At 46.3% G+C, this 283,792-nt stretch overlaps 7 protein-coding genes, 1 long non-coding RNA gene, 3 other non-coding genes and 2 pseudogenes across 37 annotated transcripts; 4 read left to right on the top strand and 9 right to left on the bottom strand.

The window, feature by feature from the left end:
• Positions 1–4,250: 4,250 nt before the first annotated feature.
• LOC105474376 (TBCC domain-containing protein 1-like) lies at positions 4,251–7,030 on the bottom strand (annotated as a pseudogene).
• A 34,761-nt stretch (positions 7,031–41,791) lies between these two features.
• On the bottom strand, positions 41,792–77,799 carry LOC105474138 (timeless circadian regulator). Of its 2 annotated transcripts, none has more exons than XM_011728581.2 (29): positions 77,697–77,799; positions 59,112–59,269; positions 58,810–58,963; positions 58,575–58,689; positions 58,418–58,480; positions 58,070–58,171; positions 57,407–57,562; positions 56,515–56,648; positions 55,922–56,009; positions 55,187–55,363; positions 53,973–54,190; positions 53,632–53,735; positions 53,318–53,487; positions 50,272–50,406; positions 50,019–50,170; positions 48,744–48,841; positions 48,525–48,654; positions 48,215–48,416; positions 47,790–47,935; positions 47,050–47,135; positions 46,843–46,960; positions 46,671–46,753; positions 46,295–46,437; positions 45,908–46,079; positions 45,758–45,826; positions 45,517–45,635; positions 42,794–43,016; positions 42,567–42,665; positions 41,792–42,447 (listed from the first exon to the last, which is right to left on the bottom strand). In XM_011728581.2, the coding sequence occupies exons 2-29, from the start codon at positions 59,206–59,208 to the stop codon at positions 42,377–42,379; spliced, it is 3,624 nt and encodes a 1,207-aa protein (XP_011726883.2). In that variant the 5' UTR covers positions 59,209–59,269; positions 77,697–77,799; the 3' UTR covers positions 41,792–42,376. The 2 variants fall into 2 exon arrangements, with proteins under 2 accessions (XP_011726883.2, XP_011726884.2); XM_011728582.2 differs by having other exon boundaries at positions 57,407–57,559.
• An 89-nt stretch (positions 77,800–77,888) lies between these two features.
• MI (major intrinsic protein of lens fiber) lies at positions 77,889–83,287 on the bottom strand. Its single transcript, XM_011728580.3, has 4 exons — positions 82,928–83,287; positions 82,265–82,429; positions 81,749–81,829; positions 77,889–79,853 (listed from the first exon to the last, which is right to left on the bottom strand). The coding sequence occupies exons 1-4, from the start codon at positions 83,285–83,287 to the stop codon at positions 79,668–79,670; spliced, it is 792 nt and encodes a 263-aa protein (XP_011726882.1). The 3' UTR covers positions 77,889–79,667.
• Positions 83,288–98,670: 15,383 nt separating this feature from the next.
• On the top strand, positions 98,671–100,189 carry LOC105474136 (SPRY domain containing 4). The gene is made up of 2 exons (XM_011728579.3): positions 98,671–98,822; positions 99,186–100,189. The coding sequence occupies exons 1-2, from the start codon at positions 98,738–98,740 to the stop codon at positions 99,722–99,724; spliced, it is 624 nt and encodes a 207-aa protein (XP_011726881.1). The 5' UTR covers positions 98,671–98,737; the 3' UTR covers positions 99,725–100,189.
• Positions 100,190–101,107: 918 nt separating this feature from the next.
• Positions 101,108–137,721, bottom strand: LOC105474135 (glutaminase 2). 4 transcript variants are annotated; one of them, XM_071071594.1, is made up of 18 exons: positions 137,703–137,721; positions 110,859–110,958; positions 110,351–110,472; positions 109,624–109,753; positions 108,750–108,829; positions 108,500–108,663; positions 108,223–108,281; positions 106,413–106,445; positions 106,092–106,150; positions 105,523–105,589; positions 105,322–105,372; positions 105,032–105,208; positions 103,625–103,756; positions 103,390–103,482; positions 102,858–102,919; positions 102,291–102,367; positions 101,933–101,996; positions 101,108–101,801 (listed from the first exon to the last, which is right to left on the bottom strand). In XM_071071594.1, exons 2-18 carry the CDS (start codon positions 110,937–110,939, stop codon positions 101,645–101,647), a joined length of 1,608 nt encoding a protein of 535 aa, XP_070927695.1. In that variant the 5' UTR covers positions 110,940–110,958; positions 137,703–137,721; the 3' UTR covers positions 101,108–101,644. The 4 variants fall into 4 exon arrangements, with proteins under 4 accessions (XP_070927695.1, XP_011726877.1, XP_011726879.1 ...); XM_011728575.2 differs by lacking the exon at positions 137,703–137,721 and adding an exon at positions 119,476–119,866; XM_011728577.2 differs by lacking the exon at positions 137,703–137,721 and adding an exon at positions 119,321–119,447.
• On the top strand, positions 129,234–131,337 carry LOC105474133 (60 kDa heat shock protein, mitochondrial pseudogene; annotated as a pseudogene).
• Positions 137,722–143,469: 5,748 nt separating the features above from the next.
• Positions 143,470–239,861, top strand: LOC105474129 (RNA binding motif single stranded interacting protein 2). 9 transcript variants are annotated; one of them, XM_011728551.3, is made up of 15 exons: positions 143,470–143,764; positions 143,902–143,967; positions 186,857–187,023; positions 193,394–193,452; positions 194,313–194,404; positions 196,141–196,298; positions 206,745–206,824; positions 206,960–207,069; positions 207,394–207,440; positions 207,623–207,716; positions 212,503–212,580; positions 213,222–213,327; positions 213,953–214,033; positions 214,583–214,669; positions 239,742–239,861. In XM_011728551.3, the coding sequence occupies exons 3-15, from the start codon at positions 186,881–186,883 to the stop codon at positions 239,813–239,815; spliced, it is 1,209 nt and encodes a 402-aa protein (XP_011726853.1). In that variant the 5' UTR covers positions 143,470–143,764; positions 143,902–143,967; positions 186,857–186,880; the 3' UTR covers positions 239,816–239,861. The 9 variants fall into 9 exon arrangements, with proteins under 9 accessions (XP_011726853.1, XP_011726855.1, XP_011726854.1 ...); XM_011728552.3 differs by lacking the exons at positions 143,470–143,764; positions 143,902–143,967 and adding exons at positions 144,813–145,206; positions 159,074–159,147; XM_011728553.3 differs by lacking the exon at positions 143,902–143,967.
• On the bottom strand, positions 144,447–145,821 carry LOC139356736 (uncharacterized). The gene is made up of 3 exons (XR_011609110.1): positions 145,770–145,821; positions 145,333–145,417; positions 144,447–144,552 (listed from the first exon to the last, which is right to left on the bottom strand). It is a non-coding gene; the product is annotated as an uncharacterized lncRNA (long non-coding RNA).
• On the top strand, positions 214,177–214,280 carry LOC112425281 (U6 spliceosomal RNA). The gene has a single exon (XR_003016351.1). It is a non-coding gene; the product is annotated as a U6 spliceosomal RNA (small nuclear RNA).
• Positions 221,706–264,517, bottom strand: LOC105474131 (bromodomain adjacent to zinc finger domain 2A). 15 transcript variants are annotated; one of them, XM_071071587.1, is made up of 32 exons: positions 264,401–264,517; positions 263,857–263,968; positions 258,440–258,589; positions 254,467–254,562; positions 243,261–243,398; positions 240,857–241,450; positions 239,798–239,983; positions 238,858–239,076; positions 237,639–238,112; positions 237,439–237,499; positions 236,296–236,404; positions 235,999–236,100; positions 235,621–235,831; positions 232,709–232,809; positions 232,323–232,388; positions 231,906–232,139; positions 231,112–231,366; positions 230,624–230,838; positions 230,254–230,328; positions 229,570–229,750; positions 229,409–229,468; positions 228,436–228,580; positions 227,256–227,914; positions 226,898–227,120; positions 226,650–226,805; positions 226,388–226,539; positions 225,891–226,180; positions 225,653–225,785; positions 225,392–225,538; positions 224,819–225,048; positions 224,558–224,701; positions 221,706–224,472 (listed from the first exon to the last, which is right to left on the bottom strand). In XM_071071587.1, the coding sequence occupies exons 5-32, from the start codon at positions 243,394–243,396 to the stop codon at positions 224,307–224,309; spliced, it is 5,724 nt and encodes a 1,907-aa protein (XP_070927688.1). In that variant the 5' UTR covers positions 243,397–243,398; positions 254,467–254,562; positions 258,440–258,589; positions 263,857–263,968; positions 264,401–264,517; the 3' UTR covers positions 221,706–224,306. The 15 variants fall into 15 exon arrangements, with proteins under 15 accessions (XP_070927688.1, XP_070927687.1, XP_070927689.1 ...); XM_071071586.1 differs by having other exon boundaries at positions 258,440–258,529; XM_071071588.1 differs by having other exon boundaries at positions 258,440–258,512.
• Positions 264,518–265,850: 1,333 nt separating this feature from the next.
• On the bottom strand, positions 265,851–275,945 carry ATP5F1B (ATP synthase F1 subunit beta). The gene is made up of 10 exons (XM_071071593.1): positions 275,785–275,945; positions 275,122–275,304; positions 274,732–274,906; positions 273,785–273,906; positions 273,355–273,539; positions 272,622–272,780; positions 272,398–272,520; positions 268,915–269,127; positions 267,728–267,929; positions 265,851–266,099 (listed from the first exon to the last, which is right to left on the bottom strand). Exons 1-10 carry the CDS (start codon positions 275,909–275,911, stop codon positions 265,999–266,001), a joined length of 1,590 nt encoding a protein of 529 aa, XP_070927694.1. The 5' UTR covers positions 275,912–275,945; the 3' UTR covers positions 265,851–265,998.
• LOC112425298 (small nucleolar RNA SNORD59) lies at positions 273,632–273,698 on the bottom strand. The gene has a single exon (XR_003016368.1). It is a non-coding gene; the product is annotated as a small nucleolar RNA SNORD59 (small nucleolar RNA).
• LOC112425297 (small nucleolar RNA SNORD59) lies at positions 274,979–275,052 on the bottom strand. The gene has a single exon (XR_003016367.1). It is a non-coding gene; the product is annotated as a small nucleolar RNA SNORD59 (small nucleolar RNA).
• Positions 275,946–283,792: the final 7,847 nt, after the last annotated feature.

Raw genomic sequence — 283,792 nt, 5'->3', positions numbered from 1 at the left:
TTTTAGTAGAGACGGAGTTTCACCATGTTGGTCAGGATGGTCTCGATTTCTTGACCTCGCGAGCCACCCGCCTTGGCGTCCCAAAGTGCTGGGATTACAGGCGTCAGCCACCGCTCCTGGCCGGGAAATGTAAACTTATTGTAACACCTAGAGCTTGACAGAATAAAACAAGCACATTATGTGATTTAAGAAGTCACAAAATTTTATTATGAGGCAAAATCTTCCTTCTTTCTTTTTTTAATACACATAGAGTCATGCTATGTTGCCCAGGCTGGTCTTGAATTCCAGGCCTCAAGCAATCAGCCCACCTCATCCTCCCAAAGTGCTGGGATTACAAGCATGAGCCACGGTGCCTGACTGTCCCGCTAGCCCCCTTTTTTAAGGTAAGAAGAATTCTCTTTACCACCATGAGTAATCACAGACTGACATAATCATAGTTGAATATTCTATTTTATATCTAGGGAGTAGTACAAGAGACTTGGTGATAATTTTTTTTTTTTTTTTTTGAGACAGAGTCTGGCTCTGTCGCCCAGGCTGGAGTGCAGTGGCTGGATCTCAGCTCACTGCAAGCTCCGCCTCCCGGGTTTACGCCGTTCTCCTGTCTCAGCCTCCCGAGTAGCTGGGACTACAGGCGCCCGCCACCTCGCCCAGCTAGTTTTTTGTGTTTTTTAAGTAGAGACGGGGTTTCACCGTGTTAGCCAGGATGGTCTCTATCTCCTGACCTCGTGATCCGCCCGTCTCGGCCTCCCAAAGTGCTGGGATTACAGGCTTGAGCCACCGCGCCCGGCCGATAATTTTTTAATTATTCAGTTTTTAAGTACTGCCTGTCTTGTAGATATTAAACCAGATGTTTAGTTGGATTTTGAATACCACACATACAGTTTGTCAAGAATCAGTACATACTCTTTTTGTGCCTAACCCTTTTACATAAAGCACAGGACTCCCAGGACTAGTATCTACGTCACAGCCCTTGAATAAAGCCCACAGCAAGGAGAGAACTGAGTTTTCTTCTGAAGTCCTGCCTTCCAAGGCCATGGTTGTTTGTCACCCCTTGGTGACTCATATCTGTGGTGTCCCCACCCCTCCATCCCTGATGTCTTGCAGAAGCGTGTTTGCTTCTTTTTCTTTTCTTTTGTTTTTCTTTTTTGAGACAGAGTCTTGGTCTGTCACTCAGGCTGGAGTGCAGTGGCACGATCTTGGCTCACTGCAACCTCTGCTTCCTGGACTCAAGCGATTCTCGTGCCTCAGCCTCTTGAGTAGCTGGGATTACAGGCATGCACCACCACGACTGGCTAATTTTTGTATTTTTGGTATAGACGGGTTTCACCATGTTGGTCAGGTTGGTCTCAAACTTCTGACCTCAAATGATACACCCACCTCAGCCTCCCAAAGTGCTGGGATTACAGGTGTGAGCCACCACGCCAGGCCTGTTTGCCTCTTTTTCATAGGAATACTAGATTAGCTGTGAATACCAGCCTTCACTGCAGGTTTAACACAGAGAGCCTGTGGATCCCCCTGACATATGATCATCAGGAGGTCACAGCCAAGGTCTATGGCTCCATATCTGTCTCATTCCTTGGGTTTGACAGAGTAGTTCTGAGCAGCAGAGTACACAGCTGTGCTTGAGTTTGCAGCAGATTCCCACTCCTGGTGACAGCTAGACTGCATTATAGACATGCTGCTCCTGCTCATGCCCACGGTCTACAGTAGAGAAGGTACACGTGCTCTGAATTAGGCTGAACTCTGCCAAGTAGCTACAGAACAGAGATCAAGATATTCCCTGGGAAGCATCTACCTGGGCTGCTGTCCTTATGGCACCTTGTATCTGCTTGAATAAACCCTGCATGTTTTCACATCCTCCAGCCTAGAGATGAAGCTCTGGGGTCTGGGAGTTAGCCTGGTGGTCAGCCTGCTCCGGGACAATCCTCAATGCCAGGTTTATCTGGATCCTTGGTAGAGGGACCAAGTGGGTGAGGCCAGGCAAGGCCTTTGGGAGCAGGGTCTGGCATAGTTAAGACCCTACGGAGGGCGGCTGAATCCCCAGAGATTAGAAAAATGGCACCAAGGGTGTTTATCTAGGTTTCACAGGATGCAGCAGGAGGCAGTAAATGAGCAGTCATCCTGGGTCTTAGGTGATGCCTTGCTGGGTCAGACTATGCTGGAATGAATGACAGTACTCAAACGGTTTCTCGTGGGTTATGGTCTGAAAGGAGCCCAGGGCTCAGAAGACATCTCATGCAATAACCTACAGCTTCCGTTTCTTTTAAGTTGGCCCCAAGAAAGGAGAATGGGACTCAATTATTCTTCTTGGTCTCCCCATTCCAGATCACCAGACTTCCTCTGCTTCACTTCCTAATTACTACACAATCCTGTCAGTGAGAAGTGGGACTGCTCTAATAGGTGTAGACACTCTGCCCAGTTCCCCGTCCCATCAGGAGGGGAGATGATTGCTTTCCCCGATACTCAGTTAAGGGACATAATCTCTACAAATATTTGCCCTTTCGTTAAAATCTTCAGCCTCAAAAGACGTTGACATTTCCGCGTCCCTGTCACATTTCACCTCCAGTTCACAAAAGAGGCCACAGAGACCCAGAGTCAAGAGAAATCAGAAAACTGTGATTCTGATATAAAAGCAGCTTTTTATTTCTCTTTTCAGTTTACAAATTAACATAAGCAAGCTACTGCATTCGGGTGGGGAGTCAGAAAGTATAAAGAAGATGAATGGGGAAATAAAACAATACCCTTCATATCTAGTACATAATAAATCCACAGTATTTGACAACTGAAAGAAAGATAAACTGGGGAGAAGAAATAGGGGCTAGGACCTACTAAGAAAGGGGCAAAGCCGATTATAGTCACATGTCTTTTAGCTCTGGGATTAAGTGAACATACATCTGTCCTAAGCTATTCCCATCATTCTTTTTTCCTCTTCCTTCTCCTCCTCTGTTCAACATTTCTAACTACCTGCTATACTATGCTGAGTCTCTGCACACAGGTCTATCAGAGACATTTGAGAAAGTAAATGTAGTGATAGGCTAAATCAGCCTGAAAATCTTTCTAAATAAGCCTGAAAATATTTCTTTATCAAGTCCAGTAAAATGAGTTTCAGAATTTTTGTGGCGTGCATAAAAAAGTACCCCGATCTTCTATATATAGGCATTGCGAAGTTCTTTTTTTTTTATTCTTTACAGTTTGTTTCTTGAAAATTTGAAGCAGAAAATGAAAAATAAAGATTTTTAGGCCGAGAGTGGGGGCTCACGCCTGTAATCCCAGCACTTTGGGAGGCCAAGGCGGGCAGATCACCTGAGGTCAAGAGTTTGAGACCAGCCTGGCCAACATGGTGAAACCCCATCTCTACTAAAAATACAAAAATTAGCTGGGGATGGCGGCGGGCACCTGTAATCCCAGCTGCTTGGGAGGCTGAGGCGGGAGAATTGCTTGAACCTGGAAGGCAGAGGTTGCAGTGAGCCAAGATCATGCCATATATGTATACCAACAAATCATACTTTTCTTCCAATTATTTTTTAAAAGGTGTAGCAATTTCCATTTATTTATTTATTTACATAATTTTTGAGATTGGGTCTTGCTCTGTTGCCCAGGCTGGAGTGCAGTGGCATGATCTCAGCTCACTATAGCCTGTGCCTCCCACGTTCCAGCAATTCTCCCACCTCAGCTTCCCGAGTAGCTGGGATTACAGGGGCATGCCACCAAGCCCAGCTAATTTTTGCATTTTTAATTGCAAAATTAAAGATATTCCCTGGGAAGCATCTACCTGGGCTGCTGTCCTTATGGCACCTTGTATCTGCTTGAATAAACCCTGCATGTTTTCACATCCAATATGGGGTTTCACCATATTGGCCAGGCTGTTCTCAAACTCCTGACCTCAGGTGATCCACCCGCCTCAGACTCCCAAAGTGTTGGAATGACAGGCATGAGCCACTGTGCCTGGTTGCAATTTCCTTTTAGTTACAAAGAACTATAAAACTCTTATTTAACTGTAGAAAGAATGAAATTCTTTCATCATGCAAATTAAGATACACAGTATAGTTGCAAATCTACACTCAATTGTGTTAATATTAACATATATACAATGCTGCTACTTTCATCAACTTTTTCATTTGGGCATCACAAAGATGAGTCTTCTGATGTTCTATAAGCAATATGTTTATACAAAAGTCAGAAGTTTAGCTAAAATTCAGCCTACACAGTAATAAATGAACATGGAATGGAAATCAAATAAAGTTCTTTAAATAGGATGAAAAAGTCCCAATGTCTCTTAAGCAGCAAGAACACCTTCCCAATTTAGTTTCCAGATGAGCACCGTACTCCATTTATCCTTGTATTTCCAGGGCCCAGTGTTTCCATGGAAGATCTTTATCCAGCTGCTTGTTTGGAGCCTGCTGCAGGGGGTACAAGGCTGTCCAGCTATTGGCGATGTCCTGTATTAATTAACCACTCAGAAAACTTGTTCTCTACCAGTACCTGGAACTGCTTCCTTTGTCCTATGTCAAATGAGCCTCCTTCACAGTTTTCTGCCAGATCTGTATCTTCAGTTCTCTTTGACCCAGTGCTTTCTGATAAACAGATGGAAGACCCCCAGGAATCTCTGTGGTGTCCTCTTCCATTTCAAAGGAAAAAATAAATACATATAATTCAGAAGGTGGTAAAAGCCAGAAGACACTAGTGTCGCTGTTCTCTCTGCATACAACCATTGGATTATTCCAATAGTTACGCACTGTAGCAAGGACTGGCCATATGGTTCTCTTTTGACCAGGACTAATGCTGGGTCCATTACCTAGCGTTGGGTAATGGGTATGAAAAGGGGCAAAAGTTACTATCTGGCTCCCAGAGAGAATGAGTGGGCACATAGGCATCAGAATGTGAAAGATGCAACCTGTCGCAGAAGAGATGGACAAATGATGGCAAACAGCAATGACTTTAACATTGTCACAACTGTGGAGGTAAAGCATAGTTGCTACAGGGCCCAAGACAAAGGTGCTAGTCCTGCACTTCTCAATTGTCACAGGTCATAAGGGAGAGAGCAGATACATAAAAGATTCGTTGCAATGATGAATCTCTACATGCGCCCCCACCAGAGTATCTGAGCTCTTAGCCAATGTCTGCTTGTAAACCTGGCTCATCACCACCATGTGGTGCATCCCAGGGGCCACATTAGAATTACAAGCAATCTGGGCCAGTTGTGGTGACTCATACCTGTAATCCTGGCACTTTGGGAGGCCAAGATGAGTGGATCATTTGAGGTCAGGAGTTTGAAATCAGCCTGGCCAACATGGTGAAACCCCATCTCTGAAAAATGCAAAAATTATGGCCAGGCGCAGTGGCTCACGCCTGTAATTCTAGCACTTTGGGAGGCCGAGGTGGGTGGATCACAAGGTCAGGAGATTGAGACCATCCTGGCTAACACGGTGAAACCCCGTCTCTACTAAAAATACAAAAAATTAGCCGGGCGTGGTGGTGGGCGCCTGTAGTCCCAACTACTCAGGAGGCTGAGGCAGGAGAATGGCGTGAACCCGGGAGGCGGAGCTTGCAGTGAGCTGAGATCCAGCCACTGCACTCCAGCCTGGGCAACAGAGCTAGACTCCGTCTCAAAAAAAAAAAAAAAAAAGCAAAAATTAGCTGGGCATGGTGGTGGGTACCTGTAATCCCAGCTACTTGGGAGGCTGAGGCAAGAGAATCGCTTGAGCTGAGGAAGTGGAGGCTGCAGTGAGCAGAGATCCAGCCTGGGCAACACAGTGAGACTCCATCTCAAAAAAAAAAAAAAAAAGAAGAAGAAGAAGAAGGAGAAGAATTGCAAGCAATCTTAGCTCTTTTGGTTGTCCCTTCAACTTGATGAGCCCAAGCCAATTTCTTTCCAGACTTGAGGCAAGTTGATGTACCAAATGGATTCTCAGTCAAAAGGACCTCAACCAGGCTTCCAGCTTGTAGAAAGGAAAGTCTTAGAGATCTTTGAGAAGCCACTATCTGCAAGCAGTGGTTACTACAGTGCAAGTTCATGAAGTGGATAGATCTTCCTGGCTCTACTTATTCTACCTTCAATAAGGAAGCTTCTTGAGACACTAGACTACTATGGGTTGAATGAAATGATGCAGTGAGTTGTCCTGGATCTAAAAGCAGCTTGGGAGATCAGACATGATCATAGATAAAAGCTTGGTGACTGTAATCATTCCAGTTCTTATTATGACAATTAGATTTTTCAGTCAGGTCAGGAGGCTGAGATCTGTTTCTGGGACTAGGCCACTCTTTTTTTTTTTTTTTTTTTGAGACGGAGTCTCCCTCTGTCGCCCAGGCTGGAGTGCAGTGGCGCAATCTCGGCTCACTGCAAGCTCCGCCTCCCGGGTTTATGCCATTCTCCTCCCTCAGCCTCCCGAGTAGCTGGGACTACAGGCGCCCGCCACCTCGCCCGGCTAGTTTTTTGTACTTTTTAGTAGAGACGGGGTTTCACCGTGTTAGCCAGGATGGTCTCGATCTTCTGACCTCGTGATCCGCCCGTCTCGGCCTCCCAAAGTGCTGGGATTACAGGCTTGAGCCACCGCTCCCGGCCTAGGCCACTCTTCTCCAATCAAAGATGTCCTTAGTAGAGGCCTTGTTCAATTGTTGAATGTATAAGAAGAGCAGAAACTGCAGGGTGTCCACTGAAAACTGATTTCTCTGCTTTTCAACTTCCTCCTCAGACATGCAGTTGGACAGAACCTCAGACCATTCCAGGCGCTCCTCAGGTGTCTTCACTGAAAGACTCTCAGATATTTCGAAGTAAAGCCACATCAGGTCCTTGGCCAACTGCAGCTTCCCACAAGCGATGTGCCTCCGTGTAGACCAGTAGAGGAGTGGGGAAGCTCCTTCCATGGCTCGGATTCGCACATAGTTGGATATCTTCCTGAGACAGTGAAGACTAAACTTGGATGGAGGGGGGGACCTGCAAGGCACCCACTATAAAGGGTTCTGCTGTCACCCAGAGGAGAACTCTGGGCTCATCCAAGTTATCTCCAAGGACATCTGGGTGAAAACGCATCTTTGCATACCTGCCTTAGCAGGTGCCCTCACTTCTCCGTGCGAGTGCCACGGCGCCCCATGTCCCTTCACTGACTGGGCCCAACCCTCGCCCTGGTCTTGTGAAGTTCTTTTTTTTTTCTTTATAATTATTAACGAGATATTATTTATTTATTTTTGAGATGGGGGTCTCGCTCTGTTGCCAGGCTGGAGCGCAGTGGCACAATCTTGGTCACTGCAACCTCTGCCTCCCAGGTTCAAGCAATTCTGCTGCCTCAGCCTCTTAAGTAGCTGGGACCAGAGGCACGTGCCACTACACTGGCTAATTTTTGGATTTTTAGTAGAAACAGGGTTTCACTATGTTGGCCAGGCTGGTCTTGAACTCCTGATCTCGTGATCCACCTGCCTCGGCTTCCCAAAGTGCTGGGATGACAGGCATGAGCCACGGCACCCGCGCCATTGTGAAGTTCTTAATTTCGGAGGTATTCATCAGCCGTTTGCCTACTTCTTCCAAATGCTCCCAAGACTCATCCGTGCACTTCTGGGTGACATTGACAGCAGAAGTCTTGAACTCTGTTACCAGTTTAGGGGAAGGGAGCTTCTCAGTAAATTCAAACATCAGCACTGCTGTCTCATAGAGCACCTGCCCACATCCATAGGTACATGCCTCAGGAAGGGTAACGGGAGTGCTGGACCCGCATAAGCTCCCCTGTGGTTCCCCCCAGATCCCTCACGACGATATTAGTATTGCCAATCACTTCCTCCTCCTTGAACTTTTGACACTCACAGATGAGGGTTTCAGTAGTATCCTTTCCTCCCATCCTAATGAGCTGAAGCTGCAGAACGTGGGCCTCAGTTGGGCAGCCCACCTCCTCCAAGGCCACCTTCAGAGCTAAGTTGGACAGGTACTCAGGCAGAGGGACTAGGGAGGGGGCTGTGTGTAAGAGATCCTGGCTGGTCCTGGGATCTGAGAGAGGAATCTCGCTCTCCCAGAGATAAGAGATGGATGTCCAGTCTCTGGAAAAGATGGCTGGAAGGTTAGGGCCCCACTCTGGGCATTTCTTTGAAAGGCAGCTACCAGGGACAGCAGGACACAGCAAAGGAGCAGCACAGCCTGGATCATAGGGGGACAGCAGAGCAGCCCTGCTGGAAGGAAGTGGTGCTCAGGTTGGGAAGTGGAGAAAGTCTCAGGACAAAGAGACACCAAGACTGGACAGAGCTAGAAAGTGTCTTAGCCCTTGGAAAATTCAATTGCCCTGAACACACCTCATCTTCACTCTTAAAGGATGTAGGTGATCCTCACCTGCTCCAGAAAAACAAGCCAGAGGAACGAGTTGGCCCAAAACACATCCTTTGCTTCAGTGCTTCCCTAATCTGAATGACTACTTTTTAGACCTGACGTATTTACCCCAGTCAAAAAAGCTGATGCCTTCTGAAAACAGTGAAGAACGTAACATGCACAAATATTTATCTACCTTTTCCTGGCCCAGACTTTGTCCTTCTCACCTTTGTCCCACACTGACAAACATTTTTCCCTTCGTGGCTTCTGCTTCTTCTGCCCCATATCCTTGTCACCCTAAGGATTTACACTAGACCTAAACTTAGATTTAAAAAATTTCCTCTGTACCTTCTGAGGAAACAGGAAGGAGAGAAAGGGAGGGGTGCCTTTCACCTCTGGGTAGGAGAAATGCTATGGCCTGAATGTTCGTACCCTCCAAAAATCCTGTTGAAACTTAATCCACAATATGGGAGTATTGAAAGGTACAGTCTTATGTCTGTAATTCCAGCACTTTGGGAGGCCAAGGTGGGCAGATCACCTGAGGTCAGGAGTTTGAGACTAGCCTGACCAACATGGTGAAACCCCATCTCTACAAAAATACAAAAAAAATTAGCCGGGCATGATGGTGGGTGCCTGTAATCCCAGCTACTGGGGAGGCTGAGATGGGAGAATCATTTGAACCTGGGAGGCGGAGGTTGCAGTGAGGCGAGATCACGCCATTGCACTGCAGCCTGGGCGACAGAGCGAGACTCTGTCTCAAAAAAAAAAAAAAAAAAAAAAAAAAGAAAGAAAAAAAGAAAAAGAAATGAAAGAAAGGTACGGTCTTTAAGAGGTGATTGGGTAGGCCAGGCGTGGTGGCTCACACCTGTCATCCCATCAAGGCGATCAAGACCATCCTGGCCAACATGGTGAAACCTTGTCTCTAATAAAAATACAAAAATTAGCCGGGTGTGGTGGCGTTCGTCTGTAGTCCCAGCTACTCAGGAGGCTGAGGCAAGAGAATCTCTTGGACCCGGGAGCCGGAGGTTGCAGTGAGCCGGGATCGTGCCACTTCTCTCCAGCCTGGGTGACAGAGCAAGACTCCATCTCAAAAAAAAAAAAAAAAGAGGTGATTTGGTCATGAGGGGTCTGCCTTCATGAATGGATTAAAATGTGTTTCAGAATGATTAATTCATGGATTAACAGGTTATCAAGGGAGTGTTACTGGTGGCTTTATAAGAAGAGAAATACCAGAGCTAGCATGCTGGACCCCCTTGCTGTGTAATGCTCAGAGCCCAGGCCACATCAGGACTCTAGAGTCCCCACCACGAAGAAGGCCCTCATTAGATGCTGAGCCATGGCCTTGGACCTTCCAGCTACGAGAATTGTAAGAGATAAATTTCTTTATAAATTACCTAGTTTTAGGTGTTCTAAGCAACAGAAAACAAACTAAGAAAAGACTCTAAAAGAGTTATTACAGGTTGGGCACGGTGGCTCACGTCTGTAATCCCAGCACTTTGGGAGGCCGAGATGGGCAGATCACCTGAGGTTAGGAGTTCGAGACCAGCCTGGCCAGCATGCAGAAACCCCGTCTCTACTAGAAATACAAAATTAGCCGGGCATGGTGGCACATATCTGTAATCCCAGCTACTTGGGAGGCTGAGGTAGGAGAATCGCTTGGACCCAGGAGGGGAAAGTTGTGGTGAGCCGAGATCATGCCATTGCACTCCAGCCTGGGCAATAAGAGGGAAACTCTGTCTCAAAAAAAAAAAAAAAAAAAAATAGAGTTATTACTCTATGGACTTATCAGGTAGATGAATGGGAGAATAGAACCTATTAGCAAGTCAGACCAAATCAGAGAAACTTTTTAGTCTTTACCTATTTAATTCCAATGCAATACCCAAATTGAACACATTCATTACCACGCTAGTACTGCTTTTTAAGCTTACATCAAAACAATACGAACTGGGCTTAATCTCTCTTCTAGGGGTATCTGCAGTTTGGAAAATAGGGAAAGATGGCGTATAGTTCCTCCTACAACGGTAAAAGGGCCCACATAATTGTGCCCTAATGGGAGGCACCTAATGGTTCCTCCCTGGAGCTATGACCAACCTCTGGCAGACAACCCAAGGAAACAGGCCAGTGAAGAAGCCCAGGCCAGGTGCAGTGGCTCACACCTGTAATCCCAGCACTTCGGTAGGCTGAGGTGGGTGGGTTAAGTGAGGTCAGAAGTTTGAGACCAGCCTGGACAACATAGTGAAACCCTGTCTCTACAAAAAAAATATATAAAAATTAGCTAGGCATGGCGGCAGGTGCCTGCAGCCCCAGCTACATGGGAGGTTGAGGTAGGAGAATCACTTGGACCCGGGAGGTGGAGGTTGCAGTGAGCCAAGATCACACCATTGAACTTCAGCCTGGGCAACAAGAGCAAAACTCCGTCCAAAAAAAAAAAAAAAAAAAACAAGGTCCAGAGTCCCTCCTCCTATCTTAGTCCCCAGAAAAGACACCTAACAATGAAGAAGAAATCAGAAACAAAAACTTTTAGAACAGGGAGCTACTCGGACACACACCTAAAACTGGGACAACTAGATGTAGAGCTGTCCAACCGTGCCAACTGAATCTCAAGCCTCTGCTGCTGCTGCACAGCTCAGGGAGATTTTTGGATCTTGTCTAAGTCTACCATTTCTGATCTGAGTTCACCATCCATAGCTGGACCTATCTCCTCCTCTAGCCTTCTGGTTCTTCAGCTGGCATCATCATCCTCAGTATGTATCTTAGTTTATTTGTGCTGCTATAAAGGAAATACCTGAGGCTGGGTAATTTATAAAGAAAATAGGTTTATTTTGCTTATGATTCTGCAGACTGTACAAGAAGCATGGTGTGGCCGGGTGTGGTGGCTCATGCCTATAATCCTAGCACTTTGGGAGGTGGAGGTGGGTGGGTCAGGCTGAGGTCAAGAGTTCAAGACCAGACTGGCCAACGTGGTGAAACACCATCTCTACTAAAAATACAAAAATTAGTCAGGTGTGGTGGCGATCGCCTATAATCCCAGCTACTCAGGAGGCTGAGGCAGAAGAATTGTTTGAACCCCAGGGGCAGAGGTTGCAGTGAGCTGAGATCATGCCACTTCACTTCAGCCTGGTCGAAAGAGTGAAACTCCATCTCAAAAAAAAAAAAAAAAAAAAAAAGAGCATGGTGCCAGCATCTGCTTCTGGGCCTCAGGAAGCTTCCACTCATGGTAGAAGGCAAAAGGGAGCAGGCAGCACGCAGCAAGAGTGGAAGGGACAGGGAAGGGAAGTGTCAGGCTCTTCTTCATAATCAGTTCTTGCAGGAACTAAGACAACTCACTCATTCCCTCGAAAGAGAATGGCACCAAGCTATTCACGAGGGATCCACCTCACAATCCAAACTCCCACCAGGCCCCAGCTCCGACACTGGGGATCACATTTCAGCATGAGACTTCAAGGGGACAAATATCCAAACTATCTCAGTATAAAACTGCCTTGTCTTTTTTTTTTTTTTTTTTCTTTTTTTGAGACGGAGTCTCGCTCTGTCGCCCAGGCTGGAGTGCAGTGGCCGGATCTCAGCTCACTGCAAGCTCCGCCTCCCGGGTTTACGCCATTCTCCTGGCTCAGCCTCCCGAGTAGCTGGGACTACAGGCGCCTGCCACCTCGCCCGGCTAGTTTTTTTTTTTGTATTTTTTAGTAGAGACGGGGTTTTACCGTGTTAACCAGGATGGTCTCGATCTGCTGACCTTGTGATCCGCCCGTCTCGGCCTCCCAAAGTGCTAGGATTACAGGCTTGAGCCACCGCACCCGGCCAAAACTGCCTTGTCTTAGAAATTATTTGAATTTCTTCAAATTTGAGTTTATCTTCAGGACTGAGGAGTAGAATGACAGAGGACATGAAGACAAAGGCAGGTCCCCCAACCAGACCTCCTTCCCTTATCTGCCACGTGTTCCTCATCAATGCCTAGCAGTTATCACTTCTTGCGCACTTGGGTTTTCATTGCTGTTGTTTGTTTTTAATTAATAGAGTATTTTTTAGGGAAATTTTAGGTTTACAAAAACATTGAGCAGAGAGTAGAGTTCCCGTATAATCCCTCTTCCCACACCCCTCAGTTTTCCCTATTATTAAGATCGTACATTGGTGTGCTACATTTGTTGTTTTTTGTTTTTTGTTTTTGAGATGGAGTCTTGCTCTGTTGCCCAGGCTGGAGTGCAGTGGCACGATCTTGGCTCACTGCAACCTCTGCCTCCTGGGTTCACACCATTCTCCTGCCTCAGCTTCCTGAGTAGCTGGGACTACAGGCGCCCGCTACCATACCCAGCTAATTTTTTGTATTTTTAGTAGAGACGGGGTTTCACTGTGTTAGCCAGGATGGTCTCGATCTCCTGACCTCGTGATCTGCCCGCCTCGTCCTCCCAAAGTGCTGGGATTACAGGTGTGAGCACCACGCCCAGCCGCTACATTTGTTATAATTGATTATTGTATTATTGTTATTGAGACAAGGTCTCACTCTTGTCACCAAGGCAGTAAGTAGTGCAGTGGTGTGATAATAGCTCACTGCAACCTTGACCTCCCAGGCTCAGTGATCCTCCTGCCTTAGCCATTCATGTAGGTGGGACAACAGGCATGTACCACGGTGCGTGGCTAATTTTTTAATATTTCTGTAGAGACAGGGTCTCACTTTGTTGCCCAGGCTTGAGCTGATTCTGGAAGGATGGGCTAGTGGTTGGATAGAACCCTCCAATAAAGGGACTGGCATGATCCACAGCTTGCTGGCATGAAAAGGCCCACTCTGTGTGGGTGACTGAAAATAGTTAAGGGAGGCTGGCTGAGCACGGTGGCTCACGCCTGTAATCCCAGCACTTTGGGAGGCTGAGGTGGGTAGATCACCTGAGGTCAGGAGTTACAGACCAGCCTGGCCAACATGGTGAAATCCCATCTCTAATAAAAATTTTAAAAATTAGCTGAGTGTGGTGGTACACGCCTGTAATCCCAGCTACTTGGGAGGCTGAGGCAGGAAAATCACTTGAAGTTGGGAGGTGGAGGCTGCAGTGAGACGAAATCACGCCACTGTACGCCAGCCTGGGTAACAGATGGAGACTCCATCTCAAAAAAATAATAATAATAATAATTTCTGCAGAGACTGGGCTTGGTGACTCATGCCTATAATCCTAGCACTTTGGGAGGCCAAGGCTGGTAGATCACTTGAGGCTAGCAGTTTGAGACCAGCCTGGCCAACATGGTGAAACCCTGTCTCTACTAAAAATATAAAAATTAGCCAGGCGTGGTGGTACATGCATGTAATCCCAGCTACTTGGGAGGCTGAGGCAGGAGAATTGCTTGTACCAGGGAGGTGGAAGTTGCAGTGAGCCGAGATCATGCCATTGCACTCCAGCCTGGGCGACAAGAGTAAAACTCTGTCGAAAAAAAAAAAAAAGAAAGGAAAGCAAGCAAGCAAGCAAGAATTAGCCAGGTATAATCCCACCTACTTGGGAGGCGCTGAGGCACAAGAATTGCTTGAACCTGGGAGGTGGAGTTTCAGTGAGCCAAAATCATGCCACTGCACTCCAGCCTGGGTGATAGAGCAAGACTCTGTCTCAAAAGAAAAAAAAAAAAGTATTTCTGCAGACAGAATGGAAAATGAACTTGAACTAAGGAATTAAAGGAAGAAGAGATTAGAGGGAGGAACCCTAGAACCCTAGAGAGCCAACTATTTTATGAATCTAGGTCAGGCCAGGCACAGTGGCTTACGCAGGAGGATCACTTGAGCCCAGGGGATTGAGACCAGCCTGGACAGCATAGTGAGACCTTGTCTCTACAAAAAAATTTCAAAGTAGCTGAGTGTGGTAGTGTGCTTCTGTAGTACCAGCTCCTCAGGAAGCTGAGGTGGGAGGACCACTTGAGCCCCAGAGATTGAGGCTACAGTGAGCTGTAATTGCACCACTTTACTTCATCCTGGGTGACAGAAGGAGACCCTATCTCAAAAGGAAAAAAAAGAAAAAAAAAAAAAAAAAAAAGGAGGAGGGGGATGCATTTTGGTGGTTGAACCAATGTATTGTAGTATATGGCTCATTCTCTTAAGCTCCATCAGCAGCAGATGCAGTAAAAACAACTTTATTTGATCTATGACCCTGGGTGTGGAAGTTAAGGAGGAAGGAACCAGTTAGTTTCCTGGAGTCCCAACCTTAGTCCCAAGAGGTTTTTTACACACATGGAGAGCCAGTAGCTGAATGGGGCAAAAAAGAACTCAGGAAGTAAGTGAAAGGTCTTTAGACAAAATGGGTATGGGGTTTCTTTTTGGGGTGAAGAAAATGTTTTGGAATTATTGGTGACAGTTGCACAAAACTGTAAATGTACTGAAAGATACTGAGTTGTACACTTCAAAATGGTTAAAATAGTGCATGTTATGCGAATTCTACCCCCCGCCAAAATAAAAAGAAGACATTCAAAATCTCAAACGATTAATCACCGGCAGACCTGCAGTATAAGAAATGTTTTTTTTTTTTTTTTCTTTTTCTTTTTTTTTTGGCAGGGTCTTGCTCGGTCTCCAAGGCTGGAGTGCAGTGGTGCAATCTCAGCTCACTGCAACCTCTGCCTCCCAGGCTCAAGCCATCCTCCTGCCTCAGCTTCCTGAGTAGCTGGGACTACAGGCATGTACCACCACACCCAGCTAATTGTTGTACTTTTTGTAGAGACAGGGTTTTACCATGTTGCCCAGGCTGGTCTGAAACTCTTGAGCTCAGGTGATCCACTCACCTTGGCCTCCCAAAATGCTGGGATTACAGGCATGAGCCACTGCACCTGGCCTAAGAAATGTTAATAAAAATCTGTAGACAGAGGAAAATGACTTCCATTGGAAATCTGGATATACATAAAGAAATGGAGACCATAGGAAATAGTAATTAAATAGGTAAATATACATTTTTGTTTATTTGTGTGTGTGTGTGTGTGTGTGTGTTTTTGAGATGGAGTCTCATTCTGTAAGTCTGGCTGGAGTGCAGTAGCACAGTATCAGCTCACTGCAACCTCCGTCTCCTGGGTTCAAGCAATTCTCCTGCCTCAGCCTCCCGAGTAGCTGGGATTACAGGCGCCTACCATCATGTCCAGCTAAATTTTTAATATTTTTAGTAGAGACGAGGTTTCACCATGTTGGCCAGGATGGTCTCAAACTCCTGACCTCAGGTGATCCACCCGCCTCGGCCTCCCAAAGTGCTGGGATTACAGGCATGAGCCACTGCGCCCGGCCCCTTAAATATACATTTTTAAAAGAGATAATTGGCTGTTGACTATTTAAAGCAAAAATAATGCAGTGTGGAGTTTATAACAGATGTAAGTGTAAAATGTAACAATAGCACAAAGGCTGGGAGGAAGAAAATGGAAATATACTATGGTTTCTTACACTGTGCACTAAGTAGTATAATAAATAGCACCTGAAGGTAGTCTGTAATAAATTAGAGATGATTACTATAAACCCTAAAGCAACACTAAAATAACAAAGCAGGTGGGGCACAGTGACTTATATCTGTAATCTCAGCACTTTTCGAGGCTGAGGCAGGAGGATCACTTGAAGCCAGGAGTTTGAGATTAGCCTGAGCAACATAGTGAGACGTCATCTCTACAAAAAATAAAAAATGTTATCCAGGGCTGGGTGCAGTGTTATCCAGGCGCTGGGTGCAGATTTTAGGAAGCTGAGGCAGAAGGATTATGTGAGCCCAGAAGTTCAAGACCAGCCTGGGCAACATATGGAGCCTCCATCTCCGTAAAAAATAAAAAATTAGCCAGGTGTGATGGCACAAACCTGTGGTCCCAGCTACTTGAAGGTGGGAGGATCACTTGGATGTGGGAGGTGGAGACCACAGTGAGCCATGATTGCACCAGTGCACTTCTGCCTGGGTGATAGAGCAAGACCATGTCTCAAAAATAAAAAGCCAGATGTAGCGGCACATAGCTGTAGTTCCAGCTACTTGGGAGGACAAGGTGGGAAGATTGCTTGAGCCCAGGAGTTTGAGACTGCAGTGAGTCATAATTGCACAAATGCACTCCAGACTGGGTGACAGAGCAAGACTCTGTTACAGAAAGGGGGGGGCGGGGAAGAGAGAAGAGGGAATTATAAAAAATACTCAGTTAAACCCAAAGAAGAGCTGGGCACAGTGGCTCACACCTGTAATTCCCAACACTTTGGGAGGCCGAGTTGGGCGGATCATGAGGTCAAGAGATCAAGACCATCCTGGCTAACACGGTGAAACCCTGTCTCTACTAAAAATATAAAAAATTAGCCGGGCATGGTGGTAGGTGCCTGTAGTCCCAGCTACTTAGGAGGCTGAGGCAGCAGGAGAATCGTGTGATCTGAGGCAGAGGTTGCAGTGAGCCAAGATCGTGCCACTGCACTCCAGCCTGGGTGACAGAGAGAGACTCCATTTCAAAAACAACAACAACAACAAAAACCCAAAGAAAAAGAGGGAAGGAGAACAAAGAACAGATGAGACAAATAGAAAACAAGTAGCAAAATGTAATACTTAAACCTGACAATATCAATAATGATATTAAATATAAATGATCTAAACAACAAAATTAAAAGGCAAAGATTGTCAGATTGGATAAAAGAAAAAAGTCCAACTATGTGCTTTCTATGAGAAACCCACTTTAAAAGAAACAAATAAATTATAAGTAAAAGGATTTTTAAAACGATACCATGCTAACACTAACCCACAGAAAACTGGAGTGGCTATGTTAATATCACAAAAGCAGACTTCAGGGCTAGTCGTGGTGGCTCACGCCTGTAATTCCAGCACTTTGGGAGGCCAAGGCAGGAGGATTGTGTGAGCTGAAAAGTTTGAGACCATCCTGGGCAACATAGTGAGATGTTGTCACTATAACAACAGATTTTTTTTTTTTTTAAAGAAAGAAAGAAATGTAGGCCAGGAGTGGTGGCTCATGCCTGTAATCCCAGCACTTTGGCAGGCTGAGGCGGGCAGATCACAACGTCAGGAGTTCGAGATCAGCCTGACCAAAATGGTGAAACTCCGTCTCTACTAAAAATACAAAAATTAGCTGGGTGTGGTGGCGTGCACCTGTAGTCCCAGCTATTCAGAAGGCTGAGGCAGGAGAATCGCCTGAACCTGGGAGGTGGAGGTTGCAGTGAGCCAAGATCGCGCCATTGTACTCCAGGCTGGTTGATAGAGCGAGACTCCATCTCAAAAAAAAAAAAAAAAAAAGAAAGAAAGAAAGAAAGAAAGAAAGAAAAAAGAAAGAAAAGAAAAGTAGACTTCAGAGGAAAGAATATTATAGGGATAAATAATGCCATTTGACAGTGAAAAAGGGACCAATTTATTAAGAGAACCTAACAATTCTAAGCATTTATACATACGATAACAGAGCTTCAAAACACAAGAAGCAGGCTGGGCACGGTGGATCATGTCTGTAATCCCAGCAGTTTGGGAGGCTGAGACAGGTAGATCACTTGAGGTCAGGAGTTTGACACCAGCCTGGCCAACATGGCGAAACCGTATCTCTACTAAAAATACAAAAATTAGCCAGGTATAGTGGTGCACACCTGTAGTCCCAGCTACTTGGGAAGCTGAGGCACGAGAATTGCTTAAAACCGGGAGGCAGAGGTTGCAGTGAGCCAATATCATGCCACTGCACTCCAGCCTGCGTGACAGAGCAAGACTCTGTTAAAAAAAAAAAAAAAATCCAAATCCAAAACTATGTATCAATAAATTTAAAAGGATTCAAGTCATACGAAGTATATTCCTTGAGCACAGTGGAATTAAATTAGAAACTAATTACTGGCCGGGTGCGGTGTCTCACGCCTGTAATCCCAGCACTTTGGGAGGCCTAGTCGGGCAGATCACGAGGTCAGGAGATCGAGACCATCCTGGCTAACACGGTGAAACCCCGTCTCTACTAAAAATACAAAAAATTAGCCGGGCGTGTGGTGGGCGCCTGTAATCCCAGCTGCTTGGGAGGCTGAGGCGGGAGAATGGCATGAACTCAGGAGGCGGAGCTTGCAGTGAGCTGAGATCGCACCACTGCACTCCAGCCTGGGTGACAGAGCGAGACTACGTCTCAAAAAAAAAAAAAAAAAAAAAGAAACTAATTACTGATATCTGGATGATAGCCCAGTGTTGGGAAATGAAATAACACACGTTTAAGTAATTTTGATTTCAAAGAGTAAAAAGAAAATTCAAAAAGTACTTTGAGCTGAATGAAAATAAACACACAACATGTCAAAATTTGTGAGATGCTGCTAAAGCTGTGCTTAGAAGGAAATTTAGAGCACATGAACATACAGATTCAAGAAATGGAGTGAACCCTAAGTAGAATACATTCAAAGAAATCCATTGCAAGACACATTATAAGCAAACTTCTTAAAATAAAGACAAGGAGAAAAGTCTTGGAAGCAAATACAAACAACACAGTACCTGTAAAGGAACAATTACTCCATTGACAGTAGACTTCTTATAAGAAGCCATAGAGACCAGCAGGGAATGGCACGTTTTCCAAGTACTGAAAAAACAAACAAACAAACACAAACAAACAAACAAACAAAAAACAACTGTCAACTTTAAATCCCATACCCTACAAGAATATCCTTCAGGAAGATTCTCAGATAAGGGAAACTAAGATAATTTGCCTCCACCAGACCTACTCTTAAAAAAAAAAAAAAAAAGTTTAAAACATTATGAAGAAAATTTGGGAGGCTGAGACAGGCAGATCACTTGAGGTCAGGAGTTCAAGACCAGCATGGCCAACATGGCGAAACCCGATCTCTACTGAAAATACAAAAATTAGCCGTGCATGGTGCTGCATGCCTGTAGTCTTAGCTACTCGAGAGGCTGAGGCAGGAGAGTCACTCGAACCTGGGAGGCAGAGATTGCAGGGAGTCAGGATCACATCACTGCACTCCAACCTGGGCAACAGAATGAGACGCCATCACAAACAAACAAACAAAACAAAAATTATGAAGAAAGAAGAGGAAGTATAAAAATATAAATATATGATAATAGGTCAATCTTCTCATCTTGAGTTTTCTAAATTATATTGGATGGCTGAAGTAAATATTATATTATCTGATATGGTTCTCAGTATATAGATGGGAAATATTTAAGATAATTAAAGTATACAAGGGGGAGGGAATGTTAAGGGACCTAAATGGAGGTAAGATTTCTACACTTGACTCAAACTGATAAAATGTTGACCCCAGTAATTGTGATAGGTTTCATATGTATAATGTAATATCTAGACCAACGACTAAAAACATTCATAATAAATAAAAAGTTATAACAGATAAATCAAAAAGGAATTTTAAAAAATGTTTAAGTAATCCGCAGGAAGGGGGAAAACAGTCGAAGAGTGATGAAAATGCTAGATGAAACAAAAAGAAACATAAAATGGCAGACTTAGCCCTAATATATCAAAAATTACATTAAATGTAAATGATCTAGGCATACCAATTAAAAGACTGGTAGAAAAATAAAAAACAACATGTATATGTACATGCACATTTATATGTAAATATAATGACATAGGTAGGTTGAATGTAAAAGGATAGGCCGGGCGCGGTGGCTCACACCTGTAATCCCAGCACTTTAGGAGGCCGAGGTGGGTGGATCATCTGAAGCCAGGAGTTTGAGACCTGCCTGGCCAACATGGAGAAACCCTGTCTCTACTAAAAATACAAAAAATTAGCCAGGCATGGTGGCACATGCCTGTAATCCCAGCTACTTGGGAAGTTGAGGCAGGAGAATTGCTTGAACCCAGGAGGCGGAAGCTGCAGTGAACTGAGATTGTGCCATTGCACTCCAGCCTGTGCAACAAGACCGAAAGACGATCTCAAAAAAAAAAAAAAAAAAGTAAAAGATAAATCATACACGTATTACTCAAAAGAAATCAGGAATGGCCATGCTAATACCAGATAAAATGATTTAAGAGCAATGAAAATTACTGCAGATTGAGAGGAACATTGTCTAATGAACAAAGCCTTAACCCACCAAGAGGACACAGCAATTTTTTTAAAATATAGTTTGCTTTGTCACCTAGACTGGAATGCAGTGGTCATGTCATGGTTCTTTGCAGCCTTGACCTCCCAGGCTCAAAAGATCCTCTGACCTCAGCCTCCTAAGTAACTGGGACTACAGAGGCACACCACCACACCTGACTAATTTTTGTATTTTTGTCTTTCTTTTTTTTTTTTTGTAAAGGCACTTTCACCATGTTGCCCAGACTGGTCTTGAACTCCTGGCATCAAGTGATCCAGCTGCCTCAGTCTTCCAAAGTGCTGGGATTACAAGCATGAGCCACCATTCCCAGCCTATGACACAGCAGTCCTAAATGTGCACATATCAAACAACAGAGGCCAGGTGCAGTGGCTCATGCCTGTAATCTCAGCACTTTGGGAGGTAGAGGCAGGAAATCACTTGAGGCCAGGAGTTCAAGACTAGCCTGGCCAACATGGTGAAACCCTGTCTCTACTAAAAAATACAAAAATCTGCCAGGTGTGGTAGCATGTGCCTGTTATCCCAGCTACTCAGGAGGCTGAGTCATGAGAATCAGTTAAACCCAGGAGTTAGAGGCTGTAGTAAGCCGAGATCGCACCACTGCACTCCAGCTTGGGCAACAGAGCAAGACTCTATCTCAAAAAAACAAAAACAAAAAAGCCCCAATAAAATAGAGCTTCAAGATATATCAGGCTGAGGCCGGGCATGGTAGCTCACGCCTGTAATCCCAGCACTTTTGGAGGCCAAGGTAGGCAGATTGCCTGAGTTCAGGAGTTCAAGACCAGCCAGGGCAATATGGTGAAAGCTCATCTCTACTAAAAAAGGTACAAAAAATTAGCCAGGTGTGGTGGTGTGCACCTGTAATCCCAGCTACTTGGGAGGCTGAGGCACAAGAGTCGCTTGAACCCAGGAGGTGGAGGTTGCAGTGAACCGAGATTGCACCACTGCACTCCAGCCTAGGCAACAGAGTGAGACTCAAAAAAAAAAAACAAAAAACAAAAAACAAAAAACCGGGCGCGGTGGCTCAACCCTGTAATCCCAGCACTTTGGGAGGCCGAGGCGGGTGGATCACGAAGTCAGGAGATAGAGACCATCCTGGCTAACATGGTGAAACCCTGTTTCTACTAAAAATACAAAAAATTAGTCGGGCGTGGCGGCAGGCGCCTGTAGTCCCAGCTACTCTGGAGGCTGAGGCGGGAGAATGGCGTGAACCTGGGAAGCGGAGCTTGCAGTGAGCCGAGATCACGCCACTGCACTCCAGCCTGGGCGACAGAGCAAGACTCAGTCTCAAAAAAAAAAAAAAAAAAATCAGGCTGGGTGCAACGGCTCACTCCTGTAATCCCCGCACTTTGGGATGCCAAGGCAGGCAGATCTCTTGAGGTCAGGAGTTTGAGACCAGCCTGGCCAACATGGTGAAACCCTGTCTGTACTAAAAATACAAAAATTAGCCAGGCATGGTGGTGTGCATCTGTAATCCCAGCTACTTGGGAGGCTGATGCAGGAGAACTGCTTGAAACCAGGAGGTGGAGGTTGCAGTGAGTCAAGATTGTGCCACTTCACTCCAGCCTGGGAGACACAGCAAGAATCCATCTCAGAAAAAAAAAAAAAAAAGATCTATCAGACAAAAATTAAGTCCAGGTCCAATGGCTTGTGTCTGTAATCCTAGTGTTATGGGATCGATTTTTCTTACAGAAAATCTCTGTGGTCACAGTGCCTGAGTTCTTGTTCTTGTCCTGCATCCAGGAAGAATCAGGGTCACAGACAAGTGAAGGGTGAAGATGAAGAGTTTTATTTAGTGTTAGAACAGCTCAGAAGAGACCCACAGTGGGTAGCTCCTCTCTGTAGGCAGGTCGTCCCATGGAGTGTTCAGTTCTCAGCAGAGAGGAGGCCCTGGAGAGGGTGACTCCTCTCTGCAGGCATGTCATTCAGACATCTCTGCAGAGAGAATAGCTCCTCTCCGCCAGCAGGTCATCTCTGTAGCTCTCAGCAGAGGGTACTCCTCTCTGCAGCTGGTCGCACCGATGTCTCTCTGCCTTCTTTGTCCTCTGGCCATCCTCTGCCCTGCTCCGGCTGACCCCAGGGCTTTTATGGACCTCTGAGGGGAGAAAGTTTGTGCCAGTTGGCCCATGGGCAGCCATGGGTGGGCCTGGAAGAGTCACCACAAGTCCCCACTCTGGTCCGTGGGACTGTCAGTCCAGCCCCCAGCCTTCAGGTCCTCCCTGGCCCAAAGGGAGGACCCTTACTGGGGATCTGCCCCCTTCTGCCTTGGAATCAATCTGCCTTTTGCTGCCACTCATGGTCCCTGGGCTCAGCCCCAAACCCTGCTCCGAGATCAGAGCAGGTGCCTGGACTGGAGGGAGGCCTGGCAGACACCAGACACCCCCATGCCTGCAGGGATCGGGGGTCTTTCCTGGGGCTCCCAAGCGTGCAGGCTGTAGAAACACCCAGCTCCTGTACCTAGAAGGGCAGCCACAATGGCACGCAGGAAGGCAGATCTTACCTGCTCCTGGCTCTCCCTCAAGAGCACAGGGAAGCTCAGATCCACAGCTGCAGTTTGGGTGGCTATAGCTCCGTCCAAGAGGATGGGGCTCCTGCCTGCTTCCTACAGCGGGAGGCTTGGGTCTGCAGCTGTGGTTTGGGTGGCTGCAGCAGCACCCAGGGAGCTCCTGTCCCACTTCAGAAGGGGCAGGGCTCCCATCGACTTCATGGAGTGTGCAGCCCCAGCTGTGCAGCCAGCATGATGGCACACTGCCATCATTTCTCCCTCTGAAGAAGTACACCTAATTGCTGTTAGGATAGGGATAATGACCATTCTTAACTGCTTCGTGCTGACAAGGGGTGCTGTTTTGGGAAAACAACAGTCAGGTCTCTCTCAGAGGCCTATCTAAGGGTCTCTAGTAAAAGGGAGCCATCATCCAAGGCTCCATTTGCATGGCCATTTGAAGTTTGATGGCCCATCCCTTGGTTCTTCCGAGCTGCAGTCAGAGATCACTGGTTCGCTCAACCTATAATTGTTAAAAGTTACAAACAGCTCAAAAGAAAAACTTCCCTCATTCTGAAAAACAGAACATAAGGATCAGCAATGTTCCAAGCAAAATGCAAAAAGTCAAAAAAGATTAGGCTTCCAATAATTCATTCGGTTCACCCAGTCAACTCCTGTTCACAATCTTCAGTTATCAGAAACCTGCACTTGAGGGTTATAATCCATCCTATGAAGAGGATCAAAACAAGACAACAATTGTCTATGAATGTCCAAATGTCCTAGGGTAGTCACAGTAAAAAATACAGTTGACAAAGAAATTTGGTCACCTCTGGGACTTACAATAATCTAACACAATAACCTTTTTTTTTTTTTTTTTTTTTTTTTTTTTTGAGACGGAGTCTCGCTCTGCCGCCCAGGCTGGAGTGCAGTGGCCGGATCTCAGCTCACTGCAAGCTCCGCCTCCCGGGTTCACGCCATTCTCCTGCCTCAGCCTCCCGAGTAGCTGGGACTACAGGCGCCCGCCACCGCGCCCGGCTAGTTTTTTTGTATTTTTTTAGTAGAGACGGGGTTTCACCGTGTTAGCCAGGATGGTCTCGATCTCCTGACCTCGTGATCCGCCCGTCTCGGCCTCCCAAAGTGCTGGGATTACAGGCTTGAGCCACCGTGCCCGGCCCACAATAACCTTAATTATGATTGATAACACAAATTCAGACATCAGAACTCTAGAAATCCCATGCGATTTTGGAGTACACATTAACACTGTTCACCAAAATATAACCTGAAGGTCAAACACCACGTTATTTCAACAATCCTATGATGTGACATAATACCTTTGCTCCTAAGTTCAGTGGACAAAGTGAAGAAAGAAAATGATGAACTCAGAGATTCTATCTCCCAGCTTCAGAAGCAGATACTGAGCCCCAAATCTGCTAAGATCGCCCTGAGTCTTATATCCTGTAGAGGAAGAACTGAAATTGTGGAAAAACAAACCCAAGATCTTATCATGCAAGTGGCTGATCTGCAACTAAAGGTGCATGCACAGCCTCATCAGGTGTCTATTGTTAAAGTGAGGGCATTGATTGGAAAAGAATGGGACCCTGCAACTTGGGATGGGATTGTGTGGTAGGACCCTGATGAAGCTGGGGATACTGAGTTTGAAACTCTGATTAACCTTTTTTTGCCAGAAGGAACAGCTTCACCATCCCCAGTAGTGGCAACATCCTGTCCCTGACTCATGCTGCCATCAGACTTTCCACCTTTGTCTGAGGATATAAACCCTGCGCTATCTGAGGCAACAGCGATGGCCTCCCCTGAGGCAGTTGCCAGGCAAAAAAATGTTGATTCTCCTCAGGATCCCACCCCAACACCCCTATTTGCTTCTTCTAGACCTATAACTAAAGTTCCAGCAGGCCCCTAGAGGTGAGGTTGAGAGTGTGACCCATAAGGAGGTGCACTACACTCAAAAAGAACTGCTTGAGTTCTTTAATTTGTACAAACAGAGATCTGGAGAACAGGCATGGGAATGGATATTAAGGGTGTAGGATAATGGTGAAAGGAATGTAGAGTTGGATCAGGTTAAATTTATTGATTTGGGCCCACTAAGTAGGGACTTTGCATTTAATGTTGCAGGTCGGGGAGTTAAAAAAGGTTCTAACAGTTTATTTGCTTGGTTAGCTGAAATATGGATTAAAAGATGGCCCACTGTGAGCAAGCTGGAAATGCCTGATCTCCCTTGGTTTAATGCAGAGGAAGGGATCCAAAGGCTTAGGGAGATTGGGATGGTGGAGTAGATTAGTCACTTTAGACCTACTTATCCCAGCTGGGAGGGTCCAGAAGATATACCCCTTACCAATGCCTTGCAAAACAGATTTGTGAGGGCAGCACCTGCATCTTTGAAGAGCCCGGTAATTGCTCTTCTCTGTATGTCAGATCTAATGGTGGGAACACAACTACAAAATTTAAATACGATAGGAATAATTGGATCACGAGGTGGCAGGGGCCAAGTGGTGGCATTCAACTATCAAAGGCAAGGTGGGCATAGCTACCATAATGGACAGCAGAGACAAAGCAGCAATCAGAATAGTCTGACTTGTGTAGAGCTCTGGCATTGGCTAATTAATCACAGTGTTCCTAGAAGTGAAATTGATAGGAAGCATACTGCATTCCTACTTAATTTATATAAGGAGAAAACTTCTAGGTCGAATGGACAAAAGACTAATTTGAATGATAAAAATGGAGAATCATGGCCCCTCAATCAGATTTGAACCAGTTTACAGACCAGAACCCCTTGAATGAAGACCAGGTCCCCTTAAGGAAGGACCGCACTACATTACTGACAATTTATGCGGTAAATCTTTCTCCCATCCTTCCCCAAGGAGATCTCCAGCCTTTTATCAGGGTAACTGTGCACTGGTGAAAGGGAAATGATCAGATATTTTGGGGACTACTGGATGCCAGCTCTGAGCTGACATTGATTCCAGGGGACCCAAAACGTCATTATGGTCCTCCAGTTAAAGTAGGGACTTATGGAGGTCAGGTAATTAATGGAGTTTTAGCTCAGGTCCGATTTCCAGTGGGTCCAGTGAGACCCTGGACTCATCCTGTGGTCATTTCCCCAATGCCAGAATGCATAATTGGCATAGACATACTTAGCAGCTGGTGGAACCCCCACATTGGCTCCCTGACTGGTAGGATGAGGGCTATTATGGTGGGAAAGGCCAAATGGAAGCCATTAGAGCTGCCTCTACCTAGAAAAGTAGTAAATAAAAAACAATATCGCATCCCTGGAGGAATAGCAGAGATTAGTGCCACCATGAAGGACCCGAAAGACACAGGGGTGATGATTCCCACCACATCCCTGTTCAACTCTCCCATTTGGCCTGTGCAGAAGACGGATGGATCTTGGAGAATGACAGTGGAGTATTGTAAGCTTAACCAAGTGGTGACTCCAATTGCAGCTGCTGTACCAGATGTAGTTTCATTGCTTGAGCAAATTAATACATCTCCTGGTGCCTGGTATGCAGCCATTGACTTGGCAAATGTCTTTTTCTCCATTCCTGTCCATAAGGCTTACCAGAAGCAATTTGCCTTCAGCTGGCAAGGCCAGCAATATACCTTTACCATCCTACCTTAGGGGTATATCAACTCTCCAGCTTTGTGTCATAATCTTCTTGAGAGACCTTGATCACTTTTCACTTCTGCAAGATATCACACTGGTCCATTACATTGATGACATTATGCCGATTGGATCCAGAGAGCAAGAAGTAGCAAATACACTGGACTTACTGGTGAGACATTTGTGTGCTAGAGGATGGGAAATAAATTTAAAATTCAAGGGTTATTCCCTCTAAGGTGAAGGATAAGTTGCTGCATTTGGCCCCTCCTACAACCAAGAAAGAGGCACAACACCAAGTGGGCTTATTTGGATTTTAGAGGCAACATATTCCTCATTTGGGTGTGTTACTCAGGCCCATTTATCAAGTGGCTCAAAAGGCTGCCAGTTTTGAGTGGGGTCCAGAACAGGAGAAGGCTCTGCAACAGTTCCAGGCTGCTGTGCAAGCTGCTCTGCCACTTGGGCCATGTGACCCGGCAGATCCAATGGTGCTTGAGCTGTCAGTCACAGATAGGGATGCTGTTTGGAGCCTTTGGTAGGCCCCCATAGGTGAATCACAATGGAGGCCTCTAGGCTTTTGGAGTAAGGCCTTGCCATCATCTGGCGATAACTACTCTCCTTTTGAGAGACAGCTCTTGGCCTGTTACTGGGCTTTGATGGAAACTGAACGTTTGACTATAGGTCATCAAGTCACCATGCAACCTGAACTGCCTATCATGAACTGGGTGATTTCTGATCCATCTAGCCATAAAGTGGGTCTTGCACAGAAGCATTCTGTCATCAAATGAAGTTGCATATACGTGATCGGGCTAGAGCAGGTCCTGAAGGCACAAGTAAGTTACATGATAAAGTGGCTCAAATGCCCATGGTCTCCACTCCTGCCATGCTGCCTTTTCTTTCCCAGCCTGCACCGATGGCCTCACAGGGAGTGCCCTTTGATCAGCTGACACAGAGAGAGAAGACTAAGGCCTGGTTCACACATTGTTCTGCATGGTATGCAGGTGCTATCTGAAAGAGGACAGCTGCAGTACTACAGCCCCTTTCTAGGACATCTCTGAAGGACAGTGGTGAAGGGGAATCTTCCCAGTGGGCAAACCTCTGAGCAGTGCATCTGGTTGTGCACTTTGCATGGAAGGAGAAATGGCCAGATGTGTGATTATATACTGATTCATCAGCTGTAGCCAATGGTTTGGCTGGATGGTCAGGGACTTGGAAGAGGCAAGATTGGAAAATTGGTGACAAAGAAATTTGGGGAAGAGGTATGTGGATGGACCTCCCTGAGTGGTCAAAACTGAAGATATTTGTATCCCATGTGAGTGTTCACCAAAGGGTGACCTCAGCAGAGGATTTCAATAACCAAGTGGATAGGATGACCTGTTCTGTGGACACCACTCAGCCTCTTTCCCCAGCCACCCCTGTCATCGCCCAGTGGGCCCATGAACAAACTGGCCATGGTTGCAGGGATGGAGGTTACACGTGGGTTCAGCAACATGGACATCCATTCATTAAGGCTGACCTGGCTTTGATCACTGCTGAGTGCCCAATTTGCTAGCAGCAGAGACCAACACTAAGCCCTCGATGTGACACCATTCCTTGGGGTGATCAGCCAGCTACCTGGTGGCAGGTTGATTATATTGGACCTTTTCCATCATGGAAATGGCACAGGTTTGTCGTCACTGGAATAGATACTTACTCCGCATATGGGTTTGCTCATCCTCCATGCAATGCTTCTGCCAAGACTACCACCTGTGGACTCACAGAAGGCCTTATCCATCATCATGGTATTCCACACAGCATTGTCTGTTACCAAGGTGCTCACCTTACAGCTAAAGAAGTGCAGCAGTGTGCTCATGCTCATGGAATTCATGGGTCTTACTATGTTCCCAGTCATCCTGAAGCAGCTGGATTGATAGAATGAAGGAATGGCCTTTTGAAGTCATAATTACAACACCATCTAGGTGACGATACTTTGCAGGGCTGGGGCAAAGCTCTCCAGAAGGCCATGTATGCTCTGAATCAGCATCAAATATATGGTACTGTTTCTCCCATAGCTGGGATTCACAGGTCCAGGAATCACAAGGGTGGAAGTGGAAGTGGCACCACTCACCATCACCTCCAGAGACCCACTAACAAATTGTTTGCTTCCTGTTCCTGCAACATTATGTTCTGCTGGCCTACAGGTCTTAGTTCCAGAGGGAGGAGTGCTGCCACCAGTAGACACAACAACGATTCCATTAAATTGGAAGTTAACATTGTCACCTGGGCACTTTGGGCTCCTCCTACCTTTCATTCAACAGGCTAAGAAGGGAATTACAGTGTTGGCTGGGGTAATTGACCTGGACTATCAAGATAAAATCAGTCTACTACTCCACAACAAGGTACATCTTTCTCCTGTGCTGGATGCTTCCTGCCCTCAAACATTGGACTCCAAGTTCTTCAGTTTTGAGACTCGGACTGGCTCTCCTTGCTCCTCAAGCTTGCAGACAGCCTATCATGGGACCTTGTGATTGTGTAAGTTAATAAATGCATATATATATACACACACACATACATATATATGTAAATATATACACATATATATACACACCTCCTGAGATCATAATCCTCAAATAAAGACAATAATAAGGTCATAATTGTGCCTAACATAATACAACTATCCTTCCCACAACCAGAAATGCACCAATCCCCAACCCAAATATTATTACATAAAGTTAACAATACCTAAATGCTGTGTATATATATATACACACACATATATGTGTGTGTATATATCTATATCTATATCTATCCCTAATACAACTGTGAAACAAAATTTCAAGTAAAGCAGTTTCCATGGCAGTTTGATTTAAAGGTCAAACTTTCCCAGACTCCAAAGAACACTGGGGTCAAACAGCACCAAAGGAGAGTATCACATGCTAACCAGGCCCCCTGCTTAGAACAACAGCATAAAAGCCTGGATACATGCAATGGCATCCCACTTTCCTGTTCAGCAGTAACTCCAGATTCCATGCAATACTGGGGCCAAATGGTATTGCAACTGTGAGGGAAAGTTCTAAGGAGGGCTTAGCAGTAGACCTCAGAACCTCCGCCAAAAGCATCCTCTTTGGAGAGGTGGAAGTCCAGAGGATCCCCTGGAGCATCCCCCTTTGGGATCCAGGCTTACTCTGACCTTAGGTGGGCACCAGTACCACTTTGTTTTCCCTCCAGAGGCAATGGCCTACTATGAGCTGTGCAAGGCCATACTTTCCCATGCTTCCTGTTCCACTAGAGTGATAGCCATGAACTAAGGCATTGCAGCTTTATTTTTCTTTCAAAATATTTGATCTAAACACTTAGTTTCCTTTAAGCCAATCAGCTAGAGCTCTTTTATATAAACATGACACACCTGACACATATATCCACACAGAAACAGACAGAGATCCAGTAGTTCTAAGATTTTTCATGTTCCAATCTCCTAATTGCATTGCTGGCCCTGGGGTGAAGCCCTTTAAGAACCAGGGCCAGGAAAACATGTAGTTTCTATGGCCTAATAAGTAGGCATAACTGAAGACAAAAGCATTTTGAGAGGGATCCATCTGCCCCTAATTCCTGGGGCTCCATGAGGAAAACAGAAGTCTTTCTCAAAATGGGTCAGTGGTACCTCTTTCATTTTCCCAAGGAGTCCCAGGCCATCAGAGGATATCTTGGGGCCCCTCATGTGTGCATCAAGAGTGGCAAGACAAGAATGGAGAAAGATAATTCAGTAGACTGAGAAGAAAAAACCCTTCACCGGAAAAACAATGAGAAATGACATAAAGGCCTTTTAAGTATACGTAAAGCGGCCGGGCGCGGTAGCTCAAGCCTGTAATCCCAGCACTTTGGGAGGCCGAGACGGGCGGATCACAAGGTCAGGAGATCGAGACCATCCTGGCTGACACTGTGAAACCCCGTCTCTACTAAAAACTACAAAAAACTAGCCGGGCGAGGTGGCGGGCGCCTGTAGTCCCAGCTACTCGGGAGGCTGAGGCAGGAGAATGGCGTAAACCCGGGAGGCGGAGCTTGCAGTGAGCTGAGATCCGGCCACTGCACTCCAGCCTGGGTGGCAGAGCGAGACTCCGTCTCAAAAAAAAAAAAAAAAAAAAAAAAATAAGTATACGTAAAGCTTGGCTATCTATGAACATCTACTTTTAGTTAAGCTAACTTTTAACCATAGTGTTCGTTTTTAAGAAGTCCTTTTAAATCTTTTTGTTTTTTCTTTTTTAAGGCAGAGTCTCACTCTGTCGCCCAGACTGGGGTGCAGTGGTGCAATCTACGCTCACTGCAACCTCTGCCTCCCATGTTCAAGTGTTTCTCATGCCTCAGCCTCCCAAGTAGCTGGGACTACAGGTGCATGCCACCACACACAGCTAATTTTTGTATATTTAGTAGAGACAAGGTTTCACCATGTTGGCCAGCCTGGTCTTGAACTCCTGACCTCAAGTGATCCACCCACCTTGGCCTCCCAAAGTGCTGGGATTACAGGCGTGAGCCACTGCACCCGGCCCCTTTTAAATCTCTTATTACCCAACCTTAGCCATGACAAAAAGGCCAATTAAGCCATGGAGTAGAGAATACAGTGATTTATATCATTCCTGCAACCAGTTTGCACAGAGAGAGAGAAGCCAGAAGTCCCACAACTTTTACCCTTTTACTGGCATGTCAGCCTTCCCAAGCCATGGAGCCCTAATGGCCCTGGAGTCCTGTGAAAGGGAAAAAGCTTTTTTCTTTCTCCAGAGTCTGAAGGTCAAAGGAGTCTAGTGATGTAGAATGCACTCCATCCATGAAGTGGGGGGGCCTAATAAGCAGGAATTAGTCATGCTCACCTTTGCTGTGCCCTGACTCCTGCTGCCATCTGCCTCAGGTCTAGTGTTCCATTCCAGGGATTCAAACCAAAGCTTGGGACAAAAAGATGCCTCAGGAGAGTGTATGAACCCTTTAAATTAGTCCCAGATGACCCTCTCCAAATTGCAGCTAGCAACTGGCAGGGGCCACTCCTCTGTTGCCTCCCTATCAGAAGTAGGTGAAGCTGTGGGGGAAGGTCCTCCTCAAACAAGGGAGAGAAAAGGAGTCTTGGGGCCGGGCGCGGTGGCTCAAGCCTGTAATCCCAGCACTTTGGGAGGCCGAGACGGGCGGATCACGAGGTCAGGAGATCGAGACCATCCTGGCTAACACGGTGAAACCCCATCTCTACTAAAATACAAAAAAAATTAGCCAGGCGAGGTGGCGGGCGCCTGTACTCCCAGCTACTCGGGAGGCTGAGGCAGGAGAATGGCGTGAACCCGGGAGGCAGGGCTTGCAGTGAGCTGAGATCCGGCCACTGCACTCCAGCCTGGGCAACAAAGCCAGACTCCATCTCAAAAAAAAAAAAAAGAAAAGGAGTCTTGGGAATAGGGGACCTGGCCCAAGGTGACAACTAAGAGGTTGGGCTTTTCCTGAGATGTCCCTCACAGTCATGCTAAGAAGGCAGTGCCTAGCTTGGAGAGAACTGAAAGTCCCGCTTGAGTCCAGGAGGAAGTCAATCCTCCTTCCCTCGATCCCCAGAATCACCCAAGGCTCCTGGATGGCAATGGTGGTCTGAATTACTAAAGCCAGGGAAAGGAACCCTGGGACCCATCGGTCCTGCTGCATCATTTGGGAGACCAGCCCTGTATCCAGTGACTGGTGTCTCAGGAACAGTCCTCCCTACAGTGCTCCATATTTGCAGCAGTCAACAGGTGCAACTTGGGAGCTCTGAGGTTTTGAGTCTTCAAGGTGGCTATTAGAGCCCCTGTCTTTTTCTTGTGTTTCCTTCTCTTGGGTCTCCTGATCCCTATAGTAAAAGACCAAGGTGGCCGCTTTCAGGAGGTCCTCTAAAATACTACCTGGTCCTATGGACTGTTTCTGCAGCTTCCTCTTGATATCAGGGGCTGCCTGAGTAATAAACTCATTCCCTATGACCAGGTGTCACTCTATTGAATCAGAAGATAGAGGAGTGTGTTTTACGAAGACCCCTCTTAGCCTTTGCAGGAAGTCAGTGGGACTCCCATCCAATCCCTGATGTACCATGGACAGCACAGTGCAATTGAGGCTCAGTTCCAGTCCCTCACAAGCCCTCCAATATGCATACCTGAAAGAATTTCTTCTTCCATTGTACCATTATTGGGGTCCCATTTAGGGTCCTCAAATGGCACTGCTATTCTTCCAACTGGATAAGCTCTTCCCATTCCCTGGTCCTATACAAGATGTAAAGCTCATCCCCAAAATTCTCTGCCACTTGCTGAGAGTGGCCTGCTTTTCAGCAGTGGTCATCGTTTGATTCAAAAGTAACACGGCCATCCTTCCAGGAGAGCTCAAATACTTGGGTTAAGTTCTGGAATTCCTTTTTATATTTTTCAGGGCCATCTGAAAACCTGCCAAGATCCCCCTTAATTTGCCTGAAGTCCTGAAAAGAAAAGGAGACCTGGACCTTAATGGGGCCATATTCACCAGGCATCTGTTGTAGGGGCAGGAGTGAGACTGGGAACAGCTAAAATGATTTCTAGGATGAGGCAAGCTTGGAAAAGAACCTGGATAGGGAGGAGCAGAGGGAGTTGATTCCCCTGCTGGAGGTACCTCTGGGATTTGCTTCCCCAGTTCCCTGGGATTGCCCCTTGCAGCCTCTCCTGAGATGGCCACTAGGAGGGCTGAATCAATCCTACAATGTTGGCAAAGGTCTGGGTCACCTTGCAAGGCAAAGAAGGCCTGCACATAAAGGACCTTGGACCATTTGCCTTTGTGTTTACAGAAAAGCTTTTTTCCTGAGGAAATGCTTCTTTTCTGTGCCTCAGGGTGCTTGGCTCTAAGTTGGCAATCAAGTAAATTACAAGAACATTTTCACCACAAATTTACATACAGATATGAAGGCACACTTTGCTTTGTGGTACCCTTAACCTTCTATTTTATACTTGATGACTAAGCCAAATGCTCATTCTACCCAGTAATCTCTGTGGTTTGTAACAACATCGTTAACATTTAAGGATGTCGCCGCCCTATCACAAGCAGGTGAAGCTGTGGAGGCAGGTGTTACAATTTAACATTGTATATAAAAGATAGGAACCATGACAGCCTCGAAAGAAAGCAAGAAATAGATAAACAACAATAAAAAAGACTGGAGGTCCTAGTGCCAACACCCCAATGGGCAGCTGGGGACTGGAGTTAGTCCAAGGGCTTTTGGATAACACCAAGGTGTGGCCTCGACCAGATACCCTCAGTTACCCTAGGACCTCCTTCCAGTCCCATGTGACAGATAGACCTCCGTGAGGGGAAACTGGGTTGGAACAAAGTCAATATTCCCAATACCCGAGGGTGGTGGAGGGTTGAAAATGTCCTCCCCAGCAAGCCTGTCCTCCATGTCTTAAGTCTGGCAGCTGTGCTAGTTACTTTTAACTGGCTGACAGAGGCCTGGTATTTTTTCTTCATTTTGACTATTGTGGAGTTTAAAGATGCCGAAAAAATGGACAGAATTGCTTTTACTCACCCTTCTGCAGATCCTGGACAAGCCCCCAAAATATCATGGGATCTCTGGGGTGTCAATTTTTTTTTTTTTTTTTTTTTTGAGGCAGAGTTTCACTCTTGTTGCCCAGGCTGGAGTGCAATGGTGAGATCTCGGGTCACTGCAACCTCCGCCTCCCGGGTTCAAGTGATTCTCCTGCCTCAGCCTCCCGAGTAGCTGGGATTACAGACATGCGCCACCACGCCTGGCTAATTTTGTATTTTTAGTAGAGCTGGAGTTTCTCCACGTTGGTCAGGCTGGTCTCGAACTCCCAACCTCAGGTGATCCGCCCGCCTCAGCCTCCCAAAGTGCTGGGATTACAGGCATGAGCCACCGCACCCAGCCGGGTGTCAATTTTTTCTGGCTAAAAACGCCTGTGGCCATGGTGCCTGAGTTCTTGTCCTGAATCCAGGAAGAATGAGGGACACAGACAAATGAAGGGTGAAGAAGATGAAGAGTTTTATTTAGTGTTAGAACAGCACAGAGGAGGCCAGGCACAGTGGCTCATGCCTGTAACCCCAGCACTTTGGGAGGCTGAGGCAGGTGGATCACTTGAGGTCAGGCATTCAAGACCTGCCTGGCCAACATGGTGAAACCCCGACTCTACTAATAATACAAAAATTAGCTGGGAGTGGTGGCGCACACCTGTAATCCCAGCTACTAGGGTAGCTGAGGCACGAGAATTGCTTGAACCCAGGAGGCAGAGCTGAGATCACACTACTGCACTGCAGCCTGGGCGACAGAGTGAGACTGTCTCAAAAAAACCAAAAAAAAACAAAAAAAAAAACAGGTCAGAGGAGACCCACAGTGGGTAGCTCCTCTCTGTAGACAGGTCGTCCCACGGAGTATTCAGCTCTCAGCAGAGACGAGGCCCTGAAGAGGGTGGCCTGTGGTATCTCTGCCCTCTATCCTCTGGCCATCCTCTGCCCTGCTCTGGCTGAACCCACGGACCTCAGAGGGGAAAGTGTGTGCCAGTTGGCCCATGGGCAGCCATGGGCAGGCCTGGAAGAGGTACCACAAGTCCTCACTCTGCTCCACGGGACTGGCAGCCCAGCTCCCAGCCTTCAGGTCTTCCCTGGCCCAAAGGTGGGGCCTTACTGTGGACCCACCCCCTTCTGCCCAGGAATCAATCTCTCTCCTGCTGCCATTCATGGCCCCCAGGGTTGGCCCCAACCCCTGCTCCAAGATTGGAGCAGCCGCCAGTAGTGGAGAGAAGGCAGGCAGACACCCCCGAGCCTGCAGGGATGAGGGAGGGTCCTTCCTGGGTCCCCTGAGGGTGTAAGCTGAAGAAAAACCTGGCTCCTGCACCTGGGAGGGTAGCTGCAGCGGCGCCCGGGAAGGTAGATCCTGCTTGCTCCTGGCTTTCCCCCAAGAGCACAGAGAGGCTCAGATCTATAGTTGTGGTTTGGGTGGCTGTCCTGCCCAGGAGGGTGGGGGTCCTGCCTGCTTCACAGAGCAGGAGGCCTGGATCTGCAGCTGCACTTTAGGCAGCTGTAGCAGCACCCCAGGAGCTCCCATCCCAACTCAGAAGGGGCAGGCTAATGGAATGTGCAGCCCCAGCTGCACAGTTGGCATGATGGCAGCTGCCTCTGCCACCACCAGCACTTTGGGAGGCTGAAGCAAGAGGATCATTTGAGCCCAGGAGTAAAAGACTAGCCTGAGCAAGATGGTGAGATCCCATCTCTACAAACATTAAAAAAAATTGAAAAATTAAAAATTAGCCAGGCATAGGTACCTGTAGTTGTAGCTGCTTGGGAGGCTGAGATGGGAGGATAGCTTGAGCCCAGGAGTTTGAGGCTGCAGTGAGCTATGATTACACCACTGCACTGCAGCCTAGGTGACAAAGAGAAACCCAGTCTCTATTTACAAATAATAATAACAGAACTAAAAGAAAAAAACAGATAAATCCAGTATTATAGTTGGTGACTTTAATACTCTTCTTTCAACAACTGATAGACTTATTACGTACAAAGTCAGCAAGAATATAGAAGAACTTAATATCATCAACCAATCTAACTGACATTTATAGAATACTCCAACAGCAGAATGCACATTCTCAAGTACCTATAGAACACTCACCAAGGTATACCGTATCTGGGCCATAGAAGAAACCTCAACACATTTAAAATCATTGGTGCTTTTTTGTTGTTGTTGTTAAGAGACAGGGTGTTGCTCTATTGTTCAGGCTGGAGTGCAGTGACAATCATAGCTCACTGTAACCTCAAACTCCTGGGGTCAAGAGATCCTCCTGCCTCAGCCAACATGTCTGGCTGATGTTTGAAATTCTTTGTAGAGACAAGATTCCATTATATTGCCCAGGCTTGTCTCAAACTCCTGGGGTAAAGTGATACTCCCACCTCAGCCCCCCAAAGTACTGGCACTGCTGGCATGAGCCACCACATCTGGCCAGCATGTTTTTTAATCATTGTATTTTTCATCATTGTGTATCCTATGGCTATCAAGTGATGTTTATTTTGGATTTTGAACACCACATACAGCTTGCCAAAAAATTAGAATTCATCCCTTCTATTCCTATCCAATTTTCCTATAGCACAAAACTCCCAGTCCCAGGCTCTAAGCTATGGCTCTTCAGCGAGACTCACCTCTAGCAGAACTACCTCTGACCCATTGGCCTTGTCTGACCAGTTCTATCTGAGCAGCATAGTACAAAGCTGTGCCTGTTTATAGTAGTGTCGTGGGATTCTTGGGATGTCGCTTTTCCAGCTGGAAACCTCTGTGGCCAGTAGTGCCTTTACCCAAGTGTTGCTTGGGCTCGCTGTGCTTGTTCCACCCATTTGGCCCAGCAGGCTGCGCTCTGCTTGCGCTACCGGCCTGGATCCCATGCCTGCCATGGGTGAACCAGGTGTGCAGCAGCAAAGGGTGTGTGAGCACAGGGTCTGGCCACACTGTGCATAGCCAGGCATGCCGGGTGCAGCAGGCAGGCAGCTCCAGGTACCGGCTCCATGTGAGGTTGTGGCTGGACCAGGCATACTGCAAGGAGCTTCCACTGCAGGCACCAGGGAATGCGGTGGCACCTGGGAGCTTGGAGACACCAGAAACTGCAGAGCCCCAAAGAGGGTGTCATAGCCCTGGTTCTAGGAGCCCCTGGGTCTGGGCTCCTCAAAGGGCCACAGCTCTTCTCTTCTAGTCGCCCACAAAGCAGCAAGCAGTGGAGTGGCAGGGGCGGCGGGGGGTGGCAGTCGTGTTTCAGCCCTGTTTGTGTTACAGTTCTTTCAGTTCCACCATTCTGTGGGTCCTGAGTTCTCGTCCACATCCAGGAACAATGAGGTACACAGACAACTGGATGGTAGGGCAGAGAGGAGCTTCACTGAGCGACACAACAGCTCTCAGGAGACCAGCAGAGAGTAGCTCCTTTCCACAGGCAGGTCGATTTGATGTCTCTGTGAGTTTGGCTAAGTCCGAGGTTTTTATGGGCTGCAGAAGGGAGGAAGTGCATGCTGATTGGGCCATGGACAGCTCAGAATAAGCATCGTGAGTTCTCATTCTGGGTGATGGACTCCACCCGGAAGTAACAGTCTGGCCCCCAGCCTTCAGGCTGTCCCTGGCTTGAAGGTGGGACTTCACTGGACCTGCACCTTTCTGCCCAGGAGTCTGCCTCCTGCCATCATCAATAATGTCATCCACGGGACCTAAGCTGTTCCTGCTGAGGGGCACTTGCAGGCCCCTGCCAAGCCACCCTTGGCTCCCCCTCAGTCTCTCTCTCATGTTTGTCAGTGTCCAAAGTTTGTAGGGGGCCAAGATGGCAGGGGGCTGGTGTGTCAGCACCGCCAGGAGGGTGCGCACACATGGCCAGGTCACAACAGTGATGGGCTTGGCCTCAACTTTGCTTCAAAAACAGAGTGGGAAGAGGCTATGCAGTGGGAGCAGGCACTTCTGAGCCTGTGGGGGCAGTGAGGCTTTGCTGGCCCCTAAGAGCATAGGGATGCCTAGATCCACAGCTGTAGCTGTGCTGCTGTAGCTGTACCCAGGAGGGTGGGGACCTGCCAACTTGGAAGCGGGCAGGGCTCCTGCCTGTTCCTGGCTCTCCCTGGTTCCATGGAACATGCAGCCCCCACCACACCTCCCCGGCTGCAGCTGGCGTCTTCGCAGTGACCACTCCAGATGGGCCACCACTGCCATCAGTAGGTTCCCACTCCTGGCAAAAACTGGAACACATTGTGCTCAGGATATTCCTGCCCCTGCTCACAGTACTCAGTGGGAAAGACACGTCTGGCTTTTCCTGGGTCTGACTGAATCCTGTCTTAACATCTGCAGAACAGAGGCCATGGTATCACCTGGCATGCTCCTCCTTATGCCACTGAAATTCCAGAATCCTTGGAGCTGGTGTGTATGGGACTATGTGGCTTTCACACATCCCACCCTGTATAGCCAAATCTGCAGGGCCTGGTATCAAATTTAGTAGTCAGCCTGCTCCAGGGCTTTCCTTAGTGCCGGGCCCACTAGATTCTGGGTAGAGAGGACATATGGAAGAAACCAGGCAGGAACTTTGGAAGCCAGGTCTGGTAGAATCAGGGTCTGCAAATACGAAGCAAGGGACATCAGGGCCTTAGTTTGGGTTCCATATGAAATGGCAGCCAGAGTGTGTGCAACACATAGCAGTAAATGATCAGCTGAAGTGGGAGTTAGAAAACAGACCGTTTCACTTGCCCATTACCTCGAGGCTTGGGTTCATTTTAGGTTACAGCCCAATTACATGGGAAATGGTACCCTACTGATCTTATTCGACTTCTCCTATTCCCAGGTCACCAGGGCCTTCCTCTGCTTCACTTTCTACTTAAATATTTGAGAGCCCCAAATTACCAGAGGCCAGTCAGTGAGAGATAGGCTTTCCTGGGTAGGTTGTTCCAGTCCCAGTTCTCTGTCTCATGAGAGGGGACAGTTGCTTGTCTCTAAGCTCAATAAGGGGCCCAATTTTGGCAAACATTTGCCTATTTGTCCTGTGGTGTTCTGCTCAGATCTCCCTTCAGGAGAACACAGAGTGAACATTCTACTTGGCCGACAGACTTAGGTTTCCACTCCTTAGGATGTTCTGCAGTGATCGCAGTAGCATCCCTCTCTACAGGTTGCTCTGAGACAATGACTGGCGGACAGTGCTAGAGCCCGGCCAAGTCTGCCAGACATGGGACTCCTCAGTCATGTAATCTTCACTCTGGGGCTCTGTATCAACTTGGCCAAGATTTTCTGAGTAGCACTGTAATTTTTCTCTTTCTCCCTTTTTTTTTTTTTTTTTTATTGAGACGGAGTCTTGCTCTGTCGCCCAGGCTGAAGTGCAGTGGCCGGATCTCAGCTCACTGCAAGCTCCGCCTCCCGGGTTCACGCCATTCTCCTGCCTCAGCCTCCCGAGTAGCTGGGACTACAGGCGCCCGCCACCTCGCCCGGCTAGTTTTTTGTATTTTTTTTAGTAGAGACGGGGTTTCACCGTGTTAGCCAGGATGGTCTCGATCTCCTGACCTCGTGATCCACCCGTCTCGGCCTCCCAAAGTGCTGGGATTACAGGTCTTTCTCCCTTTCATACATGTATGACCGTCATCATGATCTATAGGTTCTCCCAATCTATACCTGAACTGATACATACTGACTAATCAGAGCTTCTTCAGGAGTCAGAAATGCTGCAAAAGCAGTATCTACCTCTTGCTCCCACATTCCCAGTCTAATCTAAGACAGAGACCCAGAATAAGGAGAAATCAGATGGCTGTGACTCAAATAAGTAATAAATAGCTTTTTACTCCTCTTCTAAATATTTAAAAATTTCCAAAGGGTAAATAAACAGAAAAGGATAAAAACACCTCTTGAGCCTAATATGTAGTAAATTTTCTATCTGATAAATACTGGTAGAAGAAACTGGGGCTGGAAATTTCAAAGAGTGATGGAAGGTCAGGGTCCAGTTCTGGGCATTTCTTAAAAAGGCAGCCACGGCCGGATGCGGTGGTTCATGCCTGTAATCTCATCACTTTGGGAGGCTGAGGTGGGAGGATCACTTGAGGTCAGGAGTTCCAGACCAGCCTGGCCAACATGATGAACCCCCATCTTTACTAAAAATACAAAAATTAGCCAGGTGTGATGGTGCATGCTTGTAATCCCAGCTACTCAGGAGGCTGAGGCAGGAGAATTGCTTGAACCCAGGAGCCAGAGGTTGCAGTGAACTGATATTGCATCACTGCACTCCAGCCTGAGCGATAGAGTGAGATTCCATCACAGGAAAAAAAAAAAAAAAAAAAAGGCAGCCGCTAGGCCGAGCATGGTGGCTTACACTTATAATCCCAGCACTTTGGGAGGCCAAGGCAGGCAGATCACCTGCGGTCAGGAGTTCAAGACCAGCCTGGCCAACATGGTGAAATCCTGTCTCTACTAAAAATACAAAAAATTTGCTGGGCGTGGTGGCTCGTACCTGTAATTCCAGCTACTTGGGAGGCTAAGGCAAGAGAATCACTTGAACCCGGGAGGCAGAGGCTGCAGTGAGCTAAGATCACGCTGCCGTATTCCAGCCTGGGCGACAGAGCGAGACTTCATCTCAAAAAAAAAAAAAAAGGCAGACACTGGGGACAGCAGGACACAGCAAAGGAGCAGCACAGCCCGGATCACGGCGGGGACAACAGAGCAGCCCTGCTGGAAGGAAGCAGTGCTCAGGCTGGGAGGTGGAGAAAGGCTCAGGATGAAGAGACACCAAGACTGGCCAGAGCTAGAAAGTGTCTAGCCCTTGGAAACTTCAATTACCATGGAAATAGCTTCACTCCTACTTTTAGAGGCTATGAGAGATCATCATCTGTTCAGGAAAAAATAAAAATAAAAAGTCAAAGCAACAGGACAATCCAAATCCATCCTTTACTTAGGAGCTTTCCTGAGCTGAATGGCTATTTTCTGAATCTCACCTTCGCCCTATCTCAGCTGGAAGCACAGGGAGCAAGAAAGCTGACATTCCCAAGAATGGATAAGAACATAATATTTGCAGTATGTATCCATCCTTTTCCTGCCTAGATTTTGTCCTTTTCTATGCCCCATGCCAACAAGTTGGCTTCTCTTCCTTTGTGGCTCCTCCTTCTTCCTGCTGCATACTCTTGTCACCCTAAGAATTTACCCTAGACAAAAGGATCTAGACGTAAAAATGCTTTTCTGTGTCTTCTGCAGGGAAAGCAGAAGAAAAGGGAAGGTTGTTGGTCTTTTTTTTTTTTTTTTTTTTGAGACAGAGTCTCGCTCTGTCACCCAGACATACGCACTGGCCTGACCTTGGCTCACTGCAACCTCTGTCTGCCTCCTGGGTTCAGGCGATTCTCCTACCTCAGCTACCTGAGTAGCTGGGATTACAGGCGCTTGCCACCATGGCTGGCTAATTTTTGTATTTTTAGTGGAGACGGGGTTTCGCCATGTTGTCCAGGCTGGTCTCAAACTCCTGACCTCAAGTGATCTGCCCGTCTCAGCCTCCCAAAGTGCTGGGACAACAGGCTTGAGTCACTGTGCCGGTCTGCTGTTCTCTTTTTACCCTAAAATTTTTAAGTTCTTCTTTCAAGAGCACAGCAGGGGGCCGGGCGCGGTGGCTCAAGCCTGTAATCCCAGCACTTTGGGAGGCTGAGATGGGCGGATCACAAGGTCAGGAGATTGAGACCATCCTGGCTAACACGGTGAAACCCCGTCTCTACTAAAACAAATACAAAAAAAAACTAGCCGGGCATGTTGGCGGGCGCCTGTAGTCCCAGCTACTCTGGAGGCTGAGGCAGGAGAATGGCGCAAACCCGGGAGGCGGAGCTTGCAGTGAGCTGAGATCCGGCCACTGCACTCCAGCCTGGGCGACAGAGCGAGACTCCGTCTCAAAAAAAAAAAAAAAGCACAGCAGGGGAAGGGCTGGGGAACTCAGATACACTGACAAGTCAGACTGAGATCAGAACTTCTACTCTTACATGTTTAATACCAAACATAAAGCAAAAACGTTCGTCATCTAGAGTACTATATTCCAGCCCTATCTCAAATGCAGGAATGGGGCTCTATCTGGTATCTAGTGGATGATCACAGGAAAGAAAATGAGGACAGAGGCATCTGGTATCTTCCAAAAGTGGTACAAAACCCCCACCTGTCATGTCATAAAGCTCCCTATCTGATGCGGTGGCCTGCCTCCAAGAGAAAGCCAAAAGGAACAGACCAGTAAGAGGGGTCCAGGGTGCTTTCTCTATTTCATTCGCTCCTCTTATTTGCTAAGGAGCTCTAATAATCAAAAGAAATGGTTCCTAGAAGAAAAGGAATAAATCCCCAGAGAGCTGCTGGGGCATACCAATAAAAACTGGGAGAAACAAAGACTGATAGCAGAGAAGGCCAATACTGCTGCTGAAGTTTGTCAGCCTAAATCCGTGGAAGAGCCAGGATTGTACTGCTCTGTCCGGTAAGAGGAGTGTCTGGGTCCTGTATGACCCTTCCAACTCTTGACTTAAATGTACCATCTAAAAACGTGTCTATCTCTACCCTTAGCTCTTCAGTCATCCTCATCATCCTCAATCTGAAATCGTTTCTTCTTTTGGATTCTTGGAGCTGCCAACTCTGGTGCTGTGGGAACAACAGGGGTGAGAAAGAGAGAGAATATCTAAATATGTTAAGGGGTAAGGAGGTGGTAGAGTTTGTCTTCAGGATTAGAGAAGAAAAAGAAGGTCTATCCAATTCCCTACCTCTGTTTCTGCCCTCATCTTCCTGTTCCTCGTCACTGTCCAGCAACTGTCGCTTCTTGGGTGCTGTCTTCAGCTGCTCTTTACCAACAGTGTCTTCCTCTGCAATGACCATAAATAATGACACAAAATCAGGAACTCAGTCCTCATATTCTCAATATACCTTTCCTGCCCTCTAGACCAACATGGCTGACACGTTAATACTCAGAAGATGGCTGTCGCACTATTACCCTCTGGGGACGCCAGGCCTTTCTTCTTGTGGGTTAGCAAGAGGGCCCTCAGGGCTTGTGGTCGGTGCTCTTTACAGTGCTCCTCATCAGAGCCTTCCTCTCCAGGGACTTCAGGCTGTAGCTCTGGCTGCAGCTTCTGTTCCTCCTCTGGTTGATTCAAAGAAGCTGCTACCCTCCGGAGCTGGGTAGGACTCAGCTTGGCTGGAATTCGCCAGAAGGTTTCCTACAGGGGCCAAGAAGTTGAAAAGGGAAAGGACCAGCCTCTTGTTCCCCAGTTTGATATTCATTGAATATATATGACCCAGCATTGGTGAAGATCCACAAGGGTTGTGAACTCTACTTAATACTTATTTATCCAATATATAACCAATGCCTACCACAGTGCCTGCTACATTAGGAGGTTCCCAGTAAGTATAGGTTTTTTTGGTTGTTCTTTTTTTTTTAAATGAGAAGGGGTCTGCCTCTGTCACTCGGGCTGAAGTGCAGTGGCATAAGTATAGTCCACTGTAGTCTCAATCTCTTGGGCTCAAGCTATCCTCCCGCCTCAGCCTCTCAAGTAGCTAGGACCACAGGGGTGCCATGATGCCACCATGATGCCCAACTGCTTCATAATTTTTTGTAGAAACAGGGTCTTGCTGTGTTGCCCAGGCCAGTCTCAAATGATCCTCCCACCTCAGCCTCCCAAAGTGCTGCGATTACAGGCATGAGCCATTACACCTGGCTATAGTTGTTAACTGAATAAATAAATAAACAAATCCTGGGGATGTAAAGGTGAATTGGGTATGATCCTCGCTCTCAAATAACTCAAATCCAATGGAAAAAATAACAAATGTGCCGTAATATCACAGGATTTTTTTTTTTTTTTTTTTTTTTTTTGAGGCAGAATCTCACTCTGTCACCCAGGCTGGAGTACCATGGCAAAGTGATAAAAGCTCACTGCAACCTCACCCTCCCGGGTTCAAGCAATTCTCCTGCCTCAGCCTCCCAAGTAGCTGGGACTACAGGCACCTACCACCACACCAGGCTAAGTTTTGTATTTCTAGTAGAGACAGGGTTTTGCCGTGTTGGCCAGGCTGGTCTTGAACTCCTGACCTCAGGTAATCCGCCTGCCTCGGCCTCCCAAAGTGCTGGGGTTACAGGCGTGAGCCATCGTACCTGGCAGATTCCACAGGACTGAGGCTGCATCAGGGGAATGAACAAATCACAACTGCAAAAGTGATTATTTTTACTTCAGGGGTTGAAAGAATGACAGGGACTGCTTCTCTGACAAGGTGACAATTGAGCAGACTCTTGAAGACTGCGTAGAGGTCCATCAGTAAGACAGATGGAGTGGGTGTGTGTCACCTTGTGTGCACGGTTGCAGCCTTCCACAGAGGGACAGGCATGATTAGCCATTTGGAGGCATGAAAAAGCCTACCAGGGTGACGATGATGTAAAGTTGGTGTGTGAGTGGTGTGGCTGTGAGGCTGCAAAGGTTGGCCAAGGATGGGCATGCCATTTGGAATTTGTGGATTCTGTCCTGCAAGCAGTAAGGAATCATCAAGGGCTCTGGACAGGGCACTTGACCCTCCATATCCAGAAGTTCTGAATCTGTGGATTCAAAACACTGTAAATCGACAATATTAAAAAAAAAAATTAACTATAAAAAATAACAACATAGCCGGGCGCGGTGGCTCACGCCTGTAATCCCAGCACTTTGGGAGGCCGAGGCGGGCGGATCACAAGGTCAGGAGATCGAGACCACGGTGAAACCCCGTCTCTACTAAAAATACAAAAAATTAGCCGGGCGCAGTTGTGGGCGCCTGTAGTCCCAGCTACTCGGGAGGCTGAGGCAGGAGAATGGCGTGAACCCGGGAGGCAGAGCTTGCAGTGAGCCGAGATCGCGCCACTGCACTCCAGCCTGGGCGACAGAGCGAGACTCCGTCTCAAAAAAAAAAAAAAAAAAAAAAAAAACACAACATAACATTACACAATAATACACAGCCTGGGCAACATGGCATAACCCCATCTCTACAAAAAATACAAAAAGTTAGCTGGGAGTGGTGACATAGGCCTGTAGTCCCAGCTGCCCAGGAGGCTGAGGTGGGAGGATCACCTGAGCCTGGGAGGTTGAGGCAAAAGTGAGCCGAGACTGAGTCACTGCACTCCAGCCTGGGCAATGGAGTGAGACTCTGTCTGTCTGTCTGTCTCTCTCTATGTATATGTATATATATTTAAAATACAGTATAACAATTATTTACCTAACATTTACATTGTATAGGTATTATATGTAATCTAGAAATGACTTAAAGTATACAGGAGGATGTAACTAGGTTATTCACAAATACTACAAAAAGGGACTTGAGCATCTGTAGATTTTGGTATCTGTGGGCAGGGGGGTCCTGGAACCAATCCCTCCTCAGATTCCCGCCAAGATACTAAGGGACAACTGTAATCAAAACTATATTTTAAAAAGGTAAATCTGGGGGCAGTCTGGAAGATGGATTTAGGGGAAGGGGAGATTAGAGAGAGGAAAAGAAGACTAGCAGAATGGTAGCTGCAGGAATCTTGGTCAGAGATGACAAGGCAATGAGGAGGATTGAGATGACAATGAGGATGATAAGGAAGACCACCATGACAGTGAGGAGGACCATGATGGCGACTACAGTGAGGAGGAGGAGGAGGAGATGTATTTGGAAATAGGACTAACACGCCTTGGGTGACACTCTAACTGGCATATTTACCTGCTCAGAGGCGGGGGGCCGAACCCCTAGCTTGCGCAACAGCTGCTGAAACTGTTCATTCTCCATGGCTTCCTCATTTTCCTCTGTGAGTGGCACCAATGGAACTGCCTGGGAGCAGCCTAAGACAGGGTCAACGGTCATATGGTGAAGATATAAGAGAAGAACTGGTCCTCCATCCCATGACCAGGTAGGTCTCCAATAGCCTCCAGGGCTCTCCTAAAAGCGTCATCTGTCCACTCACCATCCTCTTCCCGATCATCTGCTGCTCGGATCAGGCAGTGCTGGAGCCACAGAAGCGGGGTAGAAAAGCCTAAGGAAACGAGGGAAACTTACATTTGACCCTACTCCCAAGCCCTCCACCTGAGACACCTCTCCCAGCCAAAGTCCTCACCTTCCTGATGCAGGCTTTGACCAAGGTTTTCAGTTGAAAGGACTAAGCTACCCTGGACTTCTTCTGCCTCTGAGCTCCCTTCTTCATCCTCCTCGCTGTCTTCCTCAGGCAGCTTTTCCTCTTCTTCCAGATCTTCCTGGCAAAAATCTTTCAGGGACTCTGCTCCATTTGGCTAAAATTCATTGGGGGTTGGGGGAATGAAAATGAAGGCAACACGAGGAACTTAGTGGAGTCTCCTGGTTCCTGATCCCTCCCCGCACCGCACCCGCTCTCTGAGAAGGACCTGGTCAGAACAGCCTCAGGCAGGAAGAATGTGGGTGGACTGCTCCTAAGGAGCATTTCAAGGGGAGCGGGCCCATGCCAGCAGAGCCAGGGTCAGACTGTTACCAAGATGGAGGATGCCAACTTTTTCCGCCGTTTCTTGTACAGCTCCCGCCGCTCAGCCACCAGCCCCAGAGCCAAGAGTTTATCCACTATTCGGGCCCGTGAGCGTTTGGCTGTGATATTCTTCATGATATGACCCAGGACATCTATAAAAAGCGAGCATGTGAATACCCAAGGGCAACAGGGGAAAGAGATGAGTAAAATAAATAAGAGGTCTCTGGAAAGAGGGTAGCTCAATTCATCCAAAAATGACCCTTACAAATATAGTAAGTGAACAGAAGGGATGGGAGAATCTTTCCTTGGGAATAAAAGACAGCCCCAAAAGAAATGGATAGCTTGGCTTTCATCTCAAAGGTCCCCTGAGTTCCACTTCACTCACCATCCGAGTCCTGGAATTCCTCAAAAAGCCGCTGCAGCTCCAACTCCTGATCCCCCGTCCACAGTACAATACGGGTTCCTTTCCTGATTAGGAAGGTGTCAGTGGAAGAGGAAGCCCAGGAAGTGAACACGCGTCCCTATCCCAATAGCCTCCAAAGCATGCGCCTCTCTACCTTTGGAAGTCTTTGACACTGTCAGCCAGTCCCAGCTGTACCAGATGGTGGATGATCTGCTTGCGTGTTCGAGGAACAGTATTCAGGTGGGCCAAGATGGCTTCCACCACATCCTGCCCTGGCATGGGAAATGACTGAGGCAGTAAAGAAGGTCCTGCAGCTCAGGCTGCCCTCCTCACAAACTTTCCAGATCTCAAGGCCTCTCACCTTCCACGTCCTTATGGGCGAGGTACAGCTCCCGAAGACGAGCCTCTTCTTCGGGGCTCCATGTAGGCGCTCTGCGACTCGAAGACCTGAATGGTGAAAGGAGAAAGGGAGCATATAGGTTCTTGGCCCAAAAAGAGGAGACCAAAGGCCTTCTCTGATCAGTTCTGAAAGGAACAGGAAGGACAAGGCAGGTAACTGAAAGAGGCCAGCCGAGAGAGGCCTACAGTGTGCCTCCTTCCCCTCACTTTCCTTCCACGTAAGAACCTAAAAGTCAAACAAAGAGATTTTCCAGGTTGGGCCAGTGGAACCCTGACCATTCTGACTCCAGGGGCTAAGAATATTATGGGAAAAAGAGACTAAGTGTGAAAGGAGAGGGGCTGAGACATTAAGGGAAAGAAGACAAACATTTCTACAAATCCTCATGGTTTCCCAGCACGTTTTGGGAGAGGTCGCACACGGACTCTCTCCGGGCAACCACCCAGCTCCCAACAGTGACCACCTCTACGGAGGCTGGTGACGGAGAAGGAAACTAGATACACAGTAGACTTAGGCTCCAGTCCCTGCTCCTCTCTTGGATAACCTTAGGTAAAGCATTTCACCTCCTGAGCCTGTTTTCTCACCCATGACAGGGAAAGAAAAAGTGGGCTAAATGACATGCAAGCTCTTACAGCTTTAACATTCTGTGACTCTGCATCAAACCTCCCCTACCCCCACCCATCCTTTGCCAACTTCAAGCTCACCTGTCATCCAGGGAGCCATAGCCCTCAGTCATCTCTCGAACCACAGCTGTGTTCTTCCAGAACAACAGCTCCACAAAGGCTTTTTGGTTGACTGCGGCCAGTGCAAAGAATTTGCCCAGGATGTATTTGGCAAAAGTCACTAGCTCCTGTAGGAGAAGGAGGTTACTATGAGGCCTCTGGTCCAATGCAGACCCGAACCTGGCCCTCTAGGTATTTTCTCTATAGCTGTTCCCAGCTGCCCCCTCCTCACTCACTCTCTTCTGTCCTTCTCCATGCAGCTCCCTCAACCTGCCTGTCTACTTTCTCATTGTTTTCCCATCTCCCAGCCCTTGACACCTCTCAGCACCTTCTATCTCCTGAAGATTATTTATTTACCTGAGGGTTCCCATACCCTTCTAAACCCCCATTCCTTGTTACTCCCTCACTTTGTAGGCTCCAGCAGCAGGGTCACTAAGCAGACGATTGAAGAGGCAGAAGACTGACAGCTGAAAAAGTAGGGCTTCCATTTTGAGGTCATGGGCCAGCCGGTGCAGCATCTTCACAATGCAATGGTTAGTGTGAGCACTATTCTGCTGGTAGCTCCGCAGCAGCAGCACATAGGCTCGAACGACAGTTGAACATGCAAAGCTGCACCAAAGCAAGGAGGGAGAGGATGTCAGCATAAGGAAGACATAGCTCATCCTCAGAGCTGCAAAATCGCCACTCTAGGACCAACTCAGGCCTCTCAGCCCGCACCGTTTCAGGTAGTCCAGAAAATTAAATTCTTTCTCCGACACCTGGACCACTTGCAACTCCTCCTCCTCCTCCTCCTCCTCCTCCTCTTCTTCTTCTTCCTCTGTCCCACATTCCTCTGGGCCTTGCTGCCCTACAGACAGAGGGAGGATTACTGAGTCTCTGTTATGTTGGTGCTAGAAAAGAGCTGGAAGGAGACAGATGTGAAAGGTGGAGACTTACGGGGAAGTGGAGCAGACAGGATTTGTTTCAGCAACTGGATCTCTTCCTCTGGAGAAATGTCTTGAGAGCCAAACACATCTCCTTCAGGCCACACCTCCCTGGAGCACAGACAGAAAAAAGGCTTTACCCAGGGGAAATCTGGCTTTAAATTTATAATTTGAAGTAGAAGAAGGAATTTAGACATTTCTTTTGTTGGCCAGAAAGAAAATGCAAACTGTTACCTCAAATGAAACAAAGACCCCAGGGAAAATTTTCCTCATAAGCCACAACTCAATAAAAATCAGGTAAGAACAAAATGTAAACAATCTAAATGTTTGATACCTGGTTGAACAAATGTATGTATTCACACAATGGTTTTTTTTTTTTTTTTTTAGACAGAGTCTCGCTCTGTTGCCCAGGCTGGAGTACAGTGGCACGATCTTGGCTCACTGCAAGCTCCACCTCCCAGGTTCACGCCATTCTCCTGCCTCAGCCTCCCAAGTAGCTGGGACTACAGGCAACCGGCACCACGCCCAGCTAATTTTTTGTATTTTCAGTAGAGACGGGGTTTCACCATGTTAGCCAGGATGGTCTCGATCTCCTGACCTCATGATCCGCCCGCCTTGGCCTCCCAAAGTGCTGGGATTACAGGTGTGAGCCACCATGCCCGGCCCACACAATGGTGTTTTAAAGCCATTAACAATTACAGAAACATATCTGATGAGAAATAATGCTCACAATATACTGAGAAGTGAAAAATTACTATAAATCAGCATGTACAGTATTTCATTTTTGTAAAACAAGGTATATGTGATATTTTTACATGTAACGGAGGAAAAAAACCTCTGCATGGTTACTCATCAAAATGTTAATGATGCTTATCTTTGGCTAGTAGAATTAAAGTAAGTCCTCCCTTAATGTCTTCAATAGGTTCTTGGATACTGCCACTTTAAGTGAAACAATGTATAACAAAACCAGTTTTTTTTCTCTTAATATTATAAGAAACCTGCTGTAGGTCATTTCACTCAAAGTCGCAATTACCAAGGACTTATTGACGATGTCAAGTGAGGATTTGCTTTATCTTTATTTTTTTCTCAATTAGCTATGCTTTTTTAATGTTTTTCGAAAACAAACAAAAAAACCCAACAAACCAATCAAAACGCCCCAGGAGTCAGTCGGTATAGAGTCCCAGAGCCTTGATGAGATGACTCTCTTTTGAAGACTGAGAACCCTGTACCACAGTGATGGCCTCCTCCTTCCCACAAAGCCCAAGAGGATAAGCAACAGGGTTCTCACCGGGCAGACCTCAGGAGAGTCAGGGCCTGTGGGGCCTGGCCAGCCAGGAGACAGTCTTGGATCCGTACCATGGCTTCTGCCCGCTGCTCCTCCACTGGCACCTCTGAGGCCGCATCAAAGGGAACCATGGAGTCTATGCCGAGCTCAGGATTCTAGAGATGGATAAAGCTATGGGAGCGGAGGGAGTGGAAAACCCAGATTGTATACCCAGAGTACTATTCTCAAAAAAGACAGAGTGTCTGTAACCACCTACCTGGGCACAGCATTCCAGCTGCTCAGCCAGGGCAGGCCACATAGCCTCCAGTTCTTCTGGGCTAGATGGGACATTACCAGAAACAGTGGCCTGGTCTAGGACCTTCTTCTTCTTCCTTCTCTTCTTTCGTTTGTTCTATGGGGAAAGAATTGTATTAGGATGTCAAGAGAGCTAAAGAGGCCTTTTCCCCATCAGTGTCTTTTCTATTACAAAACGAATTAACTGGACATTCACAGAGTGCCCATTATGTGCTATCCATTGGTAATAGAAAGCAATAGTGAACAGCATATTTCCTTCCCTTTGAGGAGCTTTTACTCTAGTGGTGGAGACAGGAAGTAGAATGGTAATTACATTAGAGTGTGGATAAGAGCTACAATGTGAGTAAGTATAAGATGCCATGGCAAAAATCCTGACCCATTTCCTGAGTTCAGAGGTTTGCCAAAAGCAGTGCTATCTCAAGAGGCCTATAGAATAAGCAGATGCTATGAGGATCAAATAAGACATATGGAAAAGCTTCATAAAATGCAAAGCACTATGTAAATAAAGCCTCCAATTTTTTTCTCCTGAAAAGTAGGATAGCCAGGGGCAGTGGCTCACACCTGTAGTCCTAACACTTTGGGAAGCCTAGGCAGGTGGATCACTTGAGGTCAGGAGTTCAAGACCAGCCTGGGCAACATAGCGAAATGCTGTCTCTACAAAAAGTACAAAAATTAGCCAGGCATGGTGGTGTGTGCCTGTACTCCCAGCTACTTGGGAGGCTGAGGCAGGAGAATCGCTTGGGACTGGGAAGCAGAGGGTTGCAGTGAGCTGAGATTGAGCCACTGCACTCCAGCTTAAGTAACAGAGCGACATCCTGCAGAAAAAAAAAAAAAAAAAAAGAAAAGTAGGAGTGACTCAATACCCAAATCCTGCTTCTCCCAAGTCAGGGCTGTGAACCAGTCTTTGGTGTGGGTACTCAAAAGTCAAACAGGATGAACTGGGAGGCCCCTGAAGGTCATGTTCCATTAAAGAACTTACAATCAAACACACCAAATGTTAGGAGCATGAGTTTTAGAGTCCAGCAGATCTGGATTTGAGTATTGAATTAGTATTACTAACAAGACTTTGGACAAGTTGCTTAACCACTTTGGGCACATGTGCTACTGTGAGGATTATATGAAAACATCAGCACAGTGTCTGACACATAGTAAGTGCTCAATAAATGATAGTACCTAGTATTACAGATAATAACACAGAACCCTGAGTGCAAAAAATACCCTTTAGCAAAGTCTCATTGGTACTACTGCATCTTTCAAATCCAGTTATGACAGAATTTTAACCTGTGGCAACTAGAATTATAGGAAGGTTCTGGTACAAAAATCTGGTTTTTGTTTTTGGTTTTTTTTTTGAGACGGAGTCTTGCTCTGTCGCCCAGGCTGGAGTGCAATGGTGTGATCCTGGCTCACTGCACACTCCGCCTCCCAGGTTCAAGTGATTCTCCCAACTTCAGCCTCCCAAGAAGCTGGGATTACAGGTGTGCACCACCATGCCTGGCTAATTTTTGTATTTTTAGTAGAGACAGGGTTTTGCCATGCTGGCCAGGCTGGTCTCGAACTCCTGACCTAAGTAATCTGCCCACCTCAGCCTCCCAAAGTGCCGGGATTACAGGCATGAGCCACCGCGCCTGGCCCAAAATCTGTTTATACAAAGCAAAGTCCCTGTGTTTCCAGGATACAAATTCCCTGGGGTTTTCATTTTGTCCTGGGTTTTTTTTTTAATGTGAACCAGTAACTTTATTTTTCAGAGATAGGGTTTTGCTCTCGCCCAGACTGGAGTGCAATGTCTTAATCACAGTTCACTGCACCCTCAAACTCCTAAGCTCCAGTGATCCTCGTGCCTCAGCCTCCTGAGTAGCTGGGACTACAGGTATGTGCCACCTTGCCGGTGAATTGTTTTTTGTTTTTTTTGAGACAGAGTCTTGCTCTGTGGCCCAGACTGGAGTGCAGTGGCATAGCACAATCTTGGCCTACTGCAACCTCGGCCTCCTGGGTTCAAGCAATTCTCATGCCTCAGCTTCCCAAATAGCTGGGACTACAGGTGCGTGCCATCACACCCAGCTAATTTTTGTATTTTTAGTAGAGAAGGGGAGGCTTTGTCATGTTGCCCAGGCTGGTCTCAAACTCCTGGTCTCAAATGATCCACCCACTGTGGCCTCCCAAAGTGCTGGGATTACAGGCAAGAGCCACTGTGCCCAGCCTGTCCTAGGCTTTTCACTTATTCCACTTTGGGTTCATGGACAACTGTTACAATCCCAACTTTATAGATCTGGAGACCGACACAAACAGCTTGAGCTTATTCCAATAATAACCAATACAGGACTAGATTCCAGACCTTCTAAAGTTCAATTTAAGGCTCTTTTAGTGTTGCTGTTGAGACAGAGTCTCACTGTGTCACCCAGGCTGGAGTGCAGTGGCATGATCTTAGCTCACTGCAATTTCCACCTCCTGGATTCAAGTGATTCTGTTTCAGCCTTCTGAGCAGCGGAGATTACAGATGTGCGCTACCACGCCTGGCTAATTTTTGTATTTTTAGTAGAGACAGGGTTTCACCATGTTGGCCAGCTGGTCTTGAACCCCTGACCTCAAGTAATCTGCCCACCTCGGCCTCCCCAACTGCGGGGATTATAGGTGTGTGCCACCGTGCCCGGCCGCAACTTAAGGCTCTTTCCATCTCACCACAATGCTTTCAAGGTATAACCAGAAAATGCTACAGCATAATTATTAAACTCTAAAATTATGAATCCCCAGGGTTTTTGTACTTGGCACTTGGTAGGTGTTCAATAAATGTTTCCTGACTGAACTAAAATATTTATGGCAGATCAGAGATTATTCTAATGGGAGAACGAAACTGTGGTAGACTCACACTGGCCAACACCCACAAACCTCTTGCTGTCATAGCTCAGAACAGGTTTAACAGATGAACTTAAGCTGTACAAACTGTGAGAAGAAAGCCTCCTTTCCTTGACTCTCCCTCACAGCTCTTTCTACGTCGTGGGGCTGCTCAGTACCTGCACCACCAGGTTCCCACGGCTCCGACAGAACCGCTCCAACATTTTGAGGAAGAGGTGGGTGGTCTCCACCAAGTCACGAAGGAAAGAACGGGGCTGGCATCTCTCATCAAACTTTCGAAAAAGTGTCAGGAATAGTTCTCGGTACTCCATCACATAGAAAATATTGTCTAGGAATGGGGAAGAGAAAGGGATGGAAGGGCTATTCTGGAAAGCCTGGAAAAGGAGAGATGGATGAAGCTGGGACTGGGAAGAATGAGATTCTCATCATCAGATGGGACAGGCTGGGATCGGGGACCAGGCCAGGGCCTCACTCTTGATGATGCGGCTGCTCTCCCTCACAGCCTCATCTGGGGATAAGTCCATCTCATTCACTGTTGCCAGCAGCTCCTGATAGGCCTTCAGAGCTAAGTGCATCCTGAGAGTTGAGGGGAAAAGGTGAAATGGAGGACAACTTAGGGCAATGGCCCATGGAAACAGCAACCTCCCACGGTCAAAAAAAAGAAAAAAAAATGTGCCACCCAAACCAAATTTCCCAGCCAGTCCTTGCTCTTCAGACTGACCACTTGAACCCTGAATCAGGGAAAAAGCACCAGCCAGAATTCAAGCATTCAGATCCCTAGCTCACTCTAACTCCAGTAACCATCCCACTCACCGGCGTGCCCAGGAGGCAGCTTCCTTGCGGTCAGTCAGCATCATCTCGTAGTAGTTAGTGAGGTTCTGCTCAATGAAGTGGAAGGTGCGGACGCTGAGGGTCTCAGAAACCAGGCCTGGCCGGAAGGAGGCAGCTCGGTTGAAGGCCATGAAGAAAGCCAAGGCCCACATATAATAGGTCTCATCATGCTGCTGAGCTTTCTCCCGAAGCAGGTGATCCTAACAGTTAAAAAAGAAAAAAAAAAAAAGATCACCGTGACTTCAGGGCTTCCAACTTCTTCCTTCCTGTCCTATGATGATGGAATGGATGCTGGACACCATTGTCATAATTTTTTTTTTTTTGAGGCGGAGTCTCACTCTATTGCCCAGGCTGGAGTGCAATGGCATGATCTCGGCTCACTGCAACTTCCAGCTCCCAGGTTCAAGCGATTCTCCTGCCTCAGCCTCCCGGGTAGCTAGGATTATAGGTGCCCGTCACCATGCCCAGTTAATTTTTTGTATTTTCAGTAGAGATGGGGTTTCACCATGTTGCAGGCTGGTCTCAAACTTCTGACCTCAGGTGATACACCTGCCTTGGGCTCCCAAAGTGTTGGTATTACAGGCGTGAGCCACCGCGCCTGTTTTTTTTTTCTTTTTTTTGACAGTCTTGCTCTGTCATGATGAGGCTGGAGTGCAGTGGTGTAATCTCGGCTCACTGCAACCTCTGCTTCCCAGGTTCAAGTGATTATCCTGCCTCAGGTTCCCGAGTAACTGGGACTACAAATGCACACCATCATGCCACCTTTTTTTTTTTGTATTTTTTTCCGTAAAGATAGGGTTTCACCATGCTGGCCAGGTTGGTCTCGAACTCCTGACCTCAAGTGATAAACCACCTCAGCCTCTCAAAGGGCTGGGATTACAGGTGTGAGCCACCACGCTGGGCCACCGCTATCATAATACTCTAGGATCCACAATTTCCAACTCTCTCCTGTTCTCCCTTTCCTCTCCCTCTGAGGCAATTTTTCCAGAGCCTCTTTTGTCATGCTGGGAGCCCACTCACTTCTGGCATTTTCACTATCTCTCAGGGACATCCTAACTATATATGCTTCCCACCTACTAGTCCACATTCCAGGGGCAGCCTCCCCGAGCTCCTCCCCACCTCTTACCCACCAACAGCTGCATCATCACCTGTCTATTCCATTCCTGATTATCTCCATATCCTTCACAGGTTCTCACCTTTACTGATCCCATGAGCCGGTTGTAACAGTTCTCCAGGAACTCAGAGCAGAAGTCTCTGAGGAAGAGCCTCACATTGAGGGCAGAACGGCGCTGAATGGACAGCTCTCGGGCGGCCTGGCGACGTTTAGGCACCTTTTTCGGCTGCTTTCCCAAATCTGAACTGTAGTTTCGTAGCTGGGTGTGTCGGTTAGGGGATTAGAATTACTCCTAACTACCACCTTCCCCTTGCAGCTCTCGTCAATTTTCTCAGAAGAAACTAATTTTTGTTTTTGTTTTGAGACGAGAACTTGCTCTGTCACCCAGGCTGGAGTGCAATGATTGAACTCCTGGCCTCAAACAATCCTCCCACCTCAGCCTCCCGAGTAGTTAGGACCACAAGCGGGTGCCACCATGCTCAGTTAGTTTTTTTTACTTGTTGTAGGGACAGGGTTTTGCCATGTTGCCCAGGCTGGTCTTGAACTCCTGGGCTCAAGCAATCCTCCTTCCTTGGCGGATTACAGATATAAGCCATTGTACCCAACCTTTAATTTTTTTTTTTTTTAGAGACAGGGTCTTGCCATGTTGCCCAGTCTGATCTTGAACTTCTGGGCTCAAGCAATCCTCCTGCCTCAGTCTCCCAAAGTGCTGGGACCACAAGTGTGAGCCATCAGGCCCAGCCAAGAACTCAAGATGATTACCCTGCTTAAGCTATGCAACTCCACATGTTCCCACTCCAGATGTAAGAATACTCACATTGTGAAGGCCTTTGTGAAAGATGAGGTCCCTCTCCCCAATGGATTTCAACCCCTGGACAATATACGAGCCCCCAAATCGAGAATGTCTGCAGAAGAAACAAAAAGGTCCAAAGTGATTCTTCAGTTCTCTGGAAACTTTATCTCCATTCTCTATCATCAGCACCTTGGAGCAAATTAAAACTACAAAATGTTGGTCGGGCACGGTGGCTCACACCTATAATCCCAGCATTTGGGAGGCCGAGGCAGGAGATCACCTGAGGTCAGGAGTTTGAGACCAGCCTGGCCAACATGGTGAAACCCGGACTCTACTATAAATACAAAAATTAGCCTGGCATGATGGCAGGCGCCTGTAGTTCCAGCTACTGGGGAGGCTGAGGCAGAAGAATCGCTCGAACCCAGGAGGCAGAGGTTGCAAGGAGCAGAGATCGTGCCAGTGCACTCCAGCCTGGGTGACAAGAGTAAAACTGTGTCTCAAAAAAAAAATAAATAAAGAAACTAAAATGTTACTCAATCACCCCACCTTAGAATTTGTCTCCTATGCCCTCAGTATTCCATGATGTAGGAACAAGAACTTGCCTCTCTGTCACTCACCTGTTGCCTCGCTGGAGGGCTCGAGTCTTCTTTTCTGCCATCTCTCGCTGGCGCAACACCTCCAGTTCTGCAACATCTGCACTCCGCTCCTGAGCTAAGCGTCCCTGCCCTATTCCCGCCAGCTGCTCGGGGTTCTAGATTGGAACAAAGAGGGAAGAATCAAGAGGATAGTCATTCCTTATCCTGAGTTCACGCCTACTGGGCATGCAAAGAGTGAACAAAATAGAACCCCATTAATGGGGCACTGTGCTGTCGTTCTCCCTTATCTGAGGGGGGATATGTTCCAAGACCCCCACTGGATGCCTGAAACTGCAGACAGTACTAAAATATATATATGTATACATTCGTGTGTATATATATATATGTATGTGTATACACATATACATAGAACATGTATGTTCTGTTTTATAGAATGTATATATGTTCTATATACATACGTTATCAGAAAAAATAGAACATGTATACATATATATACACACACGTTCTATTATGTTTTTTCAAACTGATAACCAAGATGGCTAGTACGTGACTAACAGGCGGGTATACAGTGTGGATATGCTGGGCAGAGGGATGATTCACATCTTGTTCAGGACAGACAGGGACAAAAGATTTCATTACACTACTCAGAACAATGTACAAGTTTAAAACTTCTAAAATGTTTGTTTCTGAAATTTTCCACTTAATGTTTTCAGACCACGGTTGACTGTGAGTAACTGAAATCAAGGAAAGTAAAACAATGAATAAGGGGCTACTACATGTACTCAAGACATGGGTACTCCCGCTGTCACCTGCCTTCCCCAAATAATGCAGCCGTTATCACAAGAGCAATTCTGGCTGTATAGCAGAAAAGTACATGGGTGGAGGGGACTAGGACAATAGGCCAGGGTCTCACCTGGTCACGAAACATAAGGGAGACAATCTCTAGCACATGTAGGCTCCATTGCTGCTCAGCAGATGAGCTGGCCAGAAAGAGGAGCAGGTCGTCCAGGCCACTGAGGTGAATCGCCCAGAGAAGCTGGTCATGGATGCTGGCGTCGTCATCAATCTTCTGAGCAGTGAATGGTGAGGGTAGAAAGGGAGCTCATTCAATCCCACTGCCCTGCCTTGAAGCTCTCCAACTCATTCTTTGACCAAGCCTCCTCTCCCAGACTTGTCAGAGGACAGAATAGCCCAGAAAGAGCAGCTTGGCCAGGCACGGTGGCTCACGCCTGTAATCCCAGCACTTTGGGAGGCCAAGGCGGACAGATCACGAGGTCAGGAGATTGAGGCCATCCTGGCTAACACAGTGAAACCCTGTCTTTACTAAAAATACAAAAAAAAATTAGCCAGGCATGGTGGCGGGCGCCTATTGTCCCAGCTACTCAGGAAGCAGAGGCTGAGGCAGGAGAATGGCATGAACCCGGGAGGCAGAGCTTGCAGTAAGCCGAGATCATGCCACTGCACTCCAGCCTGGGTGACAGAGCGAGACTCTGTCTCAAAAAAAAAAAAAAAAAAAAAAAAAAAGGGCAGCTCAACCTAACCATGCACAAGAACACAGAATACCCAAGACACTCACCTTCTCCTGATCAAGGTCAGCTGGGACATGGAGAATATTTCTGACCAGCAGTAGGATCCGCTCAATCAGCAGGTTGTCTTCCTCCTGCCGTTCCTCCCAGCCCTAATCAGAAGAGAGCAAGAGGAAGAGACTCCCTGTGGAAGGCAGGCAGCATGTACCCTGGCTGGAAGACCAGGCACAGAAGAGAAGCAGGATTAAAAAGAGAGTTCAAACAGTAATGAGGTAGCCAGAGACTATGGATCGGACTACCATATCCCCAAGGACTGGGACCATATCTCAGCATCTCCTCCTCCACCCGGAGAAGGTGCAAAGTGCTGTCCCATGGAATCCTGTAAGGTGAAGACTCACCAGCTGCAACAGCTCATACAAGGTTTCACTGAGGACTCCAAAAGCCTTCTCACTGGCAAAGGCCTGTGAAATAGGGAACTGGATCTTAAGTAGCAGTCATCCACTTCTTCACCACTGCCCCATATTCCACCCCAGGGACTCCAAAGGAAAGCCTCACCTCTTTGTAGGCCTGCAAATAAGTTAGCACCTGCAAAAAATGGTGCCGAAAGCTGGGTTCCTTAGGCAGACTGCCAAAACAGAGCAAGGCTGGTTGTGTCAAGTTCACCATCAGTCTGGGAGACAATGAAGGAGAGATAAGTTGTTAAGTTTCCTTACCAGCTCAAACGCCAGACCTATCAGTTCAAACAGCAAAGGCTGGCAGGTGGCGAAAGTTTAAAAGCTAGGGAGGCAACCTGATAACAGCATCAAAGAGAGGCTTGTCCTGGCGGTGCTGGGTGAGGATGGGCAGAAGGTCGCTCTGTAGGATCTGGGCTGCCCCCAGTTGCTGCCGCACATCTCGTGTCTCATCCTCATGCCTCAAATAGCGGATCAGATCCTTCACACTCTCTTCAGAGACAGAACAAAACATGCATGTGGAACCTTGGAAGCAGCTCCATCCAGACCCACATGATTTTCACACCCATGGTTTGAGAAATTCAACAGACCTCCTTAATTCAAGCAAATTTTTTTCCTGTTTCCTCAAAAAGGTACTTACCTAAGCAATCTGGTTCCTTGTGGTAAGTGTCTCCCTCCAAGTACCCAAGGGCACTACATGTGGCTAGAAGTTCACAGTTCATCATGTGCAAGTCCATACATCAGTGGACCAACCAATAGAGAAGGAAGTGGAGAAACAGGAGACAGAAATGACGAGGCCTGCAGAGATAGAGAAAGATTAAAAATATAAGTTCCTCTCCATGAAAAGAAGATAGGAACAGGAGAAGGCCCTAATGCTTAGAATATTCTGAACAAGATCCTCAAATGTTTGACTTTTGTCACGACCAAAAGTTCTGCTCTCAGTCCCAAGGAAAGTTTTAAATTATGGCTTCTACCTGATCAAAACCAAAGAGGCTCCAGCCTATGAATTAAGCACCTGCCCTGGCCAGACACGGTGACTCACTCTTGTAATCCCAGCACTTTTGGAGGCTGAGGTGGGCAGATCATCTGAGGTTGGGAGTTTGAGACCAGCCTGACCAACATGGAGAAACCCTGTCTCTACTAAAAATACAAAATTAGCCAGGCGTGGTGGTGCATGCCTATAATCCTAACCACTTGGAAGGCTGAGGCAGGAGAATCGCTTGAATCCAGGAGGCAGAAGTTGCGGTGAGCCGAGATCATGCCACTGCACTCTGGCCTGGGCAGCAGAGAGAGACTCTGTCTCAAAATAAATAAATAAATAAAATTGTTAGACCCTGGCGGGGCACAGTGGCTCATGCCTATAATCTCAGCACTTTAGGCAGCCAAGACATGATGATCATTTGTCCCAGTGTTCAAGATTAGCCTGGGCAACATTGTGAGACCCCATCTGTACAAAAGCCAAGTGTTGTGGCACACACCTGTAGTCCTCCTACTCAGGAGGCTGGGGCGAGAGAATTACTTGAGCCTAGGTGTTCGAGGTTGCAATGAGGTATGATTGCACCACTACATTCCAGCCTGGTCTACAGAGTCTCTGGAAAAAATAAATTGCTCAAACCTTGTCACCCTCCACTTTCTGTGGCTCTTCCATGCAGACACAGCTCTGATGCACCACAGGAATTAAAAAACCGAGCTCTGGCCATACAGTGATTCCACCAGGGATCTAATACATCCCAGGAGCCCTGAGGCTTCTGAGACACTGAGAATGTGTAGAGAAAAGTCCTTCACTCTCCTCTCCAAAGTTACTCTTAAACCTTGGTAATCTCAGTAGAAATCAGCATCTAACAGAACAGGTGAGGAAAGGGAGTAAATAGAAACTGGTACATTCCCTCTCTCACAAAGGGAGATGACTCTCTCACAAAGAATCATCTCCCTTAAAAAAAAAAGACACAGGGTTTCACTCTGTTGCCCAGGCTGGAGTACAGTGGCATGATCATAGCTCATTGTAACCTCAAATTTCTGGGCTCAAGCAGTCCTCCTGCCTCAGCCTCCTGAGTAGCTATGACTGGGCACGTGCCACCACGCCTGGCCTTTTAAAACATTTTTGTAGGCCAGGTGTGGTGGCTCATGCCTGTAATCTCAGCACTTTGGAAGGCCAAGGCAGGCAGATCACCTGAGGTCAGGAGTGCGAGACCAGCTTGGCCAACATGGTGAAACCCCATCTTCTACTAAAAATACAAAAATTAGCTGGGCGTTAGCTGGGCCTGGTGGCTCACACCTGTAATCCCAGCACTTTGGGAGGCCAAGGCAGGCGGATCACGAGGTCAGGAAATCGAGACCATCCTGGCTAATCACAGTGAAACCCTGTCTCTACTGAAAATACAAAAATTTAGCCGGGTGTCGGTGGCAGATGCCTATAGTCCCAGCTATTCGGAAGGCTGAGGCAGGAGAATGGCGTGAACTCAGGAGGTGGAGCTTGCAGTGAGCCGAGATCGTGCTACTGCGCTCCAGCCTGGACTACAGAGGGAGACTCCGTTAAAAAAAAAAAAAAAAATTAGCTGGGCATGGTGGTGGGCGTCTGTAATCCCAGCTACTTGGGAGGCTGAGGCAGGAGAATCGCTGGAACCTGGGAAGTGGAGGCTGCAGTGAGCCAAGATTGTGCCACTGCACTCCAGCCTGGGTGACAGAGCAAGCCTCCATCTCAAAAAAAAAAAAAAAAAAAATTGTAGAGATAGGGTCTCACTATGTTGCCCCAGCTGGTCTCAAATTCCTAGCCTTACGCAATCCTCTCATCTTGGCCTCTCCAAGTGTTGAGATTACAGGCATGAGCCACCTCACCCACCCTCATCTACCTTTTGTGAAGCATGTCCCCACTTTTCTTTTAAGAAACAGGATTTCACTCTTACCCAGGCTGGGGTGCAGTGGTGAAATGATAGCTCACTGCAACCTCAAATCCCTGCGTTTAGGCAATTCTTCTGCCTTGACCTGCCAAAGTGTTGGGATTACAGGTGTAAGCCGCTGTGCCTGGCCAAGCCTTGGAACAGGGACCAAATTAAGAAGCAGACACCAGGCCAGGTGCAGTGGTTCACACCTCTAATCCCAAAACTTTGGGAGACCAAGGCGGGAGACTCACTTGAACCCAGGAGTTTGCGAGCAGCCTGGGTAACAGCTTAAGACCCCATCTCTACAAAAAATAAAAAATTGGCCGCCATGGTGGCACATCCCTGTGGTCCTAGCTAATTGAGAGGCTGAGGTGGGACAACTGCTCGAGCCCAGGAGGTTGAGGTTGCAGTGAGCTGTGATCACACTGCACTTCAGCCTGGGTGACTGTGAGACCTTGGGAAAAAAAAAGAAGAAGAAAATAAAAGAAAGACCCCTAAACTCTCATCAGATAATCAAGTAGGCACAGATCTACAATCCTGCACATTTCAGAACTTGACACTATAATAACAGATACACATACACAAACACATTGCTTTTTTCTTTTGAGACACAGTCTTGCTCTGTAGAGTGGCACAATCTTGGCTCACTGCAAACTCCGCCTCTTGGGTTCAAGAGATTATCCTCGGCCGGGCGCAGTGGCTCAAGCCTGTAATCCCAGCACTTTGGGAGGCCGAGACGGGCGGATCACTAGGTCAGGAGATCGAGACCATCCTGGCTAACACGGTGAAACCCCGTCTCTACTAAAAAATACGAAAAGCTAGCCGGGCGACGTGGCGGGCGCCTGTAGTCCCAGCTACTCGGGAGGCTGAGGCAGGAGAATGGCGTAAACCCGGGAGGCGGAGCTTGCAGTGAGCTGAGATCCGGCCACTGCACTCCAGCCTGGGGACAGAGCGAGACTCCGTCTAAAAAAAAAAAAAAAAAAAAAAAAAGAGATTATCCTCATCAGCCTCCTGAGTAGCTGGGGCTACAGGCACGCCCAGCTAATTTTTGTTTTTTTTTTTTTTTTTGGAGACAGAGTCTTGCTGAGTTCTCCCAGGCTGGAGTGCAATGGCTCAATTTTGGCTCACTGCAAGCTCCGCCTCCTGGGTTCACACCATTCTCCTGCCTCAGCCTCCCAAGCAGCTGGGACTATAGGCGCCCGCCACCATGCCCGGCTAATTTTTTGTATTTTTAGTAGAGACAGGGTTTCACCGTGTTAGCCAGGATGGTCTCGATCTCCTGACCTCGTGATCCGCCCACCTCGGCCTCCCAAAGTGCTGGGATTACAGGCGTGAGCCACCATGCCCAGCCCTAATTTTTGTATTTTTAGTAGACACGGGGTTTCACCATGTTGAGGATGGTCTCGATCTCTTTTTTTTTTTTTTTTTTTGAGACAGAGTCTCACTTTATTGCCAGTCTGGAGTGCAGTGGCGTGATCTTGGCTCACTGCAACCTCTGCCTCCTGGGTTCAAGTGATTCTCCTGCCTCAGCCTCCCAAGTAGCTGGGACTACAGGCGCCCGCCACCATGCCCGGCTAATTTTTGTATTTATAGTAGAGATGGGGTTTCACCATGTTGGGCAGGATGGTCTCGATCTCCTGACCTCGTGATCCACCTGCCTTGGCCTCCCAAAGTGCCGAGATTACAGGCGTGAACCACCACACCCAGCCCACATTACATTTTTTACCCTATTACTCCACAAAATCAGGAATAACCATCAATCTTTCCTTTGACACCTTCAGCCACACTGCTCTGTCCTTGGTAGCATCCTCTAAAAAGATCTTTCCTGGCTCACATACCTACCTCTAACCCAACTCCACCCCATTCCTTCACAGAAGATAGGTAGCAGCTTCCAAAGGACGAAACTTTAATGCCTGATGCTCTCTCCCTGCATTTATACAACTGGTCTACTTCTTCAGGTTGCTAGCTATCCCTCCACCCCTACCCAGTGTTATCCAATTTCTAACTGCTCAGCCCAGCCATAAATTGAGCCAGTAAAACACTCACTGAGTGAGCAGAAGAACTGAAAGGAGACTTCCTTTTGTCATCCTTTCTCAGGCACCTGCAGACCCTGAAACCTGGGCTCCAGTGAGGTAGGTTCAGTGTATAAAATCCCTGACTCTCTGCAAAGATACATCCAGCTTTTTTAGAAAGACTACTGTGTGTATGTGCACATAAGCATGCCCATACACACACACACACACACACACACACACACACACACATTGAAGGGCTTCCCTGTGTCCTCTCTCCAAGGAAGCTGACAAAAATAGACAACAGAGCTATAAACATGCTGCGTCAGCACATACTCTTCAAAAGGAGGCACAAAATCATACTTTGGCACTAAAAGGTACAAAATGACAAAGTCTTCTAATAGCAGAGACAAAGCCATATCTGGGAAGGCTCCCAGACAGATAACCTCACACAGTCCTGCCTGCTACCCTCCCCCTTTATCTTGGTTCCTCCAGAGCAGACCAATCTAAAATTCAGTATTTGTAAAAATGGCCACAACAGAGGACCCAAGCCTCTATCTTCAACATACCACTTTACCTGAAAGACAAAAATAAGAGGCTGTAACAGCCATCCCTGCTGGCTACCAAAATAAAAGGGAGGAGAGGCTGGGTGCAGTGGCTCACCCCTGTCATCCCAGCACTTTGGGAGGCCAAGGCAGGTGGATCATCTGAGGTCAGGAGTTCGAGACCAGCCTGGCCAATATGGTGAAACCCCATCTCTACTGAAAATACAAAAATTAGCGGGGCGTGGTGGCAGGCGCCTGTAATCCCTGCTATCCGGGAGGCTGAGGCACGTGAATCGCTTGAACCGGGGAGGTAGAGGTTGCAGTGAACTGAGATGGCACCACTGCCCTACAGCCTGGGTGACACAGCAAGATTTCGTCTCAAAAAAAAAAAAAAAAAAAAGGAGGAGGAGAAAGGAGATAGGAAAAAAGAAGGGGTCCTGGCAGATGCCAGAAAAGAAGAGGTAACGGAAGAGACTCAGGACTTCCAGTTCTAATCCTTCTGCAGTTTTGACAAAACCAGGCTGTGGAGCAACACGCAAAGCAGAGGAAAAATGGGTTAGACAATCTATTGTAAGCTCTCAGATCAGGGCTCACAAGGCAAGCCTGCAGCCTTGGGCCCACATTCACTGGAACTGGAATAAGAGTTTTCAACAGGAATTCCAGCTCTCCCTGGTGAAAACAACTATTTTAAAACTCGGCCGGGCATGATGTCTCATGCCTGTAATCCCAGCACTTTGGGAGGCTGAGGCGGGTTGATTGCTTGAGTCTAGGAGCTGGAGACCAGCCTGGACAACATGTCAAAACCCCGTCTCTACTAAAAATACAAAAAAGAAAAAAAAGAAACCCCGTCTCTACCAAAAAAAAAAAAGAAAAGAAAATTTGCTGGATGTGGTGGTGTGTGCCTATAGTCCCTGCTACTCTGAGGCTGAGGCTGAGGCAGGAGGATTGCTTGAGCCCGGAGGCAGGGGTTGCGGTGAGCCAAGATTGAGCCACCACACTTCGGCCTAGGCGACAGAGTGAGATTCTGTCTCAAAAAAAAAAAAAAAAAAAAAATCAGCCTGGGCATGGCAGCTCATACCTGTAACCCCAGCACTTTGGGAGGCCAAGGCAGGAGGATCACTTGAGCCCAGGAGTTTAAGACCAGACTGGGCAAAAAAGTGAGACCCCCATCTCTACAAAACATTTTTTTTAAAAAACAGAGTCTCACTCTGTCACAGGTTGTAGTGCAGTGGCGCAATCTCGGCTCACTGCAACCTCCACCTCCTGGGCTCAAACGATTCTCCTGCCTCAGCCTCCCGAGTAGCTGGGACTACAGGCATGAGCCACCAGGCCTGGCTAATTTTTGTATTTTTAGTAGAGACCAGGTTTTGCCACGTTGGCCAGGTGAGTCTCGAACTCCTGACCTCAAGTGATCCACCCACCTCGGCCTCCCAAAGTGCTGGGATTACAGGCGTGAACCACAGTGTCCGGCCACTACCAAAAATATGTTTTTGTAATTAGCCAGGTGTGGTGGCGCATGTCTGTGGTCCCAGCTACTCAGGAGGATCACTTGAGTCTGGGAGGTTAAGGCTGCAGTAAGCCATGATCGTGCCATTGCGCTGCAGCCTGGGCAAAACAGTGAGACCCTGCCTCAAAAAAAAAAAAAAAAAAATCAGCCTTGTACTTGGCTTGGTTGCCCCCTCTAGCTGTTGGTCGCCCTACCCAGGAACACAAACATACATGTTTCCAGACACAGAGCACACCCAATGGTCTCCAAACACGCACTCAGTTTATTATTCCTCCATGTGGGAGGTCTACCCTCCTTTACAAAAGTTCTAAGCCTATCTGACCTTCAAGATCAAGCTCAAGGCCGGGCGTGGTGGCTCACGCCTGTAATCCCAGCACTTTGGGAGGCCGAGGTGGGTAGATCACCTTACGTCAGGAGTTCAAGACCAGCCGGACCAACATGGTGAAACCCTGTCTCTACTAAAAATACAAAAATTAGCTGGGCATGGTGGTATGCGCCTGTAGTCGCAGCTACTTGGGAGGCTGAGGCAGAATTGCTTGAACCTGGGAGGGAGAGGTTGCAGTAGGCTGAGATAGCACCACCGCACTCTAGCCTGGGCCATAGAGCAAGACTCCATCTCAAAAAATAAATAAAAATAAAAAGTTGAGTCGGTAGAAAGGAATATTTAACATCAATGTAAGTTAGTTAAGGAAGTCTGCTAACCACTGTGTCACTGGTGCTATGCCAGAATCAAGTTATGAGAGCAAGCCATAACATACTGGGTCCAAGTGATCTGTTTAGCAAGATGGATGGGCTGCGGACATGGCTGTCTCCAGGCTCCTCAGGAAGGAATTTAGAACACCGAACAGTGGTCAGAATTCAGTAAGAATACATTATCCTTATTTTCTCATTTCACTTCAGATGGATGGAAATGTTATCATATACTAGTGTTCTTCTAGCATTTAGAAATCATTGATTTGTATAATAAAAACCGTAAACCAGTCCAACAAAAGGAAAGCTCCAGCTGCAGGGCTTCATTTTGTTTTGCTCATTGCTGCATTCTCCAGTGCCTAGAATAGAGCTTGGCATATAGCGAGCATGCAATTTTTTTTTTTTTGAGACGGAGTCCAGCTCTGTTGCCCAGGCTGGAGTGTAGTGGCGCGATCTCGGCTCACTGCAACCTCCGCCTCCCAGGTTTAAGTGATTCTTTTGCCTCAGCCTCCTGAATGGCTGGAATTACAGCCACACGCCACCACACCTGGCTAATTTTGTATTTTTAGTAGAGATGGGGTTTCACCATATTGGCCAGGTCTTGAACTCCTGACCTCAGGTGATCCGCCCACCTTGGCTTCCCAAAATGCTGGGATTACAGGCGTGAGCCCCCTCACCCGGCCACGCATGCAATAAATCTTTGCTGAATTTTGACTCAACAGATTATCCTGGGTCACACCCTTTGAAACAGTAAACTCATTTCAGAAAATAGAACCCAAGAAAATAATTCACGAAAGAAAGGAAATCATTTGTACAAAACCAAAAATAGTAATATCTTTTCCTAGTGCACTCGAGTTTACAAAATGATTTTATAGCTTTTTTTTTTTGAGACAGGGTCTCACTCTGGCACCCAGGCTGGCACCCAGGAGTGCAGTGGTACAATCATGGCTCACTGTAACTGAAGCAGCACAATAGGGAAAATGAGGCAGGATAATAGTAAAGGGAATTCAAAGTTGGATAAAGGGCAGAATTAGTAAGAACATGAGAGCTGAAGCAAGGTGAAGGGGTAGGTGAGCAAGAAGCAAGATAAGAGGCAGAAGTTAAGCAGGCCAAAATAAAAAGTAAGAGAAGCAAGCAAGAACCCCTGGCCGGCAGGATCTAGACCAAACCAGCAAGGGGCAGTTCTTCAGGGCAAGGCATATGCATCAAAGAGAAAAACCTGTCCTTATCATACCCCGTATGATAATCACCTCATCAAAACTCACGCATATGGACTGAATATCATGCACGTACTTAAAATTATGGGATGGAGGCAGCAGGCAAGCACTAAGCAACACACCCATCAGTCAAAAAGGCAGACACTGGCTAGAGATTAGGCAGCCAAAAAAACACATAAAAAGACCCAAACTACACCAAACTATGCTGATCTCATTTTGCAGAGGTCAGTCTGCTCTCTCACTCCCAAAGTGTTAATACTGGGCTTGATAAACTTTTTTTTTTTTTTTTCCTGAGATGGAGTTTCACTCTGTCACCCAGCCTGCGGTGCAGTGGCACGATCTTGACTCACTGGAACCTCCAGCTCCCTCCCAGGTTCAAGCGATTCTCCTGCCTCAGCATCCCAAGTAGCTGGGACTACAGGCGCCCACCACTGTGCCTGGGTAATTTTTGTATTTTCAGTAAAGATGGGGTTTCACCATGTTGGGCAGTCTGGTCTCGAACTCCTGACCACAAGTGATCTGCCTGCCTCGGCCTCCCAAAGTGCTGGGATTACAGGTATGAGCCACTGCACCTGGCCCCAGCTAATTTTTTAATTTTTTGTAGAGACTGGGTTTGGCCATGTGGCCCAGGCTGATCAACTCATGAGCTCAAGAGATCTGCCTGCCTAGGCCTCCCAAAGTGCTGGCATTCCAGGCTACATGAGCCACAGTGCCCAGCAGGCCTTCATAGCTTTAAATACTTTGAACATACAAGTCCTCAGTGATAGGTATCAATCATCTCCATATTACAAATCAAGAAAAACAGGATCAGAGAGAATAAACATCCCAATATAATGTTTTTATAAATGAGTTATTTTATTTATTGAGATAGGAGTCTCATTCTGTCATCCAGGCTGGAGTGCAGTGGCACGATCTCCACTCACTGAGGGCTCCACCTCCCCGGCTCAAGTCATCCTCCCACCTCAGCCTCCCGAGTAGCTGGGACCACAGGCATATGCCACCATGCCCAGCTATTTTTTTTTTTTTTGAGACAGAGTTTCACTCTTGTTGCCCAGGCTGGAGTGCAATGGTGTGATCTTGGCTCACCGTAACCTCCACCTCCCAGGTTCAAGCAATTCTCCTGCCTCAGCCTCCCAAGTAGCTGGGATTACAGGCATGCACCATCACACCCCGTTAATTTTGTATTTTTAGTAGAGACGAGGTTTCTCCATGTTGGTCAGACTGATCTCAAACTCCCGACCTCAGGTGATCCACCCGTCTCTGCCTCACAAAATGCAGGGATTACAGGCGTGAGCCACCGTGCCTGGCGTGCCCAGCTAATTTTTTGGTATTTTTGGTAGAGACAGGGTTTCACCATGTTGCCCAGGCTGCTCTGGAACTCCTGACCTCAAGTGATCCTCCTGCCTCCTAACTATGCTAACTCAAATTTGAAAGTCTATATTTAAAAAGGGCACAGCTGGGCTCAGTGGCTCATGCCTGAAATCCCAGTACTTTAGGAGGCCAAGGCGGGAGGATCACTTGAGCCCAGGAGTTTAAGACCAGTTTGGGCAATATACTGAGACCTCATCTCTACAAAAAATTTTAAAAATAAATTATCCAAGTGTGGTGGTGTGTGCTTGTGGTCCCAGCTATTAGAGAAGCTGAGGTGGGAGAATCACTTGAGCCTGGGAGGTGGAGGTTGCAATGGGCTGATATTGCACCACTGCACTCCAGCCAATATGACAAAGCAAGACTCTGTGTCAAAAAAAAAAAAAAAAAAAAAAAGAGGAATGGAATACTGACTGATACATGCCACGAAGCAGATGAAACCTGAAAACATGTTCAGTTAAAGAAGCCAAACACAGCCGGGTGCAGTGGCTCACACCTGTAATCCCAGCACTTTGGGAGGCCAAGGTAGGTAGATCACCCTGAGGCCAGGAGTTTGAGACCAGCCTGGCCAACATGGTGAAACCCCGTCTCTACGAAAAATACAAAAAACTTAGCTGGGCGTGGTGGTGGGCGCCTGTAATCCCAGCTACTCGGGAGGCTGAGGCAGGAGAATCGCTTGAACCCAGGAGGCAGAGGTTGCAGTGAGCCCAAATCGCGCCACTGCACTCCAGCCTGGGCAACAAGAGAGAAAACTCCACCTCAAAAAAAAAAAAAAAGAAGAAGTCAAACACAAAAGGTCATATATTGTATGATGGTATTTATATGAAATGTCCAGAATAGGCAAATGCAATAGGCTGATATGGGCACAGTGGCTCACACCTGTAATCCCAGCACTTTAGGAGGCTGAGGTGGGCAGAAATGGTTGTATAACTCTCTGAATATACTAAAAATCACAGAATTGTACAGGGGTTTTCTGGTTTTTGTTTTTGTTTTGAGACAGGGTCTCACTCTGTTGACCAGCCCAGGCTGGAGTACAGATCAATCATGGCTCACTATAGCCTCAATTCCTTGGCGCAAGCAATCCTCCCACCTCAGCCTCCCAAGTAGCTGGGACCACAGGTGTTCAATACCACACCTGGCTAAGTTTTTAATTTTGTGTAGAGCCGGTACCTCCCTATGTTGCCCACACTGGTCTCAAACTCCTGGCTGGCCTCAAGCAATCCTCCTGCCTTGGCCTCCGAAAGTGCTGAGATTACAGGTATGAGCCACCACACCTAACCTGAACTGTACATTTTAAAAGGGTGAATTTTACAGTATATGAATTATATCTCAAACAGCTGTTATAAACACTCCACACAATTACTATACACATTCTGTTTCTACCATTTTAACACCAAAAAAAACTATAGACAAAAATCTCAGGATAAAATACTGTCCTTTAAATTTAATAAATATGACTTCATGAAAAAAATTCATTACATTGACTTTATTTTCACATTTCATCATAGACCAGGTGAGAATTTTGTCAAACACCATAGAGTCAGTGGATCTGGACATTTAAAAGGGATGTTAGTTACTTTTCCTACTAAGTATTAAGCAGTTCAGATGAAGCAATATTCATCTGAAATCAATACTTGGAGGCATTAAAATGCAAGAACCAAAAGAAAACAACAGATAAAATATTAAATGTATTTGCAATTCAAATTAACTTACTTTTTTTTTTTTTTTTTTTTCCTGAGACAGAGTCAGAGTCTTGCTCTGTCGCCCAGGCTGGAGTGCAATGGCACGATCTCAGCTCACTGCAACCTCTGCCTCCCAGGTTCAAGCAACTCTTCTGCCTCAGCCTCCTGAGTAGCTGGGACTACAGGCGCGTGCCACCATGCCCGGCTAATTTTTATATTTTTAGTAGAGACGGGGTTTCACCATATTGACCAGGCTGGTCTTGAACTCCTGACCTCATCTTAGAGCAATTTGACAGGCAGTTTACAGTTTTGTTTTGAGACAGGATCTCCCTCTGTCACCCAGGCTGAAGTACAGTGGCGTAATCTTGGCTCACTGAAACCTCCACCTCCCGGGTTCAAACTATTATAGTGCCTGAGCCTCCCAAGTAGCTGGGATTACAGGCCTGTGCCACCATGCCAGGCTACTTTTTTTGTATTTTGTAGTTGAGATGGGGTTTCACTATGATGCCTAGGCTGCTCTCGAACTCCTGGCCTCAAGTGATCCACCCACCTCGGCCTCCCAAAGTGCTGGGATTACAGGCATGAGCCATTGCACTCAGCCAATGTTTGTTGAATCTAATAATGATAATAATAAAAAGCCTGTATTCTGTATGTCTTTTTAAATGTTATTTTTCTAGTAATTTTATTTTACAGAAGTGCTTTTAGAACACTACTGATCTGCAACAGCTTGAAGGAAAAATCTACCTCGTCCTTTACCAAGACAGTTTGAGAAGTAGTGATATTAAGCACTCTACCCAGTGCTGAGCACAAAGTAAGAACCTCTGGCTGGACATGGTGGCTCACGCCTGTAATTGTAGCACTTTGGGAGGCTGAGGTGGGAGGATCACTTGAGTCCAGGAGTTTGAGACCAGCTGGGTAACATAGGGAAGCCCAGTCTCTACAAAAAATAAAATACAAAAATTAGCTAGGCGTGCTGATGTACACCTTTAGTCCCAGCTACCCAGGAGGCTAAGGCAGGAGGATCACTTGAACCCAGGAGGTCGAGGTTGCAATAAGCTGAAATCGTGCCACTGCACTCCAGCCTGGGTAACAGAGTGAGACCCTGTCTCAAAAGACAAACAAACAAAACAAACAGAAAGAACCCCACAAATATTAATTTCCTCTCCATCTGTCAGACTCTATAGTCAGTTACTACATGCTTAGGGAGAACCTTCCTAGCAAAAAATAGTGTGCAGGTGCAATGGCAGTGCTAAAGAAATTTAAGAAATTTAGTTGCAGAAATAAAACCCACATAATATAGACAAACAATGTAAAAGATAAGGCAGTACAAGCTCTAAATACGTGATACTGAAAAAAACTAAAAAACTAGTACTCTTTTCAGGTTAAAGTGGTCAAGGAGGTTTTGTCTGAGGAAGCATGGTTAGAACTGGGCCTTTGAAAGCTGCATAGGATTAAGGCAGCTGGGAATAGGAGGGGCATTTAAGCAGAGAACTGCCAGTACAAAACCAAAGAGGGAGCCATTATGAATAGATGGGTCCATCAGGAATTCAATGGAAAAGCAGCTGGACCCAGCTTTATGGGAAAAACCTCATCTTTGTCCATCAGTTCAAAGATTTAGAACCTAAGCCAGGGAGCCACTGAAGATTTCTGAGATAGAAAACAAAATGATCAAACCAGGGTCACACATATCCTACTACTGTATCACTATACACATCAGTTTGACCATTTTCCCGTGTGGCCTCCGTCTCTTTTCCTTTCAGCGCACTCTTTTCCTTGCAGCGCACCTGCGAAAGACCATAACCTCAGATCAATACAACCATCTGCTTCCCAGACTTCAACTCAAATCTAGGCCCAGATGTGCTGGAGAAAACCAAATGACCCTGTATAGTGATACAAGACACATGTATAGCCTGCAACCTGAGCAGCAGCAAATCATTTCAGTATTTCTTTTTTTTTTTTTTTTTTTTTTTTGAGACAGAGTCTCGCTCTGTCATCCGGGCTGGAGTGCAGTGGCACGATCTCGGTTCACTGCAACTCCGCCTCCCGGGTTCAAGCAATTCTCCTGCCTCAGCCTCCCGAGTAGCTGGGATTACAGGTGCCTGCCACCACGCCTGGCTAATTTTTGATTTTTAGTAGAGACAGGGTTTCACCATGTTGGCCAGGCTGGTCTGGAACCCCTTACCTTGTGATCCGCCTGCCTCGGTCTCCCAAAATGCTGGGATTACAGGCATGAGCCACTGCGCCCGGTTTCATTTTGGTATTCTTGGTCAGCTTCATTGTCTCTTCCCAAAGAACCACTATCCCTAACTTTCATCATTTTCCTCAAGCCCCTTCACTCCACTGCTTCCTTGCCTCCCACCTGGTTTATGTGCTCCCTTCCTCTTAGGAACAATTGAGGTTATCAGACATGAACTCTCTCAACTCTCTCCACCCGAGCCTAAAAACATACATATTTCAAACACCCACCCTTAGTTCTTTGCTTCTAATCTAAGCACTCTGTGATCCTCATTAATCACTTCCTGTCCCTTAGTTGGTTATTCCTTATTTCCAACCTTCCCTTTATGCTAGCCCTATCCCCATATATTATGAGTTGCTCAAGGGTATTCCATCTTTTTTTTCTTTTGAGATAGTGTCTCAAAAGTGTAGTGATGTGCAGTGGTGTGATCTCAGCTCACTGCAGTCTCAACCCCCCAGGCTCAAGTTATCCTCCCACCCCAGCCACCCAAAGTGCTGGGATTACAGGCATATGCCCCCACACCTGTCCTAGCTCATCTTAAGGGGAAAAAAATCCAACATAAAATAAAACTTTTCCCTTTGACCTCTTATTGGCTGTTCCTCCTCCTACTTAAGTGCTGATTTTCCTTAGGCCTGAATCTTTAGCCTTCTTCCCTTATCACTGTACAAGGCCTGATTGGGCAAACTCACTCTCTCCCACGCACTTCAACTACCATCCAAGCCAGACCCAGCAAATCTGTTTTTCTGGCCCCTCTGAGCTCTTGAGTTGACAATCTCATATATTAAACTAACTGAATAGCATTCTCTACCTTCATGTCTCAAAGATACCTCAACATGTCCAAAGCTGAACTCATCTTCCCAAGTCTGACTCCACTTTGGCTCTCTCAAGGACTGATATTATCTCCCTCAGTGAGGAAGGCTAAGAGTTTCACCTTATTAAAAGAAACCTAGGGCCAGGCGCACTGGCTCACGCCTGTAATCCCAGCACTTTCAGAGGCTGAGGTGGGTGGATCACCTGAGGTTGGGAGTTTGAGACCAGCCTGACCAACATGGAGAAACCCCATCTCTCCTAAAAATACAAAATTAGCTGGGTGTGGTGGCGCATGCCTGTAATCCCAGCTACTTGGGAGGCTGAGGCAGGAGAATCGCTTGAACCCAGGAGACAGAGGTTGTGGTGAGCTGAGATAGCACTATTGCACTCCAGCCTGGGCAACAAGAGAGAAACTCCATCTCAAAAAAAAAAAAAAGGCTGGGCACGGTGGCTCATGCCTGTAATCCCAGCACTTTGGGAGGCCGAGGAGGGCGGATCACCTGAGGTCAGGAGTTGAAGACTAGCCTGACCAACATGGAGAAACCCTGTCTCTACTAAAAATACAAAATTAGCCACGTGTAGTGGTGCATGCCTGTAATCCCAGCTACTCAGGAGGCTGAGGCAGGAGACTCACTTGAACCTGGGAGGCCGAGGTTGCAGTGAGCTGAGATCGCGCCATTGCACTCTAGCTTGGGCAACAAGAGCGAAAGAGCGAAACGCCGTCTCCAAAAAAAAAAAAAAAAAAAAAAAAAAGAAACCTAGGAGTAACCTTAGCTCCATCTCACTTAACTTTCTTAAGTTTTTCTATCAGTCGCTGTCTATCCTTTTATCCCAATTGCTACTGCCTTAGTTCAGTTCCTGAGTAGCTCTTGCTTAGGTTACTCAACCTCTTCCTATCCTCTTTCTCTGCCTTCAGGCTTTTTTTCTTTTTTTGACAGAGGGTCTCGCTTTGTCACCCAGACTGGAGCGCAGTGATGCAATCACAGCTCCCGGTAGCCTCGACCCCCCAGGCTCAAGCAACTTTCCCACCTCCGTCTCCCAAATAGCTGGGACTATAGGGTATGTCATCACACCCTGCTAATTTTTGTATTTTTTTGTAGGGACAAGGTTTTGCCATGTTGCCCAGGCTGGTCTTTAACTCCTGGGCTCAAGCGATCCACCCACCTGGGCTCCCAAAGTGTTGGGATCACAGGCATGAACCCAGCTGCCTCCAGTCTTGTTCTATCTAGCCTCAATATGGTTACCCAGTTTAGGCATATAACAATCCTGCTTAAAACACTTCAATGGATACATAAGAAACTTCATAGTGATTGTCTCTGAGAACTGGGGGATCTAGGATAGGAGAAATATCTGTCTTTCACTTTGATACTATTTGAATTATTTACTATTAGCATGCATTACTATAAAAACCTAAAGTTTCAGTGACCCCCATTGCCTACAATACAAAGTCTTCCATGAATCTCTCTCCTGTTTACCTCTCAAGCTTCTCTCTCAAGCTACTACTCTATCCAGAATGGCTTCCCATCCAAGTATCAACTTAGCTCTGAAGACTGTCCAGGCCAGGTGCAGTGGCTCACGCCTGTAATCCCAGCATTTTAGGTAGCCAAGGCAGGTGGATCGCCTGAGGTCCGGACTTCAAGACCAGCCTGGCCCAACATGGTGAAACCCTGTTTCTACTAAAAATACAAAAATTAGCCAGGTGTGGTGGCAGGTGCCTGTAATTCCAGCTACTTGGGAGGCTGAGCCAGGAGAATCACTTGAACCTGGGAGACTGCACCATTGCTCTCCGGCCTGGGCAACAAGAGCAAAACTCGGTCCCCCCCAAAAAAAAAAAAGGCTATGCCCAAAAGGGACTTCCTTCTGACTTCTCCATATAGAAGTGACCTCCTTTTCCTTTTCCTTGTTGTTTACTGTGTGCCATATTCAGACTTCCAACATGGTACTTACAATTCATGTTGTATACAATAGTTAAATTAAAAGTCTAACTCCTTCCCTTAGCCTTAGATTCCCTGAGGACAGAAATTCTTTTTTTTTTTTTTTTTTGGAGACAGAGTCTCACTCTGTCACCCAGGCTGGAATGCAATTGTGCGATCTTGGCTCACTGTAACCTCCGCCTCCCAGGTTCAAGTGATTCTCCTGCCTCAGCCTCCCAAGTAGCTGGGATTACAGACACATGCCACCACACCCAGCTAATTTTTGTATTTTTTTTTTTTTTTTAGTAGAGATAGGAATTCTTATTCACTTTTGAATTTTCAGATCCTTGTTACAGGATCAGAATTTCCACAGGTGGGGCTTAGGCAAGTGTTTTGAGAATGTTCCCCAGGTGATTCTAACTATCCTATGTTAACTGCACTAAAACGTAAACTCTTTCACATCAGGAATTATTACCCAGCACAATGTAGGTGCTCAATAAATGCTTTACTAAACTGAACTGAAACAGAAAAGTCTGGAAGATGAGGGAGAAGAGTTTGGAGCTAAAGATCTGAAGGCATCAGGATGTAAGATGGTGGGAGTGCAGTGAGAGAAAGGAAGCAGGGAAGGACTTCTCTATGACCCTTTCACTGTAACTGCAGAAGACTCAATTACGTGTGTTTTCCTTACGACCTGAGTTCCTGAAGGGAAGGGAACTCTCCGTCCTACTCATCTCCGTAAGCCTGGGGCTAAGCACAGTGCATGGTACATGTTAGGAGCTCAGTAACCTTTTATTGATCTCTTATTGATCTTTTTATTGTGTGTATTGGCCTAGGAGGCTGGATAAATTGATTTTCAGAGGGACAATTAAGTTCAGTCTTCAAAGAGAAGTTCACTTGGCAGAGCAGTGTCAAGAACTTCCAAGCAGAAGGAACAGCAGGAACGTAAGTTCTAACACATGAAAGAGGGCAGCCACAATCTTTCCATGTGGCCAGGAGTCAGGTGCATAAGAACTTTACAAAATGAGATTGAGAGGGTCAAGGCCAGACTGTGTGAGGCCACAGACACCCACCTGCGGATTTAAGGTTAACTGTGGATGGCCAAAAAGGAGTTTTAAATTTAACATGAAATGATCTACCTTTACTCTGTACAAAGTACTAATGGGGCCACGCGCGGTGACTCACACCTGTAATCCCAGCACTGTGGGAGGCCGAGGCGGGTGGATCACTTGAGGTCAGGAGTTCAAGACCAGCCTGGCCAACATGGTGAAACCCCATCTCTACTAAAAATACAAAAATTAGCCGGGCGTGGTGGCAGGCACCTGTAATCCCAGCTACTTGGGAGGCTGAGGCAGGAGAATCGCTTGAACCTGGGAGGCAGAGGTTGCAATGAGCCAAGATCAGGCCATTGCACTCCAGCCTGGGCGACAGAGCGAGACTCCATCTCAAAACAAAAACAAAAACAAAACAAACAAACAAACAAACAAAAACAGGCCAGGCGCTGTGGTTCACGCCTGTAATCCTAGCACTTTGGGAAGCCGAGGCGGGCGGATCACGAGGTCAGGAGTTTGAGACCATTCTGACCAATATGGTGAAACCCCCGTCTCTACTAAAAAAGAAAAAAAAAAATACAGAAATTAGCCGGCCATGGTGGCGCGCGCCTGTAATCCCAGCTACTCAGGAATCCGAGGCAAGAGAATCGCTTGAACTCGGGAGGCGGAGGTTGCAGCGAGCCGAGATGGCGCCACTGCACTCCAGCCTGGGCGACAGAGCGAGACTCCGTCTCAAAAAAAAAAAAAAAAATTAAAAAATTTGAAAGTACTAGTCGAAGCACGAAAGGCAAAGAATTGAGAGGCTAAAGGGAAAAAAGCTTCATTAGCGGCTGAGGTCCAGCTGACAAACCCAAACATTAGGCAACTGAGGGAAGGGAGTGAGAAATCCATTCCATAAAACCCAGGAAGTCAGTCAAGCGGCCTGTAAATTGCGACCCCTGCTGACCGTCAGGCCACACACCGGTTTTTTTCAGCTCTCAACAAGATGCGGAGCTCCGAAGTGGAACTCCCCCAGGCACCTTCTGTTCTACTTCAGGAGTTCCAAGCCCCTTCCCATCACAACCCCATCCCGCGGGAGGCCCAAGCTGTGCGGAGCAGCCCAGAGATAAGTCAGCCGCCTGGGCGACCTGGGAACGCAGCGCCGGAGACTAAGGAGCAGAGTACAGAACTGCGCGTGCGCGCCTGCAGCACGAGCCCCGCCCCCCGACTCTAAACCGGGTGGCGGGAAAAGGGACTCAGCGCCTCCTGAGAATGCCCCCATAGCTTCGAAAGGATCCCCGTGTCCGCTTAGCGCCTTCTCGCCACACACTCACTCACCCGCTCCCTGCGGGTCCTCAGAAGCCCGGAGGAGCCAGCAGCCCTCAGGCGCGGGGCCGCAGCCTTTCCGCCACCACGCTCGTCTGGACTGGTCCCTGCCTGCGCGGAGAGCGAGGCGGGGCTAGCCAGGCTGGTCCACGTGACTCCGAGCGATCTGGGGCGGAGATTCGTGAAGAAGGAAGGAAAAGGGAAGCGTGTGCAGGGACTGTTTTATGTGAGGTCGATCTAAAAATCACAGCGCTATGAATTTTCTGCTGAATTATAGTAGAATCAAAGTCCGATTAGAGGTGAATTTACAAACATTCTTCCCCTTCTTCTAGTCAAGCGGACTATTCCAAGTCTTAAATAGTTAGTTAGAAAAGTTAGGTTTTATTTGGGAGGAAGTAAAGAGCTGAGGTAAAGGGAGGAATGGTCTTCTGGGGTGGGGGATGTCTGTTGTATTATAGGTATAAGTTTAAAGCTTTCAAAGTATATAAGAGGCTCATAAAAGGAAGAAAGCAACCATAAATATTCATTGATCAGTTGAGGGTCTTTTCTGGCCTCTCCTGAGATGATCTTGCCAACAAGAAAAGATAATAGGGCTCTGCTCTGGCCCCCTGTAATCCCAGCTACTGGGGAAGCTGAAGCAGGAAGATCGCTTGAGCCCAGAATTTCTAGGCTGTAGTGTGCAATGGTCGTGCCTGTGAATATCCATTGCATTCCAACCTGGTCAACATAGTAAGACCCCCCTCTCTTAAAAAAAAAAAAAAAGAAGAAGATAGGGCTCAAACGAATAATAATCTCCTGAATTATTAAGCATTTGAATAGAAGGAATCAATTTCTGGGGTATGAGGGAGTTAGAATAGATTTCCTTCAAGATGAAAGGACAGATGACAGAGAAAAATACACAGACACAAAACAAAACAAAAGAAACACTGAACTAGTGATAAAAGCAGAAAGATGCCATTTGAGGAGTGTTTTGATTTGTATTAAATAAATTAAAACAGAGTCAAAGCCTCTCGCCTCATGCCCCCTACTACCACCCCTGCATTTATTTGCTCCAGGAATCAGATTTCCTGTGTTGGCCTTAGGGCTTAAATACCATCTGCCAGGCAGTCACACCAGTGGATGTCAGGCTGACCAGTTAAGCTGCTTAATTTTTCTAGATTCTAGGCTTGCCCAAGCCTTATTTAGGTTGGAAGCTCCTTGGCCCAGGACCTCTGAAGAGATCCATTATGCCAGAATGAACACAACCAGTCAGTGGATGTAGACAGGTTTACGTGGCTTTACAGAACAGCTCAAATCCTAGTGTTCACTTTTCTCAGAGCTACTTCCCCACCCAAGTCCCTGGGGCAAGCATCCCTGAGATAAGTAGGCTATATGTTCCCATTAACTTTCCCCCAATTCTTTGGTACACCTGCATCCTGATCTGGGGCTAATATCTCCATTTTCACCACCCACCTCCCTTGAGTCCCTTCTCCTAACCCTTGGAATGCCTTGTCTCCTCCACTTCTCTCCATCTGCCTCGTGTAAGGAGTAACTCCCTGCTTCTCTGTTCCTTCAGAAATCAAGAGCCACACACTTGACTGGCAACAGGGTAAAGGCCAGAAACTTAAGGTGTTGGTTACCCTGTACTCACCATACTGGGTCAAGGAAGGGAGGTATAGGATGGCACCTGTTTTTGCTTCCTTAGCTCTCATTGCCCCAAAACTCAGACACAGCCACAATCACTCACATTCATATGCACAATCAGCACACACGGCGAAGAGAGGTGGGATGGGGAGGAAGGGAAGTTCGCACCAACCAGCTCATGAATGCAACTTGAAAGATTTCACACAGCAAAAGGAAAAAAAAAAAAAAAAAACACATACATAAGTTAAAAAATAAAGAAGTACATGCCCCTCCCCACAGTCTCTTTCTTCATCTAGGGGCTGACTCAACCCTTGCAAGTAAACTCAGAAGCTTTCTACTCCCTCTATTCAGCTGGAGCTTCTACAGGGCCTGGGTGTTCAGTTCAACAGGTTCCCCTGTGACTTCTGGTTGTCCATTGGCGTCTTCAGGTTTGACACCCCTGAGGACAGACAGTCTCTCAGAAATACTCTTGAGCCGGGGGAAGAGGAGGAAGTCGTAGAGGAGGCTGCCCAGACCCCCTCCAATGATTGGGCCCACCCAGTACACCTGTAGGAAGAGAAAAGGAATACTCAGGCTTGGGGAGGGGACAGAGCAGCAAGGCTGCTCTTTTTCCAACCGCATTAGTGGAAAACAAGATATTGTGCACTTGATATATACAATAACCTCACCGTTTATTTTCTGATTCATCAAATTACTCCTGTATCCCATACCTTAGCATGTGTATATTCTATTTGTTGTTATCAATTTGCACTAGTTTGTATGTTGCTTTCAAAAATTTTTTATAAATTGTGTGAAATACATATAAAATTTACCATATTAAATATTTTTGGGGCCAGGCACGGTGGCTCACGCCTGTAATCCCAGCGCTTTGGGAGGCCGAGGCGGGCAGATCATGAGGTCAGGAGATTGCAACCATCCTGGCTAACACGGTGAAACCCCGTCTCTACTAAAAAACACAAAAAATTAGCCAGGCGTGGTGGTGGGCACCTGTAAACCCAGCTACACGGGAGGCTGAGGCAGGAGAATGGCATGAACCTGGGAGGCGGAGCTTGCAGTGAGCCGAGATTACGCCACTGCACTCCAGCCTGGGCGACAGAGCAAGAATTCGTCAAAAAAAAAAAAAAAAAAAAAAAAAATTTTGGACAGGCACAGTGGCTTACTCCTGTAATTCCAGCACTTTGGGAGGCCAAGGCAGGCGGATCACAGGTCAGGCGTTTGAGAACAGCCTGACCAACATGGAGAAACCCCGTCTCTACTAAAAATACAAAAATTAGCTGGGCGTGGTGGCAGGCACCTGAAATCCCAGCTGATCGGGAGGCGGAGGCAGCAGAATTGCTTGAACCCAGGAGGCGGAGGTTGCAGTGAGCTGAAATCATGAGATCAAGCACCACTGCACTCCAGCCTGGGTGACAGAGCAAGACTCTGTCTCAAAAAATATATATATATATATGTTTTTAAGTATACAGTTTAGTAGTGTTAAGTATATTCACATTGTTATGCAACCTATATCTAGAACTTTTTCATCTTGCAAAACTGTAACTCCATACCCATTAAACAACTGCCTATTCCACCCCACCCCCATCAGCCCCTGGTAACTATCCTTCTACTTCGCATCTGTGAATTTGAGTACTTTAAATACCCCATATAAATGTAATCATACAGTATTTGTCTTTTTGTGACTGGCTTATTCACTTAGCATAATGGCCTCAAGATCATCCATTTTGTAGTATGTGTCACCATTTCCTTCCTTTTTACAGCTAATATTCAATTTCTGTATATACCACATTTTGTTTATCCATTCATCCACTGAGGAACACTTGGGTTGCTTCTACCTCTTAGCTATTGTGAATAATGCTGTTATGAAATTGGGTGTACAGCTTTGAAAAATTTTTAAATTATTTCCATATGTTTGGCTTGCACAACATCAACATAACCAATATTTATTGAGTACTTACTTTATACCAGGTTCTGTGCTAAATGTTTCTCACATATAACTTTCACACATTTCTCGTAATGTCCCATTTTATAGTAAAAGAAACTGAAGCACAGAGTGATTATTTGCCCATGGTCACACACAAAGCCAATAATGTATTAGAACTGGGATGGAGCTGAGGCCCATTTGTGCTCACAACACATCCTGATCTCTGAGAGCAGAATTTATTGTGCTCATATTTAGTTGTCTCTCTTCATACCCCCTGGTTCAGCAACCAGTGAATACTCAGTGCATGCTCCCTGACTAACCAGAGAAGGAACAATATGAGCGAGAGCCTCTCCTTCTAGCAAAATCATGAATCCTGCTCACACAGGCATGCCAAACTCTCTGACAGCCCCCTTAGCTGAGTGCTGGTACATGCAGAAGGAAAGCAGGAATCCAGCCTGGAACCTGCAGTCCACAACCATCCAGAAGGGCTCCAGGATCTTGCCCCTCTCCCTTCACTCACCCAATGGTTGGTGAAGTTCCCAGTGAGAATGGCAGGAGCAAAGGAGCGGGCAGGATTCATGCCTGCACCAGTATAATACATCTGCAAAAGAGACAGTTGTAACTCAGACACCCCCCTACTCTACCTCAGCTTCTCTCCCCACAACCCACATTGCCCCTGAGAGATGGCGTCTTGTCTCCAACCAGCAGCAAGTGGAGAGAGACAGCCTGCATGACTCTCCAGGAGTTCCCACAATGGGGTGAGGGCAACTGATGCCCTATCTGGGAACAGACTATGGACATAGGCAAAGCCCATGTCTAGCCATGATGCATGCATTTCTACCTTGGGGTCAAGAAGGACTAGAATAGCAGTCCCAAGAGAGGGATAGGGCAGAGTTGATTCCTTTGTGCCAGTACAGAGTGCAATGGATAATGTTCATGTTTGACAGTGAAGTAGACAGGAAGAACCCTTAAAAGTTGGGAAAGGTTTAGGGGCCCTAGAATCCTTGAATGAGAAGTTGCTCTCCTTCCTGCTTACCCCAAAGAGGTGCCCCAGGGCAAGGGAGAAGCCAACGGCCAGGGCCACGGAGCCTAGTTGGCCATTCCGCCTCTCATCGTATGTGGCAAAGATGCAGAGCACGAACTGGAGTGTCAGGAAGATCTCCACTGTGGTTGCCTGGGCCACGCTCACCCCAGGGTGCAACTGCGCAAAGGAAGAAGAAGAGAGGCAGCTCATGAGGGCTGCCACAGTGTTACCTCCTCAAGACTTCCCCGGCAAGGATCTCCTTATGGCATCAGGTTCCTGGAGAGGAAGGATAATACAACCCCCTTCATAATCATTGTATTTGCATCTTAGTATCTCCTAACAATGCTCCTTCATGATGGAAAAGATTGCAGCCACTTACATGGATGAGGAAACTGAGGCCTTGAAAGGTAAAATAAGTATCCTCAACAACCTGAAAGGAGTTGGAAGGAAAGCTGAAACTCAAACTCAGGTTTCTTAATTATCAGTCCAGGGACCTATGCCTTCCTTAAAGCTCTAAACCACCTGTCGATCCTCTCCACTTTGACACACACATGCTCACACATGCAGGTATTGTCCCAGACCCCAGGGGAGCTGAATCACCTGCACCAGTCAGGGATTCAGGGTAACAGAGAGTCAGGACACCAGGTTCCCCATCCCCTCTCAGCCAACCATTACCGTGTTGAGTGCTAGGTTTCCTCGGACGGCAGGCGGGGTAACGCTATACAGCACAGCAGCCCCAGCCACAGCTCCCAGGAGCTGGGCTGCCATATAGCAGAAGGCACGGAGCAGGGACATCTGGGAGCCCACAAGGAAAGCAAAAGTGACTGCAGGATTGACGTGGGCTCCACTGATGTGGCCCACAGACTGCACCAGTGTAGCCAGGGCCAAGCCAAATGCCATAGCCACCTGCAGAACATGCAGGGGTCCAGGAGCCCAACGCAGTGAGGACCCCAGCCCGAAGAAGACATAGAAGAGGGTGGCAAAGAACTCAGCGAATATGGCCCTCCAAAAGGAGGCTGACCGCAGTTCCCACATGGCAGGGGGGATGGGCACAGTGCCTGGGTCCCTGCTACCCCCGTGGCCTTGTCTGGGTGGATGGTCCCCTTTATAGAGGACTCTTAATCCCTGGGAGGGGCAAGCTGGCCCAGCCTCTTAACCCCTTCACAGCTGTGGAGGGCTAAGTCCCCTCCCATACAGGGTAAAGATGCTGGATTTTCCCTCCTGTCTCAACTGGGAGATGAGCCAAGAGAGCCATGGCAGTGAGGGTGGGATTGGGGTCACAGCAGGAGAAATTATGAGAAGTGGGGGTGAAGACAGTGGGACTGGAAGAGTCTGCCCTTCTATATGTGTCAAAATTGGGGTTCATAGTCCTTATTGACATCTACATTACAATACTCTTCAGCTCTCTTTGGAAGGTCCATCAAGCTGAGCTCACTTCATGGCATTTGGGGCTGAGCTCCTGGGGGCCTCAGCCTCCTCTGAGTCTGCCAGGGGTAAGGGTGGGGGTGGGGGTAAGGAGTGGGGTTCAGCAGGGAAGTTGGATAACTAAAGAGAATTCTTTAGTTCCCAGGGATTAGAAGCCTTTCTCCCATTGGCTAGTTTGGGCTGGAATCTGTGGACCCTGCAGCTCCGGGACAAAATAGTTCTGCTGTGTCTGGCTTTCTCTGAGCCCGGGTTCCCTACCCCCAGTCCATGACAGTACCTCCCTTTTCAAACGCTAGGCCTGGCTTTTTAAACGACAGGGACCAACAGAGAGAAGACACTCTCATCCTCGCATGGGCTGGGGGTTGGATTGGAGGGATAGGAATGGGAAAGGGACTCGTAGTTAAACCTTAGAATCCGCTTGTATTTCATCTTTCCTAACTCACATGGTCATAGCAAGAAGTAGTGAAAGGAAGGAAACTGAGTCATGGCTATGAAGCAATGGGAAGGCCTAATGTCCTCTAATACAGCCATGATCAGCACATCCTAAACCTTGATCCCTAGGGAAAGGTATGGGTGTGCTGGGATCAGATCTGGGGAAACAGCCGGTCAAGGAGAGGGAAAAGGATAATATGGGGAAGGAAAGTTTGGGGAAAGAGGTTCAGTTGTGCTCGGGCCTGGTGAGGGACTTGGGACCTAGGCGTGGGGTTGTGTGATGATGGAGAAGGTGGAATGGGACATACTGATAGGTTCTACCATCTCCACATAGTGGCAAGTCATACTGGCCACAAACTTTTCTCATAAACCACCAGAGAACAGAAATTCGAGGTGAGGCCTGCAAGAATGGTGCCCAGCATGGGTCCCACCCAGTACACCTATGGGGAGAGAGAAGGAACACAGATCAGGGACTGTGCTTTCTCCTCATAATACCCAGCTTGGGGATGGACAGAAAGAGAGTTATAGTGAAGGTAGAGGGTCCATCTAACCTATCCACTGGCGGGAAGAGTTGCTGAGAACAGGCCAGAGAGCACCCAAAGGGTTTGGAGCTCTCAATCACATAGAAGAGAAACAGTCCACCAGACATCATTGGAATCTCCTATATTCTAGAAGTCTCATCAGTCTCCTGACTTCAGGCCCTGTGACCCTCGATGCATCTCTCCCAGTAATGCTCCCAGATCCCAGTCACCACTGCTGGCCTCAGGAAGCATGCAGGGTTCACACCGCCTCCAGAAAAGTTCCCCTGGACAGGAGAAAGAGAGAGGGTAGCACATCATGGTGTTAAGAGCAGAGACTTTGGCCACATATACTCTGGTCCAATTAGGTGAGGATAAAAAGTGACAGAACCGGCTGGGTGTGGTGACTCACGCCTGTAATCTCAGCACTTCGGGAGGCCAAGGCGGGTGGATCACCTGAGGTCAGGAGTTCGAGACCAGCCTGACCAACATAGTGAAACCCCGTCTTTACTAAAAATACGAAAAATTAGCTGGGCATGGTGGCGGGTACCTGTAATCCCAGCTACTGGGGAGGTTGAGGCAGGAGAATCGCTTGAACCCCCTGGAGGCAGAGGTTGCAGTGAACCGAGATCACGCCATTACACTCCAGCCTGGGCAACAAGAGCGAAACTCCGTCTCAAAAAAAAAAAAAAAAAAAAAAACACTACAGAACCAGTTACAACTGCTGGTGGGAGTATAAACTGAGATATAATTTTTTTTTTGAAACAGGGTTTCGCCCTGTCACCCATGCTGGAGTGGAGTGGTGCAATCACAGCTCATTGCATTTTCAACCTCCTGGGCTCAAGTGATCTTCCTACCCCAGCCTCCCAAATAGCTGGGACTACAGGTGTGTACCACCATGCCCAGTTAATTTTTTTATTTTTTGTACAGATGGGGTCTCACTCTGTTGCCTAATCTGGTCTCAAACTCCTGGGTTCAAGTGATCCTGCCACCTCGGCCTCCCAAAGTGTTGAGATTACAGGCATGAGGCACCATTCCCCACCTGAGATAATGACTTTGGGACACAGTTTAACACTTACTTATAAAGATGAACAAATTACATAATTTTTTTTTTTTCTTTGAGACAGTCTCACTTTGTTGCCCAGGCTGGAGTGCAGTGGCACAATCAGCTCACTGCAACCTCTGCAATTTTTATGCCTCAGCCTCCCAAGTAGCTGGGACTACAGGCGCCTGCCACCATGCCCAGCTAATTTTTGTATTTTTAGTAGAAACAGGGTTTCACCATGTTGGCCATGCTGGTCTTGAACTCCTCACCTCAAGTGATCTGCCCCTCTCGGCCTCCCAAAGTGCTGGGATTACAGGTGTGAGCCACCACGCTAGGTCAAATTACATAATTTCTGATTTAGCAACACCACTTCTCACTTATATACCCAAGAGAAACTTGGGTAGCACATCATGTAAATTTATGTAATTGTCGGCTGGGGGCAGTGGCTCACACCTATAATCCCAGCACTTTGGGAGGAGACCGGCGGATCACCTGAGGTCAGGAGTTGGAGACCAGCCTGGCCAACATGGTGAAACCTCATCTCTACTAAAAATACAATAATTAGTTGGGCATGGTGGTGAGTGCCTGTAATCCCAGTTACTTATGAGGCTGAGACAGGAGAATCGCTTGAACCCAGGAGGTAGAGGTTGCAGTGAGCCAAGATCATGCCACTGCACTCCGGCTGGGCCACAAGAGAGAAACTCAGTCTCAAAAATAAAATAAAATGAAATAAAAGTAATTGTCAAGGTTCTAGTTTTTCTTTTGGGTGTATGGTTAGAAATGATGCTTAATCATTATTAAAAACAAGTAAGTGGGAGCCATACATAGGCCAATGAGGAGAGGATATTATGAACAACAAAATATTCTGTGTACCCCAAATTAATTAAAAACAGCAGTGACAACAATATATGCTTTACCACTTTCTAGTTGGGCAAGTTGTCCCTGCTATATATAGGTTCCAGGAGGGCAGGGACCATGTCTAATTTTTCACCAGTGCAAACCTGGTGCTTAACACACAGAAGGCAGTAAATAAATATTTGTTGAATAGATTAGATTAGCATAAGCTTGCTTGCTTGCTTTTTCTTTCTTTCTTTCTTTCTTTCTTTCTTTCTTTCTTTCTTTCTTTCTTTCTCTTTCTTTCTTCCTTCCTTTTTCTTTTTTCTTTCTTTCTTTTCTTTTCCTTTCTTTCTTTCCCTTCCTTCCTTCCTTCCTTTCTCTCTCTCTCTTTCTTTCTTTCTTTCTTTCTCTTTCTTTCTTCGCCTTCCTTCCTTTCTTTTCCTTCCTTCCTTCCTTCCTTCCTTCCTTCCTTCCTTCCTTCCTTCCTTCTTTCCTTCCTTCCTTCTTTCTTTTCTTTCTGACAGAGTCTCACTCTGGAGTGCAGTGGTGCCATCTCAGCTCACTGCAGCCTCCACCTCCTGGGTTCAAGCCTCCCAAGTAGCCGGGATTACAGGTGCACAGCATCACAACTGGCTAATTTTGTTATTTTTAGTAGAGACAGGGTTTCACCACGTTGACCAGGCTGATCTCAAACTCCTGGCCTCAAGTGATCCACCCGCCACAGCCTCCCAAAGTGCTGGGATTACAAGCCTGAGTCGTTGCACCTGGCCAGAGTAGCATAAGCTTCTGAGTCTCAGTTTCCTCTGTATCAAATAAGATAATGTAGGTAAAGAGCCTAGTACAGTGTCTGGCACAGAATAAAGCACTTAAAAACAGGAGGTACCTCCACCTGTAGTCCCAGCATATCAGGAGGCTGAGGTAGGAGGATCGCTTGAGCTCAGGAGTTAGAGACCAGCGTGGGCAATATGGCGAAACCCCTCCTGTACAAAAAATACAAAAATTAGCCGGGCACAGTGGCACACACCTGTAGTCCCAGTTATTGGGGAGGCTGAGGTGGGAGGATGACTTGGGCCTGGGGGTAGAGGTTGCAGTGAACTGAGATGGCACCACTGCATTCCAGCCTTGGCGACAGTCAGGCCCTGTCTCAAAAAAAAAAATGAAAATTTGGCTGGGTGTGGTGGCTTACACCTGTAATCCCAGCACTTTGGGAAGCTGAGGTGGGCAGATCATCTGAGGTTTGGAATTTGAGACCAGCCTGGCCAACATGGCAAAACCCCATCTCTACTAAAAATACACAAAAAAATTAGCTGGGTGTCATGGTGTACACCTGTCATCCCAGTTACTTGGGAGGCTGAGGCAGGAGAATCACTTGAACCCAGGAAGTGGAGGCTGTGGTGAGCTGAGATCACACCACTGCACTCCAGCCTGGGCGACAGAGTGAGACTCCGTCTCAAAAAAACCCCACAAGCCGGGCGCGGTGGCTCACGCCTGTAATCCCAGCACTTTGGGAGGCCGAGGCGGGCGGATCACAAGGTCAGGAGTTCGAGACCACGGTGAAACCCCGTCTCTACTAAAAATACAAAAAAATTAGCCGGGCGCAGTGGCGGGCGCCTGTAGTCCCAGCTACTCGGGAGGCTGAGGCAGGAGAATGGCAGGAACCCGGGAGGCGGAGCTTGCAGTGAGCCGAGATCGCGCCACTGCACTCCAGCCAGGGGAACAGAGCGAGACTCCGTCTCAAAAAAAAAAAAAAAAAAAAAAAACCCACAAAATTTAAATTTAAAAAATTTAAAAAGTAAACAGAAGCCACTCAGTGGGGTTTTATTAAGAGGAACAGGTAATCCCTAACCACCAATCCTGTAGCCTCTTATAATAAGAGACAGAACAGCAAAGGGCAGTTAATTCAATCTCTTGTAGACGACAAATAAAATGGCTAGGTTTCCTTATCTGCAGCTACCATCCTCTTGCCTTTATTCTTCATCAAACGTTGACAAGAACTCCATGGAGAACTAAACCTCGGCCCACTTCCTTTCACATCAGTCTCCCCACTTAGCTAAATGCCAGCCTCTTTCAAACCTAACTAGAGATGAACTCTCAAAAGCTTACTTGAGTTTTTGCATAGATATACATACAATTAGTATGTTATTGTTTTCTACTAGCCTAGCCTTTTATTTTTATTTTTTTTTACAGACGTAGTCTCACTGTGTTGCCCAGGCTGGAGTGCAGTGGCACAATCACAGCTCATTGCAGTCTTAAACTTCTGGGCTCATGCCATCCTCCCACCTAAGCCTCCTGAGTAGCTGGGACTATAGGCATGTGCCACTGCACCCAGCTTATTTTTTGTAGAGATGAGGTGTTACTATGTTACCCAGGTTGGTCTCAAACTCCTACCGATCCTACCACCTCAGCCTCCCAAAGTGCTGGGATTACAAGCATAAGCCATAGAACCTGGACTTTTTTTTTTTTTTTTTTTTTGAGACAGGGTCTTGCTCTGTCTCAAAAAAGGAGAGACTCAGCTGGAGTGTAGTGGCGCAATCTCCCAGGCTCAAACAATCCTCCCACCACCTAAGCCTCGCTGGGACTACAGGCATGCACCATCACACCTAGCTAATGTTGGTATTTTTTGTAGAGATGGGCTTTTGCAGTGTTGCCCAGGCTTATCTTGAACTCCTAGGCTCAAGCAATCTGCCTGCCTTGGCCTCACAAAGTGCTGGGATTACAGGCGTGAGGCACCTCACTCAGCCTTAGCCTAGCCTTTATAAACAAAACAACAACAAAAAACAAATACAGTCCAGGCACAATAGTTCATGCCTGTAATCCCAGCATTTTGGGAGGCCGAGGCAGGAGGGATCACGAGGTCAGGAGATCGAGACCATCCTGGCCAACACGGTGAAACCCTGTCTCTACTAAAAATACAAAAAATTGGCCAGGTGTGGTGGCGGGCGCCTGTAGTCCCAGCTACTTGGGAGGCTGACGCAGGAATATAGTGTGAACCTGGGAGGCGGAGCTTGCAGTGAGCCAAGATTGCACCACTGCACTGCAGCCTGGGTGACAAAGCGAGACTCCATCTCAAAAACAAAAAACAAAAAACAAACAAAAAACAAAAAAAGGCTGTGTCTCCCTTCAGAAGTGGGATGCACCTGCAGTCCTAGTTACTTGGGAGGCTGAGGCGGGGATCTGTGATGGTGCCACTGCACTCCAGCCTGGGCAACAGAGTGAGACCCTGTCTCAAAACAACAACACAAAATAACCAGGCCTCAGCCTGGTTCACTGAGCCTGTGGAGGTTGAGGCTGTAGTGGGCCATAATTGTGCTACTGCTCTCCAGCCTGGACCACAAAGTGAGACTCTGTCTTAAAAAACAAAACAAAAACAAAAACAAAAGAAAAGAAATCTGCAAAGGAAGGTGACTTTGGAGAATTGCCTAGGAGTAAGGGGATTTCTGGGGTGTAACCCTCCTGGTTGATGCCAGGACACGTTCCCATTCATCTTCATCTTTTTTTCTGGTTCACTTGTTCCCCCTGTAGCTATTATTCTACTTCATTCTCGTATTTGGGGTTCTTTTCAGGGGTTGCAAAATGTTTTTACCTATAGTTTCTCCACTTTTCTTCTGGCCTTAAGTAAGTATGCAAATGTTTTTGAAATTTTTTCCAACAGGAACTATGAAAATGGAGAAAGAGTGGGGCTCGGTGGCTCACGCCTGTAATCCCAGCACTTTGGGAGGCTGAGACGGGCGGATCACGAGGTCAGGAGATCGAGACCATCCTGGCTAACACGGTGAAACCCCGTCTCTACTAAAAAAAAATACAAAAAAACTAGCCGGGCGAGGTGGCGGGCGCCTGTAGTCCCAGCTACTCGGGAGGCTGAGGCAGGAGAATGGTGTGAACCCAGGAGGCGGAGATTGCAGTGAGCCGAGATCGCGCCACTGCACTCCAGCCTGGGCGACAGAGCAAGACTCCGTCTCAAAAAAAAAAAAAGAAAAAAAAAAAAAGAAAATGGAGAAAGAATGTGTAAAATAACAAATTTGAGTAATTACAAAGTTATTATAAATCTTAATGACTCCAGCAGTAATCACCCTGAATTCTCTTTTATCTCTACACTTAACTGAGTTATCTCTTGATTACTAATGATCAGGCTTTCAAACTTTAGGACAGTGACAGTGATCCTAGCTTACTCCCCACTTCAATAAGGAAGGTTCCACTGCTCGGTCCCAGAGAGTGCTATACAACCATAATGGGCTGCAAGTGGGTCTATATAGCTTAGGAAATCTGTAGGCAGAGCTATTTTTCTTGCTCTGTTCCTCCACAGTGGGTCCCATGTGGTTACCATAGTCACCTCTAAGGATGTCCAGGACTGACTCACCATCTTACTGCAGCTACTCCCTAGCCAGCCCATATCATCAGGACCTGAAGAATATATCAGGTTTGAGTTCCATAAACAATCTATGCTGGACAGGCATGGTGGCTCATGCCTGTAACCTCAACACTTCAGGAGACCAAGGCAGGAGGATTACCTTGTCAGGAGTTCAAGATCAGCTTGGGCAACATAGCAAGACCCTGTCTCTATAAGAAATTTTTAAAAATTAGAGGGATTGGTGGCACGTGCCTATAGTCTTAGCTACTCAGGAGGCTGAGGTGGAAGGATCACTTCAGTCCAGGAATTCAAGGCTACAGTGAGCTATGATTGTGTCACTGCATTCCAGCCTGGGTGATGGAGTGAGACTCTGTTTCTTTAAAAGAAAACAAAATAGTATTTTATTGCCTATCTGGCCAGGTTGTAAAAATATAAACAAATGTAAATATATAAACAAATTATATATATGAAAATATAAATAAATAAAATGTAAAAGGAAAATTAGCCAGTCGTGGTGACTCATGCCTGTAATCCCAGCACTTTGGGAGGCCAAGGCAGGAGGATGACCTGAGGCCAGGAGTTCAAGGCTGCAGTGAGCTTATGGCACCACTGCACTTCAGCCTTGGTAACAGAGGGAGACTCTGTTCAAAACATTAAATAAAGGCCAGGCGCAGGGGTTCACGCCTGTAATCCTAGCACTCTGGGAGGCCGAGGCGGGTGGATCACTTGAGGTCAGGAGTTCGAGACCAGCCTGGCCAATATGATGAAGCCTGTCTCTACTAAAAATACAAAAATTAGCTGTGCATGGTGGTATATGCCTGTAGTGCCAGCTACTTGGGAGGCTGAGGCAGGAGAATGACTTGAACCTGGGAGGCAAAGGTTGCAGTGAGCTGAGATCATGCCATTGCACTCCAGCCTGGGTGACATAACAAGACTACATCTCAAAAAAAAAAAAAAAAGAAAAAGAAAAAAGAAAGAAAAAAGAAGTAAATAAAATAAAAATAATAAAAACAAAATAAAATAAATAAAAATAAATGAGCTAGGTGCAGCAGCACATGCCTGTAGTCCCCACTATTTGGGAGCCTGAGGTTAAGGATTGCTTGAGGCCAGGAATTTAAATCCAGCCTGGACAATGTAGCCAGACCCTGTCTCTTAAAAAAAAAAATCAAAGTATAAATGAATTGATGTGTGAATCACATATAAACATAATTTATTATTATCATATATTGAACATCCTCTCTAGTGATTTCATTGTGGATGAATGGAGATGCAGTCCTCAGGGACTAGGTGACTATCCATCTCTGCTTCCACCATGCAGAATCTCTATCCCAGCCCCATATTCAGAATGCCAGGTCAGCATGTAACCCCACTCCATTGTGTGGACAGTTTCAGCAGGACAAAGGCCCCAGCATAGCACAAGCCAGCCCAGCAGCCCCTTTGGCTAGCTCCTGAGGCCCTCCCCACCCCCGACCTTCTCTCTCTTTCTCTGGTTATGCTTTGCTGACTGCTGACTACTGGCAAAGTCCAGAACAATCACCAAGCACTGAGTGCATCATCTTTCTCCCAACCATAGTTAAGGGATCCAATTAGCACTTGGATCAGGCCAGGGCTCCCACGAGTTAGAAATGGGATAATCCAAGAAACCAAGTAATAAAGAGATTAGCCCACCCTTGCCTCCTCCTTTCTTTTCCGAGGGAGTCAGATACAGCTTCAAGCCAGGCAGACCAATGCTCACTATGGGTCAGGTTCTGTTCTAAGCATTTTATATTTATCTCATGTATTGGTATTTTTTAGGGTTATGCCTTCAGTTTATTCCCTACTTACTCTATACCCTCTCTTTGGATGACCTCATCTACATCTACATCCACCTCATCCTTGAGATGTATATCCATATATCTATAGAACATTTCACCTGGTTGTCTCACAGACACCTCAATTTAGCCTGTCCAAAACTTCACTGATTATCTTCTCATCCAAACATGTGTCTCCTTCTGCATTCCCTTATTAACTTATTAACTCAGAAAGTCAGAAACTTATGAATCAGCTTTGACACCTTCCGTCATCCTCTCACTTCCATCTAATGTCACCAAAGCTCCAAGAATTCCACTTCTTAGTTAACTGAGTCTGCACCACATTTCACCTGAGAACTCTAGTGGTCTCAGACCCTGTTGGTCCCTGTTTCTAGTCTCATTCCTTCCAATTCATTCTCCAAATTGCTGCCAGCTTCATCTTTATATGGTACCTGTAATTTGTAACTTCTCTGTGTTCCCTTCAACAGCTCCTGAATGCCTGAAAGACAGTGTAAACTCCTTCTCATGGCATGTAGGCCACTTCATCATCAGCCTCAACTTTTCCAACTGCTTTCCTTGTCTCCCCAACATGAGACTCTGGCAATATTGTGTTCCTTGTGGTTCCTTCCAATACTTTGTTCTAAATTTCATAACCCAGTGCGTTAGTCTAAGCTGTTCCTGTCGCCTCAATGTCTTTCCCGTTTTGTGTTAAGTAAAATTCTATCATATTCTAATTATTTTGCATTAAAGTTAAGAATTACAGGCCGGGTGTGGTCAGCACTTTGGGAGGCTGAGGTGGGCGGATCACTGGAGGCCAGGAGTTCGAGACCAGCCTGTGCAACATGGCAAAACCCCGTCTCTACTAAAAATACAAAAAATTAGCCAGGCGTGGTGGTGCACATCTGTGATCCCAACTAGTTGGATGACCGAGGCAGGAGAACTGCTTGAACCTAGGAGGAGGAGTTTGCAGTGAGCTGAACTGTACTCCAGTCTGGGTGACAGAGTGAGAATCTGTTTCAAAAAAAAAAAAAAAAAAAAGACTTATAATTACAATGAGCAACGAGGCAGGTAAATCATCTGAATGAGAAAGGTGAGTTTATCAAATGAATGGTCAGCCTGTAAAAGTGAAATAATATGAGAGATGACAAGCAAGGCTATTCCCTGAATAAGGAATAAAGTAATGCATGCGTCTTAAGTGACAGTGTGAGGCATGTGCAGTGATTGCTTCAGCTCTCACAGGAACCAAAGGGGAAATCCTACAGAAACACAATCCTGGAACCTTCTCATTACTACCAAAATGCCAAGTATTGACAGAGCAGGACTTTGCTGAAGGAAATCTCTTCCCACTTTTGTTCCTAGGCTTAAAAGGAATCCCGGCTCTCTTCTCACGTTATTTAGCTGACTGAAAAGTCTGGGCCATGCTGACTCCTAGTGGAGACAATGGGCCACTGCACTCCAAACTGGTGGCGAGGCTGGGCACGGCAGTTCACCTCTGTAATCCCAGCACTTTGGGAGGGCCAAAGACGGGCAGATTGCTTGAGGACATGGGTTTAAGACCAGCCCGGCCAAAATGGTGAAACCCTGTCTGTATTAAAAATACAAAAAATTAGCCAGGCGTGATGGTGCATGCCTGTAGTCCCAGCTACTTGGGAGGCTGAGGCAGGAGAATCGCTTGAACCCAGGAGGCGGAGGTTGCAGTGAGTTGAGATCACGCCACTGCACTCCAGCCTGGGCGACAGAGCCAGACCCTGTCTCAAAAGAAAGAAAAAACAAAAAAATGGTGGAGAGAATGAGCCACTGCACTCCAAAAAATGTGGGAACAAAACTTTTTTTTTTTTTTTATTCAGACAGGGTCTTGCTTTGTTGCCCAGGTTCACTGTAGCCTCAACCTCCTGGGCTCAAGCAATCCTCGTGCCTCAGCTTCCCAATTAGCTGGGACTACAGGTGTGTGCCACCACACCTGGCTAATTCTAAAATTTATTTTGTAGAGATAGGGTCTCCCTATGTTGCCCAGGCTGGTCTCGAACTCCTGGGCTCAAGTGATCCTTTCACCTCAGCCTCCCAAAGTGCTGGGATTACAGGCATAAGCTACCGTGCCCAACCACCCTCTACTTTTTTTTTTTTTTTTTTTTTTTTTTTTTTTTTTTTTTTTGAGACGGAGTCTCGCTCTGTAGCCCAGGCTGGAGTGCAGTGGCCGGATCTCAGCTCACTGCAAGCTCCGCCTCCTGGGTTCACGCCATTCTCCGGCCTCAGCCTCCCGAGTAGCTGGGACTACAGGCGCCCGCCACCTCGCCCGGCTAGTTTTTTGTATTTCTTAGTAGAGATGGGGTTTCACCGTGTTATCCAGGATGGTCTCGATCTCCTGACCTCGTGATCCACCCGTCTCGGCCTCCCAAAGTGCTGGGATTACAGGCTTGAGCCACCGCGCCCGGCCCACCCTCTACTTTTATACTCATTTGTTTTAATGAGCACATATTCTGTGCTAAAGGGAACACTAAGGCCCTGGGGCACAGAGAACACAGTATTTAATCACCTTTCTTAAGAATTCACAGTCTAATGGGTGATACAGTTTCTCTCAGCAGCACTGGGGAGAATGGAGACCAGTTAGAAGGCTGATGCAGTTGATGGTGGGGGCTGGGTAGGAGTAGGGGGAATGTGATAGGAATTCAGTGAGAATCAGTTATGTGAGAGGAGACAGACTGTGGGGAAAAGAAAGAGAGATCAGCCTGTTACTGGGTCTATATAGAAAGAAGTAGACATAAGAGACTCCACTTTGTTCTGTATTTGAGATACTGTTAATCTGTGACCCTACCCCCAACCTTGTCTTTGTAAGAGACATGTGCTGTGGTGACTCAAGGTTTAATGGATTTTGGGCTGTGCAGGATGTGTCTTTGTTAAACAAGTGCCTGAAGGCAGCTTGTTGGTTAATTCCCTCACTTGCTTAACCATTTCTGCTTTTCAAGCCACAGCTATGGCTTTTGGGAAGTCTCTTCCCACCTTTCCATATACTAAATCAGAGGCTTCACCTTTGTTTCCTTTGCATCCTGTATGACTTCAATCATGGCACCTAGTGAATCATACTGCAATGGCCCTGTGAACCCTTGAAAAAATCATGTTTTGTGAAAATGAACAAAGAAGATAGGCAGCAGTCATATCACGTAAAGCCTTGTGACCATGCAAGGGAATTTGAGGCAGGCACCTTAAAGGATTTAAGCAGAGAGGTGGCATGTCTGACTGTAATGCCAACATTGAATTAGAAGCAGATAAATAGAAGCTGGCAGATCAGCTTAGAAGCTACTCACATTTCTACATTGAAATGAGAAAGCCTTGGCCGGGTGTGGTAGCTCATGCCTGTAATCCCAGAACTTTGAGAGGCAGAGGCGGGCGGATTATCTGAGGTCAGGAGTTTGAGAAAAGCCTGGCCAACATGGCAAAACTCTGTCTCTACTAAAAACACAAAAATTAGCCGGGCATGGTGGTGGGTGCCTGTAGTCCCAACTACCTGGGAGGCTGAGGTAGGAGAATCGCTTGAGCCTGGGCAGTGGAGGTTACAGTGCACTGAGATTATGCCACTGCACTCCAGCCTGGGTGACAGAGTGAGACTCCGTCTCAGTAAAAAAAAAAAAAAAAAAGAAAAGAAAGAAAGAAAAGAAATAAGAAAGGCTTAAGGTCAAGGATGACAGTGGCCTGAACTAGGGCCATGTCCACGATTCGAGGCAGTTAGAACTCTGGGAGAGGAGGAAGAATTTTTGGTTAATTATTTAGGCTTTTAAGTATCTAGGCCAGAGGCCAGGTATGGTGGCTCACATCTGTAATCCCAGCACTTTGGGAGGCTGAGGTGGGCAGATCAGGAGTCTGAGACCAGACTGGCCAACATGGTGAAACTCTGTCTCTATTAAAAATACAAAAATTAGGCCAGGCGTAGTGGCTCACACCTGTAATCCCAGCACTTCGGGAGGCTGAGGTGGGTGGGTCACCTGAGGTCAGGAGTTCAAGACCAGCCTGACCAATATAGTGAAACCCTGTCTCTACTAAAAATACAAAAATTAGCCAGATGTAGTGGCATGTGCCTATAGTCCCAGGTACTCAGGAGGCTGAGACAAGAGAATTCCTTGTACCTGGGAGGCAGAGGTTACAGTGAGCCAAGGTCGTACCACTGCACTCCAGCCTGGGCAACAGAGTGAGACTCAGTCTCAAAAAAAAACAAAAAACAAAAAACAAATTACCCGGATGTGGTTGGCGGGCACCTGTAATTCCGGCTACTCAGGAGGCTGAGACAGGAGAATTGCTTGAACCCCATAGGCGGAGGTTGCAGTTAGCCAAGATCAAACCACTGTACTCCAGCCTGGGTGATAGAATGACACTACGTCTCAAAATATAAATTTACAAAACATATATCTAAAATCCTTTTTTTGAGGGGTAGGAGGATGAAGGTGGGATGTATGTTGATATTGCACTGGCCAGCAGAACCTTGAGAAGTGGATTGATTTTTTTTTTTTTTTTTGAGACGGAGTCTCGCGCTGTCACCCAGGCTGGAGTGCAGTGGCCGGATCTCAGCTCACTGCAAGCTCCGCCTCCCGGGTTCACGCCATTCTCCTGCCTCCACCTCCCGAGTAGCTGGGACTACAGGCGTCCGCCACCTCGGCCGGCTAGTTTTTTGTATTTTTTAGTAGAGACAGGGTTTCACCGTGTTAACCAGGATGGTCTCGATCTCCTGACCTCGTGATCCGCCCGTCTCGGCCTCCCAAAGTGCTGGGATTACAGGCTTGAGCCACCGCGCCTGGCCTGAGAAGTGGATTGATTTAAAAAAATGTGGGCCTGGCATGGTGGCTAACACCTGTAATCACAGCACTTTGGGAGGCAAAGGTGGGAGGATGGCTTGAGCCCAAGAATTCGAGAACAGCCGGGGCAACAAAGTGAAACCCTCGTTTCTACAAAAAAAGTTAACCGGGCATGGTGCGTGCACTCGTGGTCCCAGCTACACGGGAGGCTATAGCAGGAATATCGCTTGTGCCTGGGAGATGAAGGCTGCAGTGAGCTGTGTTCGCCTTACTGTGCTGTATGCAGCGTGGGTGACAGAATGAGACCCTGTCTCAAAAAACAAAATAAAATGGAATGCAGATCTAAATGTTAAATATAGGCTGTTCGTAATCTCCTACCTCATACACTAAACCAAAATATTGCTACTTTTGGTTAAGTTCAGAAAACTGAATGCTGAGTTAAACCATCCGTTCCTAGCCTTGAACATATAAAACCAACATTAACAGTATTTATGCATTTAGTATTAATTATAAACAACTCTGAATTACCCAATGGTTGCTATTTGCCAATATATATCTAGATTATTATTATTATTATTATTATTATTATTATTTTTCTTTTTGAGATGGAGTCTTGCTCTGTCACCAGGCTGGAGTGCAGTGGCAGGATCTCGGCTCACTGCAACCTCCGACTTCCTGGTTCAAGCGATTCTCCTGCCTCAGCCTCCCGGGTAGCTGGGATTACAGGCGCGCGCCACCATGCCCGGCTAATTTTTGTACTTTTAGTAGAGGCGGGGTTTCACCATGTTAGCCAGGATGGTCTTGATCTCCTGACCTCGTGATCCGCCTGCCTCGGCCTCCCAAAGTGCTGGGATTACAGGCGTGAGCCACCGCGCCCGTCCTAGATTATCCTCACTTAATTATTACTAAGGTATGTATATAATTTCTATTTTAAAAATGAGAACACTAAGGCTCAGAAAAGTGGAATGAGTAGCCCAAACTCACACAGTGAAGCCGGGATCAAAGCTAATTACAGTACTGTTTAATTTTTAAATCTATACTTTTAAGCATCTGGCAACACTACATCTCTAAAAGTTTTATGTAGTTCAAATGTGAGCAGCGTCCATCTACGCAGAAAAACTGAATAAACAGCATCAACCACCGGGTAGAATCAGAACAGAAACCGCTAACGCGGCCGCCTCCCGCAAGGCGTCGCTCCTACGTCATAACACTGCGCGGCCGTCCCTCGCGCACCACGTGCTAGGGGAGCAGGCGGGCAGATGGCTGAGTCTGTAAGCGGGAGGCGTGTCCGGCTCATCCATGGCGCAAGATGGCGCTGCTTTTTGCACGTTCTTTGCGCTTGTGCCGCTGGGGAGCCAAACGATTGGGAGTTGCCTCCACAGAGGCCCAGAGAGGTAGGATTATCTCTTTTTACTCTTTTACCTCCAGAATGGCTTCCGTCTATTATTCCCAGACCCGACTCCGAGAAGCAATTCCAACCCTCTCGGGTCTTTTCCTTCCCCCACCTGCCTTGGTCTCTAGATTCCAAACCTTTGACACCATTTGGTTTCTTTAAATTCCGGGACTTCCTCTATCCGAGTTTTTCAGCTCCATGAGCTATGCATACTAAAGCGACCCCCCGACTCTCTTGCCCGCTTGGCATTCTGACTCTTCCCTAGTTGCTCGTGTCTCATGACTGCCTGCCTTAGATCTGAATATATCACCAGCCCTAGGGTTCTAGCCCCTGTTATTATCCCGTCTTTTTGCTCTGCCCGCAGGCGTCAGTTTCAAATTGGAAGAAAAAACCGCCCACAGCAGCCTGGCACTCTTCAGAGGTGATACGGGCGTCAAATATGGCTTGGTGGGATTGGAGCCCACCAAGGTGGCCTTGAATGTGGAGCGCTTCCGGGAGTGGGCAGTGGTGCTGGCAGACACAGCGGTCACCAGTGGCAGACACTACTGGGAAGTGACAGTGAAGCGCTCCCAGCAGTTCCGGATAGGAGTGGCAGATGTGGACATGTCGCGGGATAGCTGCATTGGTGTTGATGATCGTTCCTGGGTGTTCACCTATGCCCAGCGCAAGTGGTACACCATGTTGGCCAACGAGAAAGCCCCAATTGAGGGTATTGGGCAGCCAGAGAAGGTGGGGCTGCTGCTGGAGTATGAGGCCCAGAAGCTGAGCCTGGTGGATGTGAGCCAGGTCTCTGTGGTTCACACGCTACAGACAGATTTCCGGGGTCCAGTGGTGCCTGCCTTTGCTCTCTGGGATGGAGAGCTGCTGACCCATTCAGGGCTTGAGGTGCCCCCGGGCCTCTAGTATTTCCATTACTGGAGTCCCTAATCACGCTCTTGGCCAGCCTCCTTTTGAAAATGTCTGAAGCCTTTTTACTTTGCCTCAAGCAACCTCTAGCTCCCGCAATTCAATGTTGGGTCCTTTGTGCAATATCATAATCATCTTCCTCATCCCCTACCTTGTGAAAGCTAGGCATACAGCCAAACCCTCCTTCTCCCACCCACCAACTACTGCCAATTTCCTAGGCTACCATGGGTGATATATCTTCCCTGACCTGCTTCCTTCAGTCCCTCTGCTTCCCTTTGCCCAGACCTTTCTCAGACTGTATTCCATCCTGGGGTCTTATCATTCAGCTTTGTTTGAATTTATTAATCACCGTGATATTTCTCCCTCCCTTTGTCCACATGTAACTTGTTCTTGGGGCTCTACCAGATCGCTGAAGAGTAAATCCTTTCTACCTCTGGCTGAAGGAGTGGTGCAGTCAATGACTTGGCCCTTTTTCTACAGCACATTCAGAGTTTGGGCTCTGGCTCCCTCAGTAAGTGCTTTATTAACTCAGTGTGTCAAAATGAAAACAGAGCCCTCCTTCCCCAGTAGCTCAGTGCCACAGACCTTCAGCCCTAGACAGCTGTAGCTATCCTTACCCTGAGTCCATCTACCTTAATCTATACCTCTGACACCCAGCCAGTCTATCATAATCATTATCCCAGTTATAACCATGACCAAAGGAGAAGAGAGGTACTTGGGGGATATCTAGGGTATGAGTGCTAGAAACTGTTGATTCTTTTATTTATTTTTTGAGACAGTCTCACTCTGTCACACAGACTGGAGTGCAGTGGCATGATCTCGGCTCACTGCAACCTCTGCCTCCAGGGTTCAAGCGACTCTCGTGCCTCAGCCTCCTGAGTAGCTGGGATTACAGGTGTGTGCCACCATGCCCGTCTAATTTTTATATTTTTAGTAGAGATGGGGTTTCGCCATGTTGGCCAGGCTGGTCTCAAACTCCTGGCCTCACGTGATCCACCCACCTTGGCCTCCCAAAGTGCTGGGATTACAGGTGTGAGCCACCACGCCCGGCCAAAACTTTATACTTGAGAAGTTCCATCTTCATTTCTGCCACAGTTGGAACTTCCCGAGGAAGGAGGGAGGCCTGAGGTTTTTTTGCACAATCTGTTTCAGAGCCTGTTTAGACTCAAACCTACACTTCCCTTGGCAGCAGAATATACTTAACCTAAAGCAGTATTTGGAGTTGAGAAAAACCTGGCAGGGTAAGTGAAAATGTACTGTTTGGTAGAGTAGGTAGAGAAGCCGTGCTCTGACCCTGTGATTCCATCTTTTTCTCCCTTCTATGATGGTGATGAAGCTAGATACCCCTAGGGAAGAAAGAAGGACTGGGTTTAGCAAAAATGACTTGATAATTAAAGTTTATTTGAACACAAAATACTTTCTCTGTCTATAAAATTGGCTGTTAGCAGTAGCAGCAGCATGTCCTGGCCAAGGGGAGTAGATCTCTCCAGACTACTAAAGCCATGTACGTAGCCATTCCCACTTCCCATATTCTGTGGATATATACATGTGCATGGTAGCTAGAGTCCCTCCACCAGAGTGTCTTTCTCTCATGATGGTTTCTTCAGGGAGAGGAAGAGGAGACCTGGGTGAAGAGCTGGGATGGTTTTGAGTGGGGCAAGCCATTAGGCTGTACCTTGAAGCCCATTCTCTCTGGATAGCTCTACTGCAGGTGTCCACTGAGGCCCTTCTCTGTACTCTGTCTGCTGAGGGAATGGGGTATTTTGACTCTCATAGAAAGCACTAGCCTAAGTCACCACATGACTGCTTGGTCCCCACTGAAGCAGTGTAGCTCTCCATAGCATTTTTGGTGGTTATGGATTACATGTGTGGCAAGCTCATGCTTTTTCTTGAGCAGGGGCTCTCCATGACCTGTGCTCATACCATGCTTTCTAAGTTCTCTTTAGACAGGGCCTCAGCTGCTGCCTCAGCCTGAGTGTCAGAGAGTGTGTAGGAATCCTGGTAATCTTGAAGCAGTTTGACCACCTCCAGATGGTTGAACTGCACAGCATCATCCAGGGGAATGTTGCCCCATCTGAAAGGAATAATGATATGATCAGGCAAAGGAGACGTGGAGAGTGTGGTGGTTGTATGTATTTGCATGGTGGCTGGAGGGTAGGTAGAGAAGCTGTGCCCACCCTCCTCCACTTTTAGCCTAATACTCACCTGTCCTTGGCAAAAGGATTCACTTTGCAAGCCTCGATCAGGAATTTAACAACTTCGATGTGTCCTAGGAATACGGGCAGAAGGAAAATGAGAAGGCACAGGTCTTGAACCCTTTGGGGCAGACACTTAGCCACTGAAGTCTTTACCAAGAGGGGAGCGGAAAAGGCTTCTTCCCATTTTGTACCCTCCAGCACCCAGTAATTACTGCAGCACCAGTAATAGTCTAGCTGCAAAGCGACGGGTGTCTAGATAAAACTAGTTGCTGCCCCTATAACCTTGAGAGCACATATAACAAAGGAACTTTTGGTGAAAAAGAAAGGGTCTTATGATTACCCTCCCATCCTTAACCCTTCAGTACCTTCAGCTGCAGCAACATGCAGAGCTGTGCGCGAGTCATAGTCTTTCTGTTCCATATCCATGGCCGACAAGGCAAACCTGAGGGTAGTGGGAAAGCAGCTAGAGTTGCCTAGATCAGACTGGAATCACAGGTGTTCTTTGTGAGCTGGTGTCAGACTGGATGAGTTTCAGAGAAGTGAAATAGCCTATACCCAGATTTGTAGGCTATCAATAATCTTTTTTCCATACCCAGATGAGACTGTTATACCCATATTAGAGAGATGGGAATGTGATGCTGCCAGAAATATCACTCACTGCCTACCTGTGGTAAGTGCCCATTGGAGGCAGGGTACCTACTTCCTCGGACTCTGCTCTTAACACTCAATAACAACGGCTAACATGAATTATAGAGCAGGCAGTTTACTTAAAAAAAATCTCCTTTTTAAAAAAAATCTAATTTAAATGCAATCTATATCCGTTCTGTCTAATTCCAAAGCTGAAGCACTTAACTGTTTTGCTATGCTGCCTCCCAGTAAAATCTCTGACCAGGAGTATTTTATTGTGTGTATTTGGTCAACAGTAGCATTACCTTCGAAGAGCTGAGACATCACCACTGTAGGCCGCAAATAACAGGTTGACCACAGTCTTGTTCTGGAACACAAATCATACCCTCCTGACATTAATTGAACTCACCTATGTCAGCTCTGCCCTGTGACCTTCCTCCATGGGTGCTTAGTCAAGGGTATTGCTGAAGTGCTGAAGTGTAATGGAGTGCGCTACTCTGAAATACTTTTTGTTTTTTTGTTTTTGTTTTTGAGACGGAATCTTGCTCTGTCGTCCAGGCTGGAGTGTAGTGGCGTGATCTTGGCTCACTGCAACCTCCACCTCCCGGTTTCAAGCGATTCTCCTGCCTCAGCCTCCCAAGTAGTGGGACCACAGGCGCGTGCCACCATGTCCAGCTAATTTGTATTTTCAGTAGAGACAGGGTTTCACCATGTTAGCCAGGATGGTCTTGATCTGACCTCGTTATCCGCCTGCCTCGGCCTCTCTGGGATTACAGGCGTGAGCCACCGCACCTGGCCTTTGAAATATTCTTACAAGCCACCTGGAGTTTTCCTTACCCGAACTTCTCCCCCTTCACGCCGTGGGTCTAACTTCCGAGCACAGTGCCTCAGGTTGTCATAGTTGTGGAAATTGAAGAGAGACACCAACTTCTAGAATTGTAAGCCAAAGATACTGTGTATTTACTCCTTACACTTAGTAGGAGCTCAAAATTGTTTTATTAAAATAAAAGTGGTACCATTAAACAAATTTATTGCTTCAAAAATATTAAGTACTATATGCAAAGCATCTCACCTGGCAGAAGCTGGTCCCCCTATAGCTGTTCCCCAGCTTGTCCAGTGGGGGTGACAGGCACATCATTCCCATGACATTGGGTACCACCAGGAGGATGGCTCCTGATACAGCTGACTTGGCTGGCAGGCCCACCTGGGGAACAGAATTGAAGCTGAGGATGACGTGGGTGTGCCCCAAATCAGAAAATAAACAAGTTAGGCTGTACTCTTAACAAGTTTACAAATGACTGCATGGCCACAATCCACCTCAACCCTTTGGCTTGTTAATTAGCTTCTTTTATTACTCCTCTCCTTTTCTTCTTTTAAAATTCATTGATTCAGCTAGAAAATATTTTCTGAAATACAGCATTCTGTGCTGGATGCTGTGCTAGAACTAGCATTGTGGTATTAGGAGATAGGTAATAAACAGCTAAATAAATAGTGTTAGGAGGTAGGTAATAAACAGGTAAATAAATAGACAAGTAATTTTTAAAGTAATTGTGATAAGTAGTGAGAAGAAGTAGGGTGCTGTAAATAGAGGTAGAAGGGGGCCCACGTGAGACAGGGTGCTCAGAAAAGTCTTTCTTTGGAAATGACATCTAAGCTGAGACCTCAAGGAGAAGAGCCAGCAATGTGAAGCACAATTCAGGAGCTGCGACATCTCTCGTTGTTTTTTTTTTTCTTTTTCTTTTTCTTTTTTTGAGATGGAGTTTTGCTCTTGTTTGCCCAGGCTAGAGTGCAATGGCACAATTTCGGCTTACTGCAACCTTCACCTCCCAGGTTCAAGCAATTCTCCTGCCTCAGCCTCCCAAGTAGCTGGGATTACAGGTGCACACCACCACTCCCAGCTAATTTTTTGTATTTAATAGAGATGGGGTTTCACCACGTGGGTCAGGCTGGTCGGCACTCCTGACCTCAGGTGATCCACCCGCCTCGGCCTCCCAAAGAAATATCTTTTTTTTGTTTGTTTGTTTTTGTTTTTTTGAGACGGAGTCCTGCTCCATCACCCAGGCTGGAGTGCAGTGGCACAATCTCGGCTCACTGCAAGCTCCGTCTCCCGGGTTCACGACATTTTCCTGCCTCAGCCTCCTGAGTAGCTGGGACGACAGGTGCCTACCATCATGCCCGTCTAATTTTCTGTGTTAGCCAGGATGGTCTCGGTCTCCTGACCTCGGATCTGCCCGCCTTGGCCTCCCAAAGTGCTGAGATTACAGGCGTGAGCCACCGCACCCGGCCAGACATCTCTTTATATATTCAAGGAACTTGGTGTTTTTGAGAAACTCATCTAAGGAGTCTCAACCTAATTGCCTTCCTGGAAGTTAGTGAATGAGAGGCAGGAACAAGCTTCCACCTCTATCTTCAGAGAGTCAGTGTTCTCTCTTCTTAGCACTGGGCACATGACAGATGGATGGCAGAGCCAGAAACTCACGTGGAAGGCAAACTGGCCAGAGAAGTCATACATGCCGCAGGAATGCATGAGGCTGAGGGTGTTGCGCACTGCTTCAGCACTCAGCACACTCTCGCCTGTGATGGGGCAGATCCCACCATTGGCGAGGGTGGCTGCCATGACACTGCCTGATTCACAAGTGACCTCCACAGAGCACAGCTATGAAAACAAAGAATAGGTGAAGATGTGATGTGAACCTGCACATGGTACCCTCCGGTGTAGGGCAAGGACAGTCTGTCCTGTTCCCTCGGCCCTGAGCAGTGTTTTCTTACCTGGAAGTAGAGATCAAGGGCAGCCATCATGTCCACCCCCTTAGGAAAGCACTGCAAGGAAGAGAGGGGAGAGCATTTCTCTTCAGGACATCAGCAGCCCTTTCACATTGTCAGGGTCTCGGCCGAAACCCCCAACCCCTACTGCCCTTCCACTAGCAGCAGAATTCCCAGGGACTTTCTCTCCCAGCCTCTCCTGGTTACCTTCTTTTCCTTGAGATAATAGCCAATGGCATAATTCCGATCCCCTGTTTCCTTCTCCGACTGGAATCTGAAGCAAACACCCAATTTAGTACTTGAAGTTGGAGGAATAGGTGTTGGGAGAAGGCGAAAAATTACCTTCCCTGAGAGAGACAGAACTACATCACACCACAAACTAAATTAACCCCTTTATAACTTCTCACAGTAATATTAGAGGAAATTTCTGAACCTCAGCAAACACTCAGCATAGCTTTGTTATAAAGTAAACCCAAACCAAACACCCCAAACTGTTTAGTCATCTAGTCTAGGAAAACTGGTGAAGTTTTTGGCTTTGAAAGTCTTGGCAAGAAAGGGCTTAGGCACAAACCATCACACTCTCTCATTACGTACTAATTAGTAATGGAAAAAATTATCTTACAAGGTAAACAAATGTTAATGAAGGGACTCAGAGGAAGCTGGAGGGCCAAAGGATTTCTTCCTCCTAAGATTCTCCCCCATTCCTCTTGTCCCCATCCTAAGTACACACAGATACACCACAATGCTTTCAGTCAGTCCTCTGAATAGGGACTTACGTGGCATTGCTGAAACCCATGTATTCATTCCCAGCCATTTTGTTGAGATACTGCAACACCTGGAAGCGAAGAAGGGACATTGAGGCTCCACTTGACTAAGAAGCTCTATTAATACCTCACAGGCTGACTAGCCCTTCTGAACTCAGGTCTTGTCAAGAGGCTTTCCTCTCTGAGGCCAGCAGATTTCCACACTTCTGGAAATAAGGCTTCTAGTATGGGCTGGTGCACCTGGTAGTGGAGTTAGAGAGCCACTGGGGCAGCTGGAGAGGACAGCATGCTGTGGAGAAATGCAGCCAGGGGCCAAGTAGCAAGGGAACTTACAAAATCAAACTTCTCTGCTTTGTTACAGTCCATCTGCAGAGAAAGAGAGAGATGTCAGTCTTCTAAGCCTAGGAGGATGACAGAGGGAAGGGTCAGAAGGATCTAGTGGAGTTCAAGTGTTAGACTGGTCCTGCTGCTGCAAATGTGTTCAATTATATATATATATATATATATATATATATATATATATATATAATTTTTTTTTTTTTTTTTTTCCTGAAAACACCGCACTTCCATTGGCTCCTCTCTTTCTCTTGAGGCAGAGTCTTGCTTTTTCACCCAGGCTGGAGTGCAGTGGCATGATCGTGGCTCACTGCAGCTTCGACCTCCCAGGCTCAAGTGATCCTCCCACCTCAGCCTCTGAGTAGCTGGAATTACAGGCATGAGCCACCTTGCTGGGCCATCCCACTTCCATTCTCAATCCAAACCCTCATCCCTGACTCCCACGTTCATTTTCCTGACTCTAATCCTGTCTCCCAGCCCCACCCTATCCCTGATCTCCATCCTCATTCCTTACACCCCATACTAGACCTTTACTCTATCCCATTGGCCAGCATGATGGTTCATGCCTGTAATCTCAGCAATTTGGGGGGCCGAGGTGGGAGGATCACTCAAGCCCAGGGGTTTGAGACCAGCCTGGGCAACATAGGATAGACCCTGTCTCTCTCTCTCTCTGTACATACACACACACACACACACACACACACACACACACACACACACACACATATATATATATTTTTGAGACAGAGTCTTGCTCTGTCACCTAGGCTGGAGTGCAGTGGCACAATCTCGGCTCAACTGCAAGCTCTGCCTCCCGGGTTCACACCATTCTCCTGCCTTAGCCTCCTGAGCAGCTGGAACCACAGGTACTCACCACCACGCCCGGCTAATTTTTTGTATTTTTAGTAGAGATGGGGTTTCACCGTGCTAGCCAGGATGGTCTCGATCTCCTGACCTCGTGATCCGCCCACCTCGGCCTTGGCCTCCCAAAGTGCTGGGATTACAGGCGTGTGCCACTGCGCCTGGCCTCTTTTTTTTTTTTTTTTTTTTTTTTTTTTTAAAGTTCCTACTTAGATGGGAATGGGATGAGGCAGGTCCCAGATACAGGTTTGTAGATGGAGCCATCACAGAACAAGGGGAGAGACTCAGCCTCATTTCCTCACCCAGACTCATTGCTTACTCATGTGTCAATTACAGAGTCAATACCACAGGGACTGTGACACCTGAGTCCCTGGGGGGAGGATTCCTAACACCACCTTCCTCAGGAGGGGCTGTGATTGGCCCCAGGGTGTTGCTGCCCAGCTGCTCCCAGGTTCTTGCTCAAGCTCTGGGAGACCTACAGCTGATGGGCTAGTTTGACACCCTGTTCAAGGCCAACTCACAGTTCCAGGTGACGTGAATAACTGCCCTGGCCTGGCCATTCACCCTTCCCTGCAGGTGTCCCACACCCAGAAATGGCCAATCAGTGCCCAGTAGTGCTGTCCTCCCCTTGTCTCTGGCATTTGGCCCTTGGTCCTAGGCAGGGGTCAGGACCTGCTCACTTCTCTAAGAGTCTGGAAGCTCTAGGCTCTAGACTCATGGGTGGGGGCAGGGAACAGTACTAGTGGGGGTGAGGGAGGTGGTGCAGTCTCTTTTACTGACATCATCAGCATAATGTGGGTCCCTGCTGTGCCTCATGTGCCTTCTGGGGACCCTCAAAGGAATCAGAGCCCCACCAGTCTCCCCGGAGAGTTGAACAAATATGAGGGATACAGGAACACAGGAGCTTAGAGGATAATACCTGTCAGAAGGTTAAGGTGGCACTGACCTTGATCAGGGAGCTGACAACAATGGCACCAGCATTGACCATGGGGTTATGGGGGATTCCTGGGGAAATACAAACCACCAAGAGTCTTAGCCACTGAACAAAGCCTCCCTGACAGCCCGCTCATTTTGTGGGTTAGACAAGAAAGATTGCTTGCTAGGGAGAAAGGCATGACAGGGCTAATCGGGAAGGGCAGAGAAACAAAAAAGGCTGGGGGATGGGGTGGGGGTAAGGAGGAGGGGACGGCTATAAGTACGGTCTGAGCCTTGGTAGTGCTCACCTTCCTCATTGAGGGAGAGCTTGTTGTAGCGCAGGCCACTAGGCTCTTTGCCCACAAACTTGTGCACGTAGTCAGTGCCTAGGGTGCTTATGGAGATGGCATAGGTGAGGGGCTTCACACAGGACTGCAGGCAGAAGGGGATCTTTGTGTGGCCCACAGAGTGCCTGGAGGCAGACAGATGCCATGAAAGGGGTTGGCCTGTGTTCGGCACCTGTGCCCTGCCTCCCCTTCCTCTTGCCCAGCATCTCACCGCTGACCATCCACAGTGCACAGAGAGACACCCCACAGGTCTGGGTTTGACTTGGCCAGCTGAGGGATGTAGGCTGCCACCTGGACATGAATGGGTAGAGAAAAGGGAGATGGATGTGGAGAAAAGGAATAGAGTTGAGGATGAGGGTAAAGACAATCTTTTAGATAAAAGCTAAAATTCTGTCTTCTATAGGGCAGAAGGGTTCCCTCCTGCCTGTTGCTCCCAAAAATTCCGAGCCTTAAGTCCTAGAAGGCCATATCTTTCTGTATCCCCAATCCTGTAGAGATAGCAGTAAAGCTAATGGAGTTAAAAAAGGAGAATTCTGAGGTCACCTTCCCCTTTTGCTTCTTAGGCTCAATTACCATATAAATCCCTTTGAAGACTGTATTATAGACTCTTGATTCCCTCACCTGCTCTAGGAATCATGTGTATAGAAACATATGAAGCCAGGTCCCCATTTACAGAAGTTCTGCTTCTCATTTCTCATTCATAGGATTCCCAGCCGCAGGAAATCTCTGAGAAGCAAGGTATATCTAGATGTGGTGGCTCATGCCTGTAATCCCAGCAGTTTGGGAGGCCGAGGTGGGTGGATCACTTGAGGTCAGGAGTTCGAGACCAGCCTGGCCAATATGGCAAAACCCCATCTCTACTAAAAATACAAAAATTAGCTGGGCATGGTGGCATATGCCAGCTACTCGGGAGGCTGAGACAGGAGAATCACTTGAACCCGGGAAGTGGAGGCTGCAGTGAGCTGAGATTGCATCATTGCACTCCAGCCCGGGTGACAGAGCAAGACTCCATCTCAGAAAAAAAGAAAAAAAAAAAGATATTTGGCCCAGGTCCCTGACCCCTCCCTTAGTCCCCTGGCTCTCACTTTGCCTCCAGTGAGCTCTTTGGCATCCTCAAAGATGCGATCCACATGGCCCGTGAACTCCTCAAAATCAGGAATGACAAACTTCTTTCGGAATGCCTGGGTCAGGAGCACAATGTTGCTGCTCACACACCTGGATCCCAGATACGATTGGATTAGGGGGCTAGAGAGATGCAGCTGGGACTCACTCTGGAGCCATGGAAGTCGCGAATAAAGAAGGTTGAGTGGTCTTCCGGTTTGGGATCAACAGCTCTGTTACCTTTGGCAAATCAGTTTGCCTTTCTATGTCTTAGTTTCCTTACCTGTAAAATGAGGGGTTTTAATGATGTGGAAAGACACTATGTCTTGGGATATGAGAAAAAAAATAAATATCAGAATAATATGTATGTATGTTACCTTGATATTTAAAAAATCCTAAATCATGAAAGTATATTTACATATATTCATGCATGTATGTCAATACATAGGACATTATCTAGAAGATACCCACTAATCTGTTAATATTTACTTCAGGGAAAAGAGGATAGGATTGAGTAGGGAGGGAAAGGAGAACATGTATTTCTATATTGTTTGAACTCTTATAATGAGTATTCATGTATAACTTATATAATAAGTAATAAAATAAAATGAGGAATTGAACTATACAATTCCCAAATTCCTCCCTGCTGTGAGAGTCTACGTCCACAGGACAGTTTTCAGAGAGCAGTGCCCTTGTTTCTGGGGCCCTCACTTTCGGAAGAGATCTCGGTCCAAGAGGCCACCACTACTGGACTCTTGGACCACACGGTGCATCTCGCTCATGCAGTCTTGGAGCCGAGGATCTGATGTCTGCAGTCCAGTGGCCTTTAGTGCCTTTAGAGGAAAGAAGAGACCGGAAAGGTCAGCTACAAGGACAGTGATGTACTCCTCATAATCTTTCCCAGTGGATACCCGATTAGCTGAACCCCAGCCACTACAATAGGTGGAACAAATGGGTTTGGAGAATAAGAAAGGAGGGGATGGAGCAACTCTGAAGGCTAACAAGGGTTTCCTGTCCTTTTTCCAGAGGGTTTAATCTTCTGACCCTGGGGCAGGGATGGGCTTGTCTTGTCAGCCTAGACATCTGGATTCTCATCCATCTGTATGCTTCACCCTCATGTAGCAACCCATTAGCTGCCCTGCACTTGTCATACCCTCATTTCCCCACTTTTCAGAGATCTTAAGGAATTAGCATCCTGAACAGGTAGAGAGCAACTTACAGTGGTGAACTTGTGGATAGGGATTTGTTCCTGTCCTTCAGCAATAGTGTAGAAGAGCAAATCACCCAGGCGGGACAGCATGCCACTTTCTGATGAATCACTGGGGGCAGAGAATGGGGAGGAAAGTGGGGCCTGAGAACTGCCACCTGCTCCTCCTTCTGCAACATGGGCTTATAAGTAGGTGAGTGTCCTCATTCTATGCCTCCTCCTTAAACCATCTGATCTATGCCTATAAATCTAACTTTCATGTCTGTCCTAAGAAGTTGTAGATCTTTTCTCTAGCTTTTACTCCTGACCTTCAGATCTTTATTTTTAGCTCCCTTCTCACACTTCCACCTATAGGTGCCCCACAAGCACTGATAACTCAGTATGTCCAAACCTGAGTCATCTTACCTCCTTTCCTCCTCTTCTTCTCTTGTTTCCCACCTGGGTTAACAGCATTACCACCCACCTGGGTGCCAAGCTGGAAATGTGGCATCATTTTGATAGTTTCCACACCTTAAGTCCATGCTTAGTTGGTCACCAACATTGGATGAATCTGCCTCATAATGTCTCAAATCCACCCTCTATTCTCCTTTTCCCTGTGCCAGCATGCTGTAGTAGACCAGTTTGCCCCATAATAGCTGTGTGATCTTGAGCAGTTTGCTTAATATTGCCTTGCTTCCTTATCTGTAATATAAGGGTAGTAATGTCTACTTCACCTGGGTGATATGAGGCTTAAGATAAAAATTCCATGAAAAACTGTCTGACACAAAGTAGATGTTCAATAAATCATATATATCATCAGCTCCTTATTCCCTTTTACCTAATTGCCACTACACACTCTTGACTTTCAATCCGTCTTTTTTATTTTTATTTTTTGAGACAGAGTTTCACTCTTGTTGCTTGTTGCTTCAATCCATCTTCTAAAATGTGCTAGTGATCTTTTTTTTCTTTTTTCTTTTTTTTTTTTTTTTTTGAGACAGAGTCCGGCTCTGTTGCCCAGGCTGGAGTGCAATGGTGCGATCTCAGCTCACTGCAACCTCTGCCTCCCGGGTTCAAGCAATTCTCCTGCCTCAGTCTCCTGAGTAGCTGGGATGACAGGTGTGTGCCACCATGCCCGGCTAATGTTTTTGTATTTTTAGTAGAGACGGGGTTTCACTATTTTGGTCAGGCTGGTCTGGAACTCCTTACCTCGTGATCCGCCTGCCTCGGCCTCCCAAAGTGCTGGGATTACAGGCATGAGCCACTACGCCTGGCCAAAATGTGCCAGTGATCTTTCTAAACTCAAATGTAATTTCTCTACTCAAAAACATTTGGTAACTCCCTATGCCTACAGAATAAGCTCTTGAAATAAGAAAGTAGGCCAGGCGTGGTGGCTCACACCTGTAATCCCAGCACTTTGGGAGGCTGAGGTGGTTGCATCACCTGAGGTTAGGAGTTCAAGACCAGCTTGGCCAACATGGTGAAACCCCATCTCTATTAAAAATACAAAATTAACTGGGCGTGGTGGCACAAACCTGTAATTCCAGCTACTACAGAAGCTGAGGCAAGAGAATTGCTTGAACCTGCGAGGCGGAGGTTGCAGTGAGCTGAGATCTTGCCATTGCACTCTATCGTGGGCAAAAAGAGCAAAACTCTGTCTCAAAACAAACAAAAACTTGGTAGGCCATTAAAAGCTCTTTAAAACCTGCCAATTGGCCAGGCACGGTGGCTCACGTCTGTAATGCCCGCACTTTGGGAGGCCAAGGTGGGCAGATCACCTGAGGTCAGGAGTTTGAGACCAGACTGGCCAGCATGGTAAAACCCCATCTCTACTAAAAATACAAAAACTAGCCAGGCGTGATGGTAGGCGCCTGTAATCTCAGCTACTTGGGAAGCTGAGGCAGGAGAATTGCCTGAGCCTGGGAGGTGGAAGTTACAGTCAGTCGAGATTGCGCCACTGCACTCCAGCCTGGGTGACAGAGTGAGACTTTGTCTCAAAAATAAATAAATAAATAAATAAAACCTGCTCACTTAACTTCCCTATTCCCCATCATGCCCACACACTCCAGATGTAACAGGCAATATAGATGGTTCCCCAAAATGGGCCGGGAACTGTGAGGCTTCCTGGCCTTTGCTTATGCTATAACTTCTGCATAGAATGACCTTTGCTTAGTATGGTCCTGCTCATTCTTCAAGGTCCAGATCAAATGTCGCCAACTCTGTAAAGGCTTCCCCAAACCTCCAGATATTGCTTATGCTGCCGGTTTGACACAACACACCATCTTACTGACAGAAGGATCTCCCTTGCTCCACTGTTAGGTCTTTGTGTTTTACACATCTTTTTTATACATCTTTGTCTTCCTAGCACTGAGCAAAGTCCCTAGCACACAGTGGGTCTTCAATAAGAATTACTAAATTGTATTGCTGGCAAGGTCCCTGTGCCCCAAAGTATCTCTCTGGCTTATAGCACCTAAAATTCCAGGTACTGAAGACTTCTTAGTTTTCAAGACTTCTATTAATATGTTAAAATATTTAGAGGAGGCCGGGCGTGGTGGCTCAAGCCTGTAATCCCAGCACTTTGGGAGGCCGAGACGGGCGGATCACGAGGTCAGGAGATCGAGACCATCCTGGCTAACACGGTGAAACCCCGTCTCTACTAAAAAATACAAAAAACTAGCCGGGCGAGGTGGCGGGCGCCTGTAGTCCCAGCTACTCGGGAGGCTGAGGCAGGAGAACGGCATAAACCCGGGAGGCGGAGCTTGCAGTGAGCTGAGATCCGGCCACTGCCCTCCAGCCTGGGTGACACAGCAAGACTCCGTCTCAAAAAAAAAAAAAAAAAAAAAAAAAAAAAAAAAATATTTAGAGGAGTTTTTTTTTTAAGTAGAAAAGGGATCTACTATGTTGCCTAGGCTGATCTCAAACTCCTGGACTCAAGTGATCTTCCCACCTAAGCCTCCCAGAGTGCTAGGATTATAGGCGTGAGCCACCACACCCAGACAAGCGGAGTTATTTTATCAGATTATTTCCAAATATGACAGCTAGTTTCGATGAAGACCCTTCAAAGATTTTTGACCCAGTCAGGCGCGGTGGCTCATGCCTGTAGTCCCAGCACTTTGGGAGGCTGAGGCAGGTGGATCACGAGGTCGGGAGATCAAGACCATCCTGGCTAAAATAGTGAAACCCTGTCTCTACTAAAAATACAAAAAAATAAAAAAATAAAAAAATTCGCCGGGCATGGTGGCGGGCGCCTGTAGTCCCAGCTACTTGGGAGGCTGAGGCAGGAGAATGGCATGAACCCCAGAGACGGAGTTTGCAGTGAGCTGAGATTGCGCCACTGCACTCCAGCCTGGGCGACAGAGCCAGACTCCATCTCAAAAAATAAATAAATAAATAAATAAATAAATAAATAAATAAATTATAAAACAATAAAATTTTAAAAATATATAAAACAATAAAATTAAAAAAAAAATCTTTGACCCAATAATTTGACTTCCAGGGATTTGTCCTACAGGTATACTTACACATCTCAAAAATAACATATTTACAATTATTCATCACATTGTTGTTTTTTCTTTTTTTTTTTGAGATGGAGTCTTGCTGTGTCACCCAGGCTGGAGTGCAATGGCGTGATCTCTGCTCACTGCAACCTCTGCCTCCTGGGTTCAAGCGATTCTCCTGCCTCAGCCTCCCAAGTAGCTGGGATTTACAGGCACGTGCTACCATGCCCAGCCAATTTTTGTATTTTTAGTAGAGACGGGGTTTCACCATGTTGGCCAGGCTGTTCTCAAACTCCTGACCTAGTGATCCGCCCACCTCCTCCTCCCAAAGTGCTGGGATTACAGGCATGAGCCACCACGCCCGGCCTTCACTATGTAGTTAGTAATAGTAAGATTAGAAACAACCTGATGTGCAACAATAGGGAACTGGTTAATTATGGTATATTCATGTAATGGAATATTATGCAGTATAAAAAAAAGAAATTGGGGTGTGCTATAAGTATTGATTTGGAATTCCCTCTAAGATATAATATTAACTAAAAGAAATATGTTATAGAACAGTGTATAGAGTATGGTAGTATTTATGTTTGTTTGTTTGTTTTTAGAGATGGGGTTTAGCTTAGCTGTATTGCTCAAGTTGGCCTTGAACTCCTGGGCTCAAGTGATCCTTCTGCCTCAGCCTCCCTAGTAGCTGGGACTACAGGTGCATGCCACCATGCCCAGCTTTATTTATTTTTATTTTTTAATTTATTTTTTATTTCAATAGGTTTTTGGGGAACAGGTGGTGTTTGGTTACATGAATAAGTTCTTTAGTGCTAGCTTTATGTTTTCATTTGTTTTTTCTTTTTTTTCTTTATCAGTTTTCTGATGTTGAAGCACAGGTTTAAAAGGGAAAAATATATATGTGTTTGCTTATTCAGGCACAGAATATTTCTGGATGAACATTTAGTTAGAAATAGGTAAGACTGGCCAGGCATGGTGGCTCATGCCTCTAATCCCAGCACTTTGGGAGCCCAAGGTGGGCAGATCACAAGGTAAGGAGTTCGAGACCAGCCTGACCAACATGGTGAAACCCCATCTCTACTAAAAATACAAAAATTAGCTGGTGTGGTGGCGCCCGCCTGTAACCCCAGCTACTCAGGAGGCTGAGGCAGGAGAATTGCTTGAACCCAGGAGGCAGAGGTTGCAGTGAACCAAGATTACGCCACTGCACTCCAGCCTGGGCAACGGAGTGAGACTCCATCTCATAATAAATAAATAAATAAATAGGTAAGATTGATTCATCTTCTACAGAGATGACATAGGTGCTGGGAAAAAGGGATGGGAGGGATACTTTTCACTATCTTTTGTATATTTTGAATTTTGAACCATATGGAATATATTATCTATTGAAACAATGGATTAAAAAATAAGACTCAAACAGCTAGGCATAGACTAGGCATGTGTGTGTTTGGAGTCAGGAGAAATACCAGAAGAGGGAACACCAGAAGAGTTTTCCTGCTTCTGGGTAAATCTGGTTGTCACAATGAAGCTAGGGTCTATACGGGGAGAGGAGGAGACAAGCTATCTGAGGGATAACTCAAGAAGGAAAGTACATAGGAACACTTTGAAGGCAGGACTCAGGACTCTGTCCCTGGAAGCTGACAGAAGACAGGAAATAATGCTATACCACTGAATGTATCACAAGCCTAAAAAAACTGCATGTCCCTCAGATATGGATGGATCACCAATGTAATCTTGAGGGAAAACAAGCAAGGTACAAGAGCAATGTATATAGTATAATACCAAAAAACCAAGGTACAGGAATAATGTGTTTAGGATACCATTTGTATAAAAAAAGTAAAGTAATATCAGCATGTATTTTATGCATAAAATATCTCTAGAAAACTATACATGATATCACTGACATCAGATTATCTCTGGGGAGCAAAATTTCCTTGGAATTTAAGAAATAATTGAACAAGTGTACAAGAGTATATAGTAACCAAATTGAAGACTGGTTATTTAAACTATGATACCTCAAACAATGGAATCTTTTAAAATTACAAAATGACAATGTCATACATATTCAATGATATTAAAAGCTGTTCAGGCCGGGCGCGGTGGCTCAAGCCTGTAATCCCAGCACTTTGGGAGGCCGAGACGGGTGGATCACGACGTCAGGAGATCGAGACCATCCTGGCTAACACGGTGAAACCCCGTCTCTACTAAAAAATACAAAAAACTAGCCGGGCGAGGTGGCGGGCGCCTGTAGTCCCAGCTACTCGGGAGGCTGAGGCAGGAGAACGGCGTAAACCCGGGAGGCGGAGCTTGCAGTGAGCTGAGATCTGGCCACTGCACTGCAGCCTGGGTGACAGAGCGAGACTCTGTCTCAAAAAAAAAAAAAAAAAAAAAGCTGTTCATAAATGGAAAAGATAAGTTCAAGAATATGACTATCCCATTTTTGTTAAATTACATATATATATAGGATATATATGACTATATCACAATATTAATTGGTTATCTCTAATACTGGGATCTTTATTTTCTTTTTAAATTTTTTAAGTAATAAACTTATTTATTTATTTTTGAGGCAGTGTCTCACTCTGTTGCCTAGGCTGGAGTGTGGTGGTGCAATCATGGATCACTACAGCCTCAACCTACAGGGCTCCAGTGATCATCCCACCTCAGTCTCCCAAGTAACTAGGACTACAGGCACACGCCACCATGCCTGGTTAATTTTTGTATATTTTTTTTTTTGTAGAGACAGGATTTTGCCATGTTGCCCAAGCTGGTTTCAAACTCCTGAGCTCAAGTGATCCTCTCCACCTTGGCCACCCACAGTGCTGGGATTACAGGTGTGAGCCACTGCGCCTGGCTCTAAATTTATTTTTTTAATTGACACATAATTGTACAGATGTTTATGGGATGCATAGCGATGTTTCAATACATAGAATTATAGAGATCGGTAAGGGTAATTAGTATATCCATCATCTCAAACATTTATCATTTCTTTGTGTTGGGATATTTTCCTCTTGATACTCTTACTTTTCTTTTAAAGTCTTAAATACAGCCGGGCACGGTGGCTAACGCCTATAATCCTAGCACTTTGGGAGGCTCAGGCAGGTGGATTATCTGAGGTCAGGAGTTCAAGACCAGTCTGACCAACATGGTGAAACCCATCTCTATTAAAAATACAAAAATTAGCCAGTCGTGGTGGTGGGTACCCATAATCCCAGCTACTCGGGAAGCTGAGGCAGAGGTTGCAGTGAGCCGAGATTGCGCCACTGCACTCCAGTCTGGACGACAAAGAGACTCTGTCTCCAAAAAAAAAAGTCATAAACACAGCTAAATAGCTAAATATTAAACAAACAATAACCCGAATAACAGCGCATTTCCTCTTTGCTGCTCTCTTTCCTCCGCCAAACACAGGAACCCCACCCCATCATGGTGTCACACTGCCAGAGCACATCACTCTCCAGTGCTCACAACCCTTTCTGCATGGGGAGTACCAGTCCAAGGATATGACAGGGGGTTCCCTGGGCAGAAGAAACAAGGTCCCCTGAAAAGACTTCCATCACCAGACTCCCCTGGATAAGGAGGTGTGTGGCGGGGGAACTAGGGATACCTATAGTTCCCTACTCTGCAGAAGGTAGACAGATGAGGGAAGTTCAGCCTTTGCTGTATCCCACCTTATTTCTCCCATGGTGAATATCTGGGAGGAAGTTGGGGTGGAGACTAGAACAGGAGGGAGAGGGCTTATCCTTTAAATGTTCTGTGTCTCTTTGAGAAGAAGCTGATGGAAAAGTACTGTGTAATATGGATAAGCAGACACCATGACTATGAAAAAAAGAAAGAAAAGGGCCGGGCATGGTGGCTCATGCCTGTAATCCCAGCACTTTGGGAGGCTGAGGTAGGCAGATCATCTGAAGTCAGGAGTTCAAGACCAGCTAGGCCAACATGGTGAAACCCTGTCTCTACTAAAACTACAAAAATTAGCGGGGTGTGGTGGCGCGTACCTGTAATCCCAGCTACTCTAGAGGCTGAGGCAGGAGAATTATTTGAACCCAGGAGGCGGAGGTTGCAGTGAGTCAACATGGTGCCACTGCACTCCAGCCTGTGTGACAGAGTGAGACTCTGTCTCAAAAAAGAAAGAAATAAAAGTACGGCATAATGTCATTAATAATAAATAATACCTATTGGTGTCCCTTACGACAGAGACTCGAGTAGTTGGTGAGGTAGTGTTGTGTCAGTCTGGCTACTTTACTGATAGTGTCTATGTTTCTGAGTGTCATGAGGGAGATGGCCCATTTCCTGTTCCTGCTACAGTAGAGCAATGGCTCTTTGAACAGTGTCTATGCTGGCCCTCTGGGGAGGACAAGATTTCCTGTTCAGCACCGTCTGCGTCTCGGAGAAAAAGGCTCAGCCACCAAGTGTGTCCTAGGCGGTGGGGAAGATAAAAGTTTGGCCACCTGGGCGGAAGAAGTACCCAAAGAAAGAACCTTTTAGATTCCGGAGCCTGGGCAGCATAAATAATAGCTCTGACTGGCTCTGGTTTGGGAAATCTGCGTCTTACAGACTTTTCCTCTATTACAAATATTCTCCCCATTCAACAACCAGTTTGGAAAATCCCCCCCCCCCCAATCTGCTGTTCAGGGAGCACTACTACGCACACACCTAACACTTATGCACGTACCTGCGCACCAGTAACACACGAGCATCACACATTACCCACCGAGGACACGCAGAAACACAACACACAGACAGACCCCAGTACACTTGGACCTGAGGCAGGAGGCTGTTCCACACCCACGCATCTCCTAAAATACACACCGAGACGAGGGAAGGTGAGGACGGGCGGCGTGCGCCCGGCCCTGCACTCAGACACGTGAACCAAGTAACACTCGGGGCGCATCTGTGATCCAGGTTAACTGCGCACCTTGGACAGGCGCCATCCCCAGGACCCGCTTGCCCGAACGCACTCCCAGGCAGATTGCAGATTACCGCCCGAACACGGCGTACCCAAAGCTCCACATCCAAAGGAAAAGGCATCCAGGGCTAGTGAGCCAGGAGAGGGGAGATGAGGGACGCTGCCTGGGGAGGGCACTCGGGAACTAGCGAGGACCACAGTGGGAGTTGGGGCAAGCCCGTCCCCTGCCCTGTCCCAGGAGCCTTACTGATCCTGGTGCTGCGGTTGGCGGCTGTGTGGTGTCTCTCTGCCCTGCGCCGCGGCCTCACTGAGGTGGTGCCGGACGCCCTCGCCAAGGAGGGGGCTCCGGCTCAGGTGACCCCAGTCTCCCCGCCGGCAGTGACTGCTGGCCCGGCTCAGCGACTTCTGCAGAGCCTTCATGGAGCGCATGCCCCCAGCAAGCCGCTGGCTCTGCAGGTGCGCCCAGGACCTCTAGCTGTGGCTGAGAAGGAGAGGCGGAGCGGGCGAGACAAGGTGCGGGGGAGTTCTGTGAGGGAGCTCTGGGCCTGAAAGACCGAGAAGGGGGGCCCGGTGGGTGGGGCTGGGGCAGGAGGAGGGGCCTGCCCCTTTAAAGCTGGCTCCAGGGTTAGGCACACCCTCAGGACAGGGGCTAGGTGAAGAGCGTTGGGAATAAAGGAGAACCCGAGTGGGTGGAGAGAGGGCGGTGCCTGGGAGCTGGAATGGACAATGCCCAGGCCCAATCACTGAGGAAGCAAAAACATTGAGGCGGGGAAAGGGTAAGGTTGCCCAATGAGAGCAAGACGGTAGGCTCTTGCGACAGCCTGCGGGTGCTTCCACGTGGGCCCCGCGAGCGCTTCCGCGTGGACCCCGAGAGCGCGGGTGTCCGCGGATGCTGAGGGCTGGAAAGGCGAGGACAAGCTGAGGCAAAGCCGGTGGGGGCGGGAGGCGCTCTCCGGGGACACCGTGGGGCTGCGAACGATGGAGTTCTCGTTAGAGAGGAGGGTGCTGCCTCGAGAGAGGAGGCCAAGTAAGAGTGAGCCCAGTTCAGGAGGTCACTTAGAGAGCCTCGACCTCCGAAGGCCAAACCAGCGCCCAATAATCCGGCGCGTAGCGTGGCCCGCGGCCGACCTGCCGTGGTGCTGAGTGGAGAGCAGGATGGCTGCTGGGTATCGCGGGCAGAAGCAGCCGACCAGCACCTCAGGGAGGCATGGGGCGGCGGGAAGGTCGCTCTGGCGGTTAGGATGCCTGGTTCCAGTTTGTGTCCCTCTACCATTTATTTGGTGTAGGACTTGTTTTAAAATCTGGAAAGTTAAAACATTAAAATAAGGTGGCACGCAGAAAAATATTTTATAAACCATGAAGTGCTCCCCACATTTTTACTACTTTGTTTGCCGTTGTCCTCCTCACGGGCAGAAAAGAGGCTATGTACAAAAAGCATTTTGAAATCTAAGAACATTCAGGACTTTTGCCATTTGCAACTAGAATTTTCACCTTGTATCTCGGCAGCGCCTAACCCAGCATCCATATTTAGTAGGGACTCATTATGTAAATAATAGCTATTATTGAGTGCCCATGGTGTGTGTTATAATAGCTATTATTGAGTGCCCATGGTGTGCCAACCACTTCGTTTCTCTCCCTCTTACCAGAGACCTACAAAGTAGTGATTAGTCTCAATTTGAAGGTGAGGAAACTAAGACTCGGAAATTAAGACTTCTCGCATAAGGTAACCCAGCTAGTAAGTACCAAAGCCAGAAGTTAGACCCGTTTTTTGTTTTGTTTTGTTTTTAACTACAAGTCTCTCCTTCATGCAGCCCTTCCCAAAAATTAAGCATTGAATTGAATTATCCCAAGAGAAATGACCCCATCCCTAAAGGAGGTATTTTATGTGTGTGGAAGTATTATGATACAGTACTGGGAGCCTTTTCCTTGTGATAGTTCTGGCTGTTTCACAAAACACTAGTTTTCTTTTTTTCTTTTTTCTTTTTTTTTTTTTTTTGAGACGAAGTTTTGCTCTTGTTGCCCAAGCTGGAGTGCAATGGCGCAGTCTCGACTCACGGCAACCTCCGCCTCCTGGGTTCAAGCGATTCTCCTGCCTCAGCCTCCCTAGTAGCTGGAATTACAGGCGTGTGCTACCTCACCCAGCTAATTTTTTGTCTTTATAGAGACGGGGTTTCGCTATGTTGGTCAGGCTGGTCTCAAACTCCTGACCTCAGATGATCCGCCCGCCTCAGCCTCCCAAAGTGCTGGAATTACAGGCATGAGCCACCGTGCTTGGCCCATAGTTTTCATTTTTGAATTAAAATGAGTTTCAAGGGTACCCGTGGGAAAACAAATACTGAAACCAGTATGGTGTGTTCTGTGGAAAGGCAGTTCTCCTTTGCCTTGGCTAGGATTGGAGGGCTTATTTGGCTTAAAACCAGATGGAGTAACATTTGTTTTTGCTTGTTTTTCTCTTCTATAGTCAATCTGTGCCTGCTATATCCGTTCTCCTGTCCGTGGAAAGCCGTCTAATTCTGGGACTCTGGCTTGCTGCTTTATGCTTGGCTTTGCCCAAGAGGCAGAGTTCTGGGTCTTAATAGTGTAAATTCAATCCTGCATTAGTTTTTTCATATGTAACAGACGAATCTTATTCTTGTTTCATAGGAATATTATTTATCTGAAGCGTTTTCATCTGTTCAAGAGAAAAATACCACCTGTTAAGGAATTTCTAAACATTACCCAGAATTAATTTGCTTCCTTTATTTCCAATTTCCGCCTCTTTGAATTAGCTTTATACTCTAATGAGTTCCTTACTCTCTTTCTCCTAGCACTCTTCCGCTAATAGGAACTGTTTGGGTAGTGAAGAAGATCTATGCATGGAAGCAGAGGTTCTTTGCTTAGAGAACTAGCTCCAGCTGCACTTGGACCTTTGGACTAACTCTGTCTCCAATACAATATTGCTGTCTTTGCATGAGGATGGAGCATGAACTGGTGATTTGGGAGGCCAGTGGTACTGTGTAAAGTATAAGATACTAGAGAAGAACAAGTTTGTTGTCCCAGGTGGTTAAAGCTTGGCAGGGTCAGGTCCTCTTTTTGTTTCTAATTGAAAAATATTCATCATCTAGTTTAATTTGTGCAAAACTATTAGCCAACTATGACAGGGGCAGCTATAAATGAAGATTTTCATAACTGAAAGAAAGTTTTTTGTGTCTCTAACAGTGGATTTTTAGGTTAGTCCACGGCTGTGCCAGAGTTTTGTGATATGTGAGAGAGGATTGGAGTTAATGATTTTGAATCCTTAAGAAAAGCTAAATCTGGGCCGGGCACGGTGGCTCACGCCTGAAATCCCAGTGTTTTGGGAGGCTGAGGCAGGTGGATCACCTGAGGTCAGGAGTTCGAGACCAACCTGACCAACATGGAGAAGCACTGACTCTAATAAACATACCAAATTAGCCGGATGTGGTGGCACATGCCTGTAATCCCAGATGCTCAGGAGGCTGAGGCAGGAGAATTGCTCGAAGCCGGGAGGTGGAGGTTGCGGTGAGCCGAGATTGTGCCACTGCACTCCAGCCTGGACAACAAGAGTGAAACTCCATCTCAAAAAAAAAAAGAAAAAAAAAAAAGAAAAGCTAAATCCTCTGTGATAGGAAATTGATGTTTGGAGATTGTTTATTTCTTATGATTAGGAAACTCATTTGTTCTACTCTTTTTTTTTTTTTTCTTTTTTGGTGATGGGGTCTTGCTCTGTCATCCAGACTGGAGTGCAATGGCGTGATCTCGGCTCACTGCAACATCTGCCTCCTGGATTCAAGCAATTCTCCTGCCTCAGCCTCCCAAGTAGTTGGGATTACAGGTGCCCGCCAATACGCCCGGCTAATTTTTGTATTTTTAGTAGTGACGGAGTTTCACTATGTTGGCAAGGCTGGTCTCAAACTCCTGACCCCGTGATCCGCCCGCCCTGGCCTCCCAAAGTCCTGGGATTACAGGTGTGAGCCACTGCACCCGGTCTGTTCCACTGTTTAGACTGTAGCTAGGATGTTAATTGGTCCAAGTAAAGGATTAGTTCACTTTTTTTTTTCATTAATCTTTGCTAATGATACTATTGTTACAAACTCCTTTCTGCCTTAGTTTCTCCATTTGTAAAAGATAAACGTGTATTTTACTGGGTAAAAATGTAAGTACTTGGGGCTCTGACATAATCAGCTTCCACTAATTCAATTAATATTTATTTGTTGGCATTCAGTGTGCCAGGTCCAGTGCTGGAGAATCCAGAATTTTAAAAATTTAATAAACCAGTTTCTATTGGAAGAAATGAGAAAGTTTATGTTTAAAATTTCTAATGAAGGTCGGGCGCGGTGGCTCACGCCTGTAATCCCAGCACTTTGCGAGTCCGAGGCGGGCGGATCAGGAGGTCAGGAGATCGAGACCATCCTGGCTAACACGGTGAAACCCCGTCTCTACTAAAAATACAAAAAATTAGCCAGGCGTGGTGGCGGGCGCCTGTAGTCCCAGCTACTCGAGAGGCTGAGGCAGGAGAATGGCGTGAACCTGGGAGGCGGAGCTTGCAGTGAGCCGAGATCGCACCACTGCACTCCAGCCTGGGCGACAGAGCGAGACTCCGTCTCAAAAAAAAAAAAAAAAAAAAATTCCTAATGAAAAATGCTGTGATGTAGAGACATGCAGAAGAAAGTATAAAGAGAGGACATCTAAGCTGGGGATGAAGGGCCACTGGGATAGAAGAGGAATGTTGGCTGACAGGAGCTGGTTTTTAAAGCATGAGAGGTGTTTCAGACAGAGGGCTCTACAAGAATAAACAGAGCCTGAGAGGAACATTCGAGGGACTCTACCTCTAGTTGGGTTGGAATGAAACGTGGGTATAAGAGTGTGAACCAGCTGGGCGTGGTGGCTCACACCTGTAATCCCAGCACTTTGGGAGGCTGAGGTAGGCAGATCACAAGGTCAGGAGTTTGAGACCAGCCTGACCAGCATGGTGAAACCCCGTCTCTACTGAAAATACAAAAATTAGCCAGGCGTGGTGGCATGTACCTGTAATCTCAGCTACTCAGGAGGCTGAGGCAGGAGAATCAGTTGAACCTGGGAGGCAGAGGTTGCAGTGAGCCGAGATCACGCCATTGCACTCCAGCCTGGGTGACAGAGTGAGACTCCGTCTCAAAAAAAAAAAAGAATGTGGACCAATGAAACTGAGGATGTAGGTATGAGATGCATGTTTTAACTTGATGCTAGACTTTCATAGAGTAAATGAAATTTAATAAAAGTTTAAACATGTCTGTGATCTACTCCAGTGTGCTTTCCTAATTCTTCTTTGGTTTAGCAATAACAAAATAAAAATTTATAGGACTGAAAAAATATAAATATAAGCCTATTAAAAAAACATATCATCACACTGGTCCATTTATGATGCTTAACATGCATTTTCTCTATTTTGCCAAATAATATCTTCTATAATCTGGGTTCTCCAATAGCCATTAAAGTAGATTATAGCAAATCTTAATCAACAAAATATACTAAAAGAATGTAGATTTTGGGCCGGGCGCGGTGGCTCACGCCTGTAATCCCAGCACTTTGGGAGGCCGAGGCGGGCGGATCACAAGGTCAGGAGATCGAGACCACGGTGAAACCCCGTCTCTACTAAAAATACAAAAAATTAGCCGGGCGCGGTTGTGGGCGCCTGTAGTCCCAGCTACTCGGGAGGCTGAGGCAGGAGAATGGCGTGAACCCGGGAGGCGGAGCTTGCAGTGAGCCGAGATCGCGCCACTGCACTCCAGCCTGGGCGACAGAGCGAGACTCCGTCTCAAAAAAAAAAAAAAAAAAGAATGTAGATTTTGCTAGAATTCCTAAAAAGGATTTAGAAAAGTCTGTAGGCAAAAACTAATTTGAAGGAATTTGAAAGCCTTTGCTGACACAGCAAAAAGAAAATACCTTCAGGGTTTGATTGATAGGATTTTCTTTTTTCTTTTTTCCCTTCTCCAAGTTATTGGTAGAGAAATAGTATTTTAATACTTGTTTTTCTTTGACTTAAAGAATATGGAAGATGTCAGAATCTTGTATTACTCTATAGTGAACAAATGAGACCCTTCTCTAAAAGACTAGGTTAAATTAACTTTTAACCACATTTACCTAAGTGAAACACTCCATAAGCCATATTTTATTAAGATTTTATATAATTTGAAATTTTTTACGTCACCTGCTTTGACCTGTCAGTTTGCAAAAAAACTGTCGTTATAGTTTACTGATTTTCAGGAAAGTTTTAGATAATACAATTTTAGATCATCAGGTAATTTATGTAACTACCACTCAGAAAAGAGATTTTTGGTGTTAAGTATATTTACTCCCTTGTTTGCATTTCTTGTTCCAATTTAGTTAATTTAATTAGATGAAAATTCACAATAAAAAGTAGGTGAAGGTGCCAAATTAAAGGAATAATACTACATATAAAATTTCTGTGATAGTTGCTAATGGTACCAGTACTTGATTTCAAGTTTCTCTGAAATATCATCTTAGTTTTGTTTTTGAATTATTATTTAACAAGTCCCTTACTGGTGAATATTTGTGTTATTTTCCCTTTTTTTTTTTTTTTTGAGATGGAGTTTCACTCTTGTTGCCCAGGCTGGAGTGCAATGGCACGATCTCAGCTCACCACAACCTCCGCCTCCCGGGTTCAAGCGACTCTCCTGCCTCAGCCTCCTGAGTAGCTGGGATTACAGGCGCCCGCTAATACACCTGGCTAATTTTTGGTATTTTTAGTAGATATGAGGTTTCTCCATGTTGGTCAGGCTGGTCTCGAACTCCCGACCTCAGGTAATCCACCCGCCTCGGCCTCCCAAAGTGCTGGGATTACAGGCGTGAGCCACTGAGCCTGGTCTCCATTTTTTATTATTACTAGAATCACCATATTTCCTGGCTTGTCTGGAACAGTATGAAACACGTTCTTATATTTATAGCAAAATTAGGCCAGGCGCGGTGGCTCACGCCTGTAACCTCAGCATTTTGGGAGGCTGAGGTGGGCGGATCACCTGAGGTCAGGAGTTCGAGACCAGCCTGGCCAACATGGTGAAACTCTGTCCCTTCTAAAGGGCCGGGCGCGGTGGCTCAAGCCTGTAATCCCAGCACTTTGGGAGGCCAAGACGGGCAGATCATGAGGTCAGGAGATCGAGACCATCCTGGCTGACACGGTGAAACCCCGTCTCTACTAAAAAATACAAAAAACTAGCCGGGCGAGGTGGCGGGCGCCTGTAGTCCCAGATACTCGGGAGGCTGAGGCAGGAGAATAGCGTGAACCCGGGATGTGGAGCTTGCAGTGAGCCGAGATCTGGCCACTGCACTCCAGCCTGGGCGGCAGAGCGAGACTCCTTCTCAAAAAAAAAAAAAAAAAAAAAAATACAAAAAATTAGCCAGACGTGGTGTCACACACCTGTAATTCCAGCTACTCGGGAGGTTGAGGCAGGATAATTGCTTGAACGCCAGGGGGCAGAGGTTGCAGTGAGCCAAGATCACGCCACTGCACTCCAGCTGGGCGACAGAGCGAGACTCCATCTTAAAAAAAAAACAGCTACTCGGGAGGCTGAGGCAGGAGAATGGCGTGAACCCGGGAGGCGGAGCTTGCAGTGAGCCGAGATCGCGTCACTGCACTCCAGCCTGGGCGACAGAGCGAGACTCCGTCTCAAAAAAAAAAACAAAACAGAAAACCAAAAACCAAAAACTGCTTAAGGAACTCTAGAATCACGATATTTAACACAATTATTATAATTTAATATAGAAGCACAAGCAGGGAAAAAAATATGTCACCAAAGTTTTCAAATAGTCAACTCATTATTGGAGCCATTTTATTTTATTTATTCAGCTGGTTCAGAATTCAAAAGGGCATATAATGAAGTTGCTATCCTGCTTCTGTTTCCCAGCTATCCAGTTTCCCTCCCTGGAGGCAAACAGTGTCATTGTTTTTTTGTTGTTGTTGTTGGCTTTTTTTTTTTTTTTTTTTTTTTTTTTGAGATGGAGTCTCTGTCGCCCAGGCTGGAGTGCAGTGACGCGATCTCGGCTCACTTTAAGCTCCGCCTCCCGGATTCACGTCATTCTTCTGCCTCAGCCTCCCGAGTAGCTGGGACTACAGGCGCCCGCCACCACGCCCGGCTAATTTTTTTTGTATTTTTAGTAGAGACGGGGTTTCACCGTGTTAGCCAGGATGGTCTCGATCTCCTGACCTGGTGATCCGCCCGTCTCGGCCTCCCAAAGTGCTGGGATTACAGGCGTGAGCCACCGCGTCCGGCCATTTTTTTTTTTTTTTTTTTTTTTTTTTTTTTTTTTTTTTGAGACGGAGTCTGGCTCTGTCGCCCAGGCTGGAGTGCAGTGGCGCGATCTCGGCTCGCTGCAAGCTCCGCCTCCCAGGTTCACGCCAGTCTCCTGCCTCAGCCTCCCGAGTGGCTGGGACTACAGGCACCCGCCACCACGCCTGGCTAATTTTTTGTATTTTTAGTAGAGACGGGGTTTCACTGTGTTAGCCAGGATGATCTCGATCTCCTGACCTCGTGATCCACCTGCCTCAGCCTCCCAAAGTGCTGGGATTACAGGCATGAGCCACTGCACCCAGCCTGTTTTCCTTATTTCTTTATTATTTTGTATTCATCTGTAAAGGAGGATTTTCTTCATCAATTACTTGGTTATTCTGAGAAACAATTCATATAGAAAAGGCAGGCTATATATTCAACTTGTTTTCCTTTATTTACTAGTTTTAGGGATAGTAAGTTGATTATGTAATATTCTCTTAAAGACGATCAATTAGGGCTTTGAAAAATTATTATGAACTTGTGGATTTTATTAAATTTGGCATGTTTACATTCTTTGTAGTTATTCTTTTTGATGCTCAAACTGTACCATCTTTGGACAATAGCAACCCACTGAAGTTGATTCTTTTTAAATATTATTCATTTAATTTTTCACTTTTTTCAATAGAGACTGTGTTTCCCAGACTGGTCTTGAACTCTTGGTCTCAAGCAGACCTCCTGCCTCTGCCTCGTAAAGTGCTAGGATTACAGGTGTGAGCCCCCATGCCCGGCTTCTAAAGTTGATTCTTGAATCCTTTTGACATAACCCCAGTAGTCTTTGATAGCTTTCTTGCTTACTGCTGTGAAGATGCCTTGTATGTACTGTCTCTTCTTCTTGTTGCCAATTGTATCTTTCGGATCTATTCCTACAAGTGGGACTGTTGGGTTGAAGAGTCAATACACATATAATTTTGGTAGATAGTGTGAAAGGCATTATTTTATTTTGTTTTTCCACAAGCAATATATGAAAGTGCCCTCCCTGCCTTTTTTTTTTTTTTTTGGTAGAGACAGGGTTTTTTTCTGTCGCTTATGCTGGAGTGCAGGGGTATGATCTTGGCTCACTGCAGCCTCAAGCTATCCTCCCACCTTACCCTTCTGGGTAGCTAGGACTAAGGCATATGCCACTGTGCCTGGCTTATTTAAAAACTTTTTTTTTTTTTTTTAGAGATGGAGTGTTGCTATGTTGCCCAAGCTTGAAAGTACCTTTTAACCCACAGTCTCACCAACAGTTTGTTGTAAGCTTCTGGATTTTTGCCAGTCTGGCAGGTGAGAAATGGTATCTCCGGGTAGTTTTGTTTGTTTGTTTGTTTGTTTTTGTTTGTTTGTTTTTTGAGACAGAGTCTTTGCTCTGTCACCCAGGCTGGAGTGAAGTGGCAGGATCTCAGTCCACTGCAAACTCCGCCTCCCGGGTTCACGCCATTCTCCTGCCTCAGCCTCCTGAGTAGCTGGGACTACAGGCGCCTGCCACCACACCCGGCTAATTTTTTTGTATTTTTTAATAGAGATGGGGTTTCACCATGTTAGCCAGGATGGTCTCGATCTCCTGACCTGGTGATCCGCCCGCCTCGGCCTCCCAGAAGTGCTGGGATTACAGGCGTGAGCCACCATGCCCGGCCTACTCCATGTAGTTTTAATGTGAGCATATTTTTATGTTCAAAATCACATTTTAATAAGTTGATGATAGCAAACCTGCATTGACATTTAAAGAAGGCAGGCCAAGCATGGTGGCTCATGTTTGTAATCCCAGCACTTTGTAAGGCCAAGGCGGGAGAATCACTTCGGTGCAGAAGTTTGAGACCAGCCTGGACAACATAGTGAGACCCCATCTCTATAAAAATTTTTAGCCCTCACTCGCCAGTGACGACCTGTCTCGCTGCGCGCACGCCCTGCCACCGGCCCGCAGAAATGCTTTGGTTACCTACAGTCTTTCGCCAGATGAGACCAGTGTCCAGGGTACTGACTCCTCATCTCACTCGGGCTTATGCCAAAGATGTAAAATTTGGTGCAGATTCCCGAGCCTTAATGCTTCAAGGTGCAGACCTTTTAGCCGATGCTGTAGCCGTTACAATGGGGCCAAAGGGAAGAACAGTGATTATTGAGCAGAGCTGGGGAAGTCCCAGAGTAACAAAAGATGGTGTGACGGTTGCAAAGTCAATTGACTTAAAGGATAAATATAAAAACATTGGAGCTAAACTTGTTCAAGATGTTGCCAATAACACAAATGAAGAGGCTGGGGATGGCACTACCACTGCTACTGTACTGGCATGCTCTATAGCCAAGGAAGGCTTCGAGAAGATTAGCAAAGGTGCTAATCTAGTGGAAATCAGGAGAGGTGTGATGTTAGCTGTTGATGCTGTAATTGTTGAACTTAAAAAGCAGTCTAAACCTGTGATGACCCCTGAAGAAATTGCACAGATTGCTACGATTTCTGCAAACGGAGACAAATAAATTGGCAATATAATCTCTGATGCAATGAAAAAGGCTGGAAGAAAGGGTGTCATCACAGTAAAGGATGGAAAAACACTGAATGATGAATTATAGATTATTGAAGGTATGAAGTTTGATCGAGGCTATCTTTCTCCATACTTTATTAATACATCAAAAGGTCAGAAATGTGAATTCCAGGATGCCTATGTTCTGTTGAGTGAAAAGAAAATTTCTAGTGTCCAGTCCATTGTACCTGCTCTTGAAATTGCCACTGCTCACCGTAAGCCTTTGGTCATAATTGCTGAAGACATTGATGGAAAAGCTCTAAGTATACTCGTCTTGAATAAGCTAAAGGTTGGTCTTCAGGTTGTGGCAATCAAGACTCCAGGGTTTGGTGACAATAGAAAGAACCAGCTTAAAGGTATGGCTATTGCTACTGGTGGTACAGTGTTTGGAGAAGAGGAGCTGACCGTAAATCTTGAAGACATTCAGCCTCATGACTTAGGAAACGTTGGAGAGGTCATTGTGACCAAAGACGATGCCATGCTCTTAAAAGGAAAAGGTGACAAAGCTCAAACTGAAAAAAATGTATTCAAGAAACCATTGAGCAGTTAGATGTCACAACTAGTGAATATGAAAAGGAAAAACTGAATGAATGGCGGCAAAACTTTCAGATGGAGTAACTGTGCTGAAGGTCAGTGGGACAAATGATGTTGAAGTGAATGAAAAGAAAGACAGAGTTCAGATGCCCTTAATGCTACAAGAGCTGCTGTTGAAGAAGGCATTGTATTGGGAGGGGGTTGTGCCCTGCTTCAATGCATTCCAGCCTTGGACTCATTGACTCCAGTTGATGAAGATAAAAAAATTGGTATAGAAATTATTAAAAGAACACTCAAAATTCCAGCAATGACCATTGCTAAGAATGCAGGTGTTGAAGGATCTTTGATAGTTGAGAAAATTATGCAAAGTTCCTCAGAAGTTGGTTATATGCTATGGTTGGAGATTTTGTGAATATGGTGGAAAAAGGAATTATTGACCCAACAAAGGCTGTGAGAACTGCTTTACTGGATGCTGCTGGTGTGGCCTCTCTGTTAACTACAGCAGAAGTTGTAGTCACAGAAATTCCTAAAGACGAGAAGGACCATGGAACGGGTGCAATGGGTGGAATGGGAGGTGGTATGGGAGGTGGCATGTTCTAACTCTTAGACTAGTGCTTTACCTTTATTAATGAACTGTGACAGGAAACCCAAGGCAGTATTCCTCACCAGTAACTTCAGAGAAGTCAGTTGGAGAAAATGAAGAAAAAGGCTGGCTGAAAATCACTATAACCATCAGTTACTGGTTTCAGTTGACAAAATATATAATGGTTTGCTGCTGTCATTGTCCATGCCTCCAGATAATTTATTTATTTATTTTTTTTTCACAATACACAGTCCTTGTATTTAGGTACATTATGAGACACACTTACTTTTTCTCTACATTTAGCACATCAGCATAGAAATGTGATGAATTAATCTCCTAGTGATATAAAGTAAGAAGTAATGCACTGCAATAAAATATCACATGTGACAGGACACCAAGTGGGGTTTTGTTAGGAGGTGGGGAGGAGAATGGTACAAAGCTGAATCAGGCAAGGTCCCTACCCTTCATCAGCTTACAATTTAGTTGGAGAGTTAAGGCAATTTAAGAGTGAAATCGATTCCATAATCATTAGCTGTCACAAGGCTGCCTGTGATTAACTTCCAAATAGGTAATCCAGTCAATGAAGGCTGAGCTCAAAGGCAAGAGACCTCATTGTGGACTGGGAAGACTTCATTTCTTAGTTGACTTCTCAGAAAGTTGCTTCCTTGCCTCCTGGTATTAGCCTTTTATTTTGTATTTTTGAATAAAAAAACATTTGTACATTCCTGATACTGGGTACAAGAGCCATGTACCAATGTACTGCTTTCAACTTAAATCACTGAGGCATTTTTACTACTATTCTGTTAAAATCAGGATTTTAGTGCTTGCCACCACCTGATGAGAAGTTAAGTAGCCTTTCTGTGGATAATGAGAATAAGTAGAGAAATATCCAATTATGTGACAACCTTTGTGTAATAAAAATTTGTTTAAAGTTAATTTTTTTTTTTTTTTTTGAGACGGAGTCTTTGCTCTGTCGCCCAGGCTGGAGTGCAGTGGCGCCAACTCGGCTCACTACAAGCTCCGCCTCCTGGGTTTACGCCATTCTCCTGCCTCAGCCTCCCGAGTAGCTGGGACTACAGGCGCCCGCCACCTCGCCCGGCTGGTTTTTTGTACTTTTAGTAGAGACGGGGTTTCACCGTGTCAGCCAGGATGGTCTCGATCTCCTGACCTTGTGATCCGCCCGTCTCGGCCTCCCAAAGTGCTGGGATTACAGGCGTGAGCCACCGCGCCTGGCCACATTTTTTTTTTTAATTAGTTAGGCATGGTGGCATGTGCCTGTAGTCCCAGCTACTCAGGAGGCAGGGGTGGGAGGATCAATTGAGCCCAGGATGTCAAGGCTGCAGTGAGGCATAATCAAGGCACTTCACTCCAGCCTGGGCAACAGAGAAAGACTCTGTCTCAAAAAAAAAAAAAAAAAAGTTTGTCTTTAGCAATCTAAAATTTGACGAGTTTGCTTTGATTCTCTAGCTGCAGGTTCATAACCTGATTTACCCACTGCAAATTCTATACTTTCTTTTCCCAGGATTTGCTAAAGGAGGCACAACCCGTTTTACCCAGGAGATGGCAGTGTTTCTCTTACTGTTATATTTATTGGACGCTCACTTTCCCATCGAAGGTGAAATACTTAAAGTGAAAATTGTATTCTTTCAGTGAATAATCTTGAGTTAAATTATGTTTAGCTGTTAATGATAATAAGATTAGTAAAGTTGGTGCCTGCCTTCTAGGAGTTGACAATCTAGGAGCAAGAGCTCGTGGAGGTGGAACTGTGAAGCAGAGTCAAAGAATAGCCTAAAAAGGCCAGCTGTGGTGGCTCACACCTGTAATCCCAGCACTTTGGGAGGCTGGGGCAGGCAGATAACTTGAGGTCAGAAGTTCAAGACCAGCCTGGCCAACATGGTGAAACCCCCATCTCTACTAAAGATACGAAAATTAGCCAGGCATGGTGATGTGCACCTGTAATCCCAGCTACTGGGGAGGCTGAGGCAGGAGAATCATTTGCACCTGGGAGGCAGAGGCTGCATGAGTTGAGATTGTGCCGCTGCACTCCAGCCTGGGCAACAGAGCAATACTCTGTCTCAAAAAAAAAAAAAAAAAAAAAAAAAGCCTATGAAAATTTCAAACAAAATGTTACAGGAATACAAATTTGTAATTGACCTCTTGATGTGATGTCTTTAATGGCAGTTTAACTTTAGCCCGCAGGTGAGAGTGGGCTTACTCCACTGTTAGGAGACATAGGTAAGTTCAAGCTGTCTGACTTCCAAGACACAAAAATAGGCAATAAAAAGAAAATCAGGCCAGGCATGGTGGCTCATACTTGTAATCCCAGCACTTTGGAAGGCTGAAGCAAGAGGATCTCCCTTGAGGCCATGAGTTTGAGACTAGCTTGGGAAACATAATGAGACCCCTATCTCTACAACAAATTTAAAAATTAGCCAGGCCTGGTGGCATGTGCCTGTAGTCTTTGCTATTTGTCAGGGGTGGTGCTGAGGCAGGAGGATCGCTAGAGGACCGTGTCTCAAAAACCAAAAAAAGAAAATAATATATTGTAAATATAAAGGGAAAAGTTCCTAGATGTTCTAATGTGCCATTCCATCACTGCCAGCCCTACTTTTACCATTTTTTCTTTTTTTTCTTTTTTTTTTTGGCGGGGGGGACGGATTCTCACTCTGTTGCCCAGGCTGGAGTGCAGTGGCAAGATCTCGGCTCACTGCAAGTTCTGCCTCCTGGGTTCCCACCATTCTCCTGTCTCAGCCTCCCAAGTAGCTGGGATTACAGGTGCCTGCCACCACGCCTGGCTACTTTTTTTGTATTTTTAGTAGAGACAGGATTTCACCATGTTAGCCAGGATGGTCTCGATTTCCTGACCTCATGATCCACCCACCTCAGCCTCCCAGAAGTGCTGGGATCATAGGCGTGAACCACCGCGCCTGGCCTTACCATTTTTAATTAGTAACATTTTTTTTCAGATGTAAATTTTGTGTTCTGAGACAGTCCATTTATTCATTTAACAAATATTTTAAAATGTTAAATTAGCCAGGTCCTGCTGAATGCTAAGGATATAAAGGTGTACAAAACAGCCACAGTCTCTGTCCTCATCAAGTTTATGCTTCTGGTGAACCTGCTCATGACTAGTGACCATATAACTAATGTATATTGATATTTTAACAATTACTTTTTCAGCACCATAGGAACAGGAAAAATAGAAAAACAATTATTTCTTACATTCAAATCTCTCTCTCTTTTTTTTTTTTTGAGACAGTCTCCCTCTGTTGCCCAGGCTAGAGTGCAGTAGTGCAATCTCGGCTCACTGCAACCTCTGCCTCTGGGTTCAAGTGATTCTCCTGCCTCAGACTCCCGAATAGCTGGGACTACAGGCCCACACCACTATGCCCGGCTAATTTTTGTATTTTTAGTAGAGACAGGGTTTCACCATGTTGGCCAGGCTGGTCTCGAACTTCTGACCTCAAGTGATCTGCCTGCCTCAGCCTCCCAAAATGCCGGGATTACAGGTGTGAGCCACTATGCCCAGCCCTTATATTCAAATCTTATATTTCACCTGAGAGTTTTAGGATATGGTCCTAATTATCTGGAAAGCAGATCTAAAGCAAATTATCTTCTAAATATATAGCAAATCAAAACTCAGGTAGAAGCTTCATTAGGAGTGCTTCTCAGCAAATGTGGTTTTCAACAAACCTCTTGCTGTTTGTGTTGTAAGTTTATCCCTAGAAATATTACCCAGTATGTAAGTTAAGAATAAGTCAGAATATTGAATATGACAACTACTTGAGGTAAGGGGCTGGCTTGAGGAAAATAGTTGAATCTTTCACTTCTGGATTCCTAGGATTATTCCTTTATTATTTCTGACCCCAAAGTACATATTTACTGGAATTATTTTATGGGCAAATAGAAAGGGTAGAATTGAGTCAATAAATCTGAATTCTGGCCAGGAGCAGTGGCTCACACCTATAATCCCAAAACTTTGCGAGGCCGAGGCAGGCAGATCACCTGAGGTTAGAAGTTCGAGACCAGCCTGGCCAACATGGTGAAACCCCGTCTCTACTAAAAATACAAAAATTAGCAGGACATGGTGATGCGTGCCTGTAATCCCAGCTGCTCCAGAGGCTGAGGCAGGAGAATTGCTTGAACCCAGGAGGCGGAGGTTGCAGTGAGCTGAGATTGTGCCATTGCACTCCAGCCTGGGCAACAGAGCGAGACTCCATCTCAAAAAAAGAAAAAAAAGAAAAATGAAGAAATCTGGATTCTGGTGTCACTTATGCTGCTATTTGACCCCTATGACCTTGTGTAAGTGAGTTTGCCTCTCTGGGATTTGCTTTTTTAATCTGAAAATGAGAGAGGACAAGGGGAAGGAACTATCCAATTAATCACTGTTTTGGTTCATTATCATCCCCACAGTCTCATACTTCTTGCAATATTTAGTTTGACCATATGAAATTGCTAGTATTCAATGATATGAAAAGATTAAGATTTAACCTATAGAGACAGCAGTTTCATTTGATTCATCCTAATTGTTGAATCAGTTGTGGGCCCTATTGGAATCATCTGAGTTATTTATTTGAGGGATAGATGAGGCCAAGGCCAAGCAAAATTAATGCCTCAGGTGTGAAGGAAACACACATTTAGAGAATAAATCTTTCTGGTAGGTGATAAAATAAAAAGAGAATACAATGAATACCACCATATAATCAATGTGGTATATTCTGGGTTACATAGAATCCATTCCAGCCTTTTCGTTCTACAATATGGTAATTTTCTAGCCCAGTGATTCTAAATGATTTCGTTCCTGTATTCCTTCAGCGTCTGGCAAAGGAAAAGTCCATTTGACAATTTTATTAGAATATTCTCTGTAGCAATGCTTGGCCAGGAATATCTGTTGCTGTAGGAGAATACAGCCTGTTAGCACTGATATCCAGGGTGTGAAAGAAATAATTCTTTAGAGCTGTCTTTTTTCTTGTTTGCCAGTGAGGTAAGTCAAAGAGGTGAAAAGACAAACTTTTCCAATTTTTAGTTTTAGACCAATTTTGTCATTCCATCCTACATCAGAAGGGGTCACGGCTAAGCTTTGCTTTACTGTGTGATGTAGCTCATTAATGTTTCTTGCCTAAGGAAACTGGTATGTTCAATAAACTGTTTTTTGTTTGTTTTTTGTTTGTTTGTTTTTGTTTTTGTTTTTTACTTTTCCCCAAGACATAATCTCATCTTTTTACCAGGAAATAAACTGAACTTTTTTTTTTTTTTTTTTTTTTTGAGACAGAGTCTCATTCTGTTGCCCAGGCTGGAGTGCAGTGGCATGATCTCAGCTCACTGCAACCTCCGCCTCCCGGGTTCAAGTGATTCTCCTGCCTCAGTCTCCCAAGTAGCTGGGATTACAGGCGTGTGCCACCACACCTGGCTAATTTTTGTATTTTTAGTAGACACAGGGTTTCACCATGTTGACTAGGCTGGTCTCAAACTCCTGACCTCAAGTGATCTGCCCACCTCAGCCTGCCAAAGTGCTAGGATTACAGTCGTGAGCCACCGCACACGGCCAATAAACTCAAATTTTGGACTATTTCCATTACATAGCATTTTGGACACAAAAGTAAATCAGTGGAATGGAAAGATAATCCACAGGGAGTATTTACACCTAGGGAAAAATGTTTATTTGGCTCTAATATACCTTGTTCAGGTCTCTGAGCCACATTCAGAGCCTCACATGCAAACTGACCTGTCTCATTGCGTTCAGACACATATACCACACCAGGTTGTCTCCATTGGAATGTCTCGCTAGGGTCCAACACATCTACAGGTAATACATTCTTCTGAGTTCTCCACCTTGATATGGAGGGGCCAATAGAGGCATGCAAACATTTTTCTTTATTTTTCTTTTTATTTTGAGACGGGATCTCACTTTGGTTGCCTAGGCTGGAGTGCAGTGGCGCCATCTCAGCTTACTGCAGCCTCGACCTTCCAGGCTCAGGTGGCTCTTCAACCTCAGCCTCCTGAGGAGTTGAGACTACAGATGTGCACTACTATGCCTGGCTAGTTTTTTGTATTTTTAGCAGAAATGGGGTTTTGCCATGTTGCCCACGTTGGTCTTGAACTCCTGGACTGAAGCAGTCTGCCCACCTCAGCCTCCCAAAGTGCTGGGACATTTTTCAGCTACATTTTGGGGTTGATCTAGCCCCTACTCCTTCACCTTGGACACTTGTTAAAAAGTTGTTTTTCAGGAGAAATCACAAGCCTATATTGAATCAGGTACAAATGTCTCTTCCCCAAAGAGGTTACAGATAGCTCTCATTTTGCTTTTTTCCCTTCAAAACAATTCCTGAGTGCTGGGTTCATGAGAACCAAGAATTAGTGAGGCATTGGCTAAATCTGGAAAAATGTGGGCAATATAATGGGCAAAGCAGAAGGGCGTCAAAGTAAATACACTGGAGGAAGTAGGATTCTTCCTCCTCCCATATACTTCCTGGATCTAACCACAGAACACCATTACCTTCCCCATCATTTCCACGGAATTCCATAACTCCTTTACAAATATACTCACCTGTAATGCCAGCATTTTTGCAGGCTGAGGTGGGCAAATTGCTTGAGCTGAGGTGTTCAAGACCAGCCTGGGCAACATGATGAAACCCTGTCTCTACCAAAAAAAAAAAAAAAAAAAATTACAAAAGTTAGCCAGGTGTGGTGGGGCATGCCTGTAGTCCCAGCTACAGGGTGGGGAGGGGTGGGGTGGGTGTGAAGATCACCTGAGCCTGGGGAAGTCAAAGCTGCCTGTTGTGAGCCGTGATTGTGCTACTGCACTCCAGCCTAGGTGACAGAGTGAGACCCTGTCATAAAATATATATACATATATATATGTTTATAATATATATACTCACCAGAATGAAGGATTTAGTTTCCAGTTTTGTTGGTGCTCTTTAACATAATACACCCTTGGCAACAGTTTGCATATCTGGGTCCTTTTACTTCTGTGGTCCCAACTTACTAGACTATACAAATTTAGATTTTTAGGCCAGGCACGGTGGTTCACACCTGTAATCCCAGCACTTTGGGAGGCCGAGGCGGGTGGAGCGCTTGACATCAGGAGTTCCAAGACCAGACTGGCCAAAATGGTGAAACCCTCTCTCTACTAAAAATACAAAAAATTAGCTGGGTGTGGCGGCAATCACCTGTAATCCCAGTTACTTGGGAGGCTGAGGCAGGATAATTGCTTGAATCCAGGAGGTGGAGGTTGCAGTGAGCCAAGATCATGCCTTTGTACTCCAGCCTGGGTGACAGAGAGAGACTCTGTCTCAAAAACAAACAAACAAACAAACAAACAAACATTTAGGTTTTTGTATTAGTTAATATAAGTAGAGCTTATTGAATTAGATCCTTCTTTATTTCCCTTCTATCTGATATTCTCTACTTGTAGAGTAGAGGAATGGGGTTAAATCTTAGCATGTAAGGAAGTCCCCCTTTTTTTCTGCCAGATTTGTTTTTATTTCTTGGATGGTAGGACTCAAAGAGAAATGGGAGCTGGGGTGTCTTGTATCTAGTGTTTTTTGATTTTGTATTATTTTGTTTCCTTTTTTTTTTCTAGCGATAAGACATATTCCACCAATTTCCAGGAGACTGAGAATTATGAAAATAATTTATGAATAATCAGGTTGTATGCTTATGGGGGAGAGGGAAGAAATTAAATTGGATGATCCCTGAAACTTTTCGAGGTATGTAGTTTAGCCTGTGTGATTCTAGGATAATCTTTTGAATGTAACTAAGATGCCAGTTTCTGGAATTGCTCACTTCAGATCTTCAAATTTGGGTTATATGATACCCAGAGGGATACACGCTGGCAGGCGGTAGAGTAATTAATCGCAATGAAGCTAGCATCTATTGGGTGTTTACCAAGTGTCAGGCACCTTCTTAAGGGCTTTATACGCATTGCCTTATTTCATTTCACTACAATTTTAGGGAGTAGATACTATTTGTTATTCTATCTTACAGATGAGAAAAGTAGGGATCAGATATGTGAGGTAATTTCTCCTAGTGCAAAAGTGAAGTATTATCTTCATTTTGCACATGGGTGAATGAGAGATGTTAAGTAACTTGGTCTAAAGTCATATAAGTAGTAACTAACAGTGGTGACAGGATTTTAATTTTCTTTTTGGAGACAGTCTTGCTCTGTCAACCCAGGCTGGAGTGCAGTGGAGCAATCTCAGCTCACTGCAATCTCTGCCTCCCAGGTTCAAGAGATTCTTATGCCTCAGCCTCCCGAGTAGCTGGGATTACAGGCATGCACCACACCCAGCTAATTTTTGTATTTTCAGTACAGACAGCATTTTGCCATGTTGGCCAGGCTGGTCTCAAACTCCTGGCTCAAAGTGATCTGCCCACCTCGGCCTCCCAAAGTGCTGGGATTACAGGCATGAGCTACTGTGTCCAGCCTGATGTCAGGATTTGAACTCAGGTCTGCCTTTTTCTAAAACTCATGGTTTTTAACTGTTTTTAATTTTTTCTTAATTTGATTTTATTTTTTAAACTTTTTATTTTATTACATATTTATTTATGTATTTTTTTAGAAATAGGGTCTCTCTCTGTCGCCCAGGCTGGAGTGTCGTGACAGATCACAGTTTACTGCAGCCTTGAACTCCTGGGCTCGAGTAATCCCTCTGTCTCAGCCTCCCCAGTAGCTGGGACTATAGGCGCACACAACCACACTGAGCTAATTTTTTTTTTTAATTTTAATTTTTTTAGAGACAGAATCTTGCTCTGTTACTGGTATGGTCTTGGAACTCCTGGCCTCAAGCTATCCTCTTGCCTCAGCCTCCTGAGTAGCTGCGATTATGGACACAAGCCATGTGCTTGGCATTAACTATTTAAAACAAATATATATATATGTGTGTGTGTGTGTGTGTGTGTGTGTATATATATATTTTAATAGAGACGAGGCTCTCACCATGTTGTCCAGCTGGTCTTGGGTTCCTGAGCTCAAGCAATCCAACCACCTTAGCCTTCCAAAGTGCTGGATTACAGACGTGAGCCACTATGCCTGGTCTCTTGCCCCACCACCCTTTTTTTTTTATAGGGGTGAAGTCTCAACTACTTAAAATTCTAAGGTATCATTAAGCATTAAGGAATGAAAAGTGAGACTATAACACATTAGGAATATTAGAATTGGGTTGGGTACAGTGGCTCATGCCTGTAACCTAGAATTTTGGAAAGTCAAAGTGGGAGGATCGCTTGAGACCATGAGTTCAAGACCAGCTTGGTCTCGCTTGTTCAAGAACAGCAATGTCACTTCTGGGTATTTACCCAAAAGATTTGAAATCAGTTCATTGAACAGATGTCTGCATTCCCATGTTTATTGCAGCACTATTTAGAGTAGCCAAGACATCAACAGATTAATGTATAAAGAAAATATGCTATATATATATAATGGAGTACTATTCAACTTTATTTATTTATTTATTTTTGAGACAGGGTCTCACTCTGTCACCCATGCTGGAATGCAGTGGCGTAATCATTGCTCACTGCAGCCTCCAACTCCTGGACTCAAGTAATCCTCCCACCTTAGCCTTCCAAGTAGCTGGGACCACAGACGTGCACTACCATACCTGGCTAATTTTTTTTATTTTTTGTATAGATGGGGTCTCACTATGTTATCTGGACTAGTCTTGAACTCCTGGGCTGAAGTGATCCTCCCACCTTGGCTTCCCAAAGTGCTGGGATTATAGGTGTGAGCTGCCTCATTTAGCCTCAACTTTAAAAAAGAAGGAAATTCTGTCATTTGTGACAACATGGATGGAATTGGAGAATATTACATTAAGTGAAATAAGCCAGGCACAAAAAGACAAATACTGTAAGTTCTCACTTATACATAGAATCTAAAACAATCAACTCACAGTAGCAGAAAATAGAATGGTGGTTACAGAAAGCTGGGGAACCGGCCGGGCTCGGTGGCTCATGCCTGTAAACCCAACCCTTTGGGAGACCGAGGCGGGTAGATCACGAGACTAGGAGTTCAGGACCAGCCTGGCCAACATAGTGAAACCCTGTGTCTACTAAGAATACAAAAATTAGCCGGGCGTGGTAGCGTGTGCCTGTAGTCCCAGTTACTCAGGAGGCTGAGGCAGGCGAATCGCTTGAACCTGGGAGGTGGAGGTTGCAGTGGGCCAAGATCGTGCCACTGCACTCCAGCTTGGGCAACAGAGTTAGACTACGTCTCAAAAAAAAACCAATGAAACCCCCACAAGTCGGGGAATGGAGGAAATGGGGAGATGCTGGTCAAACTGTACAAAATCTTAGGAGGAATAAGATTTTTTTTGTGAGCTCTATTGCACGTGTGGTTAAAATTGTTAATAATAGTGTATTATACATTTCAAAATTGCTAAAAGAGTAAATTTCATGTGTTCTCACCACAAAAATGATAAGTAGGCTGGGCTTGGTGGCTCCTAGCACTCTAGGAGGCTGAGGCAGGTGGATCACTTGCCTCACTTGAGGTCAGGATTTCGAGACCGGCCTGGCCAACATGATGAAAACCTGTCTCTACTAAAAATACAAAAATTAGCCAGGCGTGGTGGTTGTGCACCTGTAATTCCAGCTACTTGGGAGGCTGAGGCACGAGAATGGCTTGAACTCGAGAGGTCGAGATTGCAGTGAGCTGAGATCATGTCACTGCACTCCAGCCTGGGTGACAGAGCAAGACTCTTGTCTCACAAAAAAAAAAAAAAAAAAAAAGATAATGAGCCTGGGAGGCAGAGGCTGCAGTGAGCCGAGATCGCGCCACTGTCCTCCAGCCCAGGCGACAGAGCCAGACCCTATCTAAAAAATAATAATAATAGTAAGTATTTGAGGTGATAAATATGTTAATTAGCTTGAATTAATTATTCTACATTATATGTATAAGTCATAACTTCACTTTGTACCCATAAACACATACAATTATGAACTGTCAGTTTACAAACAACAACAACAGTCAGAAAACCTGCAATGAGATACCACCTCGCACCTATTAGGATGACTATTATAAAAAAAAATTCTCAGCTGGGTGCAGCTGCTCATGCCTGTAATCCCAGCACTTTGGGAGGCCGAGGCGGTTGGATTGCCTGAGCTCAGGAGTTTGAGACAGGCCTGGGCAACACAGTGAAACCCTGTTTCTACTAAAATACAAAAAATTAGCCGGGCTTGGCAGCTTGTGCCTGTAATCCCAGTTACTCAGGAGGCTGAGACAGGAGAATCGCTTGAACCCAGGAGGCAGAGCTTGCAGTGAGTTGAGATCATGCCACTGCACTGCAGCCTGGGCCACAGAGTGAGATTCTGTCTCAAAAACAAAAAAGGCCAGGCGCAGTGGCTCATGCCCGTAATCCTAGCACTTTGGGAGGCCGAGGTGGTCGGATCATGAGGTCAAGAGATCAAGACCATCCTGGCCAACACGGTGAAACCCTGTCTCTACTAAAAACACAAAAATTAGCTGGGCATGGTGTCGCATGCCTGTAGTCCCAGCTACTCAGGAGGCTGAGGCAGGAGAATCGTTTGAACCTGGGAGGCAGAGATTTCAGTGAGCCGAGATTGCACCACTGCACTCCAGCCTGGCGACAGAGTGAGACTCTGTCTCAGGGGGAAAAAAAACAAAAAGTAGAAAGAAAAATTAGACTTAAAAAAAAAAAGGTTAAATTGGGTTGATTGCCTTTATGAGTCAGGCCTTCAAGAGAAAGGTTTCTGTACCACATTGTTAGGGTAAAGGAGAAGATATCATCCAAGGGCCTAAACAGCAAGGATAAATTGGTTGAGAGTCTCTGAGAGCAGAAAAGGGACTTAAAAAATATATACTGGGGCCAGGCTCAGTAGCTTATACCTGTAATCTCAGCACTTTGAGAGACTGAGGCAGGCGGATCACCTGAGGTCAGCAGTTCGAGACCAGCCTGGCCAACATGGTGAAACCCCATTTCTACTAAAAGTACAAAAATTAGCCAGGCATGTTGGGGCACGCCTATAGTCCCAGCTACCGGGGAGGCTGAGGCAGGAGAATTGCTTGAACCTGGGAGGCAGAGGTTGCAGTGAGCTGAGATACTGCCACTGCACTCTAGCCTGGGCAACAGAGCAAGACTCTGTCTCAAAAAAAAAAAAGTATCACTGAGCGATGTCTTCATTTATTTATTTACTGCATTTGGCTGCTGTGTTTCCAATCTCAGTTGCAATTCCCACACTGAGGCTGTCCCACCCTTCCTGTGTCCCTTGAGCTGAGCAGGCACTTCCTGTCCTATTGGAAATGAAAGTTAGAGATTGGGGGTAGGGTATGTATATTTACTCTGCAGAATGCTAATACTGTCTGTTCCACTATCATAGCAAAAAAGTGACAGGGAAACTAGAATAGAGACCAGAACTTCATTTGAGGGCGGGTTTGGGCTTAATATTTGTTGTCATAAAACAGACAGGGTTAATTTATATCTCAAGAGAATACTTAGGATGGCAGCAAGGTGGCCTTATGAATGGATTTGAAGGCTTTCATTTTATATCTCTATTCCACTTGGATTGGTAGGGGTTACTGGATATCATTCTGAAGTTTTTGGTTTCCTTTCTTGTTAAGGTTACTCCTACAAAGACATTCTTTGGAAACTAATAGAGGTAAGTGTTGCAACTCTATTAGGTTCTTGACTCTGAAATTTATATCCCTTCCTAAGAATTTTGTGTTTTTATTCTGTTTGAAGCATATGCTTTTTAAGTAGGTTTTTTTTTTGTTTTTTTTGGGGTTTTTTTGACAGCTCAAAGACAACTCGAAGCAGATATCCCAACTGTGGACATCAATTTAGACATAAATTCCAGGTTTGGTGAGTTACTGTAATTGTTTCAGTTTCATGGATCTTAAAGACGAGGAAATAGTAGGGTAAAGTGTTAAATAAGATAGCCTGCAATTGTTAAAGAAATGCCTAGGCCCCAAGTTTCATGATATAGTCCAGTTTGATCATTCCTTGGAGAATCTGAAATAGGGGTGAGGGGCATCAGCCCATTGGTATGAGCCAAGAGAAACAGATCTAAGAATCTGAAACTAGTTATACCCCATACTCTGTTTTGCTTAGCTCTGCTCTTTGGTGTGTTCCTCTGTTTGTTCCTTTGTATATTAAGATCACTGCAAATGGGCTAGGTGTGGTGGCTCACGCATGTAATCCCAGCACTTTGGGAGGTTGAGTGGGCAGATCACTTGAGGTCAGGAGTTCGAGACCAGCCTGTCCAACATGGCGAAACCCCATCCCTACTAAACAATACAAAAATCAGCTGGATGTGGTGGTGGGTACCTGTAATCCCAGCTACTCGAGAAGCTGAGGCAGGAGAATTGCGGAAGGTGGAGGTTGCAGTGAGCCAGATCCAGGATTGCACCGCTGCACTCCAGCCTGGGTGACAGAGTAAAACTTTGTCTAAAAAAAAAAAAAAAATCACTGTAAATGTAAAGTAGGGGAAGCCCTGAGCTTATCTCAAACACTCTGTCTCTAACTCTGGTTTTTTCTTAACGTGTTCTCCAAGGCAATGTCTCAGGAGCCCCTTTAAAATCAAGCTTGAAATCTTATAGCTGAGATCTAAGGGTGGAAATAAAGCCCTTGTTGTCTTTATATGAGAATCAGAACTTGTTCATAGAGGAAAGGGGATAAATTTGAAAGGGGTTAGACCTAAGAACTCTGCTTTCTAGCTTTAACTCCTGAGACTGTGAAAAACAAACAAAAAATAACATCTTGGGCATTAGGACCCAGTCGAAGTGCCTCTGCCTCATTCAGACTCTGTTAACTTCTCTCAGTGACGTAAAGGAGCAGCCCGAGCTCATTCTCTGCCCGCAGCCCCCCTTCATCTCTCCCCTCCTGCTCCTTTTCTCCTCCTTTCTCCTCCCCCTCCCTTTTTTCCTCCCTCCCTCTCCCCCTTTCCCTCGCTCCCCTCCTCCCTCCCTCCCCGTCTTTCTTACCCCCTCCCTTTCTCTCGCTCTCTCTCACTCGTTCCCTAACATTAAAGAGAAAATGCTGCTATCGGTGACTTCCAGGCCTGGGATTTCGACTTTTGGCTACAATAGAAACAACAAGAAGGTAGGGAAAAGCGCTTTTTTGGTGTCTAGCTACTTCTTTTTCTGGGGATCTGGCAATGCCCTTGGTTTTTACATTCTTTTTAAAGAGGGGAAGGGGATTTCTCTCTCAAGATTCCTAATTCCTCACCGTGCTTCTCCCTTTTCCACTACTTCTTTCGGCATCTTTTCTCACCTGGTTCTGGAGTTCAAGGAACTTACAGTCTTTGTGAGGCCTGAAAAGACAGGGGAATTAAAAACAAATCAAGCTTGCAAGTTTGTATCCTTATGAAATGAAGTTAGTTTGACTTCCTGCTGATGTATCAGTCTCCACAAGGATAATATGTCATCTCAGACCCTGTCCCCCAGTCCACCCCACCCCCTACAAGATTATTTTATTTGTTGATTAACTGTTTCCATTCTCTCCCCAACCTTCCCTCCTACCCATACCAGCAGTAGTATTAGATAGCTGAAATCATAGATAGTCAGGGAAGCCACAACAGTTTATCAAGAGCTGCGTATATTCTTCTAGACTACAGATCCTACCCCACCCAGCCTATAGAGAAGGAGTCTTGAGAGACCTCGCACCTTGGGATTAAGGCACAGAGCGCTGTGATACTTTGGATCTTGCATTTGAGCTGATACTTGGAGCTCTGCAGATAGCCAGACTTTGCAGTGACCCTAGGAGTCTTTATGATTAACCCATGGCTGCCTGAGAGTTGTGCTGTCCTTGGGCAATCTGGGGAGAGATGGACAATCTTGTCCATATTTGACAAGGAATATATTTGGCAGTTTCTGGCATTTCAGGGCACACAGCATACTGATTAGGAGGAATTTCATGCTGTAGCAGGAAGAAGACGCTTTACCCTCTCTTCGTGTTATAGCTGTTCTTTTAAGAAAAAAATGTGACATGGACATTTAGGGAATCTTTTGCTCATCTAATGGAATGTTGGAGGGTGAGGAACAATTCCTGCTGCTTTCTCATGTACCAATGAGACCATTACAGGTAGATTTAAACAAAAGTGTCTGATCAATGCAGTGGGTAAATGTTTAGACCCAAAACACTTAGTGTTGATTTATGGGCTTAGTCTATGTGGTACTCATTCTGTTTATATCCTAAAGAAATATGGGTAGAGGGGAGAGGAAATGGGGAGCTATAGGTCGGAGGATACAAAGTAGTAGATATGTAGGATGAACAAATCCTGAGATCCAATGTACAACATGAGGACCATAGTTAATAAAATTGTATGTATATGGGATTCATGCTAAATAAGCAGTCTTTAGCTCCTCTTGCCACAAAGAGAAACAAAAGGGATAACTATGTGGGATGATTAATTTACTTTGTTACAGTAACCTTTCTACTATCTATATGTATCCCATAACATGTTATATACCTTAAATATACACAATGAAATTTACTTTAAAAAAGAAATGAGGCTGGGCACAGTGGCTTATGCCTGTAATCCCAGCACTTGGGAGGCCAAGGCGGGTGGATCACTTGAGGTCAGGAGTTCAAGACTAGTCTGGTCAACATGGTGAAACCCCAAATTTGCTGGGCTTGGTGGCACGCGCCTGTAATCCCAGCTACTCAGGAGGCTGAAGCAGGAGAATCACTTGAACTTGGGGGACGGAGGTTGCAGTGAGCCAGGATTGTGCCACTGCACTCCAGCCTGGGTGACAGAGCAAGACTCCATCTCAAAAAGAAATGAAATATGAGTTTATACGTATTTGTTGGTTATCAATGTATGTTTATATGTACATATGCTGACATCCCTTTATCAAATGTATGTATAGATAATACATTATATATTATACATATATATTTGAAAGGGAAATATTTCATGTGTCTTTATTCTTTTCAAACCTTGGAGAGTACCATGTGAAAATTTCTTTCCTGATTTTTTTCCCTCCTAGTCTCTCAGGTTACCCAGAACTCATTAAAATAAAATGAATTCCCAAAATGAATTGCTTCCCTATTAGAGTTTTCATGTATTTGAAGCTATCTAAAAATCTCTTTTCGTTCTCTACTCCCTCTCCCACCTTGGAGTATAGGAAAAATTTAACTAGCTTCTAAATCTAGGATAGTATAAGGGACAAGAGGTATAGTTGTGGGTTTGGGTTGAAATCTCTTCTCTTCCTGATAACTGTAAGGTTTGACAATTCAGGAATTATTGGGATTGGTGGGGGAGGTTGGATAGATACATAATTACTAATTACTAATGTATTTGTCAATTCTTTGGGTTCTTATAAGTCAATGTTATGTTCAGATATCAGGATGCGGTATCTGTGCATCACTTTGTGGCTATGCATATGACTCCTTTTGTGCCTATATAAGTTTGTGAATGCAGAGAGTTTTCATATTTTTATTTTTACTTTTTTTTTTTTTTGAGATAAAGTCTCGCTCTGTCACCCAGGCTGGAGTGCAGTGGCGTGATCTCAGCTCACTGCAGCCTCCACCTCCCAGGTTCAAGCATTTCTCCTGCCTCAGCCTCCCGAGTAGCTGGAACTACAGGAGTGCCACCACACCCGGCCAATTTTTTTGTATTCTTAGTAGAGACAGGGTTTTACCATGTTGGCGAGGCTGGTCTCAAACTCCTGACTTCAAGTGATCTGCCTGCCTTGGACTCCCAAAGTGCTGGGATTGCACTTTGAGTCACCAAGCCCGGCCCATATTTTTATTTATTTATTTATTTATTTATTTATTTATTTATTTATTTATTTTTTGAGACGGAGTCTCACTCTGTCCCCCTGGCTGGAGTGCAGTGGCATGATCTCGGTTCACTGCAAGCTCCGCCTCCCGTGATCATGCCATTCTCCTGCCTCAGCCTCCTGAGTAGCTGGGACTATAGGCGCCCGCCACCTCGCCCGGCTAGTTTTTTTGTATTTTTAGTAGATACAGGGTTTCACCATGTTAGCCAGGATGGTCTCGATCTCCTGACCTCGTGATCCACCCGCCTTGGCCTCCCAAAGTGCTGGGATTACAGGCGTGAGCCACCACGCCCGGCCTATTTATTTATTTATTTATTTGAGATGCAGTCTTGTTCTATCGCACCCAGGCTGGAGTGCAGTGGCACGATCTTGGGTTCAAGTGATTCTCCTGCCTCAGCTTCCTGAGTAGCTGGGATTACAGGTGCCCGCCAACACGCCTGCCTAATTTTTTGTGTTTTTAGTAGAGACGGGGTTTCACCATGTTAGTCAGGCTGGTTTTGAACTCCTGACCTCAGGTGATCTGCCTGCCTTGGCCTCCCAAAGTGCTGGGATTACAGACGTAAGCCACTGCACCTGGCCCCATATTTTTATTTTTATTTTACTTAATTTTTTTCCTCAACACTAGAAGACTAGGGAGGGTGTTTTTAAACTACAGCATTATTGTGTTGCTCTTTGTCTTGTCAAGTAGGGCTTACTGTGTTTCTCTGTTGTGGAAAGTGTTATAGATGCATTTGCTTATGTAATTTGTGTATTTTCCATACCCAGTTAAATTTTATTTATTTGTTTATTTATTTATTTTGAGACAGAGTCTTACCTTGTCACCCAGGCTGGAGTGCAGTAGCACAATCCTGGCTTCCTGCAACCTCAGTCTCCTGAGTTCAAGCGATTCTCCTGCCTCAACCTCCTGGGACTACAGGTGCGCGCCACCATGCCCAACTAAATTTTGTAATTTTAGTAGAGACGGGGTTTTGCCATGTTGGCCAGGCTGGTTTCGAACTCCTGGCCTCAAGTGATCTGCCAGCCTCAGGTTCCCAAAGTGCTGAGATTATAGGCGTGAGCCACTGTCCAGCCTATTTATTTATTCATTTATTTTGAGACAGGGTATCACTCTGTAGCTTGGGCTGGAGGGCAGTGCCATGATCTCGGCTTACTACAACCTCCACCTACTGGGCTTAAGTGAGCCTCTCACCTCGGCCAACTTTGATATATAACATTTTGTTGTTTGTTTTCGAGACAGAGTCTCGCTCTGTCGCCCAGGCTGGAGTGCAGTGGAGTGATCTCGGCTCACTGCAACCTCCGCCTCCTGGGTTCAAGTGATTCTTCTGCCTCAGCCTCCTGAGTAGCTGGGATTACAGAGGCCCACCACCATGCCTGGCTAATTTTTTATATTTTTGGTAGAGACGGGGTTTCACCGTATTGGCCAGGCTGTTCTCAAACTCCTGACCTCAAGTGACCTGCCCACCTCGGCCTCCCAAAGTGCTGGGATTACAGGCGTGAGCCACCACGCCCTACCTATATATAACTTGTATATAAAAGTTATTGTTTCTTACTGAAACTAATAAAAGTTATTGTAAAAATTTAACTTAGACTGGGCTCAGTGCTCACCCCTGTAATCCCAGCTCTTTGGGAGGCAGAAGCTGGCAGATGGCTTGAGGTCAGGAGTTCGAGACCAGCCTAGCCAACATGGTGAAACCCCGTAAATACTGAAAATACAAAAATTAGCTGGGTATGGTGGTGCATGCCTATAGTCCCAGCTACTCAGAAGGCTGAGGAAGGAGGATTGCTTGAACCCAGGAGGTGGAGGTTGCAGTGAGCCAAGATTGTGCCACCACACTGCAGCCTGGGCAACAAAGTGAGACTCCATCTCAAAAATAAATAAATAAAATAAAATAAAATAAAAAACATGAAAAGTAGGATTGTTTTATTTTGAAATATACACTTCACTTATCCAGAAAGATGTTTACTGAGGAGCCCATGACAGTCATAATTTTCTTACTCTTTATTGGCTGGTGGTAAATACAGGAATGCAGTCAACAAGTATGTAATGCCTAATAAAGGCAGACTTTTTTTCTCAGGAAATAGTGTTAATTTTTTTTTCCTTTCTTTGGAATTAAAATAGTTACTAAAGGGGAAAAATGTGGATTTCAAAGAGGGATTCTGCAAGATAATTTCGTGGGTTTTCTTTAAACATCAGTTTTAATGCCCTTCAATAACTTGGTTCATTAAAAAAAAAAAAAGGCTGAAGTAAAAAGAGACAGGGTCTCAACACTGTTTCTTCAATGTTTGAAGAAGTTGCCTAAGTAGAGAGATTTGAGTATAGGTGAGATTGAAAGAGGAAATGTTTGGGACTAAAGGAATTCCAAACTTGTAAAGGGCCTAACCACGCCTTTCTTGACATCATCTCCCTGGCATGTGTTATTATAATTTAACTCCTCATAGGATCAACAACCATTTCCTTTGGAAAAAAAGAAAAGGGACTGTGTTTAATTTAGGATAATTTGCCTTCCCCAACGTACTTTTCATACATTTCTATTTCTTCTCAATGTTAATATATTGAAGACTGATGGGGAGTAGGAGGTGATGAAAGTAAGACTGACTGGTGGGTACTGCCAGATCCTCACTCTTTGAGAAGCTTGTTACCTGCGATTGTTAAGAGTGTTTACTCAGGAGAGAGAAGTGACAAACAGTACTGTAATCACTTAGTACTTCTAACAGGATAGAGAATTTTCTCTGTGTATGTTTACTACTTTTCCTTCTAGTTTCCATCAAATCAAATGTAATAGGACTGAGAATTAAGAACTTGTAGGTCTACCACCTCTTGGCTGGGGCAGCTGTTCTGTTATCAGTGATAAGCTAACTCAAATGGTTAAAGTTTAGTGGTAGGCCGGGCGCGGTGGCTCACACCTGTAATCCCAGCACTTTGGGAGGCCAAGGTGGGTGGATCACCTGAGGTCAGGAGTTTGAGACCAGCCTGACCAACATGGTGAAACCCTGTCTCTACTAAAAATACAAAAAAAAAAAAAAAAAATTAGCCAAGTGTGGTGGCGGGCACCTGTAATCCCAGCTACTCCAGAGGCTGAGGCAGGAGAATCGCTTGAACCTGGGAGGTTGCAGTGAGCGGAGATTGCACCATTGCACTCCAGCCTAGGCGACAGAGCGAGACTCCGTCTCAAAAAAATAAATAGGCTGGATGTGGTGGCTCACACCTGTAATCCCAGCACTTTGGAAGGCCGAGGTGGGTGGATCACGAGGTCAAGAGATCGAGACCATCCTGGCCAACATGGTGAAACCCTGTCTCGGCCGGGTGCGGTGGCTCACGCCTGTAATCCCAGCACTTAGGGAGGCCGAGGCGGGTGGATCACGAGGTCAGGAGGTCGAGACCCTCCTGGCTAACATGGTGAAACCCCGTCTCTACTAAAAATACAAAAAAATTAGCCAGGCGTGGTGGCAGGCACCTGTAGTCCCAGCTACTGGGTAGGCTGAGGCAGGAGAATGGCGTGAACCCGGGAGGCGGAGCTTGCACTGAACTGAGATCATGCCACTGCACTCCAGCCTGGGCGACAGAGCGAGACTCCATCTCAAAAAAAAAAAAAAAAAAAAAAAAGAGAAGTCCCATCTCTACTAAAAAACAAAAAAATTAGCCGGGCATGGTGGCAGGCGCCTGTAATCCCAGCTACTTGGGAGGCTGAGGCAGGAGAATTGCTTAACCTGGGAGGCCGAGGTTGCAGTGAGCCGAGATCGCGCCATTGCACTCCAGCCTGGGCAAAAAGAACAAAACTCCGTGTGAAAAAAAAAATAAATAAATAAATTTTAGTGGTGATGTCTTTCCATTGACCCCTCCTTTCCATTTTTAGCACTACTACTCTAATTTATGCCCTCATTATTGACTACCTTTACTACTGCAATAAACATCTAGCATGAGCATCTTGCCTCCTATTTTTCAACTTCCCTATTCCTTGCCCCCAAGTAATTTTATACCTGTTGCCAGCACAATCTTCCTATAATCCAGCGGTCTAGCACTATTTTCTGTATAAAAAACTTCAGGTCGGGAGTGATGGCTCATTCCTGTAATCCCAGCACTTTGGGAGGCCGAGGCGGGTGGATCACCTGAGGTCAGGAGTTTGAGACCAGCCTGGCCAACATGGTGAAACCCCATCTCTACTAAATATACAAAAATTAGCCAGACATGGTGGGAGGCACCAGTAATCTCAGCTACTTGGGAGGCTGAGGCAGGAGAATTGCTGGAACCCGGGAGGCCAAGGTTGTAGTGAGCCGAGATCGCGCCATTACACTTCAGCCCAGGGCCCACAACAGCCAGACTCCATCTCAAAAAAAAAAACTTTAATGGCCGTATATTACCTGCTGAACAAAGTGCAAATTTCTAGCCCAACACCCACTATCTATCTGGCCTTTCCTTATCTTCCTCATCTCCCCCATCTCCCTCCTGCACCACGCCGCCTTGATTCTGTTACATTTGCTCTACTAGCCAGTTACTTTATTTTATTTATTTTTATTTATTTATTTTTTGAGACGGAGTCTCGCTCTGTCACCCAGGCTGGAGTGCAGTGGCGCTATCTCGGCTCACCGCAAGCTCCGCCTCCCGGGTTCACGCCATTCTCCTGCCTCAGCCTCCCAAGTAGCTGGGACTACAGGTGCCTGCCACCATGCCTGGCTAATTTTTTTGTATTTTTAGTAGAGATGGGGTTTCACCATGTTAGCCAGGATGGTCTCGATCTCCTGACTTCGTGATCCACCCGCCTCGGCCTCCCTAAGTGCTGGGATTACAGGCGTGAGCCACCACGCCCGGCCTTAGCCAGTTACTTTAATGCAGTTTTTCTGGATATACCCTTTGGTTGCTGGTTTACATTTATTATTCCATAGGAGAATATGCAGTATGCAGTATAACAAAAAAATACAGAACAGAAACAGAACAAGGGAAAATATCAATTAGAATAAGAAGTCAGTTGGAATTAAAAGGCAAGTATGGCCAGGCACAGTGGCTCATGCTTGTGATTCCAGCACTTTGGGAGGCCAAAGTGGGAGGATCACTTGAGCCTAGGAGTTCTAGACTGGCCCGGGCAACATGGCAAAACTCTGTCTCTACAAAAGATACAAAAATTAGCTAGGTATGATGGTGTGTGCCTGTCGTTCCAGCTGCTCAGGAGCCTGAGGTGGGAGGATCACCTGAGCTGGTGGAGGTCGAGGCTACAGTGAGCCGTGATCATGAGGTCGAGGCTACAGTGAGCCGTGATCATGCCACTGCATTGCAGCCTGGGCAACTGAGTGAGACCATGTCTCAAAAAAAAAAAAAAAAAAAAGTCAAGTGTACAAATCATAAAATTATAATGCTGGAAGATGAGGAGTGAAGCATAGTCTTTGAATTTGTCAGTGTAAAGGTGGTTGATGACTTTGACAAGCAATTTCCAGAGGCATGGGGAGCAAAAGCAAGATTGGAATAGGTTGATGAGTGAAAAAAAGTAAGGAAGTATAGATGATATATACACACTAATCTTTTAAGAACTTTGATTAAGATGTAGAACAGAACCCAAATAGAAAGTAGGCAAAAGATCTGAATCGATGTTTATCCATAGGCTCTATGGAAACATGCTTAACATCATTAGCCATCAAGGAAATATAAAATAAAGCCACGCTGAGATACCACTTCACACCCACTAGGCTGTTTATAATGAAAAAGACAATAATCAGTAATCAAAAAGATAATCGAAAGGATAAATAACTCCTTGGCACCATGATGCCCAGGAGTTTGAGACCAGCCTGGGCAACATGGTGAAACCCCATCTCTACAAAAATACAAAAATTAGCTGGGTGTCGTGGTATACACCTGTAGTCCTAGCTATTAATACTTGGGAGACTGAGGCGGGAGGATTGCTTGAGCCCAAGACATCAAGGCTGCTGTTGATTGCATCACTGTCTTCATTCTGGGTGACAGAGCAAGACTCTGTATCAAAAAAGAAAGAAAGAGACATAATATATGTGGAGTAATTGGAACCTTTATACACTTCTGGTGGGAATGTAAAATGGTACAGCTGCTTTGGAAAACATCTTGGCAAGTTCTCAAGAGGTTAAGCAAAGACCCAGGAATTCCACTCTTAGATATATGCCCAAGAGAAATGAAAACATGTTCACACAAAGACCTGTACATAAATGTTCATAGGAGCATTATTCATAATAGTTCAAAGAGGAAACAACCCAAATGTCCATCAACTGATGAATGGATAAATAAAATACATGGTGTGCCCATACAGTGAAATATTATTCAACAATAATAAGTAATGGGGTACTAGGCTGAGTGTGGTTTCTCATGCCTGTAATCCCAGCACTTTGGGAGCCCGAGGCAGATGGATTACTTGAGCCCAGGAGCTCTAGACCAGCCTGGGCAACATGGCAAAAGCAAAATCCCATCTCTACAAAAAGTACAAAAATTAGCCAGGCATGCTGGTGTGCAACACACCTGTAGCCCCAGCTACTCAGAAGGCTGAGGTGGAAGGATTGCTTGAGGCTGGGAGGTGGAGGCTGCAGTGGATCACACCACTGTACTCCAGCTTGTGCAACAGAGCAAGATGCTGTCTCAAAAAAACAAAAACAAACAAACAAAAAACACAACAACAACAAAAAACAAAGATCCCTAGGGGAAAAAAAAAAGGAATGGAATACTGATACATGCTAAATGTGGATGAACTTTAAAAACATTATGCTCATAAAAGAAGCCAGTCATAAGAGACTATATGTTATATGATTCCATTTATGGGAAATGCCCAGAATACAGAAATCTATAGAGACAGAAAGTCGATTAGTGGTTGCCTAGGGCTTAGTGGGGAAATAGGGAGTGACTGGTAATGGGTATTGTGTTTCTTTTTGGGGTAATGAAATGTTCTAAAATTCTGGTTATGGTTGCACAACTCTGTGATCTAAGTACCATTGAATTTATGCTTTATTTATTTAGAGACAGGGTCTCACTCTGTTGCCGAGGCTAGAGTGCAGTGGCACAATCATAGCTTACTAAAGCCTCAAACTCCTGAGCTCAAGGGATCCTCCTGCCACAGCCTCCCAAGTAGCTGGGATTACAGTGCCACATGCCCAGCTAATAAAATTTTTTTTTTTATAAAGACGGGCTTTTGCTATGTTGCCCAGGCTTGTCTCAAACTGCTGAGCTCAAGTGATCCTCCTGCCTTGGCCTCCCAAAGTGCTGGGATTACAGGCGTGAGTCACTGTGCCTAGTCCTGAATTTATACTTAAATGGGCGACATGTATGGTATGTGAATTATAACTCAGTGGAGTTGTTATTTTTAAAAAAGATAGGGAGCAGAGAAATGAGATAAAAGCTGGACGAGGATAGCGGTGCTGTCAAGAGAGAATTTTCTTTTTCCTTTTTTTTTTTTTTTTTTTGAGATAGGGTCTTGCTCTGTTGCCCAGGCTGGAGCACTGTAGTACAATCATGGTTCACTGTACCCTCAACCTCCTGGGCTCAAGCGATTCTCCTACCTTGGTCTCCCGAGTAGCTGGGATTACCGGCTCACGCCATCACACTTGGCTAATTTTTAAATTTTTTGTACAGATGAGGTCCCACTATATTGCCCTGGCTGGTCTCAAACTCCTGGGCTCAAGTGATTCTCCCATCTCAGCCTCCTAAAGTGCTGGGATTTCAAGCGTGAGATACTGCACCTGGCTGAGATAATTTTCTTAAAGATGGGAGATGTAGGAGCCAAATGTAAAGAGAATCGTGACCAATTACTTGGTACTTATTTTCAAAATATGCATATTAACATCCCACCAACTCTGATCTTTTTGTTGTTCTTGTGCCTTATGCATTCAGCCTCTGATCGTTTTTGTTGTTGTTGCTTAATTCTGGAATGGCCTTTCGTTTCATTTGTTTACTTTACTCATATTACTTAAATTTATTGAACTGCTGCAGCATGCTAGGCCCTGGGGGTAAGGCATGACAGTGGCCCTTTAAGAACTCACAGTCAAAACTGTCTTTAAAAATCCTACCCATCCCTTTAAGTTCAGTTGAAATATTACCTCTTATATAAAGCTAATCGCTCCATTTCCCAGCCCCAGAGGGGACTGTTTTTCCCAAAGGGGACTTTTTTCTGAAACCCCATAATGTTTTATACTTCTTAAATTGTGTTTATATGATTTTGCATTGTACTGGAATCATTTAGGTAATTGTCTTATCTTCATTGCTAGAGTGTAAGCTCTTTAAGGGTAGAGACAGTGTTATTCAGTTTATTATCTCCCCAAATACCTAATGTAGCATCTTAGGCCTATCTAGTAGATACTCAAAAAACATATCCTAATAAATGCGATTAAGCTATCACATTTAGTGCCTATGGTAGTCACGAAATCAAGCTTAAGCAAAGGAAGGAAGCATTGTGTTCTACACAAACCCTGAAATATGGAGTTAGATAGATCTGAATTTATTTTTTAAGTAATTATTTATTGATTGATCTGAATTTAAATGTGGCTTTGTCACGTATTGGCTGTGTGACCAGTGCCAGGTCTTAGGTCTTAGGCTTTCTGACCTTGAATTTTTCATCTTAAAGTACTGATATATTGGCCGGGCACAGTGGCTCATGCCTGTAATCCCAGCACTTTGGGATCAGCCCGTGGAGGCGGGTGGATCATGAGGTCAGGAGTTCAAGACCAGCCTGGCCAACATAGTGAAACCCTGTCTGTACTAAAAATACAAAAAAATTAGCCAGGCATGGTGGTGGGTGCCTGTAATCCCAGCTACTTGGGAGGGTGAGGCAAGGAGAATCGCTTGAACCTGGGAGGCGGAGGTTGCAGTGAGCCAAGATCCGCCACTGCACTCCAGCCCAGGTGACAATGTGAGACTCCACCTCAAAAAAAAAAAAAAGTGCTGATATATTTTATCGAATTATTTTGAGGATTGGTAATGTTTATAATCACATATCAGCCTGTATATTGGCTGTTATTTCTTTTATTTTAAGAAAACATTGTGGCTGGGCGCGGTGGCTCAAGCCTGTAATCCCAGCACTTTGGGAGGCCGAGACGGGCGGATCATGAGGTCGGGAGATCGAGACCATCCTGGCAAACACGGTGAAACCCCGTCTCTACTAAAAAAATACAAAAAACTAGCCGGGCGAGGTGGCGGGCGCCTGTAGTCCCAGCTACTCGGGAGGCTGAGGCAGAAGAATGGCGGGAACCCGGGAGGCGGAGCTTGCAGTGAGCTGAGATCCGGCCACTGCACTCCAGCCTGGGAGACAGAGCGAGACTCCGTCTAAAAAAAAAAAAAAAAAAAAAAAAAAAAAAAAAAAAAAAGAAAACATTGTGGGCCGGGTGTGGTGGCTCACACCTGTAATCCCAGCACTTTGGGAGGCTGAGATGGGCAGATCACCTGAGGTCAGGTGTTCGAGACCTGCCTGGCCAACCTGGTGAAACCCTGTCTCTATTTAAAAATATAAAATTAGCCGGGCATGATGATGCATGCTTGTAATCTCAGCTAACTGGGAGGCTGAGCCAGGAGAATCGCTTGAACCCAGGAGGTAGAGGTTGCAGTGAGCCAAGATCATGCCATCGTACTCCAGCCTGGGCTATAAGAGCGAAACTCTGTCTAAAAATTGTGAACCTATGGAGTATAAAAGAGAAAAAAACATTGGTCAGGCGCGGTGGTTCATGCCTGTAATTCCAGCACTTTGGGAGGCCGAGGTGGGCAGATCACCGGAGGTCAGAAGTTTGAAACCAGCCTGACCAACATGGTGAAACCCCATCTCTACTAAAAATACAAAATTAGCCAGTCATGGTGGTGCACGCCTGTAATCCTAGATACTAGAGAGGCTGAGGCAGGAGAATCGCTTGAACCCTGGAGGCGGAGGTTGCAGTAAACAAAGATTGTGCCATTGCACTCCAGCCTGAGCAACAAGAGCAAAACTCTGTCTCAAAAAAAAAAAAAGAAAAAGAAAAAAAAATTAAATTAAAGCACTTTTTTTTCTTCTTCTAGCCACTGTTTCATTTCTCTTCTTTCCTTTACAGTAAAACATCTTGAAAGAGCTATCTATTCAAGAATCATATATACTTGCTGTCTCCAATTTATTTCCTTTCATTCTTTTTTCTTTTATTATCTTGAATATATTGTCTGATAATACAGAAGTTTACATGTAGTTATAAAGTGTAATAATAGAAGAACACCTGTAAGAGGTACTCTCAAGTACTAGACTAGATTCATTGCCTATAAATTACATACACAGGAATTTCTCCATCTCATCCTCTGCACCTCTTCTAGAGATAACCACTGTCCTAAATTCTGTATTTATCATTATCTTGCTTTTTATTTTATTATTTTTTTTGAGACTAGGTCTCACTTTGTCACTTGGGCTAGAGTGCAGTGGCTCAATCATGGCTCACTCACTGCAGCCTCAACTTCCCTGGCTCAAGCAATCCTCCCACCTCAGCTTCCTGAGTAGCTAGGAATACAGGTGTGCATCACCATGCCCAGCTAATTTTTAAATTTTTTGTGGAGATAGGGTCTCGCTATGTTGCCCAGGCAGGTCTCGAACTCCTGACCTGAAGTGATCCTCCTGCCTTGGCCTCCCAAAGTGCTGGGATTATAGGTGTGAGCCGTGGCACCCAGCCCTATTACTTTTTTTTTTTTTTTTTTTTTTTGAGACGGGGTCTTACTCTGTCACCCAGGCTGGAGTGCAGTGGCATGATCTCAACTCACTGCATCTTCCACCTCCCAGGTTCAGGTGATTCTCATGTCTCAGCCTTCTGAGTAGCTGGGACTACAGGCACATGCCACCACAACTGACTTATATTTGTGTTTTTAGTAGAGACAGGGTTTCACCATGTTGGCCAGATTGGTCTCGAACTCCTGACTTCAAGTGATTCGGCCACCTTGGCCTCCCAAAGTGCTGGGATTACAGGTATGAGCCACTGCGCCCGGCAGCCCTGTTACTTTTTGAAAACATAGTTTTAGTTTTCGGTGGAGGAAAGTTAAGCCAGTTTACTTCTATACTCCCATTTTGGACTGAAAGTCTTCCCCAAAAAACATAGTTTTAAAATCATGTTTAATTTACTTGTTTGCATTGTTGTAAGTACTTTATATAACTATCTGTAATTGTATCTACATAATATATAATTATATAACTATTTTTTTCTTATTTAATCCTTACAACTTCATTATTATTATTCCCATCTTATAGATGAGGAAAAGTGAGTTACAGAGAGTTTGAAAATCATACTGCTAGTGAATGGCCCAACTGGGATTTGAACCCAGGTAATCTAGTTCCAAATCTGTGCTTGTAACCACTGCTATAGTCTCTTATTGCAGCACATAGTCTTCTGTTTGTTTTGTTTTTGTTTTTTTACTTTCAATGTTGTGTTTTCATGATTCATTCATGTTGCATGTAGATGTGTTTTATTCGTTGTTCCATGCTTTATAATATTTCATTTGTGAATATACTGTAATTTATCCACTCTCCTACCAGTGAACTTTTAGATTGTTTCTAGATTTTGTTTGTTCGTTTATGCTGTTTTTGAAATTGCTGTTCTGAACATTCTTCTGTATGTAGTGTCCTTGTGCAAGAGTTTCTCTTGGGTTTCTACTTAAGAGTGGGATTGCTGAGCCATCAGGTATGCGAATATTCCACTTTGGGAGATAATGCTAAATTGATTTCCAAAGTATTGTACCAAGTCTGTTCCCATCAACAATGTATAAAATTTGTCATGGATTTACATCCTTTCCATTTTTTGATAATGTCAGACTTCTCTCATTCCCTCTTAAACCCAAACTAATTAGGCTTTTATTCCTACCACTCCACCAAAATTGCTCTTTTGAAAGTCTGCAGTGACTGATGTTATTACGTAAATGTTTGTTTCTTTGTTTGTTTATTATTTTTATGATGGAGTCTCGCTCTGTCGCCCAGGCTGGAGTGTAGTGGCACGATCTTGGCTCACTGTAATCTCCGCCTCCCAGGTTCATGTCATTCTCCTGCCTCAGCCTCCCAAGTAGCTGGGACTATAGGCGCCCGCCACCACGCATGGCTAATTTTTTTGTATTTGTAGTAGAGACGGGTTTTCACCGTGTTAGCCAGGATGGTCTCGATCTCCTGACCTTGTGATCTGCCTGCCTCAGCCTCCTAAAGCGCTGGGATTACAGGCATGAGCCACCACGCCCGGCCCCAGAAAATGCTTATTTCTTTTTTTTTTTTTTTTTTTTTTTGAGATGGAGTCTTGCTCTGTGGCCCAAGCTGGAGTGCAGTGGCCGGATCTCGGCTCACTGCAAGCTCCGCCGCCCGAGTTTACGCCATTCTCCTGCCTCAGCCTCCCGAGTAGCTGGGACTACAGGCGCCCGCCACCTCGCCCGGCTAGTTTTTTGTATTTTTTAGTAGAGACGGGGTTTCACCGTGTTAGCCAGGATGGTCTTGATCTCCTGACCTCGTGATCCGCCCGTCTCAGCCTCCCAAAGTGCTGGGATTACAGGCTTGAGCCACCGCGCCCGGCCAGAAAATGCTTATTTCTTAACTTGCATCTTAACCTATCGACAACACTTGACACAATTTATCACTCTATTCCTTGAGAAACTTTCTTCATTTGACTTACAGAATACCACACTCTCCTGGTTTTCTTCTCATTTCTATGGCCTCTCTTTTTCTGGCTCCTTTCCTGGTTTCTCCTCATTTTCCTGACCTCTAAACCTTGGAGTACCCCAGAACTCAGTCCTTGACCTCTTTTCTGTCTATATTTCTCTCTTCATAGTTTTATCCAGTTCTTGGACAGGTGCAGTAGCTCATGCCTGTAACCTCAGGCCTTTGGGAGGCTGAGGTGGGCAGATTGCTTGAGCTCAGGAGTTTGAGACCAGCTGGGGCAACATGGTGAAACCAAAATACAAAAATTAGCCAGGCGTGGTGGTGTGTGCCTGTGGTCCCAGTTACTCGGGAGGCTGAGGTGGAAGGATCACTTGAACCCAGGAGGCAGAGGTTGCAGTGAGCTGAGATTGTGCCACTGCACTCCAGCCTAGGTGACAGAGTAAGACTCCATCTCAAAAAATATATATATGTATATAAATATATATATATATAAATATATATATATCTCCAGTCTCATAGCTTTGAATAGCATCCATATGATGGAACTCTCAACTTGGACTGCCCTCCTGTATTTTAGATTCATATATTTAACATCACACCTGACAGTTCCATTTAGACATTAATTAGACATTTCAAATTTAACAGATCTCCTGCTTGTTCTTTTCCTCCCTGCCCTGCCAAAACTGTTCTCCATCTCAGTAAATGGCAACTTCATTCTTCCATATGCTCAGACCAGAAACCTTAATATTATCCTTGACCTTTTTCTCCCATAGCTCCATATCTAATGGTATACTACTAGTATCTACTTTATTGAGCTGTTAGTAATGAATGCCTGGCACATAGTAAATGATCATTAAGGTTAACGATTGGCTGGGTGCGGTGGCTCAAACCTGTAATCCTAGCACTTTGGGAGGCTGAGGCATGTGGGTGGATCACCTGAGGTCAGAAGTTTGAGGCCATCCTGGCCAACATGGCGAAACCGTGTCTCTACTAAAAATACAAAAATTAGCTGGGCGTGGTGGCGCACACCATAATCCCAGTTATTTGGGAGGCTTAAGCAGGAGAATCACCTGAACCTGGGAGGTGGAGGTTGCAATGAGCTGAGATCGCACCCTTGCACTCCAGCCTGGGCAACAAGAGTGAAACTCCGTCTCAAAAAAAAAAAAAAAAAAAAAATCCCAGCACTCTGGGAGGCTGAGGCAGGCAGAATACCTGAGGTCAGGAGTTCTGCCCAGATAATTTTTGTATTTTTTGTAGAGATGGGGTTTCACCATGTTGCCCAGGCTGGTCTTGAACTCCTGGGCTCAAATAATCTCCCCACCTCAGCCTCTCAAAGTGCTGGAATTACAAGCGTGAGCCACCATGCCTGACCTGAGCTTCTTGAAAGAGTAGTCTGTATAGAGTCTCTGTTTCCTTACATCCCACTCTTTTTCTTAGTAAGATCCCTCCTTCCTTCCTTCCTTCCTTCCTTCCTTCCTTCCTTCCTTCCTTCCTTCCTTCCTTCCTTCCTTCCTTCCCTCCCTCCCTCCCTCCCTCCCTCCCTCCCTCCCTCCCTCCCTCCTTCCTTCCTTCCTTCCTTCCTTCCTTCCTTCCTTCCTTCCTTCCTTCCTTTTCTTTCTTTTCTCTCTTTTCTCTCCTCTCCTTCTTTCTTGTTTTTTTGTTTGTTTGTTTGAGATGGAGTATCGCTCTGTCTCCCAGGCTGGAATGCAGTGGCATGATCTTGGCTTACTGCAACCTCCACCTGGCAGGTTCAAGCAATTCTCCTGCTTCAGCCTTCCGAGTAGCTGGGACTACACGCGTGCACCACCATGCCTGGCTAATTTTTTGTATTTTTAGTACAAACAGGGTTTCACCATGCTGGCCAGGCTGGTCTGGAACTCCTGACCTCATGATCTGCCACCACCCCCCGCCGCCCTCGGCCTCCCAAAGTGCAGGGATTACAGGTGTGAGCCACTGTACCCGGCCTATTTTTATGTTTAATTGTGACAAATATACATAACATAAAATGTACCATCTTGAACTTTTTTTTTTGAGACAGAGTTTCACTCTTGTTGCCCAGGCTGGAGTGCAATGGCACGATCTCAGCTCACCGCAAACTCCACCCCCTGGGTTCAAGCAATTCTCCTGCCTCAGCCTCCCAAGTAGCTGGGATTATAGTCATGCACCACCACACCCGGCTAATTTTGTATTTTTTTAGTAGAGACAGGGTTTCTCCATGTCGGTCAGGCTAGTCCTGAACTCCCGACCTCAGGTGATCCACCCACCTCGGCCTCCCAAAGTGCTGGGATTACAGGCATAAGCCACTGCGCTGGCCTTTTTTTTTTTTTTTGAGACGGAGTCTTGCTCTGTTGTCCAGGCTGGTGTGCAGTGGCATGATCTTGGCTCACTGCAACCTCCGCCTCCCAGGTTCAAGTGATTCTCCTGCCTCAGCCTCCAAAGTAGCTGGGATTACAGGCACCTGCCATCATGCCTGGCTAATGTTTGTAGTTTTAGTAAAGATGAGGTTTCACTATGTTGGTCAGGCTGGCCTTGAACTCCTGACCTCAAGCAATCCACTCGCCTCAGCCTCCCAAAGTGCTGGGATTACAGGTGTGAGGCACCCACCGTGCCCGGCTCATCTTGAACATTTTAGTGTACAGTTTAGTAGCATTAAGTGCATTTACATTGTGCACAACCCATCTCCAGAATTCTTTTCATCTTACGGAACTGAAACTCTATACCCATTAAACAACTGCACATTCTCCTCTCCCTCCAGCCTCTGGCAATTACTGTTCTACTTTCTGTCTCGATGAATTTGACTACCCTATGTACCTTATGTAAGTGGAATCATACAATATTTTGGTGACTGGCTTATTTCACTTGGTATAATGCCCTCGTGGTTCATCTATGTTGTAGCATGTGTCAGTGTTTCCTTGCCTTTCACCCTGAATAATGTTTCATTGTATGTTCAGCATATAGCACATATTTGTTTATTCATTTGCCCATTGATGGATACTTGGGTTGCTTCTACCTTTTGGCTGTTGTGAATAATGTTGCTATGAACTTGAGTGTACAAATTCACTCAAGTGTCCCTTTGAGACACTGCTTTCTTTTTTTTTTTTTTTTTTTTTGAGGCGGAGTCTCGCTCTGTCGCCCAGGCTGGAGTGCAGTGGCGCGATCTCGGCTCACTGCAAGCTCCGCCTCCCGGGTTCCCGCCATTCTCCTGCCTCAGCCTCCCGAGTAGCTGGGACTACAGGCGCCGCCACCACGCCCGGCTAATTTTTTTGTATTTTTAGTGGAGACGGGGTTTCATTGTGTTAGCCAGGATGGTCTCGATCTCCTGACCTCGTGATCCGCCCGTCTCGGCCTCCCAAAGTACTGGGATTACAGGCTTGAGCCACCGCGCCCGGCCTGCTTTCAATTCTTTTGGGTATATACCCAGAAGTGGAATTGCTACATCATATGGTAAGTCTATTTTTAACTTTTTCAGGAACCACTGTCCTGTTTGCAATGCTGCACAGGGTTCCAATTTCTCTGCATCCTTACCAACATTTGTTGTTTTCTGCTTTTTTTTTTTTTTTTTTTTGACAAGTAGCCATCCTGATGGGTGTGAGGTGGTATCCCATGGTTTTGATTTCTGTTTCTCTAATGATTAGTGATGTTGAACATCTTTTTGTATACTTATTGGTCATTTGTAAATCTTCTTTGGAGATAAGTCTATTCAAGTTCTTTGCTTATTTTATTTTATTATTTTTTTATTTATTTATTTGAGATGGAGTTTTGCTCTTTTTGCCCAGGCTGGAGTGCAACGGCGTGATCTCGGCTCATTGCCACCTCCACCTCCCGGGTTCAAGTGACTCTCCTGCCTCAGCCTCCTGAGTAGCTGGGATTACAGACATGCACCACCACGCCCAGCTAATTTTTGTATTTTTAGTAGAGATGGGGTTTTGCTATGTTGGCCAGGCTAATCTCAAACTCCTGGCCTCATGTGATCCACCCATTTCAGCCTCTCAAAGTGCCTCGAATTACAGGCATGAGCCACCACACCCGGCCCATCTTTGGGATTTTGATAGGGATTACATTGAATCTGCAGATTACAGGCATGAGCCACCACACTCAGCCCATTTTTGGGATTTTGTTAGGGATTACATTGAATCTGCAGATTGCTTTGCATAGTACTGGTATCTTTTTTTTTTTTTTTTTTTTTTTTTTTTTTGAGACGGAGTCTTGCTCTGTCGCCCAGACTGGAGTGCAGTAGCGCAATCTTGGCTCGCTGCAACCTCCGCCTCCTGGGTTCGAGCAATTCTCTGCCTCAGCCTCCTCAGTAGGTGGGATTACAGGTGCCTTCCACCAAGCCCGGCTAATTTTTGTATTTTTAGTAGAGACGGGGTTTCATCATCTTGGCCAGGCTGGTCTTGAACTCCTGACCTCGTGATCCATCTGCCTTGGCCTCCCAAAGTGCTGGGATTACAGGCGTGAGCCACCGTGCCCGGCCCTGATATCTTAACAATGTTAATGCTTCCAATCCATGAGCATGGAGTGTCTTTCCATATATTTGTGTCTTCTGCAATTTATTTTAGGAATGTTTTTAGCTTTCACTGTACAAGTTTTTTGCCTCCTTGGTTAACCTTATTCTTAAGCATATTATTATTTTTGGTGCTATTAGAAATGGAACAGTTTTCTTAATTTCCTTTCCAAATCATTCGTTGTTAATTATATAAAATTCAGAAATTCTTTTTTTTTTGAGACAGAGTCTTGCTCTGTTGCCCAGACTGGAATGCAGTGGAGCAATCTCAGCTCACTGCAACCTCTGCCTCCTGGGTTCAAGCAATTCTCCTGCCTCAGCCTCGCAAATAGCTGGAATTACAGGTGCATGCCACCATACCCAGCTAACTTTTTGTATTTTTAGTAGAGATGAGGTTTCACCATGTTGGCCAGGCTGGTCTGGAACTCCTGAACTGAAGTGATTTGCCCTCCTCAGCCTTCCAAAGTACTAAGATTACAGGCATGAGCCACTGTGCCCAGCCAGAATTCAGCAATTCTATAAATATATTTTTGTGTATTGATTCAGGAAATCAGATATTGCCTTTCTGTTATAGAGGGTAAAGATTTATTTCTTTTAAACCCCATGCCCTTATGTTCCAGCCTCCCCTTTCTTCCCAACTTCTGTGTATAAGTTGTGTCATGATTTTTAGTTAAATCAGTATTCAGTATTTATATTATGATTTTATAAGTATTATTTCTAACTAAGCTGTATAATATGCTACGATAATAGTTCCTTTGTTCAATTTTTGTTTTCCCTGGAGTGAATAATTACCTTGTTTCTTAGTTTTATTTTATATAATAGACAGCATTTTTACATACCAGTTACTGTTCTTTTATTTTTTTTGAGATGGAGTTTCGCTCTTGTTGCCCAGACTGGGGTGCAAAGGCGTGATCTCGGCTCACTGCAACCTCTGCCTCCCAGGTTCAAGCGATTCTCCTCCCTCAGCCTCCTGAGCATACCAGTTACTGTTCTAAGCCCTTTATAAAATTTAACTCACATAAACCTAAAAACTGAGAGGCTAGATGTTTCATTACATTCCAGTGTCACTGGCCTTCTTTTCCCTCCAAAGTCCCACCTTATAGCTTTTAACTGTGTTGTTCCCTCTTTCTGGAACGATCTCTTTCATTCTCCGAATGACTAGTTTCTTCTCATCCTTGAAGTCTTTTGTACTTGAATGTCGTCTTTCTGACTAGTCTAATGAAAATAGGCCACGACCTTCTTTTTTTTTTGGTAGCCCACTTATCACAGTGGTTAATTAATAAATTATTTTATGATTATTTGATTAATGTCTCTCTTCCCACTAAATACCCCTGAAAATTTCATTAGGGCCAAAACCATGTCTGGTTTAGCTAAGCATTTTGTCCTTGGTACCTGATGTAGTGTCTAGTACTCTAAAGTGGGCATTGAATATTTATTGAATGAATAGATGTCAGCTCCCTTTATGTTTCAGGCACCATGATAAGAGTTTTACATGTATGTATGAATGTATTTATGTATTTATTTGTATTTACATATATGTATGTATGTATTTATTTATTTATTGCAGAAGGGGATCTCACTTCCTCTCCCAGGCTGGAGTGGAGTGGTGTGATCATAGCTCGCTGCAACCTCAACCACCTGAGCTCAGGTGATCCTCCTGCCTTAGCCTTCCATGTAGCCGGGACTGCAGGTGTACACTAACACACCCAACTGATTTTTTAAAAATTGTTTTTTTAGAGACAAGGTCTCACTATGTTGCCCAGACTGATCTCAAACTTCTGACTTCAAGTGATCCTCCCACCTCAGTCTTCAGAGTAGCTGGGATTATAGGCAAGAATAACCACACCTGGCTACCTGCATTTATCTTAATCCCCACAACAGTCCTATTTCATAGGTGTTGTTAACTATCCCCATTTTATAGGTAAGGTCAAGCAACTTATCCAAAGTCACACAGCTAGTACAAGACAATGGTAGAGTTAAACCCAAATATTGGTTGTGCTCGGTGGCTCATGCCTGTAATCCCAGCACTTTGGGAGGTCAAGGCAGGAGGATCTCTTGAACCCAGAGTTCAAGACCAGACTAGGTAACAGGGCAAGACTAAGTCTCTACAAAAATTTCAAATAGTATCCAGGTGTGGTAGCATGCGCCTGTAGTCGAGGCTACTCAGGAGGCTGAGGTAGGAAGATTGCTTGAGCCCAGGAATTCGGGGCTACGGTGAACCATGATTGTGCCACTACACTCCAGCCTGGGCAACAGAGTGAGACCTTGACTCAAAAAAAAAAAAACCACACACCCCAAAAACCCCTAATTCTCTGTGACTTTTGAGCCAGTGTTTTAACCATTTTCTGTTGGTTAATGGGATTTACAGTCAAGAAAAATACTTTTTAAAAAATTGAGTAAACATTGATTCCTTGCCTATTCAGTTGCTGAATGAACAGTGAAAAATTAAGTAGTTATATAAAGGGTGAATCTGATTTTTCCTCATTTGTAAAATAAAGACATTAATTAGGAATGGAATTGATTACTTTAACTCAAATTGAATTACTATTAAATTATTATTTTACAAATAATAGGATTTGCAAACTGATAGGACTATATTCTTACCTTTACCCCATTATTTCAATTACCAAAAATAACATTTGCATAGCTCTTAAAGATTGTTGGGGTTTGAGGGTTTCAATCTGAAGCATTCCTCTTACTTCAATCCAGTTGAGAAATACGAAAAAAGTTTGACAGATGGAAATAAAGTAACACTGTTATTACTAATAAAACTAATCTTCAAGAAGATAGCTTATATTTGTGGGCTAGTAGATGTTCTTTTTTTTTTTTTTTTTTTTTTTTTTTGAGACGGAGTCTCGCTCTGTCACCCGGGCTAGAGTGCAGTGGCCGGATCTCAGCTCACTGCAAGCTCCGCCTCCCGGGTTCACGCCATTCTCCTGCCTCAGCCTCCTGAGTAGCTGGGACTACAGGCGCCCGCCACCTCGCCTGGCTAGCTTTTTGTTAGTAGATGTTCTAATACTGAATCCAGAATTAGACAGATTTATCCACCTAAATACAAACAGTACTTAAAAACCAGACAAAAACCTATGGACTTCTTCATGCGGGCACTTACCCTATAAAATTTGACAAGTTCAGAGTAGCAAAGCTGAGTGTGTACTCCCTGTAGCCAGCTGGATCTCAAAATAGGAAAGAAGGAGCTGTGTTTTTCTTCTAGTCACTAAGAAGGGAGGGGTGATATGCTAAACACTTGGCTGTCTACATTGAAAGAAACATCTGGAGTAGGGAATAAGAGAAGCAGCCTCAACCTCCCTGGCTCAAGTGATCCTCGCAGGGCAGCCTCCTGAGTAGCTAGGACTACAGGTGCACACCACTATGTCAGGCTAATTTTTAAACTTTTTCGTAGAGGCAGGGTCTCCCTGTGTTGCCCAGGATGGTCTCAAACTCCTGGGCTCAAGCAATCCTCCCATCTCCGTCTCCCAAAGTGTTAGGATTATAGCCATCAGCCACCATACCTGGCCTCTTTATTTATTTTTTAACCATCCCATATTTCATTTCTTTTTATTATTTTTATTTATTTATTTATTTGTTTGTTTGTTTGTTTATTTATTGAGATGAAGTCTCACTCTGTCACCCAGGATGGAGTGCAATGGTACAATCTTAGCTCACTGCAACCTCCGTCTCCTGGGTTCAAGCAATTCTCCTGTCTCAGCCTCCAAATTTCTTTTTTAAAAAATTTTATATACAGACAGTATCTCACTGTGTTTCTCAAGCTGGTCTCAAACTCCTGGCCTCAATGATTCTCCTGCCTTGGTTTCTCTGTGTTGGTATTACAGGCATGAGCCACCACACCCAGCCCCATACTTCATTTCAAAGTGTCCATGAAGGCCGGGCACAGTGACTCACGCCTGTAATCCCAACACTTTGGGAGGCCGAGGCAAGTGGATCACCTGAGGCCAGGAGTTCAAGACCAGCCTGGCCAACATGGTGAAACCTCATCACTACTAAAAAACCAAAAAAGTAGCTGGGGGTGGTGGTGGGCGCCTGTAATTCCAGCTACCTGGGAGGCTGAGGAAGGAGAATCGCTTGAACCCAGGAGGCAGAGGTTGTGGTGAGCCGAGATCATGCCGTTACACTTCAGTCTGGGCAACAGAGCAAGACTCTGTCTCAAAAAAAAACAAAAAACAAAAAAAAGAAAGTACTGACAGTCACCATTTTTTTTTTTTGAGACAGTTTTGCTCTGTGGCCCAGGGTAGAGTACAGGCTGGTCTCAAACTTCTGACCTCAAGTATCCACCTGCCTCGGCCTCCCAAAGTGCTGGGATTACAGGTGCATGCCACCACACCTGGCTAATTTTTGTATTTTTAGTAGAGACGGGGTTTCACCATGTTGGCTAGACTGGTCTTGAGCTCCTGACCTTGGGTGATCCGCCCACCTCAGCCTCCCAAAGTGCTGGGATTATAGGCGTGAGCCACCATGCCTGGCCATAGGGTCACCTTTTAAAACCAGCTATAGGCCGGGCGTGGAGGCTCATGCCTGTAATCCCAGCACTTTGGGAGGCCAAGGCGGGTGAATCACAAGGTCAAGAGTTCGAGACCAGCCTGACCAACATGGTGAAACCCCATCTCTACTAAAAATACAAAAATTAGCCAGGTGTGGTGTTGAATGCCTGTAATCCTAGCTACTCAAGAGGCTGAGGCAGGAGAATTGCTTGAACCCGGGAGGTGGAGCTTGCAGTGAGCCGAGATCACACTACTGCACTCCAGCCTGGGCAACAGAGCGGGACTTCGTCTCAAAAAAAAAACCCATCTATGCTGGGCAGTTATGCGGCATGTATTCTCTGCCTCAGGCTCTGTTTTAGAGATGCCTTTCTTGTTTTACATTGTTGTTTTTAGTAAGAGGAGTTGCAGGAAATATTTGTTTATTTCTCTTACATGATTTGAGCTTCAATAAAATATATTTATCTTGTGACTGACTTTTCTACCTGGAAATGAAGTAGAGTGATGCCACCTAGGCTGAATTCTGTGCCAGTTCATGGTAACTTCTGTTAACCTAACGTCTCAAGATAGTTTCAGTAGTTGGAATGTCTTCTTCTGTCTACCCATCTTCATCACATTTTGTTGTTGTTGTTGAGACAGGGTCTTGCTCTGTTGCCCAGGCTGTAGTGCAGTAGTGCAATCATGGCTCAATGCATCCTCAGCCTCTCAAGTTCGATGATCTTCCCACCTGAGCCTCCTGAGTAGCTAGGACTACAGGCACATGCCACCATGCCCAGCTAATTTTTAATTTTCTTTTTTTGGTAGAGACGGGATTTTGCCATGTTGCCCAAGCTGGTCTTGAACTCCTGGGCTCAAGCAATCCACCTGCCTCAGACTACCAAAGTGTTGAGATTATAGGCATGAGGCACCACACCTGGCCCTCATCACATTTTTTTTTGACTATATATTTAAATTTCAATAGTTTTGGGGGTACAGGTGGGTTTTGGTTACATGGATAAGTTCTTCAGTGGTGGTTTCTGAGATTTTAGTGCACCTGTCACCTGAGCAGTTTACACTGTACCCAATATGTAGTCTTTTATCCTTCACCCCCTTCCAGCCTTCCCTCCCAGTCCCCAAATTCCATTATATTACTCTTGTGCCTTCGCATCCTCATAGCTTAGCTCTCATTTATAAGTGAGAACATATAATATGCAGTTTTCCATTCCTGAGTTACTTCATTTAGAATAATGGCCTACAGCTCCATCCAAGTTGCTGCAAATGACATTATTTTGTTCCTTTTTATGGCTGAGTAGTATTCCATGGTATATATATACCACATTTTCTTTATCCACTTGTTGGTCGATGAGCACTTAGGTTGGTTCCATATCTTTGCAATTGCAAATTGTGCTGCTATAAACATGCACCTCATCACATTTTTATAACAGCTCTATTGAGATATAATTCACACATCATACAATTTAAAGTTCACACATCATACATTTAAAGTATAAAATTCAGTGGTTCTTAGTATATGCAGTTTTGCATCCACTACCATAGTCAATTTTAGAACATTTTATTATACCCCAAAAGAAATCCTACCCACTTACCTATCACCACTTAATCCTCCCATTACTCCTCTCCCATTGCCCTAGGTAGTCACTAATTTACTTTCTGTCTCTATAGATTGCCCTATTCTGGACATTTTATATAGATGGAATCATGCAACATGTGGTCCTTTGTTACTGGCTTCTGTCTCTTTGCATAGTGTTTTTAGGCTTACTTCACATTGTACCATGTATCAGTACTTTCTTCCCTTTTATGGCTGAATAAATATTTCATCATATGAATATATCACATTTTATTTATCCAGTTATCAGTTGATAAACATTTGTCTTGTTTCCACTTTGGGCTATTATGAATAGTGCTTCTGTGAAATTTGTGTACAGGTTTTGTGTAAGCATATTTCTTCTCTTTTTTTTCTTTTCTTTTTTTTTTTTTTTTTTTTTTTGAGACAGGGTCTCACTCTGTTGCCCAAGCTGGAGTGCAGTGGCAGGATCTTGGCTCACTGCAATCTCTGCCTCCTGGGTTCAGGCAATTCTTGTACCTCAGTCTCCCGAGTAGTTGGGATTACAGGCATGCACCACCACACCCAGCTAATTTTTGTATTTTTAGTAGAGACAGAACTTCACCATGTTGGCCAGGCTGGTCTTAAACTCCTGGCCTCAAATGATCCAACTGCCTCAGCCTCCCAAAGTGCTGGGATTACAGGCTTGAGCCACCGCACCTGGCCCTGTGTGGGCATGTTTTCAATTCTCTTGGGTGTATACCTAGCAGCGGAGTTGCTGCGGTAACTCTATGCTTTAACCATTTGAGGAACTGCCCAACTGTCCTCCAAAGCAGCTGCATCGTTTTGCAATGCCATAAGTGGTATATGAGGTTTCCAATTTCTTTACACCCTTCAGAACTTGTTATCTGTCTTTTTTATTATAGCCATTCTAGTACGTATGAAGTGATAGCTTGCTGTGATTTTGATTTGCATTTCCTTAATGACTCTCCATTAAAAGTTTATTATTCTGGGCTGGGTGCGGTGGCTCACACCTGTAATCCTAACACTTTGGGAGGCTGAGGCAGGTGCATCATTTGAGGTCAGGAGTTCAAAACCAGCCTGGCCAACATGGTGAAACCCTGTCTCTACTAAAAATATTTTTAAAATTAGACAGGCATGGTGGCGGGTGCCTGTAATCCCAGCTACTCAGGAGGCTGAGGCAGGAGAATCGCTTGAACCCGGGAGGCAGAGGTTGCAGAGCCAAGATCGCGCCGCTGCACTCCAGCCTGGGCAACGAGAGTGAAACTCCATCAGAAAAAACAAAAACAAAAAAAGTTTATTGTTCTGGCTGAGAATGGTGGCTCATGCCTGTAATCCCAGCACTTTGGGAGGCCAAAGTAGGAGGATTGCTTGAGTCCAGGAGTTTGAGACCAGACTGGGCACATAATGAGTCCCTGTCTCTATTTTTCAAAAGTAATTAATTATTGTTCTGCTTATCCTTTCAAGGCCCAAGTGTCTTTTTTGAGAGACTTCACCCTCAGGAATTAATTGTGTCTTCTTTCGTATTCTTATACCATTAGTACAAATATTTTGTTCTGACTTTTCTTTTCTTTTCTTTTTTTGAGACAGTTTCACTCTTGTTGCCCAGGCTGAAGTGCAATGGCATGACCTCGGCTCACTGCAACCTCTCCCTCCCAGGGTCAAGTGATTCTCCTGCCTCAGCCTCCCAAGTAGCTGGGATTATAGGTGCGAGCCACGGCACCCAGCCCATTCTGCTACTTTTCTAGATCGTAAGCTCTAGTTTGTGAACTTGTTAGTGACTCCTTGTGGATGTGCATTTAAATTTATTATGTACCTCCCTGTGGAGTGTGTTAATAAATAAATATATTATGAAATATTTCACTCATACGCCATTCATCTATGAGTCCCCACAGCATCAAGCAGTGTTTATACATAGTTGGTATTCAAATATTTCCTTGGCTGGATGTGGTGGCTCACACCTGTAATCCCAGAACTTTTGGAGGCCGCTAAGGTGGGCAGATCACATGCAGTCAGGAGTTCAAGACCAGTCTGGCCAACATGGTGAAACCCCATCTCTACTAAAAATATAAAAATTAGCCAGGCATGGTGGCACATGCCTGTAATCCCAGCTCCTTGGGAGGCTGAGGCAGGAGAATTGCCTGAACCCAGGAGGCAGAGGTTGCAGTGAGCTGAGATTGCACCACTGCACTCCAACGTGGGCAACAGAGCGAAACTCTGTCTCAAAAAACAAACAAACCAACAAATATTTGCTGAATGATTGAAATAGTGCAAAGGATCTCATGGGTAATTATTATGGGTTCTGTTACTTCTCAGAGAAAGTGAACTTTCTCTTATTAGGTGATACAATGACTTGGAACCCAGGAAATAATGTATTTTAGGCAAACGTTCAGATATGTTATATGTCCTGGAGACCACTGGCTCCAGTAATATGTCTTGTGGATCATCCACATTCCAGTTGCATTAGGAATTTTGATGTTAGGCCGCTGGATTGTGTATCTGTGAGACTTTTTAGGGATTTATTAACATGATACTCAATTAGAAAACCCTGTGTTTATTTCACTCATTTTAACAAATATCTGTGCCTATTATGTACCAGGAACTTAGCTAGGTATCAGATGTGGGGTCGGGTTTTCTCCTGCTCTGGCAGTTCATAGTTAAGGGCCCAGGGTGAGGATGACTTTGATGGCAAATGAATGGATACAGGATTCATAAACTTTATGAAACTAGACTAAATGAGCACTCGATCGGAGAGCTTAATTTTCAGAAATACAACTTCTCTATTTGTTTTGTTTTCTGAGACAAAGTCTCACTCTGTCACCCAGGCTGGAATGATCTCGGCTCATTGCAACCTCTGATACCCAGGTTCAAGTGATTCTCATGCCTCAGCCTCCCCAGTAGCTGGGATCACAGGTGCGCACCACCATGTCTAATTTTTTTATTTTTAGTAGAGACAGGGTTTCAGCATGTTGACCAGGCTGGTCTTGAACTCCTGGCCTTAAGCAATCTACCTGCCTCTGCCTCCCAAAGTGCTCAGATTACAGGCTCGAGCCACTGGGCCGGGCCAGAAATGCAGCTTCTTTAAAGACAATGTTTTACTTATACTAGATTATAATTACAAGTAGCTCATCTGATTGGATCATTCTCTTAAAAGATCTGATGAAAACCTAGTGATTGGGAAGTAGGCATTGTGCCACCCTATCATTATAATCTCTTGAAAGAGAGCAAACAGAAGGACACTCTCTTTTCTCCTTGTTTCATGCGACTCAGTAAGACAGGAAACATGAAGTTTCTGCTATAGGAACAGGGGAATTCGATTTTTCTTTTTCTGGGTGAAAGATGAAGGAGTTATATATTTTTATGTCTACATCCCACTAGCCTTTCCCCAAGATTAGTGAATGTTCTGGGGAAGGGAAGGATAGGACTGTATTATCACTCACACTAGTTTGAAATGGTTCTCAGGGGCCATCAGTCTTATGTCAAGCCCTATGCTAGAAAATGAAGAGCCAGGCAGGGCGCGGTGGCTAACACCTATAATCCCACCACTTTGAGAGGCTGAGGCGGGCAGATCCACCTGAGGTCAGGAGTTCGAGACCAGCCTGACCAACATGGAGAAACCCCATCTCTACTAAAAATACAAAATTAGCCAGGCGTGGTGGTGCAAGCCTGTAATCCCAGTTACTCAGGAGGCTGAGGCAGGAGACTCACTTGAACCCAGGAGGCAGAGGTTGCAGTGAGCCAAGATCATGCCATTGCACTTCAGTCTGGGCAGCAAGAACGAAACTCCGTCTCAAAAAAAAAAAAAAAAGGAAAAAAAAGAAAATGAAGAGCCAGATTTTTTCCTTAATCCTCCTGTACTATGGTGGATTTCATAAACTGCAGCAGATTCTAAATCTTAAATCTCATTTGCTATTTATTGATATCTTAAATGTCATTTTCACGTGAGAATCAAGGTCAGGGTTATTAGAGGACCTGAATTGGCTGAATTGTCAGTTCTCCAGGTTTCTCTTAAGAAAGGGATAGACTAGACCAGGCGCAGTGCCTCATATCTATAATGCCAGCCATTTTGGAGGCTGAGGTGGGCAGATTGCTTGAGCTCAGGAGTTTGAGACCAGCCTGAGCAACATGGTGAAACCCTGTCTCTACAAAAAATACAAAAATTAGCCAGGTGTGATTGTGTGTGCCTGTAGTCCCAGCTACTCAGGAGGCTGAGGTGGGAGGATCACTTGAGCCCAGGAGGTTGAGGCTACAATGAACTGTGATTGTGCCACTACATTCCAGCCTGCCTAGGTGACAGGTTGAGACCCTTTCTCAAAAAAAAAAAAAGGCCAGGCACGGTGGCTTACGCCTGTAATTCCAGCGTTTTGGGAGACCGAAGTAGGTGGATCACATGCGATCAGGAGTTTGACAGCACCCTGGCCAACATGGTGAAACCCTGTCTCTACTAAAAATACAAAAATTAGCTGGGTGTGGTGGCACACATCTGTAATCCCAGCTACTTAGGAGGCTGAGGTAGGAGAATCGCTTGAACCTGGGAGGCGGAGGTTGCAGTGAGCCGAGATCGCGCCATTGCACTCCAGCCTGGGTGACAGAGCAAGACTCCGTATCAAAAAAAAAAGGAAGGGAAGAGAAAGGCCAAGGCAGGAGGATCACTTGAGGCCAGGAGTTCAAGACCAGCTTAAGCAACATAGCAAAAAATTTAGAAATTAGCCAGGTATGGTGGCGTGCACCTGTATTCCTAGCTACTTGGGGCACTGAAGCAGGAGATCACTTGAGCCCAGGAGTTTGAGGCTGCAGTGAGCTATGATCGCGTATCACTGCACTGTAGCCTGGGTGACAGAGCAAGACCCTGTCTCAAAAAAAAAAAAAAAAAAAAAAAAGAAAAAAAAGGGGATAGGTCTCTGCTCTAACATCCATCAGTTTGCTTCACTCCTTTGAATGGCATGCAGTTTTATTTGACTCCTAGAAAAAGAAACGCAGGTTTTTACTCATAACCTTGGTTTATGCTCATGAGGTGAAATGGCGGAAGTCATTTGAATTAGTGGCATTTAGAAGAGGACTCATAATTGTACTATGCCCCTCATGATTTCAAGATTTAAGTAGAGCCATCACATGTGACTTAAAATCTTAGATGTCTGGGATGATATTAGATTTGCTTTTAGAAGTAAGGAATGGTAGCATAACATCATGTAGCAAAGAAATATGTAAAGATATCCAGTAAAAGAGTATTCTAGGTATGAGTCTTCGTATGTAGTACACTGGAGGTGAATGGGCAACATTGATGGGTTTATATAGAGAGAAATGACATGATCACACATACTTGAGAAGGCTAATGCTAGCTGCATTACTGAGGGTGGTTTGGAGGTGTAGGAGAACAGAGGCAGTCAGACAAGTTAAGAGATATTAGAAATAAGGGAATTCAGGAAAAGGTGCAGAAATTAATTTTAGACTTGCAGAATTTGAGATTACCTGCTTAATGAATATATGTTGAATGCTTTCAGAATAAACATGGGTTAATTCATTCAATTAGTAAACATTTGAGTACTTGAGGCCAGGCATGGTGGCTCATGCCTGTAATCCCAGCATTTTGGGAAGCCGAGGTGGGCAGATCACCTGAGGTCAGGAGTTCAAGACCAGCCTGGCCAACATGGCAAAACCCAGTCTCTACTAAAAATACAAAATTTACAGGCATGGTGGCATGTGCCTGTAGTCCCAGGTACTTGGGAGGCTGAGGCAGGAGAACCGCTTGAACCCGGGAGGCAGAGGTTGCAGTGAGTCGAGATCGTGCCACTGCACGAAAAGCCTGGTAGTGTTATGACGAGTCTTGAAGTTTGATTTATTAACTGAAAGCTAATGTATTGCCTTAGAACCATAGGCATGTAAAGTAGGTAATGTTTTTAAAAAGTTCTAGTATTTCACTGATTTTTTGGTGTGAAATGCAGGAATTTCAGTTTTATTCCCTGGAGGTGGGAAGTAGTCACAAGGCTGGGGCTTTGTTGACTTCAGATCTGCCAGTGAAACCTAGACAGGTACCCACGTGGTTACCAAGACAGAAAAGGAAACTTTGATTGATCATTCAAATTCAAAGCAGAATGCTAGGGAACAGCAGGTTTAAGGTTAGTTGGATGATTGGAATCTAGCATATAAAGATGTGTGAAGACACCCATGTGGAAAGGACATTTCTATTTCCCAGAAGCATCACTCCCTTCTCAGAGTGAGCAGCCACACATAAAAGCAGAAGGAAAGCAAGAGAGGTAGGATAATTGAGACAGTAGACATAAAATCCTTAGCATAGGCCGGGTGTAGTGACTGACACCTGTAATCCCAACAGTTTGGGAGGCAGAGTCAGGAGGATCCCTCAAGTCCAGGAGTATGAAACCAGCCTTGGCAACATAGCGTGTCTCTACAAAATTAAAAAATGTAATGGCAAGCACCTGTAGTCCCAGCTACTCGGGAGGCTAAGGTGGGAGGATTGCTTAAGCCTGGGAGGTCAAGGCTGCAGTGAGTCACGATCATGCCACTGCACTGCAGCTTGGGTGACAGTGCAAGACCCTGTCTCAAAAAATAAATAAAATACTTAGTACCATATACAAGTGCCAAATACCAGTAATAGTTATTCTTTTAAAATTAAGAGTCTTTCGCCGGGCACGGTGGCTCACGCCTATAATCCCAGCACTTTGGGAGGCTGAGGCGGGCGGATCACGAGGTCAGGAGATCAAGACCATCCTGGCTAACACGGTGAAACCCCGTCTCTACTAAAAATACAAAAAATTAGCCGGGCGTGGTGGCGGGCACCTGTAGTCCCAGCTACTTGGAATGCTGAGGCAGGAGAATGGCGTGAACCCGGGAGGCAGAGCTTGCAGTGAGCTGAGATCATGCCACTGCACTCCAGCCTGGGCGACAGAAAAAAAAAAAAAAAAAATTAAGAGTCTTTTTTTTTTTTTTAAGACAGAGTCTCGCTTTATCCCCCAGGCTGGAGTGCAGTGGTGCAATCTCGGCTCACTGCAACCTCATCCTCCTGGGTTCAAGCCATATTCCTGTGTCAGCCTCCTGAGTAACTGGGATTACAGGTGCCTGGCTAATTTTTGTATTTTTAGCAGCAGTGGGGTTTCACTATGTTGGCCAAGCTGGTTTCCAACTCCTGACCTCATGTGATCTGCCCGCCTCAGCCTCCCAAAGTGCTGGGATTACAGGCGTGAGCCACTGCACCCTGCCAGGAGTCTTTTTTTTTTTTTTTTTTTTTGAGACAGAGTATCACTCTATGAAGCCATCCTCCCACCTCAGTCTCTTGAGTAGCTGGGACTGCAGCCATGCACCATCATGCCTGGCTAATTTTTGTATTTCTTTGTGTGTGTGTGTGTGTGTGTGTGTGACAAAGATCATTCTGCCGCCTAGGCTGGAGTGCAGTGGTGTGACCTCTACTCGCTGCAACCTCTGCCTCCTGGGTTTAAGCAATTCTCTTGCCTCAGCTTCCCCAGTAGCTAGGATTATAGGCATACACCACCAAGTTCGGCTAATTTTTGTACTTTTAGTAGAGATGGGGTTTCACCATGTTAGCTAGGCTGGTCTCAAACTCTTGACCTCAGGTGATCTGCCCATCATGGCTTCCCAAAGTGCTAGGATTACAAGTGAGCCACTGCACCCAGCTTAATTTTTGTTTTTTTTGTTTTTTTTTGAGACAGAGTCTCGCTCTGTCGCCCAGGCTGGAGTGCAGTGGCGCAATCTCGGCTCACTGCAAGCTCCGCCTCCCGGGTTCACGCCATTCTCCTGCCTCAGCCTCCTGAGTAGCTGGGACTACAGGCGCCCGCCACCGCGCCCGGCTAATTTTTTGTATTTTTAGTAGAAACGGGGTTTCACCGTGGTCTCGATCTCCTGACCTTGTGATCCGCCCGCCTCGGCCTCCCAAAGTGCTGGGATTACAGGCGTGAGCCACCGCGCCCGGCATTAATTTTTGTATTTCTTTTAGTAGAGGTGAGGTTTTACCATGTTGTCCAGGCTGGTCTCAAACTCCTGGGCTCAAGTGATCCATCCACTTCGGCCTCCCAAAGTGCTAAGATTAAAAGTTTGAGCCACTGCATCTGACTAAGAGTCTCTAAAAATTGAGTCTTTTTTAAAAAAAGAATTCTTGTAATTTAATTATTATTATTATTATTATTTGAGACGGAATCTCGCTCTATCACCCAGGCTGGAGTATAGTGACACAATCTCAGTTCACTGCAACCTCCACTTCCTGGGTTCAAGCGATTCTCCTGCCCCAGCCTCCTGAGTAGCTGGGACTATAGGTGCATGCCACTATGCCTGGCTAATTTTTGTATTTTTAGTAGAGACAGGGTTTCAGCATGTTGGCCAGGCTGGTCTTGAACTCCTGTCCTCAAGTGGTCCACCCACCTTGACCTCCCAAAATGCTGGGATTACACGCGTGAGCCACCGCACCCAGCCAAATGTTTCTAAAATTAGAATGAAGGGCAAAATTCTCCTTCCTTTGCAGGTATAGATAATTCACCCATATTGAACTGTCATCTGTCTGCAGAGGCTCGATATTTCCCCTATCAGCTGTCAAGGATGCAGGAGAACTTGAGATGCCTTTGTGGAAAGCACATTTAAAGATTTAGAGCTTTCTCTTCACAATAGCAAAGACATGGAATCAACCCAAATGCCCATCAATGATAGGCTGGATAAAGAAAATCTGGTACATATATACCATGGAATATACTGTGTGGCCATAAAGAGGAACAAGATTATGTCCTTTCCATGGACATGGATGGAGCTGGAAGCCATTATCCCTAGCTAACTAATACAGGAACAGAAAACCAAATACTGCATGTTCTTGCTTATAAATGGGAGCTGAACAATGAGAACACATGGACATAGGGAGGGGAACAACACACAGGGGCCTGTTGTGTGGACAGGCGGGGGAAGAGCATCAAGATAAATAGCTAATGCATGTGGGGCTTAGTACCTAGGTGATGGGTTGATAAGTGCAGCAAACCACCATGGCACCTGTTTCTCTACATAGCAAACCTGCACATGTATGCCGGAACTTAAAATAAAATGTTTTAAATAAATAAAATAGTAATATAAACATTGGTAATAGTGGTACTAAACAGCTTAGTTTTTTCATGTAATAGTATATTTTTAGTATCCTTCCAGGAAAAGACGCATGGATGTGCCATATCATTTTTAATGGCTTACATGATACTCTTTTTATGTATGCACTATAATTTATGTAACCAGTCTTCTTACTGATGAGTATATGCTTTTTCAGTATTTTACTATTATAAATGAATGATGCAATGAATATCCTTGTACATATATATTTGTGCACATATATAAGCATCCCTACAAGTGGAATTTCTGAATAAAAGGATATATACACTTAAAAAGAAAAGATTTAGGGCTTTGAGGCGGGCAGCCAAGTACCTGGATACCTACTCAGTGAGCTGGCCCTGAATATCTTGAGGACTACCTCTCTCTGACTCAGAAAGTTACTTTTGTTTAAATTATATAGCAATTCCTTCTGTTTTGTGTTTCTTTTTCTTTTTTTTTTTTTTTTTTTTGACATGAGTCTCGCTCTGTCGCCCAGGCTGGAGTGCAGTGGCCGGATCTCAGCTCACTGCAAGCTCCGCCTCCCGGGTTCACGCCATTCTCCTGCCTCAGCCTCCTGAGGAGCTGGGACTACAGGCGCCCGCCACCGCGCCCGGCTAGTTTTTTGTATTTTTTAGTAGAGACGGGGTTTCACCGTGTTAGCCAGGATGGTCTCGATCTCCTGACCTCGTGATCCACCCGTCTTGGCCTCCCAAAGTGCTGGGATTACAGGCTTAAGCCACCGCGCCCGGCCTGTTTTGTTTTTCTTTAATTGTCTAGGACTGAGACTGAGATCTTTAAGGCATAATATTAAGAAGACCTTGGTACAAAATTAGCTGGGTGTGGTGGCGCATGCCTGTAATCCCAGCTACTCGAGAGGCTGAGGCAGGAGAATCACTTGAACCCAGGAGGCGGAGGTTGCGGTGAGCCAATATTGCGCCATTGTACTACAGCCTGGGCAACAAGGCCAAAACTCCGTCTCAAAAAAAAAAAAAGACGACGACGACCTTGATCAGGTATGGTGGCTCATACCTGTAATCTAAGCACTTCAGGAGGCTGAAGTGGGAGGATTGTTTGAGGCCAGGAGTTCAAGATCCACCTGGGCAACATCGCAAGACTCCACCTCTACGAATTTTTATTTTATTTTATTTTATTTTGAGACCAGGTCTCACTCTGTCACCCAAGCTGGAATGCAGTGACACAATCTCAGCTCACTGCAACCTCCACCTCCTGGGCTCCAGTGATCCTCCCACCTCAGCCTCCTGAGTAGCTGGGATTACAGGCGCCCACCACCATGCCCAGCTAATTTTTGTATTTTTAGTAGAGACGGGGGTCTCACCATGTTGCCAGGCTGGTCTCAACCTTCTGGCCTCAAACAATCCTCTCACTCAGTCTCCCAGAATGCTGGGACTATAGGCATGAGCCACCACACCCAGCCAAAAATGTTTTTTAAAATTAGCCATGTGTTGTGGTGTGTGCCTGTAGTCCTAGCTACTTGGGAGGCTGAGGCAGGAGGATCACTTGAGCCCAGGAGTTTGAGGTAACAGTGAGCATAATCATGCCACAGCACTCCAGCCTGGAAGACAGAGCTAGACTGTGTCTTAAAAAAAAAAAAAAAAAAAAAAGAGGACGAGAGAGAGGGAGTGAGAAATACCTCAATTCCCTATAAATTGGTGATGTGGTGTTTAAAGAATAGACAGGGTAGTCACAGTGGCTCACTCAGACCTGTAATCCCAGCATTTTGGGAGGCCAAGGCTGGAAGACTGCTTACGCCCAGGAGTTCAAGACCAGCCTGGGCAACATAGCGAGACCTGAAAAATAATAAATAAAGGATAGAGAATTATGCTGTAAGATACCCTATAAAAATATCTGGGGATCATAGGATCTAAAGTATTTAATGTAAAAGTATGTCACTGTAATCTCCTCTTATATTAAACATTACTTTGTCTTTTAGCTTTTTATTTTTATTTTTTTATTTTATTTTATTTATTTATTTTTTTTGAGACGGAGTCTCGCTCTGTCGCCCAGGCTGGAGTGCAGTGGCCAGATGTTGGCTCACTGCAAGCTCCGCCTCCCGGGTTCACACCATTCTCCTGCCTCAGCCTCCCGAGTAGCTGGGACTACAGGCACCCGCCACCTCGCCCTGCTAGTTTTTTGTATTTTTAGTAGAGACGGGGTTTCACTGTGTTAGCCAGGATGGTCTCTGTCTCCTGACCTCGTGATCCGCCCGTCTCGGCCTCCCAAAGTGCTGGGATTACAGGCTTGAGCCACCGCGCCCGGCTTTTTATTTTTTATTTTTTATTTTTTGAGACAGAGTCTCACTCTGTCGCCCAGGCTGGAGTGCAGCGGCATGATCTTGACTCACTGCATCCTCTGCCTCCTGAGTTCAAGCGATTCTCCTGCCTCAGCCTCTGGAGTAGCTGGGATTACAAGCATGTGCCACCACACCCAGCTAATTTTTGTATTTTTAGTAGAGACAGGGTTTCACAATGTTGGCCCGGATGGTCTTGAGCTCCTGACCTCAGGTGATCCACCCATCTCAGCCTCCCAAAGTGCTGGGATTACGAGTGTGAGCCACCTCACCTGGCCTGTCTTTTAGCTTTTAAGCAGCTGCTGAGAACTAATACTAACCACATTCCGAACTATATTTAAGGCCAAAATAACATGAAAGAAGTATAGAGGTAAAACTGCCCCCTTGGTAGTTCCCTTTATCAATGATTGAACAGAGCTGAGAAGGCAGCTCATTCATGATGATGATATTAGCTGATAATATTAACTGATGACATTATTTATTCATCAACAAATATTTAATGTCTGCCATGTGCTAGTCACTATGGATTCAAAGATAGGCAACTCAGACAATTTTCTGCTTTACGGAGCTTACAGTCAGCAAAACCACTGTGGGACTGGTCCCTCTGATCAGGAGGGAAATTCTTTAGGCCTTTTGCTCTATAGGAAGCCATTGCCTACCCTAGCCTTCATCTTTCTACCAATTTGGATATAAATGCATTTATGATGCTCTTCTGTTGAAGAATTAGAACTTCCTCAGCTGAGAAACTTTAAAAGGGAATCCATTATAGGGCTCTGGAGAAACCATAGCTTCTTTTTATTCTTCCCTTCTCCAGTAAGAATATGTCAGTGCCCTGGGTGCTCATACGTATTACCCCTTTCTCTCTCACATATTATAGGTAAACATATTATTAGTTTACAGGGTCTTTGTCTCCAAATTGTTTTAGGAAGCCAGATAAGCTTTACTTAGGGGCTTTGTTAGCCATTTCTCCCCCCTTGTATTCTCTTACCCTTAAAAGTGAATATTTTTCTACCATTTTTCTTTGTTGTCAAACCTATGCAGCAATTTCAGAAGGTACGTGAGAATAGCAAGAGATAAAAGTTGTTTATAGTAGGCAATGGCTTACTACAGAGCAAAAAGCCTAAAGAATTTACCTCCTGATCAGAGGGGCCAGTCCCACGGTGTTTTTGCTGACTGTAAGCTCCATAAAGGCAGAAAAGTTGTTTTCTTCTGAGCTATATCTTCTTTTCTAAGAATTTTTTCAGGCCTTGTAGTAAGTTTATTATTGACTAAGTCATATTTTTAAACTATAGCTAAGACCTTAGTATTAAAACCAAGATGGTAACCATGGTAGCAAACCAATAGCCTCTTTTTTTTTCTTTCTTTCTTTCTTTTTTTTTTTTTTTTTTTGAGAGGGAGTTTCACTCTTGTTGCCCAGGCTGGAGTGCAATAGGCAATCTCAGCTCACTGCAACCTCCACTTCCTGAGTAACTGGGATTAAAGGCATGCACCACCACGCCCAGCTAATTTTGTATTTCTAGTAGAGGCGGGGTTTCTCTGTGTTGGTCAGGCTGGTCTCGAACTCTCGATCTCAGGTGGATCCACCTGCCTCAGCCTCCCAAAGTGCTGGGATTACAGGCGTGAGCCACCTCGCCTGGGTTTTACTTTCTTTTTTTTTTTTTTTTTTTTTTTTTTTTTGAGACAGACTCTCACTCTGTCGTCCAGGCTGGAGTGCAGTGGCGCGAGCTCGTCTCACTGCAAGCTCTCCTCCTCCCGGGTTCACGCCATTCTCCTGCCTCAGCCTCCCTAGAAGCTGGGACCACAAGCACGCACCACCATGCCCAGCTAATTTCTGTATTTTTAGCAGAGACGGGGTTTTGCCATGTTGGCCAAGATGGTCCCGGTCTCTTGAGCTTGTGATCCGCTAGCCGCGGCCTCCCAAAGTGCTGACGTTACAGGCGTGAGCTACCATGCCCAGCCTTTTTTTTTTTTTTTTGAGACAGAGTTTTGTTCTGTCACCCAAGCTGGAGTGCAATGGTGCAATCTTGGCTCACTGCAACCTTCGCCTCCCGGGTTCAAGCGATTCTTCTGCCTCAGCCTCCCATATAGGCGGGATTACAGGCATGCGCCACCAAGCCCGGCTAATTTTTGTATTTTTAGTAGAGACGGGGTTTCGCCATATTGGCCAGGCTGGTCTTGAACTCCTGACCTCAAGTGAACCATCTGCCTCAGCCTCCCAAAGTTCTGGGATTACAGGCATGAGCCACTGCACCCTGCCTCAGCTAATTTTTGTATTTTTTGTAGAGATGGGGTCTTGCTATATTGCTCAGGCTGGTCTCAAACTCATGGGTTCAAGCAGTTCTCTCACCTCAGCCTCCCAAAGTGCTGGGATTACAGATGTGAGCCACTGTGCCTGGACCAGTGTATTATTATTATTGCAGAACTAGTAATTAAATGGAAATTTCTTTTTTTTTTTTTTTTTGAGATGGAGTCTCACTCTGTCACCCAAGCTGGAGTGCAGTGGCCGGATCTCAGCTCACTGCAAGCTCCGCCTCCTGGGTTTATGCCATTCTCCTGCCTCAGCCTCCCAAGTAGCTGGGACTGCAGGCGCCCACCACCTCACCCGGCTAGTTTTTTTTGTATTTTTTTAGTAGAGATGGGGTTTCACCGGGTTAGCCAGGATGGTCTCGATCTCCTGACCTCGTGATCCGCCCGTCTCGGCCTCCCAAAGTGCTGGGATTACAGGCTTGAGCCACCGCGCCTGGCCTTAAATGGAAATTTCAAAGTGATTCTTTTTTAAATTTATTTAACTTTTATTTTAAGTTCATGGGTACATGTGCAGGTTTGTTATATAGGTAATCTTGTGTTATGGGGTTTTGTTTTACAAATTATTTTGTCACCCAGTTATTAAGCCTAGTAACCTATTAGTTATTTGTCCTGTTCCTCTCCCTCCTCTCACCCTCCGCCCTCGGACAGACCCCAGTGTGTATTGTTCCCCTTAATGTAAATATGTGTTCTCATCATTTAGTTCCCACTTATAAGTGAGAACATGCAGTATTTGGTTTTCTGTTCCTGCGTGAGTTTGCTAAGGATAATGGCCTCCAGCTCCAACCATGTTCCTGCAAAGGACAGCATCTCATTCCTTTTTATGGCTGCATAGTATTACATGTGTATATGTATAACCTTTTCTTTATTCAGTCTACCATTGTTGGGCATTTTGGTTGATTTCATGTCTTTGCTATTGTGAATAGTGCTGCAGCGAACATACACATGCTTGTGTCTTTATGATAGAATGATTTCTATTCCTTTGGGTATATACTCAGCAATGGGATTGCTGGGCTAAATTATATTTCTGTTTTTAGGTCTTTGAGGAATCACTACATTGTGTTCCACAATGATTGAACTAATTCGCACTCCCACCAACAGTGTATAAGTGTTCCCTTTTTTCCATAACCTCATAACCTCACCAGCATCTGTTAGTTTTTTAATGCTAGCCATTCTGACTGTTGTGAGACAGTATCCCACTGTGGTTTTGAGTTGCATTTTTTTTGGGGGGCGGGGGAACGGAGTCTTGCCCTGTCACCCAGGCTGGAGAGCAGTGGCGTGATCTCGGCTCACTGCAACCTCTGTCTCCCAGGTTCAAGGGATTCTCCTGCCTCAGCCTCCTGAGTAGCTGGGATTACAGGTGAGTGCCACTACACCTGGCTAATTTTTTTTTTTTTTTTTTTTGCATTTTTAGTAGAGACAGCGTTTCACCACATTGGTCAGCTGGTCTCGAAGTCCTGACCTAGTGATCCACATGCCTCGGCCTCCCAAAGTGCTGGGATTACAGGCGTGAACCACCGCGCCCGGTCTGCATTTCTTTCTTTTTTTTTCAAACGCTGTGTTGCCCAGGCTGGAGTGCAGTGGCGCGATCTCAGCTTACTGCAAATTCCGCCTCCTGGGTTCACACCATTCTCCTGCCTCAGCCTCCTGAGTAGCTGGGACTACAGGCGTCCACCACCATGCCTGGCTAATTTTTTTGTATTTTTAGTAGAGATGGGGTTTCACCATGTTAGCCAGGATGGTCTTGATCTCCTGACTTTGTGATCCACCCGCCTTGGCCTCCCAAAGTGCTGAGATTACAGGTGTGAGCCACCACGCCCAGCCTACAGAGTGTTATCTGGGAAATCCTAATGTAAGTGCTGGCAAAAAGAGGGAGAAAGGAATAGGAAATATAAAGGATGTATTAAAAGCTACAACAGGATTTTAAGTCTTTGGGCTATCTCAGAATGTGGTATTGGATTTCTTCTTCTCTGCTAAAATATGGAGCTAAGGAACAAACTATGTGTGTCCAAGTGAGTGCAAATTTGTGATTATATATAGTTTGGAATCATTTTTTCAAGAGGGCCAGGATCTTCCTCACTCTCCAACATGTAAATGTATAATCCTTCTACCTTTTCCTCATGTCTCCCTGCAGCCATATGTGTCATTGGCTCAGCAGATGGCACCACCTAGCCCAAGCAACAGTACACCTAACAGCAGTAGTGGAAGCAATGGAAATGACCAGCTGAGCAAAACCAACCTATACATCCGAGGATTGCAGCCAGGCACTACTGACCAAGATCTTGTCAAGCTGTGTCAGCCGTAAGTTGGAGTGCGTGTGGGTAGGCTTCCAGGGACAGTATAGATTTGGTTTTGAGAGAGGGTCTCGTTATGTTGTCCAGGCTAGTCTTGAACTCCTGGGCTCAAGTGATCCTTCTGTCTCAGTAGCTGGGATTACAGATGCATGCCACCACTCCTGGCCTTGCCAGCTCACTTATCCTAAAAGGCAATGGCATTTTGTTTCTACTCCATAGACACATAGAAACAAAAGACACCTAGCATTTTGTTTCTACTCCAGAGACTCAGTAGCCTCTTTCTTAAAAAATTCTACCTGCTACTGGCTGGGTGTGGTGGCTCATGCCTGTAATCCCAGCACTTTGGGAGGCCAAGGCAGGCGGATCACGAGGTCAGGAGATCAAGACTATCCTGGCTAACACGGTGAAACCCCGTCTCTACTAAAAATACAAAAAAATTAGCCAGGCGTGGTGGTGGGCGCCTGTAGTCCCAGCTACCTAGGAGGCTGAGGCAGGAGAATGGTGTGAACCAAGGAGGCAGAGCTTGCTGTGTGCCGAGATTGTGCCACTGCACTCCAGCCTGGGCAATATAGTGAGATTCTGTCTCAAAAAAAAAAAAAAAAAAAATTCTACCTGCTACTGATATATATTATAAAGCTTTTATGTGTTTCTTTAAGGAAAGCCAGTGTGGGACGGGCCTTTAAAGCCTAATATCTAGCTTTCTTTCTAGCACCTCCCCCAACCTGATGGTCTTAGTGGAAAGTTGCTGTCCTTACACCTTGAATAGAAAAGTTTAGTATCTCTATAGATGTTAATTAGAAGGCATGAGAGAGCTGGCAGTGGGGATGGAAGAAAGTGGGACTCGCCAATCAAATCATGCACTTCGGAGACTTTCTGCTGCTGGAGATATTCATTGGGAATGGAGACCTCAAATTAGCAGATAAAGAAGGTGGAGATAGAAGCAACTGCTGTGCATCTACCCCGTGAAGACCCCTCAGAGTTCTTTTTAGTAGATTTGAATCATGGAATTGCCCAATTAGGAATGTTGGAAAAATGGCAAAAGTGCACAGATGTCCAGCTCAAAAAATAATAAACAATAAAAAATAAAGTCTGGTGTATATCTAAAACTGGTCCTTGGGCTGGGCATGGTGGTTCACACCTGTAATCCTAGCACCTTGGGAGACCAAGGCAGGAGGATTGCTTGAGCTCAGGAGTTCAAAACCAGGCTGGACAACATAGTGAGACCTTGTCTCTATAAAAAATATAGTAAAAATATATATTTAAAAAAATTTTTAACTGGTCTGTTATCTCAGCTTACCTTGCTAGAAAGGTATATAAGTGGAACTAAGGGGACTGTCTTGGACTAGTAATTTTTGAGAGGTGGGAATTGGCAGATATGTTGGTTTATGAGGGAGGGAAAGAGTATCATATCAATCTAGGTCCTTGATTTCTAAATTTTGTTTCTCGTACTAAATATAATGTGCTACAGAAATTCTCTCACATCACAAGACAGAGAAGAATCTTTTTTTTTTTTTTTAAGACTGAGTCTCAGCCTCCCAAGTAGCTGAGATTACAGGCGCACACCACCAGACCCGGCTAATTTTTGTGTTTTCTTTTTTTTTGCTAGAGACGGGGTTTTACTGTGTTGTCCAGGCTGGTCTCAAACTCCTGACCTCAGGTGATCTGCCCACCTCAGCCTCCCAAAGTGCTGGGATTACAGGTGTGAGCCACCGCACCCTGCTCAGAGAAGAACCTTGATTAGACTTTACCATATATTCGTTCCTCAGTATCTGTGGGAGATTTGTTCCAGGACCTCCTCTGTCCCCCTGCATGGATACCAAAATTCACCGGGCTCATGTCCCTACCCATTTTTTTTTGAGACAGGATCTTGTTCTGTCACCAAGGCTGGAGTGCAGCAGTGTAATCACAACTAACCATAGCCTCCAGGGCTCAAGCAATCCTCCCACCTCAGCCTCCTGAGTAGCTAGGACTACAGGTACACGCCACCATGCTTGGCTAATTTTTTGTATATTTTATAGAGATGAGATTTCATTGTGTTGCCCAGGCTGGTCTCAAACTCATGGACTCAATCATTCCTCCTGCCTTGGCCTCCCCAAAAGCTGGAATTACAGACATGGGCCACTGAGCCTGGCCTCAAGTCCCTTAGATAAAATGGTGTAGTGGCCAGGCACAATGGCTCACACCTGTAATTCCAACGGTTTGGGAGGCCAAGATGGGTGGATCACCTGAGGTCAGGAGTTTGAGACCAGCCTGGCCAACATGGTGAAATCCCGTCTCTACTAAAACTACAAAAATTAGCTGGGCGTGGTGGTGGGCACCTGTAGTCCCGGCTACTCAGGAGGCTGAGACAGGAGAATCGCTTGAACCCAGAAGGCAGAGGTTGCAGTAAGCCGAGATCACGCCACTACACTCCAGCCTGGGTGACAGAGCAAGACTTTGTCTCAAACATAATCAAAATAAAATAAAATTGTGTAGTATTTGCATGTAACCTTTGCACATGCTCCTATATACATTAAAATTATCTCCAGATTACATATGATACCTAATACAATACCAATGCCATATAAATAAATGTTATACTGTATTGTTTAGGGAATAATGACAAGAAAAAAGTCTGCACATGTTCAGTACAGATACAACCATCCTTTTTTTAAAAATATATTTTAACTGATTTTAGGTTAAGGGGTACATGTGCAGGTTTGTTCTATAGGTAAACTCGGGACTCAGGTATTTGGTGTATAGATTATTTCATCACCTGGGTACTAAGCATAGTACCCAACAGTTATTTTTTTAGTTTTTTTTCCCTGAACCTCTCTTAGAAGAAAGGCCATTTTTTTTTTTCCTGTATATTTTCAATCCATGGCTGGTTCAATCCACAAGTGGGAAACCCACAGATACAGAGTGATTTTTATTTTGCCATTCTGAACAATTGCCTTATTTTTTGCTGAGTCTGAAGCATAAGTATAGTCAAGGACAGCATGTAGGATTGAAGTAAGGAGCCCAAAAGGGGACTGTGGAGAGGCAGGAGTGAGGCAGGGATGAAAGAGGTGCCACAGGAGTCCTGACGAGGAGACTGAGCAGAGCAGGTGGGTAGAGCCCTCGGTCTGCTGTGAGCAGGGAGTTAAGCCTTTCTAGGAAGGATGTTTCTCATGTGTAGAAGGACTTCCTGCCTTTGTCCCAGTTGTCTCTCCCTGGGTTGTAGAGGAAGTAAATATTGCTGGGTCCTAAAGTCTGGTATGTGGGAAGGAGAGGCGTGGAGTCTAGGACTGGAACTCCTGGTTCTCAGAGGGGCTCCTTCAGGGAAGCAGCAGCAGTGACCCAGCTGTTGCCAGCTGCAGTGGAAATTCTGAGCTCAAAGTCTTAGCTGCTAGACCACAGCAAGCTCCACCCTGGGGCCTTCATAGGGATAGCAGCACTTGTGTCCTCGGCCCCACAGTCAGACTTCTCAAGAGTCCCTCCCCTTGCCTAAACTTGGGAATGAATCCAAGTATGTAGCCTGGAAGGGCCAGGGTAGCCACATCCATCCTCACCCTCCTTTTAATGTGTTCTGTTCCCAGCTTCCAGGGCATTGCGTGGCTTATTCTGTCTAATCCTTTGGATCACAGAAGTTCCACTAAAAAAGTCAGTGAGATGCTGCCAAGGAGTGAAAACAAATCAGTCATCATATGTTCTTTAGGGATGGAAGGAGAGATGGGAAAATTGCTTGTTTGGGGTATTGTTCTCAAATTCAGTCCCTGCCAACTATTTTCAGTTAGCTCTTGTACTTCTGACTTTGTTAGTGATTTCTGTTCTGTCTCTTTAATAGTTTCATCCTCCTGGAGTGGAATGTAGAGGCTTTTTTCTAGTGGAACACCTCTAATACAATCCCTGATCTGTGATACACTACTATTCAAGTTTTAGAAGTTCCATGTGACTCTGCTACCAAAGTATAATTTTCAAAAAGTTGAAAAAAACAACTGTCAGGCTGGGCACAGTGCCTCATACCTGTAATCCCAGCTCTTTGGGAGACTGAGGCAGGTGGATCACTTGAAGTCTGGAGTTCGAGACCAGCCTGACCAACATGGTGAAACCCTGTCTCTACTAAAAATACCAAATTAGCTGGGTGTGGTGGCGCATGCCTGTAATCCCAGCTACTTGAGAGGCTGAGGCAGGAGAATCACTTGAACCCGGGAGGTGGAGGTTGCAGTGAGCCGAGATCGTGCCACTGCACTCCAGCCTGGGGAACAAGCGCGAAACTCTGTTTCAAAAAATGAAAAGAAAACACAACTGTCATGCAAATATAAAATGAACAAGTGTCAAAGATTTTTATAACTCATTAATTAGGGAACCAACCAGCAGGATGGCAAAATGAGTTCAAAGAGCATTTGAGGAACTATAGGAAATGAAGAAAGAATGTTGGAATAAGATTGCTACACTAGATAAAAACTGGTTTATGTCCTATAGGATAGTAAAGCCACTAACTTTTGCAATTATTTTTTCTACTGTACAGAAATAATTTGCATTTTTACTGGACAAATATCTATAACTTGGCCAAGTGTGGTGGCTCACACCTGTAATCCCAGCACTTTGGGAGGCCGAGGCGGGTGGATCACCTGAGGTCAGGAGTTTGAGACCAGACTGGCCAATATGGCGAAACCTCGTCTCTATTAAAAATGTAAAAATTGGCTGGGTGTGGTGATGTGCACCTATAATCCCAGCTACTTGGGAGGCTGAGGCAGGAGAATCGCTTGAACCCGGGAGGCGGAGGGTGCAGTAAGCTGAGATCGCGCCATTGCATTCCAGCCTGGGCAACAAGAGCAAAACTCTGTCTCAAAAAAAAGAAGGAGAAGGAGAAGGAGAGGAGGGAGAGGAATAAAGAAGAAGAAAGAAGAAGAAGAAAGGATATGCAGCCCTTTGGCCTTATCACCAAAATTTAGACTTTTTTTGTTTATAAGATGATTTTCTTAGAACTGGGCATGGTGGCTCTCAGCTGTAATCCCAGCACTTTTGGAGGCCAAAGCAGCAGGATTGCTTGAAGCCAGGAATTAAAGACCAGCCTGGGCAGCATAGTAAGATTCTATCTCTACAAATAATTTTTAAAATTAGCCGGACATTGTGGAGCACATCTTTGGTCCCAGCTATTCAGGAGGCTGAGGCAGGAGAATTGCTTGAGCCCAGGAGTTTGAGGCTGCAGTGAACCATGTTCACACCACTGCACTCCACCCTGGGCAACAGAGCCAGACCCTGACGCGCGCACACACACACACACACAATTTTTTTTAATATTACAGTTCCCACTCCCCTCCCTAACACTCTCAAATCTTGACAGTGAGAAATAGAAGTCTTAGACCAAGGCAAAGAGAGGTATTATAGTTGAGGTTCCTTGAGTATAATAATAATAGCAATTAAAATTTTTAAGTGCTTACCATGTAGTAGACATTAATGATTTGTGTTTATTCATTTTACATTCCTAACAATCCTATCTCCATTTTACAGATGATGAGGCTGAGACACCAAAAGGTTAAATGACTTGTTCAAGATCACACATAACTAAAATGTGGCAGAACCAGCATTTGAACCAAAGCAATTTGGCTCAGGTTGACCTTCAGTTAAAGGGGTCAGTGGAGGGGTGATGGGAATAGGGTATCAGAGAAGAAAAATGTCTATAGTTTTTTTCATAGGATCAGTGGTGTTTTCCAAAAGAAAATAAGTAATAGCAAGGATTCTTTTTAGTCCTCAGGGAATTCCAGCCCGAGCTCTGCCTCTACACACTCTTTTGTGTGGACATTGCCAAGCTTCTTTCCCCAAAAGACAGTCATCTCTTTCCAACTAGTGTGTGAGTCTTAGCTGGGAAAGAAGAGAGAAATGTGTTGGTATTATAAGGACTACAGTTACCTTATTTCTTTTAGGTACCTTTGGGGAGGATGAGTTTATATTAAGTGTGGCATTTTTAACCCATTTCTTTCTTTTCTTTTTTTGAGATGGAGTCTTGCTCTGTCATCCAGGCTGGAATGCAGTGATGCCATCTTGGCTCACTGTAACTTCCACCTCCCAGGTTCAAGCAATTCTCCTTCCTCAGCCTCCCAAGTAGCTGGGACTACTGGCGTGATGCCCAGCTAATTTTTGTATTTTTAGTAGAGGTGAGGCTTCATGATGTTGGGCCAGGCTGGCCTCAAACTCCTGACCTCAAGTGATCCTCCAGCCTCAGCCTCCCAAAATTCTGGGATTATAGGTGTGAGCTACTGCACCCGGCTCCCATTTCTTTTTTATTTTTATTAAGGCTTGAGTAGGAAAAGTTGGACCATGGAAAGGGCATGGATTTGTCGAGATGTCTGAATCTCTGTCCTATTCTTAGTCTCTGCCCCCAGATTATTACTTTGCATTTTCCTCTCCCTTAGATATGGCAAGATTGTTTCCACTAAGGCCATACTGGACAAGACCACAAACAAATGCAAAGGTGAGAGAACAACTGTCCTTGGTGATGGAGAGCACCAGTAAGTGAGGTCATCCCTCGCCACTGCCCTTTACTGCTGAGATTCCTGAGTCTACAGTGTCAGCAAGGAGTCCCTGAAATTTTTAGGCTTAAAAGATTAGGAGATATTTAGATTATTTGGTGACCAGATAGCTAGAGCTGAAAATGCTGTTTAGGGCCCCAAGGCCAGAAGACTGTACAAAACGCCTTTGAGTCTACTGAGCTTATTTTGGACTTTGTATTTCCCTAGATGAGGTGGTAGAAGTGGGTGAGATTTCCTTCTGCTTAGCAAAGCCATGTAAATGCCTGTTTTTGGGAGTGTTTTGGTGGGTGTTATTTTCTGAGGGTGAGTAGTTTTATTGGGGTTTGAGCAGTTCTAGATAGAGCTGGAAGAGTGGAAGGAAGAGAAAGGCCTATAGGTTGGAGTGGTGAGGGACTTCTTCCAGCAGGTGGCTGGTGGTCTGCCCTGGAGAGGCCGCATTCCCCACATGCCTAGCATTTCTGGGGTATATCAAGAAAAGAGAGGAGCGAATTCTTTTAGAGGTATAGGGGGGCTTTGGGTTATTAGAAGATCCTAGTTCCTGAAACCTCAGATTTCTTAAGGGGGAGGGAGAAAGGCAGGGACACCAGAGTAGCTCATTGCCTTGGCATTCTTAGCCATAAACTAGATCACATCTCAGGGTTTGAGGAGCATGTAGATAACTACCTGAAACCTCTCAGTAGCTCTTTCTCCCTCCCATTTCTGTTCCATGGATCATAACCCTTCCTCTGTCTCCTGAAAAGCCTGGACCTCCCTATGTTCCTTACACCTCCCACTTCCTAGTGATGCTGTTTCTCTGTTCCAGGCTATGGCTTTGTAGATTTTGACAGCCCTTCAGCAGCACAGAAAGCTGTAACAGCACTGAAGGCCAGTGGTGTACAGGCACAGATGGCAAAGGTAAGGGTACTACCCCATGTCTGTTCCTCCAAGGAGTTTGTGGTTAGCACCAAAGTTCCAGTTCTAAGGGTTCCAGAGGGCTTCAGAACCATGAAATTGAGTGGGCAAGGGCTATCCACAGTGCTTTCTAGACAGTCCATGAGCACCCCTGGCTGCTGGAGGAAGATGTATCCAAAGTCTGTGGCAGGTAGCTCTATCAGCTCTGTTCCTCTCACCAAGTTATTGGCAGCAAGAAAGGTAAGGCGGCCTCTTCCAGTACTCCTGCTGCTTCCCTATTTTCCCTGTATTATTCACCCTGGCCCCACTTCCCTACCAGACATCTTGTGGTGGTTTTACAGCATTCTCTAAACAAGTCAGTTGTGCAACTCAGAATTTCAGAACAATGCTTTCCACCTCCCAATGTTGTTCCCCATAGGGGCTGGGTAGTGGGCTGGGGAGGCAGGAGGGAAGCCACATCAAGGGAGGAAACAGTCCCTTCTCTTCAGATCTATCTGAAACTGTTGTCTTCACTAGACTACTAGAAATCTAGAAGCTTTTCTCTCACTTCTTCTGTTAGGTGGGATTGTCCCCTTGCCTTTCTATTTAATTTTATTTATTTATTTATTTATTTACTTACTTATTTTGAGACAGAGTCTCCCTCTGTTGCCCAGTCTGGAGTGCGGTGGCGCAATCTCGGCTCACTGCAAGCTCCGCCTCCCGGGTTCATACCATTCTCCTGCCTCAGCCTCCCAAGTAGCTGGAATTACAGGCACCTGCCACCACGCCTGGCTAATTTTTTGTATTTTTAGTAGATACAGGGTTTCACCGTGTTAGCCAGGATGGTCTAGATCTCCTGACCTTGTGATCCACCCACCTCGGCCTCCCAAAGTGCTGGAATTACAGGCATGAGCCACCACGCCTGGTCATCCCTTTGCCTTTCTGAAGCTGTTATGAGTATTATACATAAAGCTTGTGAGGCAGGCCTGCTAGACACCTTTTCTGTAAAGGTTAAAGAAAAAGAAAACAAAAGGAAAAGGCAGAAGAGGATTAAGGTTGCTGGTGAACACCACTGTTCAGGGCAGTGTGACTGCTTAAATTCTTAAAAATACAACTATTGGATGATATTGCCATTTTGCACATTCTGTCCCCTGGAAGGGCTCTCCTACCTCTTCTTCCAGGAGGAAAACCCTCTGGCAAAAGCTCAAAGGTTTAGGAGCCTTCAGGGTCCTAGGAGACTGTAGCTTTCAGGGCTCCATGGTGACCCAGTGAACTCCACATCTGGCTCTTTCCCTGTTCCCTTCTCCCCTCTTCCTGCTCTTCCTCCATCAGGGAGTGAACAGGCATTCCTACTTAGAGGATTCTGCGTGGCCTGGCCGGAAGAGAAGTGGGGAGGGGCTGCTCAAACAAGCCAGCCAAGGAACAAGGCAGTCTGAGGGAATCCAGCCTCGGGCACCACACCGGCTGCTGGGGAGAGCGGGAATGCTGCTCTGCCTGTTTCTAAAAGAGACAGCCAAACACCATTTATGACTTGTATGATGGGCTTGTATAGTACTAAAAATATTAAATCTGTGCTTTTCCCTCTTGGAACTCAATATACAACCCGTGGTAGTGGGACTGGGTGTTAACAAATAGAATAATCTCTGTTTATGTGGGACCGTTCCTATAGTCTCTTTTCTGAAATGTTATTTGTGAGGCGGGCTGAGGGTAGGAGAGGGATAAGAGATGTGAGCTTCATTTTCTCATTGTTATTTCCATAGCAACAGGAACAGGACCCCACAAATTTATACATCTCAAACCTCCCACTGTCAATGGATGAGCAGGAACTGGAGGGGATGCTGAAGCCCTTTGGCCAGGTTATCTCCACCCGTATCCTTCGAGATACCAGTGGGACCAGCAGAGGTGTTGGCTTTGCAAGGTGAGGATGGCAGGAGTGGGGAAATGATGAGGTTAATAACAAATGTCACTTAGGGGTCACCAGAAAACAAAATCTGTGCCTTTCCCACACAAGGTCAAAATACTATACTATTATTAAAAAATACTTGATGGTAAGTCAAAAGTTCATTTTAGGCCAGACGGTGGCTTACACCTATAATCCCAGCACTTTGGGAGGCCAAGGTAGGCACATCACCTGAGGTCAGGAGTTTGAGACCAGCCTGGCCAACATGATGAAACCCCGTCTCTACTAAAAAATACAAAAATTAGCCGGACGTGGTGGCGCATGCCTGTAATCCCAGCTACTTGGGACGCTGAGGCAGGAGAATTGCTTGAACCTAGGAGGCGGAGGTTGCAGTGAGCTGAGATCGTGCCACCGCACTCCAGCCTGGGCAACAGAGTGAGACTCTGTCTCTAAAAAAAAAAAAAAAAAGTTCATTTTATTATAGGTTACAATACTCAAAAACCCATTAGCCCCTACCTAAAAAATTTTTTTAATAAAGATGGGGTCTTGCTGTGTTGCCCAGGCTGCTCTTGAACATCTGGGCTCAAGTGATCCTCCTGCCTCAGCCACATAAGCAGTTGGGATTACAGGCATGAGCCACCACACTCGGCCGAGCTCCTTACTACTTCCTACTACGCTAGGCTTTGTTCCTTTAATCCAGACCCAAACAGAGTAAAAAATTCTGTATATTCTTGTAGTTTACTATTTCTCATCTTGTCTCATTTAATCTTTACAACAGCCCTATGAGATAAATATTCTCCATCTTACGGATGAGGAAAGTGAACTCTTCAGTATGAATTGATTTGCCCAGGGTCTTACAGGAGTGGGTGTTAGAGCAGAGCCCTGATCCTTCTGGCTTTGAGATCAGTAGGATGAAGTTGATCTTCCTTTTCAGATCTCTATTCTAGAACAATTCTGCATCTGTGATACCAGAGCTTTGTGAGCCTTGGTTCACTCTCTGAGGTGGAGATTGATTCAGATGAGGAAATTTCCCAAAGTCTTCCCTATACCTGCAGTTTTCCCGGGTGCCCTTCTTTGGGCTCTGGTATCTGCCCTCACTGTCGCAGGGCATCAGCCTCCCTTAGCCCACTTAAGAAATGTCTCTGCTTTTATTTATTTTAAGATTTTATTTGAAAGGAGATTCTTTTGACTTTTTTTTTTTTTTTTTAAGTTTCAAAATGACTAGACTAAGTGAGCTAAGCACCCCTTTTAGATTTATAATATCTTGTCTGGTCCACAAACACCCCCTTACTCTGAGTGTTTCAGACCTTGGGAACAAGAAATAGTTTCTCTTGGCCGGGTGTGGTGGCTCATGCCTGTAATCCCAGCACTTTGGGAGGCTGAGGCGGGTGGATCACCTGAGGTCAGGAGTTTGAGATCAGCCTGGCCAACCTGGTGAAACCCTGTCTCTACTAAAAATACAAAAATTAACTGGGTGTGGTGGTGGGCTCCTGTAATCCTAGCTACTAGGGAGGCTGAGGCAGGCTAATCACTTGAACCCGGTAGGCGGAGGTTACAGTAAGCCGAGATCGCACCATTGCACTCCAGCCTGGGCGACAAAGCCAGACCCCGTCTCAAAAAAAAAGAAGAAAAGAAATAGTTCCTCTTCCCCAGCTGACTCAATCTTAGTAGCACCACCTGCTGGCAATCCCGGGTATAACTAAAGGAGAGTTCCTTGGCTTGGGACCATCGAACTTACTTTGCTTCCATACTCCCTTAAAGCAGAGGTTCTCAACCTTTCTCAGTTTGTGGCACCCTTAGTTATTTAATACTTTTTCACCCTAGACCAAAATAAATACCTAACAGTTCAATTTATTAAGTAACTGAATGGTCCACACAATTTTTTTTTTTTTTTTTTTTTTGAGACGGAGTCTCGCTCTGTCGCCTGGGCTGGAGTGCGATGGCACAATCTCGGCTCACTGCAACCTCCGCCTCCCGGGTTCAAGTGATTCTCCTGCCTCAGCCTCCTGAGTAGTTGAGATTACAGGCGCCTGCCACCATGCGCAGCTAATTTTTGTATTTGTAGTAAAGATGGGATTCACCAGGTTGTCCAGGCTGGTCTCGAACTGCTGACCTCAGGTTATCCACCCACCTTGGCCTCCCAAAGTGCTGGGATTACAGGTATGAGCCACCACACCCAGCCAGTCCACACAACTTTAAAAAAAAAATTTCCTGACAGCAATAACTTCATGGTCCACACAGCTTAAGAAGTGTTTATGCTTTAACAACTTTGTAGCTGTTTGAAAAAATAATACACAAATATTGAAAGAGAGAATGTCTTTATTTCATTCTAACTATCCTTACTAATGGAATATGTGCCTGTTGGAATTGCACAACTTATCAAAATTTCGTATCAGAATAGACACCTACACACTCATTTCCTGTTACATATTGATTTTCTTATGGTATTTGCTTTTGTCATAGCAACTATTTAAACCCAGCTTTTTGAAAATATGATGTTATCTATCAAAAGGATTGTAGGGGGAACTAATGTTGAAACAGTAAACAATTTTGAGCTAGTAGTGTACACATTCTCCAACAGATATTGCTATTTTTCTTCAAAGAGTTAAAATAACCTTCATTGTGCCCCTCTGAGTTCACCACAGCCACCCACAGTGCCTGAGAGCACAGTTTAGGACCCGTGGTTTTAGAGACTTTTGAAAAACTATGAAATCTCTTGTATATTTCTATGTTAATGTCTACAAGTTTTCTTCATATGTTCAGATTCATGCAAAGTATGATTTCCAGCAAATTATAAATATTGGCATTTAAAATAAAACTGTTACCTCATTTAAAAATGTATTCAAATGAGATCTAAATACATAGCAATCTGATACACAAATCATTCATTTAAAAAATACCTGACTTTAGGCCGGGCGCGGTGGCTCACGCTTGTAATCCCAGCACTTTGGGAGGCCAAGGCAGATGGATCACCAGAGGTCGGGAGTTCAAGACCAGCCTGACCAACATGGAGAAACCCCGTCTCTACTAAAAATACAAAATTAGCCGGGGTGGTGGCACGTGCCTGTAATCCCAGCTACTCGGGAGGCTGAGGCAGGAGAATTGCTTGAACCCAGGAGGCGGAGGTTGCGGTGAGCCGAGATCGCGCCATTGCACTCCAGCCTGGGCAAAAAGAGTGAAACTCTGTCTCAAAAAAAAAAAAAAAAAAAAACCTGACTTTGTCCAGATGCAGTGGCTCACTCACGCCTGTAACTCCAGCACTTTGGGAGGCCGAGGCGGGCGGATCATGAGGTCAGGACATCAAGAGCATCTTGGCTAACACAGTGAAACCCCATCTCTACTAAAAATACAAAAAAATTAGCCGGGCATGGTGGCGGGCGCCTGTAGTCCCAGCTTACTCAGGAGGTTGATGCTGGAGAATGGTGTGAACCTGGGAGGCGCAGCTTGCAGTGAGCTGAAATCGTGCCACTGCACTCCAGCCTGGGCAACATGCACTTCAGCCTAGCTGACAGAGTGAGACTCGTCTCAAAAAAACAAACAAACAAACAAACAAAAAAAACAACCGGACTTTGGGAGGCTGAGGCGGGCAGATTGCTTGAGCTCAGGAGTTCAAGACCAGCCTGGGCAACATGTGAAACCCCATCTCTATAAAAATAAAACAAACAAAAAAATTAGCTGAGCATGGTGGCACATGCCTGTAGTCCCAGCTACCTGGGAGGCTAAGATGGGAGGATCACCTGAGCCCAGGAGGTCAAAACTGCAGTCAACTATGATCACACCACTGCACTCTGGCCTGGGTTACAGAGTGAGAGATCCTGTCTCAATAAATCAATACAGGAGCATGGGTAGGGCTGGAGGCAGATGGGGTGGGCCTTGCCCTGGGGATGGAGCTATGGGCCCATAGGACCCCCAGCCACTTCCTAGTCCCCCTTACCCCTACACCCCCCCCAAAAAAAAAAACAAAAAACAAAGTGCTATTTTTTTTTTTTTTTAATACAGTACTCTCGGCTGGGTGTGGTGGCTCATGCCTGTAATCCCAACACTTTGGGAAGCTGAGGCGGGCGGATCACCTGAGGTCGGGAGTTCTAGACCAGTCTGACCAACGTGGAAAAACCCCGTCTCTACTAAAAATACAAAATTAGCTGGGCATGGTGGCGCGTGCCTGTAATCCCAGCTACTCAGGAGGCTGAGGCAGGAGAATCACTTGAACCTGGGAGGCGGAGGTTACGGTGAGCTGAGATCGCACCATTGCACTCCAGCTTGGGCGACAAGAGCAAAACTCCATCTCAAAAAAAAAATGGAGTGGTCCCCCCTTATTTATGGTTTTACTTTCTATGGTTTCAGTTACCCACAGTCAACTGAAAATATTAAATGGAAAATTCCGGAAATAAACAATTAAAATGTTTTAAAATCGTATGCCATTCTGAGTAGCATGATTAAACTTCACGCTGGGCTCAGTGGTTCACGCCTGTAATCCCAACACTTTGGGAGGCTGAGGCGAGCAGATCACTTGACATCAGGGGGTCAAGACCAGCCTGGTCAACATGGTAAAACCCCATCTCTATTAAAAATACAAAAATTAGCCAGGCGTGGTGGTGTGCACCTGTAGTCCCAACTACTCAGGAGGCTGAGGCAGTAGAATTGCTTGAACCTGAGAGGCAGAGGTTGCAGTGAGCCGAGATCGCACCACTGTACTCTAACTTGGGTGACACGGTGAGATTCTGTCCCAAAAACATAAATAAATAAAAAATTTCATGTTGTCCGCTCCATCCCACCCTTTGTGCAAAGTATTCACACTGCAAATGCTACCCGCCCATTAGTCACTTAGTAGTCATCATGGCTATCAGATGAAAAAGCATAGTATATCTAGGGTTTGGTACTATCCATGGTTTCAGGCATCCACTAGGGGCCTTGGAATGTACCTCCTGAGGATAAGGGGGGACTACTATAGTCATAAATCTCATATCATTCTTATAATATTCATTTTTTCTTCTTGATCTTGTGTTTCTATTCCATTTCTCTATAGAATTTAGTTTCTATGCCATTTCTTTATAGAATTGTATTCTAGTGTAAAATATTTTTATAATTAAAGCCTTTATGGATCATCTTGTCATACTTCTCTGCCACAAAAATATATATATAAATTAAAAATTTTGGCCAGGCGTGGTGGCTCATGCCTGTGTAATCCCAGCACTTTGGGAGGCTGAGGTGGGCAGATCACTTGAGGTCAGGAGTTCGAGACCAGCCTGGCCAAAATGGTGAAACCTCATCTCTACTAAAAATATAAAAATTAGCTGGGTGTGTTGGTGGGCACCTGTAATTCCAGCTACTCAGGAGGCTGAGGTGAGAGAGTCACTTGAACCTGGGAGATGGAGGTTGCAGTGAGCTGAGATCACGCCACTGCACTCCAGCCTGGATGACAGAGTGAGATTCAAAAAAAAAAAAAAAAAAATTATCTTTACAATGATGAGCTCACAATTGTCTGAACAACATAAATATCTTAAAATGTTCATACAATGCCAGGGGCAGTGGCTCAAGCCTGTAATCCCAGCACTTTGGGAGGCCGAGGTGGGTGGATCACCTGAGGTCAGGAGTTCAAGACCAGCCTGGTCAACATGGCAAAACCCCATCTCTACTAAAAATACAAAAATTAGCTGGGCATGGTGGCGGGCACCTGTAATCCCAGCTACTCAGGAGGTTGAGGCAAGAGAATCATTTGAACCCGGGAGGCGGAGGTTGCAGTGAGCCGAGACTGCACCACTGCACTCCAGCCTAGACAACAAGAGCAAAACTCCGTCTCAAAATAAATAAATAAATAAATAAAATAAAATGTTCGCCAGGCGTGGTGGCTCACGCTTGTAATCCCAGCACTTTGGGAGGCCGAGGCAGGTGGATCACCTGAGGTCGGGAGTTCAAGACCAGCCTGACCAACATGGAGAAAACCCGTTTCTACTAAAAATACAAAATTAGCCGGGGTGGTGGCACATGCCTGTAATCCCAGCTACTCGGGAGGCTGAGGCAGGAGAATTGCTTGAACCCGGGAGGCGGAGGTTGCGGTGAGCCGAGATCGTGCCATTGCACTCCAGCCTGGGCAAAAAGAGCGAAACTCTGTCTCAAAAAAAAAAAGATTAAAAAAATAAATAAATAAAATAAAATAAAATGTTCATACAAAATTATTATTATTATTATTGAGACAGGGTCTCACTTGGTTGTGCAGGCTAGAGTGCAGTGGTACGATCCTGGCTTATCATAGTCTTGACCTTCTGGGCTCAAGTGATCCTCACACCTCCACTTCCTAAGTATCTGGAACTATAGGCCCCTACCACCATGCCCAGCTAAGTTTTTTGGTGGGGTATGGTGAGGGCAGCAAATTTTTTATTTTATTTATTTATTTATTTTTTGAGATGGAGTTTCATTCTGTCGCCCAGGCTGGAGTGCAGTGGTGCAATTTTGGCTCACAGCAACCTCTGCCTCCCAGGTTCAAGCAATTTTCCTGCCTCAACCTCCCAAGTAGCTGCGACTACTGGCACATGCTGCCACGCCCAGCTAATTTTTTTTTTTTTTTTTTTTTTTTGAGATGGAGTCTCACGCTGTTGCCCAGGCTGGAGTGCAGTGGCAAGATCTCAGCTCACTGCAAGCTCCGCCTCCTGGGTTCACGCCATTCTCCTGCCTCAGCCTCCTGAGTAGCTAGGACTACAGGCGCCCGCCACCGCGCCCGGCTATTGTATTTTTAGTAGAGACGGGGTTTCACTGTGGTCTCGATCTCCTGACCTTGTGATCCGCCCGCCTCGGCCTCCCAAAGTGCTGGGATTACAGGCTTGAGCCACCACGCCCGGCCTAATTTTTTGTAGTTTAGTAGAGACTGGGTTTTACTGTGTTGCCCAGGCTGGTCTCAAACTCCTGAGCTGAGCTCAGGCAATCCGCCCGCCTCGGCCTCCCAAAGTGCTAGGATTACAGGTGTAAGCCACTGCACCCAGCCTAATTTCTTAGTTTTCTTGTAGAGTTGGGGGTCTCACTGTTTTGCCCAGGCTGGTCTTGAACGCCTGTGCTCAAGCAGTCCTCCCACCTCAACCTCCCAAAGTGCTGGGATTTAAACATGAGCCACTGTGCCTGGCCTTTTTTTTTTTTGAGACGGCATCTCGCTCTGTTGCCGAGGCTGGAGTACAATGGTGCAATCTCAGCTCACTGTAACCTCCGCCTCCCGGGTTCAGGCGATTCTTGTGCCTCAGCCTCCCAAGTAGCTGGGATTACAGGTGCATGCCACCACGCCCAGCTAATTTTTGTATTTTTAGTAGAGATGAGTTTCACCAGGTTGGCCAGGCTGGTCTCGAACTCCTGGCCTCAAGTGATCCACCCACCTTGGCCTCCCAAAGTGCTGGGATTACAGAGGTGAGCCACCATGCCTGGCCAAATTATTTTATAGAAGTAAATTTTATTGCAAATGCAGAAGCATCTATGACATGGATAGGTTTTGTTTTGTTTAGATTTTTCTAATTAGGTCAGGTAAGCATAAATTAATATTGTTTATTACTATAACAAGGGAGAGTTTAATGCCAGTTCTGTTCCTGCTTTTTGTTTTCATGCTGAGAAAACTTGTTCTCATAAGTAAGTAGATGGGAATGGAAGTAATTTTATTAAAACAGGAATTTAAAAAATTTCTTCTGGTGAGGCATGGTGTCTTGTGCCTGTAATCCCAGCACTTCAGGAGGCCAATGCAGGCGGATCACTTGAGGCCAGGAGTTTGAGACCAGCCTGGACAACATGGTGAAACCCTATCTCTACTAAAAGTACAGAAATTAGCCAGGCATGGTGGCACATGCCTGTAATCCCAGCTACTCAGGCGCTGAGGTAGGAGAATCGCTTGAACCTGGGAGGAGGAGGTTGCAGTGAGCCGAGATTGCACCATTGCACTCCAGCCTGAGCGACAGAGCGAGACTCCATCTAAAAAAAAAACAAAAAAATTCTTCTGAATTATATGCCAAGAACCAAGGTGTTCTGTCATCAAAATTGATTTTTTATGTGTGAATTGACAACTTGCTAAAGTCCCCCAACTTTGTCGTTTCTAAAGAATTGGAAACCATTTGAGAGGAGCTATTGTAAGAGGGGACTTCAGCCTTGATCATTAGCCATCAGGAGCTCTCCCTCAGGAAGATCAGATTTAACAGTTTTTGAGAAAGTTGAGATTCTGAAATGCTCCACGGCCTGCTTACCCTTTGGAAAGACTGTAAGGAGTAGAAGTACCCAACAGAACACCACAGCTCTATGATACCTAATGTGTGGTTTTCTCTAAAAGGCTCAATTTGAGGACTTTTAAAAATATCTTCTTTTGGCCGGGCGCGGTGGCTCACGCCTGTAATCCCAGCACTTTGGGAGGCCGAGGTGGGCGGATCACGAGGTCAGGAGATTGAGACCATTCTGGCTAACACGGTGAAACCTCGTCTCTACTAAAAATACAAAAAAGTTAGCCGGGTGTGGTGATGGACACCTGTGATCCCAGTTACTCAGGAGGCTGAGGCAGGAGAATGGCATGAACCCGGGAGGCCGAGCTTGCAGTGAGCTGAGATTGCACCACTTGCACTCCAGCCTGGGCCACAGAGCGAGACTCCATCTCAAAAAAAAAAAAAAAAAGGCCGGGCGCGGTGGCTCAAGTCTGTAATCCCAGCACTTTGGGAGGCCGAGATGGGCGGATCACGAGGTCAGGAGATCGAGACCATCCTGGCTAACACGGTGAAACCCCGTCTCTACTAAGAAATACAAAAAAAAACTAGCCGGGCGAGGTGGCGGGCGCCTGTAGTCCCAGCTACTCGGGAGGCTGAGGCCGGAGAATGGCGTGAACCCGGGAGGCGGAGCTTGCAGTGAGCTGAGATCCAGCCACTGCACTCCAGCCTGGGCTACAGAGCGAGACTCCGTCTCAAAAAACAAAAAACAAAAAACAAAAAAAAAAAAACTTTTATAGGAATGGTTCATATTTCTGGGGGTCACTGGCACAGAAAATGTGATTCTTACTTTAAATATGGAAATAGGTTAAATATACTGAGTTACTTTAAATATGGAAATAGGTGAAAATACTGTTCCTTGTTCTATATAGTCCCTTATAATTTTTAGAACACATTTATATACATTATCTCCTTTGATCTACACAGCACCATGTGGTAGGGTAGATGGATGTTATCTCTAAAGCACAAATAAGGAGTGGATCGGGGTGGGGGAGGTTGTTTTGTTTTGTTTTTTGTTGTTGTTTTTGAGATAGAGTCTTGCTCTGTCACCCAGGCTGGAGTGGAGTGGCGTGATCTCAACTTACTGCAGCCTCTGCCTCCCGGGGTCAAGCAATTCTTCTGCCTCAACCTCCCGAGTAGCTGGGACTACTGGCACGCACCACCATGCTCAGCTAATTTTGTTTTGTTTTGTTTTTAGTAGAGACAGAGTTTCACCATGTTGGCCAGGATGGTCTTGATCTCCTGGCCTCGTGATCCGCCCGCCTTGGCCTTCCAAAGTGCTAGGATTACAGGTGTGAGCCACCATGCCTGGCCTTTTTTTTTTTTGACATAGATTCTCGCCCTGTTGCCCAGGCTGGAGTGCAGTGGCGCAATCTTGGCTCACTGCAACCTCCGCCTCCCAGGTTCAAGCGATTCTCTCACCTCTGCCTCCCGAGTAGCTGGGATTACAGGCACATGCCACCACTTCAGGCTAATTTTTGTATTTTTAGTAGAGACAGGGTTTCTCCATGTTGTCCAGGCTGGTCTCAAACTCCTGACCTCAAGCGATCTGCCTCGGTCTCCCAAAGTGCTGGGATTACAGGCGTGAGCCACCACATGCAGCCGATCAGAGGCTTTTTGTGAGTGTCCTCACTCACAGAGCTCTGGGTGGCGAACTGGTGCTGGAATCTCAGTCTTCTGATTCCTTATTCCTCTTTCTTCAACAAGAAACTAACTCAGTAGATTCCAGCATTCCTTTTTCTATCACTATGGGCCATGAACTCTTTCTTATTGCTTTTTCCTTCCACAGATTCATGAAATCTTAATGATATCATCAATAGCTAATTAGACCTTGACCTTAATTACAACAAGAAGCAAAAAATAAATATTGGCAAATTGTTAGCTTGTACAATTTTATCAAATTAAAGGAACAATTTTCATTCAGAATTTTCTAATAAAAAATAATGGTAACGGCCTCTATTTCTTGTATTCTTATGTATATGGCAGACACAAGAGAGGGCCCATGTTAATAGTCTGAAGACTGTCATTCCTATGAGGATCCCATACGGGGACCAGTTGAGAGAACCTTCATTACAAGCTGGGGTTACCTCGTCAAGAACCTTGAATTTGTGTGGCACTCTGTGTTTCTGTAGTCATAACATTTGGAGCAATTGTGGGGCTGGGAACTTAGAGCTTTGCTTTCTCTTTCAATGTGTGGAGGGCACAGATCCTGGAGAAGCTAGAGCCTAACCCCTCTTATGCTCCTTAGGATGGAGTCCACAGAGAAGTGTGAAGCCATCATCACCCACTTTAATGGAAAATATATTAAGACACCCCCTGGAGTACCAGGTGAGGCATCTGGGGCTCAGGCTGAGAGGGCCACAGGTTGTTACTTCCAGTGAAGATTCTGAAGCAGCTTTGCATGAGTGTGCCTGGGCCACATGAGGTGGGACTCAGCTGCCCATTTCCCTTCTCTCTTGGCAGCCCCATCTGATCCCTTGCTTTGCAAATTTGCTGATGGCGGGCCAAAGAAACGACAGAACCAAGGAAAATTTGTGCAAAACGGACGGGCTTGGCCAAGGAATGGAGACATGGTAAGAGGACCTCTGAGGAGACAGGAGTACTGACGACATTAAAGTGGAATGGAAATGATCATGGCATGATTTCTGTGAGCTTAGGTGGAAAGCTTGAGAGCTACAGTATGTAATTGAGAGATGCTGGCTGTTAACATACTGCCAGTATGTTCTCAAGTGGGGCTTTGTGGCCTGCAGAAACAGAAAAACTCTGAAACAGCTGTAGTGGGACTTGTCCAGGCTTTAATTTGTTAAACTAAAACATTCCCAGCCTTGGACATTCTGGACCGGCTCCTGTTCTCACCCAAGGGCTCACAATGTGAACACTGTGTTCTTTCTTTATAGGGCGGCATGGCCTTGACCTATGACCCCACAACAGCTCTTCAGAATGGGTAAGGTTGTTTTATATAATCGAGTCACCTGAAAATGATAATGGCCTGTGTCCAGACACTCAAATGTTTCATCTTAATTCTCTCTATTTGGAAGTCAAGGGAATGTTGGCTGTGCCTATCAGTTGGGGCCCTTCCCTTGTGGTTTCCTGTGACTCAGTACTGATTGAGGTTCCTTCCCACAGGTTTTACCCAGCCCCTTATAACATCACCCCCAACAGGATGCTTGCTCAGTCTGCACTCTCCCCATACCTTTCCTCTCCTGTGTCTTCGTATCAGGTATGTTCATGCCTGAAGAAGGGTGTGGTGGTTTTCCCTACTGTTGTGCTTTAAGTGAAGTAATATAAGGCTAGGAACTACTTGTTTTTTCTTTTAATCATATTACACACAATTTTACATAACAGCGTAAAAGATGATCTGTGTGTGTGGTCATATATATGGTATATAGTTTTAATGGTGTCCTCTTACTCCCCCTCCACCACCTCCACAAGTAAACTCATGTTAATGTCCTACTGTGTAGCATTTGTCATATTTTTTCATATGATGATACACACATGTATAGCATTTGGGGAGTTGTTTATTTTACAAAACTTGAACCATATTAAATATATTTTTACATTCACTCATCTCACTTAACAGTATCCTACAGCAGTGATTCTCAAAAGTATGGTCCCTGAACCGGCAGCATCAGTATCATCTGAGAATTTTTAGAAACAGAAATTTTGGACTCCCCTCCAAATCTACTGAATTACAAACTCTGAGGATGGGGCCCAGTGATCTGGGTTTTTGTTTGTTTGTTTGTTTGTTTGTTTTCAGATGGCATCTAGTTCTGTTGCCCAGGCTGGAATGCAGCCATCTTGGCTCACTGCAACCTCCGCCTCCTGGGTTCAGGCGATTCTCCTTGTCTTAGCCTCTGGAGTAACTGGGATTACAGGCATGCGCCACCATGCCCAGCTAATTTTTGTTCTTTTTAGTAGAGATGGGGTTTCACCATGTTGGCCGGGCTGGTCTCAAACTCCTGACCTCTGGTGATCCGCCCTCCTCAGCCTCCCAAAGTGCTGCACCATGCCCAGCCATGATCTGGGTTTTAACAAGCCCTCCAGGTGATCCTGTTGCAGCTAATGCTGAGATCCTCTGCTCTAATTTTATCTTTTTTAATGGTTGCATTATATTTCATGCTGCAGATATGCCAGAATTCTTTAGCTATACCAAATAGGGGCATTCACTTAGATTTGTTTTTTTGCTGCTATCAATAATGCTCCACTAAACACTCTTGTGCTATATTTTTACATATGCGTGCTTCTATTTCTGGGGGCTAGAGTCCCAGGAGTTGGATTGCTAGGTTGAATGCTGTATGGATTTTCAGTTTTATAGATGTTGCCAGATTGCTTTCCACAAAGGCTGTGTCACCTCACATTTCCACCAACCCTGTATGAAAGTACCCGTTTCCCTTCAGGCATAGGTGCTACTGCTCTTTTAAAATTGTTCCTGTCTTGCTGGGCGCGGGGCTCACACCTGTAATCCCAGCACTTTGGGAGGCTGAGGCAGGTGGATCACCTGAGGTCAGGAGTTCGAGACCAGCCTGGCCAACATGGTGAAACCTAGTCTCTACTAAAAACACAGAAATTAGCTGGGCATGGTGGCAGGCATCTGTAATCCCAGCTACTCGGGAGGCTGAGGCTGGACAATCACTTGAACCCGGTAGGCGGAAGTTGCAGTGAGCCAAGATCATACCGCTGCACTCCAGTCTGGGTGACAAGAGTGAAACTCTGTCTCAAAAAAAAAAAAAAAATTGTTCCTGTCTTGATGAATGTAAAGTACATTGTTATTTTAATTTGCATGTCCCTTACTAGAGGTGAATTTAATCATTTCATTTGTCATAGTTGGATTTGCTTCTGTCTGATTGCTATTCATATGCTTCGCCCATGTTTCTATTTGGTTATTTGTTCTTTTCTCATCAGCTTATAAAAACTCTATATAAGTATTAATCTTCTAAATGTTATCTTTGTTACAAATTTTTTTTCCAATTTTATTTTTTGGCTGTTGACTTTGTGGTCCTCAAACGTTAGTGATGTATCAGAATCACGTGGAAAACTCATTGAAACCTGGGTTGGTGGGCATCACACCCAGAGTTTCTGGTTCAGTAAGATGGGTGGAAGGCAAGAATTTGCATGTCCAACAAGTTCCCAGGTGATGCTGCTGCTACTGCTGCTGGTCCAGGGACCATACTGTGGGAATCACTAGTTTTTGCCATATAAAAGTTTAAAATTCGGCCAGGTATGGTGGCTCATGCCTGAAATCCCAGCAGTTTGGGAGGCAGAGGCAGGTGGATCACTTGAGCTCAGGAGTTCGAGACCAGCCTGGGCAACATGGCAAAACCCCCATCTCTACAAAAAATATGAAAATTAGCCAGGCATGGTGGTGCGTGCCTATAATCCCAGCAACTCAGTAGGCTGAGGTGGGAGAATTGCTTGAGCCCGGAGATTGAGGTTTCAGTGAGCTGTGATCGTGCCAGTGTACTCCATCCTGTGCAACAGAGTAAGATCATGTCTCAAAAAAAAAAAAAAAAAAAGTTTAAAATTTGTATATAGTTAAATTTGTCTTTTTCTTTTATAAATAATTTTTGAGACCGGGCACGGTGGCTCACGCCTGTGATCCCAGCACTTTGGGAGGCCGAGGCGGGTGGATCACAAGGTCAGGAGATCAAGACCATCCTGGCTAACACGGTGAAACCCTGTCTCTGCTAAAAATACAAAAAATTAGCCGGGTGTGGTGGCGGGCGCCTGTAGTCCCAGCTGCTGGAGAGGCTGAGGCAGGAGAATGGCGTGAACCCGGGAGACCATCCTGGCTAACATGGTGAAACCCCATCTCTACTAAAAATACAAAACATTAGCCGGGTGTGGTGGTGGGCACCTGTAGTCTCAGCTGCTGGGGAGGCTGAGGCGGGAGAATGGTGTGAACCCAGGAGGCGGAGCTTGCAGTGAGCTGAGATCGTGCCACATGCACTCCAGCCTGGGAGACAGAGCCAGACGCCGTCTCAAAAAAATAAATAAATAACTTTTGAATTTCTTGTCTTTTTTTTTTTTTTTTTGAGACGGAGTTTCACTCTTGTTGCCCAGGCTGGAGTACAATGGCCCAATCTCAGCTTACTGCAACCTCCGCCTCCCGGGTTCAAGCGATTCTCCTGCCTCAGCCTCCCAAGTAGCTGGGATTACAGGCATATGCCACCATGCCCGGCTAATTTTGTATTTTTAGTAGAGACGGGGTTTCTCCATGTTGATCAGGCTGGTCTCAAACTCCTGACTTCAGGTGATTCACCCACCTCGGCCTCCCAAAGTGCTGGGATTACAGGGGTGAGCCCCTGCGCCCGGCAAATTTCTTGTCTTAATTTTAAAAAGTATTCTCTGTCTCTATACTGTGTATCTGGTCTCAAAGATTTTATGTTTTACATTTACGTTTAAATGTGTAATCAGGAATTTATCTTTGTGTATGGCATAAGATAGGAGTCTGTTTTCTTTCAGAGGGTTAACCAGTTGGCCTAGCACCAAATTATTAAATAATCTAACTTACTGGATTATTTCAAATCCAGTTTGAATTGAAATGTCCTTGCAACCCATAATATACCTTCTGTGTCTATAGATTTGCCTATTCTGGGATATAGTAGTCAAAGCTCAGAAAATTGTATGATTGTGAGATTACACATAAGTAAAATCACACAATTTTTGTGTGTGTCTAGCTTCTTTCACTTAGTATGTTTTCAAGATGTATCCATGTTGTGGCATTTATCAGTACTTCATTCTTTTTATGGCTGAATAATATTCCATTATATGGCTATACCACATTTTGTCCATCCAGTTATCAATTGGTCATCATTTAAGTTGTTTCCTTTTGGCTACTATGAATAATACTGCTATAAACATTGATATACAAGTTTTTGTGTGGACATATGTTTTCATTTCACTTGGGTATATACCTAGGAGTGGAATTGATGGGCTATATAGTAACTCTGTATTTAACTTTTTGAGGAACTGCCAAAGCATTTTCCAGAGTAGCTGCACCATTTTACATTCCCACCAGCGGCAGTGTAAAACACTTGTTATTCTGTCCTTATAATTGTAGCCATGCTGGCCTGGCACTGTGGCTCACACCTGTAATCCCAGCACTGTGGGAGGCCGAGGTGGGCAGGTCACTTGAGCTGAGGGGTTCAAGACCAGCCTGGGCAACATGGTGAAACCCCGTCTCTACAAAAAATACAAAAAATAACCAGGTATGGGCTGGGTGCAGTGGCTCACCCCTGTAATCCCAGCGCTTTGGGAGGCCGAGGCGAGCATCTCACGAGGTCAGGAGATCGAGACCATCCTGGTTAACATGGTGAAACCCTGTCTGTACTGAAAATACAAAAACAAAATTAGCCAGGCATGGTGGTGGGCACCTGTAGCCCCAGCTACTCAGGAGGCTGAGGTGGGAGAATGGTGTGAACCCAGGAGGCGGAGCTTGCAGTCAGCCAAGATCCCGCCACTGCACTCCAGCCTGGGCGACAGAGCAAGACCCTGTCTCAAAAGTAGCCAGGTGTGGTGATGCACACCTGTAGTCCCGCTGCTGCACTCCAGCCTGGGCAACAGAGCAAGACCCTATCTCAAAAAATAGAAATAATAATTGTAGCCATCCTAATAGGTATGAAGTGGTATCCCATTGTGGTTGTGATTTGCATTTGAGCCTCTTTCATGTACTCATTGGCTATTTGTATATCTTCTTAGAGAGATATCTTTCTAAACCTTTTTTTTTTTCTAATTTCTTTAGTGACAGGGTCTCACTCTGTTGCCCAGGCTGGAGTGTAGTGTCAGAATCATAGCTCACTGTAATTTTGAACTCCTCTTTGCTCTTTTTTAAACTGGATTATTTATTGAGTTTTAAGAGTTGCTAATATTTTAAAAACAGTTTTCTTAATGTTTCTATTTTGAGTGAGGCATGCCAACTTTTCTGGGCTTTGTTGAATATTATTAGATCTTTGGGTCTGAACAATAGTTTCCAGGCAATTAACATTTTTTGTTTTTGCTTGTTTTAGAGAGTGACTCAGACATCTCCTCTACAAGTACCTAACCCATCTTGGATGCACCACCATTCATACCTCATGCAGCCTTCAGTGAGTGTTCAGAAGTGGGCAGAAGCCAAAGAGGCAATTTGATGTAAAGAAAAAACTGACCGGGTGCGGTGGCTCACGCCTGTAATCCCAGCACATTGGGAGGCCAAGGCAGGCGAATCACCTGAGGTCAGCAGTTCGAGACCAGCCTGGCCAACATGACGAAACCCCATCTCTACTAAAAATACCAAAAATTAGCCAGGCGTAGTGGCAGGCACCTGTAATCCCAGCTAATCAGGAGGCTGAGACAGGAGAATCGCTTAAACGCGGGAGGCGGAGGTTGCAGCGAGCTGAGATTGTGCCGTTGCACTCCAGTCTGGGCAACAAGAGTGAAACTCTGTCTCAAAAAAGAAAAAGATAAAGAAAAAAAAATGGCTTTTGATGCCAGGAGATGTGGGTGTGAGTTCTGGCTCAGACCCTTGTGCAACCCAGCAGTAAGACCTAAGCTTGTTATTCTTAGACGAGGGTCCTTCCACACCGACAGGCAGAGTTCCTATTCTTTTGCATAGCTGGGTTGCTGCTCACTTACCATTTCTCAGGATTCTTAAATGTCTGTCTCCGGTGGTCCTGACAGCCACCAATCACTGCTTTAGGCAGCCTCACAGGATGCTGCAGCTAACCCTGTCCTTTGTTGCTGTCTCTAGGGTTCAGTTCTGACACCAGGGATGGACCATCCCATTTCTCTCCAGCCTGCCTCCATGATGGGACCCCTTACCCAGCAACTGGGCCACCTCTCCCTCAGCAGCACAGGCACGGTAAAGCAGGATATTTCTGATTGTAAACTCTCTGAATGAGCACGGCATACCTATGTAATACTCTTCAGCATAAGTAACTTATGAATAATGATGGAATTCAGTGTCATCCAGGGCACACTCAGAACAGGACATAAACTACAATGGTGGTGCTCCATGAGCCAGGAATACAGCCATTCTGCTCCCCAGCCCACCCCTTTTAACTGATTCCTACTCATGCACCTCATAAATAGTGCTTCTGTCTGCATATTAGTTTAAGATACACATGTGTCCTAGGAATCCTCATCAAAATAGTACCTGGAAGGATGGAGGTTTCTTAATTAGGTTTCTTTTAGGCCTACTGTATTCCTTTTTGCATAGAAAGGGCTCGAGGGTAGAGAAGGAAGTGTGTTGAGGAAAAGCAGAAGGAAGTCGGGAAAGAGGAGGAAAATAAGCCGTATAGGGAGATGTCTCCCTAACAGTGTACTTTAGAACCACCTGAATTGCATTTAAGAGGCTAATGCTCAGATCAACTAAATTAGAATCTCTGGGGTAGAACACAGGCATCAGTATTTTTAAAGCCCCCCAGCTGCTTCAAATGTAGCCAAGAATCACTGCTGTAAGCCCGTTGTTTCTCTTTCTAGTATATGCAGACGGCTGCAGCTATGCAAGGAGCTTACATCTCCCAGTACACCCCTGTGCCTTCTTCCAGTGTTTCAGTCGAGGTAAGGGTGTTATCATTTCTTTGGATTGAGGTTAGGAAAATGAACGAAGGCAGGTTTCCCCCTGATCAAGATCTTCCTCTCACAATGATGCTGATTCTGTGTTCACAAATAGCTGGTAGGTATGTGAAGAACGTAGGAAGGATGTGCTCGCTTAGGCAGCATGCATACTAAAATTGGAACGATACAGAGAAGATTATGGCCCCTGTGCAAGGATGACACGCAAATTTGTGAAGCGTTCCACATTTAAAAAACAACAACAACAGATGTAGGAAAGAAGGACTTGGTCTGAGTTCATGAATGAGGCCCTTCCTTACATTTGGCCAGCCAGTAGTTAACACCAGGATGCTGGCTTGTATTGGCTAATGTGTCTTGGGAAGAGGACAGGCTGCTAGGAAGGTTGGGGAAGTGGTGGTGTGGGTGGAAACACTCACACACGAGTGTGGAGAGTGGGTAGGTTTGGGAGGGCGCTCGATGTAGGGTGGGCTTTGGTGTAGTGGGAGGTGAGGAAAGGAATGCGTAAGATGACTCCCCTCCTTGGCTATGGCACAGGAGAGCAGCGGCCAACAGAACCAAGCGGCAGTGGACGCACCCTCAGAGCATGGGGTCTATTCTTTCCAGTTCAACAAGTAACAGTGGGTAAGAACCACATGCTGGGGGGCAGGGAGGGCTGTGCTGGCAGATAGCAGCTCAGCCCAGCCTGAAGTCAGACAGGTTCTCATGTTTGTCTTGCTTGTCTCCTCTCTGGCTTGTGCCTTCTTTAGGAGATTCCCCTCCCCATCTTTACTGAATAGAAATGAATTCTTGGAGACACTCTTGCTCCCAGATTCCAGAGGGTTAACCAGGAATGGAGACCATCCGTCGGCCCTGCTAAGGACTAACACTTAGCCATCGTTTTTCACAGGCCTGGGCCTGGAAAAAGAAAGCTCTATGTTCCTGCCCTTTGCTGTTTCTCCATTGCTGATGGAGCCTGGGGGAACCATCACTTTTCTTGTGTGCTACATTCAAGGAGATCAAAAAAACTTTTTTTCTTTTGCAAAGAAAGCTTTTTGTTTTTAACTGCAACGTACTTTTCCCCTACCCTAAAGAGACATGGTGTTGTAGCTTCTCATCGATATGAAAAAGTTTTTGATACATTGGAATTATTTGGGAATGCTTTTAAAATAATTTGTAATTATTTCTTTACAAACCAAAACAGAACAGAAAGATGTGGTGCTAGAACATTGATGAAGGAGCTCTACTTACTGAGCTTAGTTCTGGACTTTTGATGTGTGTCTATGTGTTTTAAAAAGTATGCAGCCTTTAAAAAATTTGTTTGGTAAAGCTCTCAGCTCACACACCCCATCTCCTCTTCACCCATATTATGCCTTCTTTCTCTAGTCCAGATTCTTCTTTTTCTCTTTTCTAAACAGCTAAGCCTGCCTATTTTGCCCTCTTACAGCTTTTAATTTTATGGATTTTTTAAAATGACAATTCATGTGGAATTTGGGGTTGGGGGGCAGGCTGGGCAAGGAACAAGGTAGAACACTAAGTAGGCCATGGAAGTGGCTGTTCTTTCCCTCACCCTGCCACACCCTGGGAGAAAAAACTAGACTTTGGCTTCAGAAAGCACAGATGTGACCCAGGCTTACTAAAGAGACAATTCCACAGCCCTGGGAACACACCCTTGAGCCAAATTTGAAGACTAGGTCTTCCCTGGCAAGTTCCGGAAGAATGGACTTACTGACTTTTACCAACTCTTCTCACTGCCAAGGCCAACAGCATCTGAGGAAGTATCTTTTCCAGCTACAGCTTTTTGGGAGTACCTGCTTTCCTGCTTCCTGGAGGACATTTTCTGTCCTGGGCTTCATGGCCCCTCTCTTTCCTGTTGCACGTTGCTATGCTCAGAGCCTTTGCAGCTGTGACCTAGTTGAATCCACATAGGCTCCTTCCACACTGTGGAAGATCTGCTGCTTCACCCACAGACCAGAGGTTCTCAACCAGAGGTGATTTTGTCCTTCCCAGGCCTTTGGCAACATCTAGAGACAATTTCGATTGCCATGCCTGGAGGTGGGATGTGTGTGCTACTGGCATCTAGTGGCTGGAAACCAGGGTTGCTGCTAAACATCCTACACTGCATAGTATAGTCCCCACTACCCCCAACTAAGAATTATCTGACTCCAGAGGTCAATATTACCAAGACTGGGAAACACTGATATATCAGTGTTGTCCCTGCCTCCTGGGTTAGGGTAAATTCTCACCCCAACCCTGGACAAACAGTGCCTTTTGACACTCATGCAACTGTTTGAGAAGGACTGGACTGGGATCCTTGAATTCTCCCCAGACTTTGACTTTTGATAACTCTGCATGTAGCAAGAGTGATTCTTGAAAGAGTTGTGGCTCCATGCTGAATGCAAACGTGTACTCGGAGGGATTCAGGTGGGCACTGTTCTGGTGCGTGCTGTGCAATGGTGGGAAAGGACAAAACTCTCTAAACTGTCCAGAGCAACTTGCCCTGCCCTGGTGTGCTTGGACCCTTTGCCCAGGGAACCGGGACATGAGAAATAATGTTCCTTCTGTGGAAGGACAACAGAGAGCTAGGGTAGAAAAGAACAATAAATTCCAACTCTTTATGAGGCCAGGAGTCCTTTAAAAAAGCCTATGTCTTGGTCTTTAACTGTCCCCTTCTGCAAGTTGTGACTCTATACGCATGGAGACAGATTGAAGAAAGCCTTCACCCATCTTCTAGGAAATCAGATCCTGCTCCTGTTTTCTCCCCATCACTCCCTTATGCACTGAAAGGAGAATTTCACTGCCCTGCACTTCAAGGCCAGGTGCCTCTCCACCAGACAGTCAAAGGCAAATGATGGAGGATAGAGAGACAGGTGTTCACTAGGCTGGCCATAGGGAGAGGAAGGGGCTGACAGCTGGGGAAAAGAAACTGTAGTATCAGTTGTTGCAAGTAGAACTTGGCCCAGCTTTCCCTCCCTTCCCAGACACCCCAGAATTGAGAGTCCCAGTGCCCCCTAGTGTCGACTTTCTATATACATCCTAGGGGTGGGGGAGTGCGGGGCAATGGGTAGGATATAGAGTGTAAAGGACAAACTGCCGCAGTCTTCTCATTGATGCTTCCAACCTCAGGAAGGGCTTACCCAGTGTAAAATAGCCCCAAGCCCAGCAGCCTTATAGAGGGCTTTGGCTGGGCAGATAGCTTTTGGTTTTGAGTCTCCAGCCCTCAGTCAAGGAAAATATACCATAGCTGCTTTCTTGTCAGTGGTCTTTGAGAGAAAGAGAAAACAAATCTAGAATTCTGTTCATTTGATAGACCAGGGGAGCTTTGCTATGGTAGGAGGTTTAGAAAGGGCCTTTCATGCATAGAAACCACGGTTGATATTGCTGCTCCCCTCTCCTCTGCCTCACAGAACTCCTGAGTCTGTCTTCTTTCTCTCTCTCTATTTTTTTAAATGTTTAAATGGCTCTAATTTTTTGTTTTGATTTTTGAATTTACCTTTTGGAGTTCTTCTCATATGAATCTACTTGTTAGATTGTATTAATGAGTGTTTCTGGTTTGGGCATGGGAAGTGATAGGGAACCTGAAGTTATTTTGCAGTGGCTAATGGCACTGAGGAATTTCTTTTTTGGTGCATTTGGTTTACACTCATTTCCCCCCTAACTGTTAGTTCATTTGTAACAGTGGGTGAGTGTTTGGAGGAAAGGAGGGAGAAAGGAGGGATACTGTTTCTCCCATGAAATAGTCTAATTGGTTGGGGTGATGGCAGAGGGAAATGTAGGGGAGCCTTCCAGCTCACAGCCTAGGGCTGGGCTCTTAAACACTATGCCTAGTGTTTTCTGAATACTGTCTTCACGGAGCCCAGCTCTTACTCTCTTTGTACTTTACATCTCACCCCCACTCATTATAGATGCTCATAACATTCTTAAAATATTTTAGTACTTGTCATTTTTCTGTTTTCAGTCAACTAGAACACACCAGAGTCCCTTCCTCAGATGGCATAATCCTTTATAGGCTCTGAGCCTGTCTAGCCATCTCCTGTTGGTGTTATTACTCCCCATCTCAGGCTCTGAGATGATACTCAGACCCTAAACTGATTGGACTTTTTGGAGGAGGGTGCCAGTAGAGGTCAGGAAGATGTGGAGATGATGATGGAGAGAGATGTTTTTATTTTTTAGAGATGGTCTTGCTCTGTCACCCAGGTTGGAGTGCAGTGATGCGGTCGTAGCCCACTACAGTCTTAAATTCCTGGGCCCAAGGGTTCTTCCCACCTAAGCCTCCCAAGGAGCCGGAACTACAGGCACGTACTACCAAGCCCAGTGAGTTTTTTAAATTTTTGTAGAGACAGGGTTCTTACTATGTTGCCCAGACTGGTCTTGAACTCCTGTCAAGTGAGCCTCCCACCTCAGCCTCCCAAAGTGCTATGATTACAGGTGTGAACCTCTATGCTTGGATGAGATTTTTTTTTTTTTTTTTTTTTTGAGACGGAGTCTTGCTCTGTCACCCAGGCTGGAGTGCAGTGGCCCGATCTCAGCTCACTGCAAGCTCTGCCTCCCGGGTTCACGCCATTCTCCTGCCTCAGCCTCCTGAGTAGCTGGGACTACAGGCGCCCGCCACCACGCCCGGCTAGTTTTTTTGTATTTTTTAGTAGAGACGGGGTTTCCCCGTTAGCCAGGATGGTCTCGATCTCCTGACCTCGTGATCCGCCCGTCTCGGCCTCCCAAAGTGCTGGGATTACAGGCTTGAGCCACCGCGCCCGGCTGAGATGTTATTTTTAATGTTTTTGATTTTGGGTTGTTTTTTTTTTGGTTGTTTTGTTTGTTTGTTTGAGACAGAGTCTCACTCTGTGGCCCAGGCTGGAGGGCAGTGGCACCATCATGGCTCACTGTAGCCTCGACCTCCCAAGGCCCAGGTGATCCTCCTGCCTCAGCTGCCCGTTCCCCTGCCATCAAGTAGCTGGGACTGCAGGCGTGCACCACCACGTCTGGCTAATTTTTTTATTTTTAGTAGAGACGGGGTTTTACCATGTTGGCCAGGCTAGTCTCCAACTCCTGAACTCCAAACGGCTAATGTTTGTGTTTCTAATAGAGACAGGGTTTCGCCATGTTGCCCAGCCTGGTGTCAAACTCCTGGGCTCAAATGATCCACCTTGGCCTCCCAAAGTGCTGGGATTACAGGTGTGAGCCCCTGCACCTGGCCTTTTTAGTTTTTTAAATTTATTTTCTTTGAGATGGAATCTCACGCTGTTGCCTGGGCTGGAGTGCAATGGCGTGATCTTGGCTCACTGAAACCTCCACCTCCTGGGTTCAAGCAGTTCTCCTGCCTCAGCCTCCTGAGTAGCTGGGATTACAGGTGCCTGCCACCACGCCTGGCTAATTTTTGTATTTTTTAGTAGAGATGGGGTTTTACCACGTTGGCCAGGCTGGTCTCTAACTCCTGACCTCCAAACAGCTAATTTTTGTATTTTTAGTAGAGATGGGGTTTGCCATGTTGTCCAAGCTGGTCTTGAACTCCTGGGCTCAAATGATCTGCCTGCCTTGGCATCCCAAAGTGTTGGGATTACAGGCGTGAGCCACTGCATCTGGCCCTTTGCAGTGTTTTTAACCAAAGAATTTGTAGAGTTGCCCAGACCAGGAATCCTGGTGGCTCTAAAGGGTAATAGACCTTGTCAGTAACAGACAGTGGGGGTGGTAGGAGGACATTACTCATACTGAAGATGAAGACCAGACTTTGCTGCTTCACAGGCCATGCCGGGGGTTGGGCCACTTCAGCTCCACTCCATTCGTTTTCCTTTCCTAACTTGACAATCAGTGAGCTCCTTCACCCTCCCTTAGTGCCTACTCCTGTCACTCCAATGTCAACCCATTGGGAATTGAGGCCTGCATGTGGGCTGTTACTTTGCGTCATACAGATGCTGTAAGAGGCCTTGCTGGAATGTCCTAGGAATCCCTAGTAGCAGTGGCTACTAGTCTTCTAGAAAAGAACTATTGCCACTGCCTTGTGCACATGCCCCACCTTCTGGGAAAGTGGCAGCATTGCGTTCATGAGGGGCTTTGCATTCTCAGCCAAGGGCAATAAACTTGGGTGGGTGATCTGGCCCAAACTTGCCCCTAGACTCGGCTAGCCCTGAATCAGCAGGCTTGAGAGAGGAGGGTGGGTGTTATAAAAGCCAGTCTGTAAAGGGTAAATTCCAAATCTTGTGCCTTGTTATACCAATCCTTTCTGATTCCCTTTTAAACCAACTATTATTTTTGTGCTGCCTACATTTTCAATCCTCCCAAGCATTAGCAAATTCCTGAAATTTCCTCATTTGGTAGGCCTTCCATAGGAGTCAGCTATGGACTTCCATAGGAGTTGGCAGCTAAAACCAGACTGAGCTTCTGTCTTCCTTCTGATCTTTGCTGCACCTCCCAGGGGACGGTCCCCACATGACTATACAAAAGCCAGGTACCCTCATCACCCCGGTTACCTCTGACCTGATTGTTTTGAATAAACTTTCATTCTCCAAGCAGATCCCCAAATTTCCTTGTCCTTGTTACACATCTACCTCACAATCTCACAATTAAACAAGGACATATTCACCTATTTCTTTACTGTCTTCTCTATGAGGGTTGGGAAGGTGGGGGCTAGAAAAGGCTCATAATTTTTAAACTCTTGGGAATTTAAAAACTCTTGGGAATTTCTATTCCTACAATGTTTTCTCTGGGATTTTTAGCTCACTGATCACCCTAGAACAGTGTGAACTCTCCAGATAGGTCCTGCTGTGATAAGCCAGGGGAGTAGGCTGTGCAGTGACTGCTTAGGGTAATAAGTAATTGTTGGAGGACACCAGCATAGGAACAGAACTTAGAACTTAAGAGGACAAGAAAGCTGCTCGGTGGCTGGTGTATAGCTGTAAAGGTAACCAAATACCAAAGAGGGAGTCTGTCATTTTCATAAGGCTGGAAGCGAATGTTCCTTCTCTATCTTAACATACAGTTTAGGGGGTTCACCAAGACAAAGTTTCCAGGCTGGAGGGTAATACTTTTCCAGCCTCAGTGAAGCCCCCACTCCAACATATACCCTTTCTGGGTGGGTGAATACCTCTTTGCATGTGGACAGAAAATGTTTAATTTATACTTAAACACATTTTATGCATTTTTATCTGGAGACTTCTAGTTTTATACTCTTCCCACATCTATGCCAATGCCATCATTCTAACTTACGCTTCTTTTCTACCCCTGGTCTTTTCCTTGTCCTTCCCTACAACTTGGTAGAGGTCCATTTTGTTTTACTTCACACTTTTTTTTTTTTTTTTTTTTTTAATAAAACACAAAAGTCTACATTTTGGTGTCTTATCCGTGAGTGGAAAGTGGTAAGCTGGTGATGGTCCCACATTTGCTATGACAGAAACAGTTAGGAAGCTGGGGCCACATCTCACAAGGCAGGACCTGGATACACTGAATCCCACTTTGCTCCAGCCCAGCAACTCAGCCAGACATTTAGGCAAGAGCACTAATAACCCTTTCCATCCACACAGAGGGTGTGGAACAGGAGTCCGGCTTTTAGTACCGTTTGCACAGAAAAGGCGAACATGTTGTTCCCCTGCCTGTGGTCTCTTAAGCCAGTCATGACCATCCCAACGCCGTCTCCCCCTCAGGTGTACACGTAGAAGGGAAGATGAATACACAGAGTCTTTTGAATCTCTATCAAATGTGGTTTTTTTTATTCAACTGACAAGCACTTTTCTACAGCTGCACTTGTGGAACATCACATGGCAAAAACAGGAGTTTTTTCGCTAGACTTTTTTTTCTTTTTAACCTTATTAAAAATGAGATTGGTCCTAAAAATATAGAAAGAAATAAATTTAAATTCACAAAAAACTGTACATTATCAAAAAGTCACTAAAACACCACATTTGGTTATATAAAAAGTCCCTTTTGCTGTAAAAGGAACACGGAAACTTGTTGGTGTTGATGTTGTGGTTTCTTCCTGTCAACCAGACTGATGGAGGGGAAGCAAAAGGGCAGGGGGTGGGTTGTCTTTTTATCTTAAACCTGCTTTCCCTACCAAATACTCTTGTCATGAGAGAAAATCCACCTAGCTCAAGGGGGCAGTGAAGATGAGGAAAGAAAAGCAAGAAATGGCCCCTTTGATTATGCCCTATCCCTACCCCTACCCCACCCCGCTCCAGCCCCCACTTCTTCAAACTGAGGCTAGGACCCCACCCCGCCATATGAGTGCCTGGTCCCTAGGGAAAGAGATGGAGCTGGGAAAGGAACACAAAGCAGGAACCATGGAGATTTCACTCCCCCATCCACCTCACCTCCAACAATGAAATTAATCTAGTACATCTTATACCAGGGGAAAACTGCCAGGGGGAAAAAGCGGAGCCCCCAACTCTAACAGTTTCAACTGTCTAACACAAAGTTTGTTACAGCGCAGTTATTTAGATAAAATATAAATATTTATGCATAATATAAAGTCAATTCAAATATTCTTCAATCCACCTCTTATTTAAAAGCAAAAAAAAAATCTCAAATAAAATTAAAAGTTTTGAGGTTTATCTGACAGAAAAGGCGACTTTAGAAATAGGCTATGGGGGAGAAGGGGCATAAAGGAATAAAGGGGCTGCCCCAGGACCTACACTGCCCCTGCCCCCTTCAGTGGCTCTTCAGTGCTGCCAGAATACAAGGAATGCTCCACCTCACCTGGCACCCCTACCCCCAATGGAACATTTCTTGGATGCCTCAGCTCTCTGCTTGGGCCAGCCAGCAGCCACCTCCCCAGTGCAAGTACCCGTAATCTCTGAAGGGAGGGGCTCTGCTGAGCAGGAGAAGCAGGGGGCCAAGGGCCCATGGCTATAGCTGGGAGTCAGCAGCTTTCCTCTCATGTTGGGGGTTAACTTGGACACAGTCACATGTAGGGCAGTGATGGACCCAGAACCCCTCCTCCCTACTCTCCTGTGCTCCAGGGTCTCTGCTGCTGGGGAAGGGGTCCTGGAGTATGAAGTGAAGAAAAGCACAACTAAATGGGATAAGGAAAAGATCCAGTTCTACCACTCTCCTGTAGAAGCTTAAGATTCAAAACTACCGAGAGGAGAGGGAGTTCCTGCTGAAAGATTGCACAGTCTGAAGAGGCTGGAACAAAAATGACCAGGAGAGAGACACAGCCTTGTCTCCAGAGAAATTGTTCCTGTGGTTTCCCAAAGACAAAAAAGTGATGGTTTTAAACAATGGGAAAAATGGGAATGAAAACAGATACTTGGGGAAACTGAATGGATCCTATCAAACAATACAGGGTCACAAGCACAGCATCTTCTCTCTCACACACACACACACACACACACAAAACGTGCTCTCTCTCTGAGGCCGGCCCCATTGCTACCTGGCCTCCATCTTGGGGTGCACCCAAACTCAGCAGTAGTTGTCCCTGAGGAGTTCCCAAGAGGGTTTGGGAAGGAGGTGGGGAAGGAGGCTGGAAGGCCCAGGAGGCCTCCCTGCCCTCTCCCCAGCTACTGAGTTTCAGAAAAGGCTGGAAACTCAGCATGTGAGGAGCATCCAACGTCATACAGGGGATAGCTATCGGCAGGAAGATGGGGACAGAGAAAAAGACAGGGACCTCTGAACGTTTTTTTTTCCTTTGAAGGGAAAAGATTTGGGAGAAGAGAAAAGGAGGGAGGAACCCGTACACGATAGTTTTACATTATTGGATAAGAGAAAATCTGAAAACTGGGGGGTGGGAGGTGGGAAAAGAAAAACAGACCGCGAAAAGCAGGGAAGGGACTGAACATGGAAGCAGCATGTCCAGGGCCCGGTGTCCGGCGCGACACACTTGGGAGTTAAGTCCACTTTACTGGCCGTCACTGCGGGTCCGCACACAGTACAGAGTGTTTCTTGGTTTCACACATTCACTAGAACTATTGCTATTGTTAAATAACCCCAGAATGCTGGGGCACGTACAGGGGAGGAGAGGAAGCAGGGAGGAGGAAGTAGGGACTTCTTTCCCCGTCCCCATTTTTAATTAGCAAATAAAACAGAAAAGAAAAATTTTTTTTCTTTCTTTTTTTGGCTTTTAGTCCAGAAGGACCTCATCTCTGCACCTCTTATTTGAGGAGCAAGAGGAGGAAAGGGAGAAAGGGATATAGGAATAAGAGGATGTGGGGTGCTGCCAAGGGCAAGGTCAAAAATCAGGGTTGTATCTGACTTGAGTCTGGACCCAGGGCAGCATCAGCAGGTGAAAATGGCAGGTTTTTTGTTTGGAAGGTGGGGGGGAGATGCCACAAGGTGACTCCCCACCTCCCTTGCCTCACAGATTGGCCTGTTTTCCCTGATAAAACTCCTCCCAGCGGCTCTCGAAGAAGCGGCGCATGATGTGCCCAGCCTTGCCTACTTCAGAGTCATCCTCGTTGAAGGTCTGGCAGTTGTCAAATACCAAGAGGGCATCAGCCGCAAACTCCTCTGAGCTGGTGTACCTGGACAGGGCAGGGGCAAAGCTGTGAGCTGGGTAGGAGTTGCAGCAGTAGCAAATACCAGGCGGATGCACCCACATCTACTTACCCTCCCCTGAGCAGCCGCTCCCGCATGGTGGAAAAATCCATAGGATTTTTGATGATGCGCCGGTACCCACTCACCAAACGTGGGTTCACAGGCTCTAGGAAAGGCCAGGCTGCATCATGGGACTCCATCTCCATCAGGATAATCCTATCATTACAGGGACAGTGATGGCTCCATCTCAGAAAGCAAATATACTGACCCCTCCCAGCCCTTTCCTCTGGCAGAGGTAGGGCCAACTGTCCCCCCAGGATTCACTCAACTCACTCGCAAAATGTGAGATCACTGTGGTGGTTCCGCATTGAGAGTCGCCGCCGCTTGGAGGGGGACTGCCCCTCTTCTGAGTACTGAGGCCCTGCTGCTGGGCTTTCTCGACCCCTCAACAGTACCCGGCGTCGGCGGCCATCACCCTCTGAGAAGTTCAGCGAATAAGCACTTTTCCGCTTCTGGCCTCGCTTTGGGAAACCAGGCTTCTGAGTGAATTCTCCCTCTACCTGCTTAGTATAGGAAACAAGTGAGATTAGCAACAGCTGGAGATGCACTGCTTGCCCTACTACAAGCTCTGCCTAAATGTGATTTAAGGCTTCAAAATACTATCATGCATAAGCCGGCACTGGTTTATTCACATAACCCAATGAAGTAGGTAAAAGGGAAGATACAGTTATTATCATTTTATAGAGAAAGCAATTAAAACTATAGAATTTAAGTGACTTGTCCAAAAAAGGACTTAGAACCCAGGTCCCCTAATACCCAGTCTGGGACTCTTTCCAAGGAGACGAGAGATTGAGCATAATCTCTGATTTCTGTTTGAGTGTGGGAAAGAAAGAGCAGAAGCCTCACCTGAGCCAAACAGACAGTACAAAACCAATCTCCTTCTGGGACAGCCTCCATCTTGGGACGATGGCAGTAAATGTGGCAGCCACGGTCACACCCATCACAAAGCAGAAGAAACTCATCATTGTCACCCTTCCGGCAGACTAGACACGTCTGGACCAAGGTTGTGAGGAGGCAGAATGAGCTCTCAAGCCTCTACCTGCCAGTGACCCCACCCGCCCCTGCTGGCTGGCCCCTCAGCCTTTCCAGGCTCTCTCAGCCTCTTACCACTTTGTTGACAGACTTCTCCCAGGCAATGGACCTCTCCAGCTGGCCCAGGCACAAGCACACCTGGGCTGCGCTCCGGCACCGCTCGAGGGTCTGGCGCCAGACACGAATGCGAGGGGTGATCTCGTATGATCTGGAGGGAGAAAGTGGTGATCTTTGGATGAGGAGCAGGATCCACTAAAGAGGGAACTTATCCCTTTCTCTCCAAGACCAAGAATGGAGGGTGGGAGTCACTCACATCTCTGTAGTGGTGCCCTCAGGGGCACCATTAGGTGTGCTAAGCAGGGCCTTCTCCAGCACAACCTCATGAGTTGGCCAGAGGGGCTCCCGCAGGTACCGCCGTTCTACATTCTGTTCCAGGGCAGCCAGCCGCATCACAGCCAGGTCCAAAGGGTTGGTAGTTTTACGCTGAGGTGCCAGTCCTTCCCTGCCTCGACCTCGCCAGGTGATATCCTCCTGGGAGCTGGAGAGGTGCTCACAGTAGGCCAAGTCTTCACGGGTAGAGTCCGGGCTAGGACATGTCCAGCCCTTGAGTTAAGAGAGAAGAATAAAACTCACTGTAAAAGGAGGAAAATTTGGCATAGGAAAAAACCAAAACAAACAACAACAAAAAAAACATGACCCACTTAAGGTAGGTCACCTGTGAAGTAGGGACCCAGGGTTTTTTCTAACAGGGCATAAAGGACTAATGCTTTTCCCTAAACAACTTCCTACACAGTGCCAATCCCACCATACCCGAATCTGCAGATCAGACATGATAACCCGCTGCTCCAGATCCTCGACCCATTGAAGCACTGCTAGGTCTGTCTCATACGTCTTCTCTTTGGGGGACCAGCTCATTATGCCTTCTTGAAAGACAGGTAGTTGCCTGGGCTCAAAGATGGGGTCTGAGAAGAGAGGTGGCAGAGGGAGAGGCCCATCAGGCTGTTGTCCACAGCAGCAGCTCAGTGCTTACCCTGGGCTCTTCAGCTTAAGCTGGGTGTAGGAGTGTATTTACCAGCTGAGGGCCGTAGGCAGACTTCCTGCAAGAAGTCCCTGTGCTTGTTAAGGTGTTTGTGAAGTGCCTTCTCCCGGATACCTCGGGGATGTAGGGCCTTGAGCATGGCATCCAACGTTTCAGGATCTCGTATCCACCACCAGCCTGAGCACATCTCTGTGAGCGGATGAAATATATGTGGGGTGCCAGCTGTGAAGCACTGCCCACACTGGATACCCCCACTCCACTCTCACTCCAAGATCACTCACCAGGTGGGACAGGCTGGGCTGTCAGCTGGGTTAGATAACGCTGTTCCATTTGTTTGAAGAACTTACTGGGAGGTCTCCCTCTCCGTTTGGGCTGTCCCAGCCCTGTGGGACTCTGTGGCATTTCTCCAGGGTCTCCTGCTCGCCTCTTAGGGGCCAACCCAGCCAAGGGCGTGGAAGAGAACTGCACTGGAGAACAAGGGTTGGCAGCACTGGGTCTATTCATCTGTGAATAAAATGAGACACAAGGATGTTTTCATGTTTATAGGTTGCCTCAACTTCAGGCAGCAGCTCCATACCCAGGCAATGGTGCCTGTGGCAAGATGAAATCAAGTGCATACTACTAATTCTGGCTACTTACTGGCTTGGAGGAGGCAAGCTGCTGAGGGGAGGGAGTGGGTTGGTCCTCAGAAACTGCAGGGGGTGGTGTAGGGGCAGCATTGCAGGGCATCTGGGCTGAGATGTTAAACCAGAGTGCTTGAGGATCAGGGCTGGATTCTGCCTCATCAGGCTCTGGCTCCTCCGGGGGCTGTGATGGAGCTGGGTCTAGTTTTCCAGGACTGCTATCAGGCGTGAGGACTGAGCTGCTCAACAGGGAGCTATGGCTCTGAGTCTGGCTCAGCCAAGACAGGAAGGCTGACTGGCTGAGGTCATGCTGGCTCTGACCCAGTGACAAAGGGGAGCCTTCTTGCTCCAGGAACCCCTTATGGGACTGAGGATGGGACTGAAGCTGAAGCTGAAGCTGAGGTTGGGGCTGGGCAGGAGCATGAAGCTGAGCCTCAGGCTGAAGCTGGGCCTGGGGCTGTTCTGAATCCTGACCCCTGACAGGGGACTTAAGGTGCCTAGGTTGCATAGACCCAGGCTTAGTTTTTCGAGGTCGGCCTCGGGCCCGGGCAGGAGAACTGGCAGTGGTGTTGGAGCCAGCTAACTCCATCTTCATAGAGAAGAGGGCAGGGTTGAGTGACGTATGGGCTGCCACTTTTAAGGAGTCAGTTTCCTTCTTTATCACATCCTCGGGAACTGTAAAGAGAAGTAAAGAGCTTAAGACATATGCTGACATACAAGGGAAAAGTAAAAGGGTTTATAAACTTAGGACCTATGCTTTCTTTTTCTCTTGGACTTAGCCCCCCTTTTTTGAGATTCCACTGGGAAGAGCTTACATACCAATGAACACAGTATCTGGGGAAGAAACACTATTCTCCCAAGTAATCAGCAGCAGCAGCACAATCATAAGCTAACATTTATTGCAAACCAACTATAGGTTAAGTATTATTCTAAGAGACTTAACTCATTTTAATCCTCTCAGTAGCCTCATGAAGTACAAATACTATTATTATCTCAACTTCACAAATGAAGAAACAGAAATATACAACTGGAAATGGCAGAGCAGGTGGGTAGGCAGCTTTACTCTAAAATCTGTGCTCTTAACCATTACACCATATTATCAGAAAATGAAAGAAGCCCAAGACTACTAAGGAAAAGGAATTATTTAATTCTTGTTTGATAGGACTCAGAATCCACACTCCCACAGACACACCTACCTAAGTTCCCCTCTGTTCCTTCTACAAAGATACCAGCCAAATATGGCAATACCCAGTAGCGACGTCTGTAGCGGTCTTGACCCAGGGAGACCGCCCGAAGCATCTGGGATGAGTGAAGCAGCTTTTTGCGAAAGAAAAGCTGACGCTGGGTAGACAATGAAAATGAAGATGAATAAACGCATTTCTAGAGTGACAGTGGTGAATTCATCCAGTATATCGGAGAAAGGCAATGGCTCTCAGCCCCTCTATAAAAGTGATGCCATCTGGGCCTAACTCAGAAGGTGATTAAGGTCAAGAGCGGTGGCTCACACCTGTGATCCCAGCACTTTGGGAGGCCAAGGCAGGTGGATTGCTAGAGGCCAGGAGTTCCATGTTACCAGCCTGGGTAACATGTGGAAACTCTGTCTCTATAAAAACACAAAAATTAGCCAGGCATGGTGGCTCCCGCCTATAGTCCCAGCTACTTGGGAGGATCACCTAAGCCCAGGAGGTTGAGGCTGCAGTGAGCCATGATCGTACCACTGCACTCCAGCCTGGGTAATAGAAACCCCATCTCAAAAGAATAAAAATTAAAATTAAATTTAAAAAATACGGTGATCGGCCAGGCGCGGTGGCTCAAGCCTGTAATCCCAGCACTTTGGGAGGCCGAGACGGGCGGATCATGAGGTCAGAAGATCAAGACCATCCTGACTAACACGGTGAAACCCCGTCTCTACTAAAAAATACAAAAATCTAGCAGGGCGAGGTGACGGGCGCCTGTAGTCCCAGCTACTCGGGAGGCTGAGGCCGGAGAACGGTAAACCCGGGAGGCGGAGCTTGCAGTGAGCTGAGATCCGGCCACTGCACTCCAGCCTGGGCGACAGAGTGAGACTCCGTCTCAAATTAAAAAAAAACAAAAAAACAAAAAAAAATACGGTGATCAATTCTTGCCCAGCCCATATCTCCAACTCTTGGGAGGTTAGAAGCACAATACCTTACTGAGTTTTTCTATCTGGCGCTCTAGCTCTGGGATGCTAGATGCTGTGGCATCAACCTGGGGAGAAACATGTGAGCATTAAGAAAAAGGAGGTTATCAGATTCAAGAAAGAGGAATCTATTTTCTAACTCCCACTTTCCTTGATCTTGGGCCAGTACCTCTCCATCTCTTCGACCCCTGCGGCCATGGACAGCTGCTGTAGACTCCTCTTCTTCCTCTTCTTCCATGCCACTGGTCTCCTCCATGATCCGAGAACTGCGCCTCCGTCCCAGGCATTCCTCTGGCCCTTCCATCTCTACCTCAGACCGCCCAGTTCGCTTGGCCAGAACAGTTTTCAGTCTTGAAACAGATGGAGAAAGATGAAGGGATGGCCGAGCGCAGTGGCTCACACCTATAATTCCAGCACTTTCGGAGGCCAAGGCAGGCGGATCACCTGAGGTCAGGAGTTTGAGACCAGCCTGGCCAACATGGTGAAACCCTGTCTCTACTAAAAATGGTGGGCACCTGTAATCCCAGCTACTTGGGAGGCTGAGGCAGGAGAATCGCTTGAACATGGGAGGCAGAGGTTGCAGTGAGCCGAGACTGTACTATTGCATTCCAGCCTGGGCAACAGAGCAAGACTCCATCTCAAAAAAAAAAAAAAAAAAAAATTAAGGGAAACTGGTGAGGAACATGATAGTGCCACAGAAGAAATACCTGGACTCCAAACCATCCTGGGCCCTGGTAAGGTCCCAAATCCAGGGAAGGGGCTAAAGCATCACATTTCATGCCAAAACCCTGGCTATGCTTCACCCACCCCACTTCTCTCCTCTCTGGGGCTCTACCCTCTGTCTGGTCCCTACCTCCGGAGCCGACCTTCAACAATCCACTTGTTTTTCCTGTAGCTGGACATACTCTCCAGAGTCTTGTCAATCTCACTGCAGGGGAATAGGGAATAGGATGAAGTGGCAGCACAAAAAAAGGGAAAGGAGGCTCAAGGGTAAAGGGGCTGCAGCTGAAAAAGGAGTTCCAGCCTAGAAACTAGATCAGATGAATGGCAGAGGAAGGCTTAGGCTCTCCCAGGGAGGGCACTGCAATTCAGTCCCAAGTCACTCCATATCTTCAGAACATGGCAGTGAACACACATTTCTGAGGACTTCTGGAAAGCTAGAAGTCCTCCATCCCATTCTGATGCAAGGCATACAATGACCATCCCCACGCCCAGCCTCTCACTTGATGATGAGGGTGGAGCCATTGAGCTCATGCACAAGGAAGGCCAGGACAGCAGCCTTCTGCTGGGGTGACTGGGCCTGAAAAGGCTGGGTGCGCAGGCGATCACAGAGGGCTGGCTCTACTCCGTATGCCATAAGGAAGCAGCGCAGGATCTCCGACACATTGTCTCTTGTCAGTGGGATCTCAGACACCTTCTCCCCCAAGATCTTTAGGGACTGTGTGGAGGAGAGCATAATGGGAGTGAGTAGGGAAAGATGAACAACCAAGTTGGGTGAATGTGCAACAGGAAAATACACCAGAAGAGAACTATGGGGGTTAAGATAGAATACAAAAGACCACAAAAGAAAAGGAGTAAAATAAAGAAAAACAAAATAAGGAGAGAGGAATCAGGAAGAAAAAGAAATGGAAAAATATAAGGAAAAGAGAAACACTAAGTAGTTTTATCTCCTTTACTTGTCCTGGTTACTTTGGGAGGGACTTGCACTCACCTGACAGTAGGAGGGCAAGCCAGGATCATGGAGTGCAGCCTTCAGCAGCCTCACCAGCAGGTCTTGCACCTCACCCAAGCTGTCGCCTTGACACAGGAGTCCCTCCTGCAGGACCCCCAGGCTAGGCACATCTTTGGCAGGATCAAAGCCCAGCACCTTGCCAAAGCTATGCAGGAACTCCACAATGGTCAAGCAGTCTGAGAAGGCCCCACTGGGCAATGTCAGACCAGGGACTCGTGAGAAGTCAGGCAGGGGCTAGAGAGATAAAAGTGTTCTGTTAACAGTTAACACTGTTTTATTTTTTAAAATAAAAGAGTTAACACTGTTTTATTTTTTTAAAATAAAAGTTAACACTGGGGTTCTTCCTTTAATCTTTATGTAATTTTTTTTTTTTTTTTTGAGATAGGGTCTCACTCTTGTCACCCAAGCCAGAGTGCAGTGGCATGATCTCTGCTCACTGCAGCCTTGACCTCCTAAACCCAAGCAATTCTCCCACCTCAGTCTCCCAAATAGCTGGGACTACAGGTACATGCCACCACACCCAGCTAATTTTCATATTTTTTGTAGAGATGAGGTCTCGCCATGTTGCCCAGGCTGGTCTTGAACTACGGGGCTCGAGCAATCTGCCCGCCTCAGCCCTCCCAAAGTGCTGGGATTACAGGTGTGAGCCATGGCACCCGGCCTTCCTTTAATCTTTAATGGAAATGTTTCTCCCATTGCAGAAGTCCCTGTTTTTTTTTTTTAAAGGAAAGTCTTCCCAACTGACCCAGGAACTGTTACTCTCTCCTCACTACCTGGTGGTCAGTCAGACACATATCCTCTGTTGGCTTCTTCATTTCCTCCAAGATCATCTGTTGCCTCTGCCGTTCCTCCAAGCGCCTCTGTGTGGCCAGGGTCTTATCTGCTTTACAGGCTGGCTTGGCTTTGGCCACCTCCTCCTTTTCCTTCATTTTTACCTTCTCCTTCTTTTCCCTCTTGACTTTTTCCTTCAGTTTTTCCTGCTTTGTCTTTCCCTTTTCTTTCTCAGCCTACCCAAGGAAAAGAGGAACCAGGAGTGCCATAAAGATACCAGTTACTATCCTTCCCTGTTCCCAGTCCTCCCAACCTCACGGCCCAGAAATCTCACTATAAAACAAGACTGATGTACGTGTCTTGCAAAATCAGTTTAGTGGCTTCAAAATTATACTTGGCAAGTTTGTACATGCACCTACCTTGGATTTCTTCTTAGCTTCCTTCTGCTTTAAGCTCTTGGTCTCTTGTTTCCGCTTATTTCTGGCCTGTAAACCATAAGGGAAGTCATTTCTCCTCAAACTCTGAAAGCATCTCTGCTTGGGCTAGGATTCAAAAACAGACAAGGGTGCTGGGGAGGAGAGGTGAGAGATGGAATGAGGGGTTGGCAATGGATTAATTCTCTCACCCTAGAGATGCCCACGTTATTTTTGAACAAGCCCAATTCTCTAAATCAAGCGCAAGAAATTTCAGGGTAATGAAGATATACTGCTACACAGGGAGTGGTGGATGTGGGAGATGAAAATAAAATATGAAGTAGACTGTAGGAAAAATTAACCTACTGTGTCATCTCTCTGATGTCTCTCACCTGCCCTTGGATAGTAGTCTGACACTCTCCCCGTTGTACCTTCTGCCTCATCTTCTTCTTGCTTTTACCAATCTTTGCTTTATCTTCCTCATTCGATGTTTCTTGAGAGCAGAAAGAAAAATCAAACAAGTGAGGCAGGAAGGCAGTTCTCTAGCATCCAGGGCAACACATGCCTGTCTCAAAGCTGGCCTCCCAAGCAGTTCCCTGAATAATCTAGTTTTTTTTTTTTTTTTTTTTTTTAAGTATACATAATAAAACATTGGGGGGAAAAATGTAGGAGAGGCACCTGCTATGGGTGTGGCACAAAGAACTCAAATGACATCTGCCCAGAAGCACCAGCCCCTGGCTCCAATCAGACTGCTTTACAAGGTGTCCTGCTGATAGAAAAGAGGCCACAATGGCAGAGTAGCCTTGTAGCCAATCTCTATCCCAGGATACCTGACAAGAGCAGCAACCCACAGACTGATTTTAGAGCAGAGAGCAGAGAAAGGATATAGCAAGCCAAACTGTCAGGGAAAGAGGGTAGTAGTTAGAAGCACTGATTAACCAAGGATGTGCCGGAAAAAAGCCCACACAGCGGACACCTCAAAAGAATCAGATCAACATTGACATAGCTATTGATCATGCTCAGCTCCATGTCTTGCTTCACTAAAAGTTCTGAATTTCTTTCTTCTGGAAGACTTGTGGAAGTATAATTCTGCAAGCAATAGAGTATTTCATAGTTGATGTTTCTGACATGACTCTCTCTCTCTATATATATATATGTATGTGTATATATGTATATATGTGTGTGTGTGTATGTATGTATATACAGACACGGAGTCTTGCTCTGTCGCCCAGGCTGGAGTGCAATGGCACAATCTCGGTTCACTGCAACCTCCGCCTCCCAGGTTCAAGCCATTCTCCTGCCTCAGCCTCCTGAGTAGCTGGGACTACAGGTGTGTGGCCACCACGCCCTGCTAATTTTTTGTATTTTTAGTACAGGAGGGGTTTCGCCGTTTTAGCCAGGACGGTCTCGATCGCCTGACCTCATGATCCGCTGGTCTCAGCCTCCCAAAGAGTTGGGATTACAGCAGTGAGCCACCGTGCCCGGCCCTGACATAACAATATTTATTAATTTGTTTCTGGTATAGAAACGCCACCATATATCTACATGACAACCCTTTAAGACAATTACGGGCAGATGAACTACCTAAGGCTTTGAATAAAATATGAGACTTGACCGGGTGCAGTGGCTCACGCCTGTAATCCCAGCACTTTGGGAGGCTGAGGCAGGTGGATCACCTGAGGTCAGGAGTTCGAGACCAGCCTGACCAACATGGAGAAACCCTATCTCTACTAAAAATACAAAATCAGCCAGGTGTGTTGGCACACGCCTATAATCCCAGCTACTCTGGAGGCTGAGGCAGCAGATTCGCTTAAACCTGGGAGGTTTTAACTAGGGAATTGCTTAAACCTGGGAGGTTGCGGTAAGCCAAGATCGCACCATTGCACTCCAGCCTGAGCAACAAGAGCAAAAATCCATCTCAAAAAAAAAAAAAGAAAAGAAAAGAAAAAAAGGTCAGGTGTCGTGGATTACGCCTGCAATCCCAACATTTTGAGAGGCCAAGGCAGGTGGATCACAAGGTCAGGAGACCGAGACCATCCTGGCTAACGTGGTGAAACCCTGTCTCTACTAAAAATACAAAAAATTAGCCAGGCGTGGTGGCGGGCGCCTGTAGTCCCAGCTACTCGGGAGGCTGAGGCAGGAGAATGGCATGAACTCAGGAGGCGGGGCTTGCAGTAAGCTGAGATCGCGCCACTGCACTCCAGCCTGGGTGACAGAGTGAGACTCCGTCTCAAAAAGAAAAAAAAAAAAAGAGACTTGTTCTAGGTCATTTGGTTGAAACATGACAGAGCTACATGTCTGAGTGAGAATCAAAAGACTAAGTTTTTTCACATTCTTCACACTACACCAAGGTAAACGCACTATTTACTGAAAAATTTAGGTATTTCTCACCCGTCCATCCACTAAAACAGTGCTGCTGCTTCTTCTTCTTCTCATTATTATTATTTTGAGATGGAGTTTCACTCTTGTTGCCCAGGCTGGAGTGCAATGGTGCGATCTCAGCTCACCGCAACCTCTGCCTCCCGGGTTCAAGTTATTCTCCTGCCTCAGCCTCCGGAGTAGCTGGGACTACAGGCATGCACCACCACGCCAGCTAATTTTTTTTTTTTTTTTTTTTTTTTTTTTTAAGTAGAGATGGGGTTTCACCATGTTTGCTGGGATAGTCTCAATCTCTTGACCTCATGATCTGCCTGCCTTGGCCTCCCAAAGAGGTGGGATTACAGGCGTGAAACACTGTGCCCGGCCTATTATTTTTTTTTAGAAACAGGGTCTTGCTGTGTTGCCCAGGTTGGAGTGCAATAACACAACTGCAGTTTACTGCAGCCTCCAAACTCCTGGGCTCAAGTGATCCTCTCCTGCCTGCCTCAGCCTCCTGGGTAACTGGGATTATTAGGCACACACCACCATGCCTGGCTCCCAATTATCTTTTAAATTCAGACGTGAATTCTGAACTTCCATGATCGTAAAAATGAGTAAGGTAGGAGGGTACAACTGAACCAGTATAAGATAAGGAGCTAAAAGATGGAAAGGAAGGGCAAGAAAGTCCTTTCCTCTGGGCTAAACACATCTGGGGACAGCCCAAGGTTTCACTGGTAGCAGCAACTCAAGAAAGAGTATGGCTGGAAAAGAAGCATTCCCAAGCGCTGGGACTATGATGCTGGATTCCAAAGAGAAGCTGATTCAGATTCGTTCTTCCCAGATAATGTTAGTCACGCTCCTGGGAAATCCAGGTATTAGCAATTCATCAACATTTTAGATACCTCACGGAGGAAGCCGAATTCCAAAGTAAGAAACACCACTGTACCTTGGGCCTCCAGTTTCTTTAGGAGGCGGTTGTCTGTCTTGTCCAACAGCTCAGTGATTTTGACCTTAGGTGGCCGACCTCGGCCCCGTTTCACCTTGGGGACTTCCTTAGTCTTAGTCTTCTCAGTGTTTCGAGGTCGACCCCGTTTGCCAGTAATTGCCTGAATCCTCGATGGGATCTCCTCTGCTGAGAGCTGCACCCACTGCAAGCCCTAAGGTAGCAAGGGAGACTGTTACAGTAGGAAGGAATCGGTGCAGGCCACTAGACCCTCGGAACCATTCAATGCCCCAGAACCTTCAAACCCCACAAGAGGAAGCTGCAGCTTGTCCACCAACTCATCCTCAGGGACAAAAGCATATTTAACCCTTAGGTCTGCACCTCTGGCGTGTCTCTTTCTTCAAAGAAATCTCCAACAGGCATACGGGGACTGAAGCTGAAGTGCTCACGGCGGACACTGTGTACCACATTGCGGCTCAGGTACTAAGAGGAGGAAGTAAAGTAACATTAATAAAGCTGGAATCCTACCATGTATTTGGTCAGCAAAGGCACAAGCAGAACAGACCCAGAGCAGACAATGGCAGCCTGTTGCCACTGAGCCCAAGAACGGAGTCTTAGGCAGTGGAAAGGAGTCCACTGAGCCCAAGAAAGGAGTCCTTTAAAAAAAAGCTACATTACCTTGATCACTTCTGGAAATTGCTTCATCCTCTTCCCACAGGGGCCATAATACCAGGTCTCCCCCTGCCATCGGTGGCTGCCCTTCTTGATGCGCACCTCTCTCCGCCACCTGCCAGAGAAGCACATGGGCCCTGCCGCCAGGTCACACCCCTACCCACTCCCATGCCACCTAAGAGCCAAGCCCTCTGAGCAGATGGCCCTCCCCACATTTGTATCTCTAGAACTGCATGCAGATGCAAAAGCATCAACAGAGATAAGCTTGGATAGAAGGCTGACTTAAGCTCCAGCAAACACACCAAGGTCCTTAGGAGAAAAGCAATACACCAAACTGCACAAGCTCAGAGATCTCCACCCCCCTTTACAAAATCAGTGAGATAAGCAGTCAGAAACCCCTCCCTGAGCCATTCAGGGCAGTTACTGGATTTCCAGTAAAGAGGATAAAGACCTAAGGGGAATAAAAGCAGAAGACAAAGGACAGGGAGGCAAGCAGAAAAGTAAATTTGCTGCTGACTCCATGAAAAGACTCAATATGCCAGGGTTTAGTTAGGAACTCTGTGTTCTGAGCAATATTATTCTAAGACTAACTCTAATCTTTCTCTCAAAATTTTAAGCAGTACTCAGACTTGGTGACCACAAGTAGCCTTGAAGGGGAGGGGTGGGGAAGATCCAGGAAGGCAGTTATTTCCACAAGGCCCTGGTGTCAGCTAGTTTGTTCATTTTGGTCATGTACTGTTCCTGCCCTCACCTCTCCTAAGAGCATTAAAACAACAAAACCACCTCAATTCATTAGTACTAAGTCGCTCCTCATTCATTACTATCCCTTCTCTACAGAAATAGGACAAGCCAGCTAGTTTGGATGTAAGCCCTAGGGTTTGAAAAAGATAATAGCTGGAGCTCCTTGGGCAAAATTGAGTCACTACAAGATGAAGAAAGAATAGGTGATGGAAGATAGACCTTGAGAGAAGACGGAAAACCTAGGAATCTCATGCCAAGAAACATTATCATTGCAGATAACTGTCCTGTAATCTACTCTTGTATGGCTCATTCCTCCCCCATCTCAGAGGAAAAGAGGCATTCCCTTCTTTCTAGAGTTGTGCATTAAACTTGTCAAGGTCAATAAATGTAGCAAACTAGAGCATTTACCCATGTTGGAGGGGAAGACGAACTTCTTCTGGGGTAGCAATACGTCTCCTCATGACATCACCTTGGGAGGAAGGGATACCCAAGTTAAGAGTTCAAGCAAAATATTTAAACAATAGACCAGCAGGGAAAGGCTAACTGCAACATGGGACAGAAAAGTTTCCTGGAACCAGACAGGGATAGAATAGAATCTGGATACTCACCACTACTAGAAGTAGTGAGTTCCTCTCCAGTGATCTCTTCCAGGTCAGCAGTGGTTTCTAGGAAGCTGCTGGCATCCTTATTTGCTGGGGAGGCTGTTGGAAAGGCAGCTGCTGGGGAAGTTACAGGAGAGGCTTTTGGGGATGTCACTGAAGCCGTCAAGGGGACTTCTGAGGAAACTGCTGGGAGGACTGCTGAGGAAGCTGGAGAGACCACTGAGAAGACTGCTGGAGAGACAACTGTAGAAGCTGCGGGACAAACTTCTGGAGAGATTTCTGGGGAGGCTGCTGGAGAAACCACTAGGGAGACTGCTGGGGAGGTTGTTGGCGAGACTGCTGGTGAGGCTGCTGGATGTAGCTGAATAGTGGATGACTGATCAGGAGCTGGCTGGGTCAGGGATGGTGGGAAGTCTGAAGACTGAGTTTCCATTTCCTCCTGTTCAGCGTCACTACCATTGTTCAGGTCAAAGCTGTTATCTAGAATCCAAAGGGACAGGATAGGCTTTAAAAAAAAAAAGGCATCACATAAAACAAGAGAATCTACTCAGTCAAACCTGGACCAAGCTAAACAGGGTTACTTCAAGGGGTCTTCCCTAGGGTTGGAAAAAGTAGCAGCTTTTTCTCCCAACCAATCACGAAGATTAAAGGGTAAAGATGCTACAGATGTCACTGTGTGAAGAAACACCTTTTACCTGGTGCCAGTAAAGGCTCTGGCCTCCTTCTCCCTACAAATTCCAAGTCTCACAAGCTCTTCAAAGCAGAGGGCACAGGTCAGAGTATAGCAGTCTGTGCCTCTTTTAGTCCCACCATACACTATCCCATAGCCCCTCAGCTCCCAGCAAGTGCTTTCCCACTTTTTTTTTTTTTGAGATGGAGTCTCGCTCTGTTGCCTAGGCTGGAGCGCAATGACACAATCTCAGTTCACTGCAACCTCCACCTCCCAGGGCCAAACGATTCTCCTGCTTCAGCCTCCCAAGTAGCTGGGATTACAGGCGCGTGCCACCACACCTGGCTAATTTTGTATTTTTAGTACAGGCGAGGTTTCACCATGTTGGCCAGGTGGTCTCGAACTCCTGATCTCAGGTGATCCGCCCGCCTCGGCCTCCCAAAGTGACGGGATTAGAAGTGTGAGCCACTGCGCCCGGTCAGATTTCCCACTCTTAAGGCCCTAACTGTGAAACTTATTCTCTCATCTTTCTTTGTCCTACCTACCCTCACTTACCTTGCAGGACAGACTCCCCTAGGACAGGTGGAGAGGTGGGACTGGCAAAGATAGAGGCTGATGTTTGACTATCATCTGCCAGGAGACTGAAGGCAGTAGCATTATTGAGGGAAGGGCAATCAAGGGCAGAAATCACAGGGCTGTCCTCAAGAGGCAGCTTGTCCTCTGCACCCATTAGCTCTGTGTCATCAATACCATATAGTCCTCCACTCACTGGCTCTGTTCACAAGGGTAGAAAAATCAGAGCAGGATAATGAGAAAAAAAAATCAGAAAGCAAGACTTAAGAAACACTGGTCAGAAAATATCCAATTCTAGTTCCCACAGTGTGAAGATTCTTCCTAATATTAAATTAGATAACAACTAAAGCCTTCTCCCTGAAAGAGTAGTCATGAGATTGTAGGGATCATAAAAGTTTGAGGGGAGGCCAAGGCAGGAGAATTGCCTGAGGCCTGGAGCTCAAGACCAGCCTGGGCAACATAGCAAGACCTCATCTCTACAAGATGAAAATGGAAGGAAAGGCATTGGTGGTATTATCTACCCAGAGACCTAGCAAAATTCTAGGATTTATCATAAAATATGTCTTTCTTGTACTTCAGTGGGGTAAAAGGTAACTGCTCACTGACAAATGTTTCCTTCCTAGTTTGTTAGAACCCAGAAAGATCAACTGTGTGGTAATAAGTCCCTATCCAGTGAATTATTACAGCCCAGAGCTCTTGGCCAAAAGTAATACTGGGAAATAACCTGGGACATAAACCAATTCAGCTCAGAGTTCAGTTAGTGCAACAAGGCCAGTGGCATGTAACTGTGGTCTGCCTTAGGCCTACCTGGAAGCCCCAATGCCCTGGATTCCCTAATACTTTTCCCATTTTACTGTCTCTTTCAGGTAAAGGTTGGCTACTGTGCATGGATAAATTAAACGGGGCCAGCCTCCAAACCTACCTGGTGCCAGAGAGTTGAAGGGCTCCAAAGAGTCTTCACTGAGGATTGGAGTGTCTTCCAGTTGATCAGGAAGATGTGAAGGATCATCTAAACAACTCACTGTGGGGTCAGGGACCAGGACTGAGACCTCTTGGTGTAACGATTCCACAGAAGGGACAGAGCCATTGTAGCCACACATCTTCAGTTCTAGGAAATCCCAGGAGAGACCAAAAGTCAAAATCAGTGCCTTATATTGGTTCATTTAGCTATATTAGGCAGTCAGTCTTTGCTAGAAGGATGTTCATTCATTCAACATTTATTGCGGCCAGTTCTTTGCTGGGAACCGATCACATCAAGATACTCTGAGCAGAGAGGTACTGGTAAAATCAATCCTACAGCAGGCAAAGAGAGGAAAAGAGAGTAGGGTCTGAGATAAGATCTTTATCATGTTCTCAGATATCTCCCCCATCCAGTGGGAAACAGAGAAAACATCCTGTAATTATACAGAGTGGTGATTACCCTTGTATCAGGAATCAACTGGAAGCTAAGCTTCTATCTATTTTGAGGGAAAAGATGAGAGGGGCTGTCACATGTACTAATGCTAAACAACAAAAAAGGAAACTGAGTAGACAAATAATGATATGCTCTGCCTGCTTCCTTCCCTCCTTCGTATGCCAATCACTACATTGGGCTCAGACGACTTTAGCAGCCAGTCTGCTCCTGCCACAGTTAGTTAAAACAGCCTCAATGCTCACTGCTAGACCCTAACCACTTCATATATTTTGAAAGAAGCCTTTCTTGATGCAGGGTGTCTGTTGGGGCTGTTTCGGGCTCGCCCACCTGCCCTCTCCAGGCCAGAAGCTCTGCATGAGCTTGAAATAATTTGCACTCCCACTCCCGAGCTGGTGCTGCTGCCACAAAAACACCAGCCACTTGGCTCTGCTAATTGCTAATCACCAACATGCAAATCAGCCTCCACTGCAGAGAGCTGGAAAGACAAGTTTTCCTCACCTCAAAAAGCCACTATCCCCCCCAGCTCCATTTTCCCTTTCCCCACCCAGTTCACCAACCCAGTTATACCTGGCTGCTCTTCTTCCAGCTCCAGGCTGCCTACCAAGCCAGTGCCATTCTCTGCCACAACTGAAGTCATCTCCTTTTCCGCTGCCTCATCAGGGTGGATATCACTGCCTACCTCCTGGGAGGGTGCAAAGGTTTGAATGCTAGATCCCAACATAGGAGAAGTCTGTGGGGAGGTGAAAAAACTAGGGGGTCCATTGGGCATCACCTCAAAATTCTGGTCAGGAAAGGAATCATACAGTTCTTGTGAATCAAAGTTAAGCCCCATGGGACTCTGGGTACCGTTGGCCCAGAACTCTTGGCTCCCAGCCCGAAGGTTAGTGTTGTGACTTGGGGATGAAGGTTGCCGGCTGCCCCCAAGGATGCCGTTGAGTGGGTATTGTCCCCCCGAGAACTGGGAGAGAAGGGGTGGGTCCTTGAGGTTGCTGCCAGAATTGGCAGATGGGTACTGTGAGTAGTTCCAGAGACAGTCGTAGGCCACGCTGGGGTGATGGAGGTGTGAGGTGCTGGAGGAGTGGGGAGCAGAGTTCAAAATCCCTGAAGTAGTAGTGTGAGATACAGTAGATAAGCCATTAACATTCACATCCCCATTCAAACCTGGCAGAGAGGGAAAGAAAAGGTCAGCTACAGATATGTAGGCAAGCAACTCTACCAAAACAAACCCAAAGTAATAGCACTGACTAGAAAAAGACATGGTAAAGGAAAAGGGGATTCCTCCCCTGCTATATCCAGTTTTTGGGTCTCTGGAGAACACCAAGCCCAGAGGCTCCTGGATGTAGGCTTAGCAACTGCTGCTGAGGCTGCTGAGTAGGGGGCTGGAGAGCGCTCCAGGCCTGTCATGGGAGCCACCAGCAGAGCTGGATGCTGCTGCTTACTACTGGCTTTTTTTTGTGGTTTATTTTTTGTTTGTTTGTTTTGAGATGGAGTCTCACTCAGTCGCCAGGCTGGAGTGCAATGGCGCAATCTCGACTCACTGCAACCTCCGCCTCCCGGGTTCAAGTCAATTCTCCTGCCTCAGCCTCCCGAGTAGCTGGGACTACAGGCACCCACCACCAGGCCCAGCTAATTTTTGTATTTTTAGTAGAGACGGGGTTTCACTGTGTTGGCTAGGATGGTCTCGATCTCTTGCCCTCGTGATCCACCTGCCTCGGCCTCCCAAAGTGCTGGGATTACAGGCATGAGCCACCATGCCTGGCCTTTTTTTTGTTTTTAATTAAATGAAACTGTTCGCAGACTCCCTACAGTGACTTGCGTTCTGCCCTACTCTCATTCCCTAGGGGATTTCTTCCCTTGGAGGGGCATGACTGAATTCTCCAGGGGCCCCCTTTCCCCACTGCCTATTTGGCCCCACAGTGGCACCAAAAGGGACAACCTCCACCTCACTGGCACATGCAGATCCAGCACTTTGTGCTGGGCTAAGAATAGAATTTGTAGTCACCACAGCGACAAGAACCCAGCTCAGAAGGCTGGGCTTGGCCCTTCCCTATAGGCACTAGAAGGTAATATGCCAGCTGGGGCGGGGGAGACCTTTGCGTGCAGTGCTGTAGAGTTCAGCTATCAACATCAATGGCAACCTCTGGAATGGAGGACAATCAATCAAAAAGAACCAAGATATTAAGGAAGCTTGAGAGGTAGGGTGGAACCCAATGAAATAAAGGAGCTTCTACCATCTGCAACCCTTTTGGAGAGGATAGGAGGGAGAAGCAGCAGTATTTTTCTGCTGCAAGGAAGGAAGGAAGCATGTGGGCTTCTCTCTGCTTCCAAGTATAAAGGACCTGAAACCCAAGCAAGATTATAGAGGTACCTGGCGAGTCATGGTACAGAGCAACTGGTAAGCCAAATCCAGGAAAAGACCCAATCCTGGCAGCAACACCTCCATATGGAATTATGAACTTCTCTCTGGGGAACTAGGTAAGCACTAAACTTTCCCTTGTCCCTACCTTCCATCCAAGGACAGAAGGTGGAATAAGTGCTTATAGCATCTGCCTTTCTCTGATGTACAAACTAAAAGGCAATACACTGCAACTTGCACTTCATTCAACTCTCAGTACTGGCCCAGTGTAGCTCCCTAACCTCTAAAAACAGCTTCTTAGAAGGCTAGTCCTTTATCTCTCTCATGAGTCCAACCTGGTTAGCAGCAGCAGTAGCCACCTCACCGCTCTGTCAGCAGCCAGGGGAACAGGGCTGACAGAAGAACAGGCTAAGATGAAAAAGCCGTTGGGTTTTCCTAACCTCTTCCAACCTTAAGTCAATTAAAAAAATGTTTGCAAAAAACCCGAGAACTTGTTCATAGAAGTTGATTTCTCTCCAGCAGCTAGACCAAAGTGAAGCAAAATAATCCCCCATGAATCTGCCCTTAAGGGTTGATGCCCATTCCCTCCCCAGGCCAAGCAGCCCTCACACTCACTTTTCCCTTGCTGGGGGAAGTTCATGGGAGACCCGTTAGTGTAGAGGCCCTCCCCTGAGGAAGGAGAGGGTTTCAGTCCTGAGGCAGCAGGTGCAGGGGGAAGGCCAGTAAAGTTAAAATGGTCGTTTGCCTCCATTTCTGCAGGAGGGGAGAGAGAGGGGGAAAAAAATACTGGCGGTTAAACAAGGTTATGTCACCTGGAATCTTCCAGGGGGAATGACCCCTCCCCTCCACCTACTTACCCTTCTCCTACCTAAGTACTGCGTGAGGGAAAGTACAAGCTAAGAAAAGAGAAGGAGAAAATACGCCCCAAGGCTGAGCAATGACCCTAAGAAAATTGTCTTTTAAAGCCAGCTTTGGTGATTAAAAAACAAAACGAGTTAGCGAGAAAAACCAAGATACAAGCCTGGAGTTTTCCCTCTGTGTAAGCTCCACTCAGCCCAGGTTACCCTTCTATATTAGATATTAGCCCTCTACTGTAACACTTAACATTCTCCATCCTTTTGTTTTTATCCTCAAGGTAAAGTCTCCCTCCCAGGCCCACAAAAGGTTCTCAAAGCCATCTTTTTGAGAGAAAAGCATACTTGATAAACACTCTTTGTTTCATTATTAAACTTGAGCTAAACATAATTTCTGATTATCCTATCCATAGCCCTAGACATCTCAAGATAGTAGTTACATTAGTAAAGGGATTTGAAAAGAAGAATACATTTCAGAAAGGTGATCATAATGGCAAACCTCAAATCAACCAGCAATAATTCTACTCTTTATGCTCCCCAAGAACATGGGTCAGAAAAATGTCAGCAGTGAAAAATTGATTAAATATGAGGGTGTCCCAAAAAGTATTATTCTGTTATGTCTATTATGGTTATTTCCTAATATTTTAGTTTTGTGACTTAAATATAAAGAAAGGGTCACAGAGAAAATAGCAAGATACTTGTATTTATAAAGTGCAATGGCTCATTGAGGTATGGTTAAAAAGTTTTTCACCCGGGCCGGAAGCGGTGGCTCAAGCCTGTAATCCCAGCACTTTGGGAGGCCGAGGTCAGGAGATGGAGACCATCCTGGCTAACACGGTGAAGCCCCGTCTCTACTAAAAAATACAAAAAACTAGCTGGGCGAGGTGGCACATGCTACTCGGGAGGCTGAGGTAGGAGAATGGCGTAAACCCGGGAGGCAGAGCTTGCAGTGAGCTGAGATCTGGCCACTGCACTCCAGCCTGGGCAGCGGAGCGAGACTCCGTCTCAAAAAAAAAAAAAAAAAAAAAAAAAAAAAGGTTTTTCACCCTTTCTGAATACTACTAATAATGATGAGAAGCCCTTGATCAGAATGAATTTAACTTTGATAGAGGAAAGGAAAGAAAGTAAACAGAAGCCAGAATTGTTGCTCAAGTCTAACGTATCAATCGGATTCTTGTGATATCCTAGTGCATACCAACTTGATATGTGAGAAACGTAATCTGTCTTGATACAGAAAAAGCAACTCCTGAATTATGTTATTACATTTTAAAAAAGAGAAGAATTCAGGCCAGGTGCGGTGGCTCATGCCTGTAATCCCAGCACTTTGTGAGGCCGAGGTGGGTGGATCACCTGAGGTCAGGAGTTGGATACCAGCCTGACCAACATGGTAAAACCCTGTCTCTACTAAAACTACAAAAATTAGCTGGGTGGTGGCGGGCGCCTGTAATCCCAGCTAGTCGGGAGGCTAAGGAAGAAGAATCACTTGAACCCGCAAGGCAGAGGTTGCAGTGAGCCGAAATTGCACCACTGCACTCCAGCCTGGGCGGCAAGAGTGAAACTCCATTTCAAAAACAACAGAATGAATACACTGGTTAAATACATATATGATAGGCCTGGCACAGTGGCTCACACCTATAATCCCAATACTTTGGAAGCCAAAGCAGGAGGACTGTTTGAGGCTACGAGTTTGAGACCAAGCTGGATAACATGGTGAGACCGGCCTCTACAAAACATTTTAAAAGTAGCAGGGTGTGCAGGCGTGGTGGCTCACATCTGTAATCCCAGCACTTTGGGAGGTCAAAGCTGGCAGATCACCTGAGGTCAGGAGTTCGAGACCAGCCTGGCCAACATGGTGAAATCCTGTCTCTACTAAAAACACAAAAATTAGCCAGGCGTGGTGGCGGGCACCTGTAATCCCAGAGGCTCGGGAGGCTGAGACAAGAGAATTGCTTGGACCCAGGAGACGGAGGTTGCAGTGAGTGGAGATCGTGCCACTGCACTCTAGCCTGGGGAACAAGAGCGAGACTTCATCTTGAAAAAAAAAAGTAGCAGGATGTGGTGGGGCACACCTGTGGTCCTAGCTTACTGGAGAGGGTAAGGCAGAAGGATCACTTGAGCCCAGGAGGTCGAGGCTGCAGTGAACCATGATCATGATCATGCCACTGTACTCCAGCCTGGGTGACAGAGCATGACCCTGTCTCAAAAAAAAAAGAATATATATATATGCCCACTGGCCAAAGTCTGCAAGAGTCACATTCATAAACATGCTACATTACTACAAATTAGACACCACTAGTATAAATGTGAATATAGCATAATTCTGAGCATGAAACATAAACTCTGCATAGTATGTGCGAATTGTCTGTATCTTAATCAATTTTAACTGAAAGTTTAAAAATAAAAATAGGACAAGCATGGTGGCTCATGCCTGTAATCCCAGTGCTTCAGGAGGCCGAAGCAGGAGGATCGCTTGAGGTCAGGAGATCAAGACCAGCCTGGGAAACGCAGCAAGGCTCTGTCTCCCCAAAAAATAAAAAAGTTAGCTGAGCATGGTGGTTCCTGCCTGTAGTCTTGGCTGCTCAAGGAGGATGAGGCAGGAAGATTACTTGAGCCCAAAAGTGCAAGTCTAGCCTATGTACCATAGCAAGACCCTATCTCTACAAAATAAAAGCAATTTGCATTTTGTTGATTTAAGGGAGAAAGTTTTTAGGACTTACTCATCTCCCATATAGGATATCTCATCTTTAGTCTAAATAGGGGTATCCAATCTTTTGGCTTCCCTGGGCCACACTGGAAGAAGAATTGTCTTGGGCCACACATAAAATACACTAACGAGGCCGGGCGCGGTGGCTCAAGCCTGTAATCCCAGCACTTTGGGAGGCCGAGACGGGCAGATCACGAGGCCAGGAGATCGAGAGACGATCCCGGCTAACACGGTGAAACCCCGTCTCTACTAAAAAATACAAAAAAACTAGCCGGGCGAGGTGGCGGGCGCCTGTAGTCCCAGCTACTCGGGAGGCTGAGGCAGGAGAACGGCGTAAACCCGGGAGGCGGAGCTTGCAGTGAGCTGAGATCCGGCCACTGCACTCCAGCCTGGGTGACAGAGCAAGACTCCGTCTCAAAAAAAAAAAAAAAAAAAATACACTAACGATAGCTGATGAGCTTTAAAAAAAAATCACAAAAAAATCTCCATGTTATGTTTTAAGAAAGTTTACAAATTGGCGTTGGGCCAGATTCAAAGTTGTCCTGGGTGGGTTGGACAAGCTTGCACTAAATTAAGTAGCACACCTAAACCTGCCATGCATCAATGAAAAAACGGAGTCTTTACAGTGAAAAGACCCCAGGTTAGCCAGGCATGGTGGTGAGCACCTGCAGTCCCAGCTACTTGGAAGGCTGAGGCAGGAGGATCGCTTGAGCCTGGGAAGGGGAGATAGCAGTGAGCCAAGATCATGCCATTGCACTCCAGCCTGGGTGACAGAGCGAAACCCTGTCTTAAAATAAAAACAAAAACAAAAAGACAGGATCCTCTAGGATTTCCCTTTTTTTTTTTTTTTTTTTGAGACAGTTTCCCTCTTGTTGCCCATGCTGGGGTGCAAGGGTGTGATCTCGGCTCACTGTGACCTCCGCCTCCCAGGTTCAAGCAATTCTCCTGCCTCAGCCTTCCCAGCAGCTGGGATTACAGGCACCCGTCAACACGTCCAGATAATTTTTTGTCTTTTCAGTAGAGACAGGGTTACACCATGTTGGCCAGGCTGATCTCGAACTCCTGACCTCAAGTGATCCACCCACCGCGGCCTCCCAAAGTGCTGGGATTACAGCCGTGAGCCACTGCGCCTGGCCAGGATTTCCCTAGTATAGTTAGCAGTTACTCCTCAGCACTAGGGGGTCTGAAAAATAAGCATCATGAGATTAATAATCCTTGTGAAGTGCAAGAATGAAAGGAAAGTTCATTCCTTAGTCTCTAGTTAGGTTCCTTCCAAAGCTTGTACCACAGAGCAAGGAGGACATTCAATACTTCACTTCAGAAGTTCTGGAAATACTATGCCTAGAGGGCCAATTTCATCTGCTCCTCACCTCTCCTCTCCCCAGTTTTTTGCACACCTCCCTTGGTGTAGAAGACACATGCAACTTCCATCCTATGTGCAGTGAACTATATCCTCCTCAATGATGGGTCACAGTTCATTTTTGCATTCTCTATTTGAATCCACGAAAAAAGTTGTGACCACCTATCTGCTGCTCTGGAAAAGCACAGCATATCCTGGTTTTTGTAAGCATTAATAACAATATGTGGATGGCTCACAGAAATCAGAGAAGTAAAACGAATGGGAAGTTATCTGGTATTTGAGATCGGTTTCTCTACCTGTCTCTACTGAACTGTCATCAGAACCACAACCACTTCATTTACAAGAAGCTTCCTAGACGCATAATATTGTCTTTGTGCTGTGCAATGTGGTCAGCACAATGTAGTGGGCCCTAGGTTCAAATCTCAACTCTATTTACTAGCTAGCTGTTTAACCTTGGACAAGTTACTTACACTTGCTGGGCCTAAGTTTCATCATCTGTAACAATTTTTGTACCCACTTTCAGGACTGGTGAGGATTAAATGAGAAAATCTAAATTAGAGCCCCAGCACAGTGTCTGTCATCCAGCAAGCACTTCATAAACATTAGCTTTTTCTTCTTCTTGAGACAGAGTCTCACTGTCGTCCAGTGTGGAGTGTAGTGGCATGATCATAGCTCATTGCAGTCTGGAACTCCTGGGCTCCAGTGATCTTCCTGCCTCAGCTTCCCAAGTAGCTAGGACTATAGGCACTCACCACCACACCTGGCTAATTTTTAAATTTTTTTGTAGACACAGGGTCTTGCTATGTCGCCCATGATGCTCAAATTCCTGGACTCAAGCAATTCTCCCACCTTGGCCTCCCAAAATGCTGGGATTACAGGCGTAAGCCACCTCACCAGGACTACGTTAGCTACTATTATTAGACAAACGGTAAAAGACTGTGCAGTTTCCAAAAAGATAATCAGGCCTGGCCGGGCGCAGTGGCTCATGCCTATAATCCCAGCACTTTGGGAGGCCAAGTCGGGTGGATCACCTGAGGTCAAGAGTTCGAGACCAGCCTGGCCAATATGGTGAAACACCATCTCTATTAAAAATAGAAAAAAATTAGCTGGGTGTGGTGGCGTGCACGTGTAAGCCCAGCTACATAGGAGGCTGAGGCAGGAGAACTGCTTGAACCTAGGAGGTGGAGGATGCAGTGAGCTGAGATCACACCATTGCACTCCAGCCTGGGTGACAAAGCAACACTCTATCTCCAAAAAAAACAAAAAACAAAAAAAAAACAAAAACAAAAACAAAAAAAACCAGTCAAGTCTAAACAGTCTACATATAATATAAATATAATTTAAAACTAGGGATAATCCAGCCAGACTTCTTTATATGCAGTTTGACTCCTGATTTCAGATGTTACTTAAATATGGAAATTAATTATGTCACCATATGGGAATACAAAGGAAATGTGAACACCTCCTCTCAACAATAAACCTAGGTTTATTTCATTTTAACCTTGCTACCCAGGATGCTTTTCACAATAAACCCTAAAGGTAAATTCTGTCCTCCCATTCAGAGCTAGTAAGAACAGTAAAGCAAAGGAGGGTATCTCCCTTTGAACTAATAGGATTTTCGCCAAACGAGAAAAGAAATCAGCCAGTGCCCAACCCCTAGAGTAGCAGATGACTGTCACACCAGGAAGTACATTCAGGCAAGCACCCAGCCCAGTCCCAGCTGTATATACATGGATCTTTTAAGAGCTCCTATGTTTCATTTGTAAGATAAGGGACATTGTCCTATAAGCTTGAAGCAATAAAGCCCTCCCCACAGGGCCAAATAGGTTGCTTTTCTCTCAGTCCCAATCAAAGAGCTACTCTGTGGGCCTGTGACACGGTTTTAATAGAAAAAGGCTGACAACACCGGGAGCAGTGGCTCACGCCTGTAATCCCAGCACTTTGGGAGGCTGAGGCAAGCGGATCACGAGGTCAGGAGATCGAGACCATCCTGGCTAACATGGTGAAACCCCATCTCTACTAAAAATACAAAAAATTAGCCAGGTGCAGTGGCGGGCACCTGTAGTCCCAGCTACTCGGGAGGCTGAACCCAGGAGGCGGAGGTTGCAGTGAGCCCAGATCGCACCACTCCAGTTTGGGCGACAGAGTGAGCCTCCATCTCAAAAAAAAAAGAGAAGAGAAGAGAAAAGAAGAGAAAAGAAAAAGGCTGACAAAGCACAAAGTGTTTAAATAAATATTACATATTTCAACACTGTTACAGGTGTCCTCTCTGACCACTTCTAACCCTCCAGCCTCTGAGGCTACCCCCCAGGACAACAAGACACATTAACACCCTACAGCTGGATATTGCGGTGGTCCCTGCAGCTCTTTGGTTCATTCTTCTCATGTAGTACACCAAAATCTCACAAATGGGAGGTTTCTAAGATGGAGTTGGGGGTGGATGAGAGAGATTTCAAATGTTTGTCCTGACTAAACAGCAAAGGCAAATTCTATAGTAAAAATCACACCACTACATTTTAGCTTTGTAATTGTGAACATCATGAAGGATATTTCTTTTTTTTTTTTTTGAGACGGAGTCTCGCTCTGTCGCCCAGGCTGGAGTGCAGTGGCGCGATCTTGGCTCACTGCAAGTTCCGCCTCCCGGGTTCACGCCATTCTCCTGCCTCAGCCGGAGAGAATGTAGCTGGGACTACAGGCGCCCGCCACCACGCCCAGCTAGTTTTTTGTACTTTTTTTTAAGTAGAGACGGGATTTCACCGTGTTAGCCAGGATGGTCTCAATCTCCTGACCTCGTGATCCGCCCATCTTGGCCTCCCAAAGTGCTGGGATTACAGGCTTGAGCCACCGCACCCGGCCGAAGGGTATTTCTTAACTCTACACATCTCTGGATCACCCACTACACTCGAATACAGAGGTTATCATCCGGGGCAATTCTGCCCTGTAGGGGACATTTAGTAATCTCTGAAGGTCTGTGCTACTGGCATCTAGTAAGCAGAAGCCAGAGATGCTGCTAGGCATCCTTCAACACACAGGACGGCCCCCCCACAACAAAGATATTATCTGGCCCACATATCAATAGTGCCAAGGCTGAGAAACTCCGTTCTAATGCAAAAGCTGTCCCATTCCTACCCCACACCTTGGGAAAGTTCCAAGTTTTCACTGGTCCCAGTTCCTGACACTGCAAATGAGGATGCTTTCACTTTTGTATCTAAAAATCTCATGTCCCTGGCTAAGCCATCTTCCTCCACCAATAAGAGTTCCAAGTAGGCCAGGAGAGGTGGCTCATGCCTATATAACCTCAGCAGGATCACTTGAGGCCAGGAATTCAAGACTGGCCTGGGCAACATAGTGAGACCCCATCTCTACATTAAAAAAAAAAAAAAAATTCCAAGTACCAAGCCACAAAATAAATATGCCCTCTTCTCCAATCACGATAACCCATTCTGACTGCCCTGGTAACAAGCTTGCCTTCAACTCTGACTCACACAAAATATATCATATACTGACCAAGGCTCAAAATATCCATCCTCTCCTTAACTACCTTTCCTAGTCAGGACTCCAAGTGAGGCAGAACAAAGATAATGAAAGAAGGAAGACTACACTAAGAGGGGGCTACTCAAAGAAAACTGTCATGTCCAGACTATTCAGAAGATTTCAAAGATGACTGTTCTCTGTCCTTATTTATTCTACATTATGTTGGTTCCACAGCATCAGTTGGATGTAAGTTCCACCATTATATCTCCAGCACCTAATTTAGTGTTAAGTATACGAAAGAACCAAAGGAAATATTTGTTGAGTCCACGGACTGAACAAATGAATGAGTAAATCTACCTTTCTGCCACTACCAGCTTACTCTCCAGTGAAGGTCATGGGCTTTGCTCTTACTATTTTCAGAAAACAAAAAAAAATTCAGCTTCATACTTCACAGAGATAAAAATTTCAAGAGGGAAGAAAGGCCCCAAATCTTGACGTACTTAGATAGCCACTCCTTGAAGAAAATAAGGCCTGAAAATAGGGAAGTACTGATAATGTAAAAAGGCAATAAATTAGCTAGGCGTGGTGGCATATGCCTGTAGTGCCAAGTTCTCCGGAGGCTGAGGTAGGAGGATTATTTGAGCCCAGGAGCTGGAGGCTGCAGTGGGCTATGATCGCACCACTGTTCTCAACCAAATGAACAAAAGAGAAAAATAAATAAATGTAAGCTCTGAATTAATAAAACGTTCTGCTTGGTTTAACAGAACACTCAAGGCATATAATAGGTTTTTATACATTTGTTAATTAAAGAAACTACAGGTTAGATTTTCTGCCACACTTCCGGTCACTTTACTCTCAGAAGACCGGGAATGCCTCTGAAATTGCAAGACACTAAAGGCCACAGTCCAGAGGTTATATTAAGGTTATTTCCCTCTTTCAGCTCTGATTGTTTCTTAGAATTTCTTTCTTTTTTTTTTTTTTTTGAGACAATGTGGCTCTGTCGCCCAGGCTGGGGTGCAGTGGCACGATCTCGGCTCACTGCAACCTCCATCTCCCCAGTTCAAGCAATTCTCCTGCCTTAGCCTCCCGAGTAGCTGGGATTACAGGTGCCCGCCACCACGCCCAGCTAATTTTCTTTTTTTTTTTTTTTTTTTTTTTGAGACAGAGTCTCGCTTAGTCGCCCAGGCTGGAGTGCAATGGCGCAATCTCGGCTCACTGCAAGCTCCGCCTCCCGGGTTCACCCCATTCTCCTGCCTCAGCCTCCCGAGTAGCTGGGACTACAGGCGCCCGCCGCCTCGCCCGGCTAATTTTTTGCATTTTTAGTAGAGACGGGGTTTCACCGTGTTAGCCAGGATGGTCTCGATCTCCTGACCTCGTGATCCGCCCGCCTCGGCCTCCCAAAGTGCTGGGATTACAGGCGTGAGCCACCGCGCCTGGCTAATTTTCATATTTTTAGTAGAGACGGAGTTTCATCATGTTGGTCAGGCTGGTCTTAAACTCCTGACTTCAGGTGATCTGCCCGCCTCAGCCTCCCAAAGTGCTAGGATTGCAGGCTGAGCCACCGTGCCTGGCCAGAATTTCAACTCTAACAGTTCAGGACTCTACCTTTTCCACCCCGAAAAATCAGCTAAGCAGGCAGGTTAAGGACCCCATTCGCGAGGCAGGTTACAGAGTCCAACCTCAAAAGACTAAAAGTAGGAAGACGACCTATCTCTTAAAAACTTCTAGGCCAGGCGCCGTGGCTCAAGCCTGTAATCCCAGCACTTTGGGAGGCCGACACGGGCGGATCACGAGGTCAGGAGATCAAGACCATCCTGGCTAACCCGGTGAAACCCCATCTCTACTAAAAAAATACAAAAATCTAGCCGGGCGAGATGGCGGGCGCCTGTAGTCCCAGCTACTTGGGAGGCTGAGGCAGGAGAACGGCGTGAACCCGGGAGGCAGAGTTTGCAGTGAGCTGAGATCCGGCCACTGCACTCCAGCCTGGGAGACAGAGCCAGACTCCGTCTCAGGAAAAAAAAAAAAAAAAAAAAAAAAAACTTCTTCCTTTGTTTGGTAAATTTTTGGCAAGATTACAGTATTTTAGTCTGCAAAATGCCCCCATAATAATTGTTCTCTTTAATGAGGAAACAAGACAAAACACTAAGCCAATGCTACTTTTACTGCTAGTGACAAACAATTTCCAGATGTCTTCAAAGATGGGATTTTTTGTTTTGCACAATTTAATTTCAAAATTAGGCAGACTGACAAGCTGGTAAAAAATAGTCCTTCTGACCCACATGAGATAATACTGAGAAACTATTCATTTGGGCTATACATAGGCATATGAGGACACCAACATTCTAAGAAACAAACCAAGAAGATTATTTGCCCCGGGAATTACCTCAAATTTTATACTTGGCATTATTGCTGCTCTTGATACATCTCACACAAGGTCAAACATCACTATCAATTACTAACTTCTATACTGTTTTAACAACAAAAATAGCAGTTTGGTGCTTCACCTCTTCAGTGGTGACAAGAAAGGTCAACAGCAGAAGACACTGTAACCTTAACAAGCTTTGCTTTTCTCCTAGTAATACTTGATTCCAGAGCCGCAAGACTACAAGATGAACTTTTCATTCTAGACTGGCTCTGGGATCAGCCCATATAGCTCTCTTTACATCTCAGATTTTTTCTTTCATCAAGAAGCTTAAAATATTAAGAAACATATTTCTCTTGACAGAAAAATGCACCCATTTTATAAGAAGGCCATGAAAGGTTTGCTTCTTTCAGCTCCCAGTTCAATCATGTATCAAATGAAATCACTATTTTCTTAAAATCAGCTTTTCTTTTAAAAGTCCAAAGACTCAGGAGTAGTTCTTTCTCCTTTCTTTACTCTTTTAACACCCAAACAGGGAAAATCAACTTGCTGTTCTGCCAAGTGCCAGTTCAGGTAACCAAAGGCTGAAGAAAGGGGAACTTAAAATCAACCCCATTGGACAGCAACTTAAAGGAACTAATCAGGGGCAAGAAAAAGGATGCTGGCCGGGCGCGGTGGCTCAAGCCTGTAATCCCAGCACTTTGGGAGGCCGAGGCGGGTGGATCACGAGGTCAGGAGATCGAGACTATCCTGGCTAACATGGTGAAACCCCGTCTCTACTAAAAATACAAAAAACTAGCCGGGCGTGGTGGCGGGCGCCTGTAGTCTCAGCTACTTGGGAGGCTGAGGCGGGAGAATGGCGTGAACCCGGGAGGCGGAGCTTGCAGTGAGCCGAGATCACGCCACTGCACTCCAGCCTGGGAGACACAGCGAGACTCCGTCTCAAAAAAAAAAAAAAAAAAAAAAAAAAAGAAAAAAGGATGCTGACAGATGGACTTGTTTTTACTGTTTCCAGAATATGAAAAACCCCAACAGCCCCAGTGAGAAGAGCAATGATGCTATCTTACTAGTGATGATGTCACTGTCACACAATCATAAGTGTCTATCTGCTCCCATACTGGATCTTTTATCTAGGGATCTTCATCTAGGTGGGAGGTTTTTGCCTGGAAAATAAATAGTGAAAGGATGATTTAAATGACAGGCTTAGGTAGTTTTCAGAATAGTCCAAATAATCTTAAAACTTTATCTTCCAAGGCTGGGCGTGGTGGCTCACACCTGTAACCCCAGCACTTTGGGAGGCTGAGTTCGAGTTCGAGACCAGCCTGACCAACATGGCGAAACCCCGTCTCTACTAAAAATACAAACATTGGCCGGGCGCGGTGGCTCAAGCCTGTAATCCCAGCACTTTGGGAGGCCGAGACGGGCGGATCACGAGGTCAGGAGATCAAGACCATCCTGGCTTACACGGTGAAACCCCGTCTCTATTAAGAAATACAAAAAACTAGCCGGGCGAGGTGGCGGGCACCTGTAGTCCCAGCTACTCGGGAGGCTGAGGCCGGAGAATGGTGTGAACCCAGGAGGCGGAGCTTGCAGTGAGCTGAGATCAGGCCACTGCACTCCAGCCTGGGTGACAGAGCGAGACTCCGTCTCAAAAAAACAAAAAAAAAACAAAACAAAAAAAAACAAAAATTAGCCAGGCACGGTGGTGCATGCCTGTAATTCCAGCTACTGGAGGGCTGAGGCAGGAGGATCACTTGAACCTGGGAGACGAAGGTTGCAGTGAGTTGAGATGGTGCCACTGTACTCCAGCCTGGGCAACAGTGCAAGACTCCATCTCAAAAAAAAAAACAACAACTTTATCTTTCAAAATCTAAAATCCTGTGGTCATAGGCTGGGCATGGTGGCTCATGCCTGTAATCTCAGTACTTTGGGAGGCTAAAGCGGACGGGTCACTTGAGCCCAGGAGTTCAAGACCAGCCTGTGCAAAGTGGCAAAACCCCACCTCTACAAAAATTACAAAAAATTAGCCAGGTGTGGTGGTGCGTGTCTGTAGTCCCAGCTACTCAGCGGGCTGAGGTGGGAGGATCACTTGAGCTGAAGAGGTTGGGGCTGCAATGAGCCATGATGCACTCCAGCCTGGGCGTCGGAGTGAGACCCTATCTCAAAAAAAAAAAAGAGAAAAGAAAAGAGACCAGGCGTGGTGGCTCACACTTGTAATCCCTGCAGTTTGGGACGCCGAGGTGGGTAGATCACCTGAGGTCAGGAATTCAAGACCAGCCTGGCCAACATGATGAAACCCCATCTCTACTAAAAATAAAGAAATTAGCCAGATGTGGTGGCGGGCTCCTGTAATGCCAGCTACTCGGGAGGCTGAGGCAGGCGACTCGCTTGAACCCGGGAGGCAGAGGTTGCAGTAAGCCGAGATCATACCACTGCACTCCAGCCTGGGCGACAAGAGCAAAATTCCGTCTCAAAAAAAAAAAAAAAAAAGAAAGAAAGAAAAATAAAATTATGTGGCCAACTGTTGCCCCTAACCAAATCCAGTGTGCAACAAAATGCCTGGGGACATAGCACACAGTCCATCACTATATGTTACAGGAGAAATATCCTGGGATTATCAACTGAAAAGAAAGAAAAAAAAATCTGGGCACATGACTTCGCAGGGAACAGAGGAAATGCTTACCAATCTCCAAGAAGAATAAAAGGGGAGATGTTCTTTTATGGATTAAAGAGTAAGTCATATGATAACAAACTGTACTATTCTAATTAGCTGGTTCTGCAGAAGGTAGTATCTCCAGCACCCTCAGTTAAATAACAGGCTTCCCACAGGGGCTGCCCTTAGGCTAGAATCACCACTGAGGACCGAGTTCACCAATCTCAGTCTGTAAATCAGTCCCTACCCCCAACACACAAATCCATCTAATAGTTAAATCTTCCTCACATCTTCCTCTTCCTCCACTTCTCAGAATCTATCCTTCTTCACAAGCTCCCTAGCTCAGGTGCTCTGCAATATAGAAACTGTCATAATAACTATACTAAGTAGGACCCCAAGAAGCTACTCGTGCCACAAAAGATCCCTAGTCTCCCTGACAGCTCTCTATGCTGAGGGAATTTGCATCACTTATATAGAGTGTACCCCGCTGGTAGGTAACTGAGTTTGTATCTCTATGACCTCTAGCTCAAGGGAAAACAAAACAAAACCAGACAGGAAGACAGAGATGTTCGGGAGGAGGGATTGGGATACGTGAGTCAACTGAAGTTGACTACTTCCAATTGACAAGTTAGCAAAAAAAAAAAAAAAAAAAGTCCAACGAAAGGTCTCTCGGACCACATGGTTGGCAAGATCCAAGCTTGCCCAGAAGGCTTCAGAAAATGAAACCAAATCTGATTAAAATGGACATTTCAAAACAACAAGACACGCAGCAGCAAACGCACAGCTGCCATTTCCCGGCCACTTCCTGCGGGAGGCTGGGGGAGGGGCTGTTTGTGTACAGATGGAGGTGCAAGCTATCCCCCTCCGTCTTCCCCCAAAGCAGACAAATCTCTCACTTCAATAAACCCTACAAAGGATAACTGCTATTGGCATTGCCTTCTTCTGAAAACTGGGAACACCGAGAAAGAAAGGGATGATGCGATATCACCTTTCTGCCACGGAAGCGGGGATCCCCTCACTGGGGAATCTCCCTGGAAAAAGGAATTCCTATTTATTCTTCCCTTCTGCCCCTCAGCCCAGCTCAAATTCAAAAGCCTCAGCGGAAGCCCTATCAACCTCCATCCCTGGAATGGGGGATTCTCCCGGGACGCGAGGGCCCCGAGCCAAGCGCAGCACCACCCTCAGCAAGGAAGGCCCTCTGCTGATCTCCACGCTCAAGAGAATGAGTGCGCTCCCCGAGGGAGACACCCTCAGACCCCTGGAAACCCCTTCCGCCCTCCACTCACCGCAGCCAAAATGCCCAGCTCCCTGCAAACGGAGCGTTTAACCCGCCAAGGGAACCCCTTCACCCACCACTCGCGCTCAGGCAATCCCCACCCCCACCCGAGGAGGTGGAGCCCCTCCCGGGGATTCCACCCCAAGTCCCCCATAGGAGTCATCTCCACCAGCCAGGTGGCTTCTCCGCCTCCTCACAGTCGTCGCCAGGAGCCCCTACAGCTCCTCCTGCCCCCGCGGCCCCATCCGGGGTCCACAGCAGCCCCACCAGCCCTGTTCTCCTCCCAGACCCCAGGGCAAGGAGACCCTCGCCTCAGGTTGGATCCTCTCAGGAAATAAGCTCCAGTCGGCTTCCTGCCCCGGCGAGGTTCAAGCCGGCTCTGGAGCCTCTGTTCCCCGGGGGAAGTCTGGGATGAAAGTGGGGCTCTCTCCCCCTCAGGCCCCTGGCCACAGACCCCACAAACCTGAGGCAGCGGCGTCCAGCCAGGCTCGGGGCTCGTCTCTCCCCGGGTAACAGGCAGTTCACATGGCCGCGCTCCGGGCGCCAGAAGGGGTGGAGACGCCCGCTGGGGGAGGGGGTCTGGGGTCCGGGGTCCGGGAGGGGGGAGGGGGACGCGGCTCAACCGCGGGGCCCGAGAGGAGCCAACATGGCCGGCGGGGGAGGAGTGAGTCGCAGCCGGAGGGGGCGGAGAAGCCTCGGCCAGGAGAGAGTCTCCCCACGCGGCCTCCGCCACAGGGTCCTAAAGCCTGCCAGCCTCTCTTCCCGACCCGGACCTGGGTCCTAGCGCCGCTGTGTCTCCTGCAACCCTGGCCACCATGCCCACCTGGCAGCTCCCTCTGCACCCGCATCTCATGGCGGCAGTAGTCCTGCTTCACACAGGGCAAACTGAAAGGCGTGCCACAGTTCCAAGGTTAACCTAAAAGACTAGACCAAATGTCTAGGCCCAAAGGCATGTGCCACTTCTCTAACAAGCTGGTAGGGGGTGAGAGTCAGGGGAATTTCGGGGGCAGTTGTTTCCCAGGTAGGGTAATGGAAACGTGGAAATAGAAAGGTTACTCACTCAGGGCGCTAAAGGGATGGGGAAAGGCAAGAGAGTCTGCCACCCACTCACCTCTGTCCCTTCAGTGCTGCCTGGTCCTGCCTGGATCACCACTTTGCTGGCGACATCTGCAGGGTCCTGGTCACTGGAAAGGAAAGATTCCTGTGCGTAGGGGAAAGAAGGTTCGGCTCTGGAACCAGACAGCAAAGACCTGAGTGTAGCCTAAATGCAGTCAGAGAAGTAAAGGATAAGCTGAAAACTAATCAGCAAAAAGATGTCACAAATGTCCACCCATTCTATAATTCTGGTAATTTTTTTCTGACAGGGCTACATAACTGTGTGAAAACTCAGAACAGGCCGGGCGCGGTGGCTCAAGCCTGTAATCCCAGCACTTTGGGAGGCCGAGGCGGGCGGATCACGAGGTCAGGAGATCGAGACCATCCTGGCTGACACGGTGAAACCCCGTCTCTACTAAGAAATACAAAAAACTAGCCGGGCGAGGTGGCGGGCGCCTGTAGTCCCAGCTACTGGGGAGGCTGAGGCAGGAGAATGGCGTGAACCCGGGAGGCGGAGCTTGCAGTGAGCTGAGATCCGGCCACTGCACTCCAGCCTGGGCGGCAGAGCGAGACTCCGTCTCAAAAAAAAAAAAAAAAAAGAAAAGAAAACTCAGAACAGAAAAGTAAAATCTAGCAGAGGACTAGAGTTTGGCTGTCACCTAAAATGTCTATTGCAGAGCCCCAGGATGAAGAACAGTGTCATATGATATTAGAGCTTAGAGAATTTCTAGTTCATCCTCTCCTTCATCAGATGAAGAAATTAAGACCCAAAGAGGTTCAATGACTTCTTCAAGGTCAAATAGTGGATAAAATATGACAAGAAAGTTAACCTGGTTTCCTTTCCTTGCAACTCAACACTCTGCAGGCTTCAAGATAATTCCCATTCAATTCAGTGCAACGCAGTTCTAGAAACAATGGCCTAAACTGTGCAAAGCTCAGGCTGCTGAATATTCTGGAAAAGCGACAGAGTGGGGATGATGAAACTCTGGCAAGTTGGGGGGGGGTGTCAACAAATACATTTTCCTCTGGGGGTCTGAGGAGGAAAGAGATCTGAAAAATGGGCAGAGTTGGGGGGTGAGATCCATCAGTCTAGATGGGATTTCCTTACTCTACAGAGGGGTGGGCTCTTCCTGAGTTTTGGGGAAAGACTCCACCCCACCCCTCATCCCCTACAAATGGCTCAGAGAGGATAAGAAGGAAGCTAGCTTTAGCAAAGGCTCATAGAGTGTGTGGGCCACAGATAGAGAAGGTTAAGGGGGTTTCTCTTCCTCTCTCGAGATAAGTAGATTACCAGTGGAGGGAATAGGCAGGTGGAAACCAAAACCCTTCTCTCCTCCCTGTCGAAACAACAGATTTACAGGTCACCTTGGGGAAAAAAAAAATACTCCTCCAACAGCCTGCCGACCTCAAATCCCTGAGTAGGTGGAGGTCACACTCAGAGGAGAGGTTTCCTTCCTTCTAGAGAAAGGAGGGCTCTGGCAAACTTCTGCTAAGAAATGCCTCTCTATCCCCAAATAAAAAAGGCTGGGGAAGAAAGGCATAAAACTGACGCCTCAAGGGCGGCGGGATGGGGGTGGGGGTAAGGAAGCTGGTATCCCTTTTTCTTCCCTTCCCTTTTCCAGGGCAGACGAGGGAGGATCTTCCTACCTCCCGCTCCCAATCTTAAAGGGGGCCGGCCAGTCGGGGACTGGGCAGGCAGGGGAGGAGCCTGCGCCCGTCAGACGGGTGTAGCCACGCCCCTCCCCACACCCACATACACCCACCGCTGGCTCCTCTGTGCTCCGGAAGAGCCGGTTACTCCTGTGCCCCACTGACTGCCCCCACCCCTTCCGAGCCCCAGGCCTAGTCTCCAGGGCAACCTTTAGGACTATTCCAGCCAGGAGCGGCTGGGAGAGGGGTGTTGGATAGGAGAGGACCACCTGGGATTAGAAAAGAAAACGAGGTAGGATCCATTCTTCCCATCTGGTGCAGAAAGACTGCAATCATCTTCATCCCTCAATGAGACCCCCGCCTCATCTCATCTAATCAGGATCTTCCCTGCTCTGAGGAAGGATGAGGTTGGGGTGACAGTGTGCCCAACAGCTGGATGTTTACTTCCTGCTATAAGGCCTCCCATTCTGCAGCTGTGCTTCTCCCCCCATCCAGAGGACAGAGGGCAGACTGACCCCAAATGTCCTCAAACATTCCTCAATCCCATCAGATGTGGCTGATCACCCACCCACCTCTCTTTGCCCCACCCATTTCCTTTCAGGAAGCTACTAGAAAGGGGAAGGGGCAAATGGTCATTTTATCAGCAACTTGTAAGGAGAGTCTCCAGGGAATAGGCTGAACCTCAAGCCAGGCCACTGGACTAGTAATGAAGAGAATGGGGAGGGACAAACTAGCACCTGCTCCCCATTTCTCACCCTCCTGTGTTCCTGCGGCACCTCCCTGACTCTGGGGTCAGCTGCCACGGTGCCTGGCTCCACTCTGGAGCCAGATGGCTGGGGCTGGGAGGAGGAAGAGAGAGAAGGGGATTCGTTTGCATCCCTCTACGTCCTTCCCTCTCCCCCACCAGATACTCCTGGCATCCAACCCCAAACACCACTGCTGAACACCCTCTCTTCCCCTCAGCACCCCCTCCAAACATGACTTAGAAGAGTCTGAAGCAGATCCTGACACCCAGTCCCCTAATTCTGGAGGTGAGGAGTGGGAAATGACAGAGCATAGCTAGGGACGCAGCTGGACTGGGGGCGGAGGGGGAATTCTCTAATGGAGGTGGGATAATTATTAAAGACCTCTCTTCCCCTCACTGGCTGAATGGATCATACTGTTAACAGGGTCTGTCTAGCAGGGAGATGGCTCTCAGCCGAGTAACCATTCTAGCTGGACACCCCCCCACACACACAAGTTAAAGCAAAAGTCTTCACCTTCTGTGTATTCTGGAAAGGCTAGATTCTCCTAATACATCACAAGGACCATACCCCTCCCCTTCTTTCCCCACTTTTTTTTTTTTTTTTTTTTTTGAGACAGTCTTGCTCTGTCGCCCAGGCTGGAGTGCAGTGTCGTGATTTCAGCTTGCTGCAACCTACACTTGCCAGGTTCAAGCGATTCTTGTGCCTCAACCTCCCGAGTAGCTGGGATTACAGGCACACGCCACCACGACCAGCTAATTTTTGTATATTTTGTAGAGACGGGGTTTTGCCATGTTGCCCAGGCTGGTTTAGAACTCCTGACCTCAAGTGATCTGCCCGCCTTGGCCTCCCAAAGTACTGGGATTACAGGCGAACACCACCCCACCCCGGCCCCTTTCTCCCCTTTAAGTCGACAGGTGGCTCCTCAGATTCGCACAGTCTTGTTTCCAAACTTCCCAATGGGATTCTCTATGGTGGTCCTGTAAGTTAGAGAAAGCCCCTATTTCCTAGGGAGCCGGGGGGCTTCCTTTGCACCGGAACAGAGAAGACTGGACTTCTCTTGCCTTCCTCATCGCCCCAACTCCCTTAGAGATTTAGCCCCAGCTCCCCACCCACTCTCTCCCAACCGTCCCTGAGGCCCTGAAGCACAAGATTCCGGCAGCGCCCTAGCCCCCAGCTCCCAGGTTCTGGGGGAGGGGCCTTCCTAGGCTGCACCGACCAACCCTAGGCCCAAGAGGAGAGCCCTTCCCACCTGGGCTCAGTAGGCGGTGCTGAGGTTGGACCCCAAGCTCCAGGAGATGTAGGGTGGGGTGAGGACTACAGAAAAGGTTTAGATGAGACTTAGCTGAACTTAAAGGGCTGAGCGGAGCAGGGGCAGATAGTGTTGTCGATGTTGCTCCCCCGCCCCCCTTACTACGGGGAAGGAGAGGAGTTGGGGTGGGTATCCCCCCTCCCATTGGGGTTAGGAAGGCGTGGGAAAGCGCTAGTTCCAGAGGGGAGGAGGCGAAACCCAGACCGCGGGAGATTTTTCTGGCGAGGAAGGCGCGGGGGAGGGGGAGATCCTGGGCCCAGAATAGGAAGGGTACTCGAGAGAGGATGGCGGAGAGGCGTGAGAAGCCTCCGGATTCCGGTCGCAAAGGATAGGGGAAAAATGGGCGAGTAGATAGTTCAGGGCAGAGAGGAAGGGCAGCTCCCTGAGGGGGAGAGTCAGATCCCGAATCCCGGGGCAGCAGGGATCCCGGGGCAGGATACCGCAGGAACGGCCCGCCAGGGGACTCCGGAGCTGGAGGTGGGTGCCGGGCCTCACCTGGAGCAGGGCCGGGCCGCGGGCGGCGGCGGCGGCAGCGGCGCAGGTGGCCGAGCCGGGCGGCGGCGGCGCCTCCTCCCCCAGCCCTGGGCCGGCGGCGGCGGAGGGGAGGAGGTGGTGCTTAAAGGGGCAGGAGCTACCGAGGTGAGGACAACCGCTCAGGAGAGCAGTCGCGAAGGATCCACTGGGGGAGAGGGAAGCGGGTGGCGTCTCCTAGGGGCCAGAACCAGGAAGGATCCCAGATGGGAGGAAGAGAACAGATCCCAGAAAGAGACAAACTTCTGCGGTGAAGTGGGGGATGGTGGTAGGTCCGAAAGGAAGGACTCGGGAAAGCTCTGCCCGCGCTGCCAGGGCACCAGCAAAGACCGCCTCACAAAGGTGGCCGGGGAAGGCAGCGAGAGCTACATGGGCTCCTAGGAGGCCCCTAGGGATGCAGGAGAGGGAACTCAAGGCCGAACCTGCTGGGGGTCACGCGCAGCGCCCTACTAGGTGAACAGGTTCCCCGTGTTTCAGCTCCTCAGGGCCCCATCCCTACAGCTGTGGGGCATTTGGAATCAGGAAGCTAAGAGGGCAAAAACCTCCTATCCTCTCAACCTCAATCCTTCCTCCCACTCAGTGCCCTCAGTAACTGTAGTGTGGGGGCCATCAATAGCAGCCCTAGTGAGGCTGATGTGGGACCGCGAGAATCGACTTTGGTTCAGTTTTCCCCCAACCACCACCAAACTTGCTTCAGTCCCTGGGGCAACAGGAAGCAGCTGCTCAGTGCAGCCCCCACCTGAAGGTGGGTCAAGGTGGGGGAGGAGAGAAGGCAGACTTAAAAGGCCTTAGAAAAATGAGAGGGAGGGGAGGCACTTTCAAGACCTTCCAGCACTGCCAAAAGCGGGCTTTACTTTTATGGGGGCTAGCAGTGAGTACTGTCAAAATTTCCTTGAATCTCAACAGCTTAAATGGCGAGGAGCAGGGGCAATCCTCCACGGGGCGGCGGGGAGGGGGTTGGGAAAGCCCTGGCCTAAGGTGCGTCTGGGGCTCTTACTTAGAGCTGGGGCTTGCCCATACTCAGGATCCCGTGGTCGGCAGCCTCGCCAGCTGAGCCCTTCCCCCCCGTCCCCCAGAGTCCTGTTTCCTCTCCTTCACCCCCCAAATGAGCAAAGGTTAGGCCCCACCCCTGCTGAGTCAGCCAGGGAGGGAGTAGGCATCCCTCAGGCCTTCCCCGGGGCTGGTCCCCATACTCACCCATGTCAGGCTGGCAGGGCTCGAGGTTGGGACCACCCAGCTCCTCACTGTCCTTGGGCCCCCACTTCACGTGAAGGCTGGTGTTGGATCCTTCCAAACTGTGAGCTGGGAACTAGCAACAATCAAAAAGCCAGTGTATGCTTCCTGCGAACCACACAGCCTGAAGTGCTGTAGGGTGATGTCCCTGTGTGACAGACTGGGTGGGGAGGGAGGAGGGAAGGGCGGGGCCTTCTCTGGGTGGAGAGAGGGAGGAGGCGAGGACAGGGCAGACCAGGAGAAATATGGAGGAAGGTTAGAGCTGTGTTGACACTCCAGTGGCGTGGTAGAAGAGGCGGGCAAAGGGGGAAGGAAATAAATAGTTGCAGCTACTGAGAGGGAGAAGGTTCTCGATAAACGCTGAAGGACGTGAACGTGTTGGGGGAAGGGGTGGAGGGATGCAAAAGACCTTTAGGATTTCAGTTCCCAGGTCTGTATCGGGTGACGTGAGAAAACAAAGCAGAAAGGGCTGACCTGTACGCTAGGGCTTTTTCTACCAGCTTCTTACCCACTCCAGAGTCAGGACCTAGAGGAAGTGTCCCCACCCCCATAACTCAGCATTTCCCCAAATCCAGGCTTTTCTGGGAGCAAACTACCAGCACAAGCAGCTCAGGGGCTCCACCTTCTGTCCAGATCATGACACAGTAGAGACTGCGGGAGAGGCTGCTGCCAAGGACGTCATAGGCAGATGGAAGGAAGCTTAGAGGCCCCTACTCCACCCCTGGCGCCGCGCCAAAAAGCCCTCCCCAACCTTCAGCCCCCAGGGGCCTCTGAATTGGGAGCTCAGCTTGTCCCCGCCCAGCTTCTACCTAACTTGATGGCCTCAGCGGGTGGAGCTTATAGATGCAGGCTCCTCCCCAGGACAAAAGCCCCAGCTGGTCTGTAAACAGTCCTTAACTGAGAGCCACATCCCAGCAAATGGCCTTCGTGGATTTGAAAATGGGATCAGAGTTATTGCAGAGTCTCCAGTGCTACCGCGAGAGGGCAGTAGGATGAGTCTGGTCCCGGAAAAGAACACAAGGGGAACCCAATCCGACCTTGCAAGCTTCTTTTAAATTGAAATGGTGAAATACACCTTCTACCCCTGCACCTTTCAGTAGGCTAAAATGAAAGGAAAATAACCTAACTTCATTAGTTTAGAAGCCCAAGCCAGCAACCCTCAAAATTGCTATTCCCTTGAGATTCTCTTTTCTGGACTTTCATAAGGGATCTTCACAGAGGGTGAACTAGGCCTCATATGCCTCTGCATAGCCGCAAGCAATCACAAGCAACTTTTATTTAGACTTGCCCAAAATGTCAGGAAGTATTTCAGTACACTTTCTGAAGACATGAAGGCCTAACCAAGATGTAGAGAACCGTTTTGATTCAATTTTAACAAAGATCAGTATTCATCACTATTTCTTGAAAATTCATTAAACTCAGATTAACCCCTGGAAATCGGTTACTTCTAAAACGAGTTTTTCCCAATATGCCCTTCAAAAAAGACCTATTTTTAACCAAGAAGTAGGGATGTGCCACATGAAATAGAGGCCCCCCCCAAAAAAAAAAACCAAAAAAAAAAAAACCACATCAATTTGTATTGAACTAAAGGCCCCAAACTGAGGCCCTACTAAGATCACACTACCCAAAGGAAACCCCGCATGAGAGGTACGATTGCCCATCAACAAAAGAGAATGGCTAGTTTTAAGCACCGATTTCAAACATACATGGCCCACTTCAAGCTGAACCTGCTTCTTATAGCCACTCTAAAAATCTAATTGTTGAAAATAGTGCTGGTGATGTGAGACTGCATACACCTGTAGCCCCAGCTACTCAGGAGACTGAGGTGGGAGATCTGGAGCCCAGGAGTCGGAGACCAGTCTTGGCAACACAGCCAGACACCGTGTCTCTAAAACTAAAACTAAATACATAACCCTTGAGTGTTGACTATGTTGTCAGAACCAAGAGAATCAGACAAATTCTGAGGGGTGTACATTTTATTGGAAACCTTAAATACCGTTCAGACAGAATATATCTTCAATCAAGGCTCTTGTGCAGCCAACACAGATAAATGAAGCTTTTTGGGTTAGGGGCAAGGAGAGGGACAGTACAGAGGACAAGGACCCCTCACGACGCATGCTCTTCAGCCAGCTTATCAGCTTTTGCCACAGCTTCTTCAATGGGTCCCACCATATAGAAGGCCTGTTCTGGGAGATGGTCATATTCACCTGTATGACGGGGAAAAAAAAAAAGTAAGAAGTGGAGGGATATCAATTTTCTGCATCGTGTAACATTCCTTACCACTTGAGGCCATCAGTTAGAATGTGATGACTTAAGGTCATCTTAGAAAGCTTAAATTGGCCGGGCGCGGTGGCTCAAGCCTGTAATCCCAGCACTTTGGGAGGCCGAGACGGGCGGATCACGAGGTCAGGAGATCGAGACCATCCTGGCTAACACGGTGAAACCCCGTCTCTACTAAAAAATACAAAAAACTAGCCGGGCGCGGTGGCGGGCGCCTGTAGTCCCAACTACTCGGGAGGCTGAGGCAGGAGAATGGCGTGAACCCGGGAGGCGGAGCTTGCAGTGAGCTGAGATCCGGCCACTGCACTCCAGCCTGGGCGGCAGAGCGAGACTCCGTCTCAAAAAAAAAAAAAAAAAAAAAAAAAAAAAAAAAAAAGAAAGCTTAAATTGGCCGGGCGCGGTGGCTCAAGCCTGTAATCCCAGCACTTTGGGAGGCCGAGACGGGCGGATCACGAGGTCAGGAGATCGAGACCATCCTGACTAACACAGTGAAACCCCGTCTCTACTAAAAATACAAAAAAACTTAGCCGGGCGAGGTGGCAGGCGCCTGTAGTCCCAGCTACTCGGGAGGCTGAGGCAGGAGAATGGCGTAAACCCGGGAGGCGGAGCTTGCAATGAGCTGAGATCCGGCCACTGCACTCCAGCCTGGGTGACAGAGCGAGACTCCGTCTCAAAAAAAAAAAAAAAAAAAGAAAGCTTAAATTTTCCTCACAAATCAAATTTACAAGACATGATACAGTATGAATTAAGAACACATGGGTCAGGCATAGTGGCTCACACCTGTAATCCCAGCACTTCGGGAGGCCAAGGCGGGCGGATCACCTAAGGTCAGGAGTTTGAGACAAGTCTGGCCAACATGGTGAAACCCCATGGCTACTAAAAATACAAAAATTATGCATGGTGGCGTGTGCCTGTAATCCCAGCTACTTGGATGGTTGAGGCTGGAGTATCACCTGAACCTGGGAGGTGGAGGTTGCAGTCAGTCACGATTGCACCAGTGTACTCCAACCTGGGCGAGAGACTCAGTCTCAGAAAATACGTATAAAATAAAAGGGAGCTAAAGTATCAAGTAACAAATCACAAATTAAATGCAGAGTATTTTTTTTTTGAGACGGAGTCTTGCTCTGTCCCCCAGGCTGGAGTGCAGTGGCGCGATCTCGGCGCACTGCAAGCTCCACCTCCCGGGTTCACGCCATTCTCCTGCCTCAGCCTCCCCTACAGGTGCCCGCCGCCACGCCCAGCTAATTTTTTTGTATTTTTAGTAGATATGGGGTTTCACCGTTAGCCAGGATGGTCTCAATCTCCTGACCTCGTGATCCACCTGGCTTGGCCTCCCAAAGTGCTGGGATTTATAGGTGTGAGCCACCGCGTCCGGTCATGTAGAGTATTTTCAAACAAAAGTAATGGGAAAGTTTGTTTTTTAATTTAAAATATAATTAGACATAGTATATTATATATTGCTTGATGGTCGTTGGAATGGGACCACAGCACAGTAAACATTCAAGATTTTGGCTTTTCTGTGATCTTATGTTCAGCTTGGTACTCAAAATCTCACCTGCCAAAATCTGCTGGAATCCTTTGATGGTCTCCTTCAGGGGTACCAGCTTCCCCATATGACCTGTGAAGACCTCAGCAACCTGGAATGGCTGAGACAAAAAACGCTGTATTTTCCGTGCACGGGACACAGTCAACTTGTCTTCCTCAGAAAGTTCATCCATACCCAGGATGGCAATGATATCCTGGAGGGATTTGTAGTCCTATGAGAAAAAAGAAGCCTGAGTTAAGTACTCTCATTCCTTTAATTTGGACAAGCTAACAAAGGGAAAGTTACATGCTAGGGGGCAGAGAGGGTGGTGGTGGTACGAGGACCCTCAGCCAAGAAAGATTAGTGTCTTTCTTGTTCTCCATAGTCCTAGTTTGGTGCTGTTAGAAAAATACTGCATTCCACCGGGCACGGTGGCTCACACCTGTAATCCCAGTACTTTGAAAGGCTGAGGTGGGCAGATCACAAGGTCAAGAGTTCAAGACCAGCCTGACCAACTGGTGAAACCGTCTCTACTAAAAATAGAAAAATTAGCTGGGTGTGGTGGCACGCGCCTGTAATCCCAGGTACTCAAGAGGCTGAGGCAGGAGAATCGCTTGAACCTGGAAGGCGGAGGTTGCAGTGAGCCAAGATGGCGCCACTGCACTCCAGCTTCAGCGACAGAGACGCCATCTCAAAAAATAAAGAAAAATATTGCATGCCACAGCGTTAAGTACCTGGAAACTCAAGAGACCTCATTAGCTCTCACTAGCAATTGCTAGCCTCAACTTTCCTTGCTCCAAAACAAATCACACAAATCACTAAGAAAGATCCAGTCCTGGCCGGGCGCGGTGGCTCAAGCCTGTAATCCCAGCACTTTGGGAGGCCGAGACGGGCGGATCACGAGGTCGGGAGATTGAGACCATCCTGGCTAACATGGTGAAACCCCGTCTCTACTAAAAAAATACAAAAAACTAGCCGGGCGAGGTGGCGGACGCCTGTAGTCCCAGCTACTCGGGAGGCTGAGGCAGGAGAATGGCGTGACCCGGGAGGCGGAGCTTGCAGTGAGCTGAGATCCGGCCACTGCACTCCAGCCTGGGCGACAGAGCGAGACTCCGTCTCAAAAAAAAAAAAGAAAAGAAAGATCCAGTCCTAATACAGTCCCCACAATCCCTCTTTTTAACTTTCCAGACAGTGATCCCACATAGTAATATACTCACCTGCAGGATTTTTTGCACCCCACGGGCAACATCGTAATGCTCACTGCCAACAATGTTGGGATCCATGATGCGAGAGGTGGAGTCTAGAGGATCCACAGCTGGATAGATGCCCAGCTCAGCAATGGCACGTGACAGTACAGTGGTAGCATCCAAATGGGCAAACGTAGTAGCAGGAGCTGGGTCAGTCAAGTCATCAGCAGGCACATAGATAGCCTAAAATGAGATCCCATGAAGTACAGCAGGAACCAAAGTAAATTTTTTTTTGTTTTAAAAGTATCTTTTTTTTTTTTTTTTTTTTTTTGAGACAGAGTCTCGCTTAGTCGCCCAGGCTGGAGTGCAATGGCGCGATCTCGGCTCACTGCAAGCTCCGCCTCCCGGGTTCACGCCATTCTCCTGCCTCAGCCTCCCAAGTAGCTGGGACTACAGGCGCCCGCCGCTTCGCCCAGCTAATTTTTTGCATTTTTAGTAGAAGCGGGGTTTCACCGTGTTAGCCAGGATGATCTCCTGACCTCGTGATCCGCCCGCCTTGGCCTCCCAAAGTGCTGGGATTACAGGTGTGAGCCACCGTGCCTGGCCATATCTTTTTTTTTTTTTTTTTTTTGAGACAGGGTCTTGCTCTGTTGCCCAGGCTGGAGTGCAGTGACGCAATCTCGGCTCACCGCAACCTCTGCCTCCCGGATTCAAGCAATTCTCTGCCTCAGCTTCCCGAGTGGCTGGGACTACAGGTGCCCACCACCACATCCGGCTAATTTTTTTGTACTTTTAGTAGAGATGGGGTTTCACCATCTTGGCCAGGCTAGTCTTGAACTCCTGACCTCGTGATCCACCCGCCTTGGCCTCCCAAACTGCTGGGATTATAGGTGTGAGCCACCACGCCCAGCAAACCAAAGTAATTTTACTTAAGCCATCCCCCTTTCTGACGTATCTTTACCATCTCATTCCATTTAGCACTCCAAAGACCCTTCTTACCACCCCTAATACCTGCTGAATAAGCTGACAGATTATCTGGTCTCTCAGCCATGATGGAAGAATTTTTAATATCATTCTTTTTGCTCTTCATCTTGTATTTTAACTCTATTTTAATAATACCCACTTTTAGAATTAAAAACATGAAGCTGGGGGTGGGGCACGATGGCTCACGCCTGTAAAACTAGCACTTTGGGAGACCAAGGCAGGCAGATCACGAGATCAGTTCGAGACCAGCCTGACCAACATGGTAAAACCCCGTCTCTACTAAAAAAAAAAATATATAAAAATTAGCCAGGCGTGGTGGCGCATGCCTGTAATTCCAGCTACGCAGGAGGCTGAGGCAGGTGAATCGCTTGAACCTGGGAGGTGGAGGTTATAGCGAGCCAAGATCGTGCCACTGCACTCTAGCCTAGGCGACAGACTGTCTCAAAAAGCCAGGCGCAGTGGCTCATGCCTGTAAGCCCAACACTTTGGGAGGCTGAGTCGGGCAGATCACCTGAGGTCAGGAGTTCAAGACCAGCCTGACTAACATGGTGAAACCCTGTCTCTATTAAAAATACAAAAATTAACTGGGTCTGGTGTTGGGTGCCTATGATCCCTGCTACTCAGGAGGCTGAGACAAAGGAATCACCTGAACCCAGGAGGTGGAGGTTGCAGTGAGGCAAGATCGCGCCCACTGCACTCCAGCCTGGGCAATGAGAGTGAAACTCCATCTCAAAAAAAAAAAAAAAAAAAAAAAAGAATTAAAAACAAGAAGAAAAAACTTCTTGCACAATAGTTCATTAAATTGAATCATGAAAAGTTTCTACAGTTTAGCCATGTTCTTACTATACATAAAATTTATGGGCCGGGCGCGGTGGCTCAAGCCTGTAATCCCAGCACTTTGGGAGGCCGAGACGGGCGGATCACAAGGTCAGGAGATCGAGACCAGCCTGGCTAATACGGTGAAACCCCGTCTCTACTAAAAAAATACAAAAAACTAGCCGGGTGAGGTGGCGGGCGCCTGTAGTCCCAGCTACTCGGGAGGCTGAGGCAGGAGAATGGCGTAGACCCGGGAGGCAGAGCTTGCAGTGAGCTGAGATGCGGCCACTGCACTCCAGCCTGGGCGACAGAGCGAGACTCTGTCTCAAAAAAAAAAAAAAAAAAAAAAAAAAAAAAAAATTTATGTAATTTTACTATCTATCCCATCTATATATATTTGAAAATGTATACTACTTTTTTTTTGAGATGGAGTATCTCTCTGTCGCCCAGGCTGGAGTGCAGTGGTGCAATCTCAGCTCACCACAACCTCCTGCAACCTCCGCCTCCCAGGTTCAAGCAATTCTCCTGCCTCAGCCTCCCGGGTAGCTGGAACTACAGGCAGGTGCCACCACGCCCAGCTAATCTTTTGTATTTTTAGTAGAGATGGGGTTTCACTGTGCTAGTCAGGATGGTCTGGATTTCCTGACCTCATGATCCACCTGCCTTGGCCTCCCAAAGTGCTAGAATTATAGGCATGAGCCACTGCACCCAGCCCTAATACAGTAAATATTTAATGCTAAGTTCCCATATAGCTCTGGACTCCCCTTAGACTAGAAACCATTGCTTTGTGATCTACATTTAAATGTATACCTTCATTTATGTTTTTTTTGAGACAGAGTCTTACTCTGTCGCCCAAGCTGGAGTGCAGTGCCCCAATCTTGGCTCATTGCAACCTCCGGGATTCAAACGATTCTCCTGCCTCAGCCCCCTGACTAGCTGGGATTACTAGCGCACACCACTACGCCTGGCTAGTTTTTTGTAGTTTTAGCAGAGACGGGGTTTCACTATGTTGGCCAAGCTGGTTTCGAACTCCTAACCTCAAGTGATTCGCCTGCCTCAGTCTCCAAAAGTGCTAAGATTACAGGTGTGAGCCACCCCGCCCAACCTACCTTCAATTATTTTGGGTATTTCTTAACCTTTTAGGGTCTTTAACATGCACACACACAGACTTTTACACATTATTCCAGGGAGCTCATGAACCCCAGTTAACAGACCTTTTTGAGATGTAAATAACTAAGTTATTTATTTATTTGAGACGGAGTCTCACCCTGTTGCCCAGGCTGGAGTGCAATGGCGCGATATTGGCTCACTGCAACCTCTGCCTCCGGGATTCAAGCGATTCTCCTGCCTCAGCCTCTGAGTAGCTGGGATTACAGGCGTCTGCCACCATGCCCGGCTAATTTTTTATATCTTTAGTAGAGACAGGGTTTCACCATGTTGGCCAGGCTGGTCTCTAACTCCTGACCTCATGATCTGCCCACCTCGGCCTCCCAAAGTGTTGGGATTACAGGCGTGAGCCACCACGCCTGGCCCAATAAGTTTTATACATCTCTCTACATACATTTTTTTTTTTAGATAGGGTCTTGCTTTGTTCCCCAGGCTGATCTCTTGGGCTCAAGCAATCTTCCCGTCTCAGCCTCCTCAGTAGCTGAGATGCACCACTGCACCCCGCCTTTCTACAAATCACATCTTCATCTATGTAATTTTTGTTACCTGTACAGAGGTGATAGATCCCTTCTTGGTAGTGGTAATTCTTTCCTGCATAGTACCCATGTCAGTGGCGAGGGTAGGCTGATAGCCCACGGCAGAAGGGATTCTGCCCAATAATGCAGACACCTAAAAGAAAAAAAGGTCTTAGGCGTCTACATCCTTAGCCTCATCTGAATAGCTCCAAAGAAAGGCCAAATGAACCAGGTCCTCTCAAGCTTCCCTCTTACCTCTGAACCAGCCTGGGTGAAGCGAAAGATATTATCAATAAATAGCAGTACATCTTGACCTTCTTGGTCTCTGAAGTATTCAGCCACAGTCAGTCCAGTAAGAGCTACCCGGGCACGAGCACCAGGTGGTTCATTCATTTGACCATATACCAGCGCTACCTGCAGTAATCATACATAGATCGTAAAACCTGACAAAGGAGTAGAGAAGCCACATACTGAAGGTTCCCAAATTGGAGAAATGACCACAGATCCTTTCTCAGAAGGTGTCAACATTTTTGTGTGCAAGTTTCTTTTCCCTATTAGAGATGCAGTTCAAAACAAAAAAAGACAGCTTTTTATATTACTAAGGCAAAACTATAGTAGAAAGGAAATAAAAACCTTTTCAAATTAAGTGAAAAGTACAAAATAGGCTTAGCTGAAACGTATGTACCATGTCCAATCCACCCCTCCCAAAATTAGCTTTCAAATGATGGGACTATCTACCAAAAAGAAAACCTGGAAATGTTATTTAATGTCAGTATCAAAGAGAACAGAAAATGTCCACTAGTGTATTGGAAGCTGGGGGGAAAACACTAACAGATTTCCTTTGTAGGTCCTGGGACACTAAAATGAAAATATTAAAATTATTTTAAAAAGAAAAAAAACATCAAATAGAAAATATAGAACATGGCTTCAGTTGGCAATAGTTTCCTGGCATAACTACCATGTGGACGTCAATCAGCTCAATGCTGACCTTAGAGGTGGCATCTTTTAAGTTGATAACACCAGATTCAATCATTTCATGGTATAAATCATTGCCTTCACGGGTCCTCTCACCAACACCAGCAAACACAGAGTAACCACCATGGGCTTTGGCGACATTGTTGATTAACTCCATGATCAGTACAGTCTTGCCAACTCCGGCACCACCAAAAAGCCCTATAAGAGGTTGAAAAGAAAGAATATTTAAGAGTTCTGCTTTCCTAAATAAGCAAACTTCCAAAAAAGGAATTGCTTCCTTCCATCCTATTCCTTCTCAGAAATTGCATATGGCTTCAGCTAACTCAGAAGAATGAAAGAATGTACTCATCAGTGAGGAACAGATGTCAATATCCACTCGTAACAGTGTATGAGTTTTTCCTCCCATATTAGGTTTGGAAAATATGTACCCTTTAATAACATACCAATTTTGCCACCCTTGGCATAGGGAGCTAGCAGATCCACAACCTTGATACCAGTCACCAGAATTTCCTGCTCAACACTCATTTCCATGAACTCTGGAGCCTCAGCATGAATGGCAGCAAATCTGTAAAAGTAGAAGAGAGGATTGGTATCTATTCACCTTGTTGAAAGCAAATGATAATCTTATATATCCTTCCCTATCAACTCTCAAGTCCATCCCTTTACTTAAGGAACCACAGTCTTATCTCCCCTTTGTTGTATAAATTAGATCAACTATCATCCAGGATCTAACCCAACTTTCTGCAATAAAGAAAATCATTATCTTAGGGAACAATAATCCCATTCCCTTACTTTAACTGTCATAAATTTTTCATTTTACTGAGCCTTAACCTAACAGCATTCCCTCACATAGCAATAGCAAATACAAAAACCTACAAGTTTTGGAGACTCCTAAACCTAAGCAGTAAGAGCAAGTCTTAAAAATACTCAACTAGCCGGGCGCAGTGGGTCATGTCTGTTATCCCAGCACTTTGGGGGGCCGAGGTGGGTGGATCACCTGAAATCAGGAGTTCGAGACCAGCCTGGCCAACATGGTGAAACCCCGTCTGTACTAAAAATACAAAAATTAGCCAGGCATGGTGGCATGCACCTGTAATCCCAGCTACTCAGGAGGCTGAGGCAGGAGAATCACTTGAACCCAGGAGGTGGAGGTTGCAGTGAGTCGAGAGCAAAACTCCTTCTCAAACAAAAAAAAAAACCCTCAAGTAGTAGGTTTTTGTCAATCAGAAATTCTGCATCCTAATTTCTTCAGGTGAAACTGCGCTGTGTGATTTTAATAATCGAAGGTATCAGAAGACAAATTCTGCTTTATGAGAATGTGTCACCTTAATGTGTAAAACTGCAAATAACATAAGTTTCTTCGTCCACAGATGCATTAAGAGCAACTTACTGTTTGGTTTTGATGGGACCTCTTTCATCAATAGGTTCTCCAATAACATTCATGATTCTGCCCAAAGTCTCAGGACCAACAGGAATTTTGATTGGTGCACCAGAATCCAGTACTTTCTGGCCTCTAACCAAGCCTTCCGTACCATCCATAGCAATAGTCCTTACTGTGCTCTCACCTGTTAGATACAGGCATTGCAGGGTTATACATTAAGTAAAAATTGGTATCAAGACCTAAGTCGACCAAGACTCCTTCTCAGTACCTAAATGCGGCTTCAGCAAACTCAGAAGAACGAAAGTCATTTTGATAAAATCATCACAGAGGGAGACAGCTTGGTTTTTGGGATACTTGGGCTACACAAGGTCTTTACTATTCCTAATAAATTCTACTTACCCAAATGCTGGGCCACCTCCAAAACCAGTCTGGTCTCCCTGCCTTGCACTTCCAGGGCATTTAGAATTGGTGGTAGTCCCTCATCAAACTGGACGTCCACCACTGCGCCAATGACCGCCACGATGCGCCCGGTGGCGGCGCCCGCTTTTGGCGAAGGAGATGTTTGCGCCGCATAGTCCCTGACTAATAGACAAAAGATATAGGAAGGAACGGGGGTCAGTACAGTAAAAGGTTATCGGAAGCCAAGATTTACACAATAAGAGGAAAACTCAGCCGAAGTCAGGCCTCTTTCCGCTTGTACGGAAGGCGTGTCCAAGAGGGAAGGCCGCGCAGCGATCGATAAAGCGCCTGCACAGCCTTCCCATCCGCATGCACAATAACCCATTTTTCGAGAGTTCAATATCCCTATTCAACCGGAAGGTCAACGCACCTGCCCGCACCTTTTCCGTCACACAAAGAACTTTACACAGAACGGGACAGAGCTGGGTCAAAGAAACATTCTATGGGTGTCCCATTCTTGTTCTCCTGCCATTAGAGAACAAAATGCGGCTCCAGGCATACTTTTAGCACCACGGATCCCTTAGGCCCGAGCTACCATCGTTCCCCGGCTCAAGGTCATGGGGCGGCAAAATGGAACTTCAGCTCCTAGAGAAAAGCACTTACCAGGATGGACCGCCGTCGGAGCGGCCCGCAGTAAGAGCTGAGCTGGGGGTAGCGACGCTGAAGGAGTGAGTCCCCGCAAGGCCCCGGAGGCCGAAGCAGTGGCCACACGACCCACAAGACCCAACATGGCGGAGTCCGGGTGGAGACTGATTGCTGCAGCAACCCCCGCCGCCTGCTCTCCTGCAGTTGGGGCGAGGCCTACGCTGCTGTAGGCAGGTCCATTGGATAAATTGGCTGCTCATCATTCTCAGTGCTGCTTCTACAGGTTAATACACGCTCATCTTCTCATCCATTGGTCAAAACTGGTGCTAATCTGAAACTCCTTTTTTTATTGGACAGTGTGAGGTTAGAGGGCGACACTCTGAGCCTCGAAATCTAATTGGATCATAGAGACGTCAATTGGAGAGGGTAATCAGAGGAACTACGTTTAGGAAAGGGGCCGAGTTCCTGTTGAAAGTGCGTGGGCTGTCTTTGCCTGTCCTTGGGTTTTCTCCTTAGATAGGCCCTTGATCTAGGTGACAACCACAGGGGAAGTGGTTGCGCCGTGAAGCACCACTGAAGGTGAGCGTGGCGAAGTCAGGAGCCCTCTTTAGAGCCAAAATACGGTTTCTCTCTCGAAGTAGTGAAATTGGAAGCTTCCAGGAGATTGCACAGATTAGCATCCTAGACAGGATCTTTATCATTTAAACCTATTAAAATGAAGGAAACTAATGTAACCAGTACTTTAGCTGGGTATTGAGGAGACTCAATAAGATAAATAAGACTCAGGACCTTCCTTTCAAGGTCCAGGTGAACAGACAATGCAATAATGTGATGGTTCCTGGTTAAGTATAAACTGGGTGCACGTAAGAGGAGGGGATAAATTTGGGTCACCTAGAGATACAGAATTGTCTACCTTGAAGGAAGCTGAGAGACCTCAGCTATGAAATGTGAATATAAATTCTTTTTTTTTTTTTTTTTCTTTTTTTTGAGACGGAGTCTCGCTCTGTCACCCAGGCGGGAATGCAGTGGCGCGATCTCGGCTCACTGCAAGCTCTGCCTCCCGGGTTCACGCCATTCTCCTGCCTCAGCCTCCCAAGTAGCTGGGACTACGGGCGCCCGCCACCACGCCCGGCTAATTTTTTGTATTTTTTTTTTTAGTAGATACGGGGTTTCACTATGTTAGGCAGGATGGTCTCGACTTCCTGACCTCCTGATCCGCCCACCTCGGCCTCCGAAAGTGCTGGGATTACAAGCGTGAGCCACCGCTCCCTGCCTAGAAATTCTTAGTGTAGTCCGGGAGCGGTGGCTCACGTTTGCAATCCCAGCACTTTGGGAGGCCGAAGCAGCTGGATCACCTGAGGTCAGGAGTTGGAGACCAGCCTGGCCAACATGGTGAAACCCCGTCTCTACTAAAAATACAAAAATTAGCCGGGCGCGGTGGCTCAATCTTGTAATCCCAGCACTTTGGGAAGCCAAGGCGGGCGGATCACAAGGTCAGGAGATCGAGACCATCCTGGCTAACATGGTGAAATCCCGTCTCTACTAAAAATACAAAAAACTAGCCCGGCGTGGTGGCGGGCGCCTGTAGTCCCAGCTACTCGGGAAGCTGAGGCAGGAGAATGGCATGAACCCGGGAGGCAGAGCTTGCAGTGAGCCGAGATCGCGCCATTGGACTGCAGCCTGGGCGGCAGAGCGAGACTCCGTCTCAAAAAAAAAAAAAAAAAAAAATTAACCAGGCGTGATGGCAGGCGCCTATACTCCCAGCTACTCAGGAGGCTGAAGCAGGAGAATCTTTTGAACCCGGGAGGCAGAGGTTGCAGTGAGCCGAGATCGCACCACTGCACTCCAGCTTGGGCGACAGAGTGAGACTCTGTCTCAAAACATAAAATAAATATATAAAATAAAATAGGCCGGGCGCAGTGGCTCACCCCTGTAATCCCAGCACTTTGGGAGGCTGAGGTGGGTGAATCACCTGAAGTCGGGAGTTTGAGACCAGCCTGATCAACATGGAGAAACCCCGTCTCTACTAAAAATACAAAATTAGCCAGGCATGGTGGCACATGCCTGTAATCCCAGCTACTCAGGAGGCTGAGACAAAACAATCACTTGAACCCAGGAGGCAGAGGTTGCGGTGAGCTGAGATTGCACCATTGCACTCCAGCCTGGGCAACAAGAGTGTAACTCTGTCTCAAAAAAAAAAAAAAGGAATATTGTCATTGGAGCCAGGTTGGGAATCTTGTGTTTTCCACTCACTAGCTATCATTGGGCAAGTTATTTAATCTCTTTACATCAGTTTCCTCATCCATAAAAGGGATACTACTACTAACAATGGGGATTATATCCTAGGATTGTTTTGAGAATTAAGTAGACTAATATAAGAAAGAAGAATTGAGAACAATGCCTGGCACAAAATTAGCCCTACATATATATGATATTATTATTTTTGTTTACTATTGACTAATGTCAATTGGATCCTATCCAATCCATTCAATAATTTGTTCCTCTCATACATTTTGTGAGCAGAGTCTGTTTCGTATAATGCCCTTGAAAAAGTAATATAGGGCAAATGTTTAGGATTTTTTTAAAATTCTAGACAACGTAGGTTGCTTAAAAAAAAAAAAGCAGAGATGAAAAATCAAAATAAAGATTCCTTGTGTCATTTGTGAGCCTGTTATATCATATCTATGGCCTCATCTGTTTCTGACCTGAACAAGGATAATTTTATAGGCTGGGCATGGTGGCTCGCGCCTGTAATCCCAGCACTTTGGAAGGCTGAGATGGGGGGATTGAGTGAGTCAGGGAGTTGGAGACCAGACTGGGCAACACGGTGAAACCCTGTTTCTACAAAAATACAAAAATTAGCCAGGCATGGTGGTGTGTGCCTGTTTTCCCAGCTACTGGGGAGGCTGTGATGGGAGGACGGCTTGAGCCCAGGAGGTGGAGGTTGTGGTTATCTAAGATTGCACCATTGCAGGAGGCTACTCAGGAGGCTGAGGTGGGAGGATTGCTTGAGCCTAAGAGATAGAGGTTGCAGTGAGCTGATATCTGTGCCACTGCACTCCAGCCTGGGCAACATAGTGAGACCCCATCTCAAAAAAAAGGAGATAATTTTATATAAAAGTGAAGAAGTGGCTGGGCGCAGTGGCTCATGCCTGTAATTCCAGCACTTTGGGGAGGCCGAGGCGGGCGGATCACGAGGTCAGGAGATCGAGACCATCCTGGCTAACAAGGTGAAACCCCGTCTCTACTAAAAACACAAAAATTAGCCGGGCGTGGTAGTGGGCACCTGTAGTCCCAGCTACTCTGGAGGCTGAGGCAGGAGAATGGTGTGAACCCAGGAGGCGGAGCTTACAGTGAGCCGAGCTCCCACCACTGCACTCCAGCCTGGGCGACAGAGCGAGACTCTGTCTCAAAAAAAATAAAAATAAAAATAAATAAATAAATAAATAAATAAATAAATAAAAGTGAAGAAGCTCTATGACTTCCTCCCTCTACTGCCTTTCTAGCAAGACTTAATCTGATTTGAGAACTTTGGTTTTGTATCACCAATTTGGGTCTTGGCAAAATTAGAGTTTTATTAACGATCAAACACATTACTTTTTTTTTTTGAGATGGAGTATCAATTTTGTTGCCCAGGTTGGAGTGCAATGGTGCTATCTCAGCTCACTGCAACCTCTGTCTCCCAGGTTCAAGTGATTCTCCTGCCTCAGCTTCCCAAGTAGCTGGGACTACAGGCATGCACCACCACATCTGGCTAATTTTTTTGTATTTTTTACTAGAGACAGGGTTTCACCATGTTGGCCAGGTTGGTCTTGAACTCCTGAACTCAGGTGATCTGCCCACCTCGAACTCTGGTGGGATGTGTTGGGATTACAGACGTGAGCCACCACCCCCGTGCTACTCTGACATTTCTTTTTTTTTTTTTTTTTTTTTTTTTGAGACAGAGTCTCACTCTGTTGCCCAGGCTGGAGTGCAGTGGCATGATCTAGGCTCACTGCAACCTCCGCCTCCCAGGTTCAAGCAATTCTCCTGCCTCAGCCTCCTGAGTAGCTGAGACTACAGGCTCCCGCCACAACGCCCGGCTAATTTTTTTGTATTTTTAGTAGAGAAGGGGTTTCACCATATTGGCCAGGCTGGTCTCGAACTCCTGACCTCAGATGATCTGCCCTCCTCGGCCTCCCAAAGTGCTGAGATTACAGGCAAGAGCCACTTTTTTTTTTTTTTAATTGAGGCAGGGTCTTGCTCTATCTCCCAGGCTGCAGTACAGTGGAGCAATTACGGCTCACTGCAGCCTTTGCCTCCCGGGTTCAAATAGTTCTTGAACTAGAGCCTCCCAGGCTCAAGTCCTCCCACCTCTGCCTCCCGAGTAGCTGGGACCACAGTCATATGCACACACCATCAGGCCCTGCTAATTTTTGTAAAGACAGGGTTTCGACATGTTGCCCATGGCTAGCTTCAAGCCCAGTGGGGTGACGGGGACGCTCAAGTAATCTGTCTTCCATGGACTTCCAAAGTGTTGAGATGACAGGCATGAGCCACCACGCTCAGGTCTAATGGCGAGTAAGATGGAATATTTTCATGTTTGTTGGCCAGTTGTATATCTTCAGTTAATTGTTTCCATCTTTTGCCAATTTTTTCCTTTTGGCTTGTCACAATTAAGTGTTCTTGAAATGCTTTGTTAAACACGTTGTAAATGTTTTCTTCTAATGTTATCTTTTAATTTAGTGGTATGTTTTGACCTATTATTTGTTTATTAATTTTTTTTTTTTTTTTTTTTTTTTTGAGACGGAGTCTCGATCTGTCGCCCAGGCTGGAGTGCAGTGGCCGGATCTCAGCTCACTGCAAGCTCTGCCTCCTGGGTTCACGCCATTCTCCTGCCTTAGCCTCCTGATTAGCTGGGACTACAGGTGGCCGCCACCACGCCTGGCTAATTTTTTGTATTTTTTAGTAGAGATGGGGTTTCACTGTGTTAGCCAGGATGGTCTCGATCTCCTGACCTCATGATCCGCCCGCCTTGGCCTCCCAGAGTGCTGGGATTACAGGCGTGAGCCACCGTGCCCGGCCCCTATTAATTTTTATTATTATTTTTTTGAGACAGAGTCTCACTCTATTGCCCAGGCTGGAGTGCAGTGGCACCGTCTCGGCTCACCACAACCTCTGCCTCCCAGGTTCAAGCAATTCTCCTGCCTTAGCCTCCCAAGTAGCTGGGACTACAGGCATGCAACACCATGCATGGCTACTTATTGTATTTTTAGTAGAGACGGGGTTTCACTATGTTGGCCAGGCTGGTCTTGAACTCCTGACCTCATTATCTGCCCGCCTCAGCCTCCCAAAGCGCTGGGATTACAGGCATGAGCCACCTCGCCTGGCCTTATTTATTTGTGAGACCATGTCTTGCTCTTTTGCCCAAACTGGAGTGCAGTGGTGGGATCTCGGCTCACTGCAACCTCCGCCTCCCGGGTTCAAGCGATTCTCCTGCCTCAGCCTCCCGAGTAGCTGGGATTACAGGCATGTGCCACCATGCCCAGCTAATTTGTGTATTTTTAGTAGAGACAGTGTTTCACTGTGTTGGCCCAGCTGGTCTCGAACTCCTGACCTTGTGATCCGCCTGCCTTGGTCTCCCAAAGTGCTGGGATTACAAGCGTGAGCCACCGCGCCTGGCCAAGCCTGGCAATATCTTAAATGAGTTGTCACCACGCCTTATTTGACCACCTACATATACCTGGATTCCAGATCCCATTACCATTGCCTAAATTTAGCCCTTCATCTCTTACCACTTGAATGATTGCACGAACTTGTTTCCTTACCTCCAAATCCACCTGCAAAACATTATTCATGATATGGTATTTCTGAAATGTATTTTACCATACGGTGTTATGGGAAAGAGATTTGGTGGCGATATATGACGCTTTTTACTAGTAGGAATAGACATTCAACATTTAATTGCGGTCAATGTTTAAATGAAACCCACAGATCTAAAAAACACAATTGGCCGGGTGTGGTGGCTCACGCCTGAATCCCAGCACTTTGGGAGGCCGAGGCGGGTGGATCACCCGAAGTCAGGAGTTCGAGATCAGCCTGGCCAACATGATGAAACCCCATCTCTACTAAAAATATAAAAATTAGCTGGGCGTGGTGGCACATGCCTGTAGTCCCAGCTACTGGAGAGGCTGAGGCAGGAGAATCGCTTGAACCCGGGATGCACAGGTTGCAGTGTGCCAAAATCGTGCCACTGCATTCCAGCCTCAGTGACAGAGCGAGACTGTCTCAAAAAACAAAAAACAACAAAAACAAAAAAACAAACACAATTATCCCTTGGTATATTCGGGAGGAGTGGTTTAATGACCACTCCACCACCAAGCATACCAAAATCAGAGCATACTTAAGTCCTAAAGTTGGCCCTGCAGAACCCTCCGTATTCATGGGTTTGGCATTTTACAAATACAGTATTTTTGACCTGCATTTGGTTGGAAAAAATCCACCTAAAAGGGGTCAAACCCATGTTGTTCAAGGTTCAAGTGCACAAAGATGACAGAATGTAGGGATTAGAATAAGCCTTTACAAAATCCTTAGAATCAGTGTTAAAATTCTCCATCCTACTGCCACCCTAGAACTCCATTTCAGTTGTCCTCTTATTTGCACAGGCTGCTAGATTCGACCAGGAAGTCTTACTCCGTATTCGCAACTACTTAGACCCTTAGTTACCAACTTAATCACTCTCTATCAAAGCAACTAGATGTTAAGTTTTTCACAAAGTGCCAGCCTCCTCCCTACCTAGCCTGTATCTTTTCCTATTTGGTACAATGCTGGGTGATCCACAAATAAAAAATTGTACTTTAAAAAAATTTCTCAAAAGAATTCCCGCTAAACAGGAGAAATTTCAATTAGCCTAGAACTAAAATGGGGGACACAACCCTCATGCTACTGTAGCAATCACCCTCAACCTGCCCTCCCTGGAAATAGCTAAGTTTAGGAAACTGTATAGCACCAATATCACGACCTATCAATATGGACAAAAAATATGCTATACCCATTCATCTGAACTTAAAAAATTTCACTAACAATCCTTTTTTTTTTTTTTGAGAGGGGGTTTCGCCATGTTGGCCAGGCATGAGCCACCATGCCCAGCCCAGAACATTTTTTTGTTTTTGAGACAGTCTTGCTCTACCACCCAGGCTGGAGTGCAGTGGCGCCTCCCAAAGTGCTGTGATTACAGAATTGAGCCACCGTGCCCACCCCAGAAAATGTTAACAGAAGCTTTGAATTAGAGATGAGGTACAATGCACAAGGTTTGGTACCTAAGAAATAAGGACTGATGAGAACCTGTCCAAGTGTTTGAACACAAAATATATTTTTTAAATTATAGCCAGGTGACACACACCTTAATACTGGCACTTGGGGAGGCCAAGGCAGGCCTATCACTTGAACTTAGGAGTTCAATACCAGCTTGGGAAACATGGAGACCCGTCTCTACAAAATATGTAAGTCCACCAGGTGTGGTGCTTGAGATGTGACTGCACCACTGCACTCCAGCCTGGGGAAGCTGGAGTGCAATGGCACAATCTGGGCTGACTGCAACCTCTGCCTCCTGGGTTCAAGCGATTCTCCTGCCTCAGCCTCCTAAGTAGCTGGGATTACAGGCGCATGACACCACACCCGGGTAATTTTTTTGTATTATTGATAGAGAAGGGGTTTCATGATGTTGGCCAGGCTGGTTTTGAACTCCTGACCTTAGGTGATCCTCCTGCCTCAGCCTCCCAAAGTGCTGGGATTACAGGCGTGAGCCACCATGCCCAGCCTTTTTTTTTTTTGGAGAAACTTCTGTCTACAAAAAAGTTCGTGGTGCAATCTTGGCTCACTGCATCCCCAATGGCCCGGGTTCCATTGATCCTCCCACCTCAGCTTCCAGAGTAGGTGGGATTACAGGAATGCGCCATCACACCCAGCTAATTTTTTTGTGAAAATAGGGATTCGCAGGCTGGGCGTGGTGGCTTATGCCTATAATCCCAGAACTTTGGGAGGCCAA

Source organism: Macaca nemestrina, chromosome 10 (assembly GCF_043159975.1).
Source record: "Macaca nemestrina isolate mMacNem1 chromosome 10, mMacNem.hap1, whole genome shotgun sequence".
NCBI classification, from domain to species: domain Eukaryota; kingdom Metazoa; phylum Chordata; class Mammalia; order Primates; family Cercopithecidae; genus Macaca; species Macaca nemestrina.
Note: the sequence above shows the minus strand (reverse complement) of the source record. Positions and strands in the feature narration are given on the sequence as shown.

Bases quoted from the DNA above. Each gene is read 5' to 3' on its own strand.
- LOC105474138 (XM_011728581.2), bottom strand. From the start codon at position 59,208: ATGGACTTGCACATGATGAACTGTGAACTTCTAGCCACATGTAGTGCC. The intron at 50,171-50,271 runs GTAGGTGGTTAC...ATCCATCTCTAG, and splicing joins AGCTGGAATGCTGTGCCCAG to AATCCTGAGCTCGGCATAGA. The intron at 47,136-47,789 runs GTGAGCTTGAAG...TTCACCATTCAG, and splicing joins TATGGCTCCCTGGATGACAG to GTCTTCGAGTCGCAGAGCGC.
- ATP5F1B (XM_071071593.1), bottom strand. From the start codon at position 275,911: ATGTTGGGTCTTGTGGGTCGTGTGGCCACTGCTTCGGCCTCCGGGGCC. The intron at 275,305-275,784 runs GTAAGTGCTTTT...TTTGTCTATTAG, and splicing joins TCCGACGGCGGTCCATCCTG to TCAGGGACTATGCGGCGCAA. The intron at 274,907-275,121 runs GTAAGTAGAATT...TGTATCTAACAG, and splicing joins GGAGGTGGCCCAGCATTTGG to GTGAGAGCACAGTAAGGACT.
- LOC105474131 (XM_024790486.2), bottom strand. The intron at 239,984-240,856 runs GTATAACTGGGT...GGGATTTCCTAG, and splicing joins GCTGGAAGAAGAGCAGCCAG to AACTGAAGATGTGTGGCTAC. The intron at 232,389-232,708 runs GTGAGAGACATC...TATGGTTTACAG, and splicing joins AGACTACTATCCAAGGGCAG to GCCAGAAATAAGCGGAAACA.
- LOC105474136 (XM_011728579.3), top strand. From the start codon at position 98,738: ATGGCGCTGCTTTTTGCACGTTCTTTGCGCTTGTGCCGCTGGGGAGCC. The intron at 98,823-99,185 runs GTAGGATTATCT...CTCTGCCCGCAG, and splicing joins CTCCACAGAGGCCCAGAGAG to GCGTCAGTTTCAAATTGGAA.
- LOC105474135 (XM_011728575.2), bottom strand. From the start codon at position 119,657: ATGCGCTCCATGAAGGCTCTGCAGAAGTCGCTGAGCCGGGCCAGCAGT. The intron at 108,830-109,623 runs GTGAGAGCCAGG...ATTCATGTCCAG, and splicing joins AAGAGCTCACTGGAGGCAAA to GTGGCAGCCTACATCCCTCA. The intron at 102,920-103,389 runs GTAAGGAAAACT...TTTGTGTTCCAG, and splicing joins GTGAAGGGGGAGAAGTTCGG to AACAAGACTGTGGTCAACCT.
- LOC105474129 (XM_011728547.3), top strand. From the start codon at position 145,141: ATGCTGCTATCGGTGACTTCCAGGCCTGGGATTTCGACTTTTGGCTAC. The intron at 193,453-194,312 runs GTGAGAGAACAA...TCTCTGTTCCAG, and splicing joins GACCACAAACAAATGCAAAG to GCTATGGCTTTGTAGATTTT. The intron at 207,070-207,393 runs GTAAGAGGACCT...CTTTCTTTATAG, and splicing joins GGCCAAGGAATGGAGACATG to GGCGGCATGGCCTTGACCTA.
- MI (XM_011728580.3), bottom strand. From the start codon at position 83,287: ATGTGGGAACTGCGGTCAGCCTCCTTTTGGAGGGCCATATTCGCTGAG. The intron at 82,430-82,927 runs GTAATGGTTGGC...TCCTTTGCGCAG, and splicing joins GAAACCTAGCACTCAACACG to TTGCACCCTGGGGTGAGCGT. The intron at 79,854-81,748 runs GTGAGTGAAGGG...CTCTTCCTACAG, and splicing joins GGAACTTCACCAACCATTGG to GTGTACTGGGTGGGCCCAAT.